This window comes from Heteronotia binoei, chromosome 16 (genome assembly GCF_032191835.1).
Source record: "Heteronotia binoei isolate CCM8104 ecotype False Entrance Well chromosome 16, APGP_CSIRO_Hbin_v1, whole genome shotgun sequence".
NCBI classification, from domain to species: Eukaryota; Metazoa; Chordata; class Lepidosauria; order Squamata; family Gekkonidae; genus Heteronotia; species Heteronotia binoei.
This window is the reverse complement of record NC_083238.1, coordinates 38,612,730-38,901,087: the sequence shown is the minus strand read 5'-3', so window position 1 is coordinate 38,901,087 and position 288,358 is coordinate 38,612,730. Positions and strand designations below refer to the sequence as shown.

Here is a 288,358-nt window from a genome sequence, read left to right as displayed (position 1 = left end):
CCCCAGCAAGTGTTCACAATCCATTTTCTACAAAATGCTTCTATATATATATAAAAAAATGCAGTAATAGATTCTGAGCTGTTGAAGAATGTCTTTGCACTAATTTAAGAGTTGGTTCCTCTCCATCTGCGGGACACTTATGTGGAAAAACATGGAGGATTTTCCCTAAATTCTGATTATCTGACCATTTCAGGCATCCTGTAAACTATTTGAACAAATATATATATATATATATATATATATATATATATATATATATATATATATATATATATATATATTTTTTTAAAAAACTCTTAGAAACCCATTAGCATTTAATCATGTTACAGGACAGAATTAGAAAAATAGTACTGTGTAATGTTTAGGCTACTGGCTTTAGCCACTGAGACCTGGATTCAGTTTGCTACTCAGTTACGAAGCTTACTTGGTCAGTCATAGAATCATAGAGTTGGAAGGGACCCCCAGGGTCATCCAGTCTAACCCCCCGTGCAATGCAGGAAACTCACAAACATCTCCCCCTACCTTGGAGGATGTGTGGATAAAATAAAATGTGTGGGATAAAATAAAATAAAAAGCTGAAGCAATCCAACAGTTTAATACAAACCAATATGCTTAATAACAATGCTATTTAGCATTTTAGAGCACTTTACAATGTCCAGTTCCATTAAGTTATTCATACACTCCCTGTAGCATGATTAAATGCCAATGGGTTTTTAAGAGTCATATGCTTTCAGCTTAATGTACCTCACAGGGTTGTTGTGATGATAAAAAAGAAGACCTATTTATGCTACCTTGGAGGATGTATAGGATAAAATAAAAAGCTGAAACAATCCAACAGTTTAATACAAACCAATATGCTTAATAATAATGCTATGTAGCATTTTAGAAAAGGTATTATTATTATTATTAGAGCACTTTACAATGTTCAGTTCCATTAAGTTATTCATACAATAACCATGTAGTGTACTGTGAATAATAATAATAATAAAAATAGTAGTAAAGATTCTTTGGAACTTCTGATTGCCAACAGATATTGTACCTGGAGCATAACACTCTTGATATCACAATTGTATAAAACATGAGAAATAGGGTTTGGATCATTGATACTGCAATCCCAGGAGATAGCAGATTAGAAAAGAAAGAACAGGAGAAGACCATGAAATACCAAGACCTATGAACAGAGACAGAGCATCTCTGGAAGAAGATTACCATTGCGGAAATTGCCATTAGAGCCCTTGGAGAGTGCCTAGAAATCTTAAGAAACATCTGAACATTCTGAGCATTGAAGATATAACACCAGCTGAGCTCCAGAAGGCAGTACTGCTGGGAACAGCAAGAATTCTGTGAAGATACCTCTGCAAATCCCAAGAACTACTCTGGATCTTGAATTGTAGAATACCATCCACCACTCAAATATCTGACTTTGACAATTCATCATCATCATCGGAAGAGGAGGAGGAAGAAGACGAAGAATTGAAAATGAGAGAATAATAATTTGCCTAAGCCCAGAAGTGCCTGGTATAGACATTAAAACAATACTGGAACAGGCCCCTGCAATCCTTTGAATACAAAAATTGACAACAAAATAACAACAAAAAGAGATCAGATAAAAATTAACAGAGAGTGGAATAAAGTTATTTTGATGGAAGACTACAAATCAGGTTACATGTGATTAGTGTCAGGAGACTCAGGTCAGAATCCTTTCACTCAACCATGGAAGATTGCTGTGTGTCATTGGGACCATCACCCACTCTCAGCCTAATTTACTGCACAAAGTTATTGTGAGGATAAAATGGAGGAGAGGAGTACAACGTCAGCCAGTTTGGGTCCTCAATGGCGAGGAAAGTAGGGCATAAATTAATAAATTAAACAAACCATTAGGCCTCCAACGTGACTTTGACATGGATTTTCATTTCAAACTGAACCTAGTGGTCCTCAAGCAGCTTGTGATGCCTACAGGGGCTACTCGGCTCAGACCTGGTCCATAATTAAATCCTTTACCCAATGATATAGATCAAGGTGGGTAGTCATGTTTGTCTGTCTGTAGCAGCAGGGGTCGCAAAGAGCTGGACTCGACTGTGCGACTGAACAACAACTAAGCAGTAGGAAAAAGTCCAGCAGCACTTTTAGTGCTTTTGTTAGTCTTTAAGGTACTACTAGACGCTTACTCTTTTCTACTCCTCTATCCGTTGTCATCATTGTCACGGCCGCTTGGCATTGCTTGTTCCTGTTTGCCAGTGGCCCTCAAGGGCAGCACCCCACTAGGATCCAACTGACAGCAAAGATAATTGGCTTAGTTTGGAATTGCCCTCTGCAATGGATTTTGTGCCAAAAGGGTCAGCAAAGCTGAGTCAGAACCTTCTAGAAATATACGGCATATGGCTATTTTTGGATGAGGGGGGGGCAAAGGATTCGCAGATGAGACACTTGAAAATCAAAGCAGGAAATAATTCACAAGCCTAAACCCAACAGAGTTTCACAGTGCTTCAGACATTTATTTTTGTCAGCAAGCTTTGGCTGTGACACCCAGCAGATAAGAAAGTGGCTTCATTTGCCAAGTTATAAAACACACAGCAGGAGATTGAAACTGAAATCATTCTGTTACGTTGTATATGCAAAAGGCAGACATTACAACAGCACAGAGTGGCAAACCTACTGCGGATATCTTCACCGAGTGTTTCCTGTACACCACATTTTCCTTCCGCTCATTGACGAAACTGGATAGCCCAGGTGGTACCCTGTTTGACACTGAAAACAGCAGTTCCCCTCCTCCCCACGGGAAACGAGTACCCTGAACATCAGCAAAGCAGCAGAGCAATGTATTTGAGAGGAAAGCTATAGCTGTTTATGGTGGTTAGTGATGATGCTTTGAAAGATGAAGGTACTGGTGATATAAGCACACACACACACACGCAATTGGTGAAGTACCATGTTCAGCTGCATGGTAGCTTACAAAATTATCCCTGGGAAAACATGAAAAGAAACTGCCAAGAGGCAGAAGAAGAAGAAGGTATTGGATTTATATCCTGCCCTGAATCTCAGAGTCTCAGAGTGGTCAAAATCTCCTTTACCTCCCTCCCCTTCCCCCCAAAACAGACACCCTGTGAGGTAGATGGGGCTGAGAGAGCTCTCACAACAGCTGCCATTTCAAGGACAACTCCTGTGAAAGCTATGGCTGACCCAAGGCCATTCCAGCAGGTGCAAGTGGAGGAGTGGGGAATCAAACCCCGTCTTCCCAGATAAGAGTCCGCACACTTAACCACTACACCAAACTGGCACCACTATGATCATCTGAGTAAAATCACATGGCCGTCAAGGGAAACATTATAATTGATATTCTCAGGATAGGTCTCCTTTATTGGTGGTAACTGGTGCCTCACCTGTTTAACAAATGGACATACCAGTTTTACAGACAACCGGAGGATAGATTATCCTGTTTTGTAAAGATTAAGACTGCAAACTTTAGAGCACAATCCTAAACATTGACTTCAGTGGACTTTGTAGCTCTGCTTAGGATGGCACTGTTAATGAAGCAGTAGATTAACTGATTAAAGTTTTAATCAAGTCATCTATAGAAGCCAAATTTAAGGTGGTCTATAAAAAGTCTTATGATTATTACTACTATTACTACTTACTATTATTTCTGCTTGCTATTATTATATTGTAATTTATCTCACATTTTCTTCAATATCTCAAAAAAGGTACCTTTAGTGATTTGTTGGGGGGGAGCAGGATCTCCTGTTGAATGGTAGAAGTTTAGAATGTTTTAGAGTTTAGTCACCAGTGGAGAAATTCAAGAGGATACTTCCTTTACTTATGTCCTTCAAGTAAATATTTATAAATCATGGAGGAGCCAAGACATCTCTTGCCCCGCATGAATGGTACTCTTAGGTTTTATGTACGGAATATTTCAACACACATTTCACTGAAATTACTTTGATACAACTAAGTGCTCTCTGTCCCTTTGTGTGTGTCTCTTTGTCACACTCTCTCATTCTGCCTACAGTTTTATTGCCAGCTATTCTGTAGCTCAAACATGTAAATGTTTTTCGAGGATCTTCAGCTGCCCAATAGTATGAGACAGTCTGAAGGTTACAAGAGTATTTTGATATCTGTACCAATGGTATTCAGCCATCAGAAATAGAGAGGTGACCATCAACTATCCACAGTGCTGTGTAAAAGGGTGGCAGACACTTCTGCATTGCTTCTGATAATGACTGTGCCTTTGAGATTGTTTCTTTAATGATCTGGAAAACAGTGGTGGAGGGGGCGGGGCTGAAGTCCCTCCTTCACACATGCTGTAGTCATGATCTAATTGGACATTGCAGGTGGAGGAACTGGGGAGAAGCTACAGTACATGTGTGATGATTACACAGAACACAGAGTGGGGACCCTGGACTCCACTTGTATTTTCCATTACATACAAGAACAGTGGCCAACTGCACAATGCCCCTCCCCCCCACCCCTATTCAGAGGAGAAGCAATAGAAGCAGGGTCAAGGGAGAGGGGAATTACATCCCCAAGGCAAATGGATTGATATTCCCTGTCTTGTTCAACTTGCTACTAGACAATGAAATCTTGCAGGTTTTGTTTGTTTGCAAGACAGAACAATGGCTTTATAAGGGAGATTTTTGAATAGGCCCTACGCTGATAGAATTTGCCCTTGTGGCCTTAACAGGCTCGATACATCCTTTCATACTCTGCTGGAATGCAGATTTTTTTGAGGTTATGAGGGATTACTATATTAAACCTTTATTCAACAAATTATCCTGCCCCTCCATACTCCGGAAACCCTGGCTCTTTTGCTCAGTGAGAAGGATTCTAAGATCACTCTAGCAATCACAAAATTTGTCTCTATTGTGTATGTGGAATCAAGGAATATTCTTTACCAGTGTTCCTGCCTGGCTCATTGGAGCCTTTAGAACTGAGCTTGGGGACTCTAGAATAATGAGCAGTAGGATCCAAATCCCTGCTGCCCTGGTCCAATCAGAAGCCCCCTGCTGGTTCAAACGATCCAAGCATAGGAACCCAGGACTGTAAATAGTTGGCCCCATTGGCCCAGTTTAGTCAGTATATAGTTCTGCCGTTACCATGCTGTACTGAATAAAGTGAGCTATGATCACATCAACCTTGTCTTTTCTGTGCGTGGTCTTTTCTATACCACTATATTATAGTCTCAGTCCTTTTAGCTCTTGCATCAGAAAAATAAGAAATAAACATCTTCTGCTGCTCAAGATTTGTGAATCAATGAGCTAACTCAGGGTACAAAAGGAAGAGGAAAGGACAATGAAATCACTGACCAGCTGACATGGCTGCCTCAGTACTGGGGAAGGTGTTCTCCCTGTCCTCCATCTCAAGTGAGAACAACATGAGAGATTTGTTAGCCCTCAGTGATGAGACCCTGACACCATATCTGATTGGCTTAATGTCATCAAACCGGCTGCGTGATTGGCGGCAACCTGTAGCAGCTAGTGAGAAGAATGCTATTGTGTGACTGTGCTAGAACACCTTCCCCTTTGAACCTTCTCACTTCCTTTGTTTGACACAAATACATATTTTTATCTGGCAGATGTTGGAAAGTGTCAAGGCCGTTGTATGAAGCTATTTTAACCCATTAGGAACTCTCCACTGAGGATCAAACCCTTGGTGAAAAGGAAGCCTCTCTCGTCCTAGATTCATAGGCTTTTGACTTTGCAGGGATGACACACATATATGCCTATTCATTTATGTTGGCTAGACTAAACGCGTTTCCCTCCAAAGTTTTACAAGGGAGATATCAGCGAGTCCCTTTAGCCGACAGACTTTGCTCCTGTGGAGCTAATACCCCTGACTCAATCCAGCATATATTGCTTGATTGTTCTTTTTACCATAACCTCCGTAAAGATTTATTTGGCAAGCTTTCTTTTTGTCTATTCTGTCTATATTGTCTATTCTGCCACCCTGTTATTATTTATTGAGTGATACTGAGGGGGGTGATTTATTGAGTGATACTGAGGGGGTGGTGGCTGTGGCAAAATTTCTGGCTGACATCCTTAAATTTAATTCTGACCATGTTTGAATGCATCTGTAAGCTCGGTTTTATTTTGATTTTATCTCCAATGTTTGGTATGGTATGGTACATGCCTATTATGCCTTTACAGGTATACTTAGAATGTTTGGATCTGTACATTTAAACATGAAATGTGTGGATATGGCCAATGCATGTTTCCAAATGCAGGTTTCATAAGAGTTTCAGCTCTGTGACCTTCTCCCCAGAGAGATCTTGAGCATTTCAATGGGGGGCGGGGGCAGGAGAGAAGCTTCCCATGGATGCATTTACACCCTGCCTTGTCCCCAGCAGGAACCCAAAGAGGCTTCCATTTTTCTCCACCCCTCCACTTTGCTCTCACAACAACTAAGAGTTGCTGCTGGCAACTCCTGTGTCCCGCTGTTGCTATGCGCACCAGTAGAATCTGTTGTGTATGAGGACTCAAGTGAAGATTTATATGGGTGTTCCTGCCTGACTCATTGGAGCCATTAGAATGGAGCTTGGGGACTTGGGAGCAATGGGCAGCAGGATCCAATTCCCTGCTGCCCTGCTCCAGTCATGGGCCCCCAGCTGGTTTGAATGACCCAATAACGTGCTTGTGCAGGGACCCTGAGTTGTATATAGTTGGCCTCTTTGGCCCAGTTCTTCAGTCATTGAGTGCAGCCCTATATGATGCTGTACCTAATAAAGAGCTGATGAACACTACCACCTCGCCTCTTCATTGCAATGAACCCACTATATTATAAAATCAATTGCTGTCAGTTTTATGATAGAGTTTATGGTGCCTCCTAAAGTAGTGTGATGTCACTTCTGAGTTTCCCTGGCTGTGATGCCATGCTGCCACACTAACAGTACCCCCTCCCAAATCCCCTTCTCTCCAGTGAATTGCTGGGAACCCAAAACACACCATGAAGTAGATTATTCTGACAGTGTGTTACTAGAGCAAGGTCACCCAGCAAGGTTCCATGGGATTCTAACCTGGGTCTCTCAGATGCTACTCCAATCACTACAACGGCTTCATGTCAAAACTACATCTGTTCTCAGTGATGTTAGAGTTTGTCAAACAGAAGTTACAGGAACTGCAAGCAGAATATTAACCAGAATGTTATTTATTGTTTCCCCCCCCCCCCTTGAGGTTAATAAAGATGTGTGGGTGAAAGCTATTTCAATAATAAACAAACACTAAGGGAACTTATTATGTGCATTTGACGCTAATGTGTTCTATTTTTCTGTCATTAGTCATTTGGCACATTCTTCCGCTGTTGTTAGATCTTAACCCATGGCAGGCAAAACAACAACTTTTCTGAAGTGAAGTAATGCAAAAATCAAGCATTCTCTAGCTGCAGAATGTTACAAGTCAGTTTCTGGCTTCTACTGAGGCTGAGGAAATATGACAATCCAACATTCAAAGCCATTAAAAGCACGTCTCCCGCCTCCCCTCTCAAAAAAAAATTATCTCACCAGATGGTCAAGATTTCCACCACATGGCCCCACCATGTAAAATACACTCTTCTGTGCAAACAGGAGGAGATAAATCTCCCACATGAATTCAGATCTTTCAGCATTTTGGGGATGAACAACTGGCAAAATGTAACTCTAACTGACATTTAAGTCTCAAATGTTCCTTCACCTACATATTCCACCATCCACATGCTCATCCAATTTAAAGGCATAAACATTGCGCTGGTTTTTCAACAGTGGCAACCTCATCAAGTGTAAACATAAAAATATAATATATTAACAGTGACCCTTGGTGGGCCTCTAAGCTTAAAGACAAAATTACATGCTATAAAAATATCTTCTGGGGAGAGAACGGGCCCAGTTTCAGTACCCACTATTCTGGCATTTACATTCTCTTTAAGCTTCAGATTTCTTTTTTGAAGGAGCTCCTAATAATAGGGCACAGAAGTGGCTATTTTTTTTTTCTTGGATCCTGTCTTCCTTTTATGTTTCTGCATTTGTGATGCACCAGGCTGTAAGTATACAAACCTGAGGCCAAATGCTAAATGTACCCTGCCAGTCCCAGAGGTTGCTGAGCTGCCATATTGCTGCTTCCTGGGCATCCAAAATGGTGGTTATCCAAGAAATGGCAGTATTGGACTGCTGACTGAAGAAAGCTAGAATGCCAACTCTAGTAAAACTTTGAAGTAGCACAATAAATGTAATTTAATTGCTAAGTTTTATTGTTTGAATACTGTAACTTATGATCGTTTTAGTGATGGTTAGCTGCCCTGATTCCATTCGTGCAGAGGGCAGGATAGACAGTTGAAGTAAGTAAATAAATAAATATGAGGGTGGATAGAAAGGGAGCTAAGAGATGGACACAAGATCATGGATGTTTCCAACATTCCCCCTCACACAGCAACTGTTTCCAACCCCAGGAAAGCTTATTCCTGGATGGGCTGTGGCTCCGTTGTAAAAAAAGAGGTAAAAGGAGTCCCCTGTGCAAGCATCAGGTCATTACTGACCCATGGGGTGACGTGACATCAGGATGTTTTCTTGGCAGACTTTTATTTATTTATTTATTATTAATTTTATGGGGCAGTTTGCCATTGCCTTTCCCAGTCATCTACACTTTAGCCCCAGCAAGCTCAGTTGTAGACCACATTAACTACGTTTTCCAACTGTAACTAGAGTTCTTTTGAATACCTTGAAGTGATCACCTCCAAAGAACATCCCAGACATCTTGCCTTTGGTTTCAACTGTGAACGAAAGAAACCAAGAGGCATATGATTTATAGGTTTAAGGAGAAACTGGTTATGTCGAACAGAAACCTGTTACCTACAGCACCACCAAGTGACTGTGCTTAAAATGTCATTATGATTCAGAAAACAAAGCCACACCAAGAGCTGGCCCAAGAGGCATTTTTACAATGCCACCCTCAACAGGTCCATTCAGAATCCAACTCTCTATGGATTCCCAGGCAAGTATCCTCAGAACTGCACTGTTAAGCAACTGAAGAAATCTGATACATGATGGGTACCATTGTAATGAGCTAGCTTGAATGATTTTCTTACGAATGTGAACAGGAGTGTCGAACACATTTGTTGCGAGGGCCGGATCTGACATAAATGAGACCTTGTTGGACTGGGTCATATTGGCTTGGGCTGGGCCATGTCAGGCCAGGCATGGGTGTACCTTTTTAAGATTAGGTAGCAGAGATATAAACTTTATAAAGGACACAGACAAACACATTTTTTAAAAAACACCCTTAAAACATGAATAAAACATTAGCACTTGTTGGTCTTAAAGGTGCTTTTGCATTTTTCCGATGGGATCCAGGGAACTGGGCAAAGGAAAGCTCTGACTCTTTCCTTCCTTCCCCAGGGGACTGGGAGGGAGGGGAGGAGCCTCAGCCAATAGAAGGAAGACAGGCTTGGCTCAGTAGCTCTGCTGTACAATTGAGGGAGCCTGGAAAAATAAGATCTGCCTCCCCCCCACTTCCTCCCCAATGGAGGAGCCTCAGTCAATGGAGAAAATAAAGGTTTTGTTCTGTAGTTCCTGTGCAATTGATCAAGCCTTGCAAAGCAAACTGTTACGCAGAAGGAAGCAAATGACAGCCAGTTGCTCAGGGGCCTGATAGGAGCCCTCCAGGGGCCTGGTTTGGCCCTCGGACTGCATATTCGACACCCCTGTGATAGACTGTGGCTAGGAACATAAGAGACCAGCTGAGCTAGACCAGTTGACCAACATTCTTTTCCACCAGCAGCGGCCAGCCAAAGAATTCCAGGAAGTGTACAAGATTCTATATAGCCCTTCACAGTTAAGAATCACTATGTACTGGCTTGCAGGCTCCAAATATCAGGTACCAGAGGTCAGGCAAGGCAGGGTTGTTCAGTCCAAGGCCAGGGTTCCAGAACTCAGGCAAGGTCCAGTTATTCAGCCCAAAGCCAGAGTTCCAGAAGTCAGACAAGGCAGAGTTGTTCAATCCAAGGTAATGCTCCAAGGATCAGGTAAGGCAAAGTTGGTGGCTTAGCATCTAACATACACATTGCATCTATACCTAGCAGCCTCTCTTGGCTGGTTTTATACCACCTTTCTAAGAGTCAGGCTTGCAACTAGCTGCTCCAAAGCAATCCTGCTACTATTCATTTTTGTTATCAGCAAGCAGCTGCCATTGGGCAAGGAGATGTGCACTTTGCCATCCTGTCTGTAGCTCTGTTCTCAGCCTTTGTCTGCAGCGCTCTAAGGATGTGGGTGATACTGCTGGGCTGGAAATGGCCAACTGAGGTTCATTTGCTGAATCAGGGCTGGGTGGTGTTGGTGGCTCTGTACCAGCTGTTCACTATGAATCCTGATAAGCCTGAAGGTCAGTTTCCTGCTGGTTAGCTTCTGTTGACTCAAGGCTGGTTACATGGAGCTCTTCTCCTGAGGAGTTCTCATTATTGCTGAACCCTGGATGACTCACTATACTCTGTAGTGTAGTAGTTACCTATCAGAGGATCCTGGGTTCAAATCCCCTCTATGTCAGAAAGCTCACTGTGTGTTGCTGGGCCAGTCCTTCTTTCCCAGCCTGAACTACCTCACAGGGTTGTTGTAAAGGTACAACTGAGGATGGCCTCATCTTGTTAGAGAAAGGTCGGGAGAGAAGAAAACATTGGATTTATATCCTGCCCTATACTCTGAATCTCAGAGTGGCTTACAATCTCCTTTACCTCCCTCCCACCCACACAACAGACACCCTGTGAGGTAGGTGGGGCTAAGAGAGTTCTTACAACAGCTGCCCTTTCATGGACAACTCTTACAAAAGCTATGGCTGACCCAAGGCCATTCCAGCAGGTGCAAGTGGAAGAGTGGGGAATCAAACCCAGTTCTCCCAGATAAAAGTCCACACATGTAACCACTACACCAAACTGGTTCTCAAGGTTTGAGAACCCCCCCACACACACACCAAGCAAAAACTATATTGAATTGTAGAAAAGTGATGTTACTGGAATTTCTTTGTAGGGAAGACAAACTTACTCAAAACAATATTAGCACTAGTAAATAAATATGGTATATTATTGAAGGGCCATCTTTTCTGAACCATCTTGAGACGTGAAATCATCAGAGGAGGTATTTCTCTGGACAACTGCACTGTGAAAAGGGAAGGTGGCCAGGATCAGGGCCTTTCTAGAAGTGAAAAATCTAGGGGACTTTCCCACTAGAGAAGGTAAGTTCCATCATAGCTGGTTTAAAATCTTCCTTTCAAAAAAAATTATTTCTGGTAAGCAATCCTTGCTCTTTTTTGGTAACTGTTATTTTAGTCTCTTGCGGTTCTCTATTGGTTTTATTTTTATTATTATTTAGAATGCTTGGAATGTTGTCCCAATGGGGGCCATGAATGCACAAGCAGAAAGGCAATACATAAATAAGTAAATATTGTTTAATAAATAAATAAATATTGGTTGTAATCTTATTGTTGTGATTGTAATCTTTTTTGTACATTGTTATCCATCCTGAAACTATTTTTTTTCAGGTCAGGTGTGGTAGTGGGATACAAATGTGTAAAAATCAATAATAACGACAGCATTAAAATTTATATCTTATTTAGTAGAACTGCCCTGATAACTTGTGCAGACTCCATTTGATCTTGCAAGCCCTTGTTGCTGTAGGTATCCCAACACACTAAAACTGACTGGACTTTTTTGAGGGCAACATCTGAGAAATGATTCAGAAGAGCACACAACAAACACAGAGAGGAAACAAATGGCATTTTGCTTCCACTCAGTCATCTGAGCAACGTTGGTTTGAGAGAACCATTTAAAACACTTTTTGACCAGCTGCTGCGTGGCTTGAAATGCAACTGGATTGATTGTAGCGCAGGATTTGACAAAGCATCCCTTTCAGTTATTTAAGGCCTTCATTGTGTGTTCCTTATTGATGGGAGTTCATAACGACCTCTGTGGTGAGCAAGTGCTCTGAGGAATGTCTCCTGCCCGAGGGCTGGGCGAGAATTCACTGTTCCCATGGGGCTATGCATCATGGGAAGATAGACATCATAATGGTCCTCAGTGGTTGTTTCCAGGAAATCAGCTCTGCATCACTCCCTTCTCCACATCTGTCAGGAAAAACATGTCAAGAAAACCCTCCATCTTTTCCCCTCCGGTGAAGAAAAGAAACCTAATGACTGACAGGCATAAATTATGCTGAAAAGGGACATTTTCCCCTTACAGCCATGCTGCTGCTAGCATCAGTCTGGTGTAGAGTTACCAACTGGGAGGGACCTCAGCGGAATATAATGCCATACAGTCCACTGTCCAAAGCAGCCATTTTATCAAAAGGAACTGTAATCTGGAGATAAAATCATAACACTGGGAGATCTTTAGGCCCCACGGAGTCTGCAACCCTAGCGTTCCACAGAAACTAGAAATTAGCAAAAAAATACCAAACCATAGACTGATAACGGACTAGAATCAGTAACAAGTGCTCATAAATTTAACTCATAATTTCTATTTTTTTTTCAAGTGCATATTCTCACATGCATAGTAATTTTAAAGTGCTAGACAGTCATACAGAGCACTAATACAATTCTTTTACATATTTTAAACATACAAAAGTCCATCACAAATGACTTCCACAACAATTTCCTATGCAATTTGTTGTCAAAGCGCCATTCTGTTGTCAAAGCGTCAAGTCTCCACTTCTGCGGTCTGACTTAAAGTGTCTGTGCCGGTCTTGTAAACAGAAGATAACAAACAGTGTGTGGAATTGTATATCCAAAGATGCTCTTTCATAGTAATTTTTCTTGTAGTTGGAATATTTCTTACAATTTTTGGTAAGCCTCTTACAGAAACGCTAGCATGTAAAAAAGATGATGATGATATTGGATTTATATCCCACCCTATACTCTGAATCTCAGAGTCTCAGAGCAGTCACAATCTCCTCTACTTTCCCCCACACACACAACAGACACACTGTGAGGTAGGTGGGGCTGAGAGAGCTTTTTGCAGCAGCTGCCCTTTCAAGGACAACTCCTGTGAAAGCTATGACTGATCCAAGGCCATTCCTGCAGGTTCAAGTGGAGACGTGGGGAATCAAACCCAGTTCTCCCAGATAAGAGTCCACGCACTTAACCACTACACCAAACTGGCTCTCATTTCTTGAAGACCACTTTATCAAAGAGGCATCCCATACACCACCATTCAACTGACCGAAGTCTTACAAAACACTTAATGGAGAACTGCTGTAAACATCCTGCATAAAAAGTGTGAAAGCAAGAAATTTTCACAGACCTATCAGACCCTGTAACATAAGGTAGGTACTTCATGCCTTAGTAAAGGATAATTATATACAAGGCTCTTTTTCTATCAGGAGCTCCTCTGCATATCAGACCACACACCCCTGATATAGCCAATCCTCCAAGAGCTTAGAAGGCTCTTAGTACAGGGCCTACTGTAAGCTCCAGGATGATTGGCTACATCAGGGGGCATGGCCTAATATGTGTGAAAGAGCCACAGGGGGCATGGCCTAATATGCAGATGAGCTCCTGCTAGAAAAAAAGACCCTGATAATATACATGTGAAATCATAGTTCTTGCACCTACTCACAATTATTGTGTACAGGGACAGTTCAGCATGGGACTGTGGAGCTCAGCATTTCTTCTCGGGGGTCTGTGCCTCCCTTCTTGACCCCTTGGTTCATCTCCAAAATGAAATTCACATGGCACCTCTGAAGGGCAATCTGGGATTCTCAGCACTGTCAATCAACAGACAAGGAACTGAATAATGATACGGGGGGGAGGGGTGTCTTTGATTTGAGATAATGCATGGCCATCTTCTAGTATGAAAGAGGACAATGGGCAACTTTTGAGTATGTGCTCCGCTTCGATCAGGATTTGGGGTAGCATGCGCTAAATAACGAAAATAAGTGCATTGCCACTGTCCAGACAACAGGATGACCTTTCATATAGGGAGGATCTATATGTAGTTTTTGACCTCCTGATATACATAGAACAAGGGTGGCCAACCTGTGGCTCAGGAGCCACATGTGGCTCTTTCACACATATTATGTGGCTCTTGAAGCCCCCACCACCCTGTTGGCTGGCTTGGAGAAGGCATTTCTCTCCTTAAATCACCTCTCCTAGTCAAGTCAGCCAGTGCCTTGGGAAATGCATTTAAGGTTAAAGTTGCTTTCTTTCCACCTCTCCCTCCTCCCCCATTTTCCCTCCTTCCTTCGAACATCTAATGTTCATGTCTTGCAGCTCTCAAACATCTGATGTTTATTCTATGTGGCTCTTATGTCAAGCAAGTCTGGCCATCCTTGGCATAGACTATAACATCTGAAAAGAGCTAACATGCATAGTCTCCGTGTGCAGACTGATGACTAGGTAATGTTTAAATACTGCTTTTATACAGTGTTCTTGAGCAAATTCTCCATGCCTTCATTTAAATGTATTCAGCTACTACTGCTTATAAACTTCCATTGTGGAAGCCATTCCCTTCCTTTTAATCCTTGAATCTCAAAGAGGAGACTCCTGTACTGCTGTGAGTGCTGGGGCTGGCTGATTTGAACAACTTCTAAGATTGGAGATGCTGCTGTGCTCTTGTTGGCTAAAAAAAACTGTCAGAGTTGAAAGTGTGTTAACTACTGAAAGGATTTGGGTTATCTTGTATTTCAGCCTTCTTGTGACAGTATTTGTCTGTAAAAGGAAAGACTTGCCTCAGCCAAAAAGCTGTGGAGCTATGTGTTGTAGGGCACTGAAAGACCGGCTGTTTTTAAATGCCGGTGTTAAATCCCACTAAGAAAGTCAATAAACGAGTCCTAGGTCCTGTGTCTAAGTCATGGTTACAAACAGTTAACAATTGCTCACGGTAATGAACTCACATTAGTACAGCCATTAAAATAAAAACCGGGTCACGTTCCTTTAACGCATTGAAGGAGGTCTCCTGTCACAAAAGCTCTTCAAAATATTAAAGGGCAGTCGCAGTGCCGCTCAGATTTTGATTCCTGTGGCACCTTTAAGACCAACAAAAGTTTGTTCATGATATGAGCTTTTGTGTACACACACACTTCTTCAGATATTATCTGATTGTATTCAGATTGTATCTGAGGAGAGATGCATAATGATGCAAATGGTGGTCAGTGATTTATACGATGCATGTATATTTCCTGCTGCACTGGTGCCAAAAAATAATCCCCTAACCTTTCTCTATGCTGGTTTTACGGGGACTGTACTTTACAATATGACTCTGATAGAATGCTAGCACGGTGGTGTTGTAAAGTGCATGCGTATGTATTTTATCTTCCTGTGCAAAGAAAGTATCAAGAGTTTTAATAAAGACATGAGTATAATATTTGTTTATGTCTTGCAGCTCTCAAACATCTGATGTTTATTCTATGTGGCTCTTACATTATGCAAGTTTGGCCACCCCTGCTCGAGACAAAGATTCCACTCGCCGCCGCCACCGTTTATGCCTGCCAGACTCAACCAAACACCACTTAAGAATGTAAGAACACAAGAGGTGCCCTGCAGGATCAGACCAGTCATTGGATAGCCAACCTTCAGGTAGTGGCTGGAGAGCTTCTAGAAATAAGACAAAGATCAGCTCCCTGGAGAAAATGGCAGCTTTGGAAGATGACCCCACTGAAGTCCCTCTTGTCCCCAAGCCCCTCCCTCGTCAGGCTCTGCCCCCAACATTTCCACATATGTCTGAATCCAAAACTGGCAACTGTACCAGTGGCCCATCAAGTCCAGTATTCCACACTTAGCACTTGCCTACCTTCTGTGCAGGGTTCCTCACAGTGGCTCTTTTTTCCTGGATTCTGCATTGGCATCTCTGAAGCATGGCTGCATGTTTCCCGCTTGCTCCCTGCTCTGCGCAACCTTGAGAGCCAAAGGTTAATATGGAATTCTCACCTGGAAGGGATCCTTGAAGGCCAACAGAGAAGAAGAAGATATTGGATTTATATCCCGCCCTCCACTCCGAATTTCAGAGTCTCAGAGCGGCTGACAATCTCCTTTATCTCCCTCCCCCACAACACACACCCTGTGAGGTGGGTGGGGCTGAGAGGACTCTCACAAAAGCTGCCCTTTCAAGGACAATTCCTACAAGAGCTATGGCTGACCCAAGACCATTCCAGCAGGTGGAAGTGGAGAAATGGGGAATCAAACCTGGTTCTCCCAGATAAGAGTCCACACATTTAATCACTACACCAAACTGCCACTCCATTATGTAAGGGTATAGACCAAATATGACAAAATGCACTCAAAAGCCAACAATGAAAGTACCATAATGAAAGTACCATTTACCATAATGGTGAATGCTAGCCATTTAAAACAACACACCAGGTTACAAACATAAACACACAAGCACATACACTGAATCATAAATGCTCTGCCATATTTTAATGTGTATGTTTCACAAACTGTTGTTACCCGCTCTGAGCTAGTTTTGGGGAAAGTGCATTATAGATCTAATAAAAGAAATAAATAAGGTTGCCAGCTGGACAGACAAAAATGCCCTGCCCTTTTAGCAGAGATGTAGCGGGTGGAAATACTTTCCATGGAATGAAGTCAAATAACATCCCCTGGTAATGGCTTGCAGCTCAAACTGATACTGAAGCGATAGCTAGAGGGACTGTTTTAAAAGCTAGCAACCTACTTTTGAAAGATGGTTTTGTTCTTTAAGAAATATTGCCTTCTTTCTTTTGGGTAATTTGTATTCGTAGGAGGTAGTGGAATAACAAATCTCTGCGTTAACTGATAAGGCATTTTATTAAACATCAGCAAAAATCACTAGAGATACTGGAACATAAATTAAGTGGGATTTTTCAGGCTACCCTGTAGGTGGAGCTACTCACTTAGTTATTTGGTAATCTCTCTCTCTCTAAAAATTCACTAATGACATTCTCAGAAGATTTACAATAAGCGTTGGCTGAGAATCAAACTTATAAACTCTGCCTCATAATAAAAATGTTGATCTGAATACCGAACTTAATAGTTTAGTAAATTCTGGACGCTTCTCTGGTATTTATAATTATTAATTACAGTATTTGCAGTGGGCGTACCAATCCCATAAACTGCATTTATTTTTCTTTTATTACAGGGAACAAATATGAGCTACAGGCAAAGTGAGGCAGCAGCTGTCTTGTTATTGGAATACTGACAAAGTACCTGTTGTTTTAATGGATGTTATAAGGAGGGCATTACATTGAAATGTAGTGCTTCATTTTTTTCCTCCCAACTAGGTGGATGTTGGTATTTCACTTATATAGGAGAAAGCAGGGCTTTTTTTGTAGCGGGAACTCCTTTGCATAATAGGCCTCTAAGAGCTTACAATGCTCTTTGTACAGGGCCTACTGTAAGCTCCAGGAGGATTGGCTACATCAGGGGTGTGTGGTATGGCCTAATATGCAAAGAAGTTCCTGCTGAAAAGAAAAGAAAAGAAAAGAAAAGAAAAGAAAAGAAAAGAAAAAGCCCTGGGGAAAAGTGTGTGAAGGATTTCCTGGGAGCTAGGCAACTCCCCTCAGGTTACCCCCTCTGATGTAATACATACCTATCCTACTGCATTGAAGGTCTCAACAGGAAACTACAAAGACAAAACCGGGTAACAGGGGATAGGATCTGGCCCTGAGTATAACCCATCCAAGGAACACACCATTTGAGGTAAATATTACCATTTAACCAGAGGTTGTGGGGTGTTAGGTTCTATATAGTACATACTTCAGGAAAATACTCTCAGGCAAGTTTATAACACCTCCACATAGCCCTCTGCTTACAACTAAGTTACACCCTGGGCCCAACAAAACCTTGTTTGTTTCTCATGAAAAGCTCTGCCAAATGGCATTGTACAGATGCCACGGTGGCAGAAAGGTGAGCTAGCCTTGCTGCTAACACTGGCACAGAGTAGGCACAATTGCCCGTCATAGTTACTTGGAGGATTTCCCCCCCCACTTGTGTTCTAATCTTCTGTCCAAACATTTCATCATCCAAAGTTCCTCAGTAAACCAATGGCCATTCCAGAGACTCCATGGAAGGAAAGAGGGCACTCAGGGGGCAATCGTGTTCACAGTCCAGGTCACCTCTGTATTCCTCAGGTCAACCAGGGTTGCAACAGAAGGGCCTTCCTTGCGGAGCAGAAAGTCTTCAAGACATCAAAAACTCCTCTGGATCCATCAGCTTCCTGGTCTGGATGTTGTCTCTCTTCACCCTTGTGGAGGTTCCAACCATCCATGAGTCTGAATCTCACTCGATAATGGTCGGCCCATGATAAGGGCAGAGAGGAAAATCACCGCATTCCAAACTATGTACCTTTTCCCTGGAGAAAACCAAATCAAGTGTATGAGCCACCATATCCATAGATACAGAATGTTCTGGGACAGCCCCATGGTTGTTCTGGTGGCTATAAAGTCCTGAGGTGCTCCTGTTAGGGTAGCCTCATCATGAACACTGAAGTCCCCATGGACAACAAACCTCAGGGTCCTCAATGCCAAGTCCAAGCCTGCCTCTGTCAGCTCAGGCAGGGAGACTGTTCAGCAGCTGAGTGGATGGTTGTTGTTGTTCAGTCGCACAGTCGAATACAACTCTTTGTGATCCCCATGGACCACATCATGCCAAGCCCTTCTGTCTTCAACCATCCTCCTAACGTCGCTCAAATTCATGTTCATTGCATCAATAACACCGTCTAACCATCTCATCCTTTGCCATCCCCTTCTTTTACCTTCATTCTTTCCCAGCATCAGGGTCTTCTCCAGTGAGTGCTCCCTCTTCATTTGGTGGCCAAAGTATTTGAGCTTCAGTTCAGTATCAGACCTTCCAGGGAACAGTCAGGACAGATTTCCCTTAGGACTGACTTATTTAATCTTCTTGCCATCCAAGGGACTCTCAAGAGTCTTCTCTAGCACCACAGTTCAAAAGCATCTATTCTTCGGTGCTCAGCCTTCCTTATGGTCCAACTCTCATAGCCATACATTATTACAGGCTATGCCATGGAGGGCCACCCAAGATGGATAGGCCACAGCAGAGAACTCAGACAAAATGGGATCCACTGGAGAAGAGTGGATGGTACCCCAATAGAATTACCAGGGGTCGTTTTGTAGAAAAATAGGTGGTGGAGCCCATCCAGAGATTGTTATGCAGCTGCATAAACTATTCAATGAACAAGGAGGTGGAACTCTCAGAAGGCAGAGGTGGAACTCTCAGAATCTGAGGCCTGATATTAGGAGAGCCAGTTTGGTGTAGTGGTTAAGTGTGCGGACTCTTATCTGGGAGAACCGGGTTTGATTCCCCACTCCCCCACTTGCACCTGCTGGAATGGCCTTGGGTCAGCCATAGTTATCACAGAGGTTGTCCTTGAAAGGGCAGCTGCTGTGAGAGCCCTCTCCAGCCCCACCCACCTCACAGGGTGTTTTTTGTGGGGGAGGAAGGTAAAGGAGATTGTGAGCCGCTCTGAGACTCTTCGGAGTGGAGGGCGGGATATAAATCCAATATCTTCTTCTTCTTCAATATTATGCCCTAAGTCTCCAGCATCAGGTACATACATTCACATTTAGAGCTCCTCCTAACAAAGCATCTGGTGAGTGCCTCAGATGCCCATGAGCATTCTCCTCCCCACTCACCAATCTGAGGCTGATGCTGCACAAGGAAACTTGGAGGGAGAAAGAGGTGCACATCCTGCCCTTCCCTTCTTCCCCCACTTGTCCTCACCTTCTCCCACTGCCTTCTCTCCACTGAGAGCTGGTTTGGTGTAGTGGTTGAGTGCACGGACTCTTATCTGGGAGAACCGGGTTTGATTCCCCACTCCTCCACATGCAGCTGCTGGAATGGCCTTGGGTCAGCCATAGCTCTTGTAGAAGTTGTCCTTGAAAGGGCAGCTGCTGTAAGAGCTCTCTCAGCCCTACCTGCCTCACAGGGTGTCTGTTGTGGGTGGGGAAGGTAAAAGCTGTTGTGACTGCTCTGAGACTCTGAGATTCAGAGTATAGGGCAGATTATAAATCCAATATCATCTTCTTCTCCTCTCTGTCCAACCTCAATGATGGCACCTTTCAACCTTTATATTATGAGTTTGTGGAAAGGCAGCATGGAAACAACAAATACTCTATTCTACTGGGTCATTGATGGAATTTGCTTTTGCTTTGAATATGTACCTTTAAGTGGGTGGCAATTATCTGTATCATATCAAACTAGTCTGCATCCTCCTCTTACAAGCTGGAAGCCTTTCAGAAGAAGAGTCATTTCTGTTGGAGGAAGACTTCCAGCTTTGGTGAGCAGTATGCTGGGATGTTGTTTAGAACAATAACTAAGACAGTGTTCCAGTTTTGCATGGATAATTTTTCAGCCTAAATTTTATCTAGCCTGTTAAAAGTGATTTAATTTTATTTCTTTCTTGCTCTGCCTTAAGGATTCCTGAGTAGTTTACACAATTATTTATAATTTTACATTAAAGAGGTGGAACAGACACCAGAAATAGCAAAGATATTCAGTCTAGAAAGTATTCAGCAAGTGATAGCAAAACTGGAAAAGGCAAACATAATGTACATAATATTTCTCACAATTGTTTTCTAAGAAGACAGGAGAAATTTGATTATTTTAAAGCTGACCCTAATAAGATTTCAATTGACAGTCTATATAATAACTCATATTGAGGCAACAGTTTAATCTCACCAAAGCTTTAGATAATCTGCACATACCTGTGTGTACTGTTTCCTCATCCCATGATAGTCCTTTACCAAAGGGTAAAGAACTGTGAAGCAATGGTTCTGTACCTGGCACACGTGAGAATGGTTAACAGAGGTCAATGAATAGGGCACCTATGGAAAACAGGTTCTATTGTTCATTCTGAACCTTTGGATCTCAACATGCCTCTAAAGTCAGTCTACAGATTTGAAAGATTCATACCATCCAAAGAGCCTTCGAGGATTGGCTACATCAGGGGTGTGTGGCCTAATATGCAAAGGACCTCCTGCTAAAATTCCAGCCCTGACTATAGTTGTTTAGTCAGGGCTGGAATTTTAGCAGGAGGTCCTTTGCATATTAGGCCACACACCCCTGATGTAGCCAATCCTCGAAGGCTCTTTTTTGTAAGCTCTTGGAGGATTGGCTATGTCAGGGGTGTGTGGCCTAATATGCAAAGGAGCTCCTGCTAGAATTCCACCCCTGACTGTAGTAGTTCAGAATCCAGGTTGGACATTGCATGGAATGTCCATGCTTGAATGACCTCACATTAACAACAACAACAAACTTCCTTGCAGATAGAAAGCTGTAGCCTAGCCCAGCCCAGTCCAGCAAGTTGAGGCATGACTAATTTCCCCACCTCAATCAGAATACACTTTTAAAGTGTGATGCAGCCATTTTCTTGTAAAGAAAACATTTTTTTACAGAGATATTATCTAGTCCAAAATTCTTCCCTTGGGTGTGAGCATGGGATAGTGAGCAGGGCAATGGGTAATAAAGAAGGGATGGCTAATTGCTTTTCCCTCCCCCCCTCCCTTGCAACCTGGCTTGCTCCTTCCACACAGGGATCCCTCCCCCGCCCCACTGAGCAGCATGAAGCTTCCACAATATTGGGGAGTATTTGGACAACTTTGTGCCCAGTCAGGGCATGTGTCATTGAGCTCCTTTGAGTAGGGTTGCCAGGTCTGTGTTGGAAAATACCTGGAGACTTTGGAAGTGGATCTGGGAGAGGGAGGGGAGGGGTCTCAATAGGGTATGATCCCATAGAGTCCACCCTTCAAAACAGCCTTTTCTTCAGGGAAGCTGATCTCTGTCGGCTGAAGATCAGTTGTAAAATAAAAGATCCCTAAGCCCCACCTATAAGAGCCCCGTGGCACAGAGTGGTAAAGCTACTGTAGTCCAAGCTCTGCTCATGACCTGAGTTCAATCCCAGTGGAAGATGGGTTCAGGTAGCCGGCTCGAGGTTGACTCAGCCTTTCATCCTTCCGAGGTCGGTAAAATGAGTACCCAGCTTGCTGGGGGGAAAGTGTAGATGACTGGGGAAGGCAATAGCAAACCACCCTGTAAAAAGTCTGCAGTGAAAACGTTGTGAAAGCAACATCACCCCAGAGTCGGAAATGACTGGTGCTTGCACAGGGGACTACCTTTAGGCCCCACTTGGAGGCAGGCAATCTTTGAGCCAAATTGAACATAAACATGCTTTAATCTGGCTCAAAGAGGGAAAATGAAAAATTGCTTCAAGTAGAATCTCCCATCTGGATGCTCCACCCACAGCAACTACAGGTCTTGAGACAAAACGTTTTCTGCCTTGGTCCCAGCCTGGAGGAACAAACTCCCGGTTGAGATCAGGGCCCTGTGGAATCTTCTGCAATTCCGTAGGGCCTGTAAAACAGAGCTATTCTGCCAGGCGTTTGGGTGAGATGGCAGGCATCCTGCTGTTCTGGTCCCCCTGCTCATGTTATCCACACTAACAGGCCCACTAGAATCCACCCCTGCTTTGCTCAATGGGTCCTTGCTCCGTTTTGATTTTGGTATACTCAACACCCCATATGTGGCATATAGACCACCAGACACTGTGTTTTCACTATCTGAGATTTGGTTTTAGCTGTGATATTTTATATTATGCTTATATTTTATCTGAAAGTTGAATGTAACTCACCTGGAGCCTGCTTGTGGGGAGGGCAGGATATGTGTAATAAATCAAAGCTAAGTTCCCCCTATGTTCAGCCTGTTAAAGTACATGACAGCGCTGCTTGGCAGGGAAAGAGAAAAGAAAGGGAAGAGAGGGGAAGTTTCTGGGATGGAATGCACTGAAATCAGTAATTCACCTGTACTTTTGTGTAGATGCAATGGAGAAGAATCCTGGGTCAGGGAGAAGAGTTTTGGTCTTGCCTTACCCCTGATGAACAACCAAGTTTCTTCACAAAAGAGCCAGTTTGATGTAGTCTCCCAGACTGTTATCTGGGAGAACTGGGTTTGATTCTCCACTCCTCCTCTTGCAGCTGCTGGAATGACCTTGGGTCAGCCATAGCTCTCACAAAGCTGTCCTTGAAAGGGCAGCTTCTGGGAGAGCTCTCTCAGCCTCACCTACCTCACAGGGTGTTTGTTGTGGTGGAGGAAGGTAAAGGAGATTGTGAGCTGCTCTGAGACTGAGATTCGAAGTGAAGAGCGGGATATAAATCCAATATCATAATCTTCTTCTTCCTCTTCTTCTTTTTCTTCTTCGGCCTGTCAAGAAAACCCTGACTCAGGAAACAGGGCAGGGAAGGTTCTATTTCATCAGAGATGCCTTCTGCAATATTTATACTGATTGCTGGTCTTACAGATGTAAAATTCCAACGAATTTTGAAGCCACGAGGAGGGATGTAATTTTTTTTCCAGATTTTTTTGAAAAGGAAATTTGGGGGAAATTGAAATATATGCAATACTTACTGTTCTATCAAACTTCAGCTAGTTTTACTGTTTAACAGCATAAAATCCAACATTTTTAACTCAGCTTGCAAAATCACATTTGACATATTTATGGAATTTAAAAAATTATAAATGCCTCAGTTTAAAAAAAAAATATGAATGCCTTAGTTTTGAACAAGCAAAATTGCAAATATACCCAAAACCTGAGAGAATAATCTGCAAGATAAAACACTGTATGCTATCTTTGCACATGTACCTTAATTTTAGCTATCTTGATAGAGAGAATAAAGTTCTCAATGAAACTTTCAGTTTTCCACTGAGGCTTTGGTACAGTTCTGCCCCGCCTTCTTCTGTCCTTTTCCCTCCCTCTTGCAAGATAGGGCAATAAGCTACTTTTTACCCAGTATGTAAGTAAATGTATGGCAGTGGTTTGAGGGAGAGGTGAAAAGGTCAACTATGTCCAGTCAAAAGGACAACAAAATGCAGTAGGCTAGTAGCCCCACTATTGTTAGAGGCTAGCCAATGGAAACAACGTTACTGATGGTAGCTAAAATAAGCCCAGCTCAATGCTAGAAAACTAATAAGATTCCTTTTTTAGGCCAATGGTTTGAGAAAGTTTGGAACCTGTTGATACAAGATAAGCTCCCATCACATATATTGCAGTCTGAGAACCCACTAATGTCCAATACTTTCGTTGGAAAATTGTTTGATTTCCTCTCATATATCGATGAAAAATCTTCTGTCACTTCCTCAGTTCCCACTAAATACCTTAATTTTGTATTGTATTGATGCGCTCTGGCAATTCTCTGCAGATGATATGATACGATGTGTTTATACTATTGTGATTTGCTTTGTCATATTTATTAATTTATTGATTTTTTTTATTTTTCTTACTTATTTTGACTTTAGTTTTTCAATGTGTTCTCTATATATGTTATACTTAGTTTATTGAAAATAATAAAATTTGAGTTATCAAAAAAAAAATAGCCACCTTGGCAGCCAGTTAGTTTGCAAGTCCAATTCATGGTCCTTCATGGCCTACAGTCCATATATCATAGAATCACACAGTTGGAAGGGCCATCTACTCCAACACCCAGCTCAATGCAGGATCAGCCTAGAGCATGCCTGACAAGTGTTTGTCTAAAGTACTGTTTCCTCCTACATGTTCCTTTACCACCTACTGGTTGTTCCCTCATGAAAGGGGGCCCAACTGGCATCAACTGGAGCCTGTGCCTTTTCCACTGCAGCGGCAGGCCCAGTTTCTCCCAGGAGGGGTGCTCATGGGCAGTTCCACATCTCTTGCTCTCTTCGCAAGCCCATTGGAGGCTGGAGGCAGTAGAGAGGGCAGAGTATGTAATCTGGGTGTGCATGGCTGCCTAGTGCCTTCTCTCTGCCAGGGACCTTTTTTTGAGCTGGAGCCCTGATCAAGCCAGCCAGAGCTGTGTTCCTGTGCACAGGCACTGCGCTAAGGGTTCCAGCACCCCAGGCCGAAACCTGCACACACACACCCCATTAGGTTTTTTGTGCATGCTTGGCCCTGTGCTCTGCCCTCTCGCACTTCAAAGGGAGCTGGAAAGACCTCTTCCCAGCTCCCTCTAAAGCAGGAGAGGGCCGGGCATGGAGCAGGTGAAAAAGACAGCAGGCACACTCAGAGTCGGCTCTGAGTGTGCTCACTGCCCACGCCTCCCCCCCCCCCGACTTCACCAAGGCTTGAAAAGCCTCTGTGAGGTTGGAAAGATGGCTGGTGTACTCAGAGCCATCTCTGAATGTGCTCGCTGCCATGCCCCCCCCAGACTTCACAGAGGCGGGGGGCATGGCAGCGAGCGCGCTCAGAGATGGCTCTGAGCACGCCCACTGTCTTTCCGACCTCACAGAGGCTTTCCAAGCCTCAGTGAGGTCAGGAAGTTAGTGGGCACAGCGAATGAGGAGAGGGGGTGCCTCATGGCACCCCTAGGCCAGGTAGCACCCCTAGGTGGCCGCCTACTTGGCCTACTCCCATGCGCCAGCCCTGCCTGTGCATTCTTGCTTAAAAAAATAAAACCCTCTGGTTCCTGCTAAGCTGCCATGAGCTCTTCTGAACCGCTCATCTTTATTTTTAAAAGACAGCTCACTGCATGTCAATGGAGAGAGAATGTGTGTCTGCACAAAAGATGTCAATGAACAACAGTTATAGGTAAGCGCAACTTAATTTTTAAAAATTATAAATCCCTTAGTTTTGAACAAGCAAAATTGCAAATATATCCAAATCTTGAGAGAAAAATCTGCAAGCTAAAGCACTCTATGCTATCTTTGCACATGTACCTTAATTTTTGCTACCTTGATAGAGAGAGTAAATGCACATTTGGTCCTATCCTATCTAAATAATAAAGAAGAGCTCTTTTGAGATCCAAAGTGCATAGAGCCTTTTCTGCAAGACAACTGGGAATGGGAAAGGAAACAGGTAAAATATTTTGGAGGCACATTAGTTGTACAAGTGGTCAGAACTGCTGGAACCGAGTGGACCTGGTGACAGGAAGCTGATGGAGCAGTTAGTGCTGAGGGTGGAAATGAAATTGAAGAGGCCGGACTAGTACTCAGTTGGGCAGAGACTGAGGAAGACAACGCCTTCTCCCAAAATGCTTCCTTCAGGTGGGAGGCTCTATCCGCATCAGCCTTGGACATAAATCTCTGACCAACTTGGTATGCATCAATGTTGTGGCCCTTGCCCAAACACAGAAGAAAAAGTTTGTATTTGTCTGTGTGGGTCATTTTTGTAGCAAACCTAGAATGCTTTTTGAACAGTGACTTGGACACTATTCCAGTGACAGCCTAGAGGCACACTGAGATTGTTGGACTTCTGCAAGGTTAAGCCAGCTGTTCAAGGCTCCACTGCATGTTTCTTCTTGGTTATCCACATTGTATAAAACTTGATAGCCACCATTCCTACCACTTGCTCAGCTTTGGCTACATCTATAAACTAAAAATTGCAACAGAAACTAAATGCCTGCCAGTCCAGATCAGCATTTAGAAATCAATGAGATTCTTCATATCATTTAGTAAATGATTAACTGGGAGCACTCTTGCTTTCATTGACAGATCAGTTATCAATATACCTAATAGTCAACATGACTCTATCTGCGGATAGACTGAAGTCTACAGACTGGGGCAATGTGCAGAATAGGGATATTTTCCTACATATTTGGGGGAACTCCAAGGTTTGCAGAAAAAGCTGAAAACTGAGGGTGGGGGTAGAGGAGGGGGAGTTATAGCCCTTAGCCATGGTGGGGCCCCAGTGGGGTGATGACCCACCACAAATCTTCCCAGCCCCCAAAACCTTTTACCCCTAAGCTGCCCCTCCACACTCACCTTGATCCTTAGAGCCTACCAACCTGCACTGCACCTCCTGCTTCCTGCTTCCTCACCAACTCTTCCTGCTGCATCCTGCTGTAGCTGAGCAGGAGGGGAGGGAAGGGAGAGAGGCAGTCTCACCAGCTCTTCCTGCTTCCTGCAGCAGGCTTATCAAAGTCCCTCTTCCCCCAATTTAGCCTTAACTGAGCTAATTTAATTAATCCATTGATTAAATTCGCTCTGTTAATTGCATTAGTGTCCCTGCCCCTGCCCCACTAGTGCCCCACCCCTCAAAAAATTTCTGGCTATGGGGCTGGGAGTGATATCTGTTCCAAACAGAAGAGTGTTGTCTGCAAGAATGCATACAATGCACTTCTCTCAGATGGAACAGGCAGTGGCATCGCAGGTAGGTTGGGGAAGGGGGGGGGGACAGGCACAGCAGTGGACAAGAGGGCAGAGCAGCATGGGCGGGAGCTAACAGCTGAGTGGACAGAGAAGTGAGGACAGGGATGGATGGGCAGGCAGAGTGGTGAGGAGGGAATTCAGACAGGCAGAGCAGTGAGGAGGTTAGATGAGGTGGTAGGGACATCAAACTGAGGAAAGAGAGGGCAAGGGGTAAGTGGGGACCAGTGTTGGGGGTGAAGGGAAGGAGAAGAAGAAGACTGCAGATTTATACCCCACCCTTCTCTCTGAATCAGAGTCTCAGAGTGGCTTACAATCTCCTATATCTTCTCCCCCCACAACAGATACCCTGTGAAGTAGGTGGGGCTGAGAGGGCTCTCACAGTGGCTGCCCTTTCAAGGACAACTCCTACGAGAGCTATGGCTGACCCAAGGCCATTCCAGCAGGTGCAAGTGGAGGAGTGAGGAATCAAACCCGGTTCTCCCAGATAAGAGTCCATGCACTCAACCACTACACCAAACTGGTTAAGTTGTGGAAGGAAAACAATGTGAAGAAGAGGTGGTAGTGAAAGGGAAAGGTTGAAAAGGTGCCTGGGGGCGGGTGTCAGAAGCCACAGGACAAAGAAGGGAACCAGTGCGGGAATTTCCCCATGAGTTCTTCAAAGGTCCCCACTTGCAATGCTCTAATATTCTGAATACAGTTTAGTTTATACAGTAATAAAGCTTTTAGTCCTCTAGAGTAAAGATAATTGTTTTAATTATTATAATGATCATTATTGTAATGTGCTTGAATGTACCCAAGGGTGGAATTCTAGCAGGAACTCCTTTGCATGTTAGGCCACACACTCCTGATGTAGCTAATGCTCCAAGAGCTAACAAAAAAAGAGCCTTGTAAGCTCTAGGAGGATTGGCTACATCAGGGGTGTGTGGCCTAATATGCAAAGGAGCTGCTGCTAGAATTCCACCCCTGAGGGTACCAAAATTGGAAGGTAGGCTGCTAACAGTGCACAGCTTCCAATATGTGGGGACCTTAGAAGGGACTTCAACCCACAAGAATGCCTGGGATTACCCATTTGTAATCATTTAGGAATATCAATTTACAGTCTTTGGGGATTATCAGATTATATAATCTGTTGGGATAGAAATAAAAAAATAATATACTTTTGCTGCATTATTTCATATATCATAGAAATGAATGGGTATTTCAAGTGAAAGCATGTTTTCATAATTCAGTTAGGGAATATTTCTTCCACAGAACTTTTTATATCGAAGGTAAAGAATAACTGGTTTCTATGACCACAGGACCATATATTAGCAAATATTCATTATGAAGAGGACAGATGTTGTATATCTTCATATAACTGTCCAATCCATCACAAACAGTCGATTCGAGTCCAGTGGGACCTGAGAGACCAGTAAGATTTTTTTTTTTTGGGGGGGGGGGGTATAAATTTTCTAAAGTCAAAGCTCCCTTCATTAGATATGAAAACGATACCTGACAAAGGGAATATTGACTAGAGGAGGAGGAGATTGGATTTATACCCTGCGCTTTACTCAGAGTGGTTTACAATCTTCTTTTCCTTCTCCTCCCCACAACAGACACCCTGTGAGGTAGGTGGAGCTGAGAGAGCTCTTGAGAGAATAGCTCTGCTGAGAACTTGTGTCTGACTCAAGGTCACTCAGCAAGTGTATGTGGAGGAGTGGGGGAATGAATCAAACGTGGTTCTCCCAGATTAGAGTCCACACACTTAACCACTACCCCAAACTGGCTCACTCAAAATCTTACATGCCCCAAATTTGGGGGTTTTTTCCCCTTCTAAGGTGCTAGTGGACTTGAATCTAGCTGTTCTACTGCACTGTAACACATCACTTTAACAGATTCTATGAGATGCATATTCCTAAATTATAGAATCAAGAAAAAAAAAACTGCTCTGAATTTTGTATAGCAAATATCTGAGAATGTAGCAAAATACATGTTGAAAGAATGGGGCATACTATGTCCTGTGTGAGATAAGCAAAAGAACTTCACAGTGATGATGTGTCTCTTACAGATTCACATTAATCTCAAAGACACACACACACAAAAAAACACCTAATCACTATAGCTTTTTAAAAATCAAACCAACATCATTTCGCAGCGTGGCCCTTCACTTCTCTGTCCCCTGATTGTGCTGCGAAGGCTGCTCATTTTAAAGGCAGGGAAGAAAACCTGCCAGGGCAAAAAGCAATTTCCCATGGCAGGTGCAGAGAGCAGGTGGTACACAGCATTACCTGCAACAAAAAGGTAGCTTAGGCCTATGGTTTTTATTATTGAACATGGAAATCTTATTGCATCCTAAGCCAGTCCTGGTGAGGTGCCAAAACTCCCCATGTCTGCAGCATGATTTATTATACAGAAATACCACCGAGCTAATCAGGAGAGTTACTAATTAATACGGATCTGCATTTTTGCATAAGCAATTAGTGTAAAGAGAGGGTGTGTTGGGGGGGGAAGGAAGTTGGGCTTGTTTAATCTCAGCACCTATTCGAGCGGAAAGGCGCACCAGGGTAAGATGAAGCCTATCCACATTTGGAATGTCTTTCCTTTTGATTAGTTAAAGGGACGTAAAGGTCAGATTATCAATATTTAATTCAAATGGAAATTAGTTTATTAACAAGGAAGTGAAGGAAAATATACCTCCACATAGCACACTTTATTTAAAGAAGGTGAGACTCTTGAGTAAATGCCTGGATCAAAAATAATGAGATTGTCCCGATACAAATCCTGTCTGAGAAGAGTCCTAGTTCCTAATAATAGCCGGGGTTGGGCTTGGCAGAAGTGGAAAGGGCTGTTGAGGAGGGATAAAGGAATTACTAGGAGGCAGTTGTCCAGGATGAGCTCACCATGGGTGGTGGTGGGACCCGTTTATGCAATTTGTTTCTTTTTTTCTTTTTAATCAACTCAAATGTTCTTTTTTAAAAAAAAAAATCTATGGTGATTTTGTAATTGTGTGTCAATGACCAAAAGGCTCACTTAGCAAGCAGATAATTAAAACCAGGGTCTGGATGTAATTTCCATTAACTAAATAGAAGTTGTCATTTATAAAATTACATGACATCATTTGGCAAGGGAGGGGAGAAAAGGGAATGGGTCATTACAATGAAGATGTTATGGGGGTGAAGATTTCCCCACACAGGGATTTTCTAATCATAGAGGTAAAGGCTAATTTCTCAAACAAGTCATTTTGGCTGCAGTTTACTAACTTCTAACTAGTTCTCTCTATTTGCATGAGATTATCTTGCAGGAGAAAAAAAAAACCTGTAACTGCCACACAACTGCTTTTGGTATCACAGTGTTTGGTGTTTTGGTTGAATTGTAATGTATCAGCCAATGCTAAATCTATGTAGCTTTATAGGCAATCTTAAAGAAAAAGATGTATACCCAAACTCAGTTTAACAGACATCTCATTCCAATTTGGATTTTGCAATTGAGTTAAAATGTGAGTGTAGGCATAATTCAGAATTAGAGATTTAAGAGTCAAAGACCTTGGATTCATCTTTTTACCATCACCCTCGTTTTTTGTATTGCTATAATTTGAATGTATAGCCTCCAGTTAAATCCTTTAAAAAAATCCTTAAATATGGGTTTATCTAATTTAGTCATTCTGCGTCCAACAGCTTCCAGGCCGGTTTTTGTTGTTGTTGTTGTTTTTAATAAAAAAAATAATATGAGAGTATCTCACTTTTCTTCCCGGACTTGGAAGGCACATTTCGGAACCAATCTGTTGGTCTTCTTCACTGCACTTTTGATGTTTCCTTTTTGTCAACGGATAACCTTCTGACAGAAATGTACCAGGGACGGATATTGATCTCCTGCAAGCATGTTTATTTTATTTGTTATTTTTAAAAGTGTTCCTTTTAGCCGCTCACCATGGAAATGGGCAGGCTACCGGGGCCGCCCTAGCAGCCAGCCAGCCAGCAAGGAAAGCCCAAAGCTGCAGGTCAAAAGCATGCGGTGAGCTGTCCAGGGTGCTGACTTCCAGCTCTCTCTCCCTTTAAATCGCTCATTGACTGCGGCTGGCTGCTCCCACCGCCTGTCCCCAAGGTTAGCTTTGCCCGGGGTGATCCCAGTCTTTTTCCCCCCTCCCGCACGTAGTTTGTGCTGATTAAAACCCAACGAAATCGATAGATCACCTTTGTTCGTAGCGAGGCCCTCGTCTGTTACCTGGCTCCGGCTTTCCCTCAATCTGTTTCTATGGCAAACAGGTGTGAGACTTTTTGATCAAAGCCACGGCAAACACGGGCACGCCTCCACGCGCTCTTGGCAGGGGAAGCTCAAAGCTGGGTCCTCGCTTTAATGAGCTGGGAGCCCTTCGTTTGGCAAAATCCGCCGGCCTTTTCTTTCTTTCTTTTTTTTTATGTGCGTGGATGACACAGAACTGAAACTACTTCTTTTTTAAGAGAGAGAGAGAGAATGTTCTGTCCTCGCTGGATTCCACTCACTCTCTGCAAAGGCTGCGAAATGCAAATAAACAGAGTCCGGCTCCCGCTCTCCCCATCTCTTTGCAGTCGTAAATCACTCTCAATATAAGCTAAGCTTCCTATTTCCAATAGCTTTAAGCTATGAAGGGGAGGGGACGAGAAAGGGGGAAGCGGCTGAGAATCCCCCCTCCCCATTCTCGCAGGTGCAATATGAATCAATTATCTTAATTAAGATAATGCCGCAAGCCCCAGGGAGTTGCTTGGGATGGATTTTGTGCTCTGGACAGCACTAAGGCATTTTTAATAAGAGTTTTCTCGCCTCCACGCCGCTTATTCTGAATCTGGGGTCTACATCAGTTCTTCCTTACGTTACAGGCTGTCATTCCCCCCCCCCGCCCCTCTCCATTGACAACCGACTTTTCACAAAGTTCCTGATTTGTAAATATTGGGCGGTGGGGGTGGGGTGTTTGTTTTCCGTTGGAAGGTTACTTAGAACTGAACGTTGTAAGTGTGCAGTCTGAGGGGCAGAGGCATTAAAGGCGGCGGGTCGCACCCAGTGTTTCCTCTAAGCTGGGTTAGTGTGAGCTAGCTCACAGTTTTTCTAACCTCTGGCTCGCACATTTTTGTCTTCCCTGGCTTGGCATCAGGGGGTGCGGCCTAATATGCAAATGAGTTGCTGCTGGGCTTTTTCTACAAAAAAGCCGTGTAGAACAATGATGATGTCAGGGGGTGTGGCCTACTATGCAAATGAGTTCTTGCTGGGTTTTTCCTACAAAAAAGCCGTGCGAAATAACGATGATATCAGGGGGTGTGGTCTACTATGCAAATGAGTTCCTGCTGGGCTTTTTCTACCAAAAAAGCCCTGGTCAAACCCACTATTCTTGAAACTAGGCAGGACATAGAGCCCGTAAAAGCAGGGCATAAAGCCTTTCCTAGAGGACACCAGAGCCCTGCGGGGTCTCCCCCAATTCCGCAGAGCCTGTAAAGCTGAACTCTTTCGACAGGCCTGTCACAACTAATATGAGAGGAGGCTGCCGCTGCTATGCCGCTGAACAATATTACCTGTAAGACTGTTAAAAGAGTAACAGTGGAACCGAGAACTGAGATGTTGATAAACCGCCTATGTTATAAAATAAAATCTTCTTGTAGCACCAATATTTAGTTTTAAATTGCTTATATATGTTTTATTCTTTTATAATTGTAATTTAAATCGTTTTATCATGACTGTTGGTCGCCCAGAGTCCGCTTGCGGAGTGGGCGGCATATAAATCAAAAGTAAGTAAGTATGCGAATGAATGAATGAATGAATGAATGAATGAATGAATGAATGAATGAATGAAAGTCTAGTAACTGAGAAACGCCCCTCGACTTAGTCCGTGGCTTGGCATATAGAAGGATCAGGGCTGCGCCCTCCTTTCAACGACCAGGGTTCTTCCTCCCGCAAAATGCGCCAGCCTTTCCCCCGTAGATGTGCATTGCAAACTTTTTGCGCTGTCTTCGATGGCTCCTACTGCGCAATCGGGCCATGCACGGCCACCGCCTCATCCCGTCCCCCTCTCTCCCAGCCGTCACCAGTTGGGCTTAGACCGGAGTCACTCCGGATGGCAGAAGAGTGGCATGAATTTCCCACTAGACCTTTATTCCTGGTTTAGCCCTGTCCCCAAGACAGATGGAGCGGAGGAGGGGATCTTGGCTGGGTGGGGAGGAAAGGGAAAGACATCCTACACTAGAATCATAGAGTCATAAAGCTGGTTTCTCTGATCCTATTATTTTAGTGTAGAACAGGGATGGCCAAACTGTGGCTCCGAACCCACATCTTTCACGGATATTGTGTGGCTCTCCAAGCCAAGCCAGCCAGCAGCCTGGAAGAAGCATTTAAAGTTGCTTTGTTTCTACCTCTCCCTCCTCCCTCCCCCATCTATTTTCCTTCCTTCTTTCCTCCTTCCCTCCCTCCCTCAAACATCTGACATTTATTCTATGTGGCTCCTCCGCTAAGCAAGTTTGGCCACCCCTGGTGTAGAATGTCAGCTTGGGGACAGGGCTAAACCAGGAGTAAAGATCTAGCGCCAAATTGGTCCTGGGACGATTCTGGTCCTCTTTACCACCACCACCACCCCCAAGCGAGGAGTCTCTAAAAGGCCGGTTTTCCTCGCCACTGCTGTCACCTCGCCGTGGGGCCGGCCGGGACCTGGAGGCCGCAGCTGAGTCGAGCGCCGCGGAGGAGGGGAGGGGAGGGGAGGGGGGAGGAGAGGGCGGATTTGGGACGCCGCCGAGGGCCCAGCGAAGCGTGAAAGAGGCTTTTGTTGGGGACGCGTGCCGCTCAGCCGACTGGAGCAGCCCTGCTGGGGTGAGGGGGGGGGGGGAGAGCGTGTGTCTGGGGGGACGGGGTTCCGAAGAAGGGGGGGAGAGGAAGGAAGTGAGGGGGCGTCCGTCTGTGCGAAATGAGCGAGAGAAGAAGGGGAGGGGGGGCTGGTTTAGCCAAAGCAGTCTTGGGAAGGGTCACTGCGGGGGGGGGGGGGGATTGTAAGACTCATAAAGACAGATGGAGCGGAGGAGGGGATCTTGGCTGGGTGGGGAGGAAAGGGAAAGAGGATGCGAGAGGGACGGCGGGCCTCTCAGCGAGCGACTCAGAGAGGTCCACGTCCAGTCGGATTCGCAGGCAAGCCTCGGGGGGGGGGGGTCCCTTGGGATTTGGGACGCTGGGACTTCCGGCACCGAGGAAAGTCCCGATGCTGCCCCCCCCCGTCCCCGATGGGGTCTGGCTCCCTTTGCGGAAGGGGCTGCTCCTCTCCCGAAGCCCCCATGGCCCCTCTCCCGAAGCCACCAGAAACTCAAATCTTGGTCGGTTTGATAGGGGAGGGGCGGGGGCTCAGGAGTAGAGCGTCTGCTTGGTAAGCAGAAGGCCCCAGGTTCAATCCCGGGCATCTCCAACTAAAAAGGGTCTAGGCAAATAGGCGGGGAAAACCTCCGCTGGAGACCCTGGAGAGCCGCTGCCAGTCTGAGTGGACAATGCTGACTTTGATGGACCGAGGGGGGTCTGATTCAGTAGAAGGCAGCTTCAGATGTTCAGATGTTCACCTGGGACTGAGTCTGTTCCACTGGCGCCTAACAGGCCAGCCAGGGAAACTCCCCTTGGGTCGGCTGCTCTCTTCGGGACTCGCGGCTGTCTCTGGCCCCAGGGCGCCGGGCAGAGAGGAGATGAGCCAGGGAGGGGTCGACAAGGGAAGGGAGGAAGGAAGGAAGGTCAGGCCGGGAAGAGAGGGGAAGTCCCCGAGCGTCTACAAAGAGCCTTTCCACCGGAGAGCCTCCAGTTCTTCTCTGCTCCCAAACTGGCCACTCTCGGCAGACTTTAGACCAGAGCAGTCAACCTGTCCCCTCCAAGAGGGCCTGCCGCTTTCTCAGTATTCCGTGTGTGTGTGTATGTGTGTTGGAGGGAGTATGTCAAAAAGACGGAAAAGATTGGGACCGCCTCCCCCCCCCGCCCCAATCGAATGGCTCGATCCATTCATGGCCTTTCTTCTTCGGTGGCTCACTTGGAACCACTTCCATTAACTCATACTATAAAAAGCAAAACTTTGATTAAAAAAACACAAGGATTGGCTAACGTGGTACATTTTGAATGCAGACGAAAAAAAATCTGGAAATCATTCTAACAGTGGCTCAGTACAGACGACATCGCTTTGGCAAGGCGTGGTATATCCTTTCAATCACAGGTTTTGGGGCTATCCTGCTTTATAGCCTTCCTTCCTTCCTTAGAATCACAGAACTGGAAGGGACCTCCAGGGTCATCTATTCCAACTTCCCTCCCTCCCTCCCTCCCCTCCATCTATTTCCTTCCTCCCTCCCCTCCATTTCCTTCCTTCCTCCCTCCCTCCCCACCAATTCCTTCCTTCTTCCTTTCTCCCTCCCTTCCATCTATTTCCTTCCTTCTTCTCTCCCTCCCCTCAATCTATTTCCTTCCTCCCTCCCTCCCCTCCATCTATTTCCTTCCTTCCTCCCTCACCTCCATTTCCTTCCTTTCTTCCTCCCCTCCATCTATTTCCTTCCTTTCTTCCTCCCCTCCATCTATTTCCTTCCTTCCTCCCTCACCTCCATTTCCTTCCTTCCTTCCTTCCTTCCTTCCTTCCTTCCTTCCTTGACTCATTTCGCCTTCCAAAAGCCCTCAGCGGTCCTCTACTGTTTCTCAGGCTAAACGGAGAGATAACTCACTAAAGGCCAACTAGTATCATGTTCTTGGATGAGGCTCTGGTCCTAGACTCCATATGGAAAAGTTCTCCACTCATAATTACGGATCTTTGTTTTGGGGTTTTTGGGGGTTTTTTTTAAACTGCTCACAACCGTGGGATCCTTTTACTGCCAAGACCACCCAGAGTAGGTTAAGGGGGGAAACTTTGAGGCCATTCTGAGTATGTACCTTTGGAGAGAATCTTTCACCTCTGAGGATAATATTCCAATAGCCGGTCCACTCAGAGCCATCTTAGCAGCATGATGGGCCCCGGGCAAAGCAGTGGACTGGGCCCCTACGACAATTACTCACAGGAATAAAAATGCAAATAGTTATTAGTACTGCATCATACACAGATTAGTATGGGGCCCCTATGTTAGTGGGCCCCACGGGCAAGTGCCCATCAGGCCGATGCGTTAAGACAGCCCTGCGTCCACTACTTCATGGGATAGGAAGTTCTGGGAAGTGTTCCCTTTGCCTCATCTCTTCGGTGGATTTCGGACCTGGAACGGGTCCAGAGGAGGGCGACGAAGATGGTGAGGGGTCTGGAGAGGAAAGTCCTATGAGGAAAGGTTGAAGGAGCTGGGGATGTTTAGCCTGGAGAGGGGGCGGCTGAGAGGTGATACCATCACCATCTTCAAGTACTTGAAGGGCTGTCATAAAGAGGATGGTGTGGAATTGTTTTCTGTGACCCCAGAAGGTAGGACCAGAACCAATGGGTTGAAATTAAATCAAAAGAGTTTGCTGCTCAACATTAGGAAGAACTTCCTGACCGTTAGAGCGATTCCTCAGGTGGAACAGGCTTCCTCGGGAGGTGGTGGGCTCTTCTTCCTTGGAGGTTTTTAAACAGAGGTTAGATGGCCATCTGACAACAATGAAGATCCTGTGAATTTAGGGGGAGGTGTTTGTGAGTTTCCTGCATTGTGCCCTAGAGGTCCCTTCCAGCTCTATGATTCTGTGATTCTATTCTATGATTCCATGACCTTGAGGCTTCTAGAAATTCAGAGGTCCGCTTTCTCACACATTCTGATTCTAGGAGGCATTTCTGAAGAATCTCAGCTTTCAAAAGGAGGCATTAGGATTAGCCACACACACACACACACACACACACCCCATGAACCTTCAGAGGAAGAGAAATCTGTAGCACCTACAAACCCAGAGACCTTTATCTAGGGCAATTCGCTGGGGAGGGGCCCTCCTCTCCGCTGGAAGTGACCAGAAGTGGAAAGCACCCCCCTCCCCCGGGGATATCTCCAAGTGTGAGCTGGCGATGATGAGAAAATAGCCCAGAGGAGATCAGCCTCGGCCGCTGACACGCAAGAAGCCAGATATTTAAAGCTGGCATATTAGCGTCGGCTGATCCCTTCAAGCGAAACAAAAACAAAACACTTCTTAGGGTGCTGATTCTGCAGAGACTGAGAAAAATACTTTAAACAGCTCCAGCTACTGATGGAAGGGGGGGGGGGGGAGATGGCTGATCTGGTGGCTGAAAGGCGGTGGTCGGTTCGTTTGCCCCCGAAAGACCGCGGGCGCGCTCCACCCGCGAATGGTTGGTTCCCTTTCGCAGCAGGGATTTTGTCTTCCGCTCACGTTGGCCGCCTTCACCGGGGCTCCTCTCCGGCTCTCACGCAAAGCCAGCGGCCTGAGGAGACAGCCCACCCCAAGAAGTCTCAGGTTACTCGGTGGGGCTTACTCCCGTGCAAGTGGATTGGGGACTGCAGCCATTTGGGGGTTGGGAGTGGGGTGGGGAGGGAGGGAGGAAGGGACCCACCGGATCCTTTTCAGCTGTTTGGAAAGGGCGAGGCAAACGGGTTTCCTAATGATGGTTTCTCGGTTGACTTTTCCCAACGCAGTGGTGTCAGCCCACAGGAGAGAACTTTGGCTTGGAACTGAGAAGTCAAAACCGGGAGAAGGAAGAGTTCCCACAGACAATACTCCCTCTAGGCAGCGGAGTCTTGTGAGCAAAACTTCTACTGTGTGAGCTACTGGCATTAAAGTTGTGAACTACTGCATCACTGATTGTGCTCTGGAGCCATTTTTCCTGAGCTGAGACAAAAAGGGGTGAGCCGGAAGCTAAAAAACTGTGAGCTGCTTCACACTAACTCAGTTGAGAGGGAACAGTGCCTGCAGAATGGGACGGGTTTTTTAAAAAGTTCTCTCTCTCTCTCTCTCTTCCCCCTTTATTGCGGCAAGTAACCCCTTTCTGGGGGGCAGGCCCCAATTTCGGAGAAGAGTCCGGAGGCGTCTGATGCAGTTCTGCTTAAGCAGACCTGACCCTGGAAAGGGGTGCGGAGGGAAGACGACCGAGGAAAGCTGCTCTGTATTCTTTGCGGAAACGTCCCGTAACAAATAACAACGTTCCCTTGAAAAAGCGGTGAAGGCCATCAGCCTTGAGCCTCTGAGGGAAAACAAACCATTAACTTAAAAAAAAAAAAAATCCGAACACGACGACTTGTGGGGCCACACACGCCCTTCCGAGCCATCCACGCCCCGCGTGCCTTTCAGCCGCTCGAAGGCGCTGCGTTGATATGATCGACCCATCTGCTGTTTTTTGGGGCTGGCATGTCACCGAACTGAAATTTTAAAAAAGGCTCATTTGCCTTCTGCAAGCCCCCTGCTGAGAAGAAACGTCGATTAAAACCCCCGAGGTTGGGTTTTCACCGGCCCTGAAAGGAGTCTGGTTTGGGCAGATCGCACCCCAAGAGTGGCTTTTGCCCCCCGCGCTCTGGGCTCCTGTCTCCGGCCCGGCAAATCGCCTCCTCTTCGGCCTTTCGATCGGTGTCACTTTTACCGCCACTCGGCTGCTGGGGGGGGGGGGGGGCTTGCCTGGTGACCCGATTCACAAGCCGGAGCGGCAAGCGGAACCGCCTCCTTCTCTTCTTCATGTCCCACCCCCCAAGAAAGAAAGTGGGGGGGGGCGAGGCGAGTTCTGGCACGACTGGGGTGGAGGCAGCAACACGGGGATCGAGGCCGGGGTCCAGAAAGGCGTCGAGGGCTGCTTGTTTCAACACCCCCCCCCCCCCGCCCCAGTTCCCCCACGGGAGAGATCAGCGAGAGGAACTTTGGAGTTCGCCAGAGTTGAAGGAAATGGGGGGATTGGAGGGGGGGGGGAGAGAGAGACACTCCCTGGCCGTTCAGGATCTCTGACTCTGGAGCTGACATCGTTCCGGCCAGATCGGTGGCTGCGAATCACGCCCCCATCCCCCCCCCCCGGTGCATCTGGACAGCCTCCAACGGAGAAAGGACTCAGGCAGCCGCCGCAGGATCCCGGCTGGCCAAAGTGCCCCCTCCCGCCGCGCAAAAGATGGGCGATCTCCAGCGGGTCACACAACGCCCCTCTGGCGAGGGCAGGCGACAATCTGGCCCCCAAGGCGGGTGGATGGCTGGATCTCTCTTCTGCTGCACAAGGAAGCCAGCCCCACCCCCCCCGCTCCGGCAGCCTCCAGCCACGCGCCTCGGTGAAAAGGGTTAATCTCTTCTGCGGGTGCAAACAGGTCCGCGGAGTCCCTGGATGGCGACAGATGGCCACTTTCTTTGGGCCACAAAGGGAGGGGGATGGAGAGCATACAAATGGGCAGCTCACGTGACCCTTCCCCCCCCCCTGCCAGGAGGCGCTTGACGTGGGGGACCATATGGCGCGTGCCGCGGAAGGCTGACGCAGGAGGGGAGGGGGAGGGGAGGGGGCGGGGCTTGCCGCTGGCCCGCCCCCCCCCCCGCCTCCGCCCCGCCAGAACCAGCCGGCCTCTATATATACCCGCAGCCTCGGCGAAGCATGGGGAAAAAAAGCCGGAGGAGCGCGCCCACCGACCCCCCCCCCTCCGCCCTGCCCGCCGGGAGCAACAGGGGGATGAGACCCTCCCCCTGCAAAGGAGGCTCTGAGGAAGGCCGCCAGGTAAGGCTGAGGGCCTGGGCGGGAGGGCAGCGACCCGAGGGTTGGCCACACGGGGCCCCCAGGCCGCCTGGAGGAGCGGAGCTGCCCACTCGGTCCCGGTTCCAGAAGGGAGGCAAAGCTCATCCGGCGCCCGCGAGGGGTGCGAGGAAGGAAGGGATCTCTAGAGGACTTCAAGCGCGCCTGGGGAACCCACTTGCTCGGGAGCCTCACGCATCTCCTCTCCCCGGGAGGCGCGCGCTGGAGCTTGGGCTCCTGATGGGATTCCCGAGAGAGACCCCGGGAAAGGCCCAGGGCAGATGGGGGCAACGCTGATTTGGGGAAAGTGGAACGAAGCTCAGGGCCATTTGCTGCACACCCTGCGCGTCTCTGGGGGGTGACTGGGGAGAGGGGTTGGTGTGTTGAATGGATGGATGGATGGATAGATGATAGGTAGCAGATAGACAGACTCTAATCAGCAACGTTGTATCTAATCAGCTGAAAGATAGAAGAAAGATGAGAGAGAAAGAGAGAGATGAGAGAGATATGATAGCGATAGGAAGAGAGAGATGATATATATAGAGAGAGGGATGATAGAAAGATAGATGATAGATAGAAGGTAGATGGACAGACAGACTCTAATCAGCAACGTTGTATCTGATCAGCTGAAAGATAGAAAAAAGATGATTAATAGAGAGAGAGAGAGAGAGAGAGAGATGGTATATATATATATATATAGAGAGAGAGAGAGAGAGATGATAGAGAGATATGATAGCGATAGATAGATGATAGATAGATAGATAGATAGATAGATAGATAGATGATAGATAGATAGATAGATAGATAGATAGATAGATTGATAGATAGATAGATAGATAGATGATAGATAGATAGATAGATAGATAGATAGATAGATAGATAGATAGATAGATAGATAGATAGATAGATAGATAGATAGATAGATAGATAGATAGATAGATAGATAGATAGATAGATATGAGTTGGGAGCTGCCTTGATTCCCTTGGGGTTAAGCCCAGAGCGGAGAGGGCCAAGCCGGGCCCCCAGGAGAATGGCTACCTGTCCACGGAGGGAGGTTTCCAAGTGCCGGATCAGTTCTGGAGCCCTTGCCTGCCCGACCCGGCGGCCCAACTGTTGCATTGCTGGGAGGGGGGGGGCTTCGCTAGCATTGCGCGTCCTGCTCTGCCGGGCGGCCTTTGTCCCTGGGTTCCCCCCTCCTGGGGAAGCGTCTCTCCAGCGCGGCGGGCGCCCCTCCTGCGAACGGAAAGCGCCCTGTTTCTTAGCCAGGCGGTTGCTGCACCTGAGCCCCCCTTCGCCTGGTCTCGACGGCGGCGTTTGGCCTGGCTCGGAACAGTTGGGACGAGCGTGGCGGTTATTGTATCAGGGGACGGCAAGCGCCGCTCTTGTGGGCAGGAGGTGGGAATGAAAGGGAGACCCAAGAAAGGCACAGACGGCTTGCTCGGGCGGGAGACTGGCGGGTAATTCGCCCTGTTGCTTCTGCAGAGGGCTTAAAAAGGAAAAAAAAATTAAAAATGCGTTCTGGCGTGTCAGTCAAATTTATTTCTGCCTCGAATTTCCTTCGGGTCCCGCCAGTGTTCCCTCTAAGCAGAGTTAGTGTGAGCTAGCTCACAGATTTTAGCCTCCAGCTCACAGGTTTTTGTCTTTGCTCTGGAAGGATGACCCCAGAGCACAACAAGTAGCTCCCAACTTTAATGCCAGCAGCTCACAAAGTAGAATTTTAGCTCACAAGACTCCGCAGCTTAGAGGGAACATTGGTCACCGCCAGTAATAGAAAAGCGTGACCTCAACGCCACCGGAGAGGGTGGAACTGTACAGGGAAAATGCAGAAAAAATTAGAAGTCTGTTGCTGGGATATGTGGAATGGGGAGCCTCAGTTTGAACTGCTGAGTGCCACGAACCATCTTTTAAAAAACATGGCACAGGAATCTATTCGATGATCTTTGGGAGAGAAATTCCTCTCCCACTGAAGTCTGCGATCAGAGTCCTGTTGACCTGAGTGCCTGCGAAACTAATGCGGAAGGCAAGTTTTGCGGTTAGGCTCCTGGTTGGCGTCCTTGGCTGGAGGCACAATTCCATTCGGCTCTTCCTTTGGCTGAAGGTGTTTCAACAAGACAGATGGCTAGGTTCTGTTCCCAGGTTTATAAAGAACGCAAAAAGCGAGACAAATAGGCCAAACTGTAAATCTTATAACAATTTTTAAAGTGACTTTTTAAAAGGTTTAAAGGGTCAAATAATAATCTGTTATATTCTTTTCTTACTGTTATAACCCTCAAGTCATCGAATCTTTAATATGTAGACTCTTTGTGGGACTTTTCATAAGGTATTTTAAGGTTGTTCTACATGTTACATGTTCTGGCCAATGACTGTATTAATAAACTGACTGACTGCTGCTGAAGATGTTTCTCTTGTGGTTCCTTCCGCAGGCGGGATTTGCAGCATGACCAAATCGTACAGCGAGAGCGGGCTGATGGGGGAAGGCCAGCCTCAAGGTCCCCCGAGCTGGACTGACGACTGCCTCAGCTCCCAGGACGAGGCGGACAAGAAAGAGGAGGACCTGGAGGCGATGCACACCGAGGAGGACTCGCTGAGGAACGGCGAGGAGGACGACGAAGAGGACGACCTGGAGGAAGAGGAGGAGGAGGAAGACGAGGAGGAAGAGGAGGAGGAAGACGAGGACGACCCGAAGCCCAAGAGGCGCGGCCCCAAAAAGAAGAAGATGACCAAGGCGCGCCTGGAGAGGTTCAAGCTGCGGCGCATGAAGGCCAACGCCCGCGAGCGGAACCGCATGCACGGCCTCAACGCCGCCCTGGACAACCTGCGCAAGGTGGTGCCCTGCTACTCCAAGACGCAGAAGCTCTCCAAGATCGAGACGCTGCGCCTGGCCAAGAACTACATCTGGGCGCTCTCGGAGATCCTGCGCTCGGGCAAGAGCCCGGACCTCGTCTCCTTCGTGCAGACCCTCTGCAAGGGCTTGTCGCAGCCCACCACCAACCTGGTGGCCGGCTGCCTGCAGCTCAACCCGCGGACTTTCCTGCCCGAGCAGAGCCCCGACGGGCCCGCCCACCTGCCGCCCGCCGCCGCCGCCGCCGCCGCCTTCCCCGGCCACCCTTACGGCGCCTACCAGTCGCCCGGGCTGCCCAGCCCGCCCTACGGCACCATGGACAGCTCCCACCTCTTCCACCTCAAGGCGCCGCCGCCGCCGCCGCACTCCTTCGGCGCCGCGCTGGAGCCCTTCTTCGAGAGCGCCCTGGCCGAGTGCGCCGCCGCCGCCGCCGCCGCCGCCAGCCCTGCCTTCGACGGGCCCCTCAGCCCGCCGCTCAGCGTCAACGGGAACTTCTCCTTCAAACACGAGCCTGCCAACGACTTCGAGAAGAGCTACGCCTTCGCCATGCACTACCCGGCCGCCGCCGCCGCCTCGGCCCACGGCTCCCTCTTCTCCTGCTCGGCCTCCCGCTGCGAGATCCCCGTGGACACCCTCCTGCCCTACGAGAGCCATGCCCATCACGAGCGAGTCATGAGCGCCCAGCTCAACGCCATCTTTCACGACTGAGCCCCGGGGGGGGGGGGGAGCGTCGGCGTCGGCCCGGGTGCGGAGGCTTGGAAAGGGGTGGAGCGCGCGTCCGCCGGTTGCCTTGCCGGCCAGGCCTTGAATTCAGCAGGAGCTCACGGGAGCGCAGCTCCTGAACCTTTCTGAGGGTTCCCCCTCCTCCTTCCCACCTACCTTGCTCACTGACTAGGAGGTGCAGCTGCGTGACAATCCCTGGATGAGCTCCACCACCTATTATTCTACAAAACCACCCCTGTTGCTGACAAAGGGCAGCATCTCCCCCCCACACACACCACCACCCGCCTCTGCGCCGCGGCTGCCAAGTGCACAGAGAGACAGAGACAGAGAGAGACCTCCGAGCGTCAGAGTATTATCTTTACTGCCTTCAAGAGCTGGGGGGGGGGGGGATGTTAACGCTTTCCTGTTTCCCCTTCTGCCATCCCGCCCCCCCCCTCCAGTCCTCAACCCAATCGAACCCTCCACCGGCAACTGGGTGTGGAGGGATTCGCCTCGTCTCTCCATTCATTCGATCGGGACAACAAAATAACAAGCAATAATTAGGATCTATGCAATTGTGGCGGGTTGTGGGGCTGTTTTGTTTTGTTGGGAAACTAGTCACGGGCCAGTTACAAAAAAAGAAAAAGAGAGGGAAAAAATAGAAGAGTATATATCAGATCTCTATTTTTCAATCAGCATTTTTCCTACTTGTTACCTTTTCCCACGTGCTGAATTATTTTGTCGTGATTTTGTACAGAATTTTTAATAACTTTTTGATAAACTATTTTAAACCATGCAGCTTCATCATTTTTTATACGTACTGGGGAAGGGGGGGGGAAGTAGAATTATATCTAATTTATACAAATGATTTTAAGTAATTTAAACCAGCAAGAAAGTGCTTAGAAGAAGAAAAAAGTTGTGTTGCCTTAGCACCTCTCAGCCCCAACCCAGTTCCTTTCTAAATCCTTTTACACACAAACCAATAGCACAGATTCGGCAATGTATTTCTCCTCGAAATTTCCATTTCCGTTCAAGAACAACAAGATTTCTACTTTTTTAAAAGAGAGAGAGAAAAGGATGAAAGGAGGAAGATTTATTTTCCCTTAAAGTGTATCATTTCAACACATTACACGCACAGCCTTGTATATACATCCATATTCTACTAAACATATACCCCCCCCCCTTTATTTCAAATCAAAAGCTGCTTGACTATCACACTCAATTTGCACTCTTTGTTCATACCCTTTGGACTCCTCTCCCTTCTGCATCCTGTGATTTTTGAAAGAGAACCTGGAAGACCTTCGTGTTTCCAGGCAGATGTTAAAATGCATGAATCTTTTTTTTTACCACACCCTCCCCCCCACCCAAGTAGTCACATGAATCAGTGGTTTGTCATCTTTGTCCAGGACTTGAAAACTAATCAGGTTTAATCATGGTTGGGTTATATAATATACCGATTGTAGTTCGTAGTATGAAATCAATGCAAACCATTTGACTTCGTAAATAGAATATTAGTGATGCATGTACAATGCAGTCCGGAATAAGTGCTGTCTGAAATGTAATGCTGGTTCAGCTGAAATCAATCTGTACTGTAATTTTGTTCGTAATTCTGTATATGACCATGTAATGCACACTTGGTGTTTTTAAGGGGGGCACACACACACCACACCTTTGCAACAAGATACTAAGGAGCCGTTGGTCAAATGTTGCATTTCTCCTTGCGTGTGATATTATTTTCTCCCCTTAGTGTTAGCAATTCCTATGGGATTGTTGTAATAGTTCCTGAAAGGCGCAACCCTTATTATTTGTACAATAAAAGGAAATTAAAAAAAGAAACCAAGTGAAACGTGACAGGAATTATGGAATGTGACAGGAATTGGGGATGGGTGGGGGGAGGCACAGATGCTAACCTAGAGACAGGTTGTGATCTGGAGGAGTCTGTCTCCGGCTTACTAACGGCTGCAAAGGTGCTTTAACACAACCACAAGGATAAGGGGCCCCTGGCAAGGACCTAAGGAGCTGTCCAACTCTGCAGTGCTGAAACGCTTAGCCCACCCTGTCCTTCAAGAACCTTTGGGGCATTACTGCATCCCTAAGTAAACAGACGGAAGTGATGATAGGGGCTATGCTGGGAGCCACTTCTGTTCAGACTTGCTATTCAGAGAGGGACATCACCCCTTTGGTCTATTCAAAAGGCAGAACCCTGCCTGAATAAAACAAAAGTCCAGTGGCACCTTAAAGCCTATTACTGTTTATTTTATTTGAGACTTCCTGAGTCACAGCTTGTTTCTTCAGATGAGCTCTGATCCTGCAAAGCTTCTACTGAAATAAACGTCGGTAGTCTTTAAGGTGCCATTGAGCTTTTGCTAGAACAGTTTTCACACAGGTACTCTTTTGCAATTATCTCAAATCTTATTTGAAATGTAGCAATGCTATTTTGGAAGGGCGGGGACGTATTTTCTACATTCCTGCGTCTGAGATTAAATATGATTATTCCTTAGGAGGACCTCTGGCTCTTGGTATTACAAGGAGTAAAGAACAATAGCTTTTCAAGAAGGAAATTTAGTTGTGAATGTTTCTGGGATGTTTGATCCATGTTGAATATCTCTCCTCCCCACCATCACTTTGCTAGTTCCATCTGAAATGTCACACCTGCTGCTCTGACCTTGGACATCTGCTGGTTCAGATAGTGCTCTTATTGATATTTGAAGCCCTATTTTTACCAATATGTGTATTTATTTACTTCATTTTTACCCTGCATTCTCCCCAGTGGGACCCAAAGCAAGTTAGATCATTCTTTTCTCTTCCATTTATCCTTCCAGCAACGATGTGAGTGTATAATTGGGACCTGTAATCTCCTAGATTCTGGTCTAACACTATAATCGCTACACAGCACTACCAAGTGACTAGGTAGTTCCTGATAGGGATGCCAGCAACTGAAGAGAGATGTAGAGGAAATTCTTTTATTTCCTCCAAAGATTCTGGAACTAAAGGCTTTCCCTGCCTCACCAAGCCTTTGATGGCTGCTGCTGGCCATCCATGTACAATTCTATTTTAATTCAGCCACAATTAACTGACTGCAAAACTGCTGGTCAATCAGGGCTTGCAAATATGTATTTGGAAAGGGTCCAATCCAGAGAAAGGCAGTAGTTTTTCATTAAAATCAGACGTCAGCTAGCTTGTCCATTGATTTTGATGGGACAAATGCAACTAATTTTCTCTGGACTGGGATTGACATTACATGTAAAAAAATGCCACTTTTAAAAACTTTGTGTATAATATAGGTACATGCAACAGGAGTGGCTATAAATCCTGATTGCATGAATACATATTGATAAATACAAGGTGTGTGCTGCACAATGTATGAAATGCCATTCATAGGCTGATAGGAATTGTTAGGTTTTCTCACACATAGCTGGAAACAGAAATTAACCAGGAGGCAGGGGACAAAGTGCAAAATATAAATTCCCTTTATGGAAATAAAGGCATTCTGTGATCAGGTCCTGTTCTCTCATTCCAAGTTTGGTACAAACCATACTCCCCCCCTCCCGCAAAGTGTTTTTTTTACTGGAAAGAAATATCACAAATTGCACAAATGTTTGTGAGATATGTCTTTCTCTAAATCATGTGGGCCTTATATACACAATCTTTTCATTTTAACAAAATGGATGGTAAACAGTCAGACCTATAACAATGATTATGGTCATGGCAAATAAATACATGTGTATTGACAATAATATCAGTCATATCAACTTTCATCAGAGAGTGCTGGCTGAATCTACACATTTGCCATGACCAATGGGAGTTGTGGTCAATTTCTGGAAAAAGGAAATCTGCCCTCCCCACCCCCGCTAATCCATAGCTTGGCTTTCAGTTAACCAGGAAAGCCAAAGCAGCTCATAGTTCTTTATACATAAATTGGAAGATACTGGGAGGAAGGAAGAATAACATGTCTGTTCTAAGCACTGTCTGTACTGTGTTTTCAGTGTATATGAATTGGTGATTATGGGACACATGGATATTTGCATTTGTAAATTATTTATGCCACCAAGTCTTAGCTGACTTATGGTGAACCTGTAGGATTTTCAAGGCATGAGACATTCAGAGATGGTTTGCCATTGCTTGCCTCTGTGTAGCAACCCTGGTGTCTTTTGGTGGTCTCCCATCTAAATACTGACCAGGGCCAACCCTGCTTAGCTCTCAAGATCTGACAAGATTGAGTGAGCCTGGGCTATCTAGGTCAGGGATAAAATAAAATTTGTTTATCTAGGAATACTTATATACCATTTTTTTTTACTACAGCTAGCTTTGAGTCCAGCAGCCCCTTAAAAAGCTAAAGGTAGTCCAATGCGCAAGCACCAGTCGTTTCCGACTCTGGGGTGACGTTGCTTTCATATTTTCACAGCAGGCTTTTTATGGGGTGGTTTGCCATTGCCTTCCCCAGTCATCTACACTTTTCACCCAGCAAGCTGGGTACTCATTTTACTGACCTTGGAAGGATGGAAGGCGGAGTCAACCTCGAGCTGGCTACCTGAACCCAGCTTTCACCAGGATCAAACTTAGGTCATGAGCAGATCTTAGGACTGTAGTACTGCAGCTTTTTTTGGAATGTGAGTTTTCAAGAGTCGAAATTCTCTTTGTCAGATCTGATGCTAATGGACTTGAATCTAGCTGTTCTACTGCAAAGCAACACAACTTCTCTCCGAAATGTTACAATATCACATTTTTTTTAAAAAAATTCAAATAAAACAATGTTAAACAAGATCTTTTAAAACTCCATTATCGACATCTCAAACAGCATCTCCAGAGTACCTAGAAGGGTGTGATAGGGTGCAGAAGTGGCTTTCACCATTAGTTCATCTTCTTGTTGGTACATCCTCAGGACTCCTTCCCTCTCATAGCACCCTAGATAGGTTTCCGTACTGCTGTTGCTACTTTCCTTATTGAGGACCAGGTATGCCTAGAGAAAAAAGCTGTTCCTTGCCAGGGAAGGGTTCACAATATGGATGTCTTCTAGGAAAGTCTAGCTCTGCTACCTCTAGGAAAGTTCCTCTGCTACCTCTACTTTTATGATTAGGAATTCTCTCCATGAGGAAATGCTGATACAGTAGATCATCTGAAAGGATAATGCAGTTGTCTTTAGAGGAAAATGATGATGATCAATTCAAGTTTTTTAAGTTAAATCATGTTTGTATCTTGAATACGGTAAAAGTATTACAGATTCCAAACCAAGTCTGGATAAGAAATTCCTGATAAATTCTTCCTTATTGAACCGTCTTCCATGATAAATGATGAGTCTTCTGTATATATTCACAATTTTAGCAATCCACTGTGGGATCTATGTTAATGTTGTAGTAGCAGGACTTAGATATCTTGTTTCTCCTTAAGATTGTCTTTTCCTCAGAATTAACTTATCTCCAGGGATCTTGCTTCTTCCTTTCCCTCTGTATTGCAATACTTATTCTAAACATTAGTTATGTGAAATTATTACTCAAGGGGTACTATAACTCTCCTGGAAAGCCCCTTAATTTCTGAACTGTAAAGAAATTTTGTCAGACCATTGTTGACCCTTCTTTCTAGCATACTTGAGTGAAAGATGGGACATGGGTTAGGTTCCATGATGTTATCATGGTGTTTCTGCCACTTTCACGTCGGTGCCTTCTCTATATTGCTAATGATGAGTGGCCTCATGATAGCAGAACAAATGGTGAGAACATCAGAGAACTGGAGAGAGGATTATTATCACATCAGCACCCAGGATCTCTCTCAGGTATCCCAACACTGAGATGAGAGCTTGCAACCTCAGTCCATCTGACCCAGATGGCTGTTTGCTAAAACAGTTATAACCAGGGCTGTTTGACTTCCAGAGATGGGGGGAAGGTATTTTTTTCTGGTCTCATTTTATGCCCTACAGGGAAAGAAGCAGAAACAGGGACATCAGAGAACCAGGGAGAGGCTTAACATTTGCATTCCAACAGAACATTTTAGGTACCCTATCCCTAAGGGAAGTTATGGTTCAGTGGTAAAGTTTTTTGCATGCAGAAAAAACCAGATACTAGAACTGTGAAGATAAAACAAGAAAGCTAAGATTTCAAGAGCTAACTAAAACAGCAATATATTAGTTCCAAATATCAGATGTTACTATTCTCCATTGAAAGCTTCAATGATCCAAAGAGGCTCTCTCCTTAAGGTCAGCACAGCCAGGAGCTGTCTGCCTCACCTGAGCAACATTCCAGATGGCTGCAGTGAATGAAATAGTGACTGCATGTCGGGATCTCAGACAGTTACCATCAACATAGAGAATAGCTTTATGGGTAAGAGGTCTCTTATGTGGTCTCAGGGCTGAAGGACCAATAAGGACCCTGGATGGCGATGTATGGCCAATTCACTAGGCCAATGACTAAGCAGATGACCTAAGAGATGGTCTGATGGGGGGGGGGGGAATCAAAATTATCTGCAGCTAGGTTTGGCCCTTTCACACAGGTGCAAATCATAGACCTTAACTGAATGGAATGTGGCTAATTGGAAGCTGATACCCAGGCCTCAGATTCAGTGGGAGCTCCCAGGAGCTCAGCTCCTGCACCTTTCTGAGAGTTCCACCTCCTTGTCCATTGAATAGTATGTGCAGCTGCATTACAATCCCTGGATGAGCTTCACCACCTATTTTTCTACAAAACGATCGCTGCTGATACCAAACATCTTAATTCTTCTCTGCAGCTAGGTGTTATCTGTAGTCTCACAAGGTCATCTTGTTCTAGCTTAGCAAGGTTGTTTCTGAACTCTAATATTTCACAAGCCAGTTGCATCTCAGCATGAACCAAACTTCACAGATTGACTTGTGACATGTGATTTTTACAATGTAGCCAATAGTAGCTACATTGTCAGGCTGTGGGCATGAAAACCGCACTGGGGACAAGCTAAAGCTGCTTAACCCTGACTGTTTCGGTCACAAACAGATAAGAGCTGGTGTGTGTCTATGAGGCACAAAACTCCACAGTTGGTACAAAGTCCTTGTGTTCCTCAGACTTTCTAATGCATAGATGGAGCTTATGGATTGGCAAGGTTGAAGCATCATGTACCTCTAGGCTACTTATTTATTTATTTTAAACATTTATTAGCCATCTTTCTCCCTTACAGAGCTCAAGGCAGCATACAATATTAATACATAAAATATATTACGTGAAACACATAAAACCAAAATTTAATATCACAATTTAGGACAACTTTAATCAAATGTAGCCCTAAACTATACCATCTTCAGCTGCCTCCTAAAGATCAAAAGTGTGTGTGTGCTGGGGGAGGCAGGTGCGCCTCCCTAGGAAAGTTGTTCCACAATAATAGGACTACCATGCAAAAGGCCCCATCTTGAGTATTCGCCAGATAAGCTTCTTTTATTGATGGGGCAGTCAGGTGGATCTCTTTCCTGTGATCTTAATACCTGGGCAGTCACATAGGGGAGAAGATGGTCCCAAGCCATAAAGTGCTGTAAAGTTCAAAACCAACACCTTGACTTGGGCTTGGGAGTAGACTGGCAGCCAGTGTAATTGCGGTAATATCAGAGGTCACATACTCCCAATTGCTGGCCCCAACTTCAGCATTCTGCATTAGCTGCAGCTTCAAGTCCTGACCTGGATAGCCCAGGCTAGCCTGATCTTGTCAGATCTCAGAAGCTAAGCAGGGTCAGCACTGGCTAGTATTTGGATGGGGGACCTCCAAGGAATACGAGGGGTGTGATGCAGAAAAAGGAAATGGCATGCCAACTCTGAAACATCTCTTGCCTTAAAAACAAATCTAGCTAGCTCACCACCAAGTGGTACCATAACCCTTAAAGAGCTACAACTTTTGGCTGCCAGAGAATCTGAGGATCTCCTGGCTGTACTACACACACTGCTGTACAATAATTAATTAATTTGCAGCTGCTGTACACTTTTCAAGGGTAGCCCCAAATATAGCACACTGCAATAGTCCAGACTGGATGTAACTAAGGCATGGATGTAACTAAGGCATGGCTAGTTCTGACGGACCCATGAATGGATGTAGCTGATGCACCAGCTAGACAGAAGCACTCTCTACATGGGGCTGCCCCTGTGCCGAACCCGGAAGTTGCAGTTAGTGCAGAATTCCACTGCCCGGCTGTTATTAGGGCTCCCAAGACGGGAGCACATTCAGCCGGGGCTTCGGGACCTGCACTGGCTGCCAATAATATACCGAGTCCGGTACAAGGTGCTGGTTATTACCTTTAAAGCCCTATATGGCCGAGGACCTGCCTACCTTAGGGACCGTCTCTCCCCACATGTTCCCCAGAGAGTACTGAGATCAGGTTCTCAAAACCTGCTTGTAATCCCTGGGCCAAAGGAGGCCTGTCTGAAATCCACCAGGGACAGGGCCTTTTTGGTAATGGCGCCTTGCTGGTGGAACCAGCTGCCGGAAGAGGTGCGGGCCCTGCGGGACTTTGGGCAGTTCCGCAGGGCCTGTAAGACAGGCCTCTTCCGGCTGGCTTATAACTAACTGACATTGTAACTTCATGGAAGGTTGTAGTGTAGCATCTCGGCAGATCGCTGTTCTATATGTTTTATTATTTTACTGTTTTAAATTGTTGTAAATTGACGTATTTTTAAAGCCAAACTTTATGTTAGATTTTATATGTTGTAAGCCGCCCTGAGCCTGCCTCGGCAGGGAGGGCGGGGTATAAATAACATTTTATTATTATTATTCTGTGGCTCTGCGCTCACTGCTCCCTCCCCTTCACACTTTTAAGGCCCAGGGAAGGGGCAGTGAAGCACTGCTCTGGGCTGTTTAAAAGGCAAGCCCCTCCCTGATCAGCAGATCAGCGGGAAAACCGGTGTAGAAGGCTGGCCATTTGGCTCCTATGCCCCTCTGCCGTGCTCATGATCAGCACTGGGGGCAGCAGCAGCAAGCAACTCATGGAAAAAGTGGCGCTGCCCTTGCCCCCAGAACTGATTGTGAGTGCACCAGAGGGGCATAGAAGCCGAGCGGCCAGCCTTCTACGCTGGTTTTCCTGGCGATCAGCTGATTGGCAGGGGAGTGCTTTTTAAAGAGCCCAGAGCAGCGCTTCACCGCCTCTTCCCTGGGCCTTAAAAGTGTGAAGGAAGGGAGGAGAAGGTGCCGTGGGGGGGGGGGGGCGGTGAAGCCGCAGAAGAGGAGGGGAGGGGTGGCAGCCGCTGCAGCAGTTTTACCTGTTGATTGGCTGCATGAGGGTAAACAAGCTGAAAATTAATCCTGAAAAGACAGAGGTACTCTGGGTTAGCAGAAAGGCAGATCTCTCCTATCTTAAATGGGGTTATGGTCTTGTTGAAAAGCCAGATTCGCAGCATGGGAGTGCTACTTGATACAGCAGTCACCTTAGAAAAACAGGTGACTGCAGTAGTCCAGAGTTTCAGTTTATTTCAATTTATATCCCACCCTTCCTGCCAAGGCGGCTCAGGGCGGCTTACAATATATAAAATCTAACATAAAGTTTGGCTTTAAAAATACGTCAATTTACAACAAAGAAGAGGAGGGCGGCAGCCACTTCAGCAGCGTTTCACAGCCCCCCACCTAAAAATTTATTTGCCGGGCCTCCCCACCAAAATTTTTCTGGCTGCTTCCAAGAGCCTCTGGACTATGCACTGGGACTAGTAAATGTTTAACATATTGGAATCCTATACATATAAAAGCTGTTATGTCTTGGCAAAACTGAGCTCCCTCATTGGTTTGGAGTGTGCTGCATCAACCTTTGGTCTGTCAAACCATCAATCAGGAGTACTTGTGTGCCATTGGTTGAGTCCACTCCTCTCTCCTGCCTGACTGGCTATTGCTAGCCATTCAAGTTGATTCTGTCAGTAAAAGGCAACCAACCTTGATTCTGGCAGTTGCTGGCTCTCTCTACTCTCCCATTGGCTGAGCTGCCTGTGGCACTGCTTCATAGAGGAGAGAAAGAAACCCTTCCCTCAATTGGCTGAGGGAGGAGGAGGAGGAGGGAAATAGCCAGAGAAACCCTTCCCTTCTTTGGCTGAGAGTTCCTCCCTCTCCTCAGGCAGGGAAACAGTCAGATTTTTTTTGGGGGGGGAGGATAGTGTCCCTTGGCAGCAGAACAGATACAGAGAGGGAGGTAGGGAAAGCAAGAGAGAGAGAGAGAGATTGAAGTCCTGTGCTCAAGACCAACAATATTATCAGAGAGAGACTGTTGGTCTGAAAGGTATCATTAAAGGCTTCTGAGGAAGAACTCATTGGGGCCAGTCCTGACTAGGGCTGCCAGTTCCAGGTTGGTGGGAAATTCCTGGAGATTCTGTGGTGGAATTTGAGGAAGGCATAGTAGCTAGGACTTCAGAGCGGGGTCTGCCAGAACCAGGTTCTTGCTGTGGAAGCTGACTGGGTGATTTTGGACCAGTTCCAGACTTTCAACCTAACCTACCTTGTTGTGCACATTACAGGGGGAGAGGAAAATGACGTTAGTTGCTTTGGTCCCTCCCACTGTGGAGAAAAACTGTCCTTTTCCTATGTAGAGACTGCAGGGAGAGGGGAGGCAATGGGAAACTGAAGTCAGAGGGGCAGATAAAGGGAAGGAGATAGGGTTGCCAACTTTAGGTTAAGAAATTTCTGGAGGTTTAAGGGGTAGAGCCTGGAGATGGTGGGGTTGGAGGAGGGTGGGACCTCAGACAGGTACAATGCCATACATTCCACCCTCCAAGTCAGCCATTTCCTCCTGGAGGACCACTGTTGCCAATCTCCAGGTGAGGGCTGGAGATCACTCAGAATTACAACTGCTCTCCAGATGGCAGAGATCAGCTCCCCTTGAGGTGGAGGGGGGAGTGAATGCCCTCACTTGGGTGGGCGGGGAGACAGCAAGGGTGCGGGGCATTAGCCCAGAGCCTCTTTGTATAGCCCATTGCATTTTTCTTCATAACAGGCCTTATTCCTAGTCTTACAATAATTTTAAATGCAGCAAGGACAGCTTCTGGCAAGTAATGGGAATGTGTATATGATCTTCCTTAAGCGTAAGTGACATATTTTTAAATATGGCCAGTGTATTTGCACTAGTCTTCTGCCAGCATTAAGGAGAAAGGCACTGGTTTGCCAATTACCAGGTAGCATTGCACATTTCGCCAATGGAAGGAAGAGTTAGAGACACTTTCTGCCACAATTGTAACTAAACTCTTGGATCCTGTCCAGTGCACTTTCTCCATCTCATGGACAGCAGGGACAGGATGGAGACAACTGCAGAACCTAGGAAGATTGGGGAAATTTAAGGCTTGAGGCAGAAAGTATAGGGGGTTCTCTCCTTCAGCTCACAGACTAACCCTGCCCTGGAGAAAGGATGTGGTGCTGGTTTTAGAACAGAGTGCAATATAGCAAAGATAAAAATAAGAACAGTGTTCCTTAGACCACAGGGGAGTAATCATTGAATGAGAAGTATTTGAAACACTATATAGTGTTTCTATGGAGACAACTATCAAATAGAAGCGCTCTTAATTTGATTATGTGGTGCATTGTATATGGAAATCTAGTATAACGAGGATTTCTTAATTTACGCACGTATGAAGGGTATTGCTGAAAGTTGTTCCTTTTTTAATTGGGAGCAATTGACATTTGTAATCTACACAGAAGAATATACAATATTCAGCTGCCCACTTTCTCACTGGCACAGCAGGATTAGACTGCCAAACTAACGGTACTTCCCTCGACATTTGATTTTGGAGCATCTTCGTTGCTAATGCTTGCCACAGGCTCAACCTGGCTCCAAGGCAGTGAGAGGGCCAGTTGCTTATTCCACTCTGAACAATCTTGGCATCCATTCCAGAGAAGTGATGGCTCCGAATAAAGTGCCCAGAGAATAACTTTTTGGCATCATCCTCTAGATGTTCAGCTGCCATTTTATTCATCTTTACTAAATGCTGCAAATTTCTTCCTTTAGAGCCAAGGCCATGATCTCAGTTTATTAGGCAGTGTTTTTTTGGGAAGATGTGACACAGGTGGTGCTTTAATTACTGTTCCCCCCCATTCTTTCAGGTTGCTGCATGCATGCTGAATACAAAGCAATCTGCACACGCTCATAGCCAACAGGAGCAAAGTAGTTATAAACACTGGATACAAAGCCTTGGTACCAAAACTAGATGCCAAAATGCAAGACTGAAATTTGGTAGGTATGGGTAAGTTTGTGCTTTGTATTTTCATAAAAAAAAATGGAGATTTCAAAACAGCTACACAACGAACTGCAGGGAGGATTGGTTTTTTAAATGCCAGGCCCTATGATTCATATCATGTCATTTTTGAAACCTAGGTGCCTCAGGTCAATTTTAATGTAGAATGAGCATCAAGGGACATACCCTAACGTTTGCAGGTGCCTAAAGTACCCCTATGGATCTCAGCTTACCTATTAGCACTGAAATATATGTGAAAAGTTAATACTAGTTAATGTCACAAATACAGTTGCAAGCAGAGTGGGTTCCTTTAGTTAAATGAACGTTACAGGACAAAATGAAGGAGAACTGACCAAGATTTATATGCTTGATGAAGGAAGCTTTGATTTTTGAAACTTTATACCCAGAAAAACCTGTTGGTTTTTAAGGTGCTACTAAAATCTAGCTTTTCTACTACAGACCAACACGGATATTCTCCTGAAACTATTTATATACTTTGTCAGCTTGTTCCAGAGAGTTAGCAGGTTTGCTCAGAATCTTACTTATTCCATGGGGTTTACTCCCAGGAAAACATTCTTAGGATTGCATTCCTAGTCCTGAACGAGGGAAAATCAGAGTGACAGTCTCAAAAAGAAAAGTGAACCTCCACTCATCTTTTGGGTTAAGTGCTTTCTTCCCAAATAAGGATTCTTTTAGTCAGTCAAGGGGCAACTCACATGCCACAATCTTTTATTCAAAGGAAGGCACAGATGTTCCTTCTGCAGGGGGGGAGGTTTTAATTTATGAAAATGATATTGTTTATGCATGAATGCACTCCACACAACACAGTGCTTCCATCTGAGGAGAGAAATACTGCAGAGCCAGTGCCAGTGTCAGGAACATATTCTGCAAATTTAGTTGCTTAAATGTTTAATGAATATTTGGAAGGCATTTGCAAACCACAAGAAAGCTTTTCAATTATCTTCTCCTTCTCCCAGCTAATAATAATTTTCACCTCCTCCCAGCCAATGTAATTGACTCAAGAGGTCTGACAAATGTTTGTTGCAGCAGTACTTCAAAAGAAATAGTCATTAAGAGAACAAACAAGCTAAATTGGATATTGGTGAAATATTTGGATAAACAGATTATCAATTTCATATGCTTCATCTGAGTTTAAGATATCCACCACAGTATTTTATTTCCTTAAAAATAACAAATGGATTTTTCTAAAAATATAAAAATTGGGTAAGAATTGTGTTTTCAAGTAATCCTTGCAGCATAACCGGCAAAAGCATTTACACTCAGTTGACATAAGCAGCAAAAGTAAAATATTTGCAATTCATATAAACTTGCCACCAACGGTTGGTTGATGATAATTCCAGAGAGGAACTAGACATGTAAGTCTGTAGTATAGAGTTGCCAGGTCAACTTCTCCCCAGCAGGGGAATTTGGGGGGCATTCCAGGAGGGGGAAGGGACTTCCCAGCAAAATGATGTCACATAGAAGTGACATCATCACATCTGGAAAGCCAATGTTATGCATGCCTCAAACGCAAGCTGCAAATTTGCCACCTGGAGTTCAGGCATGGCTGGCCCAGCTTGAGGGGAAAAGAACATTTAAAGGGAAGGTTCCCTTTAAATAGTTTTTTTTACAAGCAGGTGCCATACACCCAAACTCCAAATTGGGGAAATTGGTCACTTGGAATTCATGTGCAGGCAGCCTGTGCTTGCAAAAAACCATTTAAAGAGAACCCTTTATTTTTATTATTATTATTATTTTGCAAGTGAAGGCTTCCTGTGGATGAACTCAAAGTGGTGAATTTGCCACTTTGGAGTTCAGGCACATGGCACCAGCTTCCTGAGACAGGCAGCTGTCCATCTCCCTCCCCTCCTGAGAGATTTAAAGGATCTGCCAGCTGATTGGCAGGCCATCTGCTCCTGCTGATCATCTGGAGGGCCCTTTAAATCTTGCAGGAGGGAGGGGAGAGGGGTGGCCACCATCAACACTGTTGGGGTGGGACTGCCAGCTACTGGTCTCAAGGAGTAGGTGTCACATGCCTAAACTCCAAAGCAGCAAATTTGCCACTTGGAGTTCATGCACATAGAGCACTTGCTTGCAAAAAACCATTTAAAGGGTTCCCTTTAAATGGCTTTTTGCCAGTGGGGCTGCCCCATGGTGAATTTGCTGTTTTGGAGTTCAGGTGAGCTCTGTCTGCTTGTAAAAAAAAACATTTAAAAGGAACCTTCCCCCTGCTGGCCAGCTGGTGGGCAATGGACAGGAGCCCGCAAAAGTGGGGGAAACCTGTCTGGACCTGGGGAATGGCAACCCTACTGTAGCAGCAAATTAAAACAGCAGTCACTCCCAAGCAGCAAGCAATAATTGGGTCTCTGCTGTCATCTTGACTTAATAAGGGCATAGTTGGTACAGCACACCAAGCTTCTTTTTTTCTCCTAAAGCAAGCATGGGTAGGAAAACAGCTGGACCACAGAGGTAGCTGGCACAACCCCAGACTTTATTGATTGCCATTTTAAACTGGACAAGTCGAGTTAACTCTGTTATGATCCATAAGCAACTCCAACCCACCTCTTGTCAAGAATCTGTTTTTAGTATTTAATGGGGGGCAATTCTTTTGTAATGGATCTGTAATGGACTAAGGCAGTTAGCCTGGTAGTTGGGAACAGCTTGCACTGATTGGCCGAGCAGCAGTCATGGTTACAAAATGTATCAATTTCAAGAATGCTTGCAGAATGAGGGGGGGAAAGGCCTCACAGAGTTAATTCTGCTGGAGTACTGAAGCATTTCAGAGCTGGGAGATAGCACTTGTGTTAGTTCAGTCTGGGGACTGAGAAAAACAGTTGTGATAATCAACTGGGAAGGAACTGAGCTTATAGGCTGAGTTCCTTGTAAGGCAGAACTGGGTTTGGAGTTCTGTCTGAGAGAGTGAGAGCTGTTGTAGGGAAACTCTCTGACTGGAAGCAGAGGAAACGGAAGGCTTTGTTGAGGAGTCTTGTCAGCACATCAAGGCAAACTCCTGTTCAATTAAGAATACCAACACACATAGAAACTTGGATTAGATTCTTGTTGCTGAGAAGAAATCCCAGGATACAGACTGGGAAACTAGCTGGGTGGGACTGAGACACAGGATTGAGAGGCTTGGTAGTAGCACTTAAAGGTGTGAGTCCTGTATGCTAGTGAAGGAGTATCTGTGAGGGGATTTATCTGGCACAAGTCAGAAGTCCTCAGTGTGAATGGCAAAGAGCGTGTGACCCTTTTTTATTTTGGGGGTTGGGAAACCCAAACTTTGTGGAATAATCCATCTCTGCATAAGGAGTGTCTATGGTGCTAAGGAAGCACTGCCTGCCTATTTGAAAGACTACCTGCTAATTAGCTTTATAAATCTTCTGCCAGTTTTATAGAATTTATATATATTAAGCCTGCTAGTGTTTTACATTTATTCAGTCTGCCCAGTCTCTGGTGATTAGATATTGTCTATTTTGTTAAACACCTGCCTACCAACTGATCTTTATAATAACCAATTAACATTATTTTCACTCGGACTTCTGGGCTCCATCATCTTGGCTTCAGAGGTGTCCGCAGATCATCCTCCTGTGGCACCTCTGAGTCTGGCTGTTGGAGGGGTGTCACAGAAGTGATGCTTCCATAGGAGCTTTTTCTTCGGCATGGAACTTTTACGGGGAGAGAGGGGTTCAGCAGCAGCTGCCCCTGTGCTTCCTGTATGTCCTGAGGCTCCGCAGCCATGAAAAGCTGGCGCACCAGCAGAAAAAGAAGAATGCCCGACCACTTTCTTGCTTTTGTTTTCTCCACTACGCCTTTGATGTAGCGTCTTTCTACTCCTAATGTGATGATTCTACTTGGCAAGTAGGTGACTTTCCAATTCCATTCTCTAATGGGTCACTTTACAACGAGAGACTAGCTCAAAAGAAGAGAAATGAGGCCTCAGAAAGTTACGAGCAGTTTTAAGTATTACTAACTATTTAAATTGGATTGAATACAACTACTAAAATTGACCCGGATTATAATTGGACATATACTAAAGAGATTATTATTAGGCTGCAATATGATCTGAACATAAAGGAGATATATTTTAGAGAGATCTGTCTCTATTGCCTGACTGTATTTGGAAGGATAACATTTGGAATCTCAGCAGGAGCTGTCGTGGAATGTGGATTAGCAGGAGTTCGAAGCTACTTTACAATTTGAACTAAAAGACTGAGTTTGCTGTCAGAGAAAAATGGCACTGCCTAGAGAAATGTCTTATAAAATATATCTTTTCAAATAGCATATCTCTGAAACAGGATCTTGGCTCATTTATGCAGCTTATTAAAGAGCAAATTAGTTATTTTATGCTGAAAGCTAGCGAAATTGCAAACCTACAGGAGTTGAGTGCTAAAGAGAGTCTGCTGATGTCTGTGGAATCGGAATGGGAACACTCCGAAACAGAGGAAAATCAGAATGGTCTCCTATGTCGCAGTCTTAAAACAAGACCGGAAATTAAGATCCAGCGAAATCATGCTGAGAGGGGAAAATGGTGTTGAATTCTTCCTCCTACTGTTGAGGGGGCAGGCCACATTGAGAAGAGAAAAGGTACACTCCAATCAACAAATTAAGATGTGGAAAGATTTCTGGAAGAAGGATTTTGATTTTTTTTTTCATTTTTGTGGATGGTTGGATATGGAACCCTGATTAAGAAGCGGCATGCGATTTCAAAAGGCAAACTGTGATTAAATGGGCCGTCTCTGATGTAATATGGATGCAGAAATTAAAGGAACTCAAAAGCTTTTAATCTTTGGGGAAGGATTCCTGAATTCTGATTTTTCTTTTTTTATGGGTAAACAAACATGCAACTATTAATAATGAACAGATATCCGATTTTAAAAGAATAAGGGAGATCCTAAAGAAGTAAGAGAGTTGGTAAAATTGTAATTAAATATATAGTCAATTTGGATTAATGCTAAAGAGTGCAGATAACATATTTCTTTATTTAGTAGATGTATTTACAGTATGCTTTTTTAGTGAAAATGCTCATATTGATGTAAGAGCTGGATTAACGGTTGAAAAGGCAGATAGCACAATTGTTTTGTAACTTGGTAGATTTGTTTCTAACATGGTCCTTTGGAGAAACTGTTTAGACTGAGATAGACAAACTATTAAGTTGTATCTTATGTAATTTGTTAAGGATAAATATATGATTTTTATGTGCTTGTTTTAATAAGGATTTTGTTAAACCAACAATTTAATTTGTGCCTATAATAGGATTAAGTTAAATTTGACAAAATTGGCGTTGAGATAGTTTTGAATATTTTTTTACTTTATATATTTATTTGTGTTTAAGAAGAATTGTTTAGATTCATATTGCTATTATTAGTTTATTAAAAAAAATTTGGTAATGAAAGAAAGGAAGGCAAAATATATGGAGATCTTTATACTTGCAGATAGAATGATTTGAGTATTTTATTGGGAGGTAGAATTATAATTGATATATTTGTACTTCTTTCTGTTTCTGTTTTCCCCATTCTGTCAATGCCTCTTTCCTCCTTTTTATGTATTCTCTGCATTGCTTTTTTCTTTTGTAGTTTAAATCAATAAAAAATTATAAAATTGAAATTGAACACTATTTTCACTCCCTCCTTTGCCTTTTGTAATCCAATAAATAACTTTTGGGTTTTGAATTTGAAACCGTTTGGGCCTAGTTCAGACCCTGACAGGATTTCAGTGTGTGTGCTTGAGGTACTGGGTGGAGGTGACAGGAAAAATTTATAGTGGTGACCCACCCAAGCTGACCCTGACTGGTTCCTCACAGGATCCTCCTGGATTCTACAGCAGTTCTAATTATCCAAGCTAGCCCAATCTCATCAAAACTTGGAAACTAGACAGTGCTGGCTGGTACTTGGATACAAGGCCACAAGGACAACTAGGGCTACTATACCACCTCTGCTTGTGTCTTGCCTTGAAAACCCCAAGACATAGAACATTGTAGGGTTGCTTGGAGTCAGTTGCAACTTGACACCACACTTTCAGGAGAATTTTAAGTTGCCAAAAACATGCTCCGTTGAGGCTGCAATGAGAGCATGGGACGTGAAGCTCTTTTTTTGTATTTCTTCTTTTTGTTTGTGTCTGCACCTGGAACTCATGTTGACCTCTGGTGACTCACCCCTACTGGGGAGCTTGGAGGATATTCAGAGAGGTGGCTAAATAAAGCCTGTACCATCCTCCTGACTTGGTATTTCAAGGAAGTTTTCCATCCAAGTACTAACCAGAATTGATCCTGCTTGGCTTCCGAAATCTGATGAGATCGGGTTTGCCTGGGCTACCCAGCTTAGGGTGAACATGAAGTGCCTTGAAGCGACTGACAAGGTTGCCTTTCAACAATCTCTCTTGCCCTAGGGATGGAACCCAGATCTTCGGGTTTACCACAGAGCTAGGTGACTTGAAGAGAGCCAGAATTTGCCTACAATGGTGCTGGTAGAGCACTCATACTGAAACGGACAGATTATGCTATAGAGTTCATTGTAAAACCTATGAAGAGCCATCCTAAGCAGAGTTACACTCTTCAGAGTCCACCAAAGTCAAGCGTAACTCTTGTTTTTGGGAAAGGAAAGGTCCCCTGTGCAAGCACCAGTCATTTCCGACTCTGGGGTTACGTTGCTCTCACGTTTTTACAGCAGACTTTTTACGGGGAGGTTTGCCATTGCCTTCCTCAGTCAACTACACTTTCCCCCCAGCAAGTTGGGTACACATTTTACCAACATCGGAAGGATGGAAGGATGAGTCAACCTCAAGCCGGCTACATGAAAACCCAGCTTCCGCCAGGGATCAAACTCAGGTCGTGAGCAGAGCTTAGGACTGCAGTACTGCTGCTTTAACACTCTGCGCCATGGGGCTCTTAACTCTGCTTAGGATGGCACTGTTAATTGGATCAGGTAGCACTGGGCTTCGGTGAACTGGAATTTGGCTGCAAAGAATTCTGTATTTTCTTTGGTTCTCCAAAGTAGTCTGAACTAAAACTTTTGTTACTTCCTCCGTTTTACCCCCTTAGGTTAAACCCATTTGTCACAAATAGTAAAGAACTTCTTCAATGCTTTAGAGGATTTTTAAAAATTTGAAATATGTTTGACTTCTTACAAATGTGTTTAATAGAAATTTTGAATACTTAATATTGATCTACATCTCTAGCAGCTAGAACTTTTATGCAAACCCAGTTAGCACAGTCTTTTACTAAAGAGTGGTAGAACAGAAGTGTCTGTTGTTTCTTCTAAAGTTACAAACACCCATAAAACTGAATTGTGTTTGACTGGATGAAGTATGAACATTAACATGGCCTAAATATGCAATTTTGCTGGAAGACCTCTATTGCAATTGGATTCCGCCCCCGCCCCAGTTCATCAGCATAAAATATATTACTACATATTAGATTGATGGGTTGGAAAAACCCCCCTCAAATGAGCTGTTGTTTAAATGTGTACATAAATATTTTTCTACAAAAAATGGAATTGTATATTTTACAGGCTTGCACAAGTAAGATAATCCAACACTGGTCTCATTGCATTCATTTATATCAGTACTGCTAAATTACCTATATGGTATGTTAAACACTGAATAGCTGCCTTTAATTTTCAATTTACTGACTTGAAACACCTTATAGGATATCACCCATCTCTTTTGTCAAACCCCATCTATTTTATGAATCCTCTGGGTCACCTCTTTACTTTTATCATCTTCCAAAATTAAAAATAAAAAAAATAAGCAAAGTATGGGTCAAACTACATACTGGCAGCAGAGAGGAAGCAACTGCTCTTGGCTTCTTCTAACATCTATTGTGCATGAAGAAACTATGGAAAACAGCTCCCAAGTTGTGCTGTGTCAATAAAGTATATACGTCACTGCATTTGTGAACTATCATCCATTACTCAATTTTTCTTTGTTGCCTCCTGTTCATTTTGAAATTTAGAGAGTAAGCTTGTTGGGGTTTGGTTTCTTTACCAGGAATAAATGGCAGCTTAGAGCCAATTTATATCCAGAAAATGGGATGAAGGAAGGAACTAAACCTACCCTGTTTACAGCCCCGATCAAGGTGGGTTTTTTTTAGAAAAAGCCCAGCAGGAACTCATTTGCATATTAGGCCACACACCCCAGGCACCAAGCTAGCTGGAACTGTGTTCCTGCTCAAAAAAAGCCCTGGATCCAAATAACTTCCCTTTCTTGCAGCTGCTTTTAAAGAAAATAAAAGACATTTGAAGACTTAGTCACAGATTTCCAGCTTTTTTTTTAGTTGTACCCAGAGACTGACTGGCAGAAGGTCACCCAGTGAGCTTCCTGGCTGAATGGAGATTAAGCTCAAATCTCCTTGGTCCAAGTCCAGCACTCTATCCACTAGAACACCCTGGCTTTTTCTAAAGCACCATGTATCAATATACAAACAAAAAACAATCAATCCATACTAAAATGATCAAGTGACCTCTATTCAAACTTCAGTTAGTATTTCTTGTAACCTTTAAAACGAAAGTAACCTAAGTAGTTACATATACAGAAGAAATAAGAAATAAAATGTTTTAACTAGTAGTTTGTTTGCCATTCTTGAAATACAGTGTGGGAGATGAATATATGTACAAAAACCTAAGTTGCATCTTTTTGTATCACAGCTCTCAGTACAAAGTCTAAAGTTACATGCGCTTGTACTACATTAATTGTATTACTTATGGATGGAAAGCTGCCTGTTAGATTTGACTTTTAAAAACACTGATATGAATATTGACATGAAATGAAACCAGGACTCCATTAATGTCAGTGGCAAACTTCCCACCGGCTTTTATGAGAACAGGATTTCCCCTACTGTGTGTGTAAATGTCAATATTAATCCTCCTGAACAAAATAGGAAATGTGTCTTTTCTTAGGGTTTTTTTTTTTTTAAAAAAAGATGTGAATGATTGCTATGGCTTGGAAAAATATGGTATTTTTTACCAGTTAGTTCAGACTAACATTGTAAAAAAATATTACAGTTAGTTGCAGTGATGACAGCTTGCATTTTAACTATGAGACTTCGGCAAGAATGCCAAAATGTCGGTTTCCAATACAGCACTAAACAACAGTGTGTCCTAGTTTAGTAGTTTTTAGAGGCACAGGAGCATCAATACAGACTACCTTACTATGCCAGTATTGCAGACAAGCTGGTTTAGATTCAATAGCCCTCTTTTGCTGCCCTATGGATACTTACTCCACTTCCCTTGATGCAGGAGGGAGGTGGCATCTGTGGGTTGCAGCAGGAAGGGGGAAGCATGGAAGTTTCCTTCTGAAAGCTTTGCTCCACTTGCAATTTTACATTTTAAATTGCAAAGTAGATTGCCTCTTCAGTATGAGGAGGAAACATGAAGGGGGCATATACACACTCTGCTGCTATTCGACATTATCCCATTATTGTAATCACAGGGATGGTACCTAGGAGGTGCAATTTGAGAAACTGAGCTACACATTAAGTAAATGGGATCTAAGTGCTTCTCTGTGCATAAGGTTTATTTATTTAGCTGATTTCTATTCCTTTCCCACGAACGGGCTCAGGGCGGAGTACAGCATATAAATAGCAACAATAAATCACAATGATTAATAAAAGCAAACAATTAAAACAATAAAATCAATTAACAGACCATCCAATTCCAACAAGAGGCAGTTCTGGAACAACAAAGACAGAATCAGTACAGCAGTAGGCCCAATAAGAAATAGAATGATGCAACAAGGGAGGCCAAGTTAGATGTATTATGAACTCCCACTGCCTCACCTAAAGGCCTGGCTGAACAGCTCTATTTTACAGGCCCTATGAAAAGATAGAAACTCAGGTAGAACCCAAAACTACCAAAATGTTTGAAGGTTGGGGTAAAACCCTATTACTATTTGAAGATCTGCTGTTTGGTTGCTACCACAGGCAAATTATGGTATTTCTCATTCCAATATAAAGACTCAAGAGCAGACTACAATTATGTATTACATACAGACACATTGTGTGCAGGGCTGCTCCGTCATTCCTCTGTTTAGATCATTAATTAATTGCAAACAACACTATCAAACTTTAGAGAATTTTTTTTTCCAAATATTCAAAATTGAATCACAAATGTTTGTACAGCAATCTCACACTGCTTTGCTTGTTCCATGTCTGTCATCTTTGTGCTAAAAAATCAATACAATAAAAAAAGAGTTTCAATCCTGCTGTGGGGTGCTCAGGAAGGGAAGCTTATTGATTTTACACTCTATTTTGGGGTGTGGTCAGACAAGGTGTTTGATCTGATGTGGTTGCTGTTACACTGTGGATTCAAAAATCAAATTCAAACAGCATAGTTTGTATCCCATTTCCCAGTTGTCACCCCCCCCCCCCCAAAAAAAAGTGTAACTCCATCCTGATTGCAAGTTTAGTGACACTGGGGAAAGTCTGGCATTTATGGATATGAATGGTTTCACCCTGCATTTCCATGATTTCTGTGTAGCAAAAATCTGAACAATCAACCATGGGGTGAGTGCACGGTGAAGTGGTTTAAGGGTAAATCTATGGATGAAAATCTACAGCACAAAAAAACTTTGATAGAAATGTGCAGGGGTGGAATTCTAGCAGGAGCTCCTTTGCATATTAGACCACACACCCCTGGCGTAGCCAATCCTCCAAGAGCTTACAAGGCTCTTTTTTGTAAGCTCTTGGAGGATTGGCTACATCAGGGGTGTGTGGCCTAATATGCAAAGGAGCTCCTGCTAGAATTCCACCCCTGGAAATGTGGTCAAAACTCTCTGACTGCAGCCCTAGTTTTGCCCATTTTGCCTGGCTGACTCAGTGTTCAAATTTGGCTGTTGCCCTCCCCCATCCAGTTACCTAATGCAACAGAGAAGAAAAAATAATCTTGTATTTTAAGAGGTAGTTTCCTTGGATCTCAATCCTGCTGGGGTAAGAATAGGGGGAAATGGCTGTTATTTCATGTTCCAGCCTTGACAATTTTATCACTCATCCCAGCTGAGTGTGTTAGTATTAATTGGATTTACATGTTCCTTTATTGCAGCTTGGGAATCCAGTCAGTTTTAAGCGGGCACTCACACACTGAATGCTGTCAACTGCACAGGTGCAAAAGCAGTAGGCCAAACTTACTCAATTTTAAATGGTGCATGACCAGCTCTCCATTACCCTAGGGCATACACAACTGAAGCAAGTCAATAAATTTTCAGTGCATGTCAGCAACAGCTACTTGACCACTGAGCAGATGTAAAACTACTTGAGGTGTTCAGTTCCACATAAAATGGTCATGATGAACAAAGAAAATCTGAATGCATTTTTTGTGTGGAATTCTTTGTATCTTTAGTTGTAGGTAATGGGACAGGAGTTACTCTTCACATGTAATTTACACAAACAATTATTTTAATGAACCTCAACTGACTTTAACTCTAGTTCTCTTTTCACAAACTGAGGAGTTAGCAAGCTCGAGGAGGCACTCGGCTGGAAAGAGAATTGCATGGCTTTTCTCGAATTGCTCATTTATGTGAACATTACCATAGTAAAAGGACTCTACTTTCAAAGCATTAAGAGTTTTACGCAGGGCTTTTTTTGAGCAGGAATGCACTTCCGGCTGGCTTGGTGTCAGGGTGTGTGGCCTAAATGCAAATGAGTCCCTGCTGGGCTTTTTCTACAAAAAAGGCCTGTGTGAAACAATGGTTACATCAGGGGTATGGTCTAATATGCAAATGAGTTCCTGCTGGGCTTTTTCTACAAAAACAGCCCTGGTTTTATGGAGCAAAAAGCAGAGTATAAAGGTTTGAAATATCCTTATGTGATGAGCAGTTACAGATTACTTGTAAACATACAGTGCAGAACTATAGTAGCTAGCACAAAAAAACCAAAGGCTATCTGATCTCACACTCTAATATCAAGTGCGGCCCAGTTTGTGGATATCCAGATCCACAGATTGGGACCAGTCTTGTGCAAAACAGACAGTTTTGCAATCTTGGGAGACCACCCAGGTTTGCAGAAAAACTGAAACATTAAAAAAAAAAAACTTACCGGAGGACAATAGCCTACAGGCAGCCTCTTGGATCTTCACTGCAGTTGTGGCTTCAGATGACCAGGCTGATGTAGCTTCCTCTAAGTGCCTGCCACTGATATGGCATCTCTCAGAGTCCTGCTGCCGTCACAGCATATCCTGGGGGTTCTGCCACCAATGCAGCAATTCCTGGGGGGGGGGGGGTGGGGTTGACATAGAAAGAGAGGGAGGAAGAGTGTCAGAAGGAGTGGGAGGAGATGGGGGAAATATTTATATAGAATGGCTAAAGAGAGTAAGGGCAGGTGAGGAAAGTTGAGAAGGGGTGGTAGGAGAATGGGGGAAGATTTACACTGAAGGAGTGATGGGAGAGAGAATTTACATATAAGGGGTGAGGGGAGAAAGAGAAGGTAAGAAAAGATTGACTGAAAAGGTAAGGGAGGACTGACAGATTGAAAGAGAAGGTAAGAGAAGCCTGACAGAGTAGGTGTGGGGGAGAAAGAAAGAGGGGCGTATTTACATAGACCAAATGAGGGAAGAAAGAGGAGGGTAAGGGAAGATTGACAGAGAAGAGGTGGGGAAGAAAAAAGGGGGAAAACATTGACAGAGAAGGCGAGAGAAGGAAGCAAAGGAGGGGGATGGGATGCTATGAGGGTTTTCTATCTGAGGCTTCCTAGATAAGTAGTGTGCAATAGGAGTGAGGCACATTGTTTATGAAAACCCTGGCCACCGTTATTTACCTGTTGCCTATTCTGATTTTTAAGTACTAGGTGACAACTCACAGAGATTTAATGACTGAAAGTTTTCAGCTCCCAAACTCTAATTTTTAAAGAGAGCCAAAACATAACTTCTCTTGATGAATGATTTAGCAGATATGGTACTCAAACTGTGGTGGATGAGACAGCATTCACCCTTAAATGTCAAGTTTGTATCTTGGAAATATCCTTCAGACTAGCAGCCAGCATATGTAGCCTGACAGCAGTGACTTTTACAACCAAAGTAATTATACCAGCTGTATTGCCCCCTGGAAATCTACTATTTTCTGACTGTTAAACATGCTGTAGTAAAATCCAGACTTGATGGCAGCCTTTGAAAACTTTGATTCAGAATGCACTGATTGCTTTATTAACTGGAACCTACTGTAATGACCATATTACAACTACCCTCAAAGAACTTCATTGCAATCAAATTTGTTTCTAGCCAGAATTCTAAGTGCTGACTGAAGACCTATTCTGGTGGACCAGTGAGTAATTTTGAGGCCCTTATTGATTCTTTTTAATTTTGTATCTTCTTTTTTGTCTGCTGTTTAGTTGTTAATTTTATATATAACAGGTCTTGCGGTCTTTCTGTTTTTTGTAACCACTAAAGTGGAGCGGACAACATACATAATCCCTACCTCCCTGGAGGAAGTGGGATCAAAACAGGTACTAGTACAAATAAACTATGTTCTTTATAATATTGGTAAATGTGTTCTTTATAACAGAAATTAAGTTATTACCTCAAGACTGTTTTGCCCTAATTAAGCAGAACACTGCAAAGACAAAAGCAGGTTTGCTCCTTCATTGATCAGAATAGTGTTCCTACCTTTACATGTAAAACTGTTAAGACATATATTTAAAAAATGGAAATGCAAAGAAGTGTCTGTAAATAAATCTTGTCTAGAGGCAGGCCAGATTATTCCCAAAGGAACGCTTATTTCTTGGCTTGATAACAGGGCTTTGTTTTCTGTTCAGTACATTTTTCCTGAACGTTTCCTTCCAGGTCAGGATGCCTTACTTGGTTCTCCCTTGTGTGCCTTTTCTCCTCAGAACAAGCCCTCAGCTAGGCTGAGTGAGGGAGAGACTGTTAAACAAATACAAATAAATCATTTTCAACACAGGCTAGTGCCCTGTAGTTTCTGGTTGTTTAGCAACAATTTCTACTACACATAGACACCCCTGCCCCGAATTATGGTTCCAAAGAGCTCAGGGTAGGGTAAATGGCTTTCTCTTCTATGTTAGCTTCACAACAGCTCTACGAGGGAGGTGAAACTGAGAGAAAGCCTGGCCCAAAAGTCACCCAACAAGCTAGATTTAAACCCAAGTCTGTACCAAATCCTTATCTATTACTGGCTTCCCTACCCATCCCTTCTGCAAAAGGGAGAGACAGAGGGCGTTTTCACACATACTAAATAACACTTTTGATCCACTTTCAATGCACTGTTACTTTGTGAAATGGCAAAATCCACTTGAAAATGGTTGAGTTGGATTGAAATTGCATTATTTAGTATGTGTAAAAGGGCCCAAGGCTTTTGCATCTAGGGTTCAGGAGGACTGGCCTGCTCCCAGTATCAACACTGAACTGTAATAAGAGGTTGACAACTTTGAAGAAAATAGAGACTCCTGAGGAAGACTTTTGATGAAATGAGCCTATATCCAACTGCTCATTGGAAGAACTTTTCTTTGCAATATTATGAAGCTGTACTTCTTTATAATGTGTACAAAAGATTTATATGACTCTTTAAAAAGTTTTACTAATGTCTGTGTTAGCCAGCATATTGTTGTGGTAGTTTGTTTGTATTTCCTGTATAATCAGGGCTTTTTTTGAGCAGGAATGCACAGGAACACAGCTCTGGCTGGCTTGGCGTCAGGGGGTGTGACTTAGTATGCAAATAAGTGCTGGCTGGGCTTTTTCTACACAAAAGCAGCGTGAAACAATGGTGATGTCAGGGAGTGTAGCCTAATATGCAAATGAGTTCCTCTTGGGCTTTTTCTACAAAGAAAGCCCTGTGTATAATGAACTGTGATCTCCCAGGTTTTTGTTTTTCCCAACTGGAGACTGGCAGCCGTACAGATGATGGCCATAAAACCAGGTTTGTTCTTCTTTTCATGTTAAAAACGTCAGTATTTCGCATGCCAATTTGCTGCTAACCCTCTCTATGCATGACTGCTATTTCTAATTCCATTTCACTGTATGACAAAAAGTGTGCCTTTATTACACAAAAGCTCACCCCTGAATCAAACTGAGTTAGTTGTAAAGGCTGCCACTTGGACTCTAACTTTTGTTCTGTTGTTTCAGACCAAAGCTGGCCAAACTGTGACTCAGGAGTCACACGTGGCTCTTTCACACATATTGCATGGCTCTTGAAGCCCCCACTGAGTCATCTTGGCAAAGGCATTTCTCTCTTTAAATCACTTCTCCAAGCCAAGCCAGTTGATGACTTGGAGAATGCATTTAAAGATGCTTTCTTTCCATTCCCCCTCCCTCTTCCCTCCCCGTATCTATCTATCTATCTATCTATCTATCTATCTATCTATCTATCTATCTATCTATCTATCTATCTATCTATCTATCTATCTATCTATCTATCTATCTATCTATCTATCTATCTATCTATCTATCATCACCTTCGTTCCTTCCTTCTCTTAAATATCTGACGTTCACGTCTTGCAGCTCTCAAATATGTGAAGTTTATTCTATGTGGCTCTTCAGTTAAGCAAGTTTGGCCACCCCCGTTTCAGACCAAAACGACTCCCTTCACCCCGGGTTCTATTTATTTTTTTCCCTCCCGCCATTTCTCAGACGGCCCAGCAAGAAAGTTAACCCTGAGGCCAAAGCACGCGACTGGTCGCGTGACCCACCTTCGCGGGCGGGGGAAGCGTTAACGGCCCAAAAGGCGGAGAAGGGGGCGGGGGGGGGGCGTGCGCGCGCGCGGGTGCCTCATAACGCTCCCAGAGGAGCGAGCAGACAGGCGGGGGCGCGCCTCGCACCGCCGCTTGACCTCTCCCCACCCCCAACGCCGCTTGAGCCGGCCCAGAGGGAGGAGAGTCGCTCGCTGCCTTGGTAGCAGCCGGGACGCGGCGGGATCATTTCCCCCTCGGCTTCTTGGTTGGGGGCGGGGGTGGGGAGAGCGGCTCTAATGCACCGCCCCGGGAGAGCAGCGTGGGGCGAGAGCGAGGGGGAGCCTGGGGGGGCGGAAGGGGCCGCGGGGCGGAGGGGAAGCGACGCCCCCTCGCCGACGGTGCTGCTGAGGCGCGGCGGGGAGTCCCCTCTGTGCAAGGAGGAGGTGGCGGCGGTAGGGGCCGAAGCCCGGCAGCCTCTCCTCAGGGGGATCTTCCGCATCGGCAAGGAAAGCTGCGACGTGGTGCTGAGCGCCGAGAGGCTCAGCTGGACCCCGATTCGGCCCCAGAGCCCCACAGGTGAGTTGGACGGGGTTTCGCGCCTGCGCCTCCTCTTTTCACCGGGAAGGAAGTCCTGGGGGGAACTCGAGGGTCGTTTACCACACTTTTCTCTCCCCCCCCCCCCGCAATTATTGTGCAACTTCGGGCTAACACAGAGTCATGTTTTTTTATTAAGCCCGAAACAACGAAAGGACCATACAATTCAGAACACGCACGTATGTGTATGTATATTACAGTGGAGAACAGTAAGACACTGTGGATAAAGTACAGTCCATGAATGGGAAAGACTTTTTCAGGCCCCAAAACAGGGGTTCTACAAAGAAGACTGCAGAGGCTCAGAGCCGCTTACAGTCTCCTATACCTTTTCCCCCCACAACAGACACCCTGTGAGGTGGGTGGGGCAGAGAGGGCTCTCACAGCTGCTGAGCCTTTCAAGGACATCTCCTGCGATAGCTATGGCTAACCCAAGGCCATTACAGCAGGTGGAAGTGGAGGAGTGGGGAATCAAACCGGATAAGAGTCCACACACTTAACCACTACACCAAACTGGCTACTGGTAAGTGCGCTGACTCTTATTTGGGAGAACTGGGTTTGATTCCCCACTCCTCCACTTGCATCTGCTGGAATGGCCTTGGGTCAGCCATAACTCTGGCAGAGGTTGTCCTTGAAAGGGCAGATGCTGTGAGAGTCCTCTCAGCCCCACCCACCTCACAGGGTGTCTGTTGTGGGGGAGGAAGATAAAGGAGATTGTGAGCCACTCTGAGATTTGGAGTGGAGGGCGGGATATAAATCCAATATTTTCTTCTACTAAAGAGGAACGCACCTTTGTAGAACACCTGTTTTTGAACTGAAAAGGTTTTTCACCATTCATGGACTGTACTTTATCAATATTGTCTTACTGTTCTACACTGTAATATATATTTTTGCTTTGCTCACTGTGCTGGATTCCTTGTCTGATGAAGTGTGCTTAAGAGCACACAAAAGCTTACGTTCTACATAAAAATAAAAATTGGTTGGTCTTAAAGGTGAAACTTGACTTCTGCTTTGTTCAACTGCTTCAGACCAACACGGCTGCCCGCTTGGAACTAATATATAAGTGTATATATATGTATATGTTTGTTGTAAATTGCATGGTCTTTTCATTGTTTTTGTCTGGGTTGGAGACTGTGGTGCCTTGTTTTTTGTTGGTTTTTAAGACTGGCCAAAGGAGCACCTGGAGGCCATGACATTCTTTTTATTGAGACCAGCCCAAATGGCATATGCATTCTGCATGTTCACCTGTGCATCTGTGCATTCTGCATGTTTACCTGGCCATCAGTTTGTAAGAGAGGTCCAGATGCTACTTCATTAAAAAAAAAAAACCTGGAGAGGGCAGTATCTCGAGGAACCTGGGGTTTAAGTTGTGCATTTAGCTGCTGACGTTTTGACTGTAACACAGGTTAAGAGAAAACTGTACATGGATTATATGTTGAACAAAGCAGGAGTCAAGTTGCACCTTTAAGACCAAGCTATTTTTATTTAGAATGTAAGCTTTCGTGTGCTGGATTCCTCATCTGATGAAGTATGCTTAAGAGCACACAAAAGCTTACGTTCTAAATAAAAATTGGTTGGTCTTAAAGGTGCAACTTTGTTCAACTGATTCAGACCAACACGACTGCCCACTTGGATTTATCTACATGGTATGGTATCTACATGGTATGATACATGGTATGTGCACTCTCTAAGTTGTGTACAGGGCTCACAGTCAGTGTTCTCTCTAAGCTGAGTTAGTGTGCACTAGCTCACAGCTTTTTAGCCTTTGACACATATTTTTCTCTTAGACCAGGAAAAATGGCCTCAGAGCAAACTAATTTCATGCAGTAGCTCACAACTTTAATGCCAGTAGCTCACGAACTGGAATTTTTGCTCACAATCCTGCACATTTTAGAGCGAGTATTGCTTATAGTGTGTGAGCTTTCAAGTTTTTTGAAACTTCTCATTGAGCTGGATGTTATATAAAAAGCAGAAACAGAGCAAGGAAGAAAAGACCTTTCTGTCCGTGATCCTAAGGACTGTGGTTTGCATCCTGGGTAGGATGTTTTGCCCTTGGTCCCCTTCCTCTCCTCTTACACCCTCCCAAACCTTCCAGACTCCTCCTCCTATTCAAGCAAAGGGATGTGAGGACAGGAGAACCGCACTCCACAGAGAATAAAAGTTTTAGTAACTCAAAAAGAATTTAATGTATTGGCTGATGAGTTGCCTAGCAACAAAATACTATGCTGAAATATTTACCAATGAATTTTTGCTTTGTTTCTTACTTGAAGAAAAATCACATCTGAAATCATAAGCGGGACTCTTGTGGCATCTTAAAGAAAGGTTATTTCACAACATAAGAAGTGGGTTCTAATTCACAAAAATTTATGATGGAATAGAATTTTGTTAATCATTTAGGTCCCACAAGCTTCCTGTCTATTTTTGCTGCATCAGACCAAGGTGGCTACCCCATCTGGAATTATTATGCATAATCTTTCCCTTCCAGCCATGCTGTTCCTGTGGCTGGGGAGTTTCCCACCCTGATTGCACTTTTGTTGGCAGAATGTATAGGAAGAACAACTTTGTCCTCTTAAGGCATTGTCACATGTAGAGTAGCAAAAGATGTTGCCAAAGTACTGCCTGTTAGCACTTACAGTTTACTTTCTGTAAACAAAAGAAGCAACTGGGGTACAAATATCTCCAGAAGTTTATGTATTCTGCCACTTAAGTACTTTTTTACTCCAAGCCAATTTAACATTTTACAAAAAAGGTATTTACCATGAGTTTATAAAGAAAACACTGATCCAGAGAATCGTTTTAGAGGGAGAAAAGCTAGAAATGAATAATTTTATGTGTTCCATATTTTTATTTAAAATTCAGAAGAGTTGGTCAGTTTTATAGTATTTTACATTCAAAATGCAGATGTTCTTGTTTCAGAAGTTTTAAAAAATTGTAAGGACCCCCATACTGTTTGGAGTTATTCAGTATATAAAAGGGCGTGGGATGAATCAGCGATTGAAACGTTATTCCTCAGGTCACAATATGTTTTCAAGGTCTGAATGATTGAGTACTGTTTCAGAAACACAATGACTTCTGCCTGTACAAATAAAAATGCCTTTGTGGAAATTGTTCTATTCCAGGATAATTTAGGAATTTGGCATTGGGTAGAAATATAACCCAAATGCAGCTTATGTCAGTTTTTACAGGGTTGCTTAAAAAGATAAAACAGTGACTTCAAAACCAATCACATACATGTACTCCAATTTAATGTAGCTTTACTTAGAATAAAGTTGGGTTTTTAGGAGTATATAGAAGTTCAGCAAGAAGGTTGCCCCGAGTGTATCATCAGGAATTTGCAGTGAAACGGTAAAGCCTGAACTGAATAATCAGTCTGCCCAGGATAGTAAATGATACCTAATAAACATTGTCTGATAATAAAGATTTAGAGTCCCCTGCAGTAATGGGAGGAAACCCCACAAAGATATAATTACATTAACTTAATGAGTTCTAGAATTATAGAAAAATCCAGTATGAAGTTGTAACATTCAGAGTTCATTTGTAGCCAGATACCTCCCCAAGAGAATATTCAGCAAGGAACAGGGACTCAATGGTACATCTGTTTTTTTGACTCACTGAATACTGAGCCTTTGATATATACTGAATACCCTTTTGTTTTGCGTTCAGTACAAAACTTTCTAGATGTGGGTGTGTGATTTGCTTGTGATTCGAAGCAATGAGCATCATTGCAGAGAATTGTTGGCTATCTGTTGTTGCTGATTTTACTTCTTCATGTGGCTGCTTTCGCCACTTCACTTTGAGTGGTTTACAGATGTCTGAAGCAGGCTATAGTAGTCTTGAGATTTCTTTCTTCCTGCCCTCTAGTTAGGTATAATTCTCTGTGTTTTGTGGGCAGGTAGGTAGGATAAAAAGAAAAACACAGGTTTTTTACAGTGTGATGGATGAAGCTGTTGATGAGCCTGTCACGAAAACCAAGCTTGGGTCCCTCTGAGCCACTACCTCTCAGACTAGTAAACAGTGCTCAGACTTGTGGGTCCCTGAGGTTAAATGCGCACAAGAACACAAAAAAATCAGAAAAATATACACAGGTTTATTGAGCAAATGAAATTAAAAGTACCACTAGGCACACAGTCTCTGGAGTTAATTAGCAAAGAACACAACAAAAGGTAATCTTTCCCCCCTGAAGCTTTAGTAACTGGTGTTAACTGGTGCACCATTCAAAATTGCAGAGTCCAGGCTAGAAACTTACGTGTCCGTCACATGGGATCAAAAGTAAGTGTAGCGCCACCCTTATCTAGGTCTGATTAGTTTCTTGTTCTCTGACATCAGGGGGTCTTTGGAATCCAGTCAGAGTGCTCATTCACTGGAGCCCTCCAAGAAATGATACAACTTGCTCCCCATCTAGTTACTGAACTGAGCGTATGTTTTCTGCTTAGCCAATTACCACATTCTGATATCAGGCCTTGAAAGAGATACGGATAGTATTTATAATATGAAAGGTTAATTAGAGAAACCAGGCTGCTGAAGCAGAACCACTATTATTCATGTTAACCCTTGGTAAAACTAGGGTGCTTTGCCTCACAGAGCTAATACTTCCATTGCAGTAGTGATTGATCAAAGCAGAGAGCAGAACTAGGCTATGTATGGTACTATTGGTTTTGCTCCCAGTCTTTTTTCCCCATGTACCAGTAACTGTTTTTTAAGTAATGGTTAACTGGCTGTCCTGTAAATCTTGTTTTCTGCCTCACTGAAAGCAAGTGCAAAACAGGCTCTCCTTCAATATGAAGTTTGGGATGGTGCTATTACTCTAGTGACTCAACTTTTATGGCAGTGCATCTTACTGGAACATTAAAGCTCAGCACTCTGTCCAGATCATGCTGTGCTAAACATTATGTTCTTGCTTTGTGTCATGAGAAGCTACTTATGATGTCACAGTAGATCAGTCTGAAAGATGCTGCAAAACTCTTTTGTTTTTGCTCAGTTGCTTGTAAATGTAATAATTAGATATTGGCAGATGTCATGGATTGATATTACTTTGGTTAATAAATAACTTTGTATTGACATTACTTAAACTGTTTTAGCAACACTTTAGCAACATACATTTTCAGTTTTGGTATAGTCCTACGATGTATGAATACATTTTAAAAATGTAAGATACTGTAAATTTACTTGTCAGAGAGGTAAGAATCAACATGATTCCTTGGGTTGCCACTCTAATGTATGAAATGGCTCTAAATATTTGTTTGCTTTATTTAAATATTTGTTTGCTTTATGTATTTTCTCCCCAAGGAGTATCAAAAACAGAACAGCATAAGCATCTGTTACTCTCTCAAATCGGCATAAATTGTAATGTTGACAAACTTTTCCAAGGCTATAAGGTTGCTTAGGATAAACTTGGCAGATTTGTAAATGCATTAACATTTTAAAACATGCATTTTGATATACCTTATTTTGCTTAGCTAGTCTACTTTTTTTATCTTATCAGAAATACTGAGGTGTGAGGTGTTTTTCTATTATTTTCTGAAATTTATTCTTTAGAGAATTTGTATGGTGCCTTTTAATGAATCTTAATGTTTAAAGAATGTATAAAAAGATCAAAATTACTGTGATTTTCAAGCAATATGTATTTGCATTCTTTTATCAAATATTGGTGCATGTGCTTCTTATGAAACAAATTTGGGTGTTAATTTCTGCCACTTATGCTTTCTTATCTGGGCATTCTGCTGAAACATACTGTGCCGTGTATTTGATACATATATAACTATTCGGCCATAAGGGTCTGCTATTATTTTAGACAGCAACTGATTTTATGATAGTATTAGATTTCTTTCACATATGCTTATGTTTTTGTCCAGATGAACTCAAAGCACATCTGTTACTTTTTGTGGTGGTATCTGCTGTCTCTTTTTAGAATTTGACATTGTTAATTACAGCTATAACTATGCAAAAATTTTTAGACTTTTGGGCTCTTTTAGAAATGTATTTGATGTTATTAATATTTTGATTTTGCTGTAGCTTATCAAGCTTTTATAGCCACCTATTAGAACCAGTTGTACAGTTTGCAGAGTTATATAAAATGCATTTTTAAATACAGTATTTTTTGCACCATAAGACTCACTTTCCCCCCAAAAAAAGTGGAGGGAAAAGTGTGTGCGTCTTAAGGAGCGAATACTGCAAAAAATTCACACAAATGCCTCTAAATTCACACAAACGGCTCTAAAAACTAGGTGCGTCTTATGCTCAGGTGCGTCTTATGGAGCGAAAAATACGGTAATTTGAAATTCAAGAATAAGTAGAAACATTCAGTTCCACCTTGCATACAATGGATAAATCCTGTATTGCAGATCTGTTGATATAGAACATTTTGGAGATCTATAAAAGTGAATTGGTGTCTGTCTGCAGATTGATATCTTAGATCTGTAATCACATATATAAATACTTAATACTCTTGTATTAGTCAGTCTTATAGGTGCTTTCATGCTGGCAGTACTTGCTAGATTTGAAGTTATCTGAATCTACTACAAAAGCCAGTTCTGTAAACAATGTGGGATTTATTTCTTCCCTGAGGAAAGTTCACAGGAAGTAGGGATGGACCCAGTTGTTAGTATCCTTACCCACTTCTTTATTAGCTTCTGAGTTGTCTCCAGTCTGGGGCCCAATAATTAGATTATGTTCCAGAGGCCATATTTTCTTACTCGAAATTTCAAAACTGGGGGATTTGTCTGGACAACAGAAAAATCCTTTAAGAGTCTTGCTTACAAGTATCTTTTCAGTTTCACCACAACAAACCAATATTGTTACTCCAGTGCTTGTAGTGATGTGGGAGAACTTCTCATTTTGGAATGGGGCTCGGCAAACAGCATTTAAAAAATGGAGATCTTTCTTTCTAAGCTCAGTTCTGCATTTGGATCTAGTTGTGCTGCTAGTTGTATTACTGGGAATGTGATGAGATCTGAATGCCTCTTCCTTTGTCCCCCTCTGAAAGGTTCCTTCTCTTGCCATTTTCCTTATGGCAGCAGTGAAAACTTTTTTTCATCCTGTCATCTAGAATTATACAATGTCAGTGCCTTTGCAACCATTGCTTTTCCAGGATATCTAACAATTAAGGTTGCCAACCATCTGGAGAAAAGATGTCCTGCACCAATAGTAGAGGCTTTATGGGATGTTATTTACCTCCATACTATTCAAAGCTTTGGCTTCTCATTTCCACGCTGTAATGGACTCAGGCAAATTAGCTTGAAAGCTGAGAGCAGCCTTGCAACGATTGGCTGGGCCACAGCTATGGTAATTAAAATGTAGTGAATTGAAGAGGCTTGCGGAGGAAAAAATGCCTCAGAGTTTTAGTCTGGAGTTGAATCTTAAGTACTAAACCATGTGAAGACTGGTACTTAAGCTGGTCAGTTGTGGTGTGTAGCAACTGGACAAGGAGCTGAGAACAGCCAGTGGGTCTGAGTTCCTTGGTAGACAGAACTGGGCTAAGCTTCTGTCTGAGTGAGAGAGTTTTTGGTCAGAAGGGGGTCACATCCAGGCACCTTCTGTGAGGAGGAACTCTCTGTGAGCTCTGTCAGCACAAAGACTCCTAGTTAAACTGGGAACACTCAACCACTGTGAAGGGAGGACTGGATTCTTGTGGCTAGAAAGGGATCCCAAGAGACAGACTAGGAATCTAGCTGGGACTGAGACACACCAGGAGTTGAGGGGCTAGTTAGAGCACTCAAAAGAGTCTGAGTCTGGTGAGCTAGTGTGTATATCTGTGAGGGAAAAGTTATCTAGCGCAAGTCAGGAGCCCTCAGTGTGTGTGGAAAAGAGTGAATGCCAGTTTATTATTTTTATGATTTGAGAAGCCAGAGCATAGGGTGATACCATCATCTCTGCAAAGCATTTCTAGTGCCCAGTAGGCACTGCCTGCCTGTCCAAGGTTTTTGTATAGTTCTAAAGCCTGCCTGTTTATATGTTTTTAACACTCTCAGCCTGATAAATCTCTGATGTTCAGAGATGGTTTATTTTGAATTGCCTGTCAACTGATTTGTTATTGATGAACTAATTAATATTATTTTACTCCTCTCCCTTACCTTTTGTGAACCAATAAACATTCTTTGTGGTTTTGAAAACCGTCTGGTGCCTAGTTTACTTTAGTTCTGACAGTATTTCTGTATGTGTGCCTGAGGGACTGAGGGAAGGTGACTGGGGGAAAATGTATAGTAATCACCTTCCTAAGCAATGTTCCCTCTAAGCTGTGGAGTCTTGTGAGCAAAAATTCTACTTTGTGAACTACTGGCATTAATGTTCTCTGGGGCAATTTTTCCTGAGCTGAGACAAATGTGTGTGATCTGGAGGCTAAAAAATTGTGAGCTAGCTTACACTAACTCATTTTAGAGGGGACACTGCTCCCAAGCTGACCCTGACCAGTTCCTTACACACACATTATGCTTCTATTAAAAAGAGGGGACTTTTTCTGCAGACCTTTTGGCAACCCTACTCACAATGGAATCAGGTATTCTAGCAATAATGTGTCTATGGTACAGAGTTTGAAACTTGACTCCATTTCTCACTTGTTTTCCAGCATAGTATACTAATATTGGGGAAAGTGCCGTATAAAAGTAGAGCCATCATCAGTTACAGTTGGCTTGGACTTTATTGGAGTGTTGCATTCACTCATTAACCCTAACGTAATACTTTAATACAATCAAAGATGGAAGTTTGATTGTGAAGTTGTAGTAGTTTTAGGTGCATATGATATGAAAAACATGATGGCATTGTGTGGAGAGGCTGTGAAGAACCCTACTTTTGTAAGGGGGGGTGTCTTTAATTTTTGATTTACTTTTAACTGTTCACTCTTAACATTAATCTGATTAATGTTCTTTTATGATTGCAGTTATGCAACAGCTATAATGATAATTTTAAAAACCTCCCTGGTTGCAAAAAGTAAAATAGTAATTAAAGTCCTCCTCATGTCAAGGGAACAGGAATTGACTAATTAAGAGCTGATTTAGAAATGCTGTGTCTACAGGAGTGGATAGGAGGCAGCTAATTGAAGTCACAGAAAAGGAGAAGCAGTACACCTTCAAAAAGAGGCTAGGATACAGCTACAAAGAGAAGCACAACTGTTGTTGTACAGGGCTTACTTTTGTGTAAGCATAAAATTGGATGTGTCTTAGGAATGAGAACTGTCAGATTTTCATGGGAAGATAGTGCTATGTTAAATGCTGTGTATAATGATGGTTTAAGTTATGTTTCCAGTTGATTGCAGAAAAGCAATACTTCTGTAGTGCTAAAGAGAAACAACACATAGTGGAAGAAAGCTTACATTCATTGGTATGGTAGCATTATGAGCGGACCTCGTTTCAGAATTTGACTTCACATATGTCAGCTCATGAAGCTGTTGCAGGTCACAGTATGCGTAAAGTTTATGGCTGTAACTGCCAACATAGGTCTGACAACTTGTCAGAAAGTCAGTATTGTTTGACACAGTCCTTCCATGCTAGTTGCTGCTCATCAATGATCTAACAAAGGCACACAGTTGTAAAGCAGTTACAATCACAAAATAACCACCATGTATAGACTGTAAAATATATATATTATAGTGATAGAACAACTATGAAGTCTTTTAAATAGTATTACATCTGTAATCAGAACATGCAGCACAAAAAAGGTTCTTATAGCCTAGCTTAAATAAGCTTAACATTATACAAAACATCCAATGCTTGCATGTCCCCAAATGACCCTAGACTTCCGGGAGCCCTAGAAACATCCATAGCTGTTGTCCATAGCCTGACTGGCAACTCCAGGAGCCAGTCACGGAGCTCCCATTCTGCAGCATGAAGATAGAAGAGTTAGTTGTTAGAGCTGAAGCTGAGCTTTCCTGGGGGCACCTGCTTTGGTGGGCTGTAGCTCAGACATTTCAAATCCAAGCTTTACCAAACTTGGAGGGCAGCTGGAGGACAGCCTGCTGAAGACTCCTGTTGAGTTTTACATCTCCCAAACCAAATGAAACAATGAGGGGGCGATCACATGAACCACCATTTTGGCATTCCATGCTCATCCTTAACTTGGAACGTCAAAGGATGAGGACAGGAGGGGGAAGAAAAGAACCATGGGCCTGATTAAAGCCCTGGATATGCCAGTTGTGACCTGTGGGCCTTAAGTTTGACACTTTTGATCTAAAGCACTTTGCTATTTAATATTGGACTTTTAATGGTTGTAAAATGTATGGAAATGATTTTATTGTATATTCTGGTTTTTTTAATATTCTATGTTGTTCTTTAACTGTTGTTAGCCACCCTGAGCCTGCTAGGGGAGGGCAGGATATAAATTATCAAATAGCAGCAAGGTGTTTTTTGTATTCTTGATATGCTTTGAGTCTTTTCTATTTTCTATCAAATAGTTTGATTGTTTGCAGGATCATGGCCACAGTTGCTAATATAGGATGCTGACTATATTGCAAAACTATTATTTATAAGTACAAATAAGTAAATGCTCATTGAAAGGTGAATGTATTTGATCGCACTTGTGCTCTGTTGACTAATTTGTTAAAAAATAAAGCTTTCTATCTATCTAGCTATATGCATGCGCACACGGACACACACACACACACATGAGGAGATACTGCTGCATTGTAGTGAGTGTTAAAGCAGAAGTGAGTAAGCAATGCATATTTTGTTTTAAGGGAGACATATCTACAATATAAAATTAGGTTTATATTCTTATTTTATTTGACCTACAGCAGCATATTTTCTAATTGTCAGTGAGGTGTACAGGAAAATATGTTTAGTTTGGGAAAACTTTCAATCGCTGAAGCAACAGATGTTATGCTTTGCTTAGTAGTGTGTATCCTGGAAACAGAATAATTCTCAGAAAAACAAAAATTTGAAGAAATGATGACATAATTCCTGATATCAGCAATAAACCATTGATCATGATTTGGTTATATAAATATATTTTAAAGAAGATTAAAAATCCAAATAATATTCTATTTATTTAGCATTCTATTTATTTAAAATACTTGTTAGCCACATTCTCTAAGAATATCAAAATATTGTAGAAACCAATGAAAGTCAAGAATAGTCAGTAAAAGCAGCACAGTATAAAATACAAAAAAAAGAACCAAAATAAATCAGTTGAATAGTAAAAATAGGTAAAGAAATCTAAACTGCTAACAGAATGTATAGGCAAAAGGTATTCTACATGGTATATTTAACTTTAAAAGATTAGGTGCAGGATAGACTCCTGTGAGAAAGGCAACACTATAAAAAAGGCCCCTTCTGATTGCGACTCATTGTTTGTATTCCAGAAGTTGGGGGTAGGGGTTGTTTATAGATCAAGGCTGCATATACAAATCCGTACCAGAGAAATCTTCTAGTTCCCCTGGTCCCAGGCTGTTTAGCATTTTAATATAAGAACTAGCATGCTGAATTGTGTGGAAATGAACTGGTAGCCAATTGAGCTCTTTTAGGACTGGCTGAATACATTCTTCATAATTTCAGTCATCATCTTTGCTGCTATAGTCTGCTGCATGTGAAGTTTCTGTGTACAGTAATCTAACGGATAACTTCAGAGCATCATTAACAGTAATTTAGCTGTTTCCCCTACCAGTTCAGATTTAAATCTGGGAACAAGAATAACTAAATCAGGATTTCATTGGTAGGATACCTCTTCACTCAGTCACAACCAATTCCCCTCCTTACTATAACTCCCATTTCACATGACTTTTGTGCATACAGATTCTGTGATCTCCTGCATAAACTTTTGATGGGTTCAATGAGACTCCTTCCTCCTTTACATTATGTAATTAAATGCCTTCCTTGTTGGAATTTACTTTTTAAAAAGGGCTGTTTTTTTCCTTTGGGAGGGAGTCAGCTTACTGCTCACTTAAAGAAGACTGCTCTCCCCCCCCCTCCTGTTCTTAACCACAGATGAGGGAGTTATGTGCTAGAGAGGCAGGATGAAACCAGAAAGTTCCAGATATGCTTTGGGGCTTTTCTTCCCAGAGTGCTCTAGGGAAAAGGTGGGGAAAGGTGACCAGTTCCTGGGCAGGAAGGAGAGTTCAGAGAGATAGTCCCTGCCTAGGGAAGAAGAGTGTGAAGAGTGCTGAGCCCTCAAAAAAAACAGACCTCTGGTTGGGCTGGGCTACATAGTGGCCACTTCAAGAGAACAGGCAGCCTTTTGGGAAGCTGCAAAGTTCTCTGGTGATGTAAAGGGCTACAAGCCAAACTGATAACTTTCTAAGGCTTATTAGACCTGCTGTGCTCGAAACAACTAGCTAGAGTATGTGTTAGAGGAGGGAAAGCAGGAATGCCCCCCCCCCCGGCCCAATTTTTTTTCTTTTGTTTCCATTTTGCTGATCTGGTGCTGGGTTAAGGCTGTACCTGTAGACTTTTTCTTATCAATAACTATTGTTACTTTTTATTTTGGCTGTGTTCTCTGGACCATATAAGTTCCCCAGCTGCCTTAGAGTACACTACATTAAGAGGGGATTCCTGGAAAGGGGAAGGGCAGGAAGCCAAGCCACAGGTGCCAGTCCTCCAGGAGCTCACCAAAGAAGAACTTTGGTCTCTGTGGTAACCAGACCTCAGAATTGGCAGGAGGACTCTCAGTCAGAACTCCTAAACTGAGCAAGTGGTAGCAACGTGCCATAGTGGCAGGAAGTGGAATAGCTCTTTCCAGGGGTTGGCAACCCAATGGAAAGAGTGGGCGAATGGAGTCTGCAAGGAAAAGCAGGCAGATTCTGCCACACATTACATTACATCAAATGTAATGTACATCTGTGTTCTCACCAATCCTCCAGAATGACCATATGTCCTCTTTATTTTATTTCTTATTTGGAATAACAGATTAAAATAGTATACACTATACAGTAATGTAATGAATAGTAGAATGTAATGTAATTTATAGGAGTAGATTGGAACATATTCCACCCAGCCAATTGCCCCGCTTCAAAGAAGATGCCATCGTAAGGTCACCTCCATGCTTGAAAGGAGACAGAACAAATTGGCAGGGTCTCAGTTAATTACTCTTAGCATTCCACAATTAAGGGTATTCTTCCCATCAGTCTCCAATTTTGACATATTCATTTCCTTCATTGTAGTCCCCCCCAATTTGGTAACCATATACACTAGGATTGTCATTCCTGTTTGGTCCTTGAATCTGTTAAACATCTTCGTTATGCTATATGCTAATCTACTGCTCACCCTATACCTACAGTATATGTGTGGACTGGTAATTTGAATTTCATTGTATCTGAAGAAGTGTGCATGTACATGAAAGCCTATACCTTGAATAAAACTTCGTTGGTCTTAAGGTTCCACTGGACTTAAACTTTGTTCTTTTTCTTCCTTTTTTTTTTGTTCATTCATTAGAGGAAAAGCTATTTGGATCCAACCCAGTCTGTACAAATTCTGCGTAAGAACAAAAATAGCCTAGAAAAGTATGATGCCAACTAATTTTCAAACCCAGCAAGCCAACTCCTTAGTGTTAAATATAACTTATCCTATTTCTTGTGTTCTACTTTTTGAAGGCCTAGAAAAAAATTAGGATCTGGGATTTTATCCTGTAGGCTGGTGAACATATATTGCTGGCTGTCAGAAGCCATTGCAAATGGGGAGAAGGGTCTGCCTAAAACCCAAAGATTCCCTCATTTGCATACCAGCTTCTTACTTCTACTGGGTATGTGTAAATTGGCCGTCTGGATTTTTTTTTTATGTGTTCTAGCTGGGGAATGTCATGCAGCTGGCCATGGATGTTGAATGCTCAGAGAATATGAATTGTTTCTTGAGGGGAGGAGGACACTGATACTCCACAATCCCTTGAGGCAGGAAACTGATTTCACTTTCTATCTCTGGGGGGCGGGGAGGAGCTCACCCTCAGCCCTTTTCCTGCCTCCTGAGAGAGCAGGGTATTTAGAGAGCTCCTGAGATTTTCCTGTAAGGACCCCTTTGGATTGCACGTTATTTTTCTCTTTCCACCAGTGTGTTTTTCCCTTCATTTAAAAAACAAACTTTGTTCTTCTGGCCTTGTCTTCCCAGAGGCTGTTTGACTTTTGCTGCTGCTTCAGTCACTGCAAAGTCTACAGCTAAGGTCTCCAGTCATGTAACCTCCTCTGAGAGAGAGCTGGGGGAGGTGATCCCCAGGCAGCAGAGTAGGAGATCCCTGTAAACCCACTTGCCCAGCTGTCCTGCTGTGGCAAAACTCCTGGAGAGCGCCATAGGCCATGAATCAGCGGGGTCAGATTATAAAGAAGCAGACTTGATTTTTGGCTTCAAAACTGCACCCTCAATCTGCTGGAATGGCCTGCTTTGACCCATCAGGCCTGCTCCATGCAACCTTCTGCAGCCATGGGAGTGGTGAGTCAAAGGGAGACAACAGCATCCCACCAGGGAGAAGCCAGGAGAGGGAAGAACCCTTTATTATCCTACCAGGCTTCTAGGACTGGATAAAACAATTTGTCTCTGAGAAGAAATGCATTTTTTCCTTGGAAGTTTGAAATGAGCACAACCCTGACTCCCAATTCCACTTAAGTGCTTTAATTTATAAGTAGCAGACCAGTCCCAAACCTCATCTGCTGCAAAAGCCTTCTGAATGTAGGTGGTTCAAAAAGCTCTTTTTGGCTGGCAAATATGCTTTCTTTTTTCACTTAAGTGTTAAGTTGGGAGCAAGTCAGCAAAAGCCTTCTCAATCTTACTGGCAAATTGTTCTCTATAAAAGGCTTAAAGACTAACTCTACTTAAAGAGAACCAATCTAAGTAACTCCATGCAGCTGTATGTTAAGTATCTTTCTCTTAAAAATATAGAATACCATGTAACACTGATCAAGTTATTATGGGCTGAAAACTATGTATAATACTTCCTTGTGTGTGTATTTTGAAAATGTATGTATGCTTTTCAGAAATAATTGGGCTCTATTTCTTACATTTACTACAAAAACTACCTACCCTTCAATACTTTATGACTAAAGTTTTAAAAATTAAAAAGTTTCTCCCATTCAGCTTTATGTTGTATCTTGTTATAACTGCCATGGTTTATTCCAGGATGTTAATTTGGAAAGAAACAGAGGTTTGAAAGAAAGAGGTTGCAGAGAGCATTTATCAGTCAAATGCGGAAGGCTTTTGCATCTGTTTAAAGAAGTCAGTGACTGACTTGCTCCTAATACATACACTGAAACACAACAAGAGCCTGATAATCTTGACATGGAGAGTTACATCCTTGAGAAAGAATTTAACGAAACGAGTCTAAACCGGGTACTCATTGGACAGACTCTTTAGTAAAATTACACTGGATGGGCTCTTTTATACATTGTACTTCCTTCTTATGTGATAAATAGCTTTATAAGATTTCTGATAAAAGCTTACGATATGTTATCCAGCAATATCACAGTGTTTGGTTGTTATTTCTCTATTATGAACTGTGATCCCATAGTGTTGCTGTAGATTCGTGAACTCACCAGTCCCTCGTTGCCCTATCAAAAGATAGCGCACACAGGATGTCATCATACATCTGGTAGAGATTGCTGCTATCAAAACCTGTTTCATTGTTGCAAAGGTTTTAGGCATCTATTATATTTTTTCCATAGTTCCTTAAAAGATCGGGGACTGGAGGGCTATCCTCAACCTCAGATTCCTGAACAGGTTTGTGAGGTTCAAGAAGTTCAGAATGGAGACCTTGAAGACCATTGTGGAAGCCCTGCAGACAGAGGACTTCATGGCCATCGATTTGACTGAGGCATATTTTCACATGTTGGTCAAAAACAATTCCAGTTCAGGACCATGCCATTTGAGTTGGCATCAGTGCCCTGGAAATTCACAGAACTGATTATCTCACTTGTTGCAAGCTTATGTCTCAAAGGAATCCATATCAATCCTTATCCTTGACAACCTCCTTATAAGGTCACCTTCACAAGAGCAGGCACTGAGGGACATTCAGGACACTATCCAGTGCCTCTCCAGTCACAGCTTCCTAATCAACCTCCAGAAGAGCAAACTACCTGCACAAGTCATGCATTTGGGGTCAATGATAGATTCAATGAAGGAAAAAAGTGTTTCTTCCACTAGACAGAGCAGTGAAGATTGTTCAGACTGTGAAACAGGCTCACTCTGTGAAATCAGTGGACTTGATGATCCTAGCACATCAGCTCGGTTACATGAGTGCAGCTATCAAGAGTGCAGCTATTTGGTTGTGGAAATACTCTCAGGTACTTCAGTGGATGCTGTTGCTTTATCAAAGGTTCATAGCCCTCTGAAAGCACATAAGAATCAGCATCAGTCAGCATCTCAGGAAGGACCTCCTTTAGCGGACAACCAAGAAACATCTGTAGGCAAACCCTTCCAAGTGACTACAGACCTAGAGATCACAACAGATGCCAGCCTGATGGGATGGGGAGTCCATTGCACAGTGGGCGACATGCAGGGGACCTGGTCCCATCAAGAAGCTTCCCTCAGCATCTGTCTTTTGAAACTGCTTGCAATTCATCTGGCACTTCTCCACTTCCAAGACCATCTGTTTCAATTGAACATATGTATACGGACAAACAACGCCAAGGTGCACGTGATCCACCAGGGCCAAGAAGCTACAGTGGAAATCAACTATTCTCATGTTCTTGGCAAAACAACATCTGGCCTCAGAGCAGAACACATCAGTGGCATAGCAAATGTTCAAGCAGATTGGCTCAGCTGCTCCAGTCTGGACTAGGGAGAGTGGTCTCCCAGCCAGGAAACATTCCACCAAAGATTGCATTCATAACAAAAATATATTATCCAAACATAAATAGTAATGGGAATATTTGTCTTGATATCATGAGACCACAGTGGTCACTTGCTTTGACTATATCTAAAGTTCTGTTGTTCATATGCTCCTTACTTTCTGAACCTAATCCAGATGTCCCTTTAATACCAGATATTGCAGAAATCTACAAGTCAGACAAGGAAAAATATAACAGACATGCAAGGGTATAAACACAGAAATATGCAATGTAAACTTTGAAGACTTTTTCATATATACCATAGTACTGTAAATTCTAGGGTTTTTTCCTTTCTTTCCAAAATTAGAAGTAAGCAGATCACAGTTTATTGTTTCACTGTACCATGAGGGCCTTTTTGATTTTCACCCATATAAATGAGTTTTTGGAACAAGGAAATAACTAAAAAAATTAACCTGAAGACTGTGATGAGAGTATTTATACTTTTAGAATTATTTGCAAAAGACATTTATTATGTTTTTAAAAAGATATTTAGATATCTGCATCTCCAGCCTACAAGATCCATAATGGAGTTGTAAAACCAAATTATTTTTGCTAAAAAATGAGGTGTTACATGAAATATTATTTGTGTGTCTTTGAGATGTTGGTCCTGTAAGTCTGTCTGAATTTCATATTTGTTAGTTCATGGTCTAAAATTGTATTATATATTTTGTTTCCCAGTCAGCTCACTTCAGATTTTCTACACAGTATTGATGAAAGACAACTATTATGAAATGAGAAACATTTCTTAAAGGAATACTCTGTAAACTGATAGATTTAATACAAAACTTTGAATTTTAATTCTTAGTATGCTGATTGTCGGAAAACACTAGTTTTGATTCTGTTTCATACTTAATTTTTTGCAATGTGAACTAATTGCACTGCTCTGTAGGAAGAAATGTACCTAATTTTGTTCTGTTCATGGCTGATTTTTTTTATCCTATGCGGGCAATATAATCTCTGACTTTTTAACACATTGACTTGAAGCTTTTCCATGCAAATAAAAAGCGTTTTTTACTAAAAAGAGAGAAAAGAAATAGACTATATTAATTTACAGTAAATGAATTGTACCTTTTTGCCACGTGCAATTAACAAATCTGTTCCAAATAGGAATACTATGGACTTTCCAAACTTATCTCAGTCAGTTTTGGTGTTCAGTGAAAAGTAGTTTAACGCATTTCTATTTATGCAACACCCATGTATAGGTCTAGCTGTTATTGGAAATGCCAGTTTTTTAAAAATTAAATTTCTGATCCATCAACTTACTATTTTTGACCTGATTGACAAATGTGATTCACAGGTGGACATAATGATTACAAGCACCATGCAGTGCAACACATGGCACCAAACACCATGAGGGGAAAAGTGCACAGTTTGACTGGAAGTCATTTTGTGGTCTGAAATGCCAGGCACATGTGCATTGCAGCTAGCACATCAGAGGCACAAATAACCGCTTAAGTTTACTCCGCCCACTAGTATATAAAATCTGAATGCTGTCTTCATTTAGTGAAAAGCCGTATGAATCATATGCTTTGATGAAGTGTATCAAATACTCTGAATGTATACAACACTTTTTTTTGCAAACGTGCTAGTTTACATGCTGTTAACATAGATACATTACCGTATGCCATTTTAAATCTCTTTCCCAAAAACTGATTACTATCAGTGATGGAAATGTCATGTAATTTTCTTCTGTTGCATGTGTGGCTTGTCACAAATACGTGTGTGTGTGTATGTTCCTGACTGCCCTAGCAACTTATCTTAAAAGGAAAGTTCCATCCATGTCCAGCTCTGTACTGACTGTTATTTTTGTATCTGGTTGTTTTGGCCAATATAAAAAACCCAAAAGTTTACAACCCTTTACGGTTGTCTTTGAAAGTTTTATATTTGTCTGAATTAAATGAATCATTAGCTACCTCATTTGTAGTCAGAAAAGATGTAAAAAACCCTGGTTTGGTATATTCCCAGTAGTCCAGTTGGTACAGCAGAATCCCCCCTTCCTGTGTCTGTGGAGTCTTATGGCGCTATCTTGCACACTGGTCAAAACCTATTGTTCAAAAACTGGCATAATTCTGCAAAGGAGTGCATTGGGAAACTGGGAGTCTCACACCTATATTCTCTCAGGTGCTTATTTTGAATTATTTTCTGCAGTACGGTTGCTGATTTTATGAGGTATACTTTCTGTATTTCAGGCAAGACACACTAAAATGTTTCATTTTCAATTTTCTGGTAATTGGGCAGAGCAATCCTGAGCTGTGCCTATGCTGCAGCAGCTGGCCACTGTGCAACTTTGGTACCACTAGTTGGCTCCCTAAGGATCAAGTTATGCTGCGGTGAAGGGGAGAAAAGGCATGGCTGGCTGCTTGTGAGGCCGTGTCCATTGACGATTCCACTCCAGTGTGGTCTTGCAGCATAGTGTTGAGGTGGGGGTGGCACAAGGGGAGGGGCACTTCGGGTTGACAGGAGTGGACAGTCCTGGGGCAGATGCCATTGCACATGACAGTTGAGGGTGGAAAAGGAGGCTCAGGAGACCCCCATTCTGCTCTCCCACTCTGGCCCTGATAGAGACCCATGCAGATGATGGGCACGTAGTCGCCATCATTTGCTTTCCCTGCATGCCAGCATGTTCCATGGGCAAGGCCCCCCCCCCATACTTTTGAGTCCATCCACTGCAATGGTTCCTCCTACCACTGACTCAGGGAACCCCTATGACCCAGTGGCCCCCTTAGTGCTACTTGCATAGATGCCTTCTCCCCTGGGTGCTAGAGGAATCCCTTCCTGAAGCAAACACCAGTTAAGAGCTTAGTCCATGCATTCCTTTCATTAGCGACCTCCCCTTTCACTTGGTAGGTTTCCCCTGTTCTCCATTCACCATGACACTGGTCAGGCTGAGAATGTGCATCTGGCATCCAACTCAAGGCCACCCACCTAGCTTCCATGTTAGAAGTGAGGAATGGACTCTGGGGCTCCCAAGTCCAGTCTCATGCTCCAACTGGCACAATAAGCTGGCTCATTCACCCAGACAACCCTCTGGCCCCACCCCTACCTCCTGAGATGTACCAAAGGGTGGTGGGTGCAACCACAAATGGCCATCATGGAAGTGGCACCAACCACAAAATGGCCACCACAGGAGGAAGAGCTACACACGAGCAGGCAACAAGAGTAATTTTAGAAAATGTAATGGGAAAGAGGAGTGAGACAAACCAACATGTTACGGCGGCTGTCACTGAAACATTATTTTAATTGGTACAGCCAATCAGAAGACCTGTCCCACCCACTTTCTAAAAACACCTGGCAGGTGCCTTGACAGTCATGGGCACCACACTGGGGACCCCTGACAATAAGCCATAATGTAGTATTGTATGACTGATCCTTGTGCTCATATGTATCTTGTTCCCTTGTCATGCACTCCAGTTAGTTAATTCCTATTAGTGCAAACCATGGTTTGTTGTTTCAATCCTGATTTGATTCTGAAATAACAGAAAGCTAGGATTTGTGCTAAATAGCAGGTATCTTACATTGGAGCATGTGGGATGAGAAGCAGCATGCAAGTCCACCCCTTGGTTGTAACTGTGAACTGACCCACAGAATTTCAGGCACAAGGTGAAGCTGGAGTGAATTAACAAAAACAAGACAGCACTTAGGCAACAGGAGATGCAACTGGAAGGTTAGGTTGTTCATTGTGTAAAGAATGATGGAGCATACAGGTACAAATCAAGAGTGAAAATATACGAAGGAACTGGGACCATAAGAAGCCTTTACAAGTAAAATGAAAACATTTATATTAGGAATATGCACAGAGAAAAGTAGCTACTGGAGAAAAAGCTATATTATGGAGAAGGAAAACAAGATGCAGAACTGATGACTGAATTAGGAGGAGAAGCATGAGAGGCTGGCAGACCAATAATAGCATAATAAGACAACAAATGACCAAAAATGAACCTTTGTGAGCTCAAAATAGCTCTCTTATACAGACAAGTACAGGTGATAAATGGATTATTGAAACAGAACTAGTGATCAATTCTTTAAAATATGTTTTGAATGCTCTACCTAGTCGTAGCCTTGCATTGAGATTGTGGATTCCCATATTATGTTATAAAGGGTAATTAAGGGACTTTATAAATAATACAAATATTATTAATTCATGATGTGGGTAGCTATGAAGACTTGCAAGTGGATAAAATATTCAAACTAATCATTCTTATGTGGGGGGAAAATGACTTTGCTAAAAAACAGCCTCAACAAAATACCAGTTTATAGGCATGTAGATAAATCCGTATGTAGCCAAATAGACCATATCATTTTAATGTACAGCTTAATGAGAATAATCAATAAAAATTAGGTTTTAAAAACTATCTTTCCCGAGTTTTATTAATATTTCAGGGTAAAAACATGCTCATCACCAAATAGTTGTTACCACAGAGCTAATGCTGTAGAGAAAGAACATTCATATATTTATATATCTATTTTCCAAGTATGGCCCCCATCTACAAATAGCTAAACCATCAGTGCCGCATTTACCACAAATAGATTTTTCTGCAAACTTTGGGAACCACCTGCGTTTAAAAATGGGGGGATTTGAATTCTTCTTAATAAGGCTATTTTGCAGCTGGAGAAGGGCCTGGTGCTTGCTGCTGCAGCTGCAACAACCTGGAAGCCACTGGTGAGCCTGGCCATGGCAGCAGAGCCCAGGAGCTGACAGCAGGCCTGACCATGGCTGCATTGGAGCCTGGGAGCCGCTCTGAGCCCAGCCATACAGGTGGCAGAATCCAGGAGCTGCCAGCAGTCCTGGCTGCAGAACCCAGCAGCTGCTCCGAGCCTAGCCATGGATGGTCCAGTCCTGTCAGTGGAGTAGCCTGGTAACTGCTCTGAACCCAGAGATGGTGAAGGAGTTTGGTAGCCATTTTAGCTCTAGCACTGGCAGCATTGGTGTTTTGTGAGGAAAAGCCCTCTTTTTCCGAACATCGTAGTCACCAGAATGGTTGCTAGGGCGCCTGGAGAAGTGAGCTCGCACACATCTGGCCAGAGAGTGTGGGCAAAACTATCCAGGAATATAAAGGGAATTATGTGTACAAGCAGCCACAAGTTATGCAGGCGTTCTAACCCGGTTCAGAGTGCTTGCTAACACACACGGACGTTTCTCCGTCACCGCATGGGCCAGCCATGGAGCGGAAGAAGCTGCGCTGCCACGGAGCTATCCAGGCGACCGGTTATGCAGCGCTGAACATGGAATCCACCGTGTAACACTAACACCACTCGTAGCCATCTTCCCGCCAGGCTGGACTTCATTCCCCCATAGTGGAAGGCTCACGTACACACCCTATGTCACCTTTAGCCCGCAAGCAACCCGTCTGCCCCCTGAATGGATTAACAGCTCAGCTGTTGCTCCTTTGTCTGGCAAAACCCTGGACAAAGGCTCCTACCCAGAAGATGATGGGATAAGAGGAAGACCATCTCCTGTCAAAGCCAAGTCTTTTGTCTATACCGGGGATACCTAGGTCAATATTTGATTCCCTATTGTCACCTTCCCAGATAAGTCCATCTAATCTTAAGTATTTAGCCATTTCCGTTATTCTTCCCGACTGACACCTTGGAGCCGCCCCAGGGCCTGTTGCAATCTGGAAGTTCTCTCAGGTAAACAGGACCTAGGCGAAGTTCATTGGTCAAGAGCAGGTACCCAATTAGGTGCCACCAAGGAACTCGCTATTGGCTCTGCAAGTGTCCAGGCTTCATGGTCATTACAGAGCCTCCCCTTTCTCCTCCCTTGGACCTCCCATTCCCTGAGGGCTCAAGAGAGAGTCCTTATAACCTGTGGACTAGCTACCCACAGGTGTGCTTCTAGCAGTGTCCCACCTTCCGCTGCATAGATCCATCCCCGATTCCTGATCAGTTTCGGGCCCTTTACCCATTCCCTCGCTTGTCGCCCATTGGAGCCTTCCTCGAAGACTACGATAGGTAATATCACCCTGTATGTCTACCCTTTTATGTTCCCCTATCGATCTATCTATATTCCTAGGACTGTATGTGTGATTGTATATGTGTTTTTATCTTGTATGGAAGACTATATTTTTCTCAATAAATTATAATTGGTTTTACTAAATTAGAGTCCCATTATTTAAGCATCACTCTCTGGTTGGTTAATCTTGTATACATAGGTAAAAAGATTCCGAGTGAGCCAGGTGCCCACCTAACTAATTCCCCAACCTCGTTTGGAGGGCATTTCGGCTTACAGTTTGGCATCCCCTCCTGGCTTGGAATGGCTCCTTGGATGGTGATGAGGGAGTGGGATTCCCCCTTGTGAGTTTCATGGGCCTCCCTTGTCTATATACTACTAGTAATGTGTGGCCCTTATCTATGGATAGCTAACACCAAACAACACCAAATGAAACTAGCACCATATTGTTTTTAACTGTTGAATTTTAAACTATGATATATTTATGTTGTGACATTTTAATTGTTTATTGTGATTTTATTGTTGTGAGCTGCCCTGAGCCTGCTTCGATGGGGAGGGTGGGATATAAATTGAATTAAATAAACAGATAAATAAATCCACAGGTCAGGGCAACATGGATGTTAAGCAGATTTTTCGGCAAACTTGGGGGACTGCATTGGGTTTAGCAGTGGTAGTGTGGTGGTGCAGCCATGGAGCCTTGCTGGGCCCAGTAGTGGTGGTGACAGTGCAGGGGCCTTGCTGGACCCAGTGGTGGTCATGTAGCCTAGGTCATGTAGCTGTTCTGAGCCCAGCAGCTGCACAGCCCAGGAGGAGTCTCATGGGGCATGCCACCAACAGCATTGCAACCTATGAGTCATGCTGGTCTGGCAGCGGACACAACAACCAGGAGCCCCACTGGGCCTGATGTAAAAGTGGGGAGAGGGGAACCCCCCATGAGTATTGCTGGCCAGATCTGAGGATACTTAAACCCGGTGATTGGGGGCTCTGAATGGACAAGCCAGATTTTTCTATAAACCTAAAAAAATCCCAGGTTTTCAGAAAAACCTGAAACCGAAAAAAAACCCTCAGAAACAAACAAACAAAAAAAAGGAATTGAGAATGATTAAGTCTTACAACAATTCTATGAGTTAATGTTAGTTATGATTTATTTTTGTGAACTTTTGACAGATATGTATGTGTACTTTAATATTCATTATTTATTGTGTGTATTTTAATTATACTGTTTTTATGCCATATATGTTGTTGAATATCCCCCAAAGCCCTGTGTGAGCAGAGACTGGGCAATTCAGAAATAATAATAATAATAATAATAATAATAATAATAATAATAATAATAATAATAATAATAATAATAATAATAATATGTTGTAGTAGTAGCAGTAGTAGTGGTGCTGCTGCTGCTGCTGTTATTTGTGACACAAACTGGGTACAGGGATGAGGTGTTTGAATGCAGAGGCTGACAGAGGCAAATAGTTTTGTATAAGATTCTCCTTGACTGAAGTTCATCAGCTGTAATAAAGATTATTATCTAGGGAGAAGGAAAAGGTTTGAATTACTCCCTTCTTTCACAACAGGTTATTGCCATTGTCAGATCCAGCCACACCAACCATGTTGTTCAGTGCTGCATGTGGAGTACGATGGATGTGCATCTTTGTTCATTGTGGAGGAGCTTTTTGCCTATGCAGTTCTCAATGTAGAAGAGCACTCCATGTGCAGAAACTGTCTTTGGTCTCAGTTTGTCTTTGATCAGATAAATTACATAAAAATGCACAACAAAATTCTTTAGGAGTGTAAATTTGTTACATGCATGAGCCTTTCAAATGCATTGATACAAATACATGCATAACTAGATATGGAATTCTCAGAAAGGTTTTATTTTTTTCCTTTACAGGTGAAACTCTTATTTTCATATTGCTTGCTGGGCATCAGAAAAAGATGAGCAACTCCACTTGTCTAAATCATTCTTTTTACCTAATAATGACACAATTTTACAACTTTAGTTCTGTGAAATTTCTGCCAAGTTTGTGTAGGTGTACACATCCAAATGCATAGCCCAATGCAGGTGGTCTGTCCATGTAGCATTATTTTCAGCAGAATGCAGACTTGTATGCCCATTTGAGTGCATGTTACATTGAAGGCAATGCAGTGCAAATAAACATTTACGCTGCAGTGTTTTTCCATTCTAGAATCCAGTCTATTCAGGAGGCTATAGTTGGGCTTGAAGAACATGCACCAAAGGAGAAGTGCTCTCTGAGCCAATCCCCTCCCTCCCCCTAGTCCCCAAATAATTTAAACAATCAGGTGCCACCTGGTGGACTCCCTTCTTGCCCAGAGCTCTGTGGAGTTAGTGGGCAGGAAGACTCAGAAGACAGCCATGCCCAGGAGCTCAGCTTGTGGCAGCCATCTGTCAGAGATGTCTTTTGCCCAACTGCTCCTGAGAGCTAAGAGTGACAGCCTAGCAAAGCCACATTGGTTGAGCTAAGCTAAGTCAGTCTCTCAACATTCCAGCCCACCCTCCATTAAACTGCAAAAGGGACAGGCACCTGAAAGGATTCTGTGGTGTTGAGTTTGGAGGGTGTGTGTCTGCCTTGCCCAGTTCCTTTCCTCGATTTGCATAAGGGACTGGAGGGCAACAAATTGGAGAGCATAAAGAATTCTTCCCCATTTTGTTTTTCAAGGCTAAAGTGAAGTGTATCAGGAATTTTTGAAGATAATTTTGTGCATTAAGTCTAATTCTAATTAGAGACCATTTTATTATAGCTCTGTTACATAATAATATTGCATATTATTATTGCATATAGGTGCATAATATTGCATATAGGTGCATAGTACATGCTGGTAGAAATGAACGTCTCTCAGGCATACTTTAATGTATTGAAAAAGTGGACATGTGGAGAAACTGAGTACAATTAGCGTCAAGCAGATAAATCCAACTCTAATCCTATTTATGCTCTACATCAGGCAGATGTGCCAAAATTGATTTAGACAAGCTCTTGGCTTATAATAATAATTTTAAAGTGCCATGTAGTATTGTTTTTAGTAAAGCCTTTCTTAAAATGCTAAGCGTTCTTAAAAAGAGAAGCAAACTTAACAAGTGTAACCTACTTTATGAAGAGCTTTGTTTTTAAAGTGATGGAAGAAATTGACAGGTAACATTATCTTTATTCCTTGTAATTAAATTGACTTTAAAAATACAATGGGAAGTGGGCAATGGATTAAATAAATAGCATGATATCTAATGTATACTTAAATCCCTTGTAAGAACAGATGGTACCCTGTATCCATGTAGGTAATATGAGAAGATGGTTAATGTTTTGAAACAGCTAGCAGTAATCAGTATGATACTAATGAACAGATAATTCTTGGATAGAAAAAATAATTTACGAGCAATCTAATTTTTTTTTTGCAAGTGTAGTTTATTTAGAGAATTATAAACATGGTAAATAGAAATACAGTAATAATTTTTTTCTTTTAACGCAATGAGAAATGAGTGTTAACATTTCACTGATTTAAATTAAGATGAAGTATATATTTGGCATATTCCTAAATCTAGAGATTTGTATTTTAAAATCTTGGAAATAAACATTTTAGTTTTAAACTCTAGGTGTTTGTCACCTTGAACACCTGCTAGGTTTGAAATGTGATATAAAATTGTAAACATGCGTCTTCTTGCAGTCAAGATTGAAATAAAACCTGTGAATCTAGAATTTCAAGGCGTATTTAACTGCTAATCAAAGGCTGTGCCAGTTTTTTCCTCCTTTTTTGATATTGTTGAATACCTTAGCTTGTTTGGGTAGCGATGCAACCAACCCAAAACAAAATAAAAGATAAAAAACATATCTTCTTTGTGGTCTCTGTGCTTCACACCCATGGGACAGAGTGCCTGCACCGATCCCCAAATCGGTATCTGAAAAGCCCGGGATTTTTCCATGCTCGGCGCCAATCGGCATGCGCAGGCGTCCCAGTACGCATGGCCACTGGCGCCAGCGCGGGGATCCCACCAGTTCCTTTCTGACTGCTGCGCGGAAAGGTTTGCCTTTCGTGTTCCCGGTCGGTGAGATATTGGTCTTTTTGCCTTTATTGTTGTAAATAGCCCGTTTGTTGTTTTTCTTAGCATAGATAGTTAGTTAGTTAGATACATACATATATATATATATATATATATATATATATATATATATATATATATATATATATATATATATATATATATATATATATATATATATATATATATATATATATATATATATATAGTTTGTGTGTGTGTCTGTCGGACTGCCCTCCGGGGCCTCCCCCCCCCCCGTTTGTTTTCCCCCAAAGTTTTTTTTCCCTCAGAGGACTCTGAGTGGGTTTTTAGCGACTGGAGTTTATGGAAAGTCGCTGGGGTTTTTTCAAACATTGCCGTTCCTGCGGAAAGAAGATTGCCCCCCCAGACGGCCATTCTCTGTGTCTTCTCTGCTTGGGTGAAGCGCACCGTGTGGAGTCCTGCCCACATTGCATCCGCTTCTCCAAGCAAACGAGGAAGAACCAGGCGGCGCGGCTTTCGGCAGCTCTAACCGAATCGGCACTCTGCACTCAAAAATCGGCATCGGGCCCGTCGGCATCGACCATGGCAGACACCCCGGCCCCGACGGTCACATTGGCCGATGTGACCCCGGTCCTGACCAAAATGCCGATCGAGCGAGGCTACTCCACAAAACGATCCCATGATGGATCAGTGGAAATGCCCGCTAAGAAGCGTCGGGATGACTCGGGGACCCAAGCATCTGCCCCGAAGAAGGCCAAGGAGAAGCGGAAGAGGACCCGCACTCCATCGCCCTCACGCGATGTTTCGGCACCGACTGCCCCGCCGAGGAAGATCCTGGCGTCCCCGTGCCACAGCCCATCGGCATTGAGAGGCAGTACTCAACAACACCGTCTCTCGATGTCCGAGCAGGAGATAGACCTCACCCAGCGATCCTCGTCATCCGGGTCGCGGCGTCGCAGTAGGAGCGGGTCGATCTCAGAAGTGGAGGCTTTGGCGCTGATGGATCCGCCTCCCCCGATGGAACCCAGAGGCAGACAGGAGCTAGAGCCCTCCATGGCACCACGCCGTTTCCCACTGCTACCATCGTGGGAGCAGCGTCAATGGCCGCCCTCCTGTCCGTATCCGTACCCTGCTTATCAGTGGTATCCACCAAGGGAGTTTGCGGAATGGGATCAACAGTCAGAGGCGTCCTGCATGTCAAGGCTGTCACACCATTCCCGAAGACCATCGGCATCGATCCCTCCCGAGAGGCGCACTACATCAGCGGCTGAGACTCGTCGGCGACCATCGGCATCGATCCGCTCGCCGATCCTTTCTGAGCACCAGGAGTCTTCTTCATTGGACTCTGAGAGTGGTGCCAACACCCAGGAAGGTGCTTTGGAGCCTTCGCCAACGTCCCAGGCGACCGACGATCTCCCGATTTCGCCATCAGAGGATCTGAAGTCCTATGGCGACCTAGTGAAGAGGATGGCAATCTCCCTCTCCCTGCCTGTGACACAACCACAACCCGTCGTGGATGATAATGTCTTTGACATTATGCAAAGGGACACATCCACAGCAATCGCTTTGCCGGTCACCAAAGTGATTCTGCAGGCCGTGAAGGAGCCCTGGAAGAAACCATCTTCGACTCCAGTGTCATCCAGAAGGCTGGACCATATGTACAGGGTCCAGGAGACGGGGGCTGAGTTCTTTTCACCCATCCAAAACCGAACTCAGTGGTCATCTCTTCTTCCTCCAAGGCACGAAAGGTCCACTCATCCCCACCCGACAAGGAGGGAAAGAAGCTGGACAATATGGGAAGAAAGGTTTACTCTGCAGGGGCCCTAGGAGTAAAGGTATCTAACTATGCGGCTTGCATGGCTAGATACCAGTACTCCGTATGGGAACAACTCACCCCTCTCCTCTCTTCCCTGAGCGAGGACAAAAAGGCTGCTGCCAGGAAGCTGCAGAAAGAAGGCTTTGCTTTGGCCAAGCGGCAATTGGCTGCAGCAAAGCACATGGTGGGCGTGTCGGCAAAGGCAATCACGTCCGCTGTGTGCATTCGTCAGCACTCCTGGCTACGATCAACAGCCCTACAGCAAGACACTAGGGCTTTTGTCGAAGACTTGCCCTTCGAGGGGGATGGCCTGTTTAGCACCACCACAGACAGTGCACTGCAGGAAATAGACAAGAGCCTGAAGACCTCGAGGAACCTGGGTGTGCAGGCCACCTCCAGGGCTCCTAAAGCGAAGCAGTGGCACAAACCATGGGCCAAGAAGCCTTTCCAAAAATTTTCGCCTGAACAGCAATGGCGACCTCACTCCACCCAGCCTGACAGACCATTGTACTCAGGCACCAACAGGAACCGCTACGGTTCTCAGACCACCGGCAAATCCAAGGGTGCTCGCCCTCAAAAGCCGGGCCTTTGACTTTCTCGTGGCACGCGTCATCGCCCCTACTTCAACATCTATCCGCCTCCACCCTTTCCTACCTGCCTGGGAGTTGATCTCTTCAGACAGGTGGGCCTTGTCTGTTATACAAGAGGGCTACAAAATAGAGTTTGCGCAGATTCCGAACCAATCCGTGGTGATCACCACTCCCCCTTCCCCACCTCTGCTGGCGGAGGTGAACAGCCTCCTACAGAAACAAGCCATAGAGAGAGTTCCAATGGAGGCCAGGACGGGAGGTTTTTATTCTCGCTACTTCCTGGTCCCCAAGAGGGACGGGGGCTTAAGACCAATTATGGATCTTTGGAATCTGAACAAATTCATTTTGTACTAGAAGTTCAGAATGTCCACACTGCAAACAATCCTGCCCCTCATCAACCAAGGGGACTGGATGGCGACCCTGGACCTCAAGGATGCCTATTTCCATGTCAGCATCCATCCGGCGTTCAGGCGTTTCCTCAGGTTTGCAGTGGGTTCCCAGCACTTCCAGTTCAAAGCCCTTCCGTTCGGCCTGTCCACTGCACCTTGGGTGTTTACGAAGATGATGAGTGTTGTGGCTGCCCATCTCCGTCTCCATACATCGTCTTTCCATACATCGTCTTTCCATACATCGACAACTGGCTCCTTGTGACGAAGTCGAGGGAAAGTTTGTCAACGCACATTGCCATCACTCTACTTCTTCTCGACACCTTGGGGTTGCAGGTCAACTTGGAGAAATCCCACCTTACTCCGTCAAGGACAGTGCAGTTCATAGGGGCTTTGCTGGATACGAACCAGCATCGTGCATACCTGCCTTCGCAGAGGGCAAAGGACATTGTCGGTCTGGTACAACAGCTTCAGAGGCGAAAGTGGGGCACAGCACAGCAGCTTCAGCGGATGCTGGGGCTGATGGCGGCGACGACAAGCGTGCTACTTTTCGCGAAACTGAGAATGAGAGGTCTACAGTTGTGGTTTCTTCGCCAGTTTCGTCAGCTCAGAGACTCACCTCGAAAGAGGTTCACCATCCCATCCGGGACTCTCCAGACGCTACAGTGGTGGGAGTCAGAGAACAACATCTGCCAGGGAGCTCCCTTCCATCTGCCAACTCCTACTGTGACTATCACCACAGATGCTTCCTTGTGGGGTTGGGGGGCCCACATGGAAGGTCTGTTTGTGGGGGGCCAGTGGCCGCCAAAAGTGACTCAGTTCCACATAAACTACCTGGAACTGCTGGCGGTTCACTTTGCCCTACGCTCTTTCCATCCCTTAGTGGCGGGGAAGACTGTAGCGCTGCTTACGGACAATACCACTGCCCTGTGCTACATCAACAAGCAGGGAGGGACGGTGTCTCGTCGGCTCTGCGCTTTGGCGATGGATCTCTGGCTGGAGCCAGAGGGCCCCATGTTCTGTTCCAGAGGGGGAGCGGATCCAGCCTCTCTGGGAGACGGACTCCTGCTTCCTTGGGAGGGTCGGTTCATCTACATGTTCCCACCTCTGCCATTGTTGACCAAGGTGGTCAACAAAATAGCAAGGGAGAGACCATGCTGCATCCTGGTGACTCCCTGGTGGCCTCGTCAGAACTGGTTCTCGATCCTGCTCCAACTGTCGAGGGGGGTCTTCTACCAGTTCCCAGCAGAACCGGACCTTCTGTCAGCTCAGGGCGGGCATGTATTCCATCACAACGTGCCCCATCTGAAGCTGACAGCATGGTTCATCAACCAGTAGGGTTCTCTGACAGGGTCCAGCAGGTCCTTATGAACAGCAGAAAACTTCAAGTGGTCATCTGTGCATTCACACTACCCGCCCTCCTTCCCCACTGCTGACGGTCTCCCTCCAGTAGGGGCTTCCAGCGGTCAGGAAGGAACTGGCGGGATCCCCGCGCTGGCACCGGTGGGCATGCGTACTGGGACGCCTGCGCATGCCCATTGGCGCCGAGCTCGAAAAAATCCCGGGCTTTTCAGATACTGATTCAGGGATTGGCGCAGGCGCTCTGTCCCATGGGTGTGAATGCACAGATGACCACTCGAAGATCTACAGTTACAGGTAAGCAACCTGTCTTTCTTGATTTGGTTGACCCACTGTCTTGTGCAATCTATAAGTGAAATATGACCATTGATTGATAAAGAGGAAAGAAGTTTAGTACTTGGGTCCAATAGGCTGTTTTTCTCTTTTTCTCTCTTGCTAATTTCATCATGAGGTGGTACAGCTGAAATAATGATTTCCTTGGGGCTGTTCATGTATTAGGCCATTGCATGGTGATGCTGAGGAGGAGGTGCATTAATGGAGAGAGATCCAAAACCTTTACAGATTTCAACCATGAAGAGGACACACCCATTCCTTATTGTCTGTGGCACTCCCCAGTAAATAAATAACCTCAAGAGCAATTCGCAGGTACTCCAGCCTGGTCAAAAGCAGAGTCCAATTCCAGGTCTTTCTTCCCTGATTATGCTTCCTGATTGTCTTCTTTCCAGTTAAGGAACAAAAGGACTTGGTTTGTTATTGTGTTCATTTACAGATTTACCTCACCTTACCCAGTTTTCAGCTTTCTTTTTACTTATGTTGATCTTTTTTTACCCAGTGTGTTGGCTTGCATACCTGACTTTGTAAGGATGAAGGAAAGAGAAGGGGAGGCTGCAGAAGCACTGTTACCTTTCCATTCTGGGCTGGAGCAGAAGAGAAAAAAAGTGTTCTAAACAAACCTCCCTGGCCCTAAGTAATGGTGGGAAAAGGGGACTTGTAAAATGCACTTCCTTTATTACTAATATTTCTGCTTAATAGTGCTGGAGTAGAAATTGGTGTACAAATGACTGCAAATTTCTTGGTCATTAGAATTTAACAAATCACTCAGTTGCATTTACTCACCTAATCTGAATGAGTAGAGCTCTTATGGTCAGGTAGAAAGGGAGTCAGAGTAGCACCAGCTGCTTCTGTCAGAATTTTTTTGGAAAAGCTGCAGAACTTATAATACTGTGATAATGGACAGTGCTGGTGAACTTTATGTCCACTCTACAGTGATTCTTTTGTTCTTATTCCACAATAGCTGGTAGCCTCAGTAGGCTCTAGAATTAACCCAATTTAACACTTTGCAGTGTCCGGGTGTCTGTGGTGGCCTAGCTATGTTCACTTTCTGGAAAGTGGAAAATTATGGCTGTGAACATCTGTTTAACTTTCTACTTTAATAACTGTACATATTCTCAAGAGACTAAAATTACAAGAAAGGAAAACAACACTTAAGGGCAGGAAATAAAAACATAAAGACAAGGTTGCATCTAGAAAATGTAGTATTAATACGTGTATGTGTGTGTGGGGGTGTGAATTTATGATATAGAGGTATACGTTATTACATTTTTTGAAATTTTTTAACTATAGTGCTTAACTCTTTCTTTGGGCAGGTGGTTCCAGCATAGACGTGCAGTATAAAGAGGAACATGTTGAAATGAAAGATGTCTTTTCTGTGAAACTGAAACGTCGTCGTTTGGCTGGACAGCAAAAAGGTGGCTTATTATTGGGCATTACACTATTTGTCTGTCTGAAAAAAGAACAAAACAAACTTAAGGATTCTGTTCTCAATCTCAGTAACTTAAGCGAAGACCACTGTTACATGTGGTTTAAACATTTTAAAGAAGTTTTGAATGGTAAGTACCTTATGTATTTCTCTTGGGAGACCCCACTGATTTTATTAAGCCTAATTTCCACAGATTTGTTAGATACATGACATCTTTTGCTAATGGTGATATTAAGCGGTATCTTTTTACTGTTGGTAGGGTGGCATACTATTCTTCACAAGTACAGCTTACAAATTACATTTCTATATTTTTGCTATAATCCTGGTGTCAGTTAACTGTATCAGATACCAAAATGTTTTCTTGGTGTAATTGAAAGCTTCATGACATCAGTCAAGAAAATGTTACTTTTCATTTTTCTGTATAAACACCTGGCTTTCGCAAGTCTCCAAGCAAGGAATGTGGTATAGAAAAGTGTATCTGAAGGCAGGAGAATATGTGTACTGCTCCCAAGTTGTTACTGTTGTGGAGCAGAAATCTATTCCAGTAGTGTCTTTTGGATAATTAAACAAATAGACTTTATGTTGCAGATTGGAGGGGGTGTAGTTCTGAGTTTCTTTTTTCAAAAATAAGCTGTTGCTGATTGGTAGGGAATGAAGCAGCAGAAAGTATGTTATTAATATATGGCCCTTTTCACATTACTGCTCTAAAAGTGGATGTTATTAGTTGTTGGCCTGATTTTGAGTAAAGCTATACAGGGATTTCATACAGTGAATTTTCTTCAATTAATGGGCCATCTCTGAAGTGATCTTGTCATTTGAAACAGTACCATTCTCCCCTGCCCTTTTTTGCCACACAATCTTCTTAGCCCTAAACTAAGATAGCACTCCCGTGCTATAGTGGCATCATTGAGATGTATTAGTCAATGCATGTCAATTATGTCACTATAGCACCCACCTTAGAATGTTTTTTTTGATAAGTCGGAGGAGGATCATGCAGTGAAAAAGGGTGTGGGGGGAAGTGGCATTGTAGGAAGCACTGTGGGCGTTTTAACAGCACACTACAGCGATTCAGAAGTGCAGTGAAGGGGTTGAAAATGGAAAAAAGCAGTTTCCCTCAAAAGCAGCTCAACCATACTTTGCTAAGCCATCACAAGTGGATTTATATGAACAGGTAAATAAATTCTACTAGAAGCTGGTTACTAAAATGGAATAGAAAGGCAGTTTGAAAAGGGTCTATTTGTATTAGGGTGAGACACAGTTATGACGGTGTGCCACCTCTTGAATAGTTTCTATTGATGTGTAGATCTGGGGAAGTGGCCCAAACACCAAAAAGATTATGAACACAACTCTAGGACCTTTTTTTTGTAATGGTTCATCTGATAGTTATCTGTACAGTGATACACTTCCTGCCCTTTTCTTTTTAATTTTTTAATTTGGATTGTGGATAATCCATTGGAGGAACATGCATGTGAAAGAGTATGACTTGAATAAGAGAACTGGACTTCAGATATTTAGCTCCATTTTATCCTGGATGCAGCCTGTCCGTTTTTTGTTTTTAGTAACCGCGTGAACTAAAATCTTAACACCAGGGCTGGCTTGCCCACTAGGCAAACTAGGCGGTTGCCTAGGGTGCCGGGAGGTAGGGGTCACTGAATTGGGCTCCCCGCTCTCCCTGTGCCCATGGGCCAGCGCTGCTTAACACACATCAGAATAGTAGAAGAGATACAACAGGCCATGTAAAATGTACTTTCTCCTTCCATATGATCAACTGGGGAAAAATTGGTTTCCCACTAAAAGTCAGCAATTTTAAAAAGTGAATATGAGCTAACTGAAGTTGAGTATTCTGTTGAAGATAGCTGCAAAAACATTTATTGAGAGTTATAACATTCCTTTTTGAAAGAAGCTCAAAACCTGATGTGACTTACTCTGTTGTGTCTTCATAGCTCTTTCCTCCTTTGAAGGACTCTCTTTAGATTCAATTGAGTACATTTTCCCGTGTCCCAGTAGTAATATGGTATAAAGAGAATAAAACCGTGTTTTAAAGAAGTTGACAGAAGTTGTATTTGCTTCCATTTTCATGAGGGCAAGCATCAAAGTACCAGCATTGGTTACATTGAACTTGATTTGCAGTATTTTGAATTCATGTTTGAAGTAATAGCTCATCACCAAGTCTGATTTTGAAGTTTAAGAACTTTTTTAAAAGGAAGATTTAAGCTCATTTGGTTCAATGATGTAGTAAAAAAAGAATACTGTATTTCATATAAATTAATATTATTTTTACAAAAGGTTAAAGTAAAACATCAAAGCAAGACTAAGTTAACCCAGCCATATTTTTATTATCATCACACAACAGTTTTAAGTTTACTTTTGCAAAAACTACAGAATTTTGCCCATTTTTTGGAGATGGGTAATTTTTTAAAATCTGAATTTACATTTTAGACGAAAATTTTATTTGACTTTAGAAGGGAGCAACTGAGCACCTTGTTTTAAGGATAAGATATAGCTGTTTAGAGAACAGATATAGCTGTTTAGAGAACAGTGTATAGTGTGTTCTATACACTACTTCTTCACAACATGTTTCACAAACAAGGTTTTAATGTGAGTGGCTGAAGCATCATGCATGAAGGCTTAATTATCTCATTAATGTTATACATTAACACTGTTGCATTAACAGTGGTATATCTCTAGTTAGTATAAAAAATGTTTATTCACATAATTAGTTCTGTATCTGTGTAGCCATTTTCTTATTGCTTGTCATATAAAATATTAATAAATATATATGACCATGACGTCATTTCAGGCTCTTAACTTTTATAAACATAACCCTGCTGCCTATAAAACTAAATGCTGAAAACTGCACAGATGTGTGTCTGAGGGTAGCGTCTCTGCTGCCCTGTGAGCCTTTGTTTTCAGAACACCCTGATTAACCCCTACCTTTCATGGTTCATTGATTCACTGATAGATCTAGTTTAAACTAGTGCATATTAGCACATTTGTTACTACCAGAGGAACAGTTGGCTATTCTGTTGTAGACTGCTGTTTCAGTTCAGGAAAGAAATGACAATCAACAGTGCAATAAAATATAGTGTCTAATTATGGCAAAGACTTACATGCGATGGTAACAAGTGCTGAAACAATTTAACTTTATTTGATTCTCAAGTTTGTTATCATATAAGGCTCTTTAATACTATAAAGAAAAGATGTTCATTAGAATACATAGAGGAAATCCAGATGCTGAAACAAGAAAAGTATTTCAAATGGCTTAGGAAATAGTCAAGATTTTATTTGCTGTTTCTGAAAGTCATTCTCTACAATATCATCTGCCTACCTGATCTTCCTGCCTTAATTCTCACCCAGTTGGTTTTTTCTTTTCCTGGCCACTCACACACATGTCCGCACTTTCTCCTTGGCTCCCTGACCTCTCAGTGCAGTATGCTCACTGGCCTTTCCCCCTCTCTTCCCACTTCCTTGCCTTCCTGCTCTTGGGAGTTGTTGCCACCAGTTTTTCATTCAGCTTAAAATGTCACCAAAACCTCCTTTTTGATGTCTGTGCATCCACATGTATCACTGTTTACATTTTTAATTTTTGAAACCCAAATTTAATTTAATTGTTTGTATTTTTCTGAAAACTTCCTCTCTAGTTTGTAGAAACTTGCGCCATAGTCCTGGGTGCTCCCTTTGTGAAAATTTTCCGATCCCATGCAGTTATTAGATATACAGTTGTTACACTTAAGATTGCCAGGTCCAGATAGCTTGTGGTCGGGGATGGGGGGGTGGTTCTGGGAGCAGAAAGTGATGTTTCTGCACTTTCTCAAACAGCGACATCACATGCGATGTCCCTTTGTCACCCAGAAGGACATTGGCATGTTGGTGACATCAGGGGTGGCACTCTGTTTTTTGAGCAAAATATGGTAAAATCAACTTCAAGCCATAGAGTTTTGTCCAAAAACCAGACCATCACCCCCTGATATCACAGATGTTCTGACACCACTTCTGGGTGATGCAGGCATGTCACATATGGAGTCGCTGTTTTTTTGGGAGGGAGGGAATCCTTCCCGTCAACCAGCTGTCTGATGGTGGGTAGGAGCCCACAAAAATGGAGGATTGCCCATCCTCACTGGGCAATTGGCAATCCTCTCCCCCATATTAGACACGGACGTAATGTGTTGGCTTAATAATTTTTATAGCATTTTTTTTACTAAAGACTTACCACTGTTTTCTTTATTTCATAATCTAAATTTTAATTTTTTTTAAAAAGGCTTGATCTGTTATTTCCCTTTCAGAGTGGCATAGACAGGAGAGGATGTCAACAGGGTTTAATAGAGCACTTTGCTGGGTCCAGACTGGCAGCTTGGGGCACAGGAGGCATCCCAGATTGGGCCAACTCAAAATGGAGCGGCAGAAGCCCATTCCCAGGCTCCCCCACAAAGTGCCCGTATCCCGTGTGGGACACACTTAGGTGTGGTCAGACTGCTGTCCCACACTGTCCCTGTAGCTTGGTTTGGGTTTCTTTCCCCCCCATTCATTTATTGGTCATGCACATGTGCGCCCATGTGCCTATGTGCTTGGAAGCAGTGTATTCTTTTTAAAAAGCCAGAAACAGCTTGGAGCGGCCTGGTGGGTTCACACTGCCAGGTTGCCTCACATGCATGCTCCGATGTTCAGATGCCTACTGAGGTGCGGCTCAAAAATTTTCTACCACTTTGGAAGTGGTAGCTTTTTGAGCTGCAGCTGAGATGCCTAAGGACAGGGTGAGTACAGGAGCAAGACGGGCAGCAGATGTGCGCATTTGGATTTGATTTTTTGATCCACCCGGGTCCCATCCCTGTGTCGGCTTAAAATGCCGGTCTGGACCCAGCCTTTTATTCTCTGTCATTCATCAGCCATTGCCCAGGAACTCATATGCACTTGGTCTTCACATGTTTGGGAAGCCAATACACACCTCTTGTAGTATGACCCAAAAGCCCAGCTCTTCTCATCTAATTGATTTGGCTTGAAGTACTAACTATGCCACTTGGATCTGAGTCAGATAACTGAATCTATCTTCTATAGGAGGCACATAGAGAGTTCCATCCCAGAAAGTTGCCACGGGTGTTTTATCTATTTATCGTCTTATTTACAAAAATATGTACTTTACCGTTCTGCCCCACAAGGGCTGTTAAGGCAGTTAAAACAAGCATAGGCAATTAAAACTAAAAACAAAACAAAAACTGTAGCACATGTTTTAAATCACAGAAAAACAGTAATAAAATGTTGGGCGGATGTTTGTTTATTTTATTTACTTATACCTCACCTTTCTCTGTAGCGGGGCCCCAAAGTAGCTTACATTGTTCCATCTTCCATTTTATCCTCACAACAACCTGTGAAGTAGGCAAGAATTAGTGTTTTTAGCTCAGGGTCATCAGCAAGCTTCCATGGCAGAATGGCGGGTTGAACCTAGGTCTCACTGATACTAGTCACTGACTCGGTAACCACAGTGAGGAGGCATGCAAAGACTTGCATTGAGTTCTGAGAAGATCCTTTCTGATGTGTGGCACTTTGTGACAGGAGGACATGATTTGTGCCTCAGCTGTTTTATAAATCTGTTTCATTTGCAAGTTAGTATTTCAGAACTGTAAAACTTCTGTTGAAGTCTGCACAGTACCTGCATTTTTCTTCATTGTATTTGAAATGAATATAGAATTTACATTTTAAAAATTTCATGTTCAATTTGAGGAGATGCTGTTTTGGATAATAAGAAAAGATAATATTACATGTATGAGAAACTAGACAAAATGCTGGTTAAATTCTCTTCAAATTGCTGACACTTTGAAATTACTGGTCCAGACCAGTGTGTCACCAAGTATTCAAGTGTTTTATTTCTAGTAATAATTACCAGACAAACTAATGCACAGTTTTCTTTTGGATAGCAGATGGAAGAGATACCATGAAAAATTATGACAAAGTTAAAGAAGTTCATGGTTGGTGGCACTGTTTCAATGCCCAGATTTTTTCATTTGCACTTTGATGTCTAACTTTATTCCACCTGTTATAATCAAAATTGACCATCCTCTCTTGTGCTCTTTACTCCACAAAAACTAGATGCAGAAACTTCTGAAAAAGACCAGAGTTCAACTCTCTTAATGTTCTTAATTTCTAGCCTGCTCGCAACAGAAGGTTTTGTCCATATTTGTGATGTTTTCACTCTCTCTTGGCCTAGAATGCCTTTCACTTTCTTGGCTGCTGAGGACGCTAGTCCCCCTCATTCTTCTAGATCAGTAGTTCAGGGGCTCCCCTCAGTGGCCAGGGATGGAAGCACTCTGAAAGCTGCTTCCCATTAGCAACTACTGGCCTTCTACAGATGGTATGGGAGTGGTATAGATACTGCATTGGCAGCATTTCCTTCTTCCTCTCCACTCCCCGGCTCTGTTCTAACGCAAAGGTGACATACTCTGGCCACCTTTGTGTTAGATCGGTAAATAATTTTGGCTGTCAGAGAGCAGCCAGGGAAGCACTTCAGCTTTTTTGAATGTTACACTAAGCAGCCTACTTGCAAGTAAAGCTGAAATGTGATTAAAAGTAACTAAATAGTTGAGCTCTTTTAAACATTTTTGAATGTAACCTGAAGTCTTGATTCAGTGTTATGTACAATGATAAAAGATTATACAGCTGCATAGCAACTGAAAAAATATGCTGATAGTTGAATTTAAGGAACCAGGTTAATTCAAAAATTAAATAAAAATCTTGTCCTTACCCACCAGTAGCAGGAATGTTACCAGCTCTCTGTCCCTCTATTGCTACTGTAATCTTCAGAGACATGATAGTATTAATGATCTTGATCAAAAACAAAACAGCATGTTTTTTCTACTATTTACACCACAGTCACAGTTAAGAGTGTCAGAGATACCCATAAGATCTGTGTTTGTCTTTTGGGGGCTTGGACATGTTTAGTGGTGATGTGATTTAGGACAAAAACTAACCATGCTGTTATTTTTTCTAAAACTAGTATGTCTTGCATAGAATCTTAATAGTTTCATTCCATGCTTCCATTTCTCTAAATGAAATGGAATTTTCGACTTCTGAAGGGGTTCCAGTTAGCTGCTGTTTGTATCCCACAATCTGGAGTTTAACATGTTGGAACATGACCTGCTGACTAATTGGTCCTATGGATTGTACTAATACTATCTAGACCCATTTCAATATAGCACAGAAACCATTTTGGTTGCTTTGACTGAGAAGCTGTAGATGATTTGGTGCGTGAAAAAAGTTTTATTCAAGGTATAAGCTTTTTTGTGTGTTTGTATAAGCTTATACCTTGAATAAAACTTTGTTGGTCTTAAAGGTGCCACTGGACTCAAACTGCTTCAGACCAACATGCCTACCCACCTAAATCTATCTTGATGTGTGAGAGGTCATCAAAGCACTTAATGGTGTGGGACTTTCATGCCCATGGGACCACCGCTCCCTGTGCTCCCTTTGGTCATCCTCTAGGGGCCTCCTGCAGGTGCCCAACCCCAAGATAGTTTGGTTAGCTGTCACCTGGGGAAAGGCCTTCTCATTTGTGGCCCCTACCCTGCAGAATGCACTCTCTGATGCCACCTTGTTTAGTTTCCACAAGGCATGCAAGGCCAAATTGTTTTGGTTGACCTTTGGTGTATAATGATGCTAGTCAGGTGTTTTAACTTTTTAATGTTAATTTTATATTATCTGCTTTTATGTTTTATATTTATCTGCTTTTAACTTATTTATACTATTTTAATGTTGTAAGTTGCCATGAGACCCTGTGAGTGAATGGTTGTGTGTGTGGGGAGGGGAAGAAGACCTAGCTCTATTTCTCCTTTTCATCAGTAAACTGGTGCAGTGGATATGCTGAACAGATGTCTGGAGCCAGTAGTGGGCTGGTTTAGAGCTAATAAACTGAAGCTCAGTACAGGCAAGATGAAGAATGTGTTGGTTAGAAACCCTCAGGACCAGGGAAGTGATGTTAGACTGTCAGTGGCTGCAGTCTCTGCAAAGAATCGTCTGTAGCTTGGTGAAGCATTTAGACCTGACCAAATCAAGTATGTAGTGCGCACTTGCCTTTGAAGGCTTGTATAAAAAAAATCAGCTATGATGGTACTGCAAGGATACTGATAGGGGCACAATAGAGTGTTTATATTCCCCTGTCTGGTGAGATCTACATTGGCTTCCAGTCTGTTTAAGAACACAATTCACATGTTGATTTTGACTAATGGTACTTACCAGTTTGGCTTACATTTTGTGCACCAGCTATGTGCAGGGACTCATTTTTTTGTTGTTTGGCAGTTCAGCTGTTTGTGAGCTACTTTGGCCTGTTCACTTTCTGTATATTCAAACAGTACTGTACAGTGTAATTGGCAGCATTTCACTGGTGCAAAATCTCAAATAGCCTGATGGGAGCTGTAGTCTGCCTCCCCTTCCCCTTCCCCAGACCTAGCATTAGTATTTTCAACTATGCCATAAAGAGGAGCACCCCTAGACTCTTGACCCTCGACGCTGGTACCAGTGGCATCCCATCAAAGGCTGGCAAAGGGATCTCCCTACCCAGGCCTCCGCGACTTAGGCACAGGACCTCTGTCTTCTCTGGATTCAATTTCAGTTGACTCCACCTGAGCCATTTCACTACGGCTTGCAGTGCTATGTTCAGATCTTCCAGGGCACAGCTGGACTGGCCTCCCATCAATAGATAGAACTGGATGTCATCTGCATACTGGTGACAACGCAGCCCACATCTCCAGACAATGTTAAACAACATCGGGGAGAGAACCACCCAATCCAGACGTCTCAAAACATCATCCATGAGGGCAACCAGTAACGTCTCCGTCCCATGGCCCGGACGGAAGCCGGACTGAAATGGGTCTAGCATGGAAGCTGGACTTCCTTCAGTAAGAATGTATGTGGTCAGCAAATAATGAGATAAGATATGTGATGTAAGATGAAATCAAAATGCTAAAGGCTACATACAATTAGGCTAAGCAGTTTTATGTTTAACTGGCAGAGAGCAAGAAGAGGAAGAAAAATGGTTCCTTCTTTAAAGGTGATGCAGTTTGGGAGTGACAATTATATCTGTGGGACAGTTTAAGTGTGAGCAAGCACTGTAGAAGTATACTTTTCATGTTTAGCCTCCTTTTGTATAAGCATGTTTATTTTCGGTAAAAAAAAGTTCTGGTAATCTGGAGATAAAAGTTTATGATTATTTATTTCGTGAATTTTAAATACTTTAGCTTATTAAAATCAGTGATATGGGGTGGTATAAATATAGTATGTTTATCTATAGTTGTCAGGGCTGTAGTGCTGCAAATCAATCATCTTAGCTGTGCTAAATGTAGGATATGAAGCCAGGACGAGCCCCTGTGCTTCAACAAGATCCAGGCTCCTTCATGATGTATTTGCCTTCTTTTGCTAAGATTATTTAATTATTTAAATTATTTATTTAAACAAACCAAGAAGTTTCCTGGCAAACCTTCATCTTTGATCAAAATACAGTGTAGAGAAGTGTGTGTTTGTGTGATTATAGAATGTTAGCTTTTATTTTTTCTCTCTCTCATATCCCTTTTTCATGATTCTTTAATCAAGCACAGATTTTTTTTTTTTGCACCTGCTCCTTCTATGTGGCATGATGCGTAAATCTGCAGGTCCTATAAATTATAGTATCAGGTCTCAGCAACAACTGTGAAGGAGTACTATTATCAGATCCTCGCTGGGAGGCATTTCCCTTTAAAATCTCTGGGGAACATTTTCTGTCTTCTCTGCTTTATCTCCCCTCCCTTTTCTCCAACCCTATTTCAGGGGTGAACCCTGACCGGAAACCTCTTTTCTTTAGCGCTAACACGTAATGCTCTTGATGATGGTGACTGACTCATCTGTACTGGTTATTCTTAGCTGTAGACGCACAAGTAAGGGAGTGCTTCAGTGCTTCCAGGATTATGAAGGTATCAAATATAGGTAATGAATGTCCTCATTCTGAAAGGAGGCTACAGACTGCCTGGCCTGGTTGTTCCTATTTTCAGAACAGATACACATCTGATTGCATTACAAGTAGAATTTTATTTTTTTTCCTTATTGTTCAGGCTGCCTCTTAAAGCTGTTTGAGGCAATTACACTTTCCTCTAAAAACTTTAATTTGATGTTTTATTTACTTTTAGGTTTTACAAGTAGGCCAAAGTCGTTAAAAGTGTTTGTCAATCCACGTAGTCATAAACAAAAGGCTGCTCGCATTTACTATGATCGCGTTGCACCCCTCTTTAAGCTCGCTGACATCAGAACTGACCTTATAGGTAAGGTATTTTGCAGAACACAATTTAATTTTTGATGTTGATCCTATTTTCTGTTTCAGGTATGCCTTTTGTGCATTTTAATAATTACTTCATAGTAACATGCAGCTTTTATTGCATTTTCTCATGTATTTTTACCATGAAAATACCTTTCACTGTTATTAGTTACTGAAGTGCTGTATTAATATGTATTAATCTTTTCCATTTGACTCACTGGTATCATGGAAAGCATCTGACCCTTATCTTCTGCAGTATTTCTTCCTCCCTTTAGTTGGTGAATAGATGATTGGTGCTGTGAGGACATGACCCAGTTACATGTCAAAGAGGGGGCAGGTGCTTTGGGTTCTATCCCTCTGGAGCTGCATTTCATGGATATCATTGAGCTGCCAGGGAAGTCTTTGGGTGGAATCATGTGAGAGATTTGGCATAGCAGAATCCCATTTCTGAAAAAGCCAGTTCTCTCTGATCCATGCTGCAGCATTCACATAGCCCCCACCATGCTGCCGGGAGAGGCACAGGCTGCACATGCACAAGAGGAGCATTCAGACTGCTCAGGCACATGTGGGGCAGGTGCATCACGTGCCCAGCTGTTTAGATGGCTGGGAAATGCGACTTTCATACATTCCCAGTTTCAGAAATTCCCAGTAGCTATTTAATCCGGCCCCAGCCCATCCTAAAACGATAGATACGGGTGGGATTTAGGAGGCAGATGTGCATGTTCGCATTAAATCCAGATGAGAAGCGTGGCTAGGTCAGGCCAAATCTCTAGTGTGATCGTGCCCTTTCTCTCTCCTTTTTAAAGAAGATAGGGGTTGCTTCAGTTGCTCTGTAAGCTTGGAGCATCCTAGCATTCATAAAATGTTAGTTTGGACTTTTAGTGAAAGATCATAGGCTGGGATCCAAGGGTGGTCATGTTTGGCATTCCATGTGATGTTAGCAATTTTCAGAACATTCCTTTTTCTCCCTCTATTGAAAAATCTGCTACTGAAAGCTGAGGCTTCTGTTGCAGTAGAGTACCAGGGGATGGAGCATAAGGGGGAGTGGGAATCAGCTCTCTCTGTGTGTATGCACACCGGTACCTTGTACATGCAAGGATGCTTTGAACCTGACTCTAGTTTTGTTTCTAAAGGAGTAGCCTTAGAGAAGTAAAGTGACCTAGTTATATTACAACTGGCTAGTGTCTTTTTTCCTCTTACAGCTGGATATCACTTCATCAATCTATAAGCTATAAGTTTTCTAGTCTTCCAAGGGAAGAAACACTGGTGTCATGCCTAGTTTAAATAACTAATTAATGTTTGTAAGGTAAGGTAAAATTGGGCTGATGACATGTATTTCATAGAACATCAGTTTTTTAAAGAAAACACTCCTCCTACAGGCTAATTTGGCAAATTACATGTACTTTAGTTCTGCCTGATATATTTTATTGAATCCATATAGTTCTTATGTACAACATAACGAAGTCCCAAGAGAATATCTTTTCCAGCCATGCGCAGTGTTTTTAAAATGTTGATTTTAATGTATTTTAGTTATTGTAGTATAAATGTTTATAATTATGTGGTTTCATACCATTTTATTGAATTTTATATTCTTTTGTTACTGCCTTGAGCCCAGAGTCAGTAAGGAGAAAGGAGGGGAAGATAAATATCTTAAAGTTCTCATGTTAATCTCTAAATACATATTTCAGGAAATGGACATATTAGAACTATATTAGAACTGATGTTCATGTTCTGTTTTGTAACAGCCAGTGGCTATACACAATACATTTTTGACAGACTGATATTAGAACTATATGTCCTACATGTCATTTGTCCTTAATTCCAAATATTTGTTACCCAGAACACTGTGGTATTTCACTAGACCTTTCCCAACTAAAAAATGATTCATAGCAAGGTTGTTAGGTTGAGTGAAGGTGTAAGGAAGGTAATAATTTACCCTGCGCCTTATGGGGGAATGGGTGGAACAGAAATGCACTAAAATAAATAAATAAAATGTAAGAACACAGAAATGTTTGACTGCCTTCTGTGTTTTTCAATTCCATGCAAAGCAGTGTTTTTTCTTATTAATAGATTGGATCTAGAGACTTTAAATGGAGCTCTGCTTTTGGAGCCTCCTGTATCTTTGTGTTCTTCCTCAAGGGCTGTTCCTGATTTTGGGGGGGGGGGGGGGGGTTGGGGATAGCGTGGAATGCATTGTAGAACGCTACATCTCCAGATGGAAATCATGGGGTCCTGTTTGTGGGCAGAAGTGCTGTTGCTTCATACAGGGAATACTTTGAATCTGCAATATACAATGTCACGAAATGTGAAGGCATTTTTTTCCAATTAAAAAACCCAATCATTTGGGGAGAAATTGAAATACATGCAATACTGCTTTATCAAATATAATCCCATTGTACTGCTTTAACAACATAAAATACACTGTTTATAATACAGCATAGACATTTGTATTATATGCCTATTTATGAAATGTTTAAGTATAAATGCCTTAGCTTTCTGTAAGTAATATAACAAATATAGCCAGTGCTACAGAAGAAGAACTGTTGTACCTTACGCTACCTTTGCACAAGTATTTTTGCCCTCTGAAAAAACACAGCTATCTACCTGAATCTCTTATTGTTACAAACAAATTAACCGTGAATAAAATTAATTACATTGAAGCAACAAATGTATCCCAGAAAATATGTATTAGGGGTGTACACTGAGAAAAACTGTATTATAATTTCAGATCCAGGATTCTAGGGCAGTGATTACTTAATTTTGGTAGGATCCTGCCAGTTTGGTTTTCTAATCCCTGTTGTGTTAGGGGGGGGGGGGGGTTGGTCCAGTTCCAGCATTATGGGACCATTCCTTTCAATGGGGAATCTTTTTGAGACTCCTGGGAAGCTGTTCATGAAGATAACATTATCAGATTTGCATGGAACACAGTCCTCACTCTACTCTAAAGGCAACACAAGTTTCAAGCAGTTTGGACTCAGGGGATCAATTTTAGAGACCCCCTCCCAAAGTATGACTAACTTGGTGCAGTCACACTTCTCCCAGCTAAGTTCGGTAGCAGAAGAATGGTGGTCAAGGGTTGGTCTTTAATGTTGGCTGGCCAGAGGCATTCAAAAATTAAAAAAAACTTTGCATTCATTTTATTTTCTTATTTTCCTACTCTAACTGTGAGTAACTGACAGGTTTGGTTGCGTTTTTTTTTTAACCTTGCTTGCTGAAAGGGAGATACACAGGGGAATAGTGGAGGAGGAGAGCATTATCTAAGGCTGCACTGCAGCCTCCATGTACAAAGCATGCCGTGTGACTCAGTGGCACTGGCCTTGTGGCTGGTGTGCCTGTAGTGCAATTGGAGAGGTGGGTTTCCAAACACTTACGGCTGACCCATGAATGCTACTGTGGGCATAGATCAGTGCTACTACCAATGGAATTGACCTAGTCATTCCATGATCCTTGACCCTGGTCTACTATTCTAAATCAAATTTGGACTTGTGGGCACATGCAACATATGTGTTGGGGGGAGACGTTGTGGGGGAGGGAAACTATAGCTTTATAGCTGCTATCATGTGTGATCACATGATTTCTACCAAATGGCACCACTTGGTAGAAATCACGTGATCACACATGACAGCAGACACTGAGGACACTAGCACAGGGCTCCTTTGCCTTAGAATTCCAACTCAAAAATACAAGAGTTTAGAGTTTTACCCAGATCAGGGCAAACTCATAGAATAATCTCTGTGCTAGATAAACCAAGACCTAAACAGGTCAACCAGCTGTATTCAGGAGGAGACTTTAATGTTACTGCGGCTCAAGTAAATTATGTGACCCAGAAGGTGGGATAACACAAACATTCCAAGCCAAGACAAACACTGTACCCCCACCCCGAACCTTTTAGAGCTTTATCCTCAGTAAATTATGACTAAATTCCTCCTCAGTTTGCTTACCCAAAAGATCCTTTGTAATAGGAATAAGGTCAGAGGCCAGCAGGCAGGCCAACGGTACCAAATACATCTGGACTTGTGCTGGGTTAGTGCATCATAAAGGAACCATTACTTTATGCTATTAAGTGAGAACATGCTCCCTTTAAGAGAACATTCATTTTCTCTCCTCTGTTTCCTTCTTCCTGTGCATAAAACAGTGTTTATCATGTGAATTAAAAAATCAAACTGTATAGGGTTTCAATATGGAAAACCAATGTGAAAAGATTTCTCTCTACTCCATTCAACTTAGAGTTTAAAATTTTACTCAAACACAGAGAAAAATTTTTTGTTCTCCAACATTTTCCCACTGAATTTTTTCCATTGGTAAAATTGGAGGGGAAAGCTGCTTTTTTCCTCTTTGAAGCTTTCTGCATAGGGATGGGCCTTCAGGACCACTTTCATAATTCATTACTGGAAAATTACTTAAAATAACATCAAAACCATCAGTACATCTAATAGCAAATTACCTGGGCTGGTGTGGATAGCTAGAGCTGCACAGGGGGTCCACTCACAATCAAGGCAGGGGTTTCTAAGTAGTTGAGGAAATCCCGGGTATGCAGAAAAAACAACTTTATAAGTTAATGAAAAGAAAATGATTTTTTTTAGAAACTAGCCTGATAAAATCAACAGAGGGCCAGTAATGCTTGAAAAGGAAATAAATGTTAAGAGCCGTAGTATATTTACTCTCTCTCCAGGGCCCCTCTCCTCTACTTGGGACTTCTTTGTGTAGTATCGGTTCAGTTTGTTGCTTTATGTTTTTCCTTCTTGTTACTAGACATGTGTCAGTGAAGACATAAGGACAGAAACAGAATTGTGGTATCACACTGGTTATCAGCAAGACATCAGTACGCCTCTGAGGTTGTGCAGGTTGCATATTGCTTTATCCCAGCTAAATGGACAGTGACAAAGATGAGATCAGTGGGGTACTGGGGTACATCCCTCCCAACCCCAACTCCTATATATTTAAAAATAAAAACATAGGTAGAACCCTGCTGGATCAACCCAATGGTCCATCTAGTCCAAAAATTGTCTCACATAGCAACCAACTAGTCGTCCTGTAAGGTCAAACAAACAGGTCATATAGTGGCCAGCACTTTCCTCTGATGCTTTTTCCTGGCACTGATATTCCAAGTCTTAGCCACAATGGTATTAGCCACTAGTAGATCTATCCTCCATAAATCTGTCTAATCCCATTTTAAAGCCATCTACACTCCTGGCCATCACTGACAGTAAATTGCACACTTGAACTCATTGAATAATTTTCTTTTACCTGTCCTGAACCTATTTCCCAACATCTTAATTGGGTGCCCCTGAGGTTTACGATTATGCAAGAACACCAAATATTGCACCTCTTGGGTATTAATACAGCTGAATGTTTTATACTAATAGCAGCAAGGGCATTTGAAGATTGGGCTTCTACCCACCTAACTACGGTTTCCAGGGATGGGAGGCTAAGTTGCACAGTGGTGGGAGCAGGACGACTTTATTTCTGGATAGTCCATGCTTCTCTTTTGGCTCTTAACATCTAAAGGGCAAGAAGACAGCACACAGGGTAATTCTGTTGTGTAACCTGAGTTCCTCATTGGCAACTTTGGGCCAGAGACAGTGCTTTGCTGTTGTATGAGGTCACTGGCTACCCATCCTTGCCGAACAGGTGAGGCTACTAAGGTTGCTTAATTAGTAGGAACAATGGCAGTACTTTAAATTGTTTTCTAAACAACCACCCGGTGCATTAAAGAGATATTTTTTAATCTTTGTGGGGAGAGAGAGAGAACGTATTATCACTAAGGACAGACAAGCATGAAAGATTAATGTAATCTTGCATATAGTAATGCACATTCTTACACAAAAAATCCATCTGGAAGTGTCATGTCAGTCAGCAGAAATCCTTGATGAGTGGATGCAGCTGGGCTGTCTCTTCTGGCAAAGATGCCCCAGAAAATGCTCAATGTGGTTCTGATGCTTTATGCCATCTGCAGGATGCCAGTTTATTCTTTCCTTGCTGGCATCCACTGCACTGCGCAGGATGTCAACAAACAGAGGCGGCAATGCAGAGTGACAGATTCATTTCCTCCAGAGGCTACATACTCTGGTATAGACTTGTCTTGCCACCCTCCTTGTGTTACATTCTTTCATTACTGGTCTTTGGTTCTGTTTCTTATTTACCGTGGTTAGCTTGTCCAAGTTAGAAATCTGCACATAGTAACACAAAGACCATCACATGTTTGTGTAATTCAGTAATATTTATAATATCATTACTTCCAACAGAAAATGTCAGTTATGCCTGTGCTAGTGATTCTGTTATACACAGTGCAATCCTAAAGACACTTTCCTGGGAGTAAGCCCCATTGAATAGACTGTAGTAGAATTCAGAGTAGACCTACTTAGGATTGCTCTCTTAAATGTAATCTATCTTGCTGAGAAAATAACTATCTGCCTTTTAACTACACAGCATTGAAAAAGTCCTAAGATGTCACACAACTTTTCCTCCATGTCCAAAGCATAAGGAGGAAATAATGACAATGACAGCATTGTCCACAAAACCACATGACCAGCACTGAAGGCTCACAGGGACTCTGTGTGTCTACAGTGGCAGCATTCAGCACTACTTTGACAGACAGGCAAACTTGTGCTTTAGCAAGAGGTTCTGCTGTTTCAGGTCCAAAATCCTCAGAGTGATACTGAGTACACTGAAAGTAGTTCTTTTTTGCCATCCTCAGGGCATAGAGCAGGGATTACTGTGGGGGTGGGGGTGGGGGGAGGTAACTGAATGTCCTGTTTTGTTCAGAGGGTTGGACTAGATGACTTTTGGATCCCTTCCAGCTCTGTTTCTGAAATATGTTCATTTTCATTTCAGACGTGCAGTGTTGTTTGAAATTGCGTCTGTTCCCCCCTCATGTTTAACAAAAGATGTTTCTTTTGTAGTTACTGAGTATGAAGGACATGCTCTTGCAGTGCTTAAGGAATGTGACCTAAAATCCTTTGATGGGTAAGGGTATGTTTTTTCTTCTTACTGTAAAGGTGGTATTAACCGAGAAAAAAGCTGATAGGTGATGTGGGATTTAATAATGACTGAGATTTTATCTCTTATTCTGTTGAAAAAAGCCACAGATTCTGTCTTAATCCAGTTACTTTATGCACTAGCTATGGAGTTTTCTCATCTGCATAGGCTTCCCTATTGAAGCATCAGTCTATGCTCACAAGTGCTCTCTTTGTGCATCAGAGCACCCATCTAAACTCAAGATGTTTAGAGTTGTGTAAGCAAAACACCATATAATTTTAATTTATTTTTCAAATTATATATATTATTTATACTTTATGTGAACTTAATTATAGTGCACATTTCGAATACTTTAAGTGATTTATAATCCTAACAAAGGTTCCTACTTCTGTACCTTTCATACATTCCTGACAAAATAAACATTCATTTTGTCTTTCAAATAGGAAGTTTTATATAAATAATGTACTACTTGATCTCTGTTTAAAACTAGCTACAAATGCGTGTTTATAATCAGAGCCACTGAATGCTGCACCTCCGAATCTACAAACATGATATAAAGATTTTATGTCAGAGCAAATGGGTCTGCAGGCAGATAAACCTCAGAAGTTTGGAATCCTCATTTCAAGCTTGGAGAATAATGTATCTCCCCCAGTATTGGTAATTATTTGGACAAATGGGGGACCGGCAATGAAATATGGGGGAAGGAAAAGAAAATAAGCTGAAGGAAAGGAGAACAAAAAGAGGTAGTTAGATCTTTTGCTCCTTAGCTTTAATTCACTTACCATTTTCTTGCAATAGAGAATGTGGTGTGGGGGTGCTATCAGACAATTCTCTGATAGTATGACTTTGTTCTTGATAACTTTAGCTTTGATTTCCTTTCATTTATCTTTGCCTGTAAATCCACCAAGTGATAATAGTTGGTATGCAGTCTGTGCATCTCAGTAACACACAGGCAGAATATTCACTAGGCAGGCCCAGTTCTGGCAGCTTCCAGTATCTGAAAATGGGGGCATTTGATGATAGGTTTGAAAACAGGCTATTATACTCCAAAGTTTCATTTGGCTTAGTGGGATTGTTGACATGGGGACTATCCTAGCAAGCATAAAAGCTTTTTTATACAACACTCATTGGAGTTAATCAGTATGCTGGATACTCAGACTTGTTGCTCTATCCTGCCTCCCTCTGCAGAGTAAACCCCAACTCCTGCCTAGTGGGACCCTTCCCCCCACAAGAAATGGAGCTGCCCTATGAAAGTGCATACAAGGTGCCTGGGAGCCCTCCAACAGACCCCAGCTCCCTATAGTTTGAGGCAGGCTGAGGGGGAAGGAGGCACTAAGGATGATGTCAGCTGGCAGTGGCTGGAGACATTATACTGGCCAGTAGGAAAGCCTGGCGTTGGGTACATGTATGCCCAAAGGTGTAGGAATATGGCAGCGGAAGGGAAAGCACCTGCGCTTTGGCAAATGCCAAATAACCGAACATTCTGGGTAATAAAGTGCCAGATAACAAAGCTTTTATTGTTCTTTCACTGAATGTTTAGCCTGGACATTTTTCAAATAAAGTTAGTGTATGCTGAAATGTGTGTGATGAAAGAAGAATAAATGGTATTTTGTTTATAGCTGAAAGATTGCAGAAACTGGTTTGTATTTTATTTTAACATGTTATTTAAGATAGTTATTTCATCTATAAAAGTTGTTAGTTCTGCTACATCATCATCATCATTATTAATTATCACAATCAGATATTTGACTGGTAGGTGGTGTTCTGCAAGTTGAGATCTAGCCAGGTTTCAGGAATTGCAGAAGTATCTTCACAGGATTCTTGCTGTTCCAAGTAACACTGTCTTCTGGAGCTAAGCTTGTGTTATCTGCTTGATGACCAGAATATCCATGTGTTTCTTGAGACTTCATGACACTGCTCCAAGGACTCCAGTGACAGCTGACACAGTGCTAAACTTCTTCTCTCAGAGGTGCTCTAACCCTGTTTGTAGGTCTTGGTATTTGTGATCTTCTGTTTTCTGTTCTGCTGTCTCCTGGGACTGAACATAAGAACATAAGAGAAGCCATGTTGGATCAGGCCAACGGCCCATCCAGTCCAACACTCTGTGTCACACAGTGGCAAAAAATTTTATATATACACACACACTGTGGCTAATAGCCACTGATGGACCTGTGCTCCATATTTTTATCTAAACCCCTCTTGAAGGTGGCTATACTTGTGGTCGCCACTACCTCCTGTGGCAGTGAATTCCACATGTTAATCACCCTTTGGGTGAAGAAGTACTTCCTTTTATCCGTTTTAACCTGTCCGTTTTAACCTGACTGCAGTGTCAATGATCTGAATCCTATTTCTTTTTTTCCCTACAATTGTGATATCAGGGGTCTTATGCTCCAGGTGTTTATCTGTTTGTAATCAGAAGTCCCAAAGAATCTTTGTTTCCTCATTCTCCATGATCATGTCTGGTTTGTACTCCCATTGATTTCTGGCTGATGATATGCCATACTTCTTGCAATGATTCCAGTGCAACATAGCTGCAACTCTAGCATGACATTCTTTATAGTCACTTGGAGTATTTATTTTTCTACAGACACTGATCATGTGGTCAACTGTTTCATCCTTTGTCTTGCAAAGTCAACATTTGCTGTTATCACTGGTCTTCTGAATCTTGGCTTTTGTACTATTCGTTTTGAGTGCCTGCTCTTGTGCAGATAGAAGGAGGTTTTTTTTCCTTCAGGTGCCCATTTTGGAGCCACTTCTAGATATTTTCACTATCAGCTTTGTTCCTTGCATCTTTCAAATACTGTCCATGCAGTGCTTTTCTTTCCAGTTGTCAAAGTGAGTTTTGATTTCAGTCTTTTTGTAATCTTCAGTTTCTGTAACCTTAAATAAATCTGCCTTGTACACTTCAACTAGTAGCTTCTCTCAGTGTAGTCCTTCAGTGTTTGTTTTTCTTCAACTGCTTGCTTAACTTTCAAGAGACCTCTTCCACCTGATTTTATTTATAAGTAAAGATGATCAACATCACTTCTAGGGTGTAGTGAGTGATGCATCATCATTACCTTTCAAGTTCTGCAATCTATTGCTTCTAATTCTGCTTATCCAGTCAATGAGTATCTTAGAACTGTGTCTGCCAACACGTTGTCTTTACCATGTTGCCTGCATTTAATCACAATATCTTTCTCATTCTTTGGTAATACTTCTTGGTTGTATTTTTCTTAACAAAAGTTTGTTTGATGTTGTCAGCTTCCAAAATTCTAAGATATATGTCAGTGAAGCTCAGTGTTTTAATGTTGTAGTTTGGAATTTTGAGTTCTTCTTGTTCAACTATCTTTCCTCTATTCAGTGCTAATGCTGCACACTTGTCAAGGCCAAATTCGATTGTTATATATTTGCTGAACATTCGGACTGTATTTAGTATAGATTTAGTATTTCGTAAAATCTTCAGGTCTCTCTTTGAAAGCTGGTATCCTAGGCCTGTGCTGTTGAGAATGATGGTGAGCGGTATTAGGGCAATAACAAAGAGCAGCGGTGATAGTGAGTCTCTTTGGACAAATCCTTGTTTGATATTAATTATTCCAGTTTTTTCCCCTTTCACTATCAACCTAGTGTTCCATTTATTCATGGCAGTTTTGATAAACATTAATACAGTTTTGCTGATGCTTATAATTTTTAGTGTTTTCATGATCGATGTATGAGGGCATTAACCAGCTTCCTAGAATCAATCCAAGCAACATTCAAGTTGGTTTTCCACCTTCTACAAATTTGTAAGACCAGGTGTGCAGTCACTCACACTGAATAATACACTTTCAAGGTACTTTCCTACTGGACTTTGCTGTGTGAAATGTCAAAATCCACTTTCAAACAGTTTCTGAAACAATTATTTAGCATGTGTGACCACAGTCCATTTTATCAATCAGTGACTGATCTTTAGAGCCTTGGAATTTTTGGAAAATGTATTTTTGTTCATGTGGCAAAACTGAATTGAGTTGTAGATATTCTTGAATGGAATTGGCTATAATTTCTGTCAGTAGTTTAAAAGTTGTTGGGAGGCAGGTCATGGGGTGGAAGCTGCTTGGCACTGCTCCTTTCTCTTTGTTCTTCAGAAGGAAAACTGTCCTATCAGTTCTTATCCAGTCTTCTGCTTAGGAATGGAGCACATTATTAAGCTGTTGCACCAATCATCATTAATTTTGGAATACTGGAAGCAACTTGACAGCACTTAACATACACAATTAAAAAATAAAACACAGTTTGCATGTTTTATGTAAAATAATAACTATATTAAGACTAGTAAAATATCTAAGTTTCTTTGCTAGGCATGTTAACGGAACTTAAAGCTATATTCTTGTAGCTGTGCAAAGCTGGATTCTCGTATTGGGTTTTACTGCATCAACTGCCCGGAAATCAAATTGGCCCCCAAATATTCTGAAAGTAATCAATTTAAATGTGTGTGAAGTCTGACATTAAATTGCTTTTCTTGTATTGAATAGTCTTCTGGTTCGTTCTGTTTTAGGGTGGTTTGTGTGGGTGGAGATGGGACTGCCAGCGAAGTGGCTCATGGTATTTTGCTTAGAGCCCAGATAGATGCTGGGAGAGACAATGATGATGTTCTTGAACGAGTAAAAGCACAACTGCCTCTTGGAATAATACCAGCAGGTAAGAGTCTAGTACAGTAAATATCAATCTGTTGAATGCTGTAGATAGATTCTCTTCAGTATTTTGCACTGCTTTTAACATTTATGATATTGTTCCATTACAGTTTTAACTTGTAGTTTTTATTCTGAAGACTCTAATAATTTTTTCTTCCTAAGGGTGACCACCATACTCTTTGTATGGTTCTTGAAAGAAGGCTGTATTTTACTCATAGATGTGAGCATAACCAAAACAAATCTTTGCATCAAATGTCAGACCATTAGTGGAAACATAGCAGTGATTTCATGATGGCAGTAATAGTTACCTGACCACAGAACTGCAGTTGCAGTCTTAAGCCTATTGATTTCTGTGGACAGAAGGGTTCAGCTGTGTTTAGGACTGCACTGGTACCTAGTACCCTGGGTTATTTGGATTGGTGGTTCCCAGCTGGTGGTTTTCATAATAATTACTTGTAATTCACAGGGATGCAGGGTTTTCATAACACTTACTTACAATTCACTCTCCCTTAGTCCTCATCTTCACCTGCAGGTCTAAACAGGCCCTCTCTTGCAGATCCTGCCAGGGAGTATCCCTTAAAGCAACACTAATAACATTTACTTCCAACAATACTACTGCAGTTTTTCTATCTTTAAAGCTTACTTTAAAAGTTAACTATAATAACATAATGCCTGTAAATGCCTTGAGCAAAGAGGAAAGGTGGAATATAAATATTTAATTTAAAAATGTTCTCAGGAAAAATTGACTCTTTGTTTTCATCATGGTGGAACCAAGGTTCTTTGATAGAGTGACTGGTGGGGATGTAACTTATGGAAAGTTGAGAACCACTAGTTGAGAGAAATACACTTGCAAAGGGGTGAATCTCACCCCCAGTGGAAACTTTGCTGGGTCTGTCAGCAGGTGCCAGATTTTTCAAGTTCCTTATAATCTTGAAGGATGATTTGGAGTGGCTGTTCTTCTGAATCCAAAGTACCTTTCTTTCTCCCTCCGTGCATACCTTAGATAAGGTAAAGGGCACAATGGGTTATTGAGAAGAAAGGACATGCTCGTTCAACACATCTGTTCCTCCCCTCCTTGCTGTTTTGTAGAGCACCACAGCTTTCCCCCAGTGTGGCAGAAATTCTGTTTTAAATAGCACACACAAGATGGCTGCCTTTGGCACATTTCTTATTTGATGCTATGGTAAATGTGGACTGGTCTACCCTTGCCCACACCAAGTTGGCAGTTCACCATTTCTCAAAGTCATCCAAGGTTATGGATCAGTTTAAACTTCTATTAGTTGATTCTCTGTCCATCCTTAGCTCTGCCTGCAGAATCTGGTGGCCTGTGTAAGGATGCATGTGACATGTGAGAGAGCACTTCAGCAAAACATTGATGCTTCTTTGGATTCACTCAGAGCTTCCACAGCCAGTTCTTTCTTTTCTAGAAAGGTTTATCTTTGTGTTAATAACTACCAGCTAAGAAGATAAAGAATGGATTTAACAAGGAGATATCCTTGGCTGCAGCTTTGGCAGCAGATTAATCTTTGACTTTCCCAGTATTCCGTCACAGTTGTGGGTTCTTATGTGTGGCCCATGTGGTGCCACTTTTGTGGACCCAGGATCTCAGTCTACGCTGGTCAGTTTGTCTTTCCAGATTGGTAAACTGTTTGGGGATCCTTTGAATCCCATTCTTATTGACACAAGATAAAAAGAAGTTTTGCTATCTGTCCCGCCCATCCCGGGCAAGGACTGCGCGAGGGGGACCCCCCGGCGCCTGCCAGCTGTTCCCGGCCCCCGTCACCGCCCCGAGAGCCTCTCACACCTTCCCAAGCCCCCGCGGCAGCCCCACCCCTCACCTGTGCTGACGGGGCGCCAACAGCCGCCCGAGCAACGCCTCACAGCCGATGAGCCCGTCTCCAGGTCCGAGGAGCCTGGCCAGAGCGAGACGTCAGGGAGCAGGAGGGAGAAGCTGAGCCCAGCGCTGGGCAGAGAGGAGGAGAGCCGCCTGACCCGTGGCAGCGAGAGACGCCATACCCCAGCGTGCTGCAGAGGTCCAGGACGCCCAAGGCACGCCCAGGCAGCCCAGCCCCGGCTCGCCTCTCCCGGGCGTCTGGGGCTTTGAAGGGGGGGAGGAGCCAGAGAGGGGCAGAACACAGGAAGGGGGAGGATTGGGACGGGAGGATAAAGGGAAGGGAGGCAGAAGGTCGGGGAGGAAGCTGGCCAGTGCTTATTGAGGCTGCCTCGCGAGAGAGAGGGACAGGAGCCGCTGTCACGACTCGAGCCTCGGGTAGGCAACGGCTGCTGGCGTCCCCGCAGTCAGCCAGAACTCTTGCAGCCGGCTGAGGTGTTCAGGGAGCAGCACAGGCGTTATCTTAAACAGTCCAATTAGTCAAAACCATAAATTAGTCCGAGCCGAGGGATGAGACAGAGAGCGTAAACACAGGAATGCCGAGGGTCGGGTACCCAGAGGGAGCAAAGCCGAATGAAGTCAAATTACCAAAGCAAGTCCACAGAGCAGAGTCACAGTCTAGAGTTCCGAGGTCCAAGGTCCAAGCCGGGTCAGAAATATGCGGGTTCTCACAGGAGTCAAGAGGGTGCAGAGCGTGGTCACGTCCCAGGAGGATCGTTCGTTGCCAGCACAGTTTGCCACAGGGCCAGGATTGCAGATATACTGTGCTGGCTTGTTAACCCATTAGTATGCCGGGCTTAGATCTCTTCTCCCCCACATGCGTGCTTCACTCCTTCTGTTTCTAATCTCCTGCCGTCTCCTTTCACGGAGCCGGCTAACAGGTGGTGGAGATTCAGGAGGGGATGAGCTGGGGCCCGGCGTGGCCTGATCCGTTCCAGGTGGCTCCTGCTGCCGGCTTGCCTCCTCAGGACTTACATCCAGGGCTGTTAAAGGCGCCTGCTCTGAGCTAGCAGGTGCTGAGTCAGGGGCAGGCATGACAAGCCGCAGCACAGCCAGGAGGGGAACAGGGGCCTGTGGTGAAGTAACCCGGCTCCCACCCCCTGTTTCTGAGACCTCTGGGGAACGCCCCAGAGTGCCCGGGAGGGGCGATGGCGGCACCGGGAGACCGGGAGGGGTGCCCAGGGTGCGACACTATCCTTGAAACATGGCAGTGTTCCAACAGAACTTGTACCTGAAGTCTCAGGATGTAGTGTGAGCCTTAAGAGACTTCTGCCCTGGCAGTCTCAAAAACCCAGTGGGAAGCCCAGTGTTTTTTTGCCATTCCTTTTAGTAAAGGCAGGAGCCTCGCTGTGTATGATGCCAATCATAATTAGGACAGCACTGGAATTGCTTACAACAGTGTCAGCATCTCTTGTGTCCGATTCCTTTGGACTGGTGATTTCAACAAGGTGAACTTTTTCCAGGGTGGGGCAGCCCTCCCTCCCAGGTTTTCTTTTCTTGGTTCCTTATGATGGACATGGGGTTTTCAGTTTTGGGAGTACCTTCAAAAACTTGTAGCTGGCCTAGGCAGTTTGAATCAGTGAAATGTCTGCCTTTCCTATCTACTTGCAGGTTTACTCTGCTAACATATTTTTTTAAATTAAAACAATAGTTTATTTATTTTGATATTTATATTCTGCTGTTTTCCCAATGACCTCTGAAAGCAGATTATAGCATCAGTTTCCCTCCTCCATTTTATCCTCACAACAACCACCCTCTGAGGTAGATTAAGCTGATAATTCAGATGTTCTGGCTAGCACCTTCTTCTTACTATCCAGACTTGTTCTGCCTCTCTTCCCCCCACTACCCCTGAGGTGGCCAGCAATCTGGAATGGAAGTAATTGTGAAATTCACCATCTGATTCTTTTAGATGTGTTAGTATTGTTTATATATTTTAGTACTGTACTGTTTATATATTTTATTAGTACTGTTTATATATTTTATCCTATGGCCTTTGATATTTTTTAGCAAATGTACATCGCTCAGGGCCCTGCAGTAGCAGGGATTGGGCGATTCAGAAATTTAATTAATAACAACAACAATGTGACTGCCCTGAGGACACCCAACAAGCTTTCATGGCAGAGTGGGAATTCAAATCTGGCTTTTCCAGATTCGAGTCCAGCACTTTAACCAATTAGAGGGAGCTTTTCCAATCCTAGGCTCGATCTGGGAAATTCTGGGAATGCCTTCCCCTTGGCTTTTCAGTTCAAAAGCCTTACCTGTCACTAAGAGGAGGTGCTTCCCAGAAGTAGAGGCTGCCCAGCTCAGAACTGCCTGGAATGAAAATTCATAGTAACTCTCCATTTCTCCCCCCCCCCCTTGCTTTATCTAACTATTTCTAGTAAACTTCTTGAAGTGTTTCTTGAATAAATATTTTTATACTTACACTGCACACTATATGAATTTTAACTGTGTGTAGCAGATATTTTAAAGAATAGATTATGAGAGTGAAATCCAGAATAAAAGACTGATGCTCAATTCTTAAACTGTGAAAGAGTATGCTAAACTTTGGTGAACTGGGAGGTGGCTGTGTAGTAGTTAGGACTGGTAGATTCTAATCTGGGAGAACCAAGTTTGGTTTCCTACTTCTCTACATGAAGTCTGTTGGGTGACCTTGGACCAGTCACAATTCTCTTAGTCTCTCAGCCTCACTTACCTCACAAGGTGTTTATTGTATTGCTGTGCTTCTTCTGTTGTATATTGTTGTGATCCGCTTGCGGAGAGAGTGGAATAAAAATCGAAATAAATAAATAGGGGAGAGAAAGCAGAGGAGTGTCTGATCTAGATGAAGGTGGGTTATGTTGGGCCAACATATCAAGCTGTTCTGGGGTAGTCAACAATGAAGAGATCTGATGGGAGGAGGCTTGTAGTGGTCCTGTTAGCCATTTGGAGTAGTTTTTGTTGCCATGGAAACTACTGCTAAGGAACTCAACAGAAGGATTTGGATAAAGAGGCGGAAAAACAGGAAGGATACGAAAAAGGCAGTTTAATTGCTATAAAACAAAGGGGAATTTGGGTACTGACTGTAAATCTTACAGTCTTAAATCACTCACTCACATGAAGTCTCTGCTCTCAATTAATTTGTGGAGAATAAAATATTGTTATGAGCCTTAATTTCCATGATATTTTGGACAAAGAATCACAGTGCTGGTGCGATTTTCATGAGACTTTTAGATATGCTTGACTAGGAAGTCATTACATCACATTTATCTGTTTGGATGTGGGAGACATTAACAGACTTATGAATATTCATGTTGTCTGGTTAATTAAGTTAATTGTTCTGCAGGAGTGCTTGCACTTCCAAGGACATTTTCCCCTACAATTTCTGTCTGGTACCTTCATTAGTCATGCTTTACATGAACTACTGATACTTTTGTAAACACTGCTGTTCTTTGCCACTCTTTGGAAGAAAGAACGTCAGCATTTCAGCAGCATCTATATTTTATTGCGTATGTAGTTGATGAATATACAGACGTTTAAAGTAAAGGCCATGTCTCAGTCCATCTTAAAATAGCCACAAGTAAGCTGTCCTTTAATTGTGGCTGGCTTGTGCTGTCATTGGGACAATGTGAAAGCCATTCACCCTGACAAATTTGTAGCCTTGATCAAAACAGTTATATTGTGAAAACTAAATAAAATAGTTATCCAGAGTCACCTGTTCAGCAGAGAAAGCCACTGTGGTATAATTATTAGACTAAGAGTAGGAGTTGTTGTTGTTCAGTTGCACAGTCCGACTCTTTGCGATCCCATGGACCAAGTCACACCAGGCCCTCCTGTCTTCCACCGTCCTCCAAAGTCTGCTCAAATGAGGATAAAATAGGGGAGAGGAAAATTATATAAGCACATTGGTGGAAAGCCAGGGTCTCTTTTCCCAACGAATCAGATTCAGTGATTCTTGGATCTTGACAGTTATCTTCCCAGTCAAAAAATAAACAATTGGATCTGTAGGTGTAATAGTGCTACAGAATTGGGTATCAAAATGGGATGTAAATCCTGTGGGCCTTCCATTATATCAAGATGGGTAGCTGTGTGAGTCTGTCTGTAGCAGTAGAAAAGAGCAAGAGCCCCATAGCACCTTAACGACTAACAAAACTTCTGGCAGGGTGTGAGCTTTCGTGAGTCACTGCTTATTTTTTTGGATAATGTTGTATGTGTAGGATTTGACCATGGAATACTTATCTGCAGAAGCTCATTCTTGTGGCTGGAAAGATAAATAGGAAAGGGACAGGGCGTGGTTTGCTTTAAAGATTCCCTGGTAGGGATTCCACAAAAGAATCCCTTTCTTGCAATATAACAAGCTATTTAAAAAAAAGAAAAGAATTTTAAGCCTTTCTGAGTATCTGTTAGCCAGAAGCTTTTATGATTCTAATTTGGAACAACCCTTTTGTGTAAGGAGTCTCACTCCAACCAAATCCAAATACTTAAAAAAAAATACTCAGAATGAAATATTGTTTTGTTGATGTGAGCAAATTCGCTTTCTTCCCTTTTTGTTTAACATTTACAGGTTCCATAAATACTTTGGCACATACTCTGAATGGAGTTCAACACATAACAACTGCAGCGTTGAACATAATCCTGGGCAAGTGTTCTATATCACTGTATCTGAAAGTTTTAGAAAACAAATTGATCTTTGCTATACAGTGTTTTATTATATCTCAATGATGTGTTTTCTTTTCTAATATATGCCATAATAAAAACTGCATTTTTTCCTATTGATATTAATAAAAGAAATAGAGCTGCACACTTCTGTAAGTTGTATGATTCAAACAGGAGTATCCCGGTAACAATACAATATAAAGGGAACTGCTTTATGCTTCCAACCTGACATTTTCTGGCCGTGCAAAACCTGATACAAGTGAATGCTAGCCAGATTGTGTGATCCAACTTGCAACATGTATAATTGTTTTTATATTTTCATGTTATTTCATATGTTGTGAGCTCCCCTGAACCTACTTGTGGGGTAGGGAAGGATATAAGTTTAATAAATAAATAAACAATATCATCTGTTATGGGGAGGGAGGAACTATGAATTTTTTCTGGGTCTTTTTCTGATGGGATGGGCATCTTCCTCCACTTCTTTTTCTCTGTGATAGCAGCTGAATTCTCTGCACAATGGCTTATTTCAGAGTTGGTTTCTTTTAAAGGTGTTTGAAATAATTTAACATTAGTAAGGAACTTAGAATTTTAGCATACAGTACCAGCAGTCATTAATTTCTATAACATATCATTTGTTGTTAATTTTCCCCTGTGTGCATTATGGTTATATCTATGGCATGAGACTGCCTGCTGGCAAGGCATGCTATACCCACACGCTGCCCCTCATCCCTTCCTGTCTCTTACTGGTTGCTGCTGAGTGGCAGCCCTGGAGCTTATATCAGTAAGGTTTTTTGCATTATAAATTGCTACTAAAACTTTTTTTCCATCTTTGGAGAGGAGCTTGTTTTAAAAAACTAATAACATTTATTTGTAGAGAGTTGTGTCTTTGGTGCATTCACAATCTGTCTTTGGTACATTTGAGACTTGCCCCTTGCTTCTTGAACAGCTAACTGCTCCATGCAGAGTAAGAGTGCAGTCCAGTCCACTGTAATGGCTCCAGGGTCTCTTGAGTGCTGATTCACATATTTCAAAGTACTTATGTTCCCTATGTGGCTGCCTGCCAAGAAGATTTTTATTCTGATGTGCATTGTGAGTTCCTGTGGGAAAGTTGATTCTCCAATGGTCCTGGGACTGGGGCAGTTCTTTACTTTTGGAATAGGTTCCTCCCCCAGAATCGACCCAGGAGAGGGGTGGCCTGACCCCCAGTTTCACCAGCCCTGCTGTGAGAGCAGGATGTGTTCAGTACTCAGGAGAGTGCAGCGATCCAGAAAAAAGAAGACCAGAGAAGAGGAACAAAGGATTCTCTGCCACCTGCAGTCAGGCCATTTAAACTGGACTGCCTAACAGAGCCCACCAAGCAGCTGATCCTGCAGGGAGAGTTCTTCCTGCAGGCACAGTTGGGGCTTTTCTGAGCAACCCAGTTTAGACCAGACTGCCCAGCAGAGCTCTCCTGGAAGCCAGTCCTGCTGAGCAGTCTGTTTTTGCCCGAATATATCTGGGATTTTTTTTATGGGGGGGGTGTAATTTCCCCCCCAGTTTTCCCCAAAAAATCCCAGATACATTTGGAAAGCCCCCAAACTACCCCAGTGCTTGATATTGACAGAGACATATATAAGGGTACCGGGTATTTTTAAAGGATCAAGTTAAGTTTTAATACAAAGTTTAAAACTATTTAATGTTTCAATGTAATTACAAACCATCCTGAACCCTAAAGGTATTGTTAAAAAATAAAAAAAGAATTTTGTTTCCGTTTCAGGACATCTTCGACCAGTAGACATATGTTCTTTCAGTAGTCCGACTGAACTGCTTCGTTTCGGTTTCTCTGCTATGTTTGGTTTTGGATCAAGGACTCTCGCTTTTGCTGAAAAGTATCGATGGATGCCTTCAGATCAGCGGAAAAATTTTGCTGTAATCAAGACACTGGCAAGTCTGAAGTACGAGAGATTTATTTTATTTTTGAATCCTTCTTAGAATAAAATTGTAGGATTCTTACCGAATCCTTGCCTTTTAAAAAGGAAATATTGATTGAAGTGTATAGTAACATAAAAGAAACTTATGTTGGACCCATCCAGTCTCAACACTCTGTGTCACACAGTGGCTAAAACCCAGGTTCCATCAGGAGGTCCACCTGCAGGGCCAGAACACCAGAAGCCCTCCCCCCGTTGCCCCCCAAACACCAAGAATACTGAGCATCACTGCCCCAGACACAGTGTTCCATCTATACCTATAATAGCCACTGATGGACCCCTGCTCCTTATGTTTGTACAATCCCCTTTTGAAGTTGTCTATGCTTATAGCCGTCACCACTTCCTACAGCAGTGGATTCCAATTGTTAATTATTCTTTGGGATTATACAATTCCAATAATTGTGTTTAGATAACTTGAGAAAATATTATTCAGATAATCTAATAATAATTTAAACTAGTAACTAATACTAGTCTTCTAATATATCGGAACAAAAAATGTTATGTAAATATTTAAGAATATATATGTCAGTATTATATGTAAACATACCTAACACTTGCCAGTTACTTCTTTGTTCTCTTCTCAGAGCAGAAGACTGTGAATTATCATTCCTGCCTTTGATGCACTCACAGCAAACTGTCCCAGAGAAGGATCGGTAAGTAAAAATTAGCCATGCAGTCACAAATTAACAGTGCTTTCAGTCCAGCTACAACTTGTTGGGTCTAACTTAAGCTCCATTGATCTCAGTGAGATTTAAGTGTCATTGGATCAGGTCCACTGAATTATTATAATTATTTTCAAATGATTTCTGAATGAAGTAATTATATATTTGTCTTTACGGTTTTAGATTATGATAGATAGAAGCCAAAAGCAGTAGAATCCTAAACATTGAATCCATTGAAGACATTGGGCTTAGAAGAATGTTTGGAATGACACTGCTAAAGTTGTCATTAGCATGTTTTTTGTAAATATACCTTCCTAGGAAGTAATTCCTACCTATTTCAGAGTAGAACCTGCTTAAAAAAAACATAATTACTAGTATCAATATAAAACTTTGCCTCTGTTTATTGTTAGTTTTGGTTGCATGCTTTAAACTCTGGGTTAGATCCTACAAAGTGCTAATAGAACAGTTTCTTACCATTAAATAATCAAATAAATACACAAGGCATGATGCAGGACTTCAATAATGTGGCTGTTTTGTCTGTTCTTCCCCCCCTCCAATGAAAATGGACTCAAATTTTGCAAAGGCCTGTGTTGTTCCACTTTGCTGTCCCCCTCTCCCTGCTCTCCTATTGCAGCCTTATCGAGTATCCTCCAGTTGTGTGTTATTTCCGGTTCCTTTGTCTTTACACAGGAATGACTGGTCTTGTCTTCTCTGTGCCCTTCACTGTGTGGCTATTATGCGCATTTATCTGTCTGATTGTCTTGAACATGTATGTCTCCCTTCACCCAGGATGTGGCCTGGGAAACACCAATCTGCTTTGTGAAGTAGGCAGAACATCTTGAGAAATGGATGTCTCTTGTGGCTTATCTTCTGCTGAGCCATTTTCCTGCTCGAGTCCCTCCTCTATCGCTTCTTGTTTGGGATGAGTTACTGGCTCACCCACCTGCTCCTGTGTCCTCCTTCAAGTTGCTGTCTTCTAGCTCTGTGAAACACCACAGAATAACAAGTTAAGACCAGAGCTTTTTTTGTAGCAGGAACTCCTTTTCATTTTATGCCACACACCCCTGATGTAGCCAATCCTCCTGGAGCTTACAGTAAGCTTTGTACTAAGAGCCCTGTAAGCTCTTGAAGGATTGGCTACATCAGGGGTGTGTGGCATAATATGCAAAGGAGTTCCTGCTACAAAAAAACCCCTGGTTAAGACAAAAACATGTTCAAGAAGGCATGGCACAGCTACTGGTGCTACTAAAAGCAGTCCAAATGAATTTTGAACAGCATGTCGCACTGGAGCAAAGCAAGGTGTAAAAAAAACCCAACAGAGCCTGTGAAAGCAGAGCAGAATGTTTTTGATAAGGCACACAGAGGAAGCTTGTATTAGTCTTTTGTACTTGCAGGTAGTGGGGACGTTTACCAAAAAGGCAGGTCTCTGAGATGAAGTCCTGAAGATATGTTTGTGGACAGAGTGTCATGGAGAGTTTGGTGCTCTTCTGCCTGGTGTCGCATCTTCAGTTCCAACCTTGAAGAAGTCCACTTTGATGTGTTATTATTTAGATGTGGTGTGTGCCAAGCATATCACATCCTTTCCCCTCCCAAATTCTGGTCCTGTGTAACACAGTCCTTTGAGAACAGCTGTTTATAAGGAGATGCAAATCATTGCTGCCTCAATCAGGGCAATTATTTTTGCTGTGTCCCAGGCCGTCCTTCTAGGAACCATTTTGTTAGGCAGGAGTTTCCTGTCCAAAGTGTTTCCATTTTCTCATCATCACTGCTTGAGAACCTATTATATCAAGCTTGTAGCAGCAGAGGAAAAAAAAATCAGGATCCAACTCTCAAGTTAAATGCTTTATTCCCCCCCCCCCCCATTAACAAGTTGCATTTTTAATAATGTGTTGCTTTACATCCTGTACTGTCCTTACTTATTCTATCCAACACATGTTTTTATTTTTAGAAAGAAGCAAGAAAAGCTTAAATTTGGTAAGTGTTCAAGTTTAATCACTTATAACAGGGAATTAGTTATCCTGGAAGTAATGAAGTGTGCTGTTATATTTAGACAGCCGGGATGAGTGGGACAAGATCCAGGGCCGCTTCCTGAACGTGAGCATTATGGCAATCCCTTGCCTGTGTTCAATGGCACCAAGAGGCTTGGCACCTAATACCAGGTCAGTAAGGGTTTAGTGAATTCCAGTAATGTCTCTCAATTCTGACATCTGATTGTAAAAACCTTGCTTTCCCTTGAACGCGCGCCTGCGTCATGAGCCGTCTAGAGCCACTGGGGCTGGGGGGAAGAGGATGCAGAGGCTGGAGCAGGATGGCAGCGGACTCCTCTAATCCGAGGAACTGTAATCAGTTTGTGGATCAGGCACTTAAGGTCAAGTCATCTAAGTAGAATAATCATTGGATAATTACAGTGATTAAATTAGTTTACAAGTCTGACTTAAGTGGTAGTCATCTAGTAATAATCTCCCCGGGGCTTTGCTAATAGCAACTCAGTTCTTTGGATTTGACTGATTGATTTCCGTTTATTGTTAAGACTTAATTGCCACAACAAATAAAAATATTAAAGCTACAGTTTACAAAACAGGTATACAGGAAGAAATGCAGCACAGTTCAGGGCCAGGATCATGTATAATCAGTAAAGCAGTCAGCTCTCTTATTGTCAGGGAATCTTTGACACTGACTGCAGCATTTGTAAACACATTATTTTGACTGTTGGCTGGCCAAAATCTACTGCTTCGCTTTAGCACGTGATGTACCTTAACTTGTAGGGAATTTTTCTGATATGGGTATGTATAAGCATCAGTTAGAACTGTATTTAAAGAAAAGATTTTTAAATGCAGGATAATATATAGTGTCTCTGTGTTGATAATTTTTTGAGAAACTATTCTGCTTATGGACTGTTAATTTTTCATTTATATTGTGCTAATTACAAAATTAAACATATATAAACATCTAAACATATAGATGTACGAAGCAAAATGACTATAACAAATTTAGTCAAAATAAGCTTCCCCTCCTGGGCTGTAGAAGCCATTTTCATGTGTGTTAATTAATATAATGTTCCAAAAATATTCCAGTCGTTCTGTGTCTTCATAAGACTTCATCATTGCAGTAAATTTTAATTTCATGAAGCTCCTGTTGTTCCCACTTCTGCACAAAAGATTATCTAGCAACATTTTGTTTAAACTTAAAATATCAAGTTAAAGATTATCCATAGATGGAAGATTTTCCATAATTTGATTATTTTGAGTGAATGCCCTTTTACACAGGTATTCCCTGCCTTCACGAAAGGGCCCAGGAGGGGGATAAACTCACTTCTAGATGTATCTGACCAAGTATGAGCAGAACTACTGGTGTATGGCACCCCTCAGGTCAGATCAGTCAAAAACATAGGATAGCATGGTGGAAGCCTCAAGAAGAATCTGAAGGGGTCACTCCCTCCACCTGTCATTTTCCTGTCAAATTGACAACCAAAGTGTGTTCAGTTTCCAAACCAGACCCAGATTGGTATTGGAATGGTTTCAGGTAATCCCTTTTATTGAAAAAGGTTTGAACTTGTGTCTCATTGAAGATAGCTACCATCTTGCCCTCAAACAGCATATTTCTCACTGGCTAATGGTTTAGATCATTTGAATACACAAATGCATTTTTTTCAGGATGTACAGGCCATATTTAGATCATCAGCTATAACTGAACATCAGACTTTGCGTACAGGATATATTCCCATAGAATTTATAGGGTTTTGAAGATATAAATAGTTCATAAGAACATAAGAGAAGCCATGTTGGATCAGGCCAATGGCCCATCCAGTCCAACACTCTGTGTCACACAGTGGCCAAAACACTCAGATGCCATCAGGAGGTCCATCAGTGGGGCCAGGACTTTTAATACAGTTGTATAATAACAACAATACATAATCTCTCCTGACAGAGAAAATAACTTGTAGCCACTCTCTAAAAGTATATGCATGTTCTAGACCAGGGATGCCAAAATTAAGTTTTAGGACCTTTCCCAAGCCCCTTGGAGGTCCTTAATGTGATTTGGGGCACCTACCACATACATTCCACAAAGAACTTACTAATTTTTTGTGCATATGTATGGCTAGGAAGTTGACTTCAGAAAGGCAGAGGTGCTATTACTGCAAACTATATTTTTTATTTTTTATTATTATTACCTTTAATTTATATCCCACTATAGCATTCCATTTCCAGTGAACAAGTATGCAAGTAACCCCTGGTTAGCTACTGAGCATGGAAATTGGTTGCCAGACTCATTTGAGTGTATGATCTCTCTTTAGATGTTTTTGCTGACAAGAAGGCAGCTTTGTAGAAGGAATCTACCCCCTAAACTAGGATTTTGTACTTAATTTGGTCTTCTGGATATGTAGCTCTTAAAAGATGGAAGGCACTTTCACACACACTAAATTTCAAGTGGATTTTACTGCATGAAATGGCAAAATCCACTTGCAAGCTGTTGCTGAAGTGGGATTGAAACGGCATTATTTAGCATGTGTGAAAACAGCCATACCAATTCCATAGTCATTGTTGCTCCACCGCCAGATTTCTGTTTTTGCCGATCAAGCCATTGATTCCCCACCAGTTGCTGCATGGGTGCATTTTGACCTGCGGTTCCCTGCAGTTCTCCCAGCGCCTTTTCCAATCTTTAAAAAAAAAAGATTGGAAAGGCGCTGGGAGAACTGCAGGGAACCGCAGGTCAAAATGCACCCATGCAGCAACTGGTGGGGAATCAATGGCTTGATCCGGCAAAAGCAGAAGCTTCGGGGTAGAGCAGCAGCGATTGTGGAATTGGTATCTGTGTCAGGAATTTCTAAGGAATTGGTTGATTATTTCAAAATGTAACGTAACATTTATATTATGATAGGCCATGTCCCAAGACCTGTTTAAACACAAGGGGCATGTGATAGCCCAGTGGATTTGTTTGTCCTTTAGATGGAAGAGGGTGTCTAATTCCTCCCCCCAAATCCCCACCCACACTGCTATATCACAGCCTTGTTCTGTCTCTCCTCCATGAAATAGTGTTTTATGATGGAGCAAGTTGCCCTCAGCATGATTCAGATCCAGGAGTGTTTCTCTCAGAACTTGTGGGGTAAAGCTCCTTCAGTGTGAAAAGCAAAAATCAGATGCTTAAAAAAAAATTAACTATAGTAAAAGTATCTGCTTTGCATTTCACACAAACCTTCAGAAGTTTGTGTGTAAAGTAAGAGCTACTTGCTGACGTCTTCTTTCTTAAATAGTTATCTTTTAGGCTTGCTGGGGCAACATTAATTATCAACACAATCACTAGAAATACCACATTTCTGTACTTAGCACTGTCACAAAACCAACCCATTGGCTTATGTCCCAGGTAGGTCCCGACTAACAGAAGACACTTCTACCTGCAGGGATGGGATTTCCTTGATTTCCAGCTGCAGCTGGAACTGCTCCCTGAAACACAGGTGCTGAGGAACAAGAAATCCCAGGAACAGTGGAGAGTCAGAGGTCTGTAGCTGTGGGAGATCAGCAGAAAATGACCCTTCCTTTCCACTAGTGGAAGCTTCTCCAGCCACAAAAACATCATATTCTTTTTATGTATAAAGAGTGCTTTGTAATACTCATCTTGAAAAAGAGAGCTCCATACTTATATGGCAGAAATGCTGGTTAACGTTTCTTTTGTGACCTACGGAGGTGATCACTTTTATTGCAAAACCTCTTTTACAGCTAGTTCTTTTTACAGCAGAACTGAATACATAAAGGAACTTAACACTCTTCCAATCCTTTTCTAAACTGATGCTTCTTTAGGAGGAATTTTATTCACTTCATTCCAGTTTCATAAAAAGCAGCACTTTGTTGAAGTCATCTTTATTATGAATCTCTGCAAGAAGCAATCAGAATAATCTTCGTTGAAAAATAAAATCAAAATAGCTTCTGCCTCTAAAACCTGCAATAAAGTGTATAATTAATGTTATGCTTCCAATTAATTTATACCTACTGAATTCTAGAATGAAACATTTGAGCTGGTGATCTGGTTCTTATACAAATTAACACAAATGTGTTTGTTTATCAGGCTCTCTGGAGCATATTTAGTGATCTGAAAAACAAACAAATGAAAAGTTATATATATTGCCGAGGCATTTGCTCACCCTGCTAAAAATGTTCGATTTTCAGTCTTTTTTTCCCTGAAAAGCTGTTAATGGTTAAAGCTTATAGCGTTGCCAGTAGACTGTTACCTTTCACTTTGTTTTTTTTCTCACAGTGCAGAACATCAGAGTTGTGGGTTGGTGTGTCTTGGTTTAAGGATAATGTACTGTCTCTTGCTGGCAGCTAGCCATAGAAAAAGATTATTACATATAGACGGTATCTACACACAGAGCGGTCAGAGGACAATTCTGTCATAGATATCATTAAGGGAACCACAAACCCCAGCTTTTAAACTGAGTGGTGCCTTTGTGAGCCGGTGGCATTTTTAAATGTCTCACAGTAGTGGTGTTTTTTATTTCTCTCTAGTAGAGGAGTTTGGATCATCACCCTTACTTTGTCACATGTATTATAAATAATATTTTAAATCATTACATTGAAAAATCCAGAACTAAAGTTTTTTTCCTCTCTCTGGATGATATGTACAGGTTCTTTAAGAAAAATGTAAATGTTAAAATGCAATTTTTCTAACTTCAGTGCAAGGACTATGAGCTGTGATCCAGGGAATCCCCCAGTTCAAATATTTGTCTCAGGTGGGGATCCATTAAGTGGCCTCTTTCCGGGCTTTGGCCCCTATTTGTAATAATAGTACTGTTCTCTTCCCTATCATGGTGTTGTAAGGATTATCAAAATAATATACATCAGGCATTTTGAATATGTAAAACACTATTGAATTGGTATTTTAATATTTTTAAAAGTGCTGGTTGCAGATGAGTTACGGATGAGATCAAAATCAGCTGCATTATTTACTGCTGTAACTGTACACTCTTCTTTTTAGATTGAATGATGGAGGCATAGCTCTTGTTGCTGTCCGGAACACTTCTCGTCCACAATTTGTTAAACACCTGAAAAGATACGCAGGCATAAAAAACCAGGTAAAGGCTTACTTCTGTCTTGCTACCAAGAGTTGTTTACTTAACAACTGTAGAAGCAAAACATCAGTGCAGAAAGCAAAAACACATAAGGCATAAAGCAAAATATCTAGAACAAAGCATATAAAAGTACAAAGAAAAAGTTTAAAATAGAGGTAAATACACTACAGGAGATATTAGCGTCTTCGTAAGGAGACTTAGGTTCTTGTCAGAGTACATTAGCCCACTTTTATCTGATTTTTGAAAATCACCAATCAGACTAATACCGATTAGCCTATTTCTGTCCATCTGTTGTGGTTTATTTAGGCATCTCATAGATCAGAATTATAAGGGAATAAAGCTGCTAAACTGATCTTTAAAACCCAGAAATAGTATATTTGAACATGGTCTGCATTGGGATTAAGGGAAATGGTGACTTGTTTTAATTTTGTGAATATTTTTATTTTCACTTTATGCAGAGAACATAGGGATAATGCATACACAACAACATATAGCAGATGTACACACAGTAAACCTATAGGAGGGAGAAGTCAGCAGCCAGTAGTTTGTTCTGGACCCAACATACAGTGAAATGGTGTCCAGTTTAAGCTTTACATTACATAACAAAGAGAATGCTTAGTGTCTTAACTCTGCATTGGAATGAATATTACAAAAAGAGTAGAATACAAATATCCCCTGTACACAGCATTGCTTTTAGTGTAACATGTATGTACACTTTAAAGAATGACACACTACACACACACACTCCTTGACATAGAGGAAGGATGGGGGAAACCATAACATGCTGACATGACAGTACAGGCTAATGATCCTGTTAATTCCGGATGACTGGAAGCAGGAATCCTAAAAGGTAGTTCTCTTATGTTACAGTATGGGTTCCAGTTAGTTTCTTTTAAGGGGTGTCTCTTGTTTGATCATCCTAAAATATCATAGACCACAATTAGAAGAAGAAGATATTGGATTTATATCCTGCCCTCCACTCCGAAGAGTCTCAGAGCGGCTCACAATCTCCTTTACCTTCCTCCCCCCCCCACAACAGACACCCTGTGAGGTGGGTGGGGCTGGAGAGGGCTCTCACAGCAGCTGCCCTTTCAAGGACAACCTCTGCCAGGGCTATGGCTGACCCAAGGCCATGCTAGCAGGTGCAAGTGGAGGAGTGGGGAATCAAACCCGGTTCTCCCAGATAAGAGTCTGCACACTTAACCACTGCACCAAACCGGCTCTCCTTTATTAAAACGATCACCTTTATTTCAACTACAATACCATTAACTTTCCTAGGTTGTTCAGATACATGTTATGTGAAAAGAAGGAGCACTACTGGGTCACTCTGCCCTAGCAATTTTTTTTTGCCCCTGTGAAAACAAACTCCAGGACACTGGGCTGTGCAGTGGCTGACAATAGGGATGTAAGAAGACGATTGCAGATTTATACCCTTCCCTTCTCTCTGAATCAGAGACTCAGAGCGGCTTACAATCTCCTATATCTTCTCCCCCCACAACAGACACCCTGTGAGGTGGGTGGGGCTGAGAGGGCTTTCACAGCAGCTGCCCTTTCAAGGACAAGTCCTGTGATAGTTATGGCTAACCTAAGGCCATTCCAGCAGGTGCAAGTGGAGGAGTGGGGAATCAAACCCGGTTCTCCCAGAGACGAGTCGGCACACTTAACCACTACACCAAACTGGCTCTCACTCAGATATATCCATTACAAATATATACCTGAAAACAAATAATTTATCAGTATTTTTTCAGATATGTTCAGTATTGGGGGACACGGATAACCCAGAATGCCAGTGTTTATGCCTTTCCCTATATCCAAATCCAAAACCTCTGATTTTTTAAAAGTTGCATATTTCTAGCTGACAGTTCTTATGCTGACAAACAAAGGCTGACTTTATTTTTCTTATTTCTCACTGCAGTGAGAGAGGAAAATAAATGCAGCTCCAGGCTGTAGAGTCCACAGTATTATTTTTTAAAAGTACTAGCAATGAAGTAAAAGTAAAGCTGGACCAAACGCGTGTTTTTAAATCTTCTGAGCAGAGAAGGTATGAAGAAAATAGTAAAAAGGTAAAAGTAGTCCCCTGTGCAAGCACCAGTCGTTTTTTACTCTGGGGTGACGTTGCTTTCACGTTTTCATGGCAGACTTTTTATGGGGTGGTTTGCCAGTCATCTACACTTTCCCCCCCAGCAAGCTGGGTGCTCATTTTACTGACCTCGGAAGGATGGAAGGCTGAGTCATCCTGAAGCCGGCTATCTGAACCAGCTTCCACTGGAATTGAACTCAGGTCGTGAGCAGAGAGCTCCGACTGCAGTACTGCAGCAGTATGTGACCTTTTATTAGGCCAAACGAGATTAGTGTAGGAGCAGGCACCCTTTGGAGCTAGGTGTGGAACTGGATACTGGGCTATTTTAAAGCCGTAAAACATTTGAAGTGCTATTTCAAAATTAGATTACAGGGGATATTTGTATTCTACTGTTTTTGTAATATTTATTCCAATGCAGAGTTAAGACACCAGTTGATTGTAATGTAGTGACCTTCTTGGTCTTGACTGACAATTTGTTCATTTGGAACTAACATTGCATTTTCACACACACACACCCTTCAGCTCCAAATGCCCCATGTGCATGTCCTCTTAGGGTGTATTTTAGGGGGGCAGGGGAGAAGCAAGGTAGTTGTGCTCTGTCAACAGAGCCTTTCCACCCACAGAAATGCTGCACTGATTCCAAGGCCTTCTGCTCAAAAGGTCATAGTGTTCCTGACTGAACACTATGGCATAGATTTCCTTTCAGGGAAAGAACAACTAGACCAGAAAAAGAGAATCACGTTGGACAGCAAATAATCATACCCTGATCTGGATGGCCAGGCTAGTCAGATCTTGGAAGCTCTGCAGGGTTGGCTTTGATTAGTGCCTGAATGGGAGACCACCAAGGAAGTCTAGGGTTGCTATGCAGAGGCAGGCAATAGCAAACCACCTCTGTTTATCTCTTGCCTCTGCCCACAGGGTTGCCATAAGCTTGACAGCACTTTTCACCATGTCAGCCACATCTTGAAGTTAATTCTTTTGGAAAGAGTATACTTTTAGGTCATCTAAAATAATTAATGGAATATTTTCTTTCTGAAAAAGCATGGGGTATTTTTTTATTTTTTAAAAGCACAAGTGAAACGAGGCCTTGAATTTAGGCATATATTAGAATTTAGCAGTTAATATTGTCCAAATATTTCTTTTGTGTGTTAGTTTAGCTTTCCCTTTGTTGAGATGTACACTGTTGAGGCAGTAAAAGTTCAACCAAGAACTAGAAAGAACTGCGTCAGTGAAGAAAGTATGGAGTCCGCAGAAGAGGCCTACCCTTGGAATGTAGATGGTGATTTAATGGAATGGACATCGGAAATTCTTGTCCGGTAGGACAAAACATATTGATAAGAAGTTTTAGTAGTTGCCAATGGACCCGTGGGTTGCTTTGATCTTAGTGTAAGTTTAGTGTGCTACCGTTCAGGATTCTGCCCTTAAGAATCAGCATACTTAATCTAAACCCAAGTTTGAAATTGCCTCAGCATTTCATTTCTGCACAGGTATAGTTTTGTTTAAGCACAATAACCTCTACTAGGCCATCCGCATATTCCTTTAGATAATAATATGGTGACCAGCAGATAGGAGTAGAAAGCACACTGGCCTCACACCTGGCCGCAAGAGCCACTTCATTATGGAAATTAGTAGTCTTGTTGCCTTTCTCTACTAAAGTAACTGGCTAGTTTGACAATATTGGACAGTGCAAGGTATAGACTGGACTACAATTTGGCTTTAAATCTGACTCCACCATGAAGCTCACTGGGGTACCATAGACTACTCATTTAGCTTTATCATCGTACAATGGAGGAGGAAAGCCCTGATGTTCTTAGAGGAAGGATGAGATTAAATAATGGACTGTTTAGATTGACTAGAACACCAGAGGATTATTTTATCCGATTCCATAGTGATAGTGTCAGCTGGGTAATGCTAGATAGTTTTACCTTGCCTCCTCTTCCACCTAGAGTCCTCTGCAGATGTTACACTGGCTAAGGGATGACTGGAATCATTCCCACTGTTAGACCCATATGCCAACATGACCCACAAACTGGGAATATCTGCATAAAAACCAATGTACTATGCATACTATTTCAAATCAAGCCCATAGCTATGGGGACTGTGGGAGCAAATTCTGGGTTAGGCCCCCTGACTGAGCCCCCAACCAGCCCTAAGGCCTCTGCCATGGCCTTCTCCATCCCTCACAATTGAAATTGCAACACAGGGGTGGCAGGAGCAGACACTGGCTTCCCTGTTGCCATGTAAAGGTCCTGCCAATCAGCTGGTCGGTGGGGTCTTTAAATAGCACATGAAGGGTGGGGAGCTGCCGGTTCTCTGCAATGCAAGAGACCCAGCTCCCTTGCTGGTCAGCTGTTCTACTTGCAGCCCGAGAGATACTGGGTGGTTTACTCAGGGCCAGTCTCCCCCACCCTAGCCTTCCTTTGGAGAGGAAGCTTCCCACCTTCTCCAGTTTCAACCAACAGCCCCAGGCTTCCTCTGGCACTATTTGAAGGGAATGCCTTGGGACAACTGCAGGGAGGGGGGAGAACTGTGGGGCAGCAAGCTGACAGCCTTCCTCCTCAAGCAGCAGCAGGAGGGAAGGCCACGGGGCTGGGGATGCTAACTGCCCCCTGAAAAAATTAAAGGACCCCCAATTCAAATCCTGGCTACAGTGTTTCAAATCCAGAAGTATGCCTGAAATTCTAGCTGAGTGTTAAATTGATATTTCAATCAAGTTCGCAGGATGTTGGGGCAGACTGTCTCTCATGGATATGTATGTACTGTGACTGCATAAGAAAAATAAGTGGAGGCATTTATCTCAGGATGGGAACATAGTTTTACAGAGAGACTAAATGTAGTTGATCCATTTCCTTATTGCTTATAAACACTTCACAGAATATTATGACGTTGTCATTTCACTTGTATATTGGACAGTAGTTACTTATAGGTCAATCTCATTGTTCCATATGTAAACAAATAGAGCTGATTGTTTGCATGAATATTCCATACTAAATTGTTCAATATATATATAAAACAGTAACTTTTCTATTTGACTGTTGTCGAATGTGGAAATTTTCTTGAACTTTTTATTTTAACTGATGCATAGTAAAGTGACAAAGGTGTAATGTATTCCCCCCCTTTTTTTCTACCATTTTAGGGTACATCCTGCATTAATTTGTCTATATGGAGATGCTGATGCAGTAGATAATCCAAAATGATAATGCAGTTGTCTATAGAGGAAAATAATGATCAATTCCGTATTTCAGCTAAATCAAGTCTGTATCTTGAATATGGCAAAAGTATTGTAAATTAAGTCTGGATAAGAAATCCCTGATAAATTAATTCGTTTTTTATTCTTATATTAGGACACATATCCACATCACTTGCTGAACTGTCTTTCATGATAAATGATCAGTCTTCTGTATATATTCAAGATTTTAGGAATCCACGGTATACTCTCTGGTAACTTGAATTAAAGCATTAAAGGAAAACTGAAATTATCTGTATGTGCTCAAATACTTGTTATGTAATATCCCTTCTCTGTTAGGAGTATTTGAAAATTATATAACAGTAGTACCAAACTACAATGTTATGGCTATTTATAAGGTAATTTGTAAAAAATCCCCAGTAAATTTATATGGAAAATATAATTGTGCGATGGTGGTTTTATTTGAAAAGAAAATATTTTGCTACAGTTGTTTTTATTATTTATTTGTATATCCTGCTTTCTCTCTCTCTTGGCTTAAGATTTGGACTGGTAGCATCCTTTATTATTGTAAATCATAGAACCTGTTCCCTACTGAGCTTTGCGATTCCTCTCATTGCTGGGAAAATGGCCTCCTCATATCTATCAGTCTTAAAGGTGCCACAGCAGCATAGAGCTTTTTCCCTTGCCAGATGTAACACCATGCCCTCTGCCATTCTTTATGGCAGATTCAACAAGACAGCCTATTCAGACACTGCCTCTGTAAACAAAAATGTGATTACTCATTCTTTTGTATTGTCATTTGTATACACATCTTTGTCACAAGTATTTACATTCTTTTAGTTAGCATGGTGGATTGTTCTGATGTACTTAAGGTCTATAGACTTTCGAATGATTCTTCAACTAATGTCACTGAGAAGGTGGCTAAGTTTCTTTACTCTGTTTTAAAGGTATGCCAAGGGACCATATAGAAACAATTTATGTTTATGTTCACTCAGATGTACATGTACACTGTTGTTCCATTTTACCTTTTTAAAACTAATTTGTTCTATTTTTTATGCCAATAAAGGCTAACTTGAAGGTACCTTCTGGGTCATCTAGTCCAACCCCCTGCATAAGTCAGGAAATTCACAAGTACCTCCCCCCCACCTCCAGTGACCCCGTTCCATGCCCAGAAGATGGCAAAAAGCCTCCATAATCCTTGGCCAGGAGAAAAATAGCTTCCTGACTCCAAAGTGGCGCCAGCATTTCCCTGGGCATGTAAGGGCCACAAGAACAAAGCACTGATGCAACCCTTCCTGCCCTCCTTCTCATGATTTGCCTAATTCACAGAATCAGCATTGCTGTCAGGTGGCCATCTAGCCTGTCTGGAAACCTCCAGACCCCACCTCCTCCTGAGGAAGCCTGTTCCACTGAGGAACCACTCTGTCAGGAAGCTCTTCCTAATGTTTAGCCAAAAACTTTTAATTTCAGCTGTTGGTTCTGGTCCGACCTTCTGGGGCAACAGAACACAAGTCCGCATCCTCTATACGACAGCCCTTCAAGTACCTGAAGATGGTTATCATATCCATATTATTCCACTTGTCAAAAATCGCATACAATTGCATACTGGGCCTTCAGTAAGAAAATTTAGTTTTTATTCATTCTATCATAAGGAAATAACTTAATTCAAAAGTTAATTCCCATCCAGTTGTTTTCATTACACAGCATAGCTTTCAAAAACTGTTTGATCTGTTGGGAAGGACCTAGTAGGGTGGGCCAAATCTATCACCACCAGCCACAAACACCTTCTTTTACACTACAGCTGATAGGTGGGACTGCTTTTTTGTTTGTTTGGCTTTGGGGACATAACCTGGGTGCTGGAATCAGAGAGGAATTGGACTTATAGCACCTTCCTACAGTTTATCAGATAAGCATATGAACACACAGTTTTCTTTGGAAGTTACACAATTCTGATCCAGTGGCATAAGAATGCATTTTTTATGAGTCCATTGCCTTAATCATATTAATTCCCAGTCAAAAGAAGTCAAATCTGCATGTGGGAAGAGTCTTTGAACATCACTTTTACAACTACGAAAAGCAGCTGGGAATGGGAGTTGAATTGACGTTATGCAGCCGTTCCCCTTACCTTTTACATCCCACTCATCTCCACCCACATGAGCCTGCCCATGAGTCACAGTTGACTTCCAGTGCCCTTTTTCTGTGTGCAGCAGTTGGGGGGAGATGCAAGCACACGGCATGTTCCAGTGGTGACCACAGAATGAAGTCCCTGCCGTAGGCAGGATATCTATTTAAACATTTGATAGCACCAGATCATTTTTTATCACACATTTCTTTCAGTCTTCACACTTCGAAGTCTTTAAGGTCTTAAAAAAAAAAAAAAACTTTGAGGTACTCTTTGAGAATACAACCGACTTCTGTCTTTGGCTTAAAGTGCAACATTTCGCCTTCTTGAACTGTACTAATGTTTTATAAACTAGAATGCTATATAAAAATATTTGGTTCTGAAAATGAGGTTATGTATCTGCATGTAACTTTGTATGGCTGAAAATAGGAGTTCTTAAAAGGAATTGCCTATATGATCACTAAAGTCAACCAGAAAGAATCAATTAAATGGTGACTGTGGCATCAACTGAAAGATCTAAATCATGGCTTGTTGGGTTCTGTCTAAGAACTGTAAAACACATTTCAGTCTTCTATATGGAATGAAATATGCAGCATTTTGTATGGAAGGTATCTGTTTGAAAGGCTGCATATTAACTGTGTGGATGACTGTCTAATTTAGTAACATACATTTCATACAGACATGCACCAGGGAGTACTAATCTCTTGTACATTAAAATAAGGTATATTGAAAGTTTTATATTGTATTCAAAAAACTTGCTGAGGGTACTCATTACATCTATGTCAAGTCTGCCCACAAGATTTTTCTACTTATATTTAAACTTGATTTGTTGGTACTCTGCACAGTATGCAGAATGTGAAAATAGGGGAAATAGAGTGGCCATCTCAAAGCTTTATACTTCAAGTATAAACAGTATGCTGCATAGCATTGTGTTTCTTTGCAAGCAGTAGTTCATCCAGTCTTTTTCTGCTTATGTTCCTGTGAGACAAAACAGATTCCCCTCAAGGGTTAACAGAATTCTTGGCAGGAAGCTCTGGCCTGCATTTGTCTGTAATTGGGCCTTCCTGCTGACAATATCCTTATATCTCTTTCAAGGTTGGATCCAATAATGTGGTAATTGGTTAATCGTGAGAACCTGTGTTCAGCTGTGTTCTAACTGGATGGGAGGGGGGAAGCAGGAATAGATGTCAGTATCTTCTGGAGAGTTCCACTGAATGAGCTCCCTGATTGGATGTGGAGACCACCTGGTGCCACATGGCAAAAGACTACAATTAGGCCATATGCTAGCGTTATGATTTCAACATGCTATTGCTTGTGCTATTTCATGCAAAATTGTGATGGACAGCTGCAGAGAATGCTTAAGCCTCTTGTATTCTAAGGTGGTATGCCGTCTAATACCAGGTATTGGACATATTAGGTAGAAAGTCAGCTTTGTTGTTTTCTTCGCTGCAAAGCAATGGAGACAGTGCTGCCATAGAAATATTCTGTGTTGTTAAAAGTCTGTTCAATAACCTTTATATATATATTACAAAGGTGTACTTTATTTGTGTGCATTCAATCTCGGGGACCCGTGGGGGCTGCTCACTTGCAAAAGGGGTGGTGACCGGAGGGACCCAGGCTGGGGTTCTTGACAGTTAATGTAAAATCCACAGGCTGCTCTCTGGATTGTACCTACTATTTGTCTTCATAAATTTTGATGTTCATTTTAAGAAGTGGGATAGCATGCAGTCTTTCCTTCCACAACTACTGGGACTTGGATCTGTTCAATCCTGTGCTAAATGTCTTTGATAAAACTGATCATTGTCTGAACAATTTAACTGTCGGTGGAAATTTGGTTGCTGTTTATAAAGCTCCAACTCTGTCTTCCATTCTCTTCTTGGGGAATAAGTTTATATTTTCTTTGAAAGAAGCCAACCTGAAATACACAAGTTCATAATCCATTTTAAACGTTGGCAGGTTCATATCACTACATTGCAAATTATATCAGTGTTTCTCAACTGGTTCATGCAGTACTTGGGAGACTCTAGGGGTCCACGAACCCTTCGCTAGGAGAGAGGGCAACCCCCTCTGCCACACCTCCATCCAGCTAACATGAACATTGCCCTCTATTTTCTTGGAATAAAGACAGAGACTCTCCATCTCAAGGAAAAGGGATACAATTAGTGTTATCCTCTTGTGAAGGTTCTTTGGAATGTTAGAATTGTTTTCTGCTGTTTCCTGCTGCAGGAAGAATTAGTAGCCATTTTCTCAGAAGAATCCCTCAGCTCAATGTAAGGATTCGTTTGGGCTGCTGCCCAAATCAGTAGAACTGGCTATTTAAGAGACAATTTTCTCAACTGTTTCCAAGAATTTTCTCAACTGTTTCTATGGCGGAACCTACCTGCTTTTCCTTGCAGACCTAGTTCTGCCCTCTCCCTCTGCTGGGTTACCAACTCCTGGAGGGAGTTATTCTGCTTCCTACCACTTGGGTTATCACTGCCACCACTGTCCTTTTGGAGTCTTCCTGCTAGGAGGGACAGGGTCCCGACTCCCTTCTCAACCTGAGGTTCCTCCCCTGTTCTCCTGCTACCAAGTGCCTAGTTAATACAGGGACCAACTTCCTTTGTTGGGGCTCCCCCTGGAGGGTTGGCAACAGATTCCTTGACCACTTCCCTCCCAATCTCGGGCCCCCTCTGGCAAATGAATAGCATGTCCAAGCAGCTGGGGAACTCTGTGGCCCAGAGAACACTGCCAGAATCAAAAGGTAAATATTTATTGAAAAGAAAAGGTCTACATGTACACTTTTAACCCAGCTTCAAATCAGCAAAACAAAAAACAAAAGAAAGTTAGAATAAACATTCCTGCTTTCCATCCCCCTTTCTACTCTTAACTAGATGTTGTGCGCCGAGTAGGCATAAAAAGGGCACAAAAAGTTGCAAGTTAGGTCTGCAGCTCCTTACATCTCTGGAGAGAGCTGCAGCTTCCCAATCGGCTGCCTTGTCTCTCAAACTGGCCACCATGTAGCACAGCCCAGCCAGAGGTCTTTCTTGACAGCTCAGCACTCTCCTCCTCTTTCCTTTGTGGGGAATACCTTCCCAAAACTCTCCTTCCTGCACAGGAACTGGTCACCTTTTCCCTAGAGCACTCTGAGAGGAAAAGCTTCAAAGGACATCTGGAACTTCCTGTTTTTGTCCTGACTCTAGCAAACGTCTTCCTGTTCTGTGGTTAAGAAGGGAAGGGGGGGGGGGGAGTGCAGTCTGCTGCCCTTGTGAGCTGTAAGCGGACTCCCTCCTACAGGGAAAAAAACAAACAGCTCCCCTTTTAAAAGTAAGTTCCAACAAGGAAGTCAGTTTCCAAGAAACATTCTTAACATTGTAAAATTCAGAATGCCTGTATCACAGAAAATTTACTTGATGTAGCAGGATAGGCAGAAGAAGGCCCATGATTCTCACAAAATTCTCACAAAATTACTCCTCCATGTGATAATTCATCTGTGGTTGGTTGTCTGAGAAGAAAACTTAATTTTTTCCAGGGTAAAAAACTTTTGGGGTTTTTTGTTATCCTTTAAAAACATGACCACTCTACTCCCAAATTAAAGGATACAATCATGTAATATATAAAAATGTCCATGGCTTGGTTTCCTTTGGAAATGTCACACAGCATCTTTTATACTGTTAAAGGTCTAATATAAGCAAAAAGAATGAGCACATAACTTACCTTCCATAAAACATACGAAAGAAACAGAAGCAAAAGAACTCCAATTACTGAACCAAATCCAACAAATAGCATTTGAACACTCCATTTTGCTTTTTGGTTGTGCAACCCTTCCAGAATGACCTGCACAAAATGAAGTATAATAAATATGCTGTCATCAATCAGGAATCAAAACATTGTTCTGAGGAATTAAAACATACATTTATAAATAATAAGTATGGCTTGTGTTCTTGAAGGCAACTGCCACAAAATGCATGCACTAATTGGAATGGAAGGTGCGTGTATCTGAATTCAGAACAATGCTTTTCCAAGTGTCTTTAGAATTGAAGATGATATTGGATTTATACTCTGCCTTACACTCTGAAACTCAATCTCAGAGCGGCTCACAATCTCCCACCCCCTCACCCCCTGGCAACAGACACCCTGTGAGGTGGGTGTGGCTGAGAGAGCTCTCCCAGAAGATACCCTTTCATGGACAACTCCTAGGAGAGCTATAGCTGACCCAAGGCCATTCCAGCAAGTGGAGGAGTGGGGAATCAAACCTGGTTCTCCCAGATAAGAGTCTATGCACTTAACCACTTCACCAAACTGGCTCTCTGAATTGCACATGGAGTCCATTCTTTCCTATCTAGAACTTAATCTATGTATCACAATAATTATACAGTAAAAACTGTATCAAACTGTATCAAACTTTGCAAACTCCAAAGTATAATGGTATCAAACTTGGCAAACTCCAAGGTACAATTTAGCTTTTATTAAGGTTATCAGGATATCCATTAGACTCCTGTACATTTGTAATTAGAAGTTATTTTCTCATAAAGGTCCTAGAACCAGACATGTATGAATCCAGCTGCAGGCTCTGCAATTGATGCTGAAATCAAGCCTCTTTCACCACCCAATCAATGATCCATAATGTATGTTCCCTCTAAGCGGTAGAGTCTTGTGAGCAAGAATTCTACTTCGTGAGCTACTGGCATTACAGTTCTGAGCTACTTCATAAATTACGTTTGCTCTGGGGTAATTTCTTCCCGAGTTGAGACAAAAATGTGTGAACTGGAGACTAAAGAACTGTGAGGTAGCTCGCACTAACTCAGCTTAGAGGGAACACTGGCTCCAACCATCTGTTTTCCCTAGACTGGATTTGTGGCAATCACTGATAAGGTCAAAGTGAGTCTGGGATGCATCACTGACTATCCTCTCCCTTTGTGTGAACCCTGATCTCCAACCTATTCCCTCTTCTCTGCAAACAGTAAATTGTTCTAGTAGAAGAGTCTGGTAGCAGCACCATAAAGACTAAAAACATTTGTGGCAGGTGCTCACTTCTTCAGGTATCAGGTATCCGAAGAAGTGAGCAGTAACTCACAAAAGCTCATACTCTGCCACAAATGTTGGCAGACTTTAAGATGCTAATGGACTCTTGCTCTTTTTTACTGCTACAGACAAACTAATACAGCTACCCATCTTAACTAAATTGTTCTGTTATGACAGATTTCCAAAACCTGCGTTGACTAGCTGTGGCCATTTGATGCAGAAGAGCTGGCACCCGATTATGTAGATTTGCCTGACATGTTAATGGCATACTTCCAAACACTGTCATTTTATATTTAAACATGATTTAAGAATACTTACATATGCAGTTTGTTTGTCCTTGTGTAGTTCGATAACTTTAGGATTTTGATCTGATGAAACTTTCCCTCTCACCTCAAATTTAAGTACTGAAGCTGCATCCTGTTTTTAAAAGATACGCTACAATATTTTAAAACAAATTCTGCAGAAGAAAGATACCTTGGAAAGTGAAATAGAAGTTATAATTCCATGCAAATGAAAATTGGGACTCTCAAAGGGCACTATCCCATGAGATCAATTTTTTTTAAAAAAAAAGACAGGATCTGATCCTGATGCTCAGATACATGTATTTATAAACCTCAATATGATCAAAATATACCTTACCTTTCTAACTTATGCTATCCCCTCTTTCTCTTTTTATTTAAGTATTCCCTTTCGTTTGGCTTGGGATGGAGCAAGGCATTATTCTTAGCTTACGAGTCAAAAATTCTAGCCCAATTATCAGTTAATCTATCCTTAATAAGATATTTATTTATCTTTCTATTGATTGATTGATTGGCAACTGGACGTAACCTTAAATGGTACATAAGATGTTCTACAGTGTTATATATACCATAGTACTTTATGCATAGTAGAATTTTGTTATATATGGAATTAATTTACTTGATGCTACTTCATCCAACAAAGCTTTGTATAACTTGGAATTTTTAAAATAAACTTATCATATGTTAAATATATATATATATCCCTTACCTCATTTAACAGTGAAGGGTTTGCTTCCAGATAGATATGAACAGTAGCTTCTTTCCCACTTTCCAAGTCTCCAAAGTTGCAAAGGATTTGCAAACACAGTGGGTCATCTTTCATACAGTACTGAAGACAGAATGTATCAGATACTGCTATGAACATTCATTTTTTAAAACAAATTCATTAACTTTTTTGACTGTTCTCATGCAGGAGCTTTATGGTTGGTCATGGGGAAAACAAAGAAGAGGAAGAAGACAGCAGATTTATACCCCACCCATCTTGCTGAGACTCAAGAGTCTCAGAGCGGCTTAACAATCTCCTTTATCTCCTTCCCCCAAACACCAGGTTATAAAAGACCAAATGGATTAAACTTCAAGTCATAGGCTGGGTCTGGACTGGAAGCTTCGGGCACATGGGAGGCATCTCAAATTGGGCTGGTTCAAAATGGAGCAGCCAAATCCCGATCAGATGCTCCCGTTGAAGTCACCCGTTTTCTGCTCGGGAGGCGCTTTGGTGCGGTCAGACAGCTGTTGCTCACCATCCCCTTGGCATGGTTCGGGTTTCTTTTTTCCCATACATTTTTAGTGGTCATGTGCATATACACTCATGTGCTCTGGGCAGTTAAAAAAATAATATTGGTGAGCGCCTAGAGCGGATTGGTGAGTTCACACCACCAATCCGTCTTCCCGCTTGCGTGCTCCCACGTTCAGACGCCTGGAAAGACAGATGGCATGTGGCAGAAGGACTTGCTACCACTTCATAAGTGATAGCTTTTTGAACTGCCTTAGAGACGTGGAAGATGGGAGGCAGATGTGCATGTTTGGACTTGATTTTTTAAACCATCTGCAAACCGTCCCTATGTCGGCTTAAAATGCCTGTCTGGACCCAGCCATAGTTAGGTTGGGTCGCATTGCTTACTAACATTTACTCAGGGACAACAATAAACTAAACAATAAACTAGGTCTCATGCTGTGCTGCTACCCTCAATCAGTGCACTCAAGACCTTTGAACCTGCGCTGGATTCTTGAATTTGCCTGACATACCAGGAAATTCCAGGTTCCAACTACACCAAAGACAAACCTAGTTTCTACAAAAGTTCCCTGGTACTACGACACCCAAACTGCCCTGTTCAGTTGATTCTTCCATCCCACCCCACCCATCTAATATCCCATCCCCTGCCATTCCCGAGACTCCTTTGATTTGTAAGGGCAGCTTTTGAGAAAGTGCAGCAGGTTGCTGCCAAGCAGAGACAGCAGAAACCTGTTTTGACACGCACAGTTGAAGTCATGGTTCTCGGGAACCAAGTCTATATATTTAATAAAACTGGGTGTTTTTAGCAGTTCTCAAAACAAATGGTCAAATAAATCACAGGAATTACCAATAGCCTCTTGTCAGGCTTCGTAAGGAAAGTGATCAGATCCTGCAGTATGTTTTCATTTTTCTCAGGCAAGATGCACTCTCTAAGATTTTTGTAGACACATTTTCCAGCCGTTGTCTAAAAATGAGCAAGAGCACAATTAGTAGTCTAAATCCAAATAATGATAAAATGGCAAGCTTCTGAATCCTACATGCCACACCTTTGCGAACCGACTTTTACTCAGAAATAAGCCACCCACAGCAGCACTTAACAAGTGTTTCATTGGGCTAAGCCAGGAGTGGCCAATCTGCAGCTTGGGAGCCACATGTGGCTCTTTCAAGGCTGTCGACCAATTTGCAGAAGGCTTGGAGAATGCATTTAAAGTTGCTTTCTTTCCACCTATCCTTCCTTCCCCATCTATTTGCCTTCCTTCTTTCCCTCCCTCCCTCAAACATCTGATGTTCACGTCTTGTGGCTCTCAAACACCTGACATTTATTCTATGTGGCTTGTATTTTAAGCAAGTTTGGCCACCCCTGGGCTAGGCTATTAAATTCATTGGGCTGGGCTATTAAATTCCTAAAGGCTGGCCAAAATTAGGAGGAGAAGCAGCAGCAGCAGGGCTAACATCTAAGCCTTATACATAGTTTTATTTCAATCTTTCCTCTTTCACTTTCCCTTTATTGTTGTGCTGACAGAAAACCAGATTTCCAGACTAGTGGGCATGATCCAGCTTTCATGAGCTAGTCCCTGTGCCAATCCTGCTAACAGGATGGAGATACCCATGTTAAAGAGAGGCTCCCCAAGTCTTTTACATTCTTCTGAGGCAATCACATGGTTGTAATGCATAGATTAGATTGTAGCTCTATGACAGCAATATCCCACTTGAATCTCTCTATGAACGCAGACAAACTAGTCATACCTGAACGTCTAAAATGTTGAAGAGCCGGTTGTCTTTTGGTGCAATGGAATTGGGTATCTGTATCTTCAGGTCCACATCGGGAGCCAGACTTAGGCCAGGGTTACTGACCTTAGAAATAAAATAAGTCACAGTAAGGATAAGGCTGAAGCTCATTCTAAATGACATGAGAAGGTGGATCTCAGGGGCCACTGTCATTCATCCCTTGGTAACATCGTGGTTGGATTAACAGTTACACATTAATAAGGTTGGCCATATTAAGTGCATTGTTCCCAACTGGTGCCAATTACACCGAGTGTCAGTATGCTTCCGGACTCAATAGGAAGTTCTGGTGATAACCTTTAAAACCCGCAAACAGCTTGAGTTACCTGGTGAACAACTTCTGCCTGTATGTATTTAGCTCATACTCTGATGCGAAGCAGAGATTTATTGTAGAAACAACCAGTTGGAGAAATACAATCAGTCAAAACTAACATGCAGGTTCTTTGTAGCTACTTCTTGCTCTATGGACCTCATTCTCCATTATTATGGACCTCATTCTTCATTATTTAGAGGCTTTCTGCCACATAAGCTTTTTTTATTGCAGGATGCCTCGTATTTTCAAGTATCTTTAAGTTGGTTTGTTATTTGTTTCAAAGTTTGTTTTGCTTGGATATTTTTAATGTGGTAAATTCACCTCAAGTATTTATTTTATTTGCTTCTCTTTCATTATTTTTTGTTATTGCATGTTACATTATATAAGTTTAATACAAATAAAAGAAAACAGAGCAGAAATAGAATACAAAAATTCAAGTAAGTAAATCAGTATCATGAATGGTCACAAGCAGTGTTCCCTCTAAGCTGAGTTAGCGTGAGCTAGCTCACAGTTTTTCAGCCTCCAGCTCACACATTTTTGTCTTAGCTCAGGAAGGATGATCCCAGAGTACACTAATTGATGCAGGAGCTCACAACATTAATGCCAGGAGCTCACAAAGTAGAATTTTTGCCCCCAAGACTCCACAGCTTAAAGGTAACATTGGTCACAAAGCCCATCTTAGATGCTTAATATATATAAAATATAAATGGCTTGCAGTCAGTGACTGGATTCTAAGTTGCCATCCATTCTTGAGTGATTTTTTTTTCTATTACACTAATCCACAGCTCAGAAAGACTTATAAATGTTTTTGTTCATTAATTCTGAACACCCTCCTGCACTCACTGACAAATACAACTATGTGGTATTTTAAGATCAAAACACTGTTTTCACTGAACCACAAAAAACAACTCTGCGAGCAGGTAGTTTTCCACCTAGGAAAATAATGCAGAAATTATGTTCCAAGACTTTTAAAAGAAGATACAACAGAGTGTTTTACTGGCCAGAATGTGTATCAATATTCATTGCTACTGGATTAGCTTCCTGATAAAGAAATGCATTTCCATATGAAATATCAAAGTGAAGAGCAACGGTTCTCTAACAAACCACACTTACATGGAAAGTAAAGTTGATCACTTCCTTCATGCAAGTAACTGCTACATTTTCTTCATTAGGTCCATAAACAAAGGACATCGGTGATACAAACCTAAAAATGGAGTTTTCCAAAAGGCAGGACAGAAAATACAACTTTATACTTTGTATGTCAATCATTTAGCTTTCTTACCTTCAAGTGGAAGCCCCTCCTATGCCATTCTAAAAATGTGAATTTCTGATGTTACATTATTTTATTGTAATTTATTTTATTTAATGGGATTTCTATCCCACCCATTCCTCCAAGGCAGGCTCAGGGCAGGTTACAGATAAATATGGTACAATGTCACAATAAAAGCATAAAAAGCACAACATAGACAATGATAACAATGAGATGGCCGTATCTCCCAAGTCTATTCAACAGTCTTCAGATCAGGATTTGTTCATAATAGTATAGCTAAGTGTGGCCAAACTGTGGCTCTTTCATACATATTGGCTGCAATCACACATGCTAAATAATGCAGTTTCAATCCACTGGATTTTGAACTGTGTGAACTGGCAAAGTCCAGTTTAAAGTGCATTGAAAGAGGATTGAAACTGCATTATTTAATATGCGTGACTGCAGCCACTGCGTGGCTCTTGAAGCCCCCACTCCAAGCCAGCTGGCAGCTTGGAAAATGTATTTGAAGCTGCTTTCTTTCTACCTCCCCATCTATTTCCTTCCTTCCTTCCTCCCTTCCTCCTTGAAGCTCTCCATCATCTGATCTTCATATCTTATGGCTCTCAAACATCTGACATTTATTCTTATCTGGCTCTTATGTTAAGCAAGTTTGGCCACCCCTGGTATAGCTCATATGAGGAGATCTGGGCAATGTAAACAACCGTACAGCAGCTACAAACAATTTACAGAAGCTGACAAGTTTACAGCGTTTCGGTAGAAATAAAGTTGATCCTACAATAGTTTGGTCTTACAACAGGTGCCCAAGTGAGGCAAGCTTAACAGAATCTGCCTCTCCTGTCTTTAAAAAACCCCTCTAATCCTTCCTTCCTTATGTGTATTATTAGGATGAACTGTCCACCCATCTCCATATCTGTCTGACAAATGCCAGAATTCCAGTCTCCTAAGCAGTCCCTGCTGACACCTCTGAAAACAGAATAAGTCATTTAAAATGTGTCTCTTAATACTGGAGTGGAAGCTATTAAAAAAAAAAAGACATAAAATATTTTCCATCCTTATAGAAGTTACCAAGATCCCAAGAGCTCTAGTGCTTATGTGAACCACATCTCTTCTTATAGCATACTGCCTCTCTAGAAACAGGACAGAACAAAAACTTCGCATTTCATTCAATTATCATACTACTGTTTTACTTTTTACAATTTATACCACCTTTTCATAGAAATGGAGAGTTTAAATGTTCCATTTAAAAAGGTAACTAGTTTTTATGGTATTAATTGCATGTGTTGATGTCATTATTATTCAATTTTCACTGGTTATGGAAGTAAACTTATTTCCATTCCTGGTATAACTTTGTTTTCTATCCATTTGGAATAAAATTCTCAGTGACCCTCTCTCATCTGAGATTTCATCCACCCAAACAGAAGAAAGATCCCTGTACTGTTAGGTGGAGTAAGCATAGGAAGATACCTGGTAAACCAAGAAAGCAGATAAACATGGCAGAGCAGACAAAATATACAGATAAATAAAATGCCACAGTGTTCAACATTCAAAATTCAGTATCAGCTTACCCATGAGCATTCAACTCCACCTCATACTTCTGAGGCAAAGTTAAAGTTAGCCTGTTATCCAACAGTATGTCGTCGTCTTCTTCATTCTCACTAAGAAAGGAAAGAAACATTACAAATTTACTCCTGTATTCAATACAGGTAGTTTTTTGTTGGTCAACTATTCCTGAACTGTACATTTGCTATTAAACTTCTGATACGTTCCAGCCAAAGCACCTTCAATTCCTGCTGATTTAGGGGGGGGAAACCATTTTAAGGTCATACCTCATGGTGTTTTTGTTTAGTTTCTTGCATCATTAACTCTTTTTCCAACTCCCCACTCTTGATTTTAAATGTAGGGACAATATTAGGCTGATTCCTCACTAACCTTGCTCCACATCAGGCTTCCATTTCTCTCTGGAGCAAGCTAACAATTTTGCACCCATTGCTCCAGGCCGCCATTTTGCACGAGAAAAAAAAATGCAATTTGCCACACTGCAGTGTAAGAAATAATAATTATGGGATCACAGTTGAAAATTGTTTTGTCTATTACTGTGAAGTTCATAAGTAAAAGTTTGGTAGCCCTTATACCACAGTTCTGTTTTGTATTTCTTGTTATGCACTGCAGTGTAAACCTGAAAAAAACAGGTTTACACTGCGGTGCGACAAATTGCGAATTTTCCCCACGCAAAATGGTGGTGCAGAGCAACTGGTGCAAAATCGCTAGCTTGCTCTGGAGAGAAATGGAAGCCTGGCGTGGAGCAAGGTTAGTGCGGAATCAGCCTTAGACTAAGACCGCAATCTGCATCAAATGACATTTACCAGGTTGCGTTAATGCTGATGATGAGGTCATCTCCTGCCCTCGTAAGTGAGCTTGCATCCAGCAGAAAACTAAAATCCAGCTGTGGAATGAACACAATGTTTTAGGTGCAAATAATTCTGTATCTATATCCAATAAACAATGCAACAGGATTACGTAACTGTAGAGACAACAATGCAACAACAACAAACGGTCTAAGGTATGACACACAATAACGAAAAGAGGTTTACAAATGCAGTAAAAGCAAGCCAGCAATACAGCAGACTAAAGTTCTACTTCCGTATAAAAGTGACTTCCATTAAATCACGGTTCTAATCTAATTATAAAAATGCCCTTCTGAATATTTCTGCATATTCTGTGGAATGATAAATTGTGGGGGCCCTCTTGGCCTGCCCGAGCAGGCTGTTCCCCAAGGGGAGAGCCCCCACAGAGAATGCATTTGAGAAGGCATGTGGAAGGTGGTGCCTTCAGAAGGCCTTGTTCAAATGATCTACGACTGCAGTAACAACACCAGTGCTATATACTGCTTTCTATTCCATTTAGTTATCCACCTAGTTGAAGGAGGTGCTATTGAGTGTAATTGGATTTACCTCTGAGTGACTTTTCAATAATGTAAACAAATATGGGAAATGATCCTAGCAAATCCTTTATATGCTGGCATCCTTGTCACTGAAGAACACGTCATTTTGCTGCAATCAATTTCAACCTCGGTTTTTATTTCTCCTAAAACTTTTGTCGCTAGAGTGACGAGAAATGTAAAAGCACAAAGCTCCCGGCCAATTACTACAAAAATTGTATAAATTTACAAACCATATATGGAAAACTTAACCAAAATACACACACAGTTGCACATTCCCAATGCTGACCCGGACCAAAAACAGTCACTTCATGATGCCGTTTGCGCCTGACCAAACATTCTGGGAAACGGACTGTTTACCGGTTCACCGTTGCGCTGGTTTCTTACTTTGGGACACACTCTATAAGATCATCTGATAAAGAATTTTGTATCTAGCCGCCATAGGCTCCATGCAAGCGAACAAGGAGAAATAGAGCGATAGCTCCTTAAATCACGGAGAAACTCGTTTCTTAGTGGAACAGCGTCATGAAGTGACTGTTTTTGGTTCGGATCAGCATGTGCAACTGTGTGTGCACATAAATTGTGTATTTTGGTTAAGTTTTCTATATATGGTTTATAAATTTACACAATTTTTGCAGTAATTAGCAGTGAGCTTTGTGCTTTTACATTTCCAATTGTATATTTGGCTTCCTCTTTTGTCGGTCTATTGCTAGAGCGATGAGAGCATTAAAAAGTATTTGCGTAGCCACAGAATATTTAAAAGCATTTAAAAAGTATATTAAAAAGTATTTGCTGAGCCACAGGGCTCAGCCGCCCTGAGCCCGCTTCGGTGGGGTAGGGCGGGATATAAATCGAAATAAATAAATATCACAGATCTTAGATGCATGGCTATTTGTTAATCATGCAAATGATGGAAGATGAGAATAAACTGTTGCAGTAAAAGAATATACATGAAGCTGTTCATCACATTAAAATATAGGTGCACTCCTGAACATAATAAATAAATAAGTGAAGCTTAAAATAGTAAATGAAGAAATTTATTTTCAAAAGGAAAGAGCTCTTTGTTTTACCTTTGACAGGTGATCTACATATAAATACCCCACACTGCAGTCAAGTCTCACTGCATGAGTTTCCTTTTCTGAGACTTCACAATGTATCTGTTTTTCTTCCTAGGACAATAAATGAACAGTATCTAAAGCAACTGGCAGAAGGAAAAATGGAACATTTAGCAAATGTAAACTTATTTTTTTAACAGATTTATATATGTGCAGGGGTCATTTTGTAGAAAAATAGGTGGTGGAGCTCATCCAGCGATTGTTATGCAGCTGCAATACTATTCCATGGACGAGGAGGTGGAACTCTCAGAAAGGTTCAGGAGCTGTGCTCCTGTGAGCTCCCACTGAATCCGAGGCCTATATATTATTATTATTATTATTATTATTATTATTATTATTATTATTAATTTTTATTTGTACCCTGCCCTCCCTGCCTGGGCAGGCTCAGGGCGGCTAACAACATTCAATAAGACATAATATAAATACAATAATTAAAACACATTAAAATGATAAAACAGCATAAATTTTTTTTAAAACAACACTAATCCAGCATATATAGTCTATAACATATATAATCTATAGTTTAACAACAGCAGAGGTGTTCCGGGCGCTGTTACATATTTAAATAGTGGCAAGAATCATTGAAGAATCACTTTGTTGGATCCTCCGTTCAGTCATCCTCTGTCAGCATTCTGAGAAAGCCTGCCTAAAGAGGATGGTCTTGCGGGCCCTGCGGAACTGATCTACGTTCCGCAGGGCCCGCACCTCCTCCGGGAGTTGATTCCACAGGCTGGGGGCTGCCACGGAGAAAGCCCGTACCCGTGTGGCCTGTAATTTTGCCTCCCTTGGCCCAGGGACAGTCAGCTTGTTCTTCCCTGCTGACCTCAGTGCTCTTTGGGGCTCGTATGGGGAGAGATTAAGCTGGGGAAGGGGAGAAAAAAAAATGTACTCAGATTCTTACCAGCTCTAGAATTTTGATGAAATAAAGACCTTTAGGGAGCTGGATGTGGAGGCCAGTTTGATAGGCATCATCACCAGCATTGTACAAGGTGACGTTTAACACCAATGTTTTCACACTTCCAACTGCAAGATAGGATTTCTTTTCATGTGTCCTGTGTAAAATGAGCATACGTTAATTTAATCATGGTATTTGTAAAAATGTGACAAGTAAGAGATTGCTCAGCTTTTCTCAAATCTCAGGGCAGTAAATACTGTGGGGGAGCTAGAACTTGTTCCCAGCCTGAATATAAGGAAAAAAACAACCCCTCGTGGAACAATTCAGCAACCTAAAATGATCCTTAGTCTGCTCTCCTTTGAGAATTAAGAACCATCTTCTTCGTTTTTCAGGAGGAGAAAACAAAACTACATTTGATTTTGATTTACCATCTTCAACATTTCTTGACTTTATGACGGTGAGCATGCAAGTACTTGGTAAACTGGTCACCGAAGCTCATACGAATAATCAAACTACCTCATTCCCACACTCTCACCCTAAGACAACTCAGTTCTCTCTATATATTACCAAATGGTAAGAAGGTCATCATGACACATCAGATGCAAAAACATAGTGGAATGGTTGTCGGTATCCAGGGATTTGAGCTGGAGCACATCAGAGCATGGCTCTGGCTGGCTTGGCCAGGGCTCTGGCTAAAAAAAGAAAAGAAATGGCAACCCAAACGAGACTCATGGATTGAAGTGGCAAGGAGTAGCTGTGCTACCATGTTGAATGTCTACGAACCACTTTTTAAAGGCATATACACATATTCAGTAAGTCAGAGTTCAAGAGATTTAGCGTTTACTAAGTTTTTTTCTAACTTACTGGGTATGTAACAAGGAAGCACAGCTACTCCTCCTTGTCAAAAGAAAGAAAGAAAGGCAGAGGGAAGGCAGAAGTGTGGCCTCCTGGGGCCTGGCTCACCAGGGGCTGAGCTGTGCTGTGGCACAGCTTCCTGGACCCATAGGATAGAATTGTGTCCATTTTATTCTATGGGCCCATAGGACGGAATGGAGTCCATTCTATCCTATGGGCCTGTCATGATCCTGGGCCTAGTGAGGCCTGCAGGCCGCAGGAAAGCCTGCTTAGGAGTTACTGGGAAAAGCCTACATTTCCCAGGATCCCCTCTGTCCCTCTGATTGGGCAGTGAGGGTTTTGGAGGGAAACAGGCCCAGGGAGTGGTGGGGCCTGGGAAGAGAATATATAAAGGCCAAGCCCAGGAAGTTCTTTTCCTAGGAGGCAGAGCTGAGGAAGAGCTGCTGCCAGGGAGAGACCCTCACCCTGTGAGGTGGGGTGAGTAGGCCCAGGTCTGACTGAGACAGTTAGGGACAGTAAGTTCAGACGCATTAGGGCATTTGGTTATTTTTCCCTTCACCCCTTTTACTGTTTTATGCACCTTGTTTGTTTATATTGCACTGACCTTAAAATAAACCTTTTTGTTGTTGTTCACTCTGCCTGGTCCTCATGCCTATTATTTGGCCTAAGCTAGAAGCGGCTTGAAGGGCTTGGGAGGGAACTCTGGGCCTTCTCAGGGGGAACCCCTAACCCAGAGTGGTGGCAGCAATTGGTAAGACCCTCCTGAGTCGTGACAGAGCCTATTGCTTATTCTAATATGCAAATGAGCTCCTGCTGTTTTTTTTCTACCAAAAAAAGGCCCTATCTGTATCTATTCCCTTAACCCAAGCAAAGCGCTACAAAATTTTGGGATAAACGCTCTCATCTCCAATATGGCTTGGTCATTTATAACATCCTGCAAAAATGCAAGTTGGATTTTGCCATGTATCCAATGCAGATATGTGGAAATATTGTCATCTATGCAAGCTACTGTTCTGCCAAAGAATAAATAGATTTCACCACTCCCCTTCGGGAATGTAATTCACACACTATGGAGTAAGCAAGTAGGGTCCAGGGCACCCATGCTGTTTTCTTCGTAACAGTCAAATATGAGTTTCAGATTTCCTCAGCTCCTGCTGCACACAGTGCCCAGTTTGGTTCATGACTGTGACACACATGGAGAAGGGTCTTCAGCCTCCTCCTCCAATACACATACACAATTATCCTGACTCAAAATGGTCCTGAGGGGCACTATTTGACCTGCTGGAGAAAGCCAGAAAACCTGCATGAGAGAACTGCATGACTCAGGAAACCTGCATGGAAGAACTAAGGAGAACCTGAAACCTACATGTGACTGTAATACAAGAGGGGGAGCCTAGCCTAACATTTCCTTTCCTTTTGTACCCTTAGAAACTCACAAATCTTGAGCAGTAGAAGACACATTTCTTATTTTTTTGATGCAGGGGCCCAATCTTTGTACTCAGTAATGTATGAATTTGCCTTAAGTGTGGTAACACTCTCCCCATTACTTAGTAGGGCTCCTTGGATAACTAGAGTACCATTTGGTTACATACACAGCCCGGTAAATTGCAACTTGGTAAGCAATCTCTGTAATCAACCTCTCTCTGCTCAAATTTTCACTCTCTGGATCTTCAGCCCACTCTTCAAACATCCCCATTGCATCACCTATGTTTGAGAGCCAGTTTGGTGTAGCAGTTAAGTGCGTGGACTCTTATCTGGGAGAACCGAGTTTGATTCCCCACTCCTCCACTTGCAGCTGCTGGAATGGCCTTGGGTCAGCCATAGCTATCTCAGAGCTGTCCTTGAAAGGGCAGCTTCTGGGAAAGCTCCCTCAGCCCCACCCACCTCATAGGGTGTTTGTTATGGGAGAAGAAGATAAAGGAGATTGTGAGCCGCTTTGAGTCTCTGATTCAGGGTTGAGGGCAGAATATAAATCCAATGTCCAATGTCTTCTTGGCTGGGAAACTTTGGTAAAAATCATTTCCTTTGCCTATTCCCATTGCTTTAAAATGATATGAAGCAATTCACTGTTGAATGATGCTTTCGTGTCACTTTGTGCAGCTTAAAACTCTTGCATTTCAATTCTGGCCAAGGTTAATATACAAGAGGACCCATGCACATGAGTGAGCATGTCTATCTTATGTTCCACCCAGTGTTCTCTAATCACGTTAACAAGCAAAGATACCTAAGAGGATTCAAAAGTAAACTTCAGTTTGACATTAAAGTTTAATTAAGACTTGCAGAAGAGCTGCCTGGAAATAGACATTTATCAAATATTCTGGCTTGAGACCAACACATTAGTCACTGAACACCTTGGGGAGAGGAGAGATGTTGGCACTTAGACGGGCAACAGAAGGTAAAAAGCACTGCATAAGCAGCTCAGCCCCAAATTAAAGAGAGAAACACAAGCGTTAACATTTCAGTAGCTGGATCTCATGTTTATGCTGAACGTTTTGAAGTTCTTTTTTTCACATATAAATATAATTGGTGTTCTCTTTCCTGCTATACATTTTGCTAAATTTACATAAAACAAAAAAGGTGGCCTCAAAGTGAAGTGTGCATATGCATATAATAAAATCACAAGGTACGTATTTTGGAGTGTGAGAACCAGAGGTGAGAACTGGTAATTATGGCTCATTGTTATTCACTAATCAAATACTGATATCCACCTGAAATATATACAGACCATAACAACCTAAGCTATTTGAATAGAATATGCCAAGGCAAATGAACAGGTATACAACTGCAAAGTCCTAACAGTCACGGCCTAACTTTATTAATTTAATACAAACACGTAAGCCTACTTTGGTGTGTGGGGGGTTAATTTATCCTATTTTTCAGTTCTGCTAATGGTGTCAGTTCCCACCAGCACAAGGAGATGTCTGGTGATTCAAGACCCTCTTCTGTTGGCATCAGGCTCTCTGGACTAGAGGAAATCACTGCTGTTAGCAGGACAGAACTGCTGATACCCGCATTATTGCCTGACCAGGAACATGTCTTGCTCAGAGAAAAAAATAAAATTAATGCTTCATAGGTAAGTAGCAGTTTACAAATGCTGAATGAACAGTTCACACTTAGTACTGGGACTAACTGGTAGGGTTGCCAAGTCCGACTCAAGAAATATCTAAGGTCTTTCGGGGTGGAGCCAGGAGACTTTGGGGTGGAGCCAGGAGACGTTGGGGGTGGAGCCAGGAGCAAGGTTGTGACAAGCATAATTGAACTCCAAAGGGAGTTCTGGCCACCACATTTAAAGGGACTGCACAGTTTTAAATGCCTTCCTTCCATTGGAAATAATGAAGGCTAGGGGCACCTTCTTTGGGGGCTTATAGGACTGGCTCCTAGTTCAATCTTTTTGAAACTCGGAGGGTATTTTGGGGAGAAGCACTGGATGCTACGCTGCAAATCTGGTGCCTCTAGCTCATAAAACAGCCGCCGCCCCGAGCCTCAGATACCCACAGATCAATTATCCATTATACCCTATGGGAACCGGTCTCCATAGGAAATAATGGAATGCCCAGCAGACATTTCCTCCCCCCTCCCCTTTCTGATGACCCTGAAGCTGGGGGGAGGGCCTCCAAACCAGGGGATCCCCTGCTCCCACCTGGATGATGAAGCTAGCAATGGTTTAGTAGAACAGATTCTGGTGTAAAAGGATTCAAACAATCAAAAGAAAAAAGTATTCACTGCATGAGATCCAAGACAAGAGAAAACAGTGAATTGTAATGAAATAAGGAACCATCAGACTACTGCACCTAAAAATAAATAAGACAGTCCCAGAGGAAGGATCACACGGATCCGAAACGAGAACGGACTGGTTTTGCATCATCGTTGGCCTGTATTTAATGAACGTTGATTCATCTCATGGACAGTTGTGAAGTTTTGTGCTTTGGATGGTATTTTTGTCATTGGAAATTTATATTGCGGTTACTATAATATATTGTTGTATTGGAGAATGGAATCATTTTAATCGTATTTTGATATTGTTTCTTTACACGGAGAGTATTTTTCTTGTTATTTCCTGGTTGCAAAACCTCTGTGGTCCTGACATTGTTTGACCCCACCTGGGGATTGGCAACCCTACTAACTGGACATGTTTTGTATGCTTCAATCTGCCCTAATTGCATATAAAGAGGATAGAAGACAGCCTCCCAGCCATGGGCTGGTGGGGAGGGGGAGGCATTCATGCCTGGGTGGAAGGGGGCAGGGAAGCAAGGATGATTTGGGGCAATTGGGCCCAGCACTGGCTGACAGTCAGTCAGCTCTCAGGCACCTTCCTGCAGCTCACCACAGAGGTCGGCCCAACACGGAATGGATGTGGAATGCAGACCTGCAGGCTTGTCCTGGCACACGGCTTGGATTGAAAGGAGCAGGCGGAAGAGGTGGGTGTGGCATTCAGGAATTCTCTCTAGGTACTCAGCTGAAGGGAAAGTATTTTGGGAAAGGAGGGAGGTAGGTGGAAGCAGCAGAGGTTGGGAATGTCTCCGCTCTCCTCGCCATTTTCGCTCTGAAACCCCTCACACATTTCACTTTACGTTTGATTCAGGCAGGCCGAGATTTAAGCAGATGGGTGCGTTGTCATGATAGACCCAAGCAAGCCAATTAACTTCTGAAGTGACTTTTCCTGGATTTACTCCACCCACCATGGATTTCCATTCCTTTATTATGCCATTGCCTATGTTGCTCTCCACCAGAAGAAATGCTTTCTTTCTGTGGAAATTACCAGTGGCCCCAAGCTAGTATTATTGACTTGATTTTTTTTTTAAAACCACCACATAAAACTTCATGTTAACAAATATGGTATTAAATTAGATGTGACTGAACCTTAGAAAAGTGGAGGAATTCTGAAACAACTATGATGATCATTAAAAATGTACAGATGGATTCAGGCTAGATTTTCATTGGTACAACAGCTTCCTTCCTCCCACTGCAGATAACCATGACATTCTGCTTTTTTGCCAGGCTTTCAGCTGAGACAGTGGGCGTGTAACCGGCCTCCCCCTTCATTCCATCCCAGCACTACAAGATCTGCTGGACCTGGGCAATAGGTCACTTCTGTGAGGCGGAATCCGCCATCTTAGGCTTTGAAATTTTAGATATTGTATATTTTAAATTGGTCTTTTACTGTTTTTACTGTTGACTGTTTTTATGATGTAACCTGCCCTGAGCCTGTTCTACAGGAAGGGCGGGCTAAAAATCAAATCAAATTAAAAAAATAAAATAAATAGGGGACCCAGAGGAACGGCATCAGGTTGGTCAGCAGCGCACGGGTGGCTGAGGGGGACGCAGAATCTGCCAACTTAGTTTGGATCCAAGCCTGATACTTAAGACCCTGGGAAAAACTGCTGTCAGATCAAATTGACCTTCTTGGCCAGTGGTCTAACTCAGTATAATGCATGTGTTCCTGTATTTATATAGAGCAACCGCATACTGCATTAGAAAACAACAAACTGAAGAGTATTAATTACTAAAAATGACTTTTGAAAATGTACAGTGTAATCTTAAGCAGACTTATACTCTTCAACTTCAAAGGTTACTCAGTGATCCCAACATGTTGCCAGTCAAGGTACTTTCTGGTACCCACTTGCTTCTCCCCCAAACAATCTCTTCCCCAAAGCCAACAGCCAGTCCTGGGTTTCCCTGGAGCCTGTTGCTGCTTTAGAAGACCCCAGAAGGCATCACCTTCGTATGTGCAAGGATGATTTGTGGCAACTGGGTCCAGCACTGGCTGACACCTGCCTGCAGCCCACCACAAAGCTCAGCCCATCACGGAATGGGTGGGGAAGGCTGGAATGGCCTTGGGTCAGCCATAGCTTTCACAGGAGTTGTCCTTGAAAGGGCAGCTGCTGTAAAAAGCTCTCTCAGACCCACCTAATTCACAGGGTGTTTGTTGTGTGCGGGGAGAAGGTAGAGGAGATTATGTTGTTATTTGTATCTTCATCATGCCACTGTGGCCACAGAGGAGAAACTAATTGAAAAAGTAAGATGGGAGTAAGGTTTTATTATGGCAATTATAATTCAAGAAGCATTTTAAGGTCGATGCTGAGCTGACAGAATTCAGTACACCTTCCGGTGATGCCAGGGGTGTGTGCCATATGCAAATGAGTTATGGAAATGAGTTGTGCTAATGAGCTCCAGCACCTCTTTTTCTAAAAAATGACCCCTGGTTCCACTAGCAGAAATGCTTCCAATTCAATCTATTGAAGCTTACTACTGGTAATCTATCTGTATTAATGCATACTCTGATAAAAGAATAAATTTATCTGCCCTTTTCATCAGGAATCAGGCATATTAACACTTACTTTGGAAGTCCAAGGTTTCCAGAAACGCGCAGGTCAGCTGAACAATTTTCTTGAGAGCAAAATCTTGCGAAAGCAAACTGAAAGAACAAAAATAAACTGTCCATGTTTAAATACAATATAATACAAGGAGTTGGATCCAACACCTCCCTTCCACTAAGCGAAGGCCCTTCCCTCTGCCAGAGCAAGACTTCTCCTACCAGAAAGCTTCTCATTTAATGGGAGAGAGTAGTTGGACTCAGTATCAGAATTCTCTGAAGCAACTGCTTTCACTGTGAGGTTCGGAACCCTTCATTCAAATCATGTATCTTGATCGTCTGTCTGGCTGTATTCACATGCAATGACAAATGGCCTTCTTTCTGCTTCCTGGATGCAGGGATGGAATTCTAGCAGGACCTCTTTTGCATATGAGGCCACACACCCCTGATGTAGCTAGCCAATCCTCCAAGAGCTTACAAGGGTCTTTTTTGTAAGCTCTTGGAGGAGTGGCTACATCAGGGGTGTGTGGCCTAATATGCAAAGGAGCTCCTGCTAGAATTTCACCCCTGCCTGGATGGATATCACTTTTATATTTCTAGCAAACCACAATGCAAACACAAAAGTAATGTAATGCCTTTTATCAAGACCAAACAAGATTTTTTTTCTTGCTATCAAGTCACAACCAACTTATGGTGGCCTTGTAGGATTTTCAAGGTAAGAGATAATCAAAGGTTGTTTACCACTGGCTGCTTCTGCATAGCAACCCTAACTCTGTGTAACAGCCCTGGACTTCCTTGGTGGTAGCTTGTGAGATGAAGATAGGGAGGAGATTGGATTTATACCCTGCCCTTCACTTGGAGTCTCAAAGTGGTTTACAATCTCCTTTCCCTTCCTTTTCCCACACTCTGTGAGGCAGGTGGGGCTAAGAGAGATCTGAGAGAACTGTGACTGAACCAAGGTCACCCAGCTGTCTGCATGTGGAGGAGTGGAGAATCAAACCCAGTTCTCCAGATCAGAATCTGCGTTCTTAACCACTACACCAAATTGAGAAGGTAGAGAGAAAAAGAAGCACTTTTCTCCCTTTCTCACAATACGAGAACTCGTGGGCACTCAATGAAATTGCTGAGCAGTCAGGTTAGAATGGATAAAAGGAAGTCCTTCTTCACCCAAAGGGTGATTAACACATGGAATTCACTGCCACAGGAGGTGGTGGCAGCTACAAGCATAGCCAGCTTCAAGGGGGGATTGGATAGGCCAGGGGTGGCCAATGGTAGCTCTCCAGAAGTTTTTTGTCTACAACTCCCATCAGCCCCAGTCAGCATGGCCAATGGCTGGGGCTGATGGGAGTTGCAGGCAAAAAAAATCTGGAGAGCTACCGTTGGCCACCCCTGGGATAGACATATGGAGCAGAGGTACATCAGTGGCTATGAGCCACAGCATGTTGTTGGAGCTCTCTGTTTGGGACAAGTGATGCTCTGTATTCTTGGTGCTTGGGAAGGGCAACAGTGGGAGGGCTTCTAATGTCCTGGCCCCACTGATGGCACCTGGGTTTGTTTGTTTTTTGCCCACTCTGTGACACAGAGTGTTGAACTGGATGGGCCTTTGGCCTGATCCAACATGGCTTCTCTTATGTTCTTATATTCTCTTATGATACTACACCAAACTGGATGAGATTTGGGCTATCCTGGGCTACCCAGGTCAGGGTACCAAATGAGACAACCTAAAACAATATGTAAGCTTTCAAATTCCTCAAAACTGTTTGTCAGGGATGGATACCGCAGGCCATGATCTTAAGGCCTCATCCTGAAAGCATCCTGTATTGGTAGGAGGCCTGCTGCTTTATCTGAATTGCATATTTACAAAAACCACCTGTCAACAATAAAGATATTCACACTCTCAATGTGTGTACATGCATTTGATTTAGTGCAAATACTAGACAAAAAAAGAAAGGAACAATAAGGTATTTGTACTCCCCCAGTTCATACACTTTGGAATTTCTACACAGGTACAGCCTTAGCAAAGTTCATAAGTAAGTGCTGTAAGGGTGGAGTCCTTAAAAGTTCCACTTGTGACGTTGTAATGGAGAGAATAAGGAGGGACCGTATAGAAAGGAGTCTTCACAGTTTCGCTTGTCTCATACTTTGTCAGTCTCTTTTCTCACCGTTTCCCGAGCCACAGTAACTTTGTTTCAGGCATGGATCAACGCGGTTTGGTGTAGTGGTTAAGTGTGTGGACTCTTATCTGGGAGAACCGGGTTTGATTCCCCACTCCTCCACTTGCACCTGCTAGCATGGCCTTGGGTCAGCCATAGCTCTGGCAGAGGTTGTCCTTGAAAGGGCAGCTGCTGGGACAGCCCTCTCCAGCCCCACCCACCTCACAGGGTGTCTGTTGTGGGGGAGGAAGGTAAAGGAGATTGTGAGCCGCTCTGAGACTCTTCGGAGTGGAGGGCGGGATATAAATCCAATATCTTCTTCATCTTCATGCTCTAAACCTCTGCTGCCGGCTCTTATCTGAATTGCAAGCTGTTGCTTAGTCTCTTCCCTAACTAGGATCTCAAGCGTTAGTTTGTCCTGAACCACAGTTGTAAAGCGTTGAATTCATTGTGCTTATGAACTCAACCCTTTACAACTGTAGTTCAGGACAAGGGACAAACTAAACCTTGAGAATCAAAATGACAGTAGAACAAAGTAGGAGTCAAATGGCACCTTTAAGACCAACAAAGTTTTATTCAGAATGTAAGCTTTCATGTGCTCTAAGCACACTTTATCAGACATCTGATGAAGTGCGCTTAGAGCACACGAAAGCTTACATTCTGAATAAAACTTTGTTGGTCTTAAAGGTGCCATTTGACTCCTACTTTGTTCTACTGCTTCAGACCGACACGGCCGCCCACTTGGATCTATCGAAATGGCAAACATTGTGGAATGCTTTCTGTGGAGTTCCATCATGTTTATGTAACTACCGGGCGATGAAAAAAATCAAAACGTCCAACAAAATTAAATGATTTCCGAAGCAGAATGGTAAGACTGGACAAGGAAAGCTAAGCTGCTTTGCCACTTAACTGGGAAGCTAAGAGAGACAAATTTTCATTTGACATTTTGCTGCGGCAGGCAGGCTTGCAGCTAGTAAGAAGCTTCGTGAGATGAAGAAACAAATCCACTTGACCTTTCATCACAGAAAACATTTGCCTAGGGAAACATTTATTAATTTAGAAAGGGTTATTATCTTCTTAACCACAGTCTTTCCACTCTCAATACTGGAAAACTTAAGATTAGACCACTGAAGGAAAAAATAAAATATTGCCCTGATCCAGAAACCTCTGCAAGCAGCAGATGGGTGCATATAAATATACATTCTTTTTTATATCTGGAGTACCTATAAAGAATTCCTATAGAGTAAGGCACGCAGTTACTCTTGACTCTGAATATATCCACATTTTCTCCACTTTTGACTTTGGGAACTATCTTATCTTGGCTATGCATATTTCGCAAGGCATCAAAGTATGTCACCTCAGTAGTCTCCCATACATGATTGTCTTAATAACAACAGCAGCTATGATCGGTGAAGAAATACCATTAAGCATTGATATTCTGAGACAGATTCATAAATGGAAAAATTTGGAACCTCCTCAGTTATTGCATAATAGTCAAGTTCTGTCTCCTGCGTGACTGGGTGAACTTAGAGAAGGATCAAACCACATTTATTACAAAAAAATTCAAATTAGGAATACTGCAATGTTACTGGAAGGAAACATGAACCTATGTGGATATGACCTGAATAGCCCAGGGTAGCTTGATCTCATCAGATCTCTGAGGCGAAGCAGAGTCAGCCCTCACTAGTATTTGGATGAGAGACCTCCAAGAAATACCAGGGTCGTGACGCCTTAAAGGTCAGAGATCCATCCTCCCATCTCTTGCCTTAAAACCCTACAGGGTCAGCATAATTCAGCTGTGACCTGGCAGCACCTTCCACCATGACGATAAAAATCTGTCTTTGCCAGGGCTTTTTTGTAGCAGGAACTCCTTTGCATATTAGGCCACACACCCCTGATGTAGCCAATCCTCCAAGAGCTTATAGGGCTGCTATTACATGGCCTACTGTAAGCTCTTGGAGAATTGGCTACATCAGGGGTGTGTGGATTAATATGCAAAGGAGTTCCTGCTAAAAAAAAAAGCCTTGGTCTTTGCATTGCTGACAGAAAGTTTGACCAGTATGATATGCAAGACTGGATCCAGCCAGTTATGTCACTCAGGCTCAGCTAATTGCCCTCCATATAACTCCCACCCCATGTGTCTTTTATCTAAATAGAGTCCATGATCCAGAGCACTGCCTTTGTGGTGGTTAAAGGGCACTCCCCCTTTTTCCGCTAAAAAAGCTCTCTGGATCCAACCCAGATTCCTTTCTAACTTTAGAGAAGAAGTTTCTAGTTTTCAGAGAAAATGGAATAAAGATTTAGGAGTAGACAAATCAACAGAAGACCTGGAAGCTTCTTTATCAAACTTAAGGAAAAAAACTAGAGGACAACTGTATTACAAATATATTGAACTCTATAATAGTGTTTCCCAATTTTAAAAAATCGTTCCTCATTATAAGGAGGCATAATGAAAAAAAATTGGGGAAATGGCTTAGGGATGCCAGCCTCCAGGTGGGACCTGGGGATCCCCTGGAATTATAGCTCATCTCCAGATTGCAGAGCTCAGTTCCCTTTGAAAAAAAGGATGCTGGGGGGCAGGGCTCTGTAGCATTGTACCCCAGGAAAGTCCCTGTCTTCCCCAGGCTCCACCCCCAAATCCCCAGGAGTTTCCCAACCTGGATCTGGCAACCTTATCCCCCCCCATCCTCCAGTGATGGCCTGGGGGGACCTGCCAAACCTACCATTATCCAAAGCTTCACAGGGCTTTATGGTATACACAAGAGTTTTGGAGCAAATAGGCACTGCTCTGTTCACTTCAGTGCTGGGAAATACTCTACGAACAATCTCACCGAGGAAGTCCTATAATGCCATAAGACAATACTATGCTCCCGCACTGTTTCAAAGGTTACACCATGATGGTGATGTTGAAGCAGTAAAGTCAAATTTCCCAAGATGCTTAACTCTGAATATTCTGGCAGCCTTTATAATATTCAGCTATAAAGAATTCATGATAAAGAAATGCAAAATGAGATACAGATTCTTGCCAGATTTTTCAGAACAATGCTTCTTCTCAACTTTCGTTAGCTTCTTTAGATTTAGGGTAAATGCCATTAAGTATCTGCATTAGGAATGATCCATGAAATGACATATTTGTATATAATTAGACAAAGGTAAATCAGTCCACTGTCTTACTTTGCTGCGTACAACGTTGTCTTCTTTTCTCAGCTGAAGAACAGGCTGGAGTGGTGGGAGTTCATCTGGATTTTTCCTTTTCAAAACATGATTTCCAAGGTGGTAAGTGGCTTCTACATGTATAGGAGTCAAGATATCCCTTACATCTTTCTATGAAAATTGGAAACCTTATGAGTTAGTTATACAAAAATATATGAAAACATGCGCTATCTCAAGCCAGAACTTGAAGGTAAACAGGACATTTCCAAGGGCACAAGAACATAAGCAGAGCCTGATGGCTGCATCAAAGCAGCAGACCATCTAGTCCAGCATCCTGTTCCACACTGTGGCCAACTACCTGGTGGATAGACAATAAACAGGGCACAGTGGCCAAGGCCATCCCTGAATACTGCCTCCTTGGGTTTCAAAGACTTGCTGCCTCTGTACATGGAAGTCCCCTTAGCCACCATGGCTAACAGTCATTCATGGACATCTCCTCCATGAATCTGTCTAACTCCCAGCTGCAGGACCACCCAATGCACATATTAAGCGCTACATCCAGTATTACATTCCTCCTTTAATACTCAATATAGAATTAGCACAGGAGAAAAAACAGCTACAGACTAGAGCTTACCACCAAAATACTGCCATGGTGGCAAAGTGCTAGATTTGCAGAAAGTCCCTCACTCAGTCCCAAGCATCATCACTTAAAGCAGGGGTGGCCAAACTGCGGCTCGGAAGCCACATGTGGCTCTTTCACACACATCGTGTGGCTCTCAAAGCCCCCACCACTCCACTGGCAAGCCTGAAGAAGCCATTTGTCTCCTTAAATCACTTCTCCAAGCCAAGCCAGCTGGCAGCGTGGAGAATGCATTTAAAGTTAAAGTTGCTTTCTTTCCACCTCTCTGTTCCCCATCTATTTGCTTTCCTTCCTTCCTTGCAGCTCTTAGACATCTGTCGTTCATGTCTTGCGGCTCTCAAACATCTGATGTTTATTCTATGTGGCTCTTACATTAAGCAAGTTTGGTCATCCCTGACTTAAAGGATCTCAAGCAGAAGGTATTAGGAAAGACCATTCTCTGCCTGAGGCCACAGAAGATCACTGCCAGTCAAAGTAGAAGAAGAAGAAGAAGAAGACTGCAGATTTATACCCCACCCTTCTCTCTGAATCAGAGACTCAGAATGGCTTACAATCTCCTATATCTTCTCCCCTCACAACAGACACCCTGTGAGGTGGGTGGGGCTGAGAGGGCTCTCAAAGCAGCTGCCCTTTCAAGAACAACCTTTGCCAGAGCTATGGCTGACCCAAGGGCATTCCAGCAGCTGTAAGTGGAAGAGTGGAGAATCAAACCCAGGTTCTCCCAGATAAGAGTCCACACACTTAACCACTATACCAAACCGGTGTAGACAATACTGAGCTAGGGGACTAATGATCCAATTTGATCTCAGTCATACCAATTTAATAAATTGTTTGGTTATAAACTTTGAGTCCAGTAGCACCTTTAAAACAAGCAAAGTTTTATTCTGCGTATAAGTTTTTGTGTGCATGCACACTTCTCCAGTTAGCATTAGTATACATTAATATGTTAGTGTTTCATTGTCTCAAAGACTTTTACATACACATCAAACCCTAACTGTTTAAAAATCATTGAAAGAACCTGTACTTTTAAAATATGCATCATACTGCTAATACTTCTGTAGTCAAGAGTAATCTCTTAATACAGCCTTCCATATTCTCTTGGCTAAAGCATAAGAAAAAAAAGGCCCAGCGAAAAAGTTTATGAGAATGTGGATCTCTGAAGTTTGCAATGCAATCTTAAACAAAAGTTGTTTTGAACTGCCTCAGAAAAGTGTAAACTCCGCTTAGGATCTTACTGTTAATTGTCCAGTTTTTAAAGCCTAACTTTAGAGCCGTGTTTAAACAAGCTTTAGTGTTCCTGGATTTATCGGTATTTTAAACATAGATCTAAAGGCCGCCTGTATTAAAACGTCTCATGGGGTGATAACGTCTGAAATAAATTAGTTCTTGAATGAGCAATAAAGCTGGTTTCCCATTTCCCGCATTCTGCTTAAATTTAAGGTCTCATTGCCAGGGTGCATCAGAATGAAGAGAGGTAACCGTCTCCTTCGGAATCCCAGCAGTATGTCAGAACAAGTAAATTAAAGGCGAACTGATTCCATTTCCTTTATATCTGCATACTACCTCGCCGTTGAACGAAACTAACTTCAGCACAAAACCTTGCTTGTCTTGGAATGTTCCAAATCAAGACCCAATTCCCGAGCAAGCCACTTGTGAAAAGAGAACAGCTTGAAGTGCTGAACGTGACAATTGCAAAGTTGATTAAATTATTCCCTGGGTGCAGCAGACAGACAACCACTGATTGTCCCTCCACATGTCCCCGGCTTTAATATCGTATCTACAAGCTTGCTTTGACCAATGCATATGTTGCGTAATTCGTTCTAATTTTTCGTAAGGCCTGCCCCTGCAATCTGTTTTATGTTACTTTCATTACACTAATTAGCTATTCATTATTATTTCCTCAGATATTTAAAATGCACATGACCTGCTAGATGGATTATGCTTGGCAGACACTCACACTTAACTTTCACAGCTTCATGTAACTATGGGAAATCACAGAGGAACAAAAACTAAATTATTAATTCGAACTAAAGAAAGGAACGGGGTCAGAACAAAGTTCGTAACTCCTATGGCACCTGAAGCTGCCTTCTACTGAATTAGACCCCATCAAGGTCAGTATTGTCTACTCAGACTGGCAGTGGCTCTCCAGGGTCCATCACCTACTGCCTAGTCCTATTTATAACTGGGGGGGGGGGGAGGAGGAGGAGAAGATGATGATGATATTGGATTTATATCCCACCCTATACTCTGAATCTCAGAGTGGTCACAATTTCCTTTACCTTCCCCCCTCCCCACAACACCCTGTGAGGTAGGTGGGGCTGAGAGAGCTCTTACAGCAGCTGCCCTTTCAAGACCTTTAGTCATATGAGCATAACAACGAAAGGAAAGGGAAACAACTGGGGTGGAGGACAAAACAAACAAATGGGGGGGGGGGCTTAAGAAATATTCTCATTTCATTATTTATTTCTTTTAAAATAAATTCTATGCTATCTCTCCACCCCAGTCAGGGTTCACAAGACCGTGAACATAACAAACACTGAAATATTAAAACAGTTAAAAATACAGTTTAAAATTATAAAAATAACTCAATTAAAAATGCAAGTAGACAACACTAGAAGAAAGGTCAATTACAGTTATTGGGAGTTGGACAGATGAACAGGTGAGGCTTTTAAAGATAAGTTCAAAAGAGAACATACAATATGAAGATGTTTATATAATGCAATCTACAGCATAAGATAATTTCTAGGCAGAATGTAGATTCATGAAATATCTTTTCAAGCATGCATTTAGCATTTTGGTAGGACTAGTTTTTTTCACGTTATGTTAAAGTGATAATACACTATTGAAAATTTCAAAGTTTAACTTGCTATCCAAATATGCTGCTAACCCTATTATGAGTCTGTTGTTCTCTAAATGACAAAGTTTTCTTTCCGAAAAAATCTGTGGCAGAACCATTAGCAAAATTTCTTCCCCTTTGCAGGAGGAGAGTTCTAAGTGAAAGGGTCAGTTAGGAAGGAAGACAGACAAAGCAGCTGAAAGAAAGCCATTAGACTGGGAAGAAGAGAGGCCGATAGTAATCTGTGTAGGAAGCAGGGCTTTTTTTGTAGCAGGGACTCTTTTGCATATTAGGCCACACCTCCCTGATGTAGCCAATCCTCCTGGAGCTTTCAGTAGGCCCTGGAATAAGAGCCCTGTAAGCTCTTGGAGGACTGGCTACTTAAGAGGGGTGTGGCCTAATATGCAAAGGAGTTCCCGCTACAAAAAAAAAGCCCTGGTAGGAAGTAAAGGCTTTTTATTATTAAATCTCCTCAGACTGTCTAGGAACCACTTGGGGAAGAGGAACTTGTTACTGTTTGGGAAGTTGCTTTTAGCTGGGAAAAGTGGATATATTTATAACTTGTTAAACAACAGGTCTTCCAAGCCTGCCTGGAATGAAACTGTTGGATGTTCTTACAATTTTACTTGTAGAAATTGTATTATATATGTTTAGGATGGCACTGTCCTATCATCAGAACAGAGCATCCTGCTCTTTAAGGCTACCAAAGAATGAATGGCACAAACTGAAAAGTGAAAAATATCTTCACAGCATGAAAAACTTTAGTACATTTTTTAAAATCTCTCCCTTCCTCTGAAATGCTCAGAGTGGCAAACCTGATTTTCCTTTCCCCATTTTACGCTCGCAACAACCCTATAAAATAGGTTAGGATGAGAGGGTGTGACTGACAAAAGGTCACCCAGTGAGCTTCCACACTGGGCCCAGAACCTGGGTCTCCCAGCCCAATACTCTACCTACCAGACTGTGCTGGCTCTCTGAGCTCTGCAGCATCAGTTGCTGCTAAGGCCTAGGAGCAGACAGGGCCATTTTATTTCCTGGTCAGCTGACAACTGTAGGGGTGCTAGGAATCACAGCCGGAATCACAGCTTATCTCCAGACTACAGACATCAGTTCCCCTGGAAAAAAATGGATGCTCCGGAGGGTAGGCGCTGTGGGATTGTACCCCACTGAGGTCACTGTTCTCCCCAGACTCCATCCCCAAGTCTAGAAGGGTTTCCCAACCCAGATCTGGGAACCCTACCCCCATCCCCTGCTGGTGGCCAGGGGGGACCTGCAACCAAAGACAATCCTTCAGTCATCACAGCCAGGGGTGGAATTCTAACAGGAGCTCCTTTGCATATTATGCCACACACCCCTGATGTAACCAATCCTCCAAGAGCTTACAAGCCTCTTTTTTGCTCTTGGAGGATTGGCTACATCAGGGGGTGTGGCCTAATATGCAAAGGAGCTCCTGCTAGAATTCCACCCCTGATAACAGAAGACAATTATTTCATTCCAACTGTTATTATCTTTTGAGAGAATACATTACCCTCATGAATGCTTGGTGATCTCGGCAAGTGACGTTATTGTTGTAAATCTCAATGCTTCCAGGGATTGTTTCCGATGTTCCGTTAGAGGAAAAATGAAATCTTGCAGGGGTTTCCGACCTCCTGCTAACATCCAGACTTAGATTATAAAGCAATACTGTAAAGTTTGGGGGCGGGGGGGGGAGAGAGAATAATAATGTAAGAGGAAGGTTTCGGAAGACAGCTCTAGAGGTATTTCCATTTCATTATATTTATGGTGATTTGATGAAATGCCAAACACAATTCCATAATGTCATCTTCAACCATTCTAATTACAAGATTTTCTTTCAGACCCTGGGAATGGAAACAATATTCTTCTGATGCCATTTCCAAATCATTTTGTGTCTAATGCTGCTAAATGTTCTTAATGTGATGAAATCATTAAAAAGCCTTTTTTTTAAAAAAAGTTTGATCTGAAAGGCTTTTTCATTCATTCGGTTTATTGATACGAAAAAATCCCAATGCCTTTCTTAGTATCACATGGAGCTCATAGGCTACTGCTGTCCTTTTATACAAAATTTAACTCACTCCCCTCACTTGCTATGGTAAAATGTGAATATTTTAATTGGTATGAATGATCCCACATTGTTGACTTCAATAGACTAAGAGAGAGATATAACCCTGCTTAAGATGGTTTTGTATCACTGCTCTTCAATCTGTTTGCCTGGGCCTTGCTATCCCAGTACCAAATGAGGGATAAAATTACATTGATTGCAGTGGGGGGTAGATTGTACTCAGCCCCGTAGCTAAGGGCTGTGGGGGGAGGGGGCCATAGGGGGGACAGGGCCATGGGGGTGAGAGCAGGAAACTGGAGGGTCTGGGGGCCACCCCTCTTCCTCCCCCCATGTGATTTAGAGCCAGCCAGTAAGATGATTGGCTCACCCTTTAAATGGTGCATGACAGGCCACAGCTGCTCTTGGGTGCTCCTCCTGTGCTATTAAATCACACAGGACTGTGAGGGAGAGGGGCAGATCTAGGATGGGGGAGTGAAGGGCTCCAAGTAACCTGTCAGGGGGCCAGGTCTCGTGAGCCCCTGGTTAGCTACGGGCCTGATTGTACCCTAATGCTTCTGGCACAATACACACCAACATTGTATGTTGTGCGTTTCCTCTAAGCCGCAGAGTTTTGTGAGCAAAAAATACTACTTTGTGAGCTACTGGCATTAAAGTTGTGAGCTGCTGCATAAATTATTGTGCTCTGGGGTCATCCTTCCTGAGTTAAGACAAAAATGTGTGAGCTGGAGGCTAAAAAACTGAGCTAGCTCAACACTAACTCAGCTTAGAGGGAACACTGGTTATGGTGCTGAAAGATTTTGTCCTGATTTTTGTTAAGGCCGTGTATTATGACCCTGCAGAACTGTACACTAAGTAAAAGCCAGTGTGGGAACATAGCTGGCATATGGATTTATACCAAAAAAGATGCCCTTGAACTTACAGAACTGCTGTTCAAATAGTCTGCAAGTGCTCACAATCAGTGGGTCACGTGTGCTTTGCTGCTTCCATTAATCAGAGAAGGGTGTGCAGGGAAGGGCGGGATAAAAACCTAACTAACAAATAAATACATTTAAATGGAATTTCCACAGGCCCATAGACACCCATTCAAGGGATCATGTGCGCATGATCAAGCTTGCATGTCAACAAAAAAAATGAATAGCAACCATTTCTGTGCTAATGTGGAGACTGGCAAAATGCCCTTCTTTATAGTTAGCATTTCCAGGTGTCAAGGTCCGGGCAAAAGTGTTAGGATTTCAGTGCTTTTAAGAAAAGGAGCAGTATGGAATGGAAGAATGAAGCCAAAGGCTATTTTTATGCTTGGCTCAAGAAAGTCTGGTGTTCATTAAGTCCATCTGTCTCTCCACCCTGTGCCCAGGTCTAGTTGGGCTCTTCCTTTGCTCCTGCCAAGCACCATTACACCCTACACTTCCCCTGCCTGCTTCGCCCTCTGATCTGTCTCTTCTTATCTCCCAGGCTTTGTCACCTGTATCTTTAGGGTCTGAATCTCTAGTGACCTGCCAACGCTATCTGAAGTACAGTACAGTGGTGCACAGACGTCATTCAATTTCAGAGCAGGAAGAGAAACAAAATCAAAGCTCATGCATGTTGGGCAAAAAAGATAAATCTAAATCTAACATTTTGTTACTTGGCAAGGATTTTAATACTTATCTGGACACTTTCCTCTGACCAAAAGCCACTGTTCCCTCTAAGCTGAGTTAGTGTGAGCTAGCTCGTAGTTTTTTAGCCTCCAGCTCACACATTTTTGTCTTTGTTCATGAAGGATGACAACAGAGCAAACTAATTTATGCAGCAGCCAAATCGCTCACTCACAGCTTTAATGCCAGCAGCTCACAAAGTAGAATTTTTGCTCACAAGACTCCACAGAAGAAGACCACAGATTTATACCCTGCCCTTCTCTCTGAATCAGAGCAGCTTACAGTCTCCTTTATCTTCCTCCCCCACAACAGACACCCTGTGAGGTGGGTGGGGCTGAAAGAGCTCTTACAGCAGCTGCCCTTTCAAGGGCAACCTCTGCCAGAGCTCTGGCTGACCCAAGGCCATTCCAACAGGTGCAGGTGGAGGAGTGGGGAATCAAACCTGATTCTCCCAGATAAGAGTCTGCGCACTTAACCATTACACCAAACTGGCTCTCCTACACCAAACAGCTCAGAGGAAGCATTGCATGTTAAGGGATGCTGAAGGAAATTGGTGGTACCTACTAGCTACAGTTTTGGTGGATTATCTCGTAACAAGTTTCAGTGACATTTTGGCTAACAGGATGTTCTTTTTAAACAAAGAAAGCAATCTATGTATGCAGCCAAAGCACTGCAAAATGATGTTATAGCACTTATAGCACACAGCTTACCGATATAACCTGGAGCAGCTCGGCCGTGATAGGAAAAACAGATCTTCAGATTCACACACACAGCTGGCTGCCCATTCTCCAGACATTCCAATTTAGTTCGATTGACCGAACGAGGGTGCTCGAAGAAGGCTTTAACAATCACTACTGCTCTTGTCCTGAAAAGTGTAAAGAAGTCAGGTAACAATATGTCTCTTTACCTTTCACGATTTTGCATGTATTTTGTTTAACTTTTACATAGGCTACTTTTATCAGGATAAACATATAATTGCACACCATGCTGGAAGGAAGACTAGAAACAAACCCAATTAGTAGAACTCATCACAGAGGCTACCCTGTGGTAGTGACAATGGTGAAAAGCAGGGGTCGTTTTGTAGAAAAATAGGTGGTGGAGCTCATTAGCATATGCTGACCCCCCCCCAGCCAAAAGCAACCCAATGCAGAAAAGGAGAGCCCCAGGTGAGCGAGGCCTGCTTGGGCTGGCTAGAGATCCACCCAGCCCAAGCAGGCCTCGTTCGCCTGGGGCTCTCCTGGGCCACCCCCCCAGTCAAAAGACCAGCAAGTCACCCACTGCCCAAAATCACATAAGAAGCGGAGAAAGGGTGGTGTGGGCTTCTCCAGGGGTTAACGAGGACTGCTGGGGGCGTGGCAAAGCCCCTGTTGCCTGGCTGGCTGCCCACTCTCCTAATCCAGGGATTGTTATGCAGCTGCACCTACTATTCAATGGACAAGGTAGGTGGGGAGGAAGAGGGGAAACCCTTAGAAAGGCTCAGGAGCTGCACTTCTGCAAGCTCCTGCTGAATCTGAGGCCTGGTGAAAAGACACATGCTTCTCCACCTCTGCTGCATCTGCACAGTGCAGTTTTGCTGACAGATGAAAATGTGCCTAATCCCAAAGCTGGAACACAAGCTAGTGCTAGAACAAAGCAGTAGACAAGTGCACCTTTAAGACCAACTAAGTTTTATTTAGAATGTAAGCTTTCGTATGCTCTTAAGTAGACTTCATCAGACAAAATGGGAATGGCAAGCAGCAATACTTAATATAAGTGGGCAGTGTGGAATCATGAGAATGCTTTTAGCAGATTAAAAGAATCACAGATAGGGATCTGTGTTTGTGTTACGACAGCAGTTTGCTTTTTATCACTCTCCAATGTTTTTTCAACTCTGTTTTGTCCTACACTAACAAACACAGATCCCTATCTGTGATTCTTTTAATCTGCTAAAAACATTCCCATGATTCCACACTGCCCACTTATATTAAGTATCAAGTATTGCTGCTTGCCAATCCCATTTTGTCTGATGAAGTCTGCTTAAGAGCATACGAAAGCTTACATTCTAAATAAAACTTCGTTGGTCTTAAAGGCGCACCTGTCTACTGCTTTGTTCTATTGCTTCAGACCAACACGGCTGCCTACTGGGATCTATCTACAAGCTAGTGCTGTTCCCAAATACCCCGATGTCAATGGTGGCCCAGATGCACTCGTTTCTCTACCAGAAAGACCTAAGTCCTGTAACTGATACTCTACTGGCATCTAGGTTACATCATTATCATGTGATCTGTAGGAGTTTTTGCACGGCTTTTTGAGTGACATCTAGCCCTTTCATTTTTCAAATGAGACGACCCTTCCTTGTCTGTTTCTTCTTCCCAGAATGCAAGTGCTGTAATCGAACACCTACAGCAATTAACGTAGGATCTGTGAGCCTGAACAAAGGCTGACACAGGCAGAGTCTTAAGATCTCGACCTGGAAAATTTGTGAGGGGTTTTTCTCCTCCATTTCAATTTTTTTTTTAACATCTAGGCTGATTATTATTATTATTTGTTTATGCTGAGTTACAATGAGCTCCTAAAGCTTGAATAATGTTTTGTGCCATTTTAGTAGAAGACATTACATGGGTTCAGTTTCTTGTTCTGGATTTTATGTGGGCCAATAGGACTGATGACAATATTTTTCTGCACAAGTCTGCCTTTAAAGAGTATTCAGAAATTGCAGCATCTGCAAGAATTTCATTGTCTTCTGGTCAGCTCTTGGGTCCAACTGGGTTCTGAACTTCAAAGCCATGAGTAGGCAAGAACTTCCAAGGGCCATCTAAATCTACATGGCACTACAGGCTCCTTAAAATCTTCCCTAGAAGCCCTGAAGTATCCCCCTATAGCCTCTATCAGGTAGAACAGGGGTGTCAAAAATGTAGCCAGGAGCCACATTAGGCCCCCAGAGGGCTCCTATCAGGCTCCCAAGCAACTGACTGTCATCTGCTTCCTTCTCCCTCTCTCTTGCTTCCTTCTGCATCACAGCTTACTTTGCAAGGCCTGCACAGGAGCTACAGAGCAAAACCTCTATTTTCTCCATTGGCTGAGGCTCCTCCCCAAGGGAGGAGGAAGGGTTGAAGGCAGAGCTTGTTTTTCCAGGCTCTCAATCATACAGCAGAGCTACTGAACCAAGCCTTTCTTCCTTCCCCCTCCTGGTCCCCTGGGGAAGGAAGGAAGGAGCCAGAGCTTCCTTTGCCCAGTTCCCTGGACCCCATGGGAGAGATACAAAGAAAGCACCTTTAAGACTAACAAGTGCTAATGTTTTAAGCATGTTTTTTTTAAATTAATTGTGTTTGACTGTCCTTTATAAAGTTTTATCTCTGCTACCTAATCTTAAGAAAGTATACACATGACCTGGCCTGACATGGCCCAGCCCAACAAGGTCTCATTTATGTCAGATCCAGCCCTCATAACAAATGAGTTCAACACCCCTGATGGTAGAGTGGGTTCTTATGCAAGTTAGTGGGGTCTGCACTCAATGCGGGCCTTCATATGGATGTTTTATTTTGCCATTTGATGACATGGGCTTTTCTGTCAAGTGAAGTTACAATACTTGCAGTTATATTCCTTCTGCAAGTCATCTGTAAAAGTCCCCCCCCCCTTTTAAATGGTGGAATGCAAATCTCTCAGCAAACAAAACAAAACACATTATTGGAATCTTGATTTTAAGGTACTCAGGTTTGGAAAATCCCTCAGTGGTGTTTTTTTGGTGAGTGTTGTCAAGGGTATTTAGTTAAAATATGCCACGGTTGTTCAGAACTGCCTACTGAGTTCAGAGCTTAGTAAAGATCCTTACGAGGCCAATATCACGATGCACATTTCTTAATTGCATCTCATAATTTACCATTATGCCCACTTATCCCTAAGCACTGAAATGCGTTGGCCTCACCTGAGCAACACAGCCGAATTCGACAGAAAAGCACCAACTGCTACATCTGCAGAGAACAGAAAGTCCAGATTGATGATGCTCATTAGTCACACAGAACCATTTCCCAGGCACAATCCCCTTACTGCATTTTCACCTCTGGACTGTATTAAATCACTATTTGCACATTATTAATTAGAGGGGATACGAGGAGACATGAAGCCACATATATCATTGGAGCTTTCCAAACAGCACCAGCAAGATCTAGTTGCGTTCTTTCTTATGCCTGCCCTTAAAACAGTGCTGCAGCAATTTTTAATGCCATGGTTAAGGTGCAGCTCAATCTCCACATGAAGTTTGAAGCTAAAGACAATTCGGTTATAGCCATTTAACCAGAGAAGAATGTCTTGAAACAGAATATTTATAGGGAAAAATAAATCTCCTTTTCACATTTTAAGGGAAACGTACAGTCTGAGACAAAAGATGAAACTGATGACAGATGTACAATTCTTGTTAGGGCATTAAAGGACAGATGTGACGGTCTAAGAGGTCATCCCAGGAGATGGCTGTCTTGTGAAGGCCTCCAGGATGCAGGGACCTGATGGCTGATGATGCACATCATCAGATCTGGGCCCTACCTGGTTTATTAGCCTTCTGCAGGGCCTGTAAAACGGAGCTGTTACGCCAGGCTTTTAGCTGAGGCTGCGGGCGTCTATTCTTGATCTGGCTGGCCTCCCCGGCCAGCACTGTCATCTGTGCTAGGAAATGGAATAAAAACTGCCATCCCTATGAGATATCATGATGTGAGATGGCTAGGCTGGGCAATATGTGATGTCATGGTAATCTGAGTGCTGTTGAGTTGTCTGTTTTGAAATATTTTCATTGTATTTTATTGTTTTATTATGTGTTGTACTGCCATGAGCCCTACGGGGAATGGTGAATTACTAAATTTACTAAACAGAAATTTACTAAAATAAAATAAAAAATGTACTAAAAATAATACCAGTGGAGTCAACCATGAGCAGGGTTCCCCCTAAGCTGAGTTAGTGTGAGCTAGTTCACAGATTTTTAGCTTCCACCTCACACATTTTTGTCTCAACTCAGGAAGGATGACCCCAAAGCACAATGAAACTCACAACTTTAATGCCAGTAGCTCATAAAGTAGAACTTTTGCTCACAATACTCTGCAGCTTAGAAGGAACAATGACCATGAGTCCAATGTTACCTTTATGATAATCCTGCCCAGGGCTCGCTTTGTAGCAGGAGCTCCTTTGCATATTAGGCCACACACCCCTAATGTAGCCAATTCTCCTGGAGCTAACAGTAGGCCCTGTAAGAAGAGCCCTGTAAGCTCTTAGAGGATTGGCATTTAAAGTGAAAGTTGATTTCTTTCCACCTCTCCCTCTTCCCAAACTAGTTGCTTTCCTTCCTTTCTTCTTGTCTTATGGTCCTCAAAAATCTGACGTTCATGTTTTGTGGCTCTCAAACATTTATTCTGCATGGCTCTTACATTAAGCAAGGTTGGCCACCCCTGGGCTATACCATGCTGCCTTCCCTTCCTTAGATACAACTACTGACAGCTATTATTATCAACAAACAATGCTGTCAACACCAGGCATTTAATGAAGAAATCACCCCAAAAGCACAATTACCATAAACTTGCTGTGTAAGCACCAAATGGTCTATGAATATACCAGCATAATTATACTTGCAAAAGCTCTGAGTATTCTCTCTCCTCAATTAAAAACTCTTAACAGAGTTACTTTCATTCTCTGCTTCTCTGTTCTCTTCTTTTCAAGCTGCCAAAGTCCATTATATGTCAAGAATAGTTGAGTTGGGGGATAGCAAGATTAACTAATTAGCTTATATGTAACCTGATCATTTAAACAAAAAACTGTGCTGCTTTACTAATAATTCATGACAGTTTTATTGCCTTGTTGATACTTGAGTTCTTATTTATTAATAGGCAGTCTTCCTGCAGTCTGTATTTTAGAGAGAAGTGGGTAAGAAATGGAGTAAATGCAAACGCTTCACTCACCTGAATAGCCATTGTTGTCAACATCAATACTCCCAGATATGGAATGACCAAACATACGTAATGAGTTGCTGATTTGGTGTCCTTGTATTCTCTAACCATTAAAAAAAAAAGGCCTGACTAATGAGTTTTTAGAAAAACCTAAAATAAGGATTTTTAAAAATTTTTTCAGAAGAATGAATAGATGTAGTGAATGCTTATAGCAAATAAATTGATTCCCCTTCTTTTCTTTCATTGTGGTGCATTTACATTTTATTTTGCATTTTAAGAATACTTCCTTTGGAATACTTCTCTGAAACTTTTGCTTTCCTCTTCTTCAGAGCTTTTTTTGTAACAGGAACACCTTTGCATAATAGGCTACACCCCGCCAATGCAGCCAATCCTCCAAAAGCTTACAGGGCTCTTGGAGGATTGGCTACATCAGGGGGGTGTAGACTATTATGGAAAGGAGTTCCTGATGCAAAAAAACCCTGCTCTTCTCCTGTTTTGACCATTCCTGCCAGAGTACTCCAAGACATGTTTTTCTTTCCCAAGTTTTTCTTTCCTAAGATCATTGCATGATCTTTTGTGGTGCTAGGGTAATTTAGAGAGAGGCTGCAATGATAAGGAAAGAGCAAAGGAACATACGGAGTAAGTCTATGCTTACTCCACCAGGCATGGTGCTTCTCCTATAGCAAGGGTGTCAAACTCATTTTTATGAGGGCCAGATCTGACATAAATAAGACTTTGGCTGATTCCGCACTCAGTTTTCTCTGGGGCAGGCTTCTGTTTCTGGGCGGAGCAAACTGGCGATTTTGCACCAGTTGCTCTGCGCCGACATTTTGCCCCACCACAGTGTAAGCCTGTATCAGGCTTACACTGTGGTGGGCAAATCGCTGGTTTGCCCAGCGCAAAATGTGCAGAATCAGCCCTTGTTAGGCCGGGCCATGTTATAAAATGTAATGCCAGGAAGCAGAGATACAAACTTTATAAAGGACACAGAGGTGTTTTTTACAAAGAGGTTCTTTCTTTGTATCTCTCTTGTGGGATCGAGGGAACTTGGCAAAGGATGCTCTGGCTCTTTCCCTCCCTCTCCAGGGGATGAGGAGGGGGAGGAGCCTCAGCCAATAGAGGGAAGAGAGGCCTGGTTCAGTAGTTCTTTTGTGCCTAGCAAAGCAAGCTCTCCTTCCCCCCTTTCATCTCCAAGGGAGGACCCTCAGCCAATGAAGAAAATACGTAGAGGCTTTGCTCTGCGATTGAGCAAGCCTGGCAAAACAAGTTGTGATACAGAAGGAAGCAAGTGAGAAAGAGAAGGAAGCAGACTTGAGGGCCTGATAGGAGCCCTCCAGTGGCCTGATTCAGTTCCCAGGCCCTATGTTTGACACCCTTGTCCGATAGTTTAGGACCCATATCCTTCATAATATCCTGAGATGTACCACTCAGATTACATCCTGTGTCATTCAGGCCTCCTTTCCCAAGTAATTTATTGGGTTCTTTCTGAAGTTGGGCCTCTCCATTTCAAGCCCAGATTGATTCACACCATTAACTTTCAGTACTTAGTATATGGATACTGAAAACTTGTGGAGCAAGACCAAAGTACTATAACCTACCAAGGGATGGGGGAAGTCCCTTCCTTCCTCTTCAGCTTCCCCCTTCCAGTTGGAGCCAGAATCATAGCAGCTAGGATTACTAGGCAAAGTACTTTCTAGAACTACCCTCAAACTGCAAGTATTACAGGCAGGAAAACTGTCACTTATGTGCAGTGTTCTCTCTAAGCTGAGTTAGTGCGAGCTAGCTCGCAGTTTTTCAACCCCTGGCTCACATGTTCTTGTCTTAGCGCATGAAAAATGCCCCCCGTGCAAACTAATTCAAGCAGTAGCTCACAGCTTTAATGCTAGATCCAAGTGGGCAGCCGTGCTGGTCTGAAGCAGCAGAACAAAGTAGGAGTCAAGGTGCACCTTTAAGACCAACACAGTTTTATTCAGAATGTCACCTTTCATGTGCTCTAAGCACACTTCATCAGACAAGGAATCAGGTACAGTGAGCAGACCTACATGTAGCAGGTAGGCAGTAGTTTAGAATGCAAAATGGTAGCCTGCCAGCTACATGTAGCTCTGCTGTCTGTACCTGATTCCTCATCTGAAGTGTGCTTAGAGCCATGAAAGCTTACATTCTGAATAAAACTGTGTTAAGTCTTAAAAGCTTTAATGATAGCAGTTCACAAAGCAGAATTTCTGCTCACAAGTCTCCACAGCTTAGAGAGACCATTGCTTATATGTTATAATGCCGAGCTCTAGATTTTTGTAGTACTCATGGTAACTGAAAGAGACCTACCTGTGAGAAGGTTGGTGAGATTCCATCTTCCCTCCCGTTGTATATATAAACTGCCCCTTCTAAATCATTTTCCTGTGGAGCCCCAATGGCTACATCTGTAAGAACATTACACAGAAAAAGGTTAAAATAATTATTATATTATCTAACCAATATTTCAACTACAGGGATTCTAGTCATTCTTTTATATATAAGCTTAGGAGACTTCCTCACTCACACCAGTGGGGAAGAAGGTTTCTCACCTCTATCAATTTGTTTCTAGAGCTGTCAGAAGACAAAGCAAAAACAGGTTGATGAGATGGAGGAAAGGTATGGTTAGGTCGAAAGTCAGCACCTCCAAGGCTGCTCAGTGTGGTGTTGTCGCTTTAATGGTACAAGCCAGTTTTCTATGGTTGCATTTTAATGGTTGTTCTTTACGGGTGCATCTTAGTGGTTTTGTATTATTTATTTATTTAAAATATTTACCAGCTGTCTTTCTTCCTACAGAGCTCAATGCAATTTATGACATTAGTACCCCTGCTGCAAGCCACTTTGAGCCCAAATGAAGCATATGCATTTTAAAAATAAATTCTCTTGCTGCTGCTTCAAACTAAACTATATTGTGGACTCAAGCAGTGTTCTCTCTAAGCTGAGTTACTGTGAGCTGGCTAACAGTTTTTTAGCTTCCGGTTCAAACATTTTTGTCTTAGCTCAGGAAAAATGGCCCCTGAGCAAGCTAATTTATGCAGGAGCTCACAACTTTAAGGCCAATAGCTCACAAAGTAGAATTTTTGTTAGAAGACGCGACAGCTTAGAGGGAGTGTTGGACTCAAGCATTTCAGTACAAAATCCAGTGGCAGGTTTCTTCTTTCTTTCTTCTTTTCTTCTTTCCTTCCTTCCTCCCTCCCTCCCTATATGGAAAAAGATTCAGCATCCACCTCTCTGAAGCTGGCCACAAACAGCAATGCATATTATGAGGCAGGCTGCAATGAACTTCACTTTTCTTTACTGTTCTTTTAGCTTCATTTTACATTATGTGCTATTGTCCCCTTTGCTCTTTCCTGCCAAAGAACTGGCATGCACACCCTTCCTTGTCTGTGGGTCACAATTTGTGCAACTGTTCACCAAAACAGGTAAACATGAGAGGATTTCCTCACATCTCCTACTGGTCTCCTAAAATACTCAGAAGTACTTGCAAGTGCAAACATTCACAGATTCTTTTCCAAAATTTGTTTTTATTGTCATTTACCTTAACAATAATTCATTTATATTGCTCCACTGTTTCAGCATTACCTAGGGATGAAATTTGGAAATAGTGATCCAAACTTTGTATAATTATGGGATGGGAGAGGATTATTTTAAAAAGAAAAGAAGGCCTATAGATACTTTCACAGTTCTGAGCATGTACAAAAAATGGAAGTATTAATTCCCAAGAAGTGGCACTAGCTTTACGGGTTTTTTGTTTAATTTATTGCAGCTTTATCTATAGAACAAATGTTAATTAAGGGTACACAGAAAACGGTGTGAAATGTTGTCCAAGATGTCCTGCAAATGAATATTTGCGCCTTAAATGCCCATATACGCAAATGAGAAAATGAAAACAACATTAAGTAACAGAATGAAGACCATTATGCAACTGACACAAAATTTAAGGGACATTATTAACTTGAAGTGCTGTAGATTAAAATAAATTAAAATTGTATCAAACAAAATAACATCTATTTAGTCAAAGCTGAAACTCTTTAATAATCTGATTGAAATCACTTACTTGGAAACAGTCTTGAAAATACTTTTTAAAAAATGAGGAGGAGGAAGAGAGATTGGAAAAAGCCATCCCTATGAGGGCTGTGTATATACATATTCCTTCCCATGGAAATTGAACACTGGAAAAAATTAACAGCTAGAAAGCAGGAAGGGGCCAGTCCTTCTTTTAAACAAAGGTATATCTTTTTTTGGGGGAAGGGGCATTTTTGTATTGTGTGTGTATGTCTGCCTGCACTTGGAAGTCATGGTGACTACTGGTGACTGATCCCCTACTGGGGGCCTGGAGGAGGTTGAATAAAGCCTGCCCCGTCCCCCTGACTGCTGGTATTCCAAGGGGGTCTCCCATCCAAGTACTTGCCAGAGTCAACCCTGCTTAGCTTCCAAGATCTGATGAGACTGGGCTTGCCTGGGCTACCTAGGTCAGGCACCAGGGATATATCTTAATAACTTTGGGGCCACTGAAAAGAGACGGCAGCCAGCTTTGAATCCCCACTCTGCCATGGAAGCTTGCTGGGTGACCTTGGGCCAGTCACACACTCCAATCCTAACAGTGCCATCCTAAAAGCACTTTCCTGGGAATAAGCCCCATTGAACAAAATGAGTAGACCTGCTTAGGATGGTTCACTAACCTACCTCACCAGGACCGATTCCGCACTAGCCTTATGCCGCTCTCACTCTCCTTTTCTCTGCGGGGCTTCTGTCATATTTCACACTATCTGCCCCGGGGCTACAACTCGCTCTGCCTCTTTCACACAGCAAGCAAGATCCTCTAAAAACCAGTTTCTGTTTGCTGCACAAAAAAGGCAAAGCTGGTTGCAGCCCCGGGGCAGATAGCGTGGAATCCGACGGAAGCCCTGTGGAGAAGAGGAGCGTGAGAGCAGCATGAGGCTAGTGGGAAATCGGTCCAGGTTGTTGTGAGGATAAAATGGAGGACAGCAGAAAGATGCCAGCCGTTTGGGGTCCTCATTAGGGAGAAAAAGTGGAGTATAAATAAATAAAATAAATAAAATTTCTTCAGCTGCTCAAACTAACAGTTCTGCTGTACTCCACAAATCTCACCTGCATTAGCAAGAATAGCTTTCTTCATCTGCTCAAACGAACCCTTCTGCTGCGCTCCACACATCTCCCCATAAGGGATTAGTAAGAATAGCTCAGTGGTGTTTGCATAGGTCAAAGAAACTTCATTTTACTTTTCCTCTTTTAAATGCTTTTTAGCAAACTGATTAGAGCTTTGTTACGGGCAGGGCATTTAAAATAGAAAGCAAGCTAATGTATTTTATATGCCTGGGTAGTTTTATTCCCGTTAAGAGTTTGGAGACAGAAGACTAACAACCCTCTCTATTACGCTAAAGCACAAAAGGCGGCTGAACAGTGAGAGCAAAGGATCTGGGGGGAAGGAGGGATGGAGAATATGCTTTTTTGAAAGGCTTAAAAAGAAATGAAGGAGGGGGGTTAATCTACAAATTACAGAGCTTTGAGTCTGCAAGTAAGTAATGCCACATAAAGACAACTGAAAATAGCTACCAATTAACCATGTAGGGCTTTTAAAAAACACTTTACCAGTGGGATACTCATCCCAGTTATGCTGAAGGAGCCTGAATAACCCTTTGTTTGAATCCTAATAAATCCCACTGATTCCAATGGACCTTTCTTTCAGGTAAGGCCCTGTACAGACATCCTCTTTCCCTCCCGCATGCTCAAGCCCAGCTTCCATCTGTCTCTGTAGCCCATTAGATTAACCTACTGATCAGTGACTCAGATCCCAGATTTCTCCACTGCTTCAGGCTGGCTGTCTACCTTTTTAAATAAATACATAAAGAAAGCATAGCAAGAACATTCACTTCAAACATTAGTTCAGGTTTTGAAACACACACACACACAAGCAGGGACGGCCCTAGGGCGTGTGGCGCCCAAGGCAGACTCACTATCTGCCACCCCACGCCCCTGGGGGCCCTAGGCGTGCCCACACCCATGGGGAAAGACAAGAACATAAGAGAAGCCATGTTGGATTACGCCAATGGCCCATCCAGTCCAACACTCTGTGTCATACAGTAGCCAAAAAACCCAAGTGCCATCAAGAGGTCCATAAGTGGGGCTAGAAGCCCTTCCACTGTGCCCCCCCCCCAAGCACAAGAATACAGAGCATTACTGCCCCAGACAGAGAGTTCCAGCAACAATCTGTGGCAATAAGTGCAACGTTAGAACAATAAGATCTAGCCAAACACTCTGAAATCCCTCTGTGGTCTACAAAATGAAGAAAATCAATCTGCCATGCACAGGAATATTTTCAAGCATTTCAGCCATTTTCATAATGCCCTTGACCGTTTTCATGATTATAAAATGCAATGAAACTGGTGGTGGAACGCGCAGTCAAGCTGCAGTCAATTTATGGCAACCTCTTAGGGTTTTCAACACAAGAGAGGAACAGATGTAGCTTGCCATTGCCTGCTTCTGCACAGCAACCCTGGAGTTCCTTGGCAGTCTCCCATCTATGTATTAACCAGAGCTGACCCTGCTTAGCTTCCAAGATTTTATGAAATCAGGCATCCTAGACTATCCAGGTCAAGGTGCAATAGGATTAGCAGGTCCTATTTTTTAATGCAGGAATAGTAGTGGGCATAATACTTGCTCACCTAGGATCAGCGCTTTTTTTTGTAGCAGGAACTCCTTTTCATATTTGGCCACACACCCCTGATGTAGCCAATCCTCCTGGAGCTTATAGTAGGCCCTGTACCAGGGGTAGCCAAACTGTGGCTTGGGAGCCACATGTGGTTCTTTCACACATATTGTGCCACTCTTGAAGCCCCCACCACCCCATCAGCTGGCTTGGAGAGGACATTTGTCCCTTTAAATTACTTATCCAAGACAAGCCAGCCAGTGGCTTGGAGAATGCATTCAAGTTGCTTTCTTTCCACCTCTCACTCACTCCCAAATCTATTTTCCTTCCTTCCTCCCTTCCTTTCTGTCCCATGGCTCTCACATTCATGTTTTGCGGCTCTTAAACATCTAAAGTTTATTCTATGTGGCTCTTATGCTAAGCAAGTTTGGCCACCCCTGCCCTGTACTAAGAGCCCCGTAAGCTCTTGGAGGATTGGCTACATCAGGGAGGTGTGGCTTAATATGCAAAGGAGCTCCTGCTACAAAAAAAGCCCTGCCCAGGAGGAATTTGGTCCATTTCTCTTCTCTCCCTGTATTCCCTACTAATGACATGTCCTGGTCATTCGCACTGCTACACATTTAAAAAGAATTTAGGAATACCTTCAAAGCCATCATTATCAATGTCTCCCAAATTGGCAATGGATTCTCCAAACCTTGCTGCATACAAGTCACTCCCAGACAATGCTCTGTCCAGCTCTATCATCTCTGATTCCTAAAAGGAAAATACATAATGATTCTGCAACATGATGATGCTAGGCATAGGACGACAAGTGTGATTAATGTGCTACCCCGGGGAAAACGTCTTCTGAAAGATGAAAATAAGAATACTTCTGTGCAGGCACAACAAGCCAAAGTCTAGGATCAACAAGAGACCACTGAAGACAGATTCAGGTGGGGTAGCCATGTTGGTCTGAAGCAAGAGAACAAGGTTCAAGTTTAGCGGCACCTTTAAGACCAACAAAGTTTTATTCAAATTATAAGCTTTCATGTTCATACATATTTCTTCAGATACATTGGGTGTGCAGATAAAATCTTATATCTTGAATAAAACTTTGTTGGTCTTAAAGGTGCCACTGAACTCGAGTTTTGTTACGATACCTTTCAGAGAGAGTTAAGTAAACTTTGAGAGAGAGTTAAGTAAATGTTTAAGTGCTCAACTTTGGCAGGATCTTGTCCAATGTTGATATTACGCATTAGCATAAAGTTACTACTCTTCCAATTTCATCAGATTCACAAGAAAACACACTGGGCGTTTTCGCACTGACCTTCAAGTGGCGCGACCACCCTCTTCACACTGGAGGATCTGCCCGGATTTCGCACAAGAAGCGCCGGCGCACCCAAAAGAGCCGGCGACTTCCGTCGCGAAACCCGCTCAAACGTTTTCCTGCTTCTTGGCGGTTTCCGTTTGAGCGGGTTTCGCGACGGAAGTCGCCGGCTCTTTTGGGTGCTCCGAGGCTTCTTGTGCGAAATCCGGGCAGATCCTCCGGTGTGAAGAGGGTGGTCGCGCCACTTGAAGGTCAGTGCGAAAACGCCCACTGTTTTATGTACAACATGTTAACTGGTTTTCAAGCTACACGACAGATAACAGCGCTAATAAAATTCCTACAACCTTCCATTTAGTTTTACTTCAACGAACTTAGAACTAAGTTCATTGCTATTTAAATCAACCCATGATTATTATACTCCCCCCCTTTGCTTATTTAGAAAATGCACCTGCCACCTCTTCCAATACCTGCCTGAGGTGCCTTAAACTAAAACAAAACAAAACCATTAAAACAAGCCACTAAAAACCAAGGCAATGTCATGAAAACAAAGCTGAGCATAAAAACACCATGAAACATTTTCCTTGAAAAACATGGATCTGGTCATGGTGGTCCATGCTCTGATTACAGGCTACTGTCATATGCTCTACAACAGAGTGCCTCCACCTGGTCCAAAATGCAGCAGCCAGGTTAGTGTAAGGGATGGGATATATTTGTTTCCAGGCAGAATTCAAAGTGCAGGTTCTTAACATTACACTAAATTGCTTGAGGCCAGAATACCTGAAGAACCACTTCCTCCCATATTGTCCAGTTAAGTCAAAAGCCCTACTGGCTGTGTCCCTGCCTTTGAAGGTAAGGCAGGCAGCAACCAGACACAGGGTTTTTTCAGTATAGGCGCCTTGCTTATGGAATGCTCTTGCTTAAGGCTCATCTAGCAACTATACCAGGGGTGGCCAAACTGTGGCTCTATCACACACGTTGCGTGGCTCTTGAAGCCCCCATTGCCCAGCTTGGAGAAGGCATTTCTCTCTTTAAATCACATCTCCAAGTCAAGCCAGCCGGCAGCTTGGAGAATACATTTAAAGTTAAAGTTGCTTCCTTTCCACCTCTCCCTCCCCTCCATCTGGTTTGGTGTAGTGGTTAAGTGTGCGGACTCTTATCTGGGAGAACCGGGTTTGATTCCCCACTCCTCCACTTGCACCTGCTAGCATGGCCTTGGGTCAGCCATAGCTCTGGCAGAGGTTGTCCTTGAAAGGGCAGCTGCTGTGAGAGCCCTCTCCAGCCCCACCCACCTCACAGGGTGTCTGTTGTGGGGGAGGAAGGTAAAGGAGATTGTGAGCCGCTCTGAGACTCTTCGGAGTGGAGGGCGGGATATAAATCCAATATCTTCTTCTTCTTCTTCTTCTTCCATCTATCTGCCTTCCTTCTTTCCTTGTGACTCTCAAATATCTGACGTTAAGGTCTTGCGGCTCTCAAACATCTGACGTTTATTCTGTGTGGCTCTTAGGTTTGCAATTGTGGCCACCCCTGAACTATACTATTTTCTTTTAGATGCCAGGCCCAAACATTTCTGCTCTACTGGCTTTTAATTATTTAGAAGTTTTTTAACATATATTCCAGTCTGTTTTAGCCTGTTTAAGACTCCCTCTATGCTGCTCCATATTTTATGTTCTGCTGTATTTCTGAATGTTGGGTTTTTGTAACTTCTACGAAGTTTTATGTTTCCATTAGGTTTCATTCTTGCTCAGTTCCGCAGGGCCTGCAAGACCACCCTCTTTCAGCTGGCCTTTCCTTAATGCAGATTCTGCCGTACCATCATTGCGGAAAATCTGTACGAGTAAGATCGGAAATTTTGAAAATGTAGCACCAAGTACGATCGTATGAAACTGTTGGTTTTAATTAATGCTTTTAAGGGAATTTTAAGGAAATTGTAGAAGGTTGTAGATTATTGTTTTATTATGTAATTTTGCATTTTATATTATGCTGTTTTATGTATTTTATATTATGTTGTGAGTCGCCCTGAGCCTGCTTCGGCGGGGAGGGCAGGATATAAATTAAATGTTTATTATTATTATTATATTATAAAGCTGCTTCAGGCAGGTTCCCTGAAGATGAAGCATAACAGTCTTCCAAACTGAAAGCGAACCCTGTGAGGTAGCTTATTAAAAAATTAGTACTTACAGAGCCTGAGTTGATATATACAAAAACTTTTCCTTCTTCTCTGACTTTACTGTGCATTGGTGCACCAACCAGTAAGTCGGAGAGGCCATCCCCATTGAGGTCCACTGCACAGACGGCAGCTCCAAAATAGGAACCCAGCTGGCCATGCACAAGAGAGAGAGAGAGAGAGTTAAGAAAACATTTAATGCAAATACAGTGTAAACACAAGCCATAGCCTTAATCAAGAGAGAAACATTACCTTTTTGCCCTTCAGTTCAGTCAAAATGGGTAGATGTGTTTCCAGTTTAAAAATATATGCCTTAAATAAAGACAACAGAGAGAAAGCATTCTTAGGGTTGCACTATAAAGACTGTACGCTTGCAAGGAGAGCATAAAGTATACTTTATGCGAATTTACCGAGTATAGGAACACAACACATGACTCCCTGCTGTCCATTCTCAGCTGTGCAAATTACAGCAAATCATGACCTTCCAGGATTCTACCACAAAACAATGACAGTCTCAGTCTTCATTCACTGAAGCAATTCAACATGTAGACCAGGGGTGGCCAAACTTGCTAAATATAAGTGCCAGATAGAATAAACATCAGATGTTTGAGAGCCATAAGACATGAACATCAAATGTTTGAGAGTCACAAGACAGGAAGAAAGAAAGGCAAACAGATGGGAAAAGGGAGGAGGGAGGGAGAAGTGGAAAGAAAGCAACTTTAAATGCATTCTCCAAGCTGCCAGCTGGCTTGGCTTGGAGAAAGTGATTTAAAGAGAGGATTTGCCTTTTCCAAATCATAGGGTGCTGGAGGCTTTGAGAGCCACACAATCTATGTGAAAGAGCCACATGTGGCTCCTGAGCCACAGTTTGGCTGCCCCTGATGTAGACTAAGCATTCATAGACATCAGCCATTTGTGATCAACTTTACACAGTTCTAAGTCACAAGCCAGTTTAAATGCTCATTGTTCCTACAAATCAATCACTTTTACATGCAAACAATATGCTTTCCTGAACAGGGGTAGAAAATAATCCTTAGAGTCAAACCAAATAAGACACCGGGCCTTCCATCAGGGAAGATTCCAGAATATTTTAAAATTCATGTATCTGGTGCACATGGGCCCAATTCTGATTAAGACTATTGCACTGGGGGGGGGGGATAACCATTCCAAAGGCACCCTTTTTCCTGTGGCCCCAGGGAGCTGCTATTAGCCCCAGTGAGTAAACATACAGGTTCAAATACATTTATGCCAATGGAATTATTTTAGATCAAGAAAATGGCACAGGGTGAGGTCCTCATCAGAATTAGGTCATCACATACGCAAGAACTGATTTTTTAAAAAGTTTGGAGCTCCAGTCATGAGATTATTAACCTATCAAGACCTGCCCTTGCTCAGCCTCAACATGGGAGGAAGAACCTTCGAGGGGAGAGAAGACCACTTCCCCACCCATGCCCCTATTATACCCAAGGCCAGGGGTGGAATTCTAGCAGGAACTCCTTTGCATATTAGGCCACACCCTGCTGATGTAGCCAATCCTCCAAGAGCTCTTTTTTGTAAGCTCTAGGATTGGCTATATCAGGGGTATGTGGCCTAATATGCAAAGGAGCTCCTGCTAGAATTCCACCCCTGCCCAAGGTTCCAAGCACCCTAGGATTCTCATAGGAAACCCACTGCCTGCTCTACAGCAGCAGACTCCCCTTGAGATCTCATGGACTGGACACATAAGGAACCCCTGAGTGGCCCTGCCTACTGCCAGCAGCCCCCTAAGACCTCTGACAACCAGTGTTCCCTCTAAGCTGAGTTAGTGTGAGCTAACTCACAATTTTTTAGCCTCCAGCTCACACATTTTTGTCTCAGCTCAGAAAAAATGCCCCCAGAGAAAACTAATTTATGCAGGAGCTCACAACTTTAATGCCAGGGGCTCACAAAGTAGGATTTTTGCTCACAAGACTCCACAGCTTAAGAAAAAGATATTGGATTTATATCCTGCCCTCCACTCCAAATCTCAGAGTGGCTCACAATCTTCCTTTCCCTTCCTCCCCCCAACAGACACCTTGTGAAGTGGGTGGGGCTGAGAGAACTCTTACAGAAACTGCCCTTTCAAGGACAACCTCTGCCAGAGCTATGGCTGACCCAAGGCCATTCCCGCAGGTGCAAGTGGAGGAGTGGGGAATCAAACCCAGTTCTCCCAGAAAAAAGTCCGCACACTTAACCACTATACCAACCGGCTTTCTTAGAGGGAACACTGCTAACAACAACCATCCCTTCCATACTACTGAAAATGCTAAATTTACTTTTTCACATGCAAATAATGGACATCCAACTGTGAAACAAACATTAACTCTTACTTTACCAGTCTGTTCCTGTTGGGGGGCACCTCCAACTATTTCCACACTGTTTCGCGAGAGGAACCGGCCTGCTCCGACGGCATACCCTGTGACACAAATTAATACAACTGGGTTGGGGTTCTATAAAATTTACATTTATATTCTGCATTGATTCACACAATTGTATAGAAACATGATGACCACTTGACAACAGCATCCAACTCCTTATGTAAGACTTCCTTTTGGTGTGCCACTGAGGATGTCTTTTTCAAGCAACTCACACTTCACACCAATAGCTGAGAAACTGGGGTGGGGGGAAACTTTGGGGTCCCAAATAGTGGAGGAGAAGGACTTGGGGTGCTGGCAGAAAGGGGGTTGTGTGTAAAAGGAGGATATTTTTGTGGGGAAGATGGTAGGCAGGGTGAGGTTGGGGAGATTTTGAAGAAAGGGAGGCAGAAGATCAGGGAGGGATGGTGGCTCAGTGGTAGAGCATCTGCTTGGTAAGCAGAAGGTCCCAGGTTCAATTCCCAGCATCTCCAGCTAAAAGGGTCCAGGCAAATAGGAGTGAAAAACCTCAGCTTGAGACCCTGGAGAGCTGCTGCCAGTCTGAGTAGACAATACTGACTTTGATGGACCGAGGATCTGATTCAGTAGAAGGCAGCTTCATATGTTCATAAATGTAGATGATATTTGGTGCTTACGATAGCTAGCTAGGATAAGAAGCCACGGGCGCATCCTGAAGGTTCTTGTCAACCAGTCATCGCTCACACCCTTTACAATCGTGAGTGCTCTGAGAGCCAGCATGGTGAAGGGATTAAGAGCAGCCAACTGGAGAACCAGGTTTGATTCCCCACTCCTCCCCATGAAGCCATCTGGGTGACCTTGGGCCAGTCACAGTTCTCTGAGCACTATCTCAAGCCCCACCACACAGTGTAACAAGGTGCCTGTTGTGGGAAGAGGAAGGGAATGTGATAGGACTTTGAGACTCCTAAAAGTAGAGAAAAGTGGGGTATAAAAACCTACTCTTCTTCTTCTGAATAATTCTGTCCCTCTGGCTGACAAGAGACAGACAGCTCAGGGCAGCATCAAGCCGCCATGGAAGAGAGCCAGCCGGAAATAAGAGTGCCCAAGAGCTTCTGGACGGCGCTTGGAAGAGGGACGGGCTGCAGCTGCCCCAAGGAGAACTTGGACACTCATGTGCTCCATGGCCTTCCCGACAGCTAGACCACTTTGAAAGTGGTGCCTTTTCAAGTCAGCTCCCCGGAAGCTAGGGCAACTCAGAGGCAGGACAGGAATGGCAGGCAGTTGAGCGCATGTGGACGCGCTTTTTTTATCTGCCTGCCTCCCATCCTCGAGGTGGCTTAAAACGCCCGTTTGTTATCACCCTCTGTTTCTCTAGCTGAAAAATAAGATTTCCTTACATTACTGTTAGGGTTGGTTAGGCTGAACACAATGAAAAAAATATTGCTCCCATGCTTCTACAGAATTAATACTGAGAGGGAGAACAGAGTATCAGGGAGATTTGTCCTAGAATACATACACAGCCCTGTCTCAAAGGTCAAGGCAAGTTAAAATGTCTCTAAATATAATAATCTCTCAAATCCATGGGTGTGGATTTTCTTTCTGGACTGAAGATGCTGTACCTTTCAGACACACGTCCACATGAAAGACATCCCCAGTGTAAACTCCATTTCCCTAGACATACAGCACATTGGGACAAACGTCTTGCCTTCCTTGAAGGACAAATGGGAACACACATCTGCTCTTTAGGAACAACTAGTCATACTCAAACCCTCACTTTGTGTGAATATCCCTAGACAAGAAACTTAAAAAAAATTAAAACAACCTGTTAATGTGCTCAAACCCCTGATCTCTAAATGTTAGACCACAGTTAAATTCCGTGCAATGGATCTGGAGAACTGGTTCAGATTTCGCACCTCCAGTGGGAAAAAAATATATAGATAGATAGATACGGAGCAGCTACTACAAATGTGACTCTGATGCTCAGAGGATGCATGGCTTGAGAGGTTCCTGGTATCTTGATCTGCTGATCTGTCACCAGTGTTAGTTTCCATGGCCCTAGAGCCCTCTCAATGGAAGCAGTTTCCCCCCTTCGTTGGAATGGTAGGAGCTGCTCAGTGTACAAGAGTGCATTCCTCTACAAACACAAATGACGGACTTCCTGAAGGGAGATGAACAGGGCCCCTGCATAGCAGAAGCTTCATGAACATGTCAAAGCATACATGAACTCTGCTTTGGTGCACAGGCCCTGATTATACAGCAACTGGAGTGAGAATCATAACCTGGGGGGCAGGGGTGGAATGAGAGTTTTTTAGAGAAATCCCAAATAGAGTTCTGTTTTCTTTGGCAGTGGCTCCCAACCTTTTTGGTACCAGGGACTGGTTTCATGGAAGACAGTTTTTCCACGGACCGGTTGGGGGGGGGCAGCGCTGTGTTTTTGCTGCCTTAGGCTGCCCCTCCGCCCACGCCCCATTCCTGCCCCCACAGGGGTCTTTAAATTGGGGGGAACTGGGGCTGTTTCTGCTGTCTCCCCACTAGGTGGCCAGGTGGCAGAAGGCCTGTCTTCCTCCCCTTCCCATTTAAAGACCCCCGGGGGTCAGCTGATCAAATACTGAGCGGGCGGAAGGGGCAGTGGGACTGCTCTGCCTCACTCTGAGGCTGCCTTCCTGCCTCAGAGCAAAGCTGCATCGCCTGTTTTGTCCACCTGGGTCGGGGAGGTGCAGCGCCTCTGCCTTGCTCCAAGGCCTGGTTGCTAGCAGGCCACAGACCGGTACTGGTCCATGGCCAGGTGGTTGGGAACTCCTGTTCTAGGGCCACTGAAATCAGGCTGATGTAGCTCTTATTAGGACTGTACAGATAGAGCACTTGGGTGGGAAGAAGTCAAGCACAGGCTTAATTCCCCCTTTAGAAGTCAAAAGCATTTTTTTTTTAAAAAAATTCCTTACTTTTTACTGGATCATGTCTCAACATTTTATTTAAAAAATGAAAGTGCCATAATCAGTGAAACCACATCCTGCATCAAATAGATTCATTTCTTGCTCTTACGTCTCTCTTGTACTGTACTAGAACAAGATATGATCTACAGGAAATCGAACAAAATAAAGAGGTAGAAAGGACCATAACCTTTACAGGGTAGAAGCTTGAGATGCTATTTCTGAATGTTCCACCATGTTAAAAACTCCCCACATTAAGACAGCGCACCAAAGAGAAAACTTCTGTCCTAGTCTTTTCTGCTTGCAGGGAGAATTAGGGGAGCAATAAGAAAAAGGAATCCTCACTTGCATTCTGAAGCTATAGTTCGTTTTACCACCTCAGGGTTCTACCACCTAATTCTGCTCCAAGGGAACATTTCGGAGGGCTCTTGTGAAAGCAGAAACACCCATTGGTCATCATAAGAAGTCCTTACAGTAAATCAACTTGACTGTAACTTGTCCGCTGTTCCTGCGTATTTCAGCAATACCTTCCAAAACAATGGCCTTCTTCGATCAAATCAAATTGCACACCCAAACTGGACTGTAACAATGGCATCAAACAGTCTTTTTAATTTTATGCACATCAGGGCTGATCAGAAATGCGGGGGGAAATCACTAGCTCTTGTGATAAAATATTGTGCAAACAGGATTCTATTCAGTAAATTAGAAGATGATGATATTGGATTTATATCCCGCCCTCCACTCTGAATCTCAGCATCTCAGAGCGGCTCACAATCTCCTTTACCTTCCTCCCTCACAACAGATACCCTGTGAGGTGGATGCGGCTGAGAGAGCTCTTACAGAAACTGCCCTTTCAAGGACAACTCTGCGAGAGCTATGGCTGACCCAAGGCCATTCCAGCAGCTGCAAGTGGAGGAGTGGGGAATCAAACCTGGTTCTCCCAGATAAAAGTCCACGCACTTAACCACTACACAAAACTGGCTCTTGTGAAAAAGTACTGTGCAAACAGGATCACATTAAGTAAATTTAAAAAGATGGGATTAGAGGTGCTGCCAAAATGCAGTTTAACATGAACCAATACTCAGTTTGAAAGCCCACCTTGACAGAATCCCAAACCAACCACCAGTGGGTCTGCAGAGTTCTGGATTACCCTTATACCATAGCACAGCGGTCCCCAACCTTATTGGCACCAGGGACCAGTTTTATGGAAAACAGTTTTTCCAGGGACGGGGGTTGGAATGATACAATTGTGCACTTTATTTCTATTAGTTTGGCATGGTGGTTAAGTGTGCACTCTTATCTGGGTTTGATTTCCCACTCCTCCACTTGCAGCTGCTGGAATAGCCTTGAGTCAGCCACAGCTCTTGAAGAGTTGTCCTTGAAAGGGCAGCTTCTGGGGAGAGCCCTCTCAGCCCCATCCACCTCACAGGGTGTCTGTTGTGGGAGAGGAAGGTAAAGGAGATTGTGAGCCACTCTGAGACTCTGAAATTTGGAGTGGAGGGCAGGATATAAATCAAATGTCATCATCTTATTATTATTATTACTACATTGAAATATATTAATAAATAATTGTACAACTCACGGCCCGATTGCTAACAGGCCACGGACTGGAGGTTGGGGACCCCTGCCATAACAGATCTAACGTCATATAGACAGAGCCCTCTGTAACACTGATAATTTTATGATCAACCAACCAACTAGGTCTCTGTCCATGGTGACACTTTGAACAACCTGCTACAACAGAAAGAATGATGCTTTTTTCTATTGTATTATTAGTCAGCTAGCTGACGGAATGTTATCATTTCGGCTATTACAATCAAGTACTGCCCTTCCTGTGATCTTTACCTTGAACTTCAAGTCCAAACACAGCTAGTGAAGGGAAACGTATCTTCAGTGATTGCATTAAAGCGGAGAACAATATAAAACATATAGGAAAGATGTCTCAGTTACCTAAATAACTCCCAAACTTCACTTGATTATCTGCATCCACATATGGAAGGAGGGTATTTGCTGTTTTGTTGTATACAAAGATGGAGCCAGTCCAATAAGTTGATCCTGGAGCTCCCATAATAATTAAATCCTGGAAGAAAACAAAAGGCTTATGTCTTAAGTTCTTAAAGAGAATCCGAGTGAGTCATATTGATTCCTGCTCTGTCTGCTTTATTGTCTGTGGTATTACCTAGCTTTAGCCAAGTTTGGTCAACTTGTACATTCGTCGATAGATACATGTAAAATGTTTAATATATTTTAAAACATGTCAGTTCCTCGGCTGTTCAAAATTAAGCCTCAGATCGATTCCAAGTGGGTCAGTAGCAAATGAAAAACTGCCCTTTTCCACTGAATGTTTTAGAACTCACCATTCACATCCAGAACTTAAAAGAGCTCGGTTAAGTACATTGATCTTTTACAACCATAAAAGAAGCCCTGTTAGGCTGATTACTGCCTTGAATATGCTATGCTGAATCAGACAATGACATGACATACGAAGCTGCCTTATACTGAATCAGACCCTCGGTCCATCAAAGTTAGTATTGTCTACTCAGAGTGGCAGTGGCTCTCCAGGGTCTCAAGCTGAGGTTTTTCACACCTATTTGCCTGGACCCTTTTTTGGAGATGCCAGGGATTAAACCTGGGACTTTCTGCTTCCCAAGCAGATGCTCTACCACTGAGCCACCGTCCCTCCCCAATAAAATCTCCTGCTCTGTTCTATTATTTTTTTCTTTCCAAAATAGAGAAGGTAATTATGTACTTTTTAAAAAAGGTACCTGGCATGTTTTAAATACCTTGCAGCAATATATTATCTGGTTTTAAAATGCATTGCCTCCTAATACTACCAGAGTGGCTCAAAATTGGCAAGAATACAGGGAGTAATTTATACCACTGCATAAGTTACACAGAATGGTTGCATTCTTGAGGAATAAGTAGGGCCAATCCCACCACCACAATCCCCTTAATATTACACAAGTCTGCTGCAGTTATGGAGTCCGAAGTCCCACCCCTGCCCTTTAATCACAATTGTTGAGCGTTAATACTGTGCTACACAAATGCAACCAAACCCTTGGCACAGCATAGGCTTGCCAGCCAAGTGCTGGCAAACAGCAGGATGCTTGGGGTATGTGCATGTGTGTGCGAACTGCTGTTGTTATGATACCTCACCTCCTGAACCTGGAAGTGACATCAATGCGCTAGAGCAATGCTTTAGAATTTCACTGAAACTCTAGCATTTTAATGGACTCCTACAGCATCACCCTGAAACAATGATGTCATGTCCTGGTCTGTGCCAGAAGCAATGTCACATCATTGGGGTAGTGGTGATTTCCCCTGGCACCCTATCTAGTGGGTCAAAAGCTACCAGCAAGGGGTCTCCTGCGGTAGACCTAGCATGTTAGCAACTCACAGCCCGCAGCCTTGAGTGCCTCTGAAGAGGGAAAGGCAGACAGTGTCCATGCTGGAGGAACAGAAAGCATGAGATATACTTTCAAGGGCCAGAGCTCCAATGTCATGGAGGCATGCAGGTGCTGAGTGGCTAGCAGAACCGAGTTCAGAACAATGTCAGTTGCTCTCCCAGGCATTGGTAGCTGCACACCTGCCTACTTCTGCAGCTGCAGATTCAGATGTTGTGTCACTGCCTCTCAGTACCATCCAGTAAGCACACCATGGCCCCCTCCTGCTTTAACAGCAGACAGAGCTGTGTGTGAAGTTGTCCCCTGATAACCATCCCATGAGCCACACTGCAGCAAGACTACATGTCCTTCGCTAGTGCATGGAAAGGGTGAGAAATGGTGGCCAGTGTAACATAAGAAGAATCTTCTTATAAGCACCATCTAGCCCAGCATTCTGCCTCTAGTGGTGGACAATCAGATGCCTCCAAAAGGAACCAAAAACTGAGAATCCTGTTGTTTTGACCTCAGCAGCTGGGGTTCACAGGTACCTTTTAGTTTTCTTTTTCATATTCAGAGAGAGCAATAATATAAAAGTACAGCTACAAAAATACATACAAAAGCAGCCGGAAGCAAAACTCGAAACTGAGTATGTGGCTCATGAAAGCTCACACCCTGGAAAATTTTGCTTGTCTTTAAGGTGCTACTGGTCTCAAATTTTGCTCTACTACTACATACAAACATGGCTAATAATTAGGGGGAAAGCTTTCCTATTAACTAGAACTCTGTTCCAATAGATTACAATGAAGAGAATAAATAGAATGAAAAGCACATGATCACATGAAAGATCTAGTAACAGATCAGGATAAGTGAGGATTTATTATTTTAAAACCCCCACATATACTTCTCAGTTCCTAGGACGTAACAGCAAGTTTAACAGAGATACAATATTCAGGAGGGGGGGGGGACATACCTCTATATAAAATGTATGTATCCCAACTTGGCATGCTCCATGTTTTTCTCCGTATCTTTGCAAGGCATCTGAATATTCACAACAGCAAAAACAGGGGAAATGATTTGATATATTCTCAGAGCAGTAATCTGCTACAAACAATATCACAAATTCTCCACAGCTGTTTTGACAAAGGAATTGGGATTAACTACCAACACCCAACTGCAGGATAATATCCTATTGAGCAGTGACAGAATAAAGGATTTGAGAAGTGACCCCATTCATCTCTGCTCAACCCTGATTTCAGAACTCTGGCTTATCAGGTTCAAAGAAAAAAATCAATAGATCTGGAAGAAATTTCTTAATCCACTGGAACATCAATGTAGTGATTTTTTCCTGCAAGCTTCATTAACAATGTGCATTTATTGTTCATCTTACTGTTTTTCTTCCCATTCCTACTTACAATTTCAGATAAAAGAACCCTTTTATAATACCTTCCAAAGGACCTCAAGGCATAGTGCAAAATTTGCTCCCCAAATGCCGTTTATTTTACAGGTCTTTCTGTTCACCGTATTTGGATGGAGGCAGACAGCGGGGGTCATAAAAACATAAGAGAAGCCATGTTGGATCAGGTCAATGGCCCATCCAGTCCAACATTCTGTGTCACACAGTGGTCAAAAAAACCCAGGTGCCATCAGGAGGTCCATCAGTGGGGCCAGGACACTAGAAGTCCTCACACTGTTGCCCCTCCCAAGCACCAAGAATACAGAGAATCACTGCCCCAGACAGAGAGTTCCATCAATATCCTGTGGCTAACAGCCACTGATGGACCTCTGTTCCATGTTTATCCAATCCCCTCTTGAAGCTGTCTATGTTTGCAGCCGCCATCACCTCCTATGGCAGTGAATTCCACATATTAATCACCCTTTGGAAGAAGAAGTACTTCCTTTTATCAATTCTAACCTGACTGCCGAGCAATTTCATTGAGTGTCCATGTACAATTTCATTGTATTGCGAGAAAGGGAGAAAAGTACTTCTTTCTCTACCTTCTCTATCCTGTGCATAATTGTGTAAACCTCTATCATGTCACGCCTCAGTCAACATTTCTCCAAGCTAAAGGGCCTCAAGCGGTTTAACCTTTCTTCATAGGGAAAGTGTTCTAACCCTTTAATCATTCTAGCTGCTGGGTCAGAATTGCCCAAAAAAAGCAGGGACATATCAGGTATCCTAGAGCCAGGGTGAAAAGGAGATGGGCACTAGACTGTCAAAAGAGCACAGAAGAACAGAGTCAATCTTCTCCCATTAATCCCTTTGCCTTCAGCTCCTTAAGCAAAGAGCCATAATTAATACCAACAGCTCCAAGGGCAAGTTGTAGTTATTTGTTACAAGGGAAAGCTGGTAAAAACCTAGCAAAGGGGTGACCAAACTTGCTTAACCTAAGAGCCACATTGAATAAATGTCAGATGTTAGAGAGTGGCAAGACAGGGTGGAAGGGAGGGACATAGATGGGGGGGAGAGGTAGAAAGAAAGCAACTTTAACTTTAAATGCCTTCTCCAAGCTGCTGGATAAGTGATTTAAAGAGACCTTAAATGCCTTCTCCAAGCCAGTCAATGGGGCAGTGGAAGCTCTGAGAGCCACACAATATGTGTGAAAGAGAAGAAGACGACTGCAGATTTATACCCTGCCCTTCTCTCTGAATCAGAGACTCGGAGTGGCTTACAATCTCCTATAAATTCTCCTCCCTCAACAAACACCCTGTGAGGTGGGTGGGGATGAGTGGGCTCTCGCAGCAGCTGCCCTTTCAAGGACAACTCCTGTGAGAGCTATGGCTAACCCAAGGCCATTCCAGCAGCTGCAAGTGGAGGAGTGAGGAATCAAACCCGGTTCTCCCAGATAAGAGTCCGCGCACTTAATCACTACACCAAACTGGCTCTCCAAATGTGGCTCCCAAGCCACAGTTTGTCCACCCCTGACCTAGCAGGTCACTGCATATCTTTGTGAAACACAGTTTGCTCATCCGTGACCATACTTGGCCTTAGCATACCATCTGAGGCAAGGGCAAGAAGAAAAACAATGGAAGGCCATGTCCATCTAGGTAAAGGGGTCTTCCCTCTTTCCAGACTCAGGACCCACTCTGATAATGGGCAGTAAGATGGGAATCACTGAGGTATAAGCTTGCGGTAGGAATTCAGATGACATCGCAGTCAGGTGATCAAAACATTCTCTAGAACCTGCTCTTGCTAAAAAGAAACTCTCGCCATCACTGATTAACCCTGCCTCACTGTCCTGCTGCTCGTTCCTTTGGGGCAGATGTGCAAAGGGAGCACAGCACCTTGTTCTTGATGCGTGCATATTAGTCACAGGGGCTTTCCACCCCCCCCCCCCCAAAACCCAGCAACGTGGAACACAACCTGCAGATAGGGATCTATGAGGTATCTGAGGGTCCTGACCCATAGGACGAAGGCTCAAGGCTGCAATAATGGTGCAGTGGCGCTTAGGAGTGCGTACTGTGAACATACAGTTCTGTGCTATGCCTCTCGAAGAAGACTGCAGATTTATATCCAACAGTCTCCGAGTGGCTCACAATCTCCTATATCTTCTCCCCTCACAACACACACCCTGTGAGGTGGGTGGGGCTGAGAGAGCTCTCACAGCTGCTGCCCTTTCAAGGACAACTCCTACAAGAGCTATGGCTGACCCAAGGACATTCCAGCAGCTGCAAGTGGAGGAATAGGGAATCAAACCCAGTTCTCCCAGATATAAATCCACGCACTTAACCCCTACTCTGAACTGGCTGAACAAAGGTGGATTGGCAAAACCTCAGTTCACTTCCACTCCAGACCAATTATGGGACAGATAGGATTTTTTTTTATATTGCTGCAGGGTTCTGGTAACATACAATAATGATAAAAACATCAGGCATCAGATAAAATATTTAAATAACATTTGACCCATAATCGAAAAGAATCAGATAATGAAATTATTTCTCATTTCAGACTGATGACCACTTCATAGGTGGGGGAAAGAGGGGCAGAGCGAATGCAATGAGCAAAAGAGGGTGCCATCCAAGATGGCAACCATTGCTGTCCTCAACCACCAAAAAACTGGAGGAACATCTCCATCTTATAGGCCCTGCAGAATTGAAGGGACCTGATGGTATTCTGCAGAGAGTTCCACCAACTGGGGGCCAGGAGTGAGATAGCCCTGGTCCTAGTTGAAGACAGCTGGATGTCTCTAGGGCTGGAGACCACCAGTAAGTTGTCATCCAAAGAGAGTAGCGCTCTCCTGGGGTCAAAATGAAGGAGATGGTCCCATAGATATGTCAGTCCCTGACACTCAAAGCTGTCCTCAACCATCACTGTCCTCAACCACCAAAAGTCTGGCAGTTGAAGGTCAGCACCAAAACCTTGAACTTGACTCTGTACTCCACTGGAAGCCAGTGTAGCTGGTGCAGCACTGGTTGAATATGTGCCATCCACGGCATTTCTGTCAAGACTTTTACCACCATATTCTGGATCAGTTGGAGCTTCCAGGTCAGTTTCAAGGGCAGGCCAGCACAAAGTGAGTTACAGTAGTCTAGCCTGGAGGTGACTGTAGCATAGATTAATGTGGCTAGGTTGGGATATGACAGTAAAGGGGCCAGTTGCCAAGCCTGGCGCAGAGGAAAAAATACCAGCCTGGCCATGTGTGTGACTGATGCCTCTATATTCAAGGAGGCATCCAAGATCCCTCCCGAACTCTTGACGGAAGCAGCAGAGTTTTTACTGACCAACCCTCTCAAGCTGTCATGATTTTGTCATTCCCATAAAAAATGTCAGTTTGGATTATCTCCCCTTCAACCAAACTGAACACTGACAGTGTTCTTGTGTAAATGATGATTTTCAGATTAATGTGCTGTAGAATCCTTTAAATTTTTTTAAATGGTTGTTATCGTTCAGAATTGTACAATCAAATGGCTACTAAGTTGCATTGCTTGTATTTATGAGACAAATCCACCCCCCTCTCCTTGTATCTCTTTTTTAAAAATAAAAGGTTTCTTACACTTATGGCTGATGCAAAAAACCCTGACCTTGGACACATATATTTGCAGAATCATACTTGTCAAAATTTGAATTTTGGCTTTCTGTAAAGCAGTAATATAATATATCCCTTCTGTCAATCAGCAGCACCTTTACTTACCCTGATAACAAGGACATATTCTTCTACTCAGCAAATCTGGAAAATTAGGAGGTATATCATAGCAAATGCCATTAGGAAGTTTGTCGTTATTTTTCATATGGAAGATATTTTTCCACCGATGGCCGCAAACCTATGCAAAAACAAAAGGCTGTATAAAAAAGCAAGAAAACCACAGAGCTTGCATCCCAAAGTTAGAAGATGATACTCACCACGATAAAACCATTTTCTCCAGGCTGCCTTGACAAACTAACTCCAAGCCACTGATTATCTCGTTCTTCCACACATCTCTTTCCACACCATTCCCCACTTGGATGACCTAGAACCAAGGGGAAAATTAAATTGCCGTCTTTGAGAAGGCATGAATCACACTAGAACAGCAATTCCGTCTGCAAGTTACGCTGCCAGAACTCAAAAATACACCAACATAGTGAAGTTACAACAGCATAACCATCACATCACAGTAGTAGTAGAGTAAGTGTTTGTGAATTTCCTGCATTGTACAGGGGGTTGGGCTAGATGACCCTGGGGGTCCCTTCCAATTCTATGGTTCTAAGTGCTTTGCAATCAAACCTATGCCAGCATGTTGGGAGGTGGGGAATACAGACAGAAGAGGTGAGTAAAAGAGTCTGATTACTTGAAACACTTGGCTCCCTAACGGATTGGACCAGCTTCCTCTGTTAATTAAAAATTATGCCTACAAAATAGATAATACATACAAACTCTCTCACTGGAGCAAATGTAGAGTCACAGGTGTTAGTCCCCACTGAAAAGGGACACTGGAGGATGGAATCTATTGTAACCAGGTAGCCTATTTCAAGCAGGGATTTAACAAGTTTCACAGTGAGCCCATCTCAGAAGTTTGGCTCACACTGGACTACTCAAGCAGCTGGTGAACACATTTCAACTGTCTCTCAACTGATTTTGAGACCAGAAACTACTGATGCCCCTTCCCCTGAAAGTTCACAGTCTCGTCCTTGTTTCACCTTCCTCTCCCCGGAAAAAATTACTGAGTTCCTGGGCACAGAAAAAAGCTTGGAGAAGCTTCTGGTCTTCCCACCTCAAGTTTCTTGCTGCTTCCCAGCCTTGCAGGGGAGCTGAGGGTGCAGGAAACAAGAAGTCCACTCCCAGCGGCTGACCTTACCTTCCCCCAGAAAGGTGGGCTTCTGTCCCTGCCCCAGGGGGAAAAAAACCAACAACTTCTGCGTCCTGTAAAGTTGTGACACAGCAAAAAGTTCCCTATTCATTGTAACATGAACAGCAAAACAAGCCTTAGAAAAATGATCTTCCGGATGACAACTGGCACCAAGAATGAGAGTGGAGTTGGGAAGTGGAGATGCAATCATGCCTAATCAGAACACACTCTTAGCAAATTTAGACTGTGGTAAGGAAAGATGATGATGATGAAGACAACTGATGATTATGATTATATTGGATTTATATCCTACCCTTCACTCTGAATCTGAGTCTCAGAGAGGCTTACAGTCTCCTTTACCTTCCTCCCCCATAGCAGACATCCTGTGAGGTAAGTGAAGCTGGTAAAGGTATTTATGAATTTCCCAGGGGTGTCAAACATGCGGCCCGGGGGCCAAATCAGGCCCCTCAGATGGCTCCTATCAGGCCCCTGAGCAACTGGCTGTCATCTGCTTCCTTCTCCCTCTCTTGCTTCCTTCTGCATCACAGCTTGCTTTGCCAGGCATGCTCAATTGCACAGGAGCTACAGAGCAAAGCCTCCATTTTTTCCATTTGCTGAGGCTCCTTCCTTGGGGAGAGGAGGAGGGTCAATTTGCTTTGCCAGGCTCTCTCAATCACACAGCAGAGCTACTAAGCCAAACCTGTCTTCCTTCTATTGATTGAGGCTCCTCCTCGTCCTGGTCTCCTGGGGAAGGAAGGAAAGAGCCAGAGCTTCCTTTGCCCAGTTCCTTGGATCCCATGGGAGAAATACAAAGAAAGCACTTTTAAGACCAATGAGTGCTAACGTTTTAAGCATGTTTTAATTGTGTTTGTCTGTATCCTTTATAAAGTTTATTTCTCTGCTACCTAACCTTAAATAGGTACACACATGGCCCGGCCGAACATGGCCCAGCCCAACCCAACATTGCTTGGCCTGGCCCAACAAGGTCTCATTTATGTCAGGTTCAGCCCTCATAACAAATGAGTTTAACACCCCTGGAGGTTGGACTAGATGACCTTGGAGTAACTTCCAACTCTGTGATTCTAAGTGCTACACCTGAGACCTCTGGTATGCTAAGGACCAAACTAGCCACAACAGCATCCTCATAACCAACTCAAGTACTCCACTGCCATTTCAAAATGCCATAAGGACCAATCCTGATCAGACACTCAGTATGAAAGATAGAGATGTACTGGTCCACCCCCCCCCCCTCCTCAGTTTACCAGCTGCTGAAATGGCCAACTCCCCTGCAACTGACTTTGCACTGCCAGCTAATCCTGTATGTCATTTGCATAACATATGCATATCCTAAAAGAATCAAAAATTCAAAAATGCTTTGTCTTTTATTACTGAGAATAATAATGATTAGACCAGGTGTGTCATTTGTTATGAGGGCCAAATCTGACATAAATGAGACCTTGTTGGGCCGGGCCATCTGAATACCTATTAAAGATTAGGTAGCAGAGATGTAAACTTTGTAAAGGACATAGACAAACACAATTAATTTTAAAAAACTTAAAATGTGTTTAAAACGTTAGCACTTGTTGGTTTTAAAGGTGCTTTCTTTGTATTTCTCCCATGGGATCCAGGGAACTGGGCAAAGGAAGCTCTGGCTCTTTCCTTCCTTCCCCAGGGGGCCAGGAAGGGGAGAAGCCTCAGCCAATAGAAGGAAGAGAGGCTTGGATCAGTAGCTCTGCTGTGTGATTGAGAGAACCTGGAAAAACAAGCTCTGCCTTCCCCCTTTCCTCCCCAAGGGAGGAGCCTCAGCCAATGGAGAAAACAGTTTTTGCTCTGTAGCTCCTGTGCGATTGAGCAAGCCTTGCAAAGCAAGTTGAGATGCAGAAGGAAGCAAGAGAGAGGGATAAGCACGCAGATGACAGCCAGTTGCTCAGGGGCCTAATAGGAGCCCTCCGGGGGCCTTTCAGCCCCCAGGCTGTATGTTTGACACCCCTGGATTAGATGGTGCCAATCCCATAAAAAAGGCTGACTGAGACAGAGAGGGACGGGCTTCATGGCTGACTGGGGATTTCAGTTCATTCCTATGCCAACATTTTAACCACAGCACCACACTGAGTTAAGTAATATTAACTACTGTATGTTTGTATCACTGCCTTGTGCTTTGGTATCTGCCAACGTCCAATGTGGGGAGCCCATCAGCAAGGAAGGCTGTGGCAAGCAGGTGGCGACACCGTTGCCTCTGCAAGTGTGGTTTTCACTGCCATATTACCCCTTCTTTCCAATGCTATTACTATGTTTTTGACCTTGCTACTGGGGAAGAGGAGGTTCCCTAACCTGCACAAAAAACACCAAAAAAGTTCAGTTTACATGTACATTAGAAAACGCTTCTTCATTTTCATGCAACTGGGAAATGAGCAAAGCAAGCAGAATTAAGTAACACTGGGAAACAGTACCAGGCTGACATGAGGTGTCAAGTGTGGTATGAGTAATCCCCACCCAATCCAGTTCGGGTGACAATTGTTTAACAGGAGACTCCACTGCAATCTCATCCTGAAGTCTTATTTGCTGCTTCTCTTGGGACTTAGCAAATGAGCTGCTTGCTCAGAAAGCCATGCTTACATAGCAGGTGGTTCACCTGGCTTGGCTACCAGTTGCATATGGCTATAGACAGCAACCATGACCACTTCCCAGAAAGCTTGCGTCACGCCCAATCAGTTTTGATCTTCAAAAGACAGCCTGAGAGACCTGATAGAACGTTGATTTCTACCAGGGGTGGAATTCTAGCAGGAGCTCCTTTGCATATTAGGCCCCACACACGTAATGTAGCCAATCCTCCAAGAGCTTACAAATTAGAGCCTTATAAATTCTTGAAGGATTGGCTACATCAGGGGTGTGTGACCTAATATGCAAAGGAGCTCCTGTTAGAATTCCACCCCTGGTCTCTACCATGTACAAGTTCAAGACAGCCATTTCCACCACCACATCAAGAGTGCCCTCCCACACTGCCAATGATTTTAACAGCCAGGCACCTGTTTCCTGGGCAAGTTCTCTGCTTTGCTGTCACTTGGGAGCTTTCCTTAAATCCTTTCTAGCTCCTGCACCAACTCTCTACTCCCCTGCATAACTACTTCCACTGATGAGAGACTTCACCGCTGCTGGCACCTCAATCACAAAATTCTGTTTTTTCCCCTTATATACAGATTGCTGTGCCAAACCTCGTTGTGTGCCAGCTGAGCCTTAGCTCTGCCACTTCAAAGACTGTGCATGCCTTTGCAGTGCAGTGTCAACAACACAGCAGTGCATACAAATCAGCACCATTCTGGCAGAATCTGGGAAATCCCCCAGTGTTTCAGATCACGTTATCATGCTTGACAAGTTATCTCTGTCTCACATATAGGCACTGTGTATTCAGAGGTTATACATTCTTTCTCTCCCCAAATCTAAAATGGTGCTCGTTCAAACAAATTTGAACCCATGATCGCTAGAATTCTCTGCCAATCATTGGAAGAATTCTCTGCCAAACTATTGTTGGAATTCTCTATCTGGGGCAGTGATGCTCTGTATTCTTGGTGCTTGGGGGGGCACAGTGGGAGGGCTTCTAGCCCCACTGGTGGACCTCCTGATGGCACTTGGGGTTTTTTTGGCCACTGTGTGACACAGAGTGTTGGACTGGATGAGCCATTGGCCTGATCCAACATGGCTTCTCTTATGTTCTTCATCTTCTTCTTATGCTAACTAGAAAAAACACGGCAGTAGCTGAATTGCTGGTGGAAGAAAATGGTTATGTATGCCTTTTCAACGGAATATTTATTATTATTAAAAGCTAAATATTTGTACCCCATCTTTTTCCCAGGGGACTTGAGGTGGCTAACAAGGTGTCAGAGAACAAATTGCAGTAACATTATCAATATCAATAACATTATTTTTAAAAGCCTACTATAGACCTTCCTGTCCAATCTTTCCATCAGCCCATGATAAAATACACTTAAGTAGTCCCCTAAAAACAGGAAATGAAGGCACTCCCTCACACTTCTTTGCATGCAATAACATCAGCCCGTGACCAAAATGCTGCACAGAATGAGCTGCACAGGAACAGAGCTCTCTGTGTGAGGGCAAGGTTAGGAGATGATTGCATTAGTGGAGGTGTGGTCCTCCAAGAAAGAAGCACCCAGACCATGGAGAGCTTTAAAACAGGAGTGTCAAACTCATTTGTGTTGAAGGACGGGTCTTTACCTTGTTGGGTCGGGCCATGTGTGTCATAAAATGTTATGCCAGGTAGGGGAGATATAAACTTATAAAGGACATGGACAAACACACACACACAGCCTAATCCACCTCACTAATTTGCTGAGCCTCAGCCAACAGAAGGAAGAGAGGCTTGGCTTAGTAGCTCTGTTGTGCAACTAAGAGAGCCTGGCAAAGCTAGCTCTCCTTCCCCCACTTCCTCCCCAAGGGAAGCGCTTTGCTCTGTAGCTCCTGTGCGATTGAGCAAGCCTGGCAAAGTAAGTTGTGATGCAGAAAAAAGCAAGAGAGGGAGAATTTATTTATTTATTTTATTAGATTTATATCCCACCCTCACCGCCGAAGCAGGTTCAGGGAGGCTCACAACAGTAAAAATATGTACAAATATTAAACATTAATTAAAACCTTAAACAATATAACAATTAAAACATTTTAAAAATGATTTGGTGCTAATAATACATTCCAGTTGTTTCAGTTTTAGTCTTCTTGAATATCCTCATATTCAAGGATTCCAGCTGCCGCCATGGATTACAATGGAGATTTCCAAGCCAGCTACCAAGAAATCGACAGCATCCCTTTGAGCTACCTGCAGATCAACAGGACACGCCTGTTCGCCCTGCCCCAGGTCTTCAGTGACCTGTTTAAGGGCATCCCGCAGGCCTGCCGAAGGGCATCCCGCAGACGACCTGCAGAAGCTGCGCACCCTCAAAGCCCTCAGCTCAGTGCCGACGCACGCCGTCAAGTGCTTGCTCATCTCCAAGGCAGACCTGGAGGCCTTGTGCGCCTCCTGCCAGGCCTTAGCCCACAGGAAGAGGAGTAAGAAGAGCAAGCGGCGGGAAGTGGAGGACTTCTTCGGCCGGCCCTGCTTGCTCCCCCAGTACTGCGCCACTGACAGCGCCTTTGGGGTCAAGGTCCGGGCCAGCTGCACCCCGCCAGACACGCTCTTGGGGGAGCCTTTCATACGGGAAAGCAGCCGCGCAGCCCCCCAAGAGCTACGGCCGGAGCGGCAGAGGGCAGCTGCTGGACGGTGTGCTGAGCGCCTACCCCGACGAGAAGGAAGCAAACAACGAGTTGCTCATGAGCTTGATAGGAGCCTTCTGGGGGCCTGATTTGGCCCCTGGACTGCATGTTTGACACCCCTGCTTTAAAAAGCAATGAAAAGCACCATCGTATCTTTAATTTATGACATTTCTAAATGGTTTCTCCTAGTTGTTCAAAGCAGCTTGTAATTAAACAAACTCCTTAAGCCCGATCAGAAACCTGACTTGTTAAAACATATAATACCATTACAATCACGTCAGGATATTTTTTTAAAAAGCACCTAAACAATACAGGCTGCCACCTAATTAGATGAGAGAAAAGGCAGTATCCTGCATGGTGCAGAGGGTTGGACTGGATGGACTTTTTGATTCTATGACTTTAGCTGGCAGACCGTGCCACCTTCTCACCTCCTTCTAACTTTGCCCTCACACAGAGAGCTCTGTTTCTGTGCAGCTCATCCGAGGGCATTTTGTGCACAGGAACTGATGTTATTGCATGCAAAGACAGAGTCACCACAGAAAACATTCTTGTCCCGGCAGTCATGGATCTCATCTCTTTCAAGCAGGGAAAAGAGAAGCAATTCTTGTTGTGAAGACCCTGAGGTCATAAGAACATAACAGAAGCCATGCTGGATTAGGTCAATGGCCCATCCAATCCAACATTCTGTGTCACACAGTGGCCAAAACTCAAGTGCCATCAGGTCCACCAGCAGGACCAGAAATCCAGAAGTCTTCCCTCCTGTTGCCCCCCCCCCCAACACCAAGAACTCTCCCAACTCTCTCTGCCCCATGCGTAGTTTTATCATGTCCCCCGCTTAAACTGAAAACATAAGAACATAAGAGAAGCCATACTGAATCAGGCCAATGGCCCATCCAGTCCAACACTCTGTGTCATACAGTGGCCAAAATCCCGGGTCCCATCAGGACGTCCATCAGTGGGGCCAGGACACTAGAAGGCCTACCAAGTGCCAAGAATTAGAGCATCACTTGCCCCAGACAGATGAGAGAAAAGTCCCAGACACTTCAGTCTTTCTTCATAGGGAACATGCTCCAACTCCCTAAACACCTTGGTCACCTTCCTCTGTATTTTTTTCCTGCTCTGCAAGGTCTATTTGGAGATATGGTGACCAGAATTTCAAATCGGGAGATACGGTGACCATACAAAAACGCCTTCATTTGCTGTCTCTTTAGAAGGCACTTGTCTCCATACTCCAGAAATTTTTAAGTGTAGAAGAGAAGTTCCATCTTTCATCTTTGAAGCATATACAAACAGATTTATCAACCAGACCCCATGATCAGGGGACATTTCACTCAATAGGACCCTTTTTCTTGAAAGACCACATTTTCATGGTGGTTGATATGAAATGCAAACAGCTTCAATTTATCTTTGAAAACCAGCATTCCGAGGAGAAAAAGAAATTAAGAGCAAGTCCCTTTGATTTAAACTCCTGTCAGCATAATTTTTTAAAATATGTAGTACTTCACTCACGATCTCTGGTCTTTACTGACTGTAATTATCATTGAACTTTGCTTGGAAACTCTTGAACTCATGTTATTTATCATACTTTAAAAGGTTTATCTTAAGCTCCCACAAGTTTATGAAATGAGTGTTCAGAGCCAACAGTAGGAAACTAGGCTAGGCATAAGGTTCTAGAATACAATTTTAAGTCATCAACAATTCACTTTTAAACTGCAAACTGACTTTTAATTTCTCAAACTCTAGATAAATGTTAAGACGGGAATTTACATTTTATCCTTGGTTATAAGAATACACATCCAGCACACAATCTCCCAAAAAGTGACCATCTTAAATTCATATGCCAGTTATATGTATGTAGGGTTGCCTTCCCTTTACAGTCATCTTCCTTTTTGTGTAACTATGGTAATACAATTATTTATGATCCATTTTATGCCAGGAAAGCTCATTCAGTTGTCATGTCAAGGGGACATGAAGCCTGAAAATATATGAACCCGCCTCACAGAAAGTATTGACACATCCCTCACTTCTAAATTTTGGCACAGAGTGTGAAGCAGAAGCATGTGCTTAAAATTAGCTCCACTTATTCACAACATACAGAAAAATATACTCGTTAAAACCATACAGTTGCCTTAGTGCCCCATGGGCAACAGGATTCTTCATAGAGATACATATGAGGAGGGAGGGCGGTATATAAATCAGCTTCATTCACATGATCTCAATCTGATAATGTAATGTTGTCCATGTCTATTCCGGCTAGCACATGGACCACCTATGGATACTGTTATATGCCATTGATTTTACAGATGCAAAAGAGACTTATTTGTTGTTTTTGTTTGGCGATATGCAGTCTCACCTTACTTGAACTGACTATGGATGTGGATCACTTGAACACTTCCCACTCCTTCTAATTACATAAATAAAATATAAAGAGTTAAGTACATAATGCAGAAAGAGTTGTAGTGGGGAAAAACAGGGTGAAATGGTTCACTGTACATTTACAAAGGAAAGCATCATCCTATCAAAGCCACAATCAAGTAAGAGTTCAAAGCGAATGATGCTGCGCTGAGCCTAACAGCATTTCAGTACAACCTGCTGGCAACCATCAAAAATGTACCTGGGCACAAGAGAACCCTTGCCTGACTGTTCTTCTGCTAAATAAGTCATCCAGCAACTCCGGTTTATCCTTTTAGGTGTTTTGTTGAGAACCGAGAGAAAAAGAACCACCATTGTAGATAAGGAAAAGGGGGCAAGAAAGAGTTTACAGGAGGGCATGGCCACCATCTGCGCGCAACCAATCTTGCATAAGGGCTTTCGGAGAGCTTCGCCAGAGACGGAACACCGTCTTTGGCTGCACACCAACTCCCCACTCCACTCACCCACTTGGAACAGGTCACAATTCCTCTCGGGATTCTTCCCAATTTGGCATTTGAAAATCGCACCTGGGTTCACCACTGAGCTGTTTGTGGACCAGTTGGCTTTAGGAGCTCCCACTACAAGCCTGGAGGGGAAGGGGGGGGAATAAAATGTCAGCCAGAGAGTCAAACTCCTAAAGAAGTATTTGATGACAGCCCTCAATCCCCCTGGGAGGGAGTCTTTCTGTCTCCCCACCATCACCATCACCACCTCTGTTTTCAAACCAACACCTCTACTCCACATCATCAGAACAAAGAGCCTGCGTTCAACTGTGACTTTGGGGCAGCACACACTCTCCACCTCACCTACCTCACAGGGCTGTTGTGCAGGTGAAATGGGAAAACAATAACATGAGCCGCGCTGAGTAGGCTCATGGAGCCGCGCTGAGTAGGCTTCAGGAGAAAGGTAGGGTTTACACAAAGCAAATAAATAAAACTGGAGGCAGGGGGTGCAGTTCACACTCTAATGCCTCAGAAAAGGAATCTTTAAGGGGGGGGGGAGTATTTGCTCTCCGACTCAGGCCCCGAGTCCCCCCCCCCCTCCCCGGCTGTCCCCTGCTAAGAATGGCAGCTTTAAGACTAGAGTTGCCAAATCTGACCTGGCCACCAACAAGGGATGGAGGAGACTGGGTTTTCAGCTCCATATTGAGAAACTCCTTAAGATTTGCAGATGGAGCAGGGTTGCCAGAGCCAGGTTTGCAAACTCCTGGAGATTGGGGGGTGGGGGGGTGGAACTTTTGCAGGACCGGGACCTCAGTGAGGTGCAAGGCCACACTCTCCAAAGAATCCATTTTCTCCAGGGGAACTGATCCTTGCAGTATGGAGATGAGGTGTCATTCCAGAGGATCCCCAGTTCCCACCTGGGGGCTGGCATCCCTAGCTGGTCTGGGGAGGACCCCAGTGGGGCATAATGCCACAGGGTCTACTCTGCAAAGCATCCATTTTCTCCAGGGGAACCGATCTCTGTAGTCTGGAGATGACCTGTAATTGAGGGGGCGGGGTTGTCTCCAGTGTTCCCTCTAAGCTGAGTCAGTGTGAGCTAACTTGGCTTTTCAGCCTCCCACTCACACTTTTTTGTCTTAGCTCAGGTCAAAATGGCCCTGGAGCAAACTAATTTGTGCAGTAGCTTACAACTTTAATGCCAGGGGCTCACAAAGTAGAACATTTGCTCACAAGACTCCGCAGCTTAGAGGGAACACTGCCCCAGAGCAAAACTAGTTTATGCAGTAGCTCACGACTTTAATCCCAGTAGTTGCTCGCAAAGTAGAATATTTGCTCACAAGACTCTGCAGCTTAGAGGGAACACTGCCCCAGAGCAAACTAACTTGTGCAACAGCTCACAACTTTAATGCCAGGGGGTCACAAAGTAGAATATTTGCTCACAAGCCTCCGCAGCTTAGAGGGAACACTGCCCCAGAGCAAACTAGCTTACGCAGTAGCTCACGACTTTAATCCCAGTAGTTGCTCACAAAGTGGAATTTTTGCTCACAAGCCTCCACAGTTTAGAGGGAGCTGTCTCCAGGTCCCACCTGGAGGCTGGCACCCCTAGGGCCCCCCCCACCCGCCAGCGTCCTTTTTGTCTTCCCAACTTACCATCTGCTGGGCCCGTAGCTGTGCAGCAGCACCGAGTAGCCAAACAAGGTGCCCTCTGGCCCTTGGAAGACCAGGGCGCTGGGCGCGTCCAGGTTGTAGGGCTGAGCCGCCCGCAGGCAGCAGCAGCAGCAGAAACCCAGGGCCAGGAGCAGCTGCGTCCCTGAGAAGAAGAAGCCGCCTTCCTTCAGCTCCTTCCCCACCGCCCTCATCCCTTCACAAAGCGGCCCGTCCCCAGACTTTCGTTTCTCCCCTTGGAAAACCCGTCAGGCGCGCGGGCAAGGGGACGCCCGGGCAGGGCAGGGCCGAGGTGGCGCCGACGGGGGAGGAAGGATTTGCCCGCCTTTTTGCGCCCTCATGGCAGAGGCGGCAGCCGGGGGAGAGAGAAGGCGATAAACGAGCACCCCCCCCCCTTAGGGCCCGGCGGCCTCTCCGGCTTCCCCCCAACGAGGCGCTCTGAGGAGGGCGAGGGGAGGGAGGGAAGTTTGGCGGGCCGGGCAAGAGACGGCGAGCGAGAGATAGGGCGGGGAATGGCCGTGGGAAACGGCTGCCTGGGACGCCCCCTCCCCGTCCTCCGTCCCAGCTTCCACTTTTTTACCCATCTATGGCGGTTTTCCTTGCAGCTGTAGGGGTGGGTGCCAAGCCTCCTGGGGATCTCCCGGGATTACAGCTCATCTCCAGAGGAGTTAGTCTGTTGCTGCAAAAGAGTAAGGAATCCAGTAGCACCTTTTAAACTAACGCATTTAGTTGTAGGCATAAGCCGAAACAAGTCTCCAGTGCATCTCACGATGTGTTTCCCGAAAGCTTATGCTACAATAAAAAGGTGTTAGTCTTATGCCATCTTCGCCTCCCTGCTCTGACTTTACCATCCTGACCAGCGTTCCCTCCAAGCTGAGTTAGAGTGTGCTAGCTCACACATTTTTAGCCTCTAGCTCACACATTTTTGTCTTAGCTCAGGAAGGATGACCCCAGATCACAATCATTCATGCAGGAGCTCACAGCTTTAATGCCAGTAGAAAGTAGAATTTTTGCTCACAGGACTGCAGTTTAGAGGGAACACTGATCCTGACTGCTAGTCTGCTAGAGATCAGGCTGACATTTCTGACATGACATCTATGTTCTAATCTGTAAATTGTGCTTTTACCTTCCGGGCTGTCTTATCTGCATGTTTGAATTGTTTTATTGTTGGATTTTTAATTATTCTATTATTATAATGTTGTAATCCGCCCTGAGCCCATTATGGGAAAGGGTGCACTATAAATCCGCAAAATAAATAAATAAAGAGTGCTGCTGGACTCTTTACTATTTAACTCATCTCCAGACTGCAGAAAGGAAAGGAAAGGAAAGGTCCCCTCTGCAAGCACCAGTTGTTTTCAACTCTGGGGTGACATTTTCACAGCAGACTTTTTATGGGGTGGTTTGCCATTGCTTTCCCCAGTCTTTTTTACACTTTCCCCCCAGCAAGCTGGGCACTCATTTTACCGAACTCGGAAGGATGGAAGGCTGAGTCAACCTTGGGCCGGCTACCTGAATCTAGCTTCCGCTGGAATCGAACTCAGGTCGTGAGCAGAGAGTTCAGACCACAGCACTGCAGTACTGCTGCTTTACCACTCTGCACCAGACTGCAGAACCATTGGAGAAAATGAATGCTTTGGAGGCAGGGCTGCCAGATCCAAGTTGGGAAACTCCTGGAGATTTGGGGTTGACGCCAAGGGAGCACAAGGACCTCAGTGAGGGCACAATGCCGTACAGCTCCAAAAGATCTATTTTTTTTTCAGGGAAACTCTATAGATGAGCTGAAATTCCAGGGGATCCCCAGGTCCTACCTGGAGGCTGGCATCCTTATTTGGAGGATGGGTTCTGTGGCATTGCACCCCACTGAGATCCTTGTCCTCCCCAAGCTCCACCCCCAAATCTCCAGGAGTTCCCCAACCTGGATCTGACAACCCTACCCCCCATCCCCCACTGGTGGCCCGGAGGAGATCTGGCAATGGACCTCCCCTCCTTAGATGGTCTGCATGAGGCAGATTAGGCTGAGGGAGTGATGCCCCAAAGTCTTCCAGAGACAGACCAGCTTTTTTGGCAGATGGGAATTTGGACCCTGATCTAGTCAAGGATTCAAAATGTTTCAAGAGCTTGCATTTGCTGCTTTTTCCTGTGATGGCTAGGGATTGGAACCTGAGTGGTCTCTGTCTTCTCTCTTTTCCTGTCAGCCTAGCCTGCCTCCAAGATTGTGATAACGATGGTCTCCCTTTAGAAGGAAGAACCCAGGGTTGCTACTGACTCACTTGGGGAATCTCCTCCTTGGATCCTGTAGGGAGAACGATGGGCTAAATGCCTTTTTTCACACAAGTTTTGGCACAACCATCCTGAGAGGTCAAGATGAGCAGCCATGTTTGTCTGTCTGTAGAAAAGTAGAAAAGAGCAAGAGTGCAGTAGCATCTTAAAGACTAACAACATTTGTGGCAGGGTATGAGCTTTTTTGAGTCACTGCTCACTTCTTCAGATACAGCTAGAATGTGGATTCACCTATCCTAAAGTGGAGTGATTTCAGATGCTGACTGACAATAGCAGGCAAATGACAAGAAGGGACTTGATTGTTTTAGGTCAGGGGTGTCAAACATGGGGCCCAGGGGCTGGATCAGGCCCTCAAAGGGCTCCTATCAGACCCCTGAGCAACTGTCTGTCACCTGCTTCCTTCTCTCGCTCTCTTGCTTCCTTCTGCATAACAGCTTGCTTTGCCATCCTCTCTCAGTTGTACAGCAGAGCTAGTGAGCTAAGCCTCTCTTCCTTTTGGCTGGGGATCCTCACCCTCCTAGCCCCCTGGGGAAGGAAGGAAAGGGCCAGAGCTTCCTTTGCCCAGTTCCCTGGATCTCATGGGAGAGATACAAAGAGAGTACCTTTAAGACCAAGGCGTGCTAATGTTTTAGGCATGTTTTATTTTACGTTAAAAAATGTGTTCGTGTCCTTTATAAAGTTTTAAAGGGGAGGGACGGTGGCTCAGTGGTAGAGCATCTGCTTGGGAAGCAGAAGGTCCCAGGTTCACAATCCCTGGCATCTCCAAAAAAGGGTCCAGGCAAATAGGTGTGAAAAACCTCAGCTTGAGACCCTGGAGAGCCACTGCCAGTCTGAGAAGACAATACTGACTTTGATGGACCAAGGGTCTGATTCAGTATAAGGCAGCTTCATATGTTCATATGTATATCTCTGCTACCTAATCTTAAATAGGTACACACAGGGCCCATCCTGACGTGGCTCGGCCCAACATGATCTCATTTATGTCAGATCCGGCCCTCATAATAAATGAGTTTGACACCCCTGTTTTAGGTGTTGTATGCAGAAGGGTAATAGGCATGGAAAAATCTGCATTGATGAGGAGACAGGATATCTAGGTCTTGATTCAGTCCAGGAGTATGCATTGTCTTGCATTATCAGTTGCAATTGAACAGTTCCTCTATCTCCCTCTGAAATTTCTTTGTAGGAGAACTTCTTAGGTCAGCAACTGAATATCCTGGAAGGTTAAAATGTTCTCCCACTGGTTTTTGAATGTTGTGGTTTCTAATGTCAGACATGTCCCCATTTATTCTTTGTTGTAGGGACTGGCCTGTTTGTCCAGTGCAGACGATGGAAGGGCAATCCTGAAAGGGAATATACAACTTCAGAATACAAGTATGCAGTCATATCACATTATAGAAATGTTCAAGCTTAAATGCCACTTTTCCAAATGCAGGGGGTTGTCTTACGTTAGAGCATTCAAACATTTCTGCTTTCGGAAGTGTTCCTGCCTTGGGAGAGCTGTTGCACTTAATATTTCCAAAGCAGTATTTTGCTCAAGTTTCTGAGCTTTTTAACTTCTCAGGATAATAATCATGATGATAAACAATAAGGAAAATTTTTTTAAAAATCAGCTGTCTGAGGAAGAATTTTTTTCGTCAAATGGATTTGAACAAGTTTGTCTTCACTCTGTGTGTGGGTCGTCATTGTACACTGATTTTGATACACTGTGTTTATTGAATTGTATTCTGGCAAGTTTAACAACTTTGTATTACATCAAACAAGAACAAATATACAAAATGAATAGACAGGTTTTATTTGTCTTTTGAGTCTTGGATCCTCTTTTCAGTTACAAATTTTATTTGGAGCTCATACAAATAACGTACAGGCTATCTTTCTTACAATTTGATTTTCTAATAATGACCTAGTGGTGTCTTGCTTTCTTGATGGCAAAGCGGTTTCTATTCAAAATTTTATACATGATTTTAAAGTTTTAGATAACTTTTAACAGGTCAGTTTATAGCTTATTACAACATTTCTACCAGCAGGGAAGACAAAATTGATAAAGACATAGGGCGTTTTCGCACTTACCTTAAGCCGGAGCGACGTCCCTCTTCACTGCGCCGCAAAAGCCGCGGGACTTTCCAGCTCTTCCAGGTGCTCCGGAGCAATTAGTGCGAAAACCGTGCAGACGCTGCGCGGTGAAGAGGGACGTCGCTCCGGCTTAAGGTAAGTGCGAAAACGCCCATACTGTTGCAACTAGTGCCTCTCCACCACATGTATAGATGTCCTCTTCAAGTCACCTACTATATTTATTGCAATGGAGAAAACAGGTCAGCGTGCAGAGCAGTTGAAATGAACAGATACACTACTGGCAGGTTCCAGTGTAGAGAGCCAGTTTGGTGTAGAGAGAGCTAGTTTGGTGTAGTGGTTAAGTGTGCAGACACTAAACTGGGAGAACCAGGTTTGATTCTCCCCTATTCCATCTACACCTGCTGGTATGACCTTGGGTCAGTCATAACTCTCTCAGAGCTGTTCCTCTCAAGAGCAGCTCTCTTAGAGCTAGGCTTGACATTCTCCAGGTTCCAGAGGGGGATCGCCTCATTTTGCAGGCTCCTCCCCACTGCCAACCGGTTGGTCAGGGGAAAGCCCCATCCCAACAACCATCATATGCCTTTATACCTTGGCAGGCTTCAAAGACACTTGAAATCATTTATGTTTTGGAACATGTGTGTGCCTTTAAATCTCAGCAACAGGAAAGCAGGGGGAGGAGCAAGCAGACAGAACCATGAGTGTGTGAAGCTGTGAGAAGGACAGAGAACAGAGTCCCTCTGTTTTGCACTCACTTTAGAAGTCATTTCTATAGTAAAATGGATCAGAAGAGTTAGCTAGAACCTGATTATGGGATAGAGGGAAAACTCCACTCTCTAGGCTGCTCTCCTTTCCTGTTCCTGTCTGAAGAAGCTGTTTGAAATACAGCAGATTGTTACATTCAGCAACTCACATGAGTAATTGCCCCAATGAGATTGCAAACGTGTGGGCTCACAAACTGTTTATTTTGGCTGCTTTGTGAGTGTACGTGTGTCCCTTTAAAAAGCCATGCTTGGAAATGCTTCCAAAGCCTAACAAGCGGACTTGTGGAGTATGACAAATTTCACTTCAGTGGAAGTGCAGCTGCCAGGATAGTAAAAAACCAAAGAAAATGAGGAAATGAAGAATATATTCAGGGGAACTGCACTACTATATTTTTATTTATTTATTTAGGGAATGGGAAAGGCTCCTGGCCCCACCCCAAAGCCTTCTGGCTCTACCCCAAAAGTCCTCAGATATTTCCTGATTCAGACCTGGCAACCCTGCAGAGAGCTCTCTCAGCCACACCTACCTCACAGAGTGTCTGTTTTGGGGAGGGGAAGGGAAAGAAGGTTGTAAACTAGTCTGAGACTCTGAGTGAAGGGTGGAGTATAAACTCATTTGCATGTAAGGCCACACCCCCTGACACCAAGTCAGTTGAAACTGTGTTTCTGTGTGTTCCTGGTCAAAAAAAAAGAAAAAAGCCCTGATCATATGGCAGGCGATATAGTACAGCCAGGAAATCCAAAGATTATCTGGCAGCCTGAAACTCTAGCTCTCTTTTGTGGTGAACGAGGTTTATTTTGGGGGCTGATAAAGCGGTGACTGGCCCAAGGTCACCCAGCTGGTTTCAAGTGGAGAAGTGGGGAACTGAATCCAGTTCTCCAGATTAGGGTCCACTGCTCTTAACCACTACCCCATGCTAGCTTGGGGTAGTGGTTAAGATAATCCAGGAGAAATGATTATCATACACACTAGCTACATAAGATAAAGGATGTGTGTGTGTGTGTGTGTAAGCTAACCTTAACATTATAGATGTTAACTCAGCATCTCTGCATGGATGCTTAGTGAAGCAAATGCTTATTCTGGCTCCCCACCTGCTTTGTGAGTTATTGGAACTAATCCCTGGTGTTTGCAAACATTAACTGTTTGTTTACGCCTTTTAGCTCTTCCTGCCCAGTTGTCTGAAACTTCCTTGCCCAATCCAGAGTCTTCTCCCTCCTGGGATCTTCCAATCACATCCTAAGGACTATAACACCCGGGTCATGTTTTAACAACAGCTTGTATTGTAGTTTGTTACGCTATAGTTAATAAAACCTTTTCCTCTTTTAGAGAGCAGATTGTGTTTCAAATACCTCCCCTTGACACCTGGCCCTCAAATACACACACACAGGGAAGAGTGGGGTAGAAATTGGGAAATTGCCCTTTGTACCTGCTCAGAGGTTACTAGTGTTCCCAAGACTACTGGTAGACATGATAGGCTTGATTTAGTTTGGGATGGTGGCATGGAAGAAGAACGTGCTTATAAGCATTCACACACACAAACTGACTATTGCTCATTTGTTCAAGGCAGTTCAGGTTTGTGACAGCCCTGTCACTAGCTGTGACAAGGAAGACAGGTAAAGGAAGAGCAGTTCCAGGTCTCAAAATAGCAGAAGAGTGGGTAGTATTTTGATCAACAAATCTGCCTGAGAAGAAAAAAGGTTAACGACAATCAGGGCTGCACTGAAAGAATCAAATAGTGGCTCGTCTCATCTTAATGGGTCTTTAAAGAAATTTCTTTAGTTTCTCCTCAGATGTTTTTGTCTGAACTGAAGCTTTCAGATTTGCTTCTTCTGTGTGCATTTGGATTTCTTTTAAACGTTTTGATGGCAATTCCAAATTCTGTAGTGGGGTTTAAAAGTTATTTCTTGAGTATCTTCTGCTGTAGGTGAATATTAACATAACGGTAGGAATTGAATGTTAAGTTGTTTCTTCAACCTATCTGAGAAGGGATAACAAGGAAGGATTTCTTTTTTAATGACAAGCAAGACTATATACAAGAAAGGAAACATCTGGAGGAAATACCATTTCAGCTTCAATCATGTCTTCAGTTTATCATAACTCTGGTGTCCCAGGATGTGGTCTGTACTTCAGCAAATATCAGCACCTCTGATTATAGATTCCAGATCTTCCTTTATGGAGCAGAATATCGATATGAAGGGGCTAATGTGAATACTGAAAGAGTAAATTTAGAGGTTTTATCCCTCTATTTTCATTTTTTGTGGCGTTTTGGATTTGAAATGGAGATGTACAGGGCTTTTTTTTGTAGCAGGAACTCCTTTGCATATTAAGCCACACACCCCTGATGTAGCCGTTCCTCCAAGAACTTACAGTAGGCCCTGTACTAAGAGCCCTGTAAGCTCTTGGAGGATTGGCTACATCAAGGGTGCATGGCTGTTAAATACTGGGTTCAAAGCATGAAGAGGCTCTTGTGTCGTGATTAAGGCTCTTTATTAGTGATTCAGCATCTCTACTAAGTGAATACAAACTACTGCTAAGCACCAGAACATGTGGCAATAGAAGAAGAAGAAGAAGAAGAAGATATTGGATTTATATCCCGCCCTCCACTCCGAAGAGTCTCAGAGCGGCTCACAATCTCCTTTACCTTCCTCCCCCACAACAGACACCCTGTGAGGTGGGTGGGGCTGGAGAGGGCTCTCACAGCAGCTGCCCTTTCAAGGACAACCTCTGCCAGAGCTATGGCTGACCCAAGGCCATGCTAGCAGGTGCAAGTGGAGGAGTGGGGAATCAAACCCGGTTCTCCCAGATAAGAGTCCGCACACTTAACCACTACACCAAACTGGCTCTCCCACAATAGATACAATTGTGGCAGGAGAAACCCAGCCCCCATGAAGCAGAAACTCTTCTGTGATTGCGCCCTTTTTGGATCCTTCATTAGGATATGCAGTCTCATTGGCAGATCCTAGGATCCTCTGATACTGCCTCCTGATTGGCCAGTTTGAATTATGCACCCAATCGGGATGCGGACGTTTGGATCTTCTCAGTCTGTTGTGTTGCGCCTCAAGCTCAAGACACTATACCCAACACGTTCAGGCATGCCTTCACATACATAACAGTGGCCTAATATGCAAAAAGGTTCCAGCTACAAAAAAAGAAAAGCCCTGATGACCGCCTTGCTCAAGTCTTGCAAACTGAGGGCCATGGCTCCTTTGATTGAATTATCCATCTCATGTTGAATCTTCCTCTTTTCCAGATTCATTCAACATGTTTTGATACAGAAAGAGAAATATATGAATTGCACTATCAGAAAGGTCTTAAACGTTCTATTTCCAGTTGCCACTACAGGAATTATTCCTTTTTGAAAAAGCATCTAATAGTGAATGACCAGCATATTGCCTCATCGTTCAGATGAGCTAGAGTCTTAATTTTCACAATCTATGACTGTTTAGGGAAAGAGGAATAAATTTCCACCCTAGAGAAATGAAACAATGTGCAGCTGCAGAAAAAGAGGGGGGGGGGGAATCAGTTAAATGTTTTGCTCCACAGAGAAGAGTTCCCTGTTCCCATTTAGTGCTATACTACTCTATACCACTGTGTACGCTATACTATTAAATTAAATTGAAAGCTATTAAGTACTTCCTGATCTGGGAGAGGATGTGAAAATTGTGCACACAGAGCATCCTTTTCTGTTAGCTCAGGTACCTTGGCACCATTCAGTCTACTGTGGAAAATGCCAAATACCAAATGCCTGATATATCAGAGTAAGCTTGGAGGAAGGATTTCAACTCGTCTTTGCTGCCATATGAACATGGCTGGGTCCAATGTTCATCAAAGGTTTTGAAGATACTTATTTGGATTCTGGACATACTATGTGGGGAAAAGATTAAAAAACCAGGAAGTTAAACTTGCATGTCCCAACTTAGGACTCACTCTGAATGCTTGTTGGGTCACATATTTTGGAAGACAGACCAAAAAAAATGATTTTTTTTTATCCAAGGCTCTTTTTTTGGTGGAAAAAGCTCAGCAGGAACTTATTTGCATATTAGACCATACCCCTGACATCATTGTTTCACACAGGGCTTTTTTGTAGAAAAAGCCTAGCAGGAACTTATTTGCATATTAGGCCACACACTGCCAGAACTGTGTTCCTGTGGGTTCCTGCTCAAGAAAAGCCCCAGTTTCATCCCAAACAGAGAAGTCCTCCTGTGTGTCCAAAGTATACCACTGAGAAGAAACAGCTGTGTCCTCCCATCGTTTCGTACCTCATTTGAGCATCAAAAGGAGGACAATAAATTTGAGGAAATAATTTTCATGCTGGAGGAACTTCAAACATTCATTAGGAAACCACAGGATGGAGTCTTAGTCTTGTGGATGTTGAAATTCAATAACCCAGCAGGCAACTGAAAACGTCTTTTTCAATCATTCTCACAGAACTGCTTCTTGTGTTTTCCCTGAAAAAGAGAAAGCTCTTCTCTTGGCTTGAGCAATACCATCTTGTTGAGTGTTTATTGTCAAGAGGTAGCCTGCAAGTTTCGTGGTAGAACAGGGATTTGAACCTGGATTTCCCAGATTCTAGTCCAGTATCCTAACCCTAAACTATGCTGACTTTCTTGTTTTGTTCATCTCTTCTGGACCTTAAATAATGCAAAGGTCCCCTCACCCCTCAAACTTCTTCTCTATCAGCTCTTTCTTCAGTTCTTTGTTCTGTCCTCAAGCTTCATTCTCCACCTAGCCATCCCTTTTGTTTTGGTTCCTCTTCCACCACCTGTCACTTGGTCTGTGCTCTTCCTTCCGCCGCGTTGTTTCTGGGCTTCCAGACCTTTATTTTCCCCGCCTCTTCTTCTCAGTCTTCAGCCAACCCCTGTATGAAGTTTTATAATCCCACCCAAACTTACAGTTTTTCCCTTCCCATGGGGATTGCAGAGTGTGTTGTTTCCTCTGCAGCAGATCTGCCTGTGATGTAATTTCTACATCATTTAAGACCAATTTCGCACTAGGCCTTTAACCCTGGTTTAGCCCTGTCCTCAAGCTGACATTCTACTCTAAAATAGTAGAATCATAGAGTCATACTGTTGGTTTAACTGATTCTTTGATTCTGGCGCAGAATAGGTCTAGTGCAAAATTGGTTTAAGTGTCATGTTTAAACGTTTTGCTTTGTTTCAGCTCTGTTTCAGATTTCTATAACAAAAACCCTATTGCAGTGCGTACGGGTTGTCCCATCCTGTTGATCATATTGATTGGCACTGTGTAATCCTAGTGAGTCTCAATGAGAAAGGCAGACTATGAATAAAATGTCAGGGTCTTCTTAGTGGAGCACAAATGTAAAAAAGATTGTTCACTATCCATAATCTGTGCTGAGTCAGTTTTAATGCAAGGCCTCACCACTGGTTCACACCTAGGGTAGCCACTTGCCAGGTCTCTCCTAGACACCGGCGGTGGGGGTGGGTGGGGACTTATCCGGAACAAGAGGGAGGTCCAGCCTTCTCACAGTGACATCACTGTTCAAGTGACCTGTAATGATGCCATTGCTTCAGGGAAGTCAGGGTGACACTCTGGTATTTGGGCAAAAATTCTATGGTAAATTTGTCTTCTGCATGACAGACAATGCAAATGGAATCCTTGTCTTGGTTAATCAGCATTTCCCTCCATTATATAGCTGAGAGCAGATACATAGGCTAGCGAAAGCAGCAGAGGACAATCTGCTGAAATTTTTTGATATTTGAAAACAAGCTAACTATAGGCCATGATGTTCTTTTGAACTTCTGCTTTCATTGAATGGAAGTTGCACAAGATAAAGATTCCCACTCGTTTCTCCTGGGCATGCATGGGAAGTTCAGGTCTCATTGAGTGACGTGAGTCTTGCTGCAAACCACAAAACTTTTGAAATTTGTGTGCACTTTAAGCAAAAATGCACTCATTTCATTTTGTTCAGCAGCACTGGGTCAGAAAAAGCGAGTAATTTAATCCAGTTCTTATTATTATTTACTTATTTACTTAATTTAATTACTTTATTTTGAAAGGGCAGCTTTTGGGAGAGCTCTCTCAGCCCCACCTTCCTCACAGGGTGTCTGTTGTGGGGGAGGAAGGTAGAGGAGATTGTAAGCCACTCTGAGATTCTGAGGTTTGGAGTGGAGGGTAGGCAGGGGTTTTTTTGCAGCAGGAATTCCTTTGCATATTAGGCCACATGTAGTCAATCCTTCTGGAGTTTACAATAGGCCCTGTAAGAAGAGCCCTGTAAACTCTTGGAGAACTGGCTACATCAGAGGGGTGTAGCCTAATATGCAAAGGAGTTCCTGCTACCAAAAAATCCCTGAGGGCGGGGTATAAATCCATTATCATTATCAACAACAAATGAACAAAGTATATCAAGTGAAAGAACAATGCGCAATATATCATACACGAGAGCCATAAAGTGATAAGCAAAATTATACAGAAATATTAAGGAACAAATAAATATGGAATTAATCTACCAGAATATATCTGAAAAGTTCATCATAGAAGAATCAAGAGATCCTAATAAAATCAATGGAGATCCTAATAAAGTCCTAATAAAGCAACTAGTATTCCGCTTGTTTCAAACGTTGAGTCTTCATCAGCACCAAGAAAAGATTAAAGCTTGGAACCAGCGCCTACCAAAAATGCTGCAGTTTTAAGAAATATGGCTGCAGACTGTATCAAGTTTAACATAGTTAGCTAAAGGCTTATCACTTCGTAACTCTTGTATATGATATATTGTACATTGTTATTTCGCTTAATATATTTCTTTGTTGTTGGCTTGGCAACCCTGTCCCACGCCCCTCAAACGCTAATCTGGGCTTGCTTTGGGAACTTGCACACTCCTGAGAACTAGGTGGGCAGCCGTGTTGGTCTGAAGCAGTAGAACAAAGCAGGAGTAAAGGTGCACCTTTAAGACCAACAAAGTTTTATTCAGATGAAGTGTGCTTCTAGCACATGAAAGCTTACATTCTGAATAAAACTTTGTTGGTCTTAAAGATGAACTTTACTCCTGCTTTGTTTTACTCCTGAGAACTGCAGCTGACCAGAGCAAAAGTGGCTGAAACTGAAAGCATTTGGTCACACAACTGAAGACTGCAGCTAAAATGCTAGAAGACACCTGCTGAAAAATGCCATAAAACACAGTAGTGGAGAAATGCTCTCTGTTTCAAAGATATGACATTTTGAAACAAGACAAGACAGAAGATAATAGTTCAGCATAGGGAAGAGGGGTTATTTAATAAAGCATTTCATTGGATTCGCTTTTGGTAGGTTTGCCATCTGTTCCTTATTTCAGGAGACCACTCCTTATTTAGTTATTTATTTCGGGGTGGGAGGGGAGAGTGGGAATCATGGAAGAGAAGAAATGTGGTATTACTGGAGAAAAGACTCAGCTTTGATTTATTACAAAGAGACAATATATTAATAAAGGATTGCTACCGTCCTGTAAAAGCCTATTTTCTTACAATGGATTCTCCTTTTTTGGAGTTCTTTTATGGTGCTCTGTTTTATATCAGTCAGAGGGACAGTACAGATTGAACCTTTTCTCTGAGCATTTATTCATGCTCTCATTTTGCTTTGGATCACGTTTCACCTTCTCAATACCCTGACAATGCAATCCTGTATAGAGTTACTCCAGTCCAAACCTATTAAAAAGGAATGGCCTTACCTTGAGTAGCTTGGCCTGTAATTGTATTGTTCTGTGTTGTAAGAGGAATACATGCCAACTCAAGACTCATCAAAAAATGGGGCGCACTAGATCTCCATCAAATGCCCCAGAGCCTAATTAGTTCGCTGTGCTCTACAGATGGCATTAATTAAAAAGAGGGCATTACATACATCAAGGCTACAATAGGTTTTTTTTTCGATTTCAGCTGCATTTTTCAGGGCACTCCCAATTGCTGTGTGTCCATGCTGAACTGTGCTTTATCTTCAGGCAGGCACAAAAGTTTTGTCTTGTTTATCTTGTCAACAATGGCAAGATCATTCCATTGAACACCATCCCATTGATCTGAGTTGCAAGTAGATGCTCATGGATACAAGCAGGGGGGCGGGAATTCTAGCAGGAGCTCCTTTGCATATTATGCCACACACCCCTGATGCAGCCAATCCTCCTGGTGCTTACAGTTGGCCCTGTACTAAGAGTCCTTGCAAGCTCTTGGAGGATTGGCTACATCAGAGGTGTGTGGCCTAATATGCAAAGGAGCTCCTGCTAGATTTCCACCCCTGGATAGAAGCCTGTACACTCTTTTTTGAGCACAGAAGTACCGTCGCATCTAGCATCCTTTTATAGGTCTGTTCTCTGTTGACTGGTTTTTGTTTAGTTTTTCAACAAAAGGTAGCTGAACCTGTGGTCATAATCACATGAGAGAGAGATCGATTCCTTACTAGCAGTCACTCCGCCCCTGGACTTCTGCTTTCCTCAAATCAAGCGAGCAGTTCTTCACCAGTTGTGGCAGGGGCACATTTTGATTCATGGCTCCCTCCAATTTCCCTCGCAGCTTCCTGCTCCAGTTTTTTTGGAGAGTCATAAGCTGTGAGGGAAATTAGAGGGAGCTGCAAGTCAAAACACATCCGTGCAGCGACTAGCAGGGAATTGATCACTTGATCAGAGGAAAGCAGAAGCTCAGGGGCGGAGTGACTGCTGGTGAGGAATCAATCAGAATCATCTAAATTTTAGAAAAGTTAAGCCCTTTGGGATGATATTAGGTGGACAGAATCAACTCAACCTGAATAGAATCATAGAGCTGGAAGGGACCTCCAGGGTCATCTAGTCCAACCCCCTGCACAATACAGGAAACTCACAAACACCTCCCCCTAAATTCACAGGATCTTCATTGCTGTCAGATGGCTATCTAGCTTCTGTTTAAAAACTTCCAAGGAAGGAGAGCCCACCCCCTCCTGAATACTAGCAATCATATTCCCACATATTCTGTGGGAGCTCATATGTTAGGTTGCTGGCTTTGTCTTGGGAAATTCTTGAAGTTTTTGTGGCAACTCCTGGGGAGGGCAAAGGTTAGGGAAGGGAAGGAGCTGAAGCAAGGAAGTGATGTCATAGAGGCCACACTCCAAAGCTACAATTCCCTTCTGGGAGAATGGGTCTCTCTAATCTGGAGAGCAGTTGTAATTCTGGAAGAATTTAAGGCTGGTAATCGTACCACAGATATTTTTTTAAAGGCAAAAGTATTCATGGGAGGGATTCAGACCATATGCAGGACACTGGAAAGGGAGAGGTTAACCCCTTCCCCTATGCCATTTTCTGATGTAAATTACCCCTGTCAATTGCAGTTTGCTTCATGCAGGGAGCGGAAACGTAAGAAGACGGCATGGGTGTATGTATCTTGTCTCCTATTGGGCAAGTAGCAGCTCAGGGCAGGACAATTTGCTCCAGGGAAATGTCTGAGGGAAATCACTCATTCATTTCATGTCAAACCCACAGCCTGAACCCATCATCCCCAAAACCTATGTTATTTTGCCCTTTAAAAAAATCTAAGCAGGAATCCTAATCCCAGATCTCTCATGTTATTAAGCATGAAAAGGGACATTGCAAGTTGCAACACAGGAAAATAATTATCTGACCAGCAAAGGAGTTTTGCCATCCAGAATTTTTTGGGGTTTTTTGAGCAGGAACGCAGTTCTGACTGGATTGGCATCGGGGTGTGGCCTAATCTGCAAATGAGTTCCTGCTGGGCTTTTTCTACCAAAAAGCCCTGTGTGGAAAATGGTGATGTCAGGGGGTGTGGCCTAATATGCAAATTAGTTCCTGTTGGGCTTTTAAACCCCCCCCCCCCAAAAAGCCCTGTTGCCATCACAATAATTTTCTCCTAAATGTTGCAAAAGATCTGGACTGTGATTCAAAAGGGATGTCATTAATTAGACTTCTGGTATGGTGGTATCGAAGTTGGCTCTGGGAGACCCAGGTTTGAGCCTCCCCCCTGCTTTAACCCTCAAAGTTTGCTGGGTGACCTTGGACCAGCTGACAGCCCTCAGCTTAACCTACCTCACAGAGTCATCGTGAGGATAAAATATAGGTGAAGAGAACAATATAAGCTGCTTTGGGTCTCCAGTGGGGAATAAGGTGGAATAGATGAAGAAAATAAAATAAATGCTTTTGAGATACATGCTTGAATGTTTAGGCTTCAGCCACAACATGAAAAGAAGTTATATGCAGGGGTGGAAATATAGCAGGAGCTCCTTTGCATATTAGGCCACACACCCCTGATGTAGCCAATCCTCCAAGAGTTTACAAGGCTCTTTTTTGTAAGCTCTTGAAGGACTGGCTACATCAGGGGTGTGTGGCCTAATGCGCAAAGGAGTTTCTGCTAGAATTCCACCCATGTTTTTATGTATCATTTTTATTTTAGGATTGGATTTTATTATAGCATCATAGCACTTAAGAGACTTCCAGGATTATAAAATCTAATTCACTGTGATAGAATTACCAAAACAAAACATTTCCAGCTTTCACTTTTTAAAAACCTGTAGCAGACAAGATCCCGTATGTAGCATTTTAAGTGGTCAGTTTTACTTGTCCTGGGAAATGCTGGCTTTTACAGGAAGAAAGAAAAGATGAAAATGGAGGAAGGACAAATTGCTATTGTTTGGATATGAATTATGTGTTTAACACAATAAAATCTTGGTGAAATCACATGTTTTTGAAAAGGTATTACTATATAAACTCTCAGCCTCTTAAAGTTTTTTAGCATTACAAAGAAAGACGTTTCCAGGAGATGGTATGATCCCTGCGGAAATATTTTAAAGAATGTACATTGGTAAGTGCCTGTCCTAAGTTATTTTACATAGTTCAATAATTCTGGTTAACAGGGCTGGAATTCTAGCAGGAGCTCCTTTGCATATTAGGCCACACACCCCTGATGTAGCCAATCCTCCAAGAGATTACAAGGCTCTTAGTACAGGGCCTACTGTAAGCTCCTGGAGGATTGGCTACATCAGGGGTGTGTGGCCTAATATGCAAAGGAGCTCCTGCTAGAATTCCAGCCCTGCTGGTTAAAGTCCAAGGGGATGGAGACCCAATTTTAAGGACGAGAATAAAAGGTAAGGGATCATAGCAAATATGAACCAAAAAGCACCCTAAATTTTGTGTCAATACTATATGTATGTTTACTTTTACATCACACAAAAGTCCAGTGGCACCATAAAAACTAACATCATTTTTTTCAATATGAGCTTTCATGAGTCTCCATTTACCTGGACTGGACCTAATAAATCATCCTTTTCTCAAGTACTACATACCTTGATGGTCTGCTTGATATCACTGAATATATATAATACTTAGAATGTATATAGTGCTTTCTGAGCATTCGAAGTGTTCCACGTGCATACTAAATTAACATAGAAAACTCAGGAGAATAGAATAGATATCTTTTTGCTCAGGAGAGGTAGAATAGATATCTTTTTCTATTACATGCAAAGGATAGCTAGATACTTCCATGTGTACTTAATCAGCTCAAACATATATTTTGCTAATGAAAGGTGAACAGAAAGAAAGATGTTCCCCAAATGAGAAATGGAGCCTCTGGTATCAGACTAGCGGTTTTTCCACGTGACACGCCTGGAGGCGTTTCAGATCTGTGAGCACAACAGCCCATGGATATCACCACACAGCCAGATGTTACTGCCGAAGTCTTCCAGAGTTTGGCATCTGGGTCCCAACATGCCTGAAGAAAGGCCTTAGGTACTAACCCCATTGTTGGAATAGGTGCAGAAGGGGAAGGAAGCAGCGGATGAAGGAAATGACTCCTTTGCATCATTTTGTCTGAAACATAAGCTCTTTCCTTACAAATGTTAAAGATATCTGGGAATGAAAGAAACATTTGTGTAAATAATCCGTGAGAAAATACAAGCATGCCTGTGTTACAAAGATACACTTTGTACTTAAATTACGTTGTCTTTTACTTTAGTTAAAAAGTGGAGGGAGAACTGCTTGTATTGTGAATGCACATGAACACATGAAGTTGCTTTATACTGAATCAGACCACTGGTCCATATGCGGAAGTATTGTCTAAGACTGTCAACAGCTTTCCATGGTCTTGGGCAGAGGTCTTTCACATCACCTACCACCTGGGTCCTTTTAACTGGAGATGGCAGGGATTGAACCTGGGACCTTCTGCATGCCAAGCAGATGCTCTACCACTGAGCCACAGCCCCTATTAATGCTGGTATTTTATATTGGCACTAATACTATTGGAGACAGGTTTCATGGTGTAGAGCGGTGTAGTTTAGTTGCAACAAGAGGAACTACATGATTATTCCACTCTTAGCCATGACACTGTATCATGAGATATGCAGGACTGCCACTAATAGCATGAATCCCATTTATGGGCCTCCTCTTTTCCTTGGTAACATCATACACAAAAGAACTATGTTACATGACATCATTACATATTATATTATTACATATATTATTACATATTACATAAGTTTCCACAGGCTCACAAACTACAGCAAAAGGAATGCAAAATGAATGGGAAAAGTTGGAATATGAGAATTATGGATGCTGACCACTTTTCAGCAAACATATTCAGCAGACAATCATACTGTTTTCAACAGTCACCATCTGTCAAGAGCTGAATCTCAGATTTTCTCGCCTCTATGAGGCCCAACTTGAGAAGTATGTCGAATGGCTTTGTCACTGTCCAGTAGATGTGATAGTGGAGTTTCATTTCTCTCTTCAGTGAAGCCATTTGAGTGTCTGCATAGCAGGTAAAACATACTGTCCTCTATGGTCATGGATGGGTAGATCTAAGTGATTTGGAGAGAAAGAACTACGCTCCTCATAAGGCTGTGTGAAAATGTGCACAAAATAAGTAGAGACATCACCCTGCTAACAAAAGTATGTATCATCAAAGCAATGGTATTCCCAGAAGTAATGTATGGCTGTGAGAGTTGGACCATAAGGAAGGCCAAGCGCAGAAGAATAGATGCTTTCGAGCTGTGGTGCTGGAGAAGAATCTTGAGAGTCCCTTGGACTGCAAGAAGATCAAATCAGTCAGTCCGAAGGGAAATCAACCCAGACTGTTCCCTGGAAGGTCAGATGCTGAAGCTGAAGCTCAAATACTTTGGCCACCAAATGAGAAGGGAGCACTCCCTGGAGAAGACCCTGATGCTGGGAAAGACAGAAGGCAAAAGAAGAAGGGGACGGCAAAAGATGAGATGGCTGGACAGCGTTACTGATGTGACTAACATGAATTTGAACAGACTTAGGAGGATGGTGGAAGACAGGAGGGCCTGGCGTGACTTGGTCCTTGGGGTCGCAAAGAGTCGGACTCGACTGTGCAGCTGAACAACAACGATGCACAAAATAATGCTTATAACACAGAGTTGCCATGCCCCAGATAGCCCAGGCTAGTCTAATCTTGTCAGATCTTGAAAATTAAGCAGCGTTGGCCCTTGTTAGTACTTGGATGGGAGGCACCATGGAAATCCACAGTTGCTACACAGAGGCAGGCGATGGCAAATCACCTCTGTTCATCTCTTGCCTTGAAAACTCTATGAGGTCTCCATAACTTGACTGTGAGTGGAGGACATTTTATACACATACACATGCAACACACATTTAGATGAACATCATGCAATGATACTTTTAAAAATATAGTTCTTTCAGGGGTCGTTTTGTAGAAAAATAGGTGTTGGCGCTCATCCAGGGATTGTTATGCAGCTGCACCTACTATTCAATGGACAAGGTGGGAAGGAGGAGGTGGAACTCTCAGAAAGGTTCAGGAGCTGCACTCCTGTGAGCTCAAGCTGAATCCGAGGCCTGGTTCTTATTCATAATCCCTGGGTATAAAACATATGGAATGAAATGAGACATCAGTCTCTATTGAAAAGTACTCAACTGAAAAAGAAAATACTTTACAATATTTCTTTTCACCCAAAACAAAAGAAAACTCTCAACAATGTAATTGTACTCAGTGGCAAAGGAAACTGGGAAGATGTGAAAAGTTAGTCATCTCCTCCAAGGAGAGAAGGCATATTAACTGAGTCCCCTCAGTTTCTCCTGAAATTGTCCCTGCAGATACCCTCCTTCATTCCCACCAAAGGAGGCTTTTGTGTTTTTCTACAAGCTTGAGAGAAGCCCCAGGATTGCAGAAAAATATTAAATGTAAAACAAAAACACCTTATAGCATTTTCAAAAAACAAATAATAAAAACAATGTTCTGCTTGTATAAAAAGAGAAAGCCATGGAGGTTTCATAAAACTGTTCTGATGTCTCAGTGACCATTGCTAGACAACCTCCAGCCAACACTGTCAAGCATTCCAAGCCAAGGTTTGTGCCTCTCTGCTTGTGTGTGTGTGTGTGTGTGTAAGGGTGTGTGTGTGTGCCAGACATTAGCCTTGCCTAGACTGCCTGCCCTGGCCTTGAGCACTCAAGCACTGAAGAGTGCAAGGAAAAGAGGGAAAAGGAAGAGGGAAAGGAACACGGAGGACATGTAATCTCACCTTGAGTCCTTGCAAGGCCTCCCCCAGTTTAACTTTCATTATGTTAATCAGGGCTTTTTTGGGGCAGGAATGCAATTCTGGCTGGCTTGGCATCAGGGGTGTGGCCTAATATGTAAATGAGTTCCTAATGGACTTTATCTACCAAAAAAAAGTCCTGTGTAACAATGGTGATGTCAGGGGTGTGGCCTAATAGAATTCCTGCTGGGCTTTTTCTACCAAAAAAAGCCCTGATGTTAATTGTCCAAATTACTGAGCAAACCTCCAGTTCCAATCTCTCATGGGCTCAGTAGGGTGGCTTTATGCAAGCCACACAAAGTTCCAGTGAGGATTATCCTGATCCGTGGGAACGCATGCATGTATCTGCTGACACTTAGTCACTCTTGCCTATTGGTGCCCTGGCATCTCCTATCCCAGGGGTAGCCAAACTTTCTTAACGTAAGAGCCATATAGAATACACATCAGATGTTTGAGAGCCATGGAGAGGGGAAGGGAGGGAGGGAGGAAAATAGATGGAGGAAGGGGGAGAGGGAGAGGTGGAAAGAAAACAGCTTTAATTTTAAATGCATTCTCCAAGCTGCCAGCTGGCTTGGTGAAGTGATTTAAAGAGACAAATGCCTTCTTCGGGCTAACCAAAAAGGCAGTGGGGGCTTTGAGAACCACACAAGAGGTGTGAAAGAGCCACATGTGGCTCCCGAGCCACAGTTTGGTCCTATTTCAGCATCCCCAGCTGTCTGATTAGAAGGCACTCCCAAACATCAGGAACAATTTTGGTCAGGTGAGAAACCTTTCCAGCATTTCCAAATAAAGTATGGATCAGGTCTTATTTTCCCTAGTAAATTTCTACTGCAAATCCCTGCTTTGCAAGGCCTTCCCACAAAAGCCGAAATATGATTTTTGTACGCTTGGATGACTCTTTGCTTGGGCATGGAGGAATAGTGCTGGACCAACCTTTTCTCTTCCATAATCTTTGCTGGCAGAGGAGTTGTATAGCCGAGCGCTCCTCTGCTCCAACGCTCTGCTGGTATAAAATGAACCGATACCATATAGGCACTTCCAACAATTGTTTTTTGTTATTATTGCTGTAGAATTTGGATGAATGTGCCATGGATGGAACTCTCCAGTTTAGAGAGCTGGCGCAAAGATCACAGATACTTTGTGCAATGAACTTGGCAGTGCCTTTTGAAACTTGGCACAGCCGGAACAATATAAAATCGATGTCTGTCTCTTTCTGGGGAGGGCAACGTTAGCTCAGCTGTGCCTCCAGACCGCGAGCCGAAGCTGTGAAACTCGCCACGTAACCGCAGACGACTCTAATGATCGGCCTGATGAAATTACACTGATCTAATTTGCACGCCGCAAAGACATTTGGCACGGGCCACGTTCAGGCCCTGACATCTTCATTGGGATGAAATGCACCCCGAAGAACAGTGACATTCCGTTTCTGACTCGGTTTCAACAAGGCTAGAGCCTTTCCCCTCTGTCTTGAAAAGGGATTGTTTTGAGGACAATTTCATTTGGCTTGGGGGAAATGACAGGAAAAAGGCTCTGCCATTTTGCTGTGCCTTGAATGTGCTGAGCCAGGAAAGCTCAGCTGTAATAAAGTTTGGCACCAACTGCCTACCATATACCTGCACCATCCTGTGCAATTTAATTGGCATTCAGTGGGTTGATAAATGGATTGGCTTAATGAGACAATATACTTGACATATGCAGGGCTCTCCTGAGGAATAAGATTCATTTTTGCACTCTGCACATCAACACGCCGCAGATACCAACACAGCTACCTCCAGCAGCTGTGCTATAAACAATGGCACGCTTTCCCCTGCGTTGACCAATAAGGCTGCCATCGCTCTTAATGTGCTCTAGCCTAACATTATTCTCCATATAATTCACTTTGTGCACCCACAGCTTTATAGCATCATCTGTGCGGGTTTGCCCAAATAGCACACTCCGCTAAGTTCAATGGGGCTTGCTTCTTAGGTAAATACATTAACGTGGCAGCTAAAGACCTCAGAATTATACCAAAGAATGACTTTGCACAGTGCTTTTTTTGTAGCAGGAACTCCTTTGCATATTAGGCTACACTTCCCCTGGTGTAGCCAATCTTACAGGGCCTACTGTAAGCTCTTGAAGAACTGGATACATCAGGGGTCTGTGGCCTAATATGCAAAGGAGTTCCTGCTACAAAAAAGCCCTATCTTGGAGTGGAAATAACTATGAAGAATATTGACCTGTTCAAAAATAATTATGAAAAATTATGGTGTAAGATGGACAAAGATTTGATGAAATGGAATAAACTTAACTTGTCCTTATTGGGCAGGATAGCTGCAATTAAGATGAATATTTTGCCAAGAATAATGTATTTGTTCCAAACTATCCCGATTGTGAAGGAAATCAAACAATTTAACAAATGGCAAAGGAAAATTTCTGATTTTGTATGGGCTGGAAAAAAACCAAGGATTAAGATGAAGATTTTAATAGATGCTAAAGAGAGAGGTGGTTTTCAGCTACCGGACTTAAGATTGTATCATGATGCGGTTTGTTTGACATGGATCAAAGATTGGATAATGCTGTTAGATAAAAAACCCTTATGGTTAGAAGCTCATGGGAATAAATTCGGCTGGCACGCATATCTGTGTTATGGGAAGAATAAGATTTTTCTCTCACCACTATATCAGAAATAGTTTATTAAACACTTGGATAAAATATAAAAAATATGGCGACGAGAGAAAACCGCTTTGGATAGTGCCAGCGGAAGTAATAAAAATAACAGCTGAATCTGATGAAGAAAGAGCGCTGTCATATAATCAACTGCTCAAGATTCAAGGAGACAAAATTGAATTAAAATCTGCAGAAGAGTTAAATAATAAATATGACTGGTTTCAAATGCAACAAATTAAAAGCTTGATGGAAAATGATATTAAAATGGATGGAATTAGACGCGAGCAAACAGAACTGGAAAGGGTCCTGCTTGGAGATAATGAAAAATTAATATCGAAAGTATACAAATTATTACTGAAATTGTCTACAGAAGAAGAAGTAGTAAAGTCGCAAATGGTCAAATGGGCAATCAATGTGCATAGAGAAATACAAATGGATACGTGGGAGCACCTTTGGAAGAACTCGATGAAGATCTCAACTTGTCAGAGTATCAAAGAGAACTGTTTTAAGATGATGTACAGGTGGTATATGACTCCGAAAAAGCTGGCTAGGATGAGTAAGAAAATGTCGGATAGATGTTGGAAACGTAGAAAACACGAAGGTTCTTTCTTTCACATGTGGTGGTCTTGTGAAAAAGTGAAGGAGTATTGGAAGATGATACAACAAGAAATCTCCAAAATTTTGGGTTATGACTTCAAGAAAACTGCAGAGACTTTTTTACTTGGATTACAACTAGAAAATTTTCCAAAGGAAGATAGCACTTTAATTTGGTATTTGCTCTCAGCTGCTAGGACATTGTATGCGCAGCTTTGGAAACAAGGAACAATACCAAAGAAATGGGATTGGATTGTGAAAGTTTTATCGTGGTGTGAGATGGACAAACTAACTAAAACTTTAAGAGACTATGACTTAGACTTATTCAAAAAGGAGTGGAAGAAATTCAAAGGATATATGGAGAAAGAGTGGAACGTAAAAAGACATTGGACAATTTTTTAGTATTAATCAAAAGTATTATATTTTGATAGATTAGTGGTACCTTTAGAATTAAATGCAAATTTATAACTTCGGGGAAGTCAGTATTGGAGGGAGGGGGGTGAAATATCATATGGTTTAGTATAAAGGGGAAAAAAAGATAATTAAATATTGTAACCATGTGTTATTAATAAATTGTTAAAACACAAAAAAAGCCCTGACTTTGCAGTGACAAATGGTCTGTGGGCGGGCATGATTCCTGCTAGTGTCTCCATCAGAGCTCCCAGATGGAAACACAACACTGGTGGGAGGAGCTCATAAGGAGCCCCAAGGCAAGCAGGGCTGAAGGAAGCCCCCAAGAAGGAACGAACACCTACCAGGGTCTCCTCCTCCAGTTTGGTGTAGTGGTTAAGAGGGGCGAACTGTAATCTGGAGAAACAGGTTTGATTCCCCACTTCTCCGCTTGCAGCTGCTGGATGGCCTTGGGCCATAGTTTCTCTCAGAGCTGTTCTCTCAAGATCAGTTCTCTCAGAGCTCTCTCTGTCCTGCCTAATTCACAGAATGTGGGGAGAGGAAGGGAAGGAGATTGTAAACTGCTCTGAGAAGGGTGGAGTATAAATCCAATCTCCTCCTCCTCCTCTTCTTCTTCTGTGTCATGGCCCCAAATTTGGTTTGGAGATAGAAATTTCCCACTAAAAATCCAACTCCACCTCCTCCTCCTCCTCCGTCATGGTCCCAGATTTGGCTCAGGAATGGAAATTTTCCTCAATAAATCCTCCTCCTCCTCCTCACAGGAACAAATAGAGGTATGAGGATTCACAAGGAAAAGGGCTGGCCTGAGAATCATTGTGCTAGCCCAGAGTCTTGGAAAAAGCTTGTAAACAAAACTGGGAGTAAAGATGTCAATGAGAAGGAACAGCTGATTCAGCCTCATCACCTAATGAGAGGTTATGGTGGCCTACAGTGTGAGGCTCCAGTCACAGTACATGTCTTAGGTCTTATGAGAACAGTGGTTTGGATCCTTAATAAATCCCCACTGCTGGCAAAGGCTTTCCGTTAGCAAAGGAAGGCTTCTTTGCCTACCTATCCTGGTATCCCACCCCCCGGAACAGCATGTGGGGATTTGGAGGTCTGAGGAGAGGTTGGAATTGGCAAAAATCACCTCTTCCAGTAGTGGAGATATTTTGTGGGTCCTCTTCCAATGACTTATAAGAGCAATGGGCTGATGCTGGAGAAGGAGAACCATAAAACTATAAGAACTCTTCTGCTCTCTACCTGTATGGGATACCCACCAGATCAGATTTCCTCACCTTTGGAATTCTGATACAGTGTGGTAGGCTCAGCCACAAAATGGCTACCACAAAATGGCTGCAGCAGAGGTACAGCCTGCCACAAAATGGCTGCCAAAGCTCACCTTTAATCACACAGTGAAGATCCTTGTGCATTGCTGGCAGCCACTGCCTAAGCAACATATTTAAAAATCTGCAGAGGCAACAAAATCTCCAATACTCAATTGGAAGCCTTGTTTCATTGATGATCTTGACTTCTGGTCTTGGATCATAATAAACTATTGATTGATTAAAAGTCCAGTAGCACCTTAAAGACTAGCAAAATGTATGCCAGGGTATGCACTGCTCACTTCTTCAGATATCTCACGAAAACACATACCCTGCCACAAATTTTGCTAGCCTCTAAGGTGCTTACTCTTATCTACTGACTATTTAGCTGTTTGTTTATATAACTTCCTGCTGAGTGGAGCAGCAAAGCAGGAAAAGGATAAGTAGAACTTGACTGGGACATGTTAGAACCTGCATAGGCAGAAAGGCAATTGAGTTGCATTGTGCTATTAGGAAGGAATGATTGAAGCAGTCTGCTGAACAGCCACAAATGGGTTGACAAACAGAGGAATGCTCCAGTGAAAAAATGGCTCCCTCTTTGCAAATGGCAAACAGGCCACGATGAGCTGAGCCAATGGGTGTTTGAGCATTTCTGTGTAGAACATGCTTGGAAATTAAAGTAATCTATTCTACAGGTAAAAGGGTAAGGTTCCATACTAAAAGTCAACTTGTCTTGGCTGCAGATGTCTTTCCTGATCCTAGATTTGGGAACTGGAATCTCTCGTCAGTTTGCAGGTGAATGGAACAGAAATAAAATGCCCTGATCTACTTAGACCAGGCTAGCCTGATCTCACCAGAAGCTAAGCTGGGTCAGCCCTAGTTATTATTTGCAGGGATGGAATTTTAGCAGGAGCTCCTTTGCATATTAGGCCACACACCCCTAATGTAGTCAATCCTCCAAGAGCTTACAAAAAAGAGCCTTGTAAGCACTTGGAGGATTGGCTATATCAGGGAGTGTGGCCTAATAGGCAAAGGAGCTCCTGCTAGAAATCCACCTTCGAGTATTTGTATGGGGAACCACCAAGGAATACCAGGGTTCCTACACAGAGGCAGGCAACATCAAACCACTTCCAAATGTCTCATGTCTTTAAACCCCTGTGGAGTCACCATATGTCAGCTGAGGCTTGATAGCAAATACACTAACAGAAAAGGGGTTGGATTCAACTACCTTTTTGACTGATGAAAAAGGTAGGAGGAGTCCTCTTGTACCACCAGAAAGGTGGTGCTGGGAATCTTGGGACCAAAAAGCAAACACACGGTCCTGGGGATAATCAAGATCAAGCTAAGGAAACCTCCAGTAAATAGTACAAATTCTCCAGGTAGCTATATGGAAAAGTCCCTGAGTTGCTCCATTGGAGACTTTTCCATGTAGCTACCTGGAGAATTTGTAACAGAATTTTGAAGAGCAGTCGACTTATGGAAGTATGGAATTGGGAGTATGTTTTATATATTTTTGTTGTGTGTAATTTCTAATTGTACTATTGAAAGTTCATTGCTTCCTGTATATTTTGATATTGTATGAGAGGTGTCTGTCTGATATTATTATATACTATTACATGGTAAAGTATCAGTGAAGACTGTACTATTTACTGGGGGTATCCTTAGGGGAATCTTGGAACCAGCATGGAAGCTGGATGGTGTAGTGGAATCCTAGCAGGAGCTCCTTTGCATATTAGGCCACACACCCCTGATGTAGCCAATCCCCCAGGAGCTTACAAAAAAGAGCCTTGTGAGCTCTTGGAGGGTTAGCTACATCAGGGGAGCTCCTGCTAGAATTCCATCCCTGGCAATAAGCAAGGGAACTGGACAAAACTGAGTGAAAAAGTTGGGTTCCAACCCAAGACCACCCATAGCAAGACCCACAATATATTTAAAAGTGATTGCTATAAAGTGGGGGGAAGGAACTGGGTGCACATATCCAGGAATCATTTTCAAGACTGAAAACTGCCTTATTATTACGGACAAGAATGCCATAACCTGGAAATGGGACAGAGCTTGGCTGCATCTGGTTAGCGCCAAGCGATGCTCTGGGCCGTTTCAGTACCTGCCGCTGGCTCTTTGTCCATGAGGTGGAAGAGGCCCATGTGTTCCTGCCTCTGATTTTAACTGGGTGCCAGTTTGATGCTTGCAAAGCCACTCCAAGGGAAAACCTCAACCGTGCAAATAAGCCTAAGGAAACTAAAAAATGAAACGGTGTGTGACAGTTTCTAATTACTGTGTAAAAAGAACATATGGAAACTTCATTGTCCATTTCATCCCTCAACATGTACTATCAAGTCAGATTTCTTTTGCTCAATCATTCTCTCTGGAGCATTTGGGGCCATTTTGCAAGCATCCAACGCGGGGGTGGGGGAGGAATCCACCGTGTTGCTCGTTGCAGTTTGGGGGCTTTTGTTTCCCATACAAGCCCATTTTCTACAGAATATTCTCTCTCTCTCATTTTTAAAAATTCCTTTTAATGTGTGACATTGTGAACCATACTGTTGTTCCTCAAATGACTCATATATTTTCTGAATTCACCTTGGAAATATTTTGGGATCCATTATCTGGACGTTCTTCACCAAGGACGACTGGCACAATCAATTTGCTGAAGTGAAAATTGAAAGATATCAAAGCCAAGTAAACTGGAATAATAAGTAACTTTTTGAGAGCAGTTCTTAAAAAAGGAATAATATGAAACAATTTTAGAATACGATTTTAATTGTTACTATAATTAGGGTTGCCAAGTCCAATTCAAGAAATATCTGGGGACTTTGGGGGTGGAGCCCGGGGACTTTGGGGGTGGAGCCAGGAGACTTTGGGGGTGGAGCCAGGAGATATTAGGGGTGGAGCCAAGATCAAGGCTGTGACAAGCATAATTGAACTCCAAAGGGAGTTCTGGCCATCACATTTAAAGGGACGGCGCGCCTTTTCAATTCCTTCCTTCCATAGGAAATAATGAAGGATAGGGGCACCTTCTTTTGGGGCTCATAGAATTGGACCCCCTGGTCCAATCTTTTTGAAACTTGGGGGGTATTTTGGGGAGAGTCACTAGATGCTATACTGAAAATTTGGTGCCTCTACCCCAAAAAACAGCCCCCCCAGAGCCCCAGATACTCACGGATCAATTCTCCATGATTTTCTATGGGAATAAATCTCCATAGGGAATAATAGAGTTCCCAGCAAACATTTCCCTCCCCTCCCCCCGCTTTCTGACGACCCTGAAGCAGGGGGAGGGCCTTCAAACCGGGGGATCCCCTGCCCCCACCTGGGGATTGGCAACCCTAACTATAATTCTAATATATTTATACAATTCACGTATTAGAAGATAAAATATGCAATTGTGCACACACATACATATATATTCATTAATATAAGTAAATATGTATATGTATGTACATAAATGCCAAACGTCTTCAATGTTGACGGGTGGCAAAGTTTCTTCCAGGGCTCGCATTTAAATACTAATAATGTCGATGTTAAAAGAAATTTAAAAAGGCCAAGTCTGGGTCAATGAAACGGGGCATACATCAAGGCCCCATTTTCGAGGGAGCAAAAAGCCTTCCAGCTTTTCCTCTTATCCCCTCCGGCCACCAAAGCAGAGTCAGTTAATGAATCAGAAAAAAGCTGGTTGCCAGATGTCCTGGCTTATTAACACACACATCACATTCTGTAACGGCATTCATGGAGCAATCTGTGCGAAAAGCAGGCTCTTCTTCAGGTTTTTTTTTTTTTAAAAAGACCTCTAAGAAACCCTCAGAGCTTTCTCTCCACAGTGCTTGATTTCAGGGCAGGAGGCTGTTGTTCCCCTAACTTTGCTTAGGATGTTGCTGAGCATTCAGCTGGGGTCTTCCCCCCCCCCCGCCCTAAAAGGGTTCTTGAGGCACTACAAGGCAGAACACAGAGGTCACCTCACCTTTCCCCCCCTCCCCCCTCTGCCATGGATCCTTTTAGGAGCTCACTAAACCAATATGCCAAAAACTTCCATCCTAAAAACTTTAAAAGGGCAAAGGAAATAAATTCTCCCTGATTGGTTTCCCCTGCTGGTAATTTTAATGCCACCCATTGTTCAGCCTGGAAGTCTAATTTTATGTTAATGTCCCGAAACTTGTCAAATCTTGGCAAAACCCATGCATAAATTACACAGAAAGTAGCTCGCAGGAGGGGGAAAGTAATGACTGTCATGGTTAGCCAAACCCATTAATAGTCTGACAAGCAATAACCCAAGAGCTCTGGTCAACTGCTGCAGACATCTGTGAAACTTTTGCAATTAATTTTTTTTTTAGGGGGGAAGAGGCAGGGGGAAAGAGGAAGTATCAGCTGCAAAATAATACGTAAGTGAGTGATTATTATCAGCTCCGCTAGCTAGGGCAGAACTGATTGGCTTCCAAGGCTCCGTCCTTTGTGGAGATTTGTGTTTAATTGCACGAATGTAAGTTTTATGCTCCCTTTCCTAACTCAGTTTTGGTAATAGAAGAAGACAGGCATGGGCAGTCAGCCATACAGTCCAGAGAGACTGTGGCAAACCACTAGAACAACAAGACAGCCATTTTACCTGCTCGGAATTTTGGGGCACCTTTTCACATATCGTTGAACCAAAAGAAGTAAGAGTTTACGGCCTGCCTACATCTAAAGGCCAAACTAGATGAGAGCTCCCAAGTTCACCTCAGGAACGCACCACCATTTTGTAGAGACAGTTCCCACAGGGGGACTCCTTCTGATGGGGCTATGGAGACTCAATTCTGTCCAGAATGACTACAGCTTGGGGAGGGGAGGGCCTTGTATCTTGTCTCAGGAGTCCAAACCAAAATCAGGCCCCTGTGGCAGTTTGCCTATACCAGCACCTGATTCTCGGTCATGGCACCAAAATTATGGAATTTTCTCCCGAGGGAGATCCATCTGTCCCTTTCTATCGTTCTCTTTGCAGACAGGTGAAGATGCATCTGTTTAGTCTGGCATTGCCTCATTGACCCTCTTTCCTGTGTATCTGTTTTCAGGGGTGGAATTCTAGCAGGAGCTCCTTTGCATATTAAGCCACATACTCCTGATGTAACCAATCCTCCAAGAGCTTACAAAAAAGAGCCTTCTAAGCTCTTGGAGGATTGGCTACATCAGGGGGTTGTGGCCTAATATTCAAAGGAGCTCCTGCTAGAATTCCACCCCTGTCTAGTTCAATTGTTTGTAAAAGTGTTTTTATGCCATATATTTCAAAAGCTTGTTTTAATGTTTCTAATTGCTTGCTGCTTTGGGGACCTAAGCAGGGTAGAAAAATGGCACAACAATGTTTTAAATAAATTAAATTAAGTATTTCTACATATCACAGGATAAGAGAATTTGGCACAGAAAAGTAATTTTTGGTAGCACTGTGTGCTTTGTAACATGCAGTTCATGACATCCTGCTAATCCCAGAAGTTATACTGTCATTTGTTTGAGATGTTTAATATTTCAGTCATTACTCATGAATGCCGTCTTCTATTTCACTCAGTCCTATGCACTTAATGATCTATAAAAAGAGCTATTGGTTAGACACCACATGTTAAAGAATCTCAAACAATGGGTGTCAGTGTAGCTCTCTGGCTAAAAGTGACCTAACTTCCCACTTCAGTTTTAGGAACAAAACCAAATTGTCTGAACTCCCTGGGTTAAAAAGGAACAAAGGATTTTTTTCATATTAGTGGCAATAAGGGGGTGGTAGTAGAAAAAGCCCAGCAGGAACTCATTTGCATATTAGGCCACACCCACTGGCATCACCATTGTTTCACACAGGGCTTTTTTGTAGAAAATGCCCAGCAGGAACTCATTTGCCTATTAGACCACACCCCCTGAAGCCAAGCCAGCCAGAGCTGCATTCCTGTGTATTCCTGCTCAACAAAAAGCCCTGGTGGTAATTAACTTTATGTTCTGTGCCATTGTATTCATCATCAGTATTTTATTGACTCATTTGGTGCTAGTTTCTCCATGGCAAAACTGTTCCAGAGAGGAGAGGTTCTTTGCTGATCTGTTGCACCAAAAATTATGAAGAGTCTCTCTTGTTGCTCTTTAAATATAGATGTAGGATCTACACCAAGTTGGCTGTTGTGCTATGGCAATCACTCACCTCCTGAATTTATTTATTGTGGTACAAGCTTCCATGAGCAAGATACCAACAGGAGAAATCAGAACGATGGCTAATGAATGCCATGATTGCATGTATGCCTGAGCAAAGGATCACATATATAATCACTCACCAGTCACAGCCCTCAACACAGAGGTGGCCCAACACACAGCAAGACAGGCAGGTGAAGAGAAATCTACTCCCTGCTTCATTGAACATTTCAATGGCCAATGGTCCTAATTCAGTGGCCTTCACTGTCCAGTGCTGTTGTTATGCCAATAGAACTCTGAGACCGATTCCCCACTACCCTTATGTTAGGTTAGTGGGTAATCGGTCTGCATGAGTGAAGACAAAAGAAAAACAGTGAGATTTATTGCAACAGATGTATTCATTGAGCTGGATAGCCCCGGCTATCCTGATCTCATCAGATCTCAGTAGCTAAGCAAAGTTGACCTTGGTTAGTACTTGGATGGATAACCACCAAGGAAGTTGAGGCAGAGGCAAGCAATGGAAAACCACCGCTGAACATCTCTTGCCTTGAAAACCCTGCAGAGTCACCATAAGTCAGCTGCAACTTGGTGGCACTTTCCACTTCCCATACATGGAACAGATGAAGAACAAATAGGGTTGCCAATTCCCAGGTGGGACCAGGGGATTCCCTGATTTGGAGGCCCTCCCCCCACTTCAGGGTTAGCAGAAAGGGTGGAGAGGGAAATGTCAGTTGGGCAATCCATTATTCCCTATGGAGACTGATTTCCATAGTGTATAATGATCCAGGGGTATCTGGGGCTCTGAGGGGGCTGTTATTTGAAGTAGAGGCACCAAATTTTCAGCATAGCATCTGGCGCCTCTCCTAAAAACGCCCTCCAAGTTTCAAAAAGATTAGACCAGGGGGTCCAGTTCTATGAGCCCCAAAATAAGGTGCCCCGTCCATTATTTCCAAAGGGAGGGAAGGCATTTAAAAGGCAAGTGGTCCCTTTAAATGTGATGGCCAGAACTCCCTTCGGAGTTCAGTTGTGCTTATCACACCCTTGCTCCTGGCTCCACACTCATAGTTCCCAGATATTTCTTGAGTCAGGCCTGTCAACCCTAAGAATAAACATCTGTGGGCAGTGGTATTCCCTTGGCAACATCTGTCCCGCACCCCAATCTCTTAGAACAAGCGATGTTCGTATAGAAGTTTGGAGCTTGTTGGAAAAGACAGCAAACAGGATTATGGTGGGCAGAAGCAGCATCTAAGAGACTGGGATCCTGGACAGATGCTGCCAGGGGAATAGTATTACCTACATATGTGTTTGCTTCCCATCTGTTCAACCTGTAGATTTGTAACTAGAACCCAGTTGATTAGATAAGGCACTATGTCTCCATTAGCCTCCCTTCATAGTGAAATTTATCTGGGTAAAAGCTGTCTTTTACAATCCTGCTCAAAGAATTGGTTAGTGTGAAACTTTTTATCAGATCTTGTGAGTACTATGATACCCTGACAGACACTGATTTTACTTAAGAACGCCTTCCAGCATACCCCCCTCCCAATTTCCCTATATAAAATGCATCATTTTAAAGTGCAATTGAGCAGGCTGGACTGAACAGTGAATGTCAATCATACTCAGGAAAGGCTTAAAAGATTATATTTTCTTTATTGTTTTATTTCAAAATACTTAAGAAATCTGAATACTACCATGAAATGGAAGCTCTCTCTCTCTCTCTCGCCCTTAAAACCAAACCAAAAACATCAGATTTCTTATCTATTCCAATTGTAAGCACGGCAGGGCAGCCATGTGTATTTCTTTTTATGCATTTGCATTTGTTTTCCCCTTCCATTTTCTCACAACCACCACCCTGCAAGGTCGGTGTGGAGGTTAGGAGAGAGAGAGAGGAGAAGCTCTGGGGCAACTGCCATTTGCAGGGCCGGATTAAATCCTGTGGAGGCCCCTAGGCAGTAGAAATCTTGGGGGGGGGGGGGGGGGGCCTTGCAAATTATCTCAGAGTCTGAGTGCCTGCCCCATTGCTCACTGCCCCTGCTGCAGGCACCTTCCTAAAAAGCCCCTTTTATTAAGCTGCGGGGAAGAGGCAGAGAGAGGCAAATTTGGCGACAACGCCAGCAGCAGTTGCACCAGGCAAGTCAGGCAAAGGACAGCTCAGTTGCTGGCTGCACATGCAGGCTGGGGGGGCTGCAAGCAGGGAGAACACCGGGGGAGGGGGGGGAAGCCAGCCTGGGGCCCTTAAAGGCATGGGAGCCCATAAACCATTGCCAACTTGGCCTAATTGTTAATTCGTCTCTGGCCTTTTGGACTGAAGAATGTTCCATCCACCTGCTTCGGCCTCTCCTATAGATTATTTAAATCCCAACTGCCCAGAATCAGGTAAAAAAGGGGGATACAAGTTGGTTGTGATTCTGAGAAACCATTAGGGCCTTCCTAGCACACATTAAGAAACATGCAATTCAAACAAATTTCTTAAATCTGCATGCAAATGTCCTACTACCAGATAGGTGCTTTGAATATGTTGTCCTTTGTAGTATTAAATATGGATTTAACTTTTTTTCTTTTTAAATTATCTACTTTGAGGAGGTCTCTGGAGAATGGTAATACAAATTCACCAAACAAATGAATAAATAAGACCAGAGAAGGTTGGTCCCTCTGTGTCTTTTCATCAGTTTAGATCACGCATACACATCCCGTCACTGCGATTGGTATCTCCTCTGAATAGGGTTGCAAGCCTCCAAATGGGGCCTGGAGATCTCCAGCTTTTACAACTGGTCTCCAGCTGGCAGAGGTCAGCTCCCCTGGAGAAAATGGCTGCTTGGAAGGGTGGACTCTGACACTGTACCATGCTGAGGCCTCTCCTCTCCTCTCCCCTCCCCAAACCCCACCCTCTCTTGGCTCCACCCCCAATGTCTCCAGGTATTTTCCAACACAGATCTGGCAGCCCTATCTGTGAAGTCCAGTCTCCTTTCCAAAAGATCTTTCAAGCTGCTAAGGAGGCTTTTGCACTTTTGGCACTGAAAGAAAAGTGTATGTTGTTGGGGTGGAGATAGGATTCTTCTGATCCTCCAAATCCATTCTGATCTTTTCAGTTCCAAAGACACCCCCCCTCCCCCCCAAAAAAGATATGTGCAGGTGATAGGGCTCCCAAGTTCCTGCTGGGGGTGGGAGATCCCCCGGTTTGGTGGGCCCCAAGCTGCCGGCAGGGAGGAGGCTGCCCGAGGGATCCACGCCCCCAAAGAGCCCATCATTCTGTGGCACAACAGTGTCACCCAGAAGTGATGGTCCACTCATTGCACGTGAAGTATGCTCTAGTTGAGCGGTAGCCAATCTGTGGCTCAGGAGCCATATGTGGCTCTTTCACTCGTATTGTGTGGCTCTCAAAGCCCCACCACCCTGTCAGCTGGCTTGGAGAAGGCATTTCTCTCTTTAAATCACTTCTCCAAGCCAAGCCAGCAAGTGGCTTGGATAAAGCATTTAAAGGTAAAGTTGCTTTCTTACCACCTCCACCTCTCTCCCCTCCCTCCCTCCTTCCTTCTTGTCTTGCAGCTCTCAAACACTCCTTCCTTCCTTCCTTCCTTCCTTCCTTCCTTCCTTCCTTCCTTCCTTCCTTCCTTCCTTCCTTCCTCCCTCCCTCCCTCCCTCCCTCCCTCCCTCCTTCCTCCCTCCCTCCCTCCCTCCCTCCTCCCTCCCTCCCTCCTTCCTTCCTCCCTCCCTCCCTCTCTCCTTCCTCCCTTCCTTCCTTCCTCCCTCCCTCCTTCCTTCCTTCCTTCCTTCCTCCCTCCCTCCCTCCTTCCTTCCTTCCTTCCTTCCTTCCTCCCTCCCTCCTTCCTCCCTCCCTCCCTCCTCCCTCCCTCCCTCCTTCCTTCCTTCCTTCCTTCCTTCCTTCCTTCCTTCCTTCCTTCCTTCCTCCCTCCCTCCCTCCCTCCCTCCTTCCTCCCTCCCTCCCTCCCTCCCTCCTTCCTTCCTTCCTTCCTTCCTTCCTTCCTTCCTCCCTCCCTCCCTCCTTCCTTCCTTCCTTCCTTCCTTCCTTCCTTCCTTCCTTCCTTCCTTCCTCCCTCCCTCCTTCCTTCCTTCCTTCCTTCCTTCCTTCCTTCCTCCCTCCCTCCCTCCTTCCTTCCTTCCTTCCTTCCTCCCTCCCTCCTTCCTCCCTCCCTCCCTCCTCCCTCCCTCCCTCCTTCCTTCCTTCCTTCCTTCCTTCCTTCCTTCCTTCCTTCCTTCCTCCCTCCCTCCCTCCCTCCCTCCTTCCTCCCTCCCTCCCTCCCTCCTTCCTTCCTTCCTTCCTTCCTTCCTCCCTCCCTCCTTCCTCCCTCCCTCCCTCCTTCCTTCCTTCCTTCCTTCCTTCCTCCCTCCCTCCTTCCTCCCTCCCTCCTCCCTCCCTCCCTCCTTCCTTCCTTCCTTCCTTCCTTCCTTCCTTCCTTCCTTCCTTCCTTCCTCCCTCCCTCCCTCCTTCCTCCCTCCCTCCCTCCCTCCTTCCTTCCTTCCTTCCTTCCTTCCTTCCTCCCTCCCTCCCTCCTTCCTTCCTTCCTTCCTTCCTTCCTTCCTTCCTTCCTTCCTTCCTCCCTCCCTCCTTCCTTCCTTCCTTCCTTCCTTCCTCCCTCCCTCCCTCCTCCTCCCTCCCTCCCTCCTCCCTCCCTCCTTCCTTCCTTCCTTCCTTCCTTCCTTCCTTCCTTCCTCCCTCCCTCCCTCCTTCCTCCCTCCCTCCCTCCTTCCTTCCTTCCTTCCTTCCTTCCTTCCTCCCTCCCTCCCTCCCTCCCTCCTTCCTTCCTTCCTTCCTTCCTTCCTTCCTTCCTTCCTTCCTTCCTTCCTTCCTTCCTCCCTCCCTCCCTCCCTTCCTTCCTTCCTTCTTGTCTTGCAGCTCTCAAACACCTGATGTTTATTCTATGTGGCTCTTACGTTAAGCAAGTTTGGCCACCCCTGCTCTAGTCCATGGAAGTTCATGCTGGAATAAAAAGCTGCTGGTTCTGAAGGTGCCACAAGACTCTTGTTTACTTCTATGATAGATTTCCAAGAAAAGGGAAATGCATTATCAATCTTGGATGGAAACACTGATCTATTTTTTTTAACAGGAACAAACTACCGTATGAGATGTTGTTTGTCATCTGTGTATTGGTAGGCTGACTATTATAGCGATGAATGTAGGTCTCAGCCCAACACCCTTCTAAGCCCATTGGATTTAGGAGAGCATAAGTCTGTTTAGGATCACACTGAAGAACTTCAATCTAAAATTAATCTTTGCAAAATCAGGCTAGAGTGGATTAAAAAGCAAGAAAGGAGGGTGGAAAAATACCCTTCCTACAGGTTAATGAAATGGACGAGATCTAATCCAAAAGAAACTCACAGTGTAATCCTGGACAAAGTTACTTCAATCCAACCCCATGGGTTTAGACTGGAGTAATTCCACACAGGATTGCACTGCAAGTGATTTCAAACTGGAGATTACTACGCAATAAGTCCTCTGTAAGCTTTTTATACTTGGCATTGTCATGCAGTGACTTTCCAAAGTCAGGAAGATGGGTCTGCAACTTTAATGCACACCGTGATTTTCTATCACCAAAATGTTTATGCAACTAAATCAGTCATATGTATTAGTTTTTACTAAGTAAAAATTCTGCTGGCATACATACAAACACAGATAATTAATGACCCCAGAGCCACTATCAAAGAAGTCCTGAAATTATTTGATATACTCTGTTCCTATGAATGCAAAGCCTTTTTTTACAAATCCTCTAAGGAAAGAAAGCGTTCGCCTATCCAAAGAGGCCATTTTTTACTATGCTAAATGTTGACCTTGTGTTATAAAACAACATAAATTCTGAGGTCTAGGGTTGCCATCCTCCAGGCAGGACCTGGAGATCTCCTGCTTTTTCAACTGATCTCCAGACAAAAGAGATCAGCTCCCCTGGAGAGAATGGATGCTTTGGAGAGTGGACTCTATGGCATTGTACCATTCTGAGGCCCCTGCCTCCCAAACCCTATGCTCCCCAGGCTCCACCCCCAAAATCTCCAGGTTTTTCCAACCCATTGTTGGCAATCCTAATGGCTGCTGTGACAAAATACATTTAGATTATATATTTGCAAAAATAACTCAGAGGGAGCGATCCTACTTAGAAGTCATTCTTATTTTAGTCAATGGGACTTACTCCCAGGAAACTATTCTGAGGCTTGCAACCAGAATCTCATAATATCTGGGCACATAATATCCTCACAGTCTAGCATGGTTTCAAAGGATCTTTGCAATCACTTTTTAGTAACTTCATTCTTCGAACATTCTGTATAGTGTTCGTTAGCTTCCAAAACTATTGAACTCATGAGCCCGTTTAATCCCTGATGCCATTTAGTAATTTCACCGGTATTCAGTGGGGAAGAAGTTCACCCAACGGGCTTAATTCTAATGAATTAAGCTATAATAATGATCAAGTACAGGAGTGGGGAGGCGAGAGGAAAAAATATGGATGAGACCTTCGAACAGATGGGATATACTGCATATTAAATACTGCTTCTAGATATGTTCATACAGCTCTTCATTTATATAGCCAGATCATTTCTATATAGAAGGTGGTAGTAGTAGTGTTGGATTTATACCCTGCCCTTCATTTGGAGTATCCAAACAGTTTATAATCTCCTCCCCTTCCTCTCCTGTGGAATTTTCATTTCTGGAGGACTGCAAACTATTATCCTTTGGACTACGATTCTGACAATGCAACTGTGTGCATGAGCCTTGACCCGTTTTCTTTTTATCAGATGAAATGCAGAAAGGTCTGCTATCATTGTAGGGATTTAAACTTCACCAAGTGCCTCAGGCCATAATTCTCTGATCCTGAAAACTCTGGATGGTATTTCACTTTTGAGCATTCAATAAATCTGACATTTTATTCTCAAGGCTTTAACGGAAGTGAAAATGTATTCATGCACTTCGAAATGACTTTGTCTTATTTTGTGGGAGCAACGTTCTAGGGGTGAGAAATCAACATGATTATGGAGGCATTTGTAAATTTTAGGAAAATTTGTAAAGAAAAATGTCATAAAAGGAAGTACATCAGCTGCTAATCCAACCAAAATAGAGGGAATGAAACAGATAGACTGCCTGTAATTTCCCAGAAAGTCCTTTCCTGGATGCCATAACTCAAACCCCATAAATCTAATCCTCACCAAACTTTGAGGACAGGTAGATGAGAATCATCTGGAGATCCCCTCTAAGTTTGGTGTCACTAGTATGCTGAGGGACCATTCCACAGCATCACAATCCCCATGAACCAAACCAGTTGTTGACTACAAGTTTACGACAGTTTGTGGTTTGCAAACCGTATACACCACGAACCACAAACCACATTTTCCTGGTTCGTTCCCATCCCTATTAGTAAACTGAGGTCTATATGAATATTTGAAACTGCTTTGTTGACTAAATGTTCGTGACAGTTTGTGATTTGTGAACTGGGTACACCACGAACCACAAACTACATTTTCCTGGTTTGTTCCCATCCCTACTAGTAAATTGAGGTCTATATGAATATTTGAAACCGCTCTGTTGACTAAAAGTTCGTGACAGTTTGTGGTTTGCAAACTGGGTACACCACGAACCACAAACCACATTTTCCTGGTTCGTTCCTATCACTACTAGTAAATTGAGGTCTATATGAATATTTGAAACTGCCTTGTTGACTAAAAGTTCGTGACAGTTTGCGGTTTGTGAACTGGGCACACCACAAACCACAAACTACATTTTCCTGGTTTGTTCCCATCCCTACTAGTAAATTAAGGTCTATATGATTATCTGAAACTGCCTTGTTGATTAAAAGCTCATGAAAGTTTGCAGTTTGCGAACCAGGTACACCATGAACCATAAAACACATTTCCCCAGTTCATTCTCATCCCAACTAGTAAATGGAGGTCCATATGAATATTTGAAATTGCCTTACACTGGCTGTGATCACGAACACTAAATAATACACTTTCAATCCACTTTCAATGCACTTTCTGACTGAATTTTGCCAGTTCACACAGTAAAATCCAGTTGGAAAATGTATTGAAAGTGGATTAAAAGTGCATTATTTAGTGTGTGTGATTGCAGCCACTGAGTCAAAGTTTGGCCCACTTACCTCAATATTTTCTACTCAGACTAAAATCTCAGGATCGTATCCAGCCACGGCTATAGTATCATTACTGCATGGTTGTGCCCTTGCACTACAAAGTTTACGGCATTAGTACTGTCCCCAGCTGCAATATCATGCCACTTTTAATTTTTCTGTTAGGGTATAAACATAAAACTGCTTTACACTCAGTCAGACTATTGGTCTATCAAGCTTAATACTGTCCACTCTAACCGGCAGCAGCTCTCCGTAATTTCAGGCTGAAGTCTTTTGCATCACTACTGCAGGATCCTTTAACTAAAGAGATTGAACTTGAACCTGGGATCCTCTGTGTGCGTAGATGCCCTACCAATGAATAATCATACTTCAACCAGAGCAGACTGGCTCTGCCCAGCAGGCCGATCAAGTAGAATCAAATTAATTTCTAAAATCAAACTGGAAATTAAGGGACATATGCCACTCTAGGATTCATCTCTCTGTGCTTTCCCCCTACTTTGCATCAAAACCCTGCTGTGACTTTCAACGCTGTCTCTCCTTAGTAGTAGCCAATTTAATAGGCATGGGTGATAACCTTCTCCTACATGCCCCATGCAGTGTTTCTTCCAGGGGTGGAATTCTAGCAGGAACTCCTTTGCATATTAGGCCACATACCCCTGAGGTAGCCAATCCTCCAAGAGATTACAAGGTTCTTTTTTGTAAACTCTTGGAGGATTGGCTACATCAGGGGTGTGTGGCCTAATATGCAAAGGAGCTCCTGCTAGAATTCCACCCCTGCCCCTCTAAGCTGAATTAGTGTGAGCTAGCTCATGGGTTTGGTTTTTTTAGCCTCCAGCTCACACATTTTTTGTCTTAGTTCAGGAAGGATAACCCCAGACAGAGCAAACTAATTTAGGCAGTAGCCAAATTGCTTGCTCAGAACTTATTGCCAGTAGCTCATGAAGTAGAATTGCTGTTCTCAAGACTCCACAGCTTAGGAGGAGCATTCCATGTTGTTGTTTCGTTGGGCCACAATTCAGCAGAATGTATTCTGTTGCGCCATCAGTGTAAGCAGTTACCTTATATCCTGTTCCCAGCAGCGATTGCCTGAGATTCTTTTAAGCAGGGGTGGAATTCTAGCAGGAGCTCCTTTGCATATTAGGCCGCACACCCCTGATTTAGCCAATCCTCCAAGAGCTTACAAGGCTCTTTTTTGTAAGCTCTTGGAGGATTGGCTACATCAGGGGTGTGTGGCCTAATATGCAAAAGAGCTCCTGCTAGAATTCCACCCCTGTTTTTAACTAGAAATGCCAAGGATTAAGCCTGGAACTTTCTGCATGCAAAACACCTACGTTTCTCCTACCCATTGTCCACCAGCATTTTGGAGGGGAAAATGCAGACCTTTCAGCAGGAGCTCACAGGAGCACAGCTCCTGAACTTTTCTGATGCCCCCCCCTCCTCCTCACCTACCTACCTTGTCCATTTAATAGTAGGTTTAGCTGCATAACAATCCCTAGATAAGGAAAGCAGGCAGCCGGGCAGCCACCAGGAGCTTTGCCACACCCCCAGCAGCTCTCATTAACCCCTGGAGAAGCCCGCACCACCCTTTCTCCACTTCTTATATGATTTTGGGTGGCTGGCCTTTTGACTGTGGGGTGGGGGCGGCCAAGGAGAGCCCCAGGTGAGCGAGGCCTGCTTGGGCTGGCTCAAGTTATGCTAATGAGTTCCACCACCTATTTTTCTACAAAATGACCCCTGAGAAAATGGATACTTGGACACAATCAAGTATATGTTTTGTTCCTGTTTTAGAAATATGCACCATCTTCCACAGGTGTCCTGGAGAGGAAGAGAAAAAGGGATGCAAGAGATTTAAAATCAGCACAATGGCTTAGGTCCAGCAGTATACAAATGGAAATAGAAACAAGACTTCGCCCAGTTCTGCTTCTGCAAAATCTTGTACAATACCTAGCTCTTTCCTCCCTGTGTTTTATAATCTCCAGAAATTGCTTCCACATTGTCTTGCACAATCAGAGAAATGGTATCTAAATCGAACTGGTTGTTCTTTCAGTTTGTTAATTGCACTGTTTTGCCATAGATTCTAACCTGGTACTATTTTGCATGCTTAACCACTGCCCACCAGCTATGTGTAATTCTGCTCACTGTATGCCATTTCATTGTCTGATCAGCGCTGGCCTGAGGGTGCGTGGCACCACAGGCAGGCTGCCTGCCTGCCACCGCCCCCCCCCCCAGCATAGAGTTTTCTTCCCAAATTGCTAGACTGTCTGGGAAAACAATAGAGTTTTCCTGGAAGCTGCTAGACCGGCCGGCATGTGTCATTGCTGGTGCAATGACATCACTTACAAGTCCCCTACCAGAGGCTGTGGCAACCCTAACTTGGGTGATGCACTTTGAAATATACCTGCTTCTCTCATGGCCCTAAACTCCTTTGCGGAATCATAGTTCTTATAGAATTCTGCCTACACTCACTTCATGACACACCAAAATGTGAATCCCATTATATTTCCAAGACAAAGGAAAGACAGTGCTATAAGGTGTTTTCTTAGATGGCTGGCCAATAGGCCTATGATCTACAGTTTGGGCAACAAAGCAGATGACATGGCTGATAACTTCCCCTTACACAGCAAAGGCTGTTTGCACAAACAACCCTGAAACCCTCCAGGATTGCCATGTGATTCTTCTGCAAAGTGAGGAGGGAGGTAGTCCATTTAGCTCTGTCTCTTGTGGCAGCCATTTGGGGTTTGGGTTTAACTCCTGTGGCAGCCATTTTGAGGTGAAGCTCACCACCCTCTCTCAAAATTCCCAGGGTGACTGCAGGCTGAAAATGGTTGTAATGGGACTTCTGAGGGCTACTAAAGCAGCTCAAGGAATTTGTAGTTGGAAAAACACACACGTGACATCCTGGCCCATACATCAAACGCAAGAATCTGTATCTTTTGGTTTCTGGTCAATACTTTTGGTTTGTTTTCGCAACTAATAAATCATGACATTTCTCTGGTAATGCTTTTTCATGTCTTACATTCATCATCAGCATTATTTGAGATTAGAAGTCCAATATAATAAAATTAAATCAATCTCATATCCTGAAATATTAATATGCTAACAGCTACCTAGACAGTGATATCAGCATAATGAAATAAAAGCTGGAATCAATATAACCAACAAAGTATTCAAAGTTTATCCAGAGCCCGCTTTTATTTTGGGGGAGGAGGGGAGGAACCCAGTTGTTTATTTTAATATACTGACATTTCATTTTGTGATTAATTTTAGACTAACAGTGTAAAAACTACACACTCATTTTAATGTGACAAGCGTTTGGTAATTAATTTTTCCTACAATGCTATGGGATTCTAAAAAGCACTCTTCATTTGACATGTATTTTATAATTTCTTTTAAAACAATGCTACACAAATCCGCAAAGGCATTATTCATTGGAGAGTTCATTAATTATGCAAATGCATTGCAATTAACAAATCTGTTCTGAGGATGGCATTTGCATAATAATGAACTTCATGTTTGTGACATTATTTAATAAGATACCTTTGTGTTTTTCTTCTTCTTTTTTTTTGAGCAGAAAAACACTCCTGTGAACACTTTGAAGCAGGAGGTGGTTCATAAATGACCAGCAGTCGATGAGATTAAAAAAAAAAAAATCCAAGAAGCACCATTTAGAAAAAGCACACAATTTCTAAGACTGAACACAAACAATAAACACAGAAGTTGCTTTATAAAAGCACTACATTTTGGATTATCCTACACCTTCTGCAACAGTTTTGGATTTTCATTGATATTGCATGAAAATAATGTAAGATCTGAGGGATATCAGGACAGCTGGAAAGAGAAGAAATTACACGAGTGCCAGTTTAATTTTTCCAGAGCACGACATAAATTAAGAAACACAACTCTTAAGCTTTTCTCAGTGTCTTGAGAGGCTTTTGTTCCAGTATTTTTGCCAAACACTTCAGCACACTTTCTTGGAGTATTCATTGACTCTTTTGGTTTCCGGAATGCTGTACATTCTTTCCAGTACCCAAACCCCTTCTCTTGAAACACCAGTACTTATCTTGAGTTTTTAACTGACTCTTATGGTTTCTATAGGCAGTTTCTAATGACACCAGACTAGGGATCTCTGCACTCTTCAGAGCTCACTTCCTGTTTGACTGGGTAGGAAATTCACTTGTCTCTGTGAAAGATCTATCTCTTTTTCTTGGCCCAAGTGGGAGTCTCCATCCAAACACCCAGGGCTTTTTTTGTAGCAGGAACTCCTTTGCATATTAAGCTACACGCCCCCTGATGCAGCCAATCCTCCTGGAGCTTACAGTAGGCCCTATGCTAAGAGCCCTGTAAGCACTTGGAGGATTGGCTATATCAGGGGTGTGTGGTGTAATATGCAAAGGAGTTCCTGCTACAAAAAAAGCCCTGCAACTACCCATTCATCCTTGCCAATTTTCCCCAGTTCTCCTGTCTGTGTTAAACTGCTCTCAGTCAGGGCTGAATTCCAAGACTATCATCTCTTCTCAGCTTTTGATGGATCTCCTGATGGCACCTGTTTTTTTGGCCACTGAGTGACACAGAATGTTGGACTGGATGGGCCATTGGCCTGGTCCAACATGGCTTCTCTTATGTTCTTGCAGTTGAAATCAGACTGAATTCTCCTCAGCATCCAGTTCAGAAGTCTTTCTCTGCTCAGCTGATGTTAACCATTTAGATCTCCTGGAACAGCCTGTCACTCAATTTCCCCTGCTTATTTCTTTACAACAGGGCAAAGAACCACAGCCTTGCATTATGCCCTATAACTGCCACGCATTGATCAGGATTCCTATGATAACCGGAAATGACCAACTGGATAATAAAACTTATGCTGTTGTTCAGGGCTGCTACTATGCTACTCCCTAACAAAAATTCCTTCTCCCATACCAACCCAGCCAACATTTCCATAGAAGTCCCATTACTTGCCCAACTGTGTGGATCTCCAGAATGACCAAAGGTCCCCAGAATTTTGTCCCTAAGCCTACACAGTGGCCATGGAAGACACCTGATATAATATAGTGGGTTCAACGCATGGTGAGTGGTAGTGAACATAGCTCTTTATTCAATACAGCATCATATAGGGCTACACTCAAAGACAGACTACTGGGCCAACAGGGCCAACTATATAGAAGAAGATATTGGATTTATATCCCGCCCTCCACTCCGAAGAGTCTCAGAGCAGCTCACAATCTCCTTTACTTTCCTCCCCCACAACAGACACCTGTGAGGTGGGTGGGGCTGGAGAGGGCTCACAGCAGCTGCCCTTTTAAGGACAACCTCTGCCAGAGCTATGGCTGACTCAAGGCCATGCTAGCAGGTGCAAGTGGAGGAGTGGGGAATCAAACCCAGTTCTCTCAGATAAGAGTCCACACACTTAACCACTACACCAAACTGGCTCTCCCTACACTCCCAGATAAGAGTCCGCACACATAACCACTACACCAAACTGGAATATAAACATTCCAGGTTCCCATGCTAGCGTCCTATTGGAGCATTCAAACCAGCCAGGGGTCCGTGACTGGAGCAGGGCAGTGGGGATTTGGAACTTACTGTCCATTGTTCCCGAGTCCCCAAGCTTGGTCCTACAGGCTCCATTGAGTCAGGCAAGAACTCCATATTATAGACAGATTACTGATCACATATATAACACCTGATTCTGTGGTTATCAACTCTGGGTTGTGAAATTCTTGGAAATTTGTGGGTGGAGCTGGGGAAGAGCAGGGCAAGAGGGGGGACCTCAGCAGGGTATAAGGCCATAGAGCCCACCCTCCAAAGGAGATCCCCCCACAGAGGAACTGATCTCTGTATTCTGGAGAACAATCATAATTCCAGGAAAAGTCCAGGCCCCTAGCTGAAGACTGGCAATTCTATCCATGCCAATTTTGGGATACTTTTCTGCAAGACTTCTTTTTTTGTAACAGGAACTCATTTGCATATTAGGTCACACATTCCCTGATGTAGCCAATCCTCCAAGACCTTACAGGGCCCTTAGCATAGGGCCTACCGTAAACTCCAGGAGGATTGGCTACATCAGGAAGTGTGTGGCCTAATAGGCAAAGGAGTTCCTGCTACAAAAAAAGCCCTGGTCTTCTGTGTCACCCTTGTAAGTCTCTTTCTATGGCATCCTGGCACAAAGGACAACATGGTTCCTTTGCCTTTAATAACTATGCCAAAGAAGAAATTTCAGCATACAGATTCCTTCTTGCACATAGGTGCCACACCTGCTAAAACCCCCCTTTCCCAGTAACTATGTAAAGCCAGAACCTTGCCGTTCTTCATTTCACCCCCTTTTTCTCTTCAGTTTTGACAGGGCCTTTTTTTGTAGTAAAAGCCCAACAGGAACTCATTTTCATATTAGGCCACACCCCCGGACATCACCATTGTTTAGCATAGGGCATTTTTGTAGAAAAAGCCCAGTAGAAGCTCATTTGCATATTAGGCCACACACCCTGATGCCAAGCCAGCCGGAACTGCATTCCTGTGCGTTGCTGCTCCAAAAAAATCCCTAAGTTTTGAACATTATGCAAGCAAGCAGGCATGATATGAATACGGCTTTCATAAAGCAATTACGGTCTTACGGTTTCCGATGCTGCAGCATCTATTTTTTTAAAAAAAGGTGTGAACATCCTCATCCTTTCTAGGAGCGACTGCTGTAAAAGCAACGTGCTCAGAACACCATTGTCCTCTCTCTTGCCTCCTAAACAGTAAAAATGAGCCTGCAGACATTCAACGCACACAGAGGCCCGAAGTCTCCCCCTCAGGCCTTTGCTCCCTGTTCAGCAGCAGTCCATTTGCATTCAAAGAGTTTAAATGATTTTGATGGCCTTCCCCCCTTTGTGATCTAATTACCAAGAACTTGGAATGAAACCAACCCCTGCTATTACGGACAGCTCAGGCATTCTGGCAGGTTAGTCTCTGCCGCTTCCCTTGTGCCTCTTTCTATGGATGCTTCAGCACAGTTAACGATTCTTTTTAATGCTTGCATTTCCCTGGGTTTTTTACAGCAGCCTTCTCCGTGTCCAAGGACAGTGAGGAGGTCCAAGATCTCTTTTTCCCTAAATCCACATTTATTAATGATGAGTTCTCTGCCAGCTCTTCCTCTGCAAAGAGTTGGTTTGGATGTTGACCAAACTTCTACTCAGAGATTTCTGCCATTCTAGGAAAAGATGCTCTAGAGCAGGGACCAAGACCAGTCCGTGGCTCTTAGCAACCGGGCCATGAGTTGTATAATTTCATTATATATTACAATGTACTACTACTACTAGTAATAATAATAATATATTAGATTTATAACCTTCCTGCCACTCACAATCTCCTTTATCTTCTTCCCCCACAACAGACACTCTATGAGGTAGGTGGGGCTGAGAGAGCTCTTCCCAGAAGCTGCCCTTTCAAGGACAACTCTGCGAGAGCTATGGCTGACCCAAGGCCATTCCAGCAGCTGCATGTGAAGGAGTGGGGAATCAAACCCGGTTCTCCCAGATACGAGTCTGCACACTTAACCACCACACCAAAATAAAGTGCATAATTGTATCATCCTGACACCATTGTCCCCTGCCCCGGTCCATGGAAAAATTGTCTTCCACAAAACCAGTCCCTGGCACCAAAAAGTTTGGCACCGCTGCTCTAGAGAATCAAGCCTGAGACCATTTACTTGGGAGCAGGGGTGGAATTCTAGCAGGAGCTCCTTTGCATATTAGGCCACACACCCCTGATGTAGCCAATCCTCCAAGAGCTTACAAGGCTCTTTTGGAGGATTTGCTACATCAGGGGTGTGTGGCCTTATATGCAAAGGAGCTCCTGCTAGAATTCCACCCCTGCTTGGGAGGAAACCACAGTAGATGGGGAAAGCACTGGAACTAGCCACGCCAGCTGTATTGCTTTGCCACAGCTACAGTGTCAAGATACATTTCAACATGCTCATGAACAAACTTTAGTGTAAAAAACACATTCCAATACAAAGGACACCAAGAATGGTAATAGCATTTTTGGGATTACTCTATCCCATTGTTATTTAGCTTCTCCTTACAATGATCAAAACTATGGGGTATTACAAAGCATTGAGAGAGATTCAAAAAGATGGTAAACAAACTCCATTGAATTAACACAAAATTTTGAGCTTGCTATGTTTGCTCTACCCAGGGGGTTTTTTTTGGAGAAAAAGCCCAGCAGGAACTCATTTGCATATTAGGTCACACCCCCTGACATCACCATTGTTTTGCGCAGAGCTTTCTTTGTAGAAAAAGTCCAACAGGAACTAATTTCCATATTAGACCACATTCCCTGATCCCAAGCCAGCCAGAACTGCATTCCTGTGCATTCCTGCTCAAAAAAAAGCCCTGGGTATACCCTAGTCCTCCCCCCCCCCCCATATTGTTGGGCTACAACTTGTCTCTCTGTACTGGCAGCCTCCTTAGTTATCCACTTGAAATGGATTGTTGGGGCACCATCTGATCTAGCAGACTGTTAGGTTTTGAATTGTAGCATATGGATCTTAAAATTGAAATAGTGTTAATTTTATTATATATATAATTGTTGGAAACCACCCTGCATCCTGCTCAGCAGGGAAAGGAGTCGGCTATAAATTGAATAGATAAATATTTCTCCCTCCATATTTGAAATATCTTACTGTTCCTATCAATCGCTGTACATTTATGCTACCGATAAGAAAATGATGCCACTAGCAAAACTGCGGGATTGTCACATTAATACTTAACAAGTGAGTGTTTCAAAGATATTGTAAAGATATTATTGTGGCCCAACAATAAGAGGGGAAAGGACAAGGGTTGAGTATACACAGCAGCAGGGCTTTTTTTTGTAGCAGGAGCTCCTTTGCATATTAGGCCACACACCCCTGATGTAGCCAGTCCTCTAAGAGCTTACAGGGCTTTTATTACAGGCCTACTGTAAGCTCCAGGAGGCTTGGCTACATCGGGGGCGTGTGGCCTAATATGCAAAGGAGTTCCTGCTACAAAGAAAGCCCTCCACAGAAAGTTCAAAATTTCATGCTAAATCTATTGATAGCATATATTTATGCTAGGAATGCTTTGCCTACAGCCAAACCAAAGGGTCAATTTACTTACTCCATTCTTTGGATGCCTCTGTTGTGGTGCCTCTGACACGACAGGGAAGCATTGATCACGTTCTGTTATTTTGTGACCAATGGTCTTCGTTGCAAGAATTTTGGATTTACCCCATTCTGAGCACATTCCAACTTGCCATTGAACCTCAGGTAGTTTCCTTTTTGTTGGATGACGTTAGTCCTGCAATGACATGATGACCTGTGGCCAAATTCATATCTGTTATATCTTTGAGACACTCTCCTGCTAAGTATTAATGTGACACTTCTGTGATTTTACTAGTGGCATCGTTTTCGTTTATCAGTCGTTCTGTAATTGTTATTGATATTTGAACTGTGATTTTATCATGTGGCTTAAGGCTTCCTGTTGAAGGAGCTTATTGTTAATAAACGAAATGAAATTGTAACTTCAAGTCAAAGGTGGCTTTGCCAGAAAACTCAGCAATCCCCAGTTTTCCATTCACTGCCACGTTTCTGGATTAAGAAATTCCTGGAGATTTGGGGGTGGAGCCCGCAGAAGGCAGAGTTTGGGAAATGGAGGGAGCTGAGCAAGTATGTGATCCCATAAATTCCACTAATCTGTCTAATCCCGAGATCACGTGTGACTCTGAGGCTGCGATCTGATGGACTGTTTGGTGTGATACCATCCCTTCTTCCTACTGGATTTAATATGTGTGTCCAGACAGTAGCATCTGTCCTCTGTTCTGGTCACTGGTCTGAGCGCTCCTGTCCTTACCTCGGACTTCTTTGACTTCTGAGAAAGTCCAGTATTTATTGTTCCACTGTGCATTTCCAGCCATCTAGTCACCCCGTTGCACACTCAAGACATCTTGAGGTTTGTGGCTTTCACTCTCTAGCCACGTTTCCCCCCACCCCACCCCAGTTAGCAATATGCACATAACTGCTTATTTGCTCACATGCATAAAGTGGAGGTTTTGTTTTTTAAAGTGTATCTGGTTGCTCCATCTCTGGAACAAATAGTTTAGGAGAGACTAGAGGTGTGGCCAGACTGCACCAAGCCTGCTAACTGATTGCAGCCTGGAAGAAATCCAGCCCCCACCTGGATGTTGGCAACCCTAACCACACAGTATTTGCTATCAGTGTAGATGATCATTCTGCAGAAGTGTTGTTTACCAATGGTATTTCCAAGCTGAGGCTCAGTGGTAAGGCACATGCCTTGCCATATAACCCCACCACCGCCACCGGATTCCTATCCTTGCAAAGGATCATGGCTAGTAGATTTGAGGACAGATGTGAGACAACAGAGACCTCATGCCAATCAGTAATATAAAGTTAGGTAGAAATAAAGCCAGGTAGATCAACAGTCTGGGTTTCTATATGGCAGCTTTGTATGTAAGTAGTGGTTTGCCTTTGCTGAGCAAGGGAAACTCTACTTTAGGTTTCCATAACCATGAGCTTTCTCCCTGAAAAGTAGTGGGTCAGACACTATAGTGATTCCAGCATAGCTCTTTTATTAGTCACAATTATATACAAAACACACCTCCAGCTTTATTCAAACTTCTGCCAAACTTCTCCCAAAACACACCTCCAGCAATAAACAACCCAATAGAAAAACAGGCGCTCAGAACCCTCATTTGCGTGGGTTTCATTCAAATGGGTATTACCTGATTGGCTGGCTCAGCAAGGGTGACCACTCTGAGTGTAGCTGCAAGGAGCCTCTTAAACAATGAGCTTCATTCAAATGGACATTACCTGATTGGCTGGTTCAGCAAGGGTGGCCACTCTGAGTGTAGCTGTAAGGAGCCTCTCAAATAATGGATTTCATTCAAATGGATATTACCTGTTTGGCTGGCTCAGAAAGGGTGGCCACTCTGAATGTAGCTGCAAGGAGCCTCTTAAACAATGGGCTTTATTCAAATAGGTATTACCTGATTGGCTGGCTCAGCAAGGGTGGCCACTCTGAGTGTAGCTGCAAGGATCCTCTCAAACAATGGGCTTTATTCAAATGGACATTACCTGATTGACTGGCTCAGCAAGGGTGGCCACTCTGAGTGTAGCTGCAAGGAGCCTCTCAAACAATGGGCTTCATTCAAATGGATATTACCTGTTTGGCTGGCTCAGCAAGGGCGGCCCCTCTGAGTGTAGCTGCAAGGAGCCTCTCAAACAATGGGCTTATTCAAATGGACATTACCTGATTGGCTGGCTCAGCAAGGGCGGCCACTCTGAATGCAGCTGCAAGGAGCCTCTCCGTCTTTGTTTTAAGCTCCCATTACACTACATTCCAGTAGATTTTTTATTTTGCTGTCGTCACAGTCACCTTATGGTGATCCCTGCAGGGTTTTCAACGCAAGAGGCATTTAGAGGTAGCCTCTTTGCCTGCCTCTGTGGAGCAACCCTAAACTTCCTTGGTGGTCTCCTGTTGAAGTATTACTCAAGGCTGACCCTGCTTAACTTCTGAAATATGATATAATTGGGCTATCCAGGTCCATCCAGGTTAGGGACCAGTAGCCCGATACAAAGAGGTCAGTTCTACAGTTCTTCACAAGCTGGTCAATATTGTTCTGTCATTTTATATCTGGAATTATTACTATATTTCTGCCCAATGCCACCATTGGTGTAGAAGATCAATCAGCACCAGATCTTCCTTTTTCTATGAACAGTTAACAGCCTGAGATAGGATCAGGCTCTTGATATCCAGTTGGACCCCCGGAAGGGATTAGGACATTTGCCTGCTGGACACTGCTGACCATGATTTTCCAACAAGCAACCTGAACTCCAGGTTCAGTAAACACAGAAAATGCATATTTGAAAGGCAAATGTGGAAAAGCAGAATTCATTCTGGAGAGGGGAATAAATTTAAATGACCTGTCGACCATCTGCTTGCTATCTAGCTGTGCATTTGGATGCTGAAGTATCCTGTGTGTTTATTGAATTTAAAGGGGGGAGGTCTGCTTAAATTCTGTGTTAAAAGCTACAGGGTAACACTGTCAACAAATATGTTACTCCTAATAGCCCAGGCCATGGGTGGCCAAACTTGCTTAATGTAAGAGCCACATAGAACAAACGTCAGATGTTTGAGAGCCGCAAAACATAACTGTCAGATGTTTGAGAGCCACAAGACATGCATGTCAGATGTTTGAGAGCTGCAAATAGATGCAGAGAGGAGAGGTGGAAAGAAAGCAACTTTAACTTTAAATGCATTCTCCAAACTGGCCAATGGGGTTGCGGGGACCTTGAGAGCCGCACAATGTGTGGGAAAGAGTCACATGTGGCTCCTGAGCCGCATTTTGGCCACCCTTGGCCCAGGCTATCCTACTCTTATTAGAGCTTGGAAGTTAAGCAGGGTCGGTCCTGGCTACTATTTGGATGGGAGACCACCAAGGAATTCCAGGGTTATGACGCAGAGACAGGCAATGGCAAACCAATTCTGATTGTCTCTTGGCTTGAAAAACCCACCAGTGGTCACTGTAAGTCAGCTATGACTTGACAACATTTTCCACCAACAACTTCAACATCACTTCTCTCACTCTCCCTCCCTCCCACTGTCTCTCTCTGGGCTGTTAAATGATAATATGATTTAACTGTGTCTTACCCAGGGGGATTTTTTTTTTTAGCAGGAACACACAAGAATGCATTTCCAGCTGGCTTGGCATCAGGTGTGGTCTAATATGCAAATGAATTCCTGCTGGGCCTTTTCTACAAAAAAGCCCTGGTCTTACCTTACCAGGGTGGTGGGATCGGATTACAAACAAAGTGTTCAATACATAAAAGAAAAACCAAACACTTGAATCTGCCTTATCCTGATTCAAGTCAAACCCTTGGTCTGTTTCAGTCAGTATTGTCTGTTCTGCAAAGGGCCCTGGCAGAGGCCTTTCACACTACAACATTCTTCAGTCTTTTAAATTTAAATGTCAGGGATTGAAACTGGGACCCCCTGCATGCAAAACAAATGCTCAGACCCTGAGCTATAGGCCCCTCCCCTAATGCTGTGCTTTGGAATCCAAGAGAGTGCCATGCGAATAACCACCCAAACTTACAACGTTAACCGTCATTTGTGATGGACTATAGAGGAAATTGGTTGGCTCTGGTGCCTTCTCATTTGCTTTCCATTTTCGGCCTTCAAATGTTGGAGAAGTCCTGAGGCACCTGCGGCTACTTCTCATTACTATGACCTTTCCAAGCAAAGCGGTGACAAGTGAGAAGCCAAACACTAACTATAACGCTGGAAGCGACCGAGAGGCGGCAGAGAAATGTCAGTATTGTTATCCTCAGGGAGATGAGGGCAATCTGATTCTCTACCATTATGTTATAGAACACAGCTTCATTATCTCTACGCCGTGTAAATGCTAGACTGACTCATTCACAAGATGGCAGGAGAAGAAATGTTTCTGTGTTATTTAGATAAGTTTTGATTCTGCCCCTCTTCCAAGGAACACATGACAAAGTGCACGGTTCTCCACACCTCATCCACAGCTCTCCACATCTTGTCCAAGGAACTCATGACACCATACATGGTTCTCCTCACCTCTGCTTATCCTCACAATAATCCTGTGAGGTACTTTATGTTCAGAGGAAGTGACTGGTCCAACATCACCCTGTGATTTTCAAAGCAAGCAGGAAACTGAGTCTGTGTGTACAGTGATGATCATAAAATCATAGAGCTGGAAGAGGCCAATCAGACCATCTAGTCCAGCTCTCTAGTGAATGCAGGATCAACCTAGAGCAGTAATGGCGAACCTTTTAGAGACCGAGTGCCCAAACCCAGAACCTACTTATTTATTGCAAAGTGCCAACACGGCAATTTAACCTGAATACTGAGATTTAAGTTTAGAAAAAGGGGAAGTGTGGAGAGCAGGGGAAGTGAAAATGGGCGGCGGGGAGAGTGGGAGAGGCGAAAACGGGAAGCAGGGAAAGTGGGACAGGCAAAAATAGGTGGTGGGGAGAGCAGGAGAGGCAAAAATGGGTGGTGGGGAGAGCGGGGGAGGCAAAAACAGGTGGAGGGGAGAGCAGAGGAAGTGAAAATGGGTGGCAGGGAGTGCAGGAGAGGCAAAAATGAGTGGAGGGGAGAGCAGGAGAGGCAAAAACGGATGGCGGGGGAGCATGGGAAGTGAAAACAGGTGGTGGGGAAAGCGGGAGAAACGAAAATGGGTGGTGGGGGAGCAGGGGGAGTGAAAATGCGTGGCAGGGAAAGCAGGAGAGGCAAAAACAGGTGGCGGGGGGAGCAGGGGAAGCAAAAACGGGTGGCAGGGAGAGCGAGAGGTGAAAATGGGTGGCAGGGAGAGCAAGAGAGGTGAAAACAGGTGGCAGGGAGAGCGAGAGTGGTGAAAACGGGTGGCAGGAAGAGTGAGAGAGGCAAAAATGGGTGGCGGGGAAGCGGAGAGGGATGAAAGCGTGTGGCAGGGAGAGCGAGAGAGGCGAAAAAGGGTGGCAGGGAGAGCAAGAGAGGTGAAAACGGGTGGTGGGGGGAGCAGGGGGAGTGAAAACAGGTAGCAGGCAGAGCGAGAGAGGCGAAAACGGGTGGCAGGAAGAGTGAGAGAGGCAAAAATGGGTGGCGGGGAAGCGGAGAGGGATGAAAGCATGTGGCAGGGAGAGCGAGAGAGGCGAAAAAGGGTGGCGGGGAGAGCAAGAGAGGTGAAAACGGGTGGTGGTGGGAGCAGGGGGAGTGAAAACAGGTAGCAGGGAGAGCGAGAGAGGCGAAAACGGGTGGCAGGGGAGCAGGGGAAGCGAAAACAGGTGGCATAGATAGCGGGAGTGGCAAAAACAGGCGACAGCAAGCGTGCCCAGAGGGAGGGCACTGAGTGTTGCCTCTGGCACACGTGCCAAAGGTTCGCCACCAGGGGCCTAGAGCATCCCTGACAAGTGTTCATCCAGCCGCTGCTTAAAGATTGCCAGTGGGGGGAGCTCACCACCTCCCCCAGTAGCTGATTCCGCTGTTGAACAACTCTTACTGTAAATTCCCCCCCCCCCCTAATATCCAATAGATACTGTGCCACCCTTAATTTAAACCCATTATTATGAGTCCTCTCCTGAGCTGCTAAAAGGAACAGCTCCCTGCCTTCCTCTAAGTGACAGCCCTAAAAGGTCTCTAAAAGGTTCGCCATCACTGCTCTAGGCTGATCCTGCATTCACTAGAGGGCTGGACTAAATCTGACATTCCCAAGTCCCTCAGCCTTTCCTCACAGAGCTTGGTCTCCAGGCCCCTGATCATCCTCGTTGCTCTCCTGTGCACCTGCTACATTCTGTCCACATCCTTTTTGAAGTGAGGCCTCCAGAACTGCACACAATACTCCAGATGTAGCCTGACCAATGCAGTGTACATTGGAACCATGACATCTTGCGATCTGGATGCTATGCCTCTGTTGATACACCCCAAGACAGCATTTGCCTTTTTTGTCACTGCATCACACTGGCTGCTCATATTTAACTTATGATTCACTCATACCCCAAGATCTTGTTCACACACACTGCTACCTAAAAGTATATCCCCCATCCAGTATGTGTGTTTCTCATTTTTGTTACCAAGATGCAGGACTTGGCACTTATCCTTGTTAAATTGCATCTTGTCCACTTCCACCCACTTTCCCAGCATGTTCAGATCTTGTTGAATTGTAACTCTATGTGGATATGTGGAAGACATGAAGAAAGTTCTCTCAAGTGTTACTGAATGGCAGGGGTGAATTCTAGCAGGAGCTCCATTGCATATTAGGCCACACACCCCTGATGGAGCCAATCCTCCAAGGGCTTATAAGGCTCTTTTTTGTAAGCTCTTGGCTACATCAGGGGGGTGTAGCCTAATATGCAAAAGAGCTCCTGCTAGAATTCCACCCCTGCTTATTACCAACGTCTGTTTAGGGAGGACAACTAGTGCTTTGCTACAGGACATTCATATGAAAACCCTTATGCAGACAGCTGGTTTTGTGAATAAAATGGTTGGTATAACCTTGCACAATGGCGAGAATTATTGGACTTCCCCAACTTTTGCAAGCACCGTTATTTTGCAAAGAATTTCTGCAGGGAGGGAGACATTAGGTGTGGGTTTCACTGGTGTCTGTTGTACCATGTTGATGTCTTGTCCTCTTCCACCAGCATCCTCCATGTGTTCGATCTGCATGTTCCATGTGCAAAAATGTGGGATCAAACCCAGGTTTTCTAAAATGATTATAACCCCCTAAGAGCTTGCATGTTGCAGCAGTCTTGATTAGTCCTGGTCCTTACCTAAAGGTAAAAGGTACTCCCCTGTTCAAGCACCAGTCATTTTCGACTCTGGGGTGACGTTGCTTTCGCAACTTTTTCATGGCAGACTTTTTATGGGGTGGTTTGCTATTGCCTTCTCCAATCATCTACACATTCCCCCCCAGCTAGTTCTCCATAATTAGTTTTCTTTTTTCTAAAATCAATGTTCAATAGTCCTTTCTCTAGAACAGGAGTGGCCCAACTTAATATATGAGCCACATAGAATAAGATCCACAAGGAAGGAAGGAAGGCAAATAGATGGGGGAAGGGGAGGGAGATGGAGGTGGAAAGAAAGCAACTTTAACTTCACATGTATTCTCCAAGCTGCTGGCTGGCTTGCCTTGGAGAAGTGATGTTAAGAGAGAAATGCCTTCCCCAAGCTGTCTGACAGGGCAGTGGGAGTTTTGAGAGCCACATAATATGTCTGAAAGAGCCACAGCTTAGCTATACCTTCTCTAGAAAAATCTCCCTCTTAGTTTTGTCTCTGCTTCTTTTTAAGCTTTCCAATAGGGATATTATGATACTTTCACTATAGTTTTTCCCACCAATTAATATGAAATGGGGGAAGATACTGCCAAACTGTCTCTTAGTATTATATTGAATTTTTAAAAATGCAAATGAGTTTTAGAAGTTGTAAAGTAACCACCTTCCAACATTCTAGCATTTCTCTCCATTTTTTTTGTCAAAAATTGGTTTATTAAAATGTTGGTTATGTATATAAACACCAATTCACTTTCAGGCAGAATTGCTTTGTAAAGACAATAACCAAAATAAATGTGCCAATCTTATTTCATTGTTAAACAATGTTTATCAATGTTCCTCCTGAGCTTTCCAGACATATGCTTAACCCATTATAGAATGCCTAGGAACATATGGCACAGGCCTTGTTAATTGTGTACTGAACTAAGGATGTTACGATGACTTACAGTATTCCCCAACTGGTTCTCGTAAAATGTAAAGCCATTAAGAGAGCTGAGAAACCAGGGAATGAAGAACCAGCACTCCATCATTATGCCATGGCATTGTTACTCTGGTTGTTCTGCAGTCGCTGGGTCCTTGGACATTAGTGTCTTGAGGTTTCTCAAGAATCCCTTTTTATTTCCTGGCTATTTAATATCAACATAAAACCGCTAGTTGAGGTCAGGGCTTTTTTGGAGCAGGAATGCACAGGAACGCAGTTCCGACTAGCTTGATGCAAGGAGGTGTGGCCTAATATGCAAATGAGTCCCTGCTGGGCTTTTCCTATTTAAAAGCCCTGTGTGAAACACTGGTAACATCAGGGGGTGGTGCCTAATATGCAAATGAGTTCCTGCTGGGCTTTTTCTACAAAGCAAGCCCTGGTTGAGGTGTTTGGGAATTTGAAATGAGGCCATATAATGCAAATGGTACCAATCTGCAGGGCCTTTTTTTTTGGGGGGGGGGGGAGGAACACACAGGAATGCAGTGCTAGCTGGCTTGGTGTCAGGGTTGTGTGGCCTAATATGCAAATGAGTTCCTGCTCGGCTTTTTCTACAAAAAAGTGCCCTGGTGACATCATAGTGTCAATGATAGCTTCTCCCCCTCCAAAATGCCCCCCAAGTCCCCCCACCAGGGAGAAGGTGGGACCTGGCAGTCCTGCTACCTGTTAAATCTTCAGGGTGCAGACAAAAGGACATGAACATATGAAGCTGCCTTATACTGAATCAGACCCTGGGTCCATCAAAGAATTGTCTACTCAGACTGGCAGCGGCTCTCCAGGGTCTCAAGCTGAGGGTTTTCACACCTATTTGCCTGGACCCTTTTTAGTTGGAGATGCCGGGGACTGAACCTGGGACCTTCTGCTTACCAAGCAGATGCTCTACCACTGAGCCACCATCCCTCCCCAATAGGACAGTAGAATATGGCCTGAAATATCTTCCTCCTCTCTTTTTCTACAGGAAGAGTTAAGGAGAACTCAAAAACTTGCCGTATGTTTCACTGTCACTTTGGTTATGTTTAATAAAGGTCTTCTGTGGCCTAGTTAGGTGGAAAGTTTGGGATCAGATCACTTCTGCCATCATTGTTTTATCCCTCTACGTCATGGCAAATGTGATATTTTAGGCCTAGGCTACAGGTGTAGCCAGAATAAGATAGGAATTATGACAGAATCCTAAACTGGTGGAACAGTTTATTTCATTTCAGTTTCTTGCCGGTGGATCAAACTTTTAATGTTGCTTAAGTATAGGGCTTCCAAGTCCGATTAAAGAAATATCTGGGGACTTTGGGAGTGGAGCCAGGAGATTTGGGGGGTAGAGTCAGGAGATATTGAGGGTGGAGCCAGGAACAAGGATGTGGCAAGCATAATTGAACTCCAAAGGGAGTTCCGGCCATCACATTTAAAGGGACCGCACTCCTTTTAAATGTCTTCCTTGACATAAGTTCAGTTCCTTTAGCCTAGGAGTCCCAAATAAGATAGCCAGCCCTTTGCTGATAACTGCCAGAAGATCAGGGGAGATGGAGACCGAGAAAAAAAATGGCATCATATGATTCCATGACATCACTTCCAGGTGACTACATGGTAGTGATATCATGTGATGTTGTTCCCCTCTCTGTATTTGCTCCTGCTGCTCGTTTAAGAACTGGGGGTGGGCAGAGGCTGACAGTGGGAGACTTCCTGTCAGAGCAGGCAATGTGGCAACCCTAACACCAATAGATAATGCAGAATGTAAAGTAAGCAAAGAAGGTAAAATAACATCCATTCCATTTTTCCTCCTTGGTCCTTTTGTTAAAGAAAATACAAATGCCTATTTTTTTTCTTTTCCAGAAGACCTAAATAAAGCTACGAAAACCTGCTCCTTTTTTGCCATTTAAAACCACCGCATTAGAACACCAGCAGGAGGAGGTTTTTTAATCTTGTTTCCATTCTTTTATTAAGATGCTTTGTGTAATTAGTAGTGTTTCTATTGGAATAAATGGTAATTTGGAATTCATCCAAATTGAAAAGCCTAAATGAAAAAGGAGCATTAAGCGATGGGTTGCATGTTAAGAGAGGCAAACTTCTCTAGGGCAGATGCGTTTTGTGCCGTTTGGCTCGGCTTAAATAAAATCTATAGAATCCTTGTGGAATTTAAGATGGAATGTCATGAAAGGGAGGGAAGGCAATGCAAAGCAAAACAAATTTGCAGCCAGAAGGGCAATTCACTTATAGTTTAATGAAAAACCCCTAAAACCAGACAGAATTATGTATGCTACACTGAAATTTGTTTTGGAATTAAAGAGCCTATAAATAAATGCAAAAATATGACTGCATTCTCCTCCCTGTTATTGAATTCCTTTTTTGCATCAAGAGGAGTTGATGTAAAATCCTTGGTGCCAAATGAAATTATGTGGGGTTGATTCTCCCAGTGGCAGAATTCTAATAGCTCTCCTGAAGCTGTTACGGGGGGGGGGGGGGGGGGGGATGTGTCGCTAGTTGCAAATTGCAAATTCCAGTTTTTTAGTTAGTGATGGGGAAAAGAAGTAGGCATAAATGAGAATATAAAATTGTGAGTTTGCACACCTAGTTTGTTTATTTGTGTGTGTGTGTGAGAGAGAGGTACATATAATAATGATGTCACTGGATTCTGACACTCTACAGCATTTTGGAGTGCTCTTGTAGGAAACTGACAAATATTCAAGGGTTTGTTTAAAATCAAGAAACTGTGGGAAATGCACACAAGCGATGTGGTGATTAAAGTTTCATAAGTTGTTTTTTTAAAGGCATCAATGCTGAGAGCATGCACCAATATGACGGCCAGGGAAGCCTTAGAAAGAACTGTCACAGCCCATTGCATCAGCTGTCTATGAACCAAAGAAATACTGCAATTGTCTTTAAAAAGAAGAAGACATTGAATTTATACCCTGGCCTTCACTCTGAATCTCAGAGTGGCTTACAATCTCCTTTACCTTCCTCCCCCGCAACAGACACATACCCTGTGAGGTGGGTGGGGGCTGAGAGAACTCTCCCAGAAGCTGCCCTTTCAAGGACAGCTCTGCAAGAGCTATGGCTGAACCAAGGCCATTCCAGCAGCTGCAAGTGGAGGAGTAGGGAAATCAAGCCCAGTTCTTCCAGGTAAGAGTCCTCACACTTAACCAGTACACCAAACTTTTTTTTCACAACATAATGGTTCTCAGGGCTTTTTTTGTAGCAGGAACTCCTTTGCATATTAGGCCACACACCCCTGATGTAGCCAATCCTCCTGGAGCTTACAGTAGGCCCTGTAAGAAGAGCCTTGTAAGCTCTTGGAGGACTGGCTACATCAGGAGGGTGTGACCTAATATGTAAAGGAGTTCCTGCTACAAAAAAAGCCCTGTTGATTCTTCTTTAAAAGCCTTGCCAAATTCCCCAAATCTAGACATGCAAAAAGTGCACTAGTAATGCTTAACCTTATTCTGCCTGCCCATCATGTTCTGTTGATTTTGGTGCGCTTTCCTCTCTTTCGCCAGATCTAGCACTACCGCCTTCCATCTTTAGTCAAGCATAGTATGAGCAGTGTCATGTTTTGAATCTCAGACTAGGATGTGGATGACTCAGGTTCAAAGAATAAAGAAACAATGTATTCTTGGTAGACTTTAGAAAATAACATGTCATAAGGTATGCCTCTACTGAGATTAAGTAAATTCCATTCACCTACAACTTGTCTCAAAATTTCTGTGGTAATTAAATATGAAAAAAATTAGCTCATATTTAAATATTCATCATGTATTTCTTTTTAAGAAACAAACAAGCATTCTAAACCTAACAGTAGTGTTTCTAATATTATGATACTGGATGCCCCGTACTTTATGCAGCCAGTATTAGATATTTGTCATTAAATTATGTCCAATAGTGAAGTGCACCCCAATCTGCAGATACTTAAACCTGCAGACGGGGGTCATTTACCAAGAAGTAAGATTTTTGTGGAAAAATCTGAAAACATTTATAGAATGGCAAGGGGCAGGGATAAATCTACCCAAGACAATATTGTGGTTTGTGCAACTGCAGATAAACCCTTTTCCTGCTGCAGGCCAGTGGGGAAGTTCCTGCCATGGTCATCAAGGAGCAGCCTGAGAGAGAAAAAGAAGAGGAGGAGGGGGAGGAGATTGGATTTATACCCCACCCTTCACTCAGAGTCTCAGAGCAGCTTAGAATTTCCTTCCCTTCCTCTTCCCACAACAGTTACCCTGTGAGGTAGGTGGGGCTGAGAGAGCTCTGAGAGAACTGTGACTGACCCAAGCTGGCTGCATGTGGAGGAATGAGGAATCAAACTCGGTTCTCCAGATTAGAGTCCACTGCTCTAAACCACTACACCCAGGGCGCTTTTTTTTTTTTTTGAGCAGAAACGCAAAGGAACACAATACCAGCTGGCTTGGTGTGAGGGGGTGTGACCTAATATGCACATGAGTTCCCACTGGGCTTTTTCTACGAAAAGCCCTATGTGAAACAACAGTGGTGTCAGGGGGTGTGGTCTAATATGCAAATGAGTTCCTGCTGGGCTTTTTCTACCAAAAAAAGCCCTGAGTCTACGCTAAACTAGTTTAAAGGAGCTCAGCTCTGTGTCTGCTGAGGGAGAGGCCAGGTGCCTTCCTATCTGTGTCTTCCCCTTTTCCCCAGCCTTCCCAGCAGGAGCCGCAGGGAGGAGGGAAGGGAACGGAGGTGTGGAGGAGCCATTTTGTGAAGGGCTTCAGAAGCAGTGGGGTGGCTGCACTGCAGATTGGGGAGGAGGAGCCGGCAGCAAGTCAGGGAGGAGGAATCACCAACAGCCATGTACTTAGTAGAGGAGCCATGTGTGAGGGGAAGAGAAGTGGCCATATCAGTGGAGGGGATCAAAGTAAGTGATGGGTGGGGCTAAGAGAACGAAGAGAGAGATGGGAAAGTGAGAAGGAATGACAATATCATGAGGGGAAAAAGAAAGGGGTGACAGTAGGCTTGGATGCAGGGCCTTTTCTGAGCAAGAATGCACAGGAAAGCAGTTCCAGCTGGCTTGGTGTCAGAGGGTGTGGCCTAATATACAGATGAGCTCCTGCTGGGTTTTTGTCTACAAAAAGCCCTGTGCAAAACAATGGTGGCATCAGGGGGTGTGGCCTAATATTCAAACAAGTTCCTGCTGGGCTTTTTCTACCAAAAAAAAAAGGCCTGCTTGGGTGAAATGGAAAAAAGTGACAGATGCACAGAGAGTAGACAGAAAATAAGAGAAGTGTTGGTAAGGTTGCCAACCCCCAGGTCTCCAACCCCCAAACAGGGATGTCATTGTGCAGCGTCCCTGACATGATAATGTCACCCCAAAGTGATGTCACCATGACGGAGACGTTGCATGATGATGCTCTGGGTTTGGGGCAAACTCTATGATCTTGCAGCAAAAAAGAAAGACTCCTGGAATGACTCCAAGATCCCCTCGCCAGCAGCCAAATAGGACCTGGCAATACTAAGTGGTGGGAATAAGAGAGAGACTGAGAGAAGAGGTGGGGAAGAAGAGAGGAAGCAAACATGAAGGAATGGGACATCTGCTCCTGCAAGTTCTGTTCAGGTCTGCATTTTTTGATATGATTTTTGAGATTTGACAACTGATATGTCCAGGCATGGTGCCATTTTGAGGCCTTGGGTGACCTCTAAAGGGACCCAGCAGGACAACCGAGGGGTAACTGACAGAGCTGGAGAGAGGAGAATCTCACATTATCCCTGTTAAACTTCTAACTATTTGATAGCTGACATATCACTGTATTCAGCATTCAGTAGCCTTTATGAGGGCAGAAAGGTGGGGCATAACCTTGGTAAAATAAAATAAATATTCAAAAACAGCCCTGAAAAAAACTGAGCTAAGTGTTTTCTTCAGTGCTGGCAGGCAGCACTGTTCCTCTGAACTAATCTTTTAGAGGAGAAGTAAAAGCGGAGTGGCAAGCATTCTCACAGGATGCCAAATATATGCAATAATGATGAGACAGATGTTAGATTTTGGAGGCTTCTGCTTCACTGTATAATAGTACGTTTTGGTGTGTTGGATTTTTGGGGGATATTTATTATTTGCTTCCTTTTTAAATCTAAAAAACCCCCTCCATATATTTCTCTGTTTTAAAAGGTACTCACAGGGCTTCTTTTTTCTTTTTTTGCAGGAACACAGTTCCGGCTGGCTGGCTTGACGTCAGGGGTTGTGGCTTAATATGCAAATGAGTGTCTGCTGGGCTTTTTCTTCAAAAAACCCTGTGTGAAACAATGGTGGTGTCAGGGGTGTGTGGCCTAATATGCAAATGAGTTCCTGCTGGGCTTTTTCCTAACAAAACAAGCCCTGGGTACTCATAACCAGGGCCAGCCCTAGACTGTCTGGCACCCCAGGCAAGGCAAACTATTAGTGTTCCTTCTGCACTAATAACATTGTCAAGTCACATGGGGATGCCCAATCTGGTACCCCCAGAAGTCCGGCACCCTAGGCAATCTCATAGTTTGCCTAGTGGTAGGGACAGCTCTGCTCATAACAAAATATTACATTGCATATTAGGCCACATACCACCTGATGTAGCTCTTGGAGAATTGGCTACATCAGGGGTGTATGGCCTAATATGCAAAGGAGCTCCTACTAGAATTCCACCCCTGGTAGACCCCTATATTTTGTGAAGTGCTGAAGGCAGCGTCTTCATTGACCTGAAGCGTTTTTGGAAGATATCCCGAGTTTTAGCAACCAGGACAAAATTGGATCATGGCAAATGTAGTCACTCCCACCATGCAACCTTCATGGGTTCATATACTAATGATGATGATGCTTAATAATTAGGCCTAAAGCCCTCTGAAAGTAACACCTTCCAATTAGTGCTTCGCAGCATGAATTCTACCATTAACATTAAACAACAAAGAAAAAAAATCGGTTACCCGTCCCCATAATGGAAAATAATTGATGAAGTTGGAGGGTGTTGGTGGTTACTTTACAGTTGCGTGCCAAAAAAGAAGAAGAAAGAAAAAAGTATAAGAGCCCCAGTTAGTAGTTAATCTGTGGCTACCTCTTTGAAGATAATGAAATTGGCTTCCTATGGCTGATTATTCATTAACAATTAATTCTTTCTCAGTGATCTGCTTCATTTTCAGCTTCTCACTACAAACATTCAATGGAATAATTACAAGTGGAAATGAAAAAGCAATTAGTGGCAGATAATGCCAACATCTGATTAAAAACACCCCCCCCCCCGCCCCCGTAGAACAGATTAGCAGTTTAGCGACTGCAAGTCGGCCGGTTTCGGGAAGGAGAGGAGAGCTACCCAGTTGAATTTCTATTCGGATTGCTTTTTTCTTTTCATTCCTTTCCCAACATTGTGGCCAGCCACATTCGATGTGCTTTTTTACTGGAGGGGCACTGAATAGTCCTGAATACTTTCTTTAAGTAGGCATTTGAGATGGCCGTTCATCCTGAGCATAGAAGGTCAATATTAAACAGCAAAGCACAAAGATGTAGCAGG

At 43.3% G+C, this 288,358-nt stretch overlaps 3 protein-coding genes across 3 annotated transcripts; 2 read left to right on the top strand and 1 right to left on the bottom strand.

The window, feature by feature from the left end:
* Positions 1-42,029: 42,029 nt before the first annotated feature.
* On the top strand, positions 42,030-43,184 carry NEUROD1 (neuronal differentiation 1). Its single transcript, XM_060257105.1, has one exon. The coding sequence runs from the start codon at positions 42,072-42,074 to the stop codon at positions 43,182-43,184; it is 1,113 nt and encodes a 370-aa protein (XP_060113088.1). The 5' UTR covers positions 42,030-42,071.
* Positions 43,185-71,045: 27,861 nt separating this feature from the next.
* CERKL (ceramide kinase like) lies at positions 71,046-148,582 on the top strand. Its single transcript, XM_060257312.1, has 13 exons — positions 71,046-71,495; positions 104,014-104,256; positions 114,269-114,400; positions 121,296-121,359; positions 125,885-126,027; positions 132,455-132,529; positions 134,303-134,480; positions 135,098-135,166; positions 137,124-137,149; positions 137,226-137,334; positions 142,145-142,241; positions 145,471-145,634; positions 147,455-148,582. The coding sequence occupies exons 1-13, from the start codon at positions 71,216-71,218 to the stop codon at positions 147,513-147,515; spliced, it is 1,641 nt and encodes a 546-aa protein (XP_060113295.1). The 5' UTR covers positions 71,046-71,215; the 3' UTR covers positions 147,516-148,582.
* Positions 148,583-151,382: 2,800 nt separating this feature from the next.
* ITGA4 (integrin subunit alpha 4) lies at positions 151,383-225,097 on the bottom strand. The gene is made up of 28 exons (XM_060257023.1): positions 224,889-225,097; positions 223,260-223,381; positions 214,202-214,308; positions 213,993-214,122; positions 209,834-209,901; positions 207,431-207,560; positions 202,548-202,633; positions 200,452-200,511; positions 200,214-200,351; positions 197,371-197,482; positions 192,373-192,467; positions 190,063-190,153; positions 188,049-188,094; positions 184,855-185,009; positions 181,959-182,113; positions 176,976-177,125; positions 171,674-171,750; positions 164,487-164,637; positions 163,541-163,639; positions 161,896-161,975; positions 161,098-161,187; positions 159,376-159,466; positions 157,911-158,018; positions 157,012-157,128; positions 155,640-155,759; positions 154,950-155,048; positions 153,324-153,443; positions 151,383-151,542 (listed from the first exon to the last, which is right to left on the bottom strand). The coding sequence occupies exons 1-28, from the start codon at positions 225,095-225,097 to the stop codon at positions 151,441-151,443; spliced, it is 3,108 nt and encodes a 1,035-aa protein (XP_060113006.1). The 3' UTR covers positions 151,383-151,440.
* Positions 225,098-288,358: the final 63,261 nt, after the last annotated feature.

Coding starts and splice junctions, on each gene's coding strand:
- NEUROD1 (XM_060257105.1), top strand. CDS start 42,072: ATGACCAAATCGTACAGCGAGAGCGGGCTGATGGGGGAAGGCCAGCCT.
- CERKL (XM_060257312.1), top strand. CDS start 71,216: ATGCACCGCCCCGGGAGAGCAGCGTGGGGCGAGAGCGAGGGGGAGCCT. Junction 114,401..121,295: donor CATCAGAACTGACCTTATAG/GTAAGGTATTTT, acceptor TTTCTTTTGTAG/TTACTGAGTATGAAGGACAT. Junction 135,167..137,123: donor ACTGTCCCAGAGAAGGATCG/GTAAGTAAAAAT, acceptor TTTTATTTTTAG/AAAGAAGCAAGAAAAGCTTA.
- ITGA4 (XM_060257023.1), bottom strand. CDS start 225,097: ATGAGGGCGGTGGGGAAGGAGCTGAAGGAAGGCGGCTTCTTCTTCTCA. Junction 177,126..181,958: donor ATCACCAAGCATTCATGAGG/GTAATGTATTCT, acceptor CAATTTTCATAG/AAAGATGTAAGGGATATCTT. Junction 161,188..161,895: donor ATCAGCATTAACGCAACCTG/GTAAATGTCATT, acceptor TTCCTTTCTTAG/TGAGAATGAAGAAGACGACG.